Raw genomic sequence first — 288358 nt, forward strand, 5'->3', positions numbered from 1 at the left:
AGGATGTTCGAGTGATAAGTAGAGTAGGGATTAAAGAATAAAGCCCTGTATGTCTTACCCGGTCAGCCAAACCTTTGTCCTGTATGGCAATGCACACCACTTAGACACTTAGGTAGGATCTTTATTGCAACACTAAATAACTCCCTTCCCTAACATGACATTGGAAGACGAACAGGCAAAAGGAAACCAGGCCAGGACACCGCCGCATGGCCGCCGCCAATTACACCTCCGACAGGCCTAACCACATCGGGTGCCATGTGCTATCACCACGCTACACGCTACGAGCTATCACCACGCTACATGCTACGAGCTATCGCCACGCTACGGTCCTGTGATTGGTCGGCACGCTCGGCTCGAACCTCCAGCTAATGCGAGAGGTGCGAAGCTGGAAGGTTCGGTGGAAGTCGCTGGTTGGTAGCGCGCCAAGGCTGACGTCTCCGGCAAGGTTATTTAAGGGAGCCCCGAACGCCATTTGCTCTCTTGGTGCTTGGACATAATTCGCTCTTCTCTTCTCTTCTTCGTTTTGCACAGCTAGCCTTTTTGGACATCCGGCGCTTCGTTTTGCGCAGCCCGAGTTAAGTTGAGTCATAGCCCGAGTGGAGTTCGCTTGCGTCTTGCACGTTTGCTTCGGGAGAGCTGACTGGGACGTGGCAGGCCGATCGTGTGTGAAGATCGACCTCGCTTGGAGCCGCTAGCCTGCGTTGGACGCGTGGTGCTTTTCCTGCTGTGGGACCTCGTGGGTGCTTTGGAATTTGGAGCAAGGCCTGGTGGCGCGCGAGCTCGAACGGAGCTTGGAGCCGCATGGTGGATGATACCAAGACAAGACGAGGGACAGATAAGGCCAATCCCCATTACATTTTACACAACGTGTTCTTTTCCTTTAATTCATATTCCTGTCTCTCGTTTCTGATATCTGTGTGTGGGGTCGTCCCAATTTAGGCTTCTTTATTAGTTTATTCCCGCGTTTTCCTGTTCCTGCGTTCCGGTCCGGTTCTGACGTTTTCTTTAAAGGGGATTTTGAATTGTGAGATTAAGTGTGTGCGAGCGTTAATTGTTAAACTATTGTTTATCGTGGTAAAATGTGCATATTTCGTTTACCACTCATTTTGGGGACTCAGATGGTTAGTCTCATGTTAAAAGTTTATGTGACGGTCGATCTGGCGATTACATCATGGCCGACATTTTTGCAGGACTCTGGTACCTCAAAATTTGGTGCCACACCTGTGATTGATAGTGCTGTAAAAGTGCTGTCCATTTCATTTAACAGTTTTTTTCGGTGTACCTCTGGTGACTGCAGTGAGACTCTGTGAGGTATTTTTACCGAGCACTACAGCCGGCAGATTGTGCAGTACAAGCAACCCACCTGTGCCAAGAATCACAACACACTACTCCATCTATCCACGTGAAAAGGACCCCCGATGGGAGGGTGAGATCTCTGATGCATTTCTTTGTTTTGTTCACTACTTTGGAAGTTAACGTAACTCATTCAGTTTTGAAACTTCTCAATCAAAAATGAATGCAATGCTTTATAAAACGTGCTTTTGTCGTCACGATTTCAAACTCTTCAAGGTGTGAATATGGAACGCTTTTCGGACAACGTGGACGTTTTGGTGGTCGGGGGAGGTCCGGCAGGACTGACGACCGCGATCCGTCTCAAACAGCTTGCAAAACAAGGTAGTCAGGAACTGCGTGTTTGTCTGGTGGAGAAGGCTTCCCATCTTGGAGCCCACATTCTCTCCGGTGCCTGCATAGAACCCTTGGCCCTCAATGAACTTTTCCCTGACTGGAAGGAAAGAGGGGTGAGCATTTTGGAAGAACAAGTTCTGGTTTGGAACCTGGAGACTCTTCTAGCTTTGCAAATGCAATAGGCTTTGTGGTTTATCATTATTTTTGTTTGTCACTTGCTTTCTAAGCCTCGACTTATGATTACTGGTCCAAGTATAAAGCTGTCATCCTCATGCATTGCAGGTAGGTCTTTACACAAATTGCTACGCCATCCTTCAGATGAGCCATTAAGCCAGCTATCCTAACTGCTAGCACTTGCTTGTTGATGTTGAAGATGCCATGGTACCTTTTTTTTAAGGGTAGGCGTTTTTATGCTGGTATTCTTGCCAAATCCTACTTTTCTGTCCTAATCGATGTAGTGCAATCCATCAGCAGTATTGTTGAATGAATGAATGAATGATCGTTTTAAGGCCATTTTCCCCGCTAGAGCGGGCGTTAGCCTTGCTGGCCCCATGACAATCATGGTTCCCTGTTTGAGGCAATGTTTTTATGGCCGGATGCTCTTCCTGACGCCAACCCTTGGTCACGCTCTTACGATGCGCAGGGATACGGTGTACCTATTCTAAACCGGGGTACACACCAGGATCATTCATCCCAGCAAGCTGGTACTCAATTTGCCGACCTCGGAAGGATGACAGGCTGACAGGCATATTGTTATGCCTCCATAAATAATACAAACCTGCATCCAAGTATCCTAACTGTGGGCGTGAGGTGTGGGGGGAGTTGGGGACAGAATGGGTGACCACATACAAAAATGTGGGGAGAGCGCACAAAAATGTGGGGAGACCATGGGGCGTGTTGGTGTATAAGTCCCTGGTGTTGGGCTAGCGGCTAGGGTGCCAGCTTAGGATCCTAGGATCTTGGGTTCGAATCCCGGTCGATCGCTGAATTAACGCCAGGGGGGTTGACTCAGCCTGTCATCCTTCCGAGGTCGGCTAATTGAGTACCAGTTCACTGGTAATTCCCTGTTTGTCGTTAAAAGGCGGCAAAAAGGGTTGGCGTCAGGAAGGGCATCCGGCCGTAAAACATTGCTTCAAAAAGGGGACCAAAAAACAACAACAACCACGGTTCCCGAAAAAGGCCAACGCCCGCTTTGCGGGGGAAAATGGCCTCTAAAGGTGGTTATTTTTTGTTATATATCCAAGTGCAGTATACATGGCAATGATTAAATATACCAGTGGTCAACACTAACCTTTTAGGGGGCTTGCCCTGCTGGGCAACCATTTCAGAATTTTGGTTGCCCAGGGAAAAAATGTTTTTCATTCATTAGCACAACCACTATTCAACTCGACAATCATAGCGTGTTTTGGTTTTGCAAGCGACCACGTGAGCATCCAGCAAGATATGAGTTTGCTCAGGGCGTTTTCATGGTAACCTTAGTAAAGGGAGGTATATAATAATGGACTTGTGTGTCTTGCACACAGACACACACACACACATACCACCTTTCCGATTACCTTAACACCTTTGCAAGCGCTCACACAAAAGATCGCGAGTAACAATGATATCACTGTTAACATTTACTAGCGGGCACGCCCTCTGGTCGGGATTACCCATGTCGACCCACTACACATGGATGGCCGTTTAGTGTCCAGAGAACCAAAGAAACGTAAAATTGTCAGGGATAGCACCGCAATCACAATACAGTAATCATCAGGATGAGTCACAAGGTGAGGAAAGCGTGTGATAAAGATGCAGCACGGTAATCACAATATTGTAATCACCGCTGTGAGGGATGAGGTAACATGACGTGAGGAAAGTGTATGATAGACGCAGCACCGTTATCACAATATTGTAATCACCGCTGTGAGAGATGAGGTAACATGACGTGAGGAAAGCGTGTGATAAAGATGCAGCACGGTAATCACAATATAGTAATCACCGCTGTGAGGGATGAGGTAACATGACGTGAGGAAAGTGTGTGATCGACGCAGCATCGTTATCACAATATTGTAATCACCGCTGTGAGAGATGAGGTAACATGAGGTGAAGAAAGTGTGTGATCGACGTAGCATCGTTATCACAATATTGTAATCACCGCTGTGAGGGATGAGGTAACATGAGGTGAGGAAAGTGTGTGATCGACGTAGCATCGTTATCACAATATTGTAATCACCGCTGTGAGGGATGAGGTAACATGAGGTGAGGAAAGTGTGTGATCGACGCAGCATCGTTATCACAATATTGTAATCACCGCTGTGAGAGATGAGGTAACATGACGTGAGGAAAGTGTGTGATCGACGCAGCATCGTTATCACAATATTGTAATCACCAATGTGAGGGATGAGGTAACATGACGTGAGGAAAGTGTGTGATCGACGTAGCATCGTTATCACAATAGTGTAATCACCGCTGTGAGAGATGAGGTAACATGACGTGAGGAAAGCATGTGGTAGACGCAGCATCGTTATCACAATAGTGTAATCACCAATGTGAGAGGTGTGGAAAGTGCGTGATAAAGACTCCACCGGCCGCACCGTAATCACAGCATTGTAATCACCACTATGCGAGGTGAGGAAACATGAGGTGAGGAAACGTGTGATTTGCCGAACCTCCCAAATGGGCCGTTGTTTTCTGACGCAAATCGACACAATAACTATAAAAACGAATAAAGATGCTGGAAAAACGGTCACATCCAATTGGTCAGTGCCACGCCCAATCGACGAGTGAATATTTCTGACATAGATTCAGCCACACAACCTTTATTAGTCAATTATTGATCCAGAAGAACATTCTGCACATCAAAAATTGTTTTGTACATACATATTCAATGTTGTCAATATGGATGTTCAAGGCACGATAATGAGGTTGCCTGATGCCAAATTTTGGTTGACTGAGCAACGTTAATCTCGAGCCTTGAATCTATCTATAATTCCAGTAATCTCTGTCTGTACGTTTGTACGTTTGTCTGTCTGTGACCGCTGTTTCTCGACAACCACGGGTCCGATATACTTTTAACTTGCCAGGTATATTGCTGGGGACCCGAGGATGTGCCTTTTCAAGGTTTCATATTAATCGGACAATTACTTACCGAGCTATGTCCAAAAAACGATTCAACCAATCAGAGAGCAGCGAACGATCGCGTGTGCCGGCGTTGCGAATGGACCAAACCATTCCATGTAAATAGAGGGGGGGGGTTCTGTGGTCGTTGCGAATGGACGAAACCATTTCATGTAAATAGAGGGGGGGGGATTGTCACTGTACTCGCAAGCCGTTCGCCGTTCGCTTTGGCGTTGCGAATGGACCAAACCATTTCATGTAAATAGAGGGGGGGGATATAATTTTAGATAGATATATAGTACGGGCATATATATAGTACGGGCATGCCCTAGTATATCTCAATTTTTATAACTTTTTTTATTTGAAATCTCTGACCTCCAAATTAAGCCTTTTGTGGGGTGGTCTTTTTTATTTTCTTTTTTTTTTGTATACAGAGTCGAGGCTCGTGAAAGAGCTAACATTTATCAAACAAACAAATCAAACAAGCAAACAAAGTATATAAAAAGGGGAGCGGTCGACAAGATGGGGAGAGAAGGGGGGGAAGCGCACAAACACAACATTTGAGAGCAGGGACATCGGGAGATGTGTGGGAGGGAGAGGGCCTGGGGGGGGGGGGGGCAGGATAGGTATAAAACGCAAGGACACCAAGGACTTTCAGGAAAGAAGTCGGCACCTCAAAAAGTGGATTTGGGGTGAAATTAGCGGGGGTAGAAAAGATCAAGGTTTTGGATTGGGGAAGATAAGAGATGGTGGTGAACAGCCGTTTTAAAGACCTGGAGGGAGGAGTGGGATTGAAGAGAGTGAGGGAGTTTGTTCCAGAGGTGGGAGAAAAGAGGAGTGAAGGTGAGCAGAGAGTCTTGATTTTGGCAGTTTAACCATAAGAGGGTAGCAGGCAGATCTTGTGCGACCTGTAGGAATATTTGGGGGACAGAGCCCAGAGAGAGCTGGGGGAGCAAGGCCGGAGAGGAGTCGGCAGAAGACGGAAAGACCACCAACCTGCCTGCAGTGAGTAAGTGAAACGCCCTCGGAGATAGCGTCATCGCGGGAGATTCCAATGATTCTGAATGCTTTGGTTTCAACAGTGTGAAGACGAGCTAGGTGTGAGGCAGGAGCACCAGCCCAGAGGGGAGAGCAGTACTCCATTGAGCTGCGGATGAAAGCCTTGTATGTGGTGAGGAGCTCAGGTGTGCCAAGGAAGGACTTCGCACGACGGAGGATGCCCAGTCGGCGACTGGCTTTGGAAGCCAGCTTGGAAATGTGGTTTTCCCAGGAAAGATCATGGCAGTTAGTGGGACCCAAAAGCTTGAGTGACAGAACTTCTTGGAGAGGAATATTCAGAAAGTAGATGGGAGGGTTGTCCAGTCGGTCTTTTCGTAGAGACTTCGAAGAGTGTGAGATTTGTCAGGATTGAAAGACATGTTCCACTTGTTTGCCCAGTCTGTGATTTTGTCCAGGTCTGCAGAGAGTGAGGAGGCTGCAGACTGCCGATCTGAGGGATGAGGAATGGAGCGGCAGAGAGTGGAGTCATCAGCAAAGAGATAGAGAGGATTTTCAAGAGAGTCAGAGAGATCATTGATGAAGACCACAAAAAGCACAGGGCCCAGAACACTGCCTTGGGGAACTCCAGCCTGAACAGGAAGAGGAGATGAGAGAAACCCATTCAGGGCCACACGTTGACTACGACTAGAGAGGAAGTCCGCCAGCCATGCGTGGAGATTTCCATGGATACCAAAGGAGGAGAGTTTGGTGAGCAGAGCGGGGTGCCAGACCGTATCGAAGGCACGTGATATGTCGAGGGAGACGGCTCTAATTTCCTGTTTGGCATTGAGGACTTCCATCCATTGTTGAGACAGCAGAAGCAGCATGTCCAGAGTAGAGTGACCTGGTCTGAAACCAAATTGATGATCAGAGATCAAGCCATTGGAGGAGAGGAAAGATTTCGTATCCAAAGCAATGATGGATTCCATGACTTTGCTGATAATTGGGAGAAGGCTGATTGGTCTGTAGTTGCTAGGATCTGTTTTTGCACCTTTTTTGTGCAAAGCGGTGATGTTGGCTGATTTCCAAGCAGATGGCCGTTGACCTTGAGCAAAAGAGAGGGTGAAGAGAACAGAGAGAGGGAGTGAAAGAGCAGAAGAACAGGATTTTAGGACCCGTGGGCTGATGCCATCAGGTCCAGTTGCAGAATCAAAGTCGAGGGTTGACAGAAACTTTTCCACCTTGTCAGGAGGAAAGGACACGGAGTCCAGGAGCAGCTGCGTACGACTGGGTACGGTGGGTACAGAGAGGGATGGGTTTGGGACACAAGATTTAGAGGCAAACACAGAGTTGAGGCATTCAGCTTTTTCACGTGCAGAGTCAGCTGTGTAGCCATTTGAGGTAAGGGAGGGGATGGAGGGGGAACAAACACCAGAAACAGATTTGACCAGACGCCACCAGGATTTGGAAGAGGGAGACAGATAAGAGAGTTCGGTCTTGAGAATGGAGAGATATTGTTTCCTGGCTCTTCTGAGGGTGGACACACACTTGTTTCGGGCTTTGTGAAAGGAAATGAGATTTCCTTCCGTTGGATTGGCTTTCCAGGAGACGAAGGCAAGTTGTTTCTGGGCAACAGCCTCACCACAAGATTCCGTGTACCATGGATGGGAGGAAGGGTATGACAACTGAAGACGAGATGGGATAAATCTGCGCATGAGAGAGTCTCATGAGAGAGATTTATTTGAAAGAAAGGCATTTATTTTATGAAAACAATTTAAGACAAAGAAGGTAAGGTGAGTGGCCAAGACAGTGTTGTTGTTGTTGTTGGTGGTGTTGTGTAGCCCCAGGCAGTTCTTTCAACCAAGCCCGTGGCACGGAGACAGCCGATTGATCTCACAGAAGCGACCCAGAAATCCTCCACATCTAGGATGGTGCACCCCCGCTTTCATGAAGTCAGGGCCATGATAGAGATAGAGATAGAGATAGAAGAGACAAGAGGGAAAGGGCCGGTCCATGGGGACCAAGCGGCACTTTGACTGTGACCTCACTGCCTTGACGAATCCGGGAAGAATGGGGAGGATTTGACGCCCGACTTGCATTGGGGTGTGCAGCCACCGCAGAGGCTCTTGGACACCCGATAGTCCAAGATAGTGTTGCTTTGGTCACTCCCCTTATGGCCAAGACTGTGGCTATTTTGCATACTGAACAACGTGGCTTTTGAAGAATGTGAATTTTTTAAATAAAATGTAACATTTGCTTTCAAATTGAAAATATAAAGTTTAATGAAAGTCGGGTTGAGTCCCAAGCTTTTAGAAAAGGACATTGAAAAACATGTACTGTATTTGACAACAGAAGAATCGATGAGAATAATCTGCTGAATATAACCATTGTGTGCTTGGCAATTCCACAGGCCCCGTTACATACGCCCATCACTCAGGATAAGTTTGCAATCCTCACCAAGAAATATCGCATCCCTGTTCCCATACTTCCTGGTAAGACCCTACCCTTGAGTTTTTGACAAGCTCACGGAATGTCAGTATTGCACCATTGATGACTCGATATTTGACACAAGTACTTGAAATGTTGGTTCTGTTGTATAATTTAATTATTGTTAAATTTGTATTTCCATTGGTGAACATTTTGATCATAATTAAATGATGTGACACAAATGTCTCAAAATACTAATGAATTATTTTTTTTGTCACACCTACCCTGAGCAGGCCTGCCAATGAACAACCATGGTAATTACATTGTGCGCCTTGGGAACTTCGTACGCTGGCTTGGAGAGCAAGCCGAAGATATTGGAGTAGAAATCTACCCTGGCTATGCAGCGAGCGAGGTCTCACTCCCTTTTTCTTCTTGTTACGTACATTATTTCAATGCAGAAATCTCAGCTCATGGAGGAACTAAATGAAAGAGAGTGGTGGTTTATGGGCTGATAAAGAGCAGACCCTGGTACTCTTCTCCTGGTGTGCGTGCATGTGCGCACGTGTGCATGCATGCGTAGTTGGTTGTTATCTCCATATGCAGGTTTCAGAATATGTAACAGAGTCCTCCCAGGTATCGAAGTATCCACCTCTTTCATTGAAGGATCATGATTCATGGACCAGTTTGTGAAGTTTTATTATTCTCAAAGTTTTGTTTTGAAGGCTCTCTTGAGGATTGCCACCGAGCCTCAGACAGCTTCCATTTTGGTTTAAATTGGTTTAAAGTACCTTTAGTCGATGTAGTATACTGCTTTATTCTACCAGGTGAGTGCCCAGGGGTATTGCCCCTATTTTATATTCTATAGAGATGTAGTTCTTTCCCTGAGTGGTATCAAGACCTGAACCAATATCTAATTTGCTTATTCTTGTCACCTACCCAACTCAACCACCAAGTTTCATCCAAATCCGTCAGTAACTTTCTGAGACATCCTGCTATATATCGTTTTTGACCCTATCTCTCAATGGTGAAGAATCATTAAAAAACCAGGTTGAACAGTTTACGTTTTGTATCCCACTAATAGGCTGGATCTGGATCCGGATCTTCACCAAAATCGAATCATTTCATCATTGTCACACACCCAACCTCTCCACCAAATTTCGTCCGAATCCATCCACAATATTTTGAGATATCCTGTTCACAGACAGGGGTGAAAATATAACCTCCGCCCACCTTCGATGGCAGAGGTAATTATGGTGGGAAGGGAAAGATTGGCACATCTGAAGGGAATTTCCTTATTTCAATCCATTTTCCATAACTTTTAACTTTTCATGTTAAATCGGCTCTGCAATTATGCACATTTAAGTGGATTATACTTTGCATCTTCTTGGGTTTTATTAAATGGCCAATGTTGGGACAAGAGGATTAATAGAACCTGATTTTGTGAGGTTTGATGAATAGAACCTGTATACATAATTGTATGAAAAAAAGAGGGAAAGCAGAAGATTTAAATTGAAGGAAGGAAAAGGATGTGTTAGGGAGGGCAGATAATTTTTAGAGGAAGGAGTAATCAAAATAATTGGGAGGAGAGAAAAGAAGGATAAATGTGGGACATAAGAGGAGGTCAAAATTCCACCATTATTGCAGATGTAATGTTGATGGCCCCTCATTATGGCAAACTGCCATCATTATACTCGTACTTTGCCTCTTCTTGGGCTTTTTGTGAATGTGTTTCAAACTCTGACTGGTGCAGGTGCTGTACAATGATGATGGCAGCGTGAAAGGGGTGTCGACGGGTGATGTGGGGATTCATCGTGATGGCTCTCCCAAGGCAAGTGCAAAGCACGATGTGACACATGAAGCGATGTATACATACAGGGTGTTCGAAAATAGATGTACCAAAAGTAACGTTGAATAGTTTTATTCTTATTCGAAATACTAGACATAAATTTGATATGAATGCATGCAGTAGACTTCTACGTTTATTTTTTTTATGGTATTGTTTGGATATTCTCGAATTATTAATAAACTTATACATTTTTTTTTTTTTTTTTTTTTTTTTTTTTTGTATACAAGATCGAGGCTCGTGAAAGAGCAAACATTAATCACACAAAAAGACAAACCGACACACAAAACACAAAAAACAAGGGGAGCGGCAGACAAGATGGGGAGAGAGGGGGGAGGACACAAAAGAGAGGGGGAAGAAGGGGAAGGACACAAACACAACATTTGAGAGCAGGGACATCGGGAGGACTTGGGGGGAGGTGGGAGAGGATTAAAACATATGAACACTGCAAGGACTCTGGGGTGAATTACCGGGGGTAGAAAAGATCAAGGTTTTCGATGGGGGAAGATAAGAGATGGTGGTGAACAGCTGTTTTAAAGACCTGGAGGGAGGAGTGGGATTGAAGGGAGTGGGGGAGTTTGTTCCAGAGGCGGGAGAAAAGGGGAATGAAAGAGTGAAGGTGAGCAGAGAGCCTAGACTTTGGCAGTTTAACCATAAGAGGGTTGCAGGCAGATCTTGTGCGACCTGAAGGAATATTGGGGGGACAGAGCACAGAGAGAGCTGGGGGAGCAAGGCCGGAGAGGAGTCGGTAGAAGACAGAAAGACCACCAACCTGCCTGCGGTGAGTGAGTGAAAGGCCCTCGGCGTTGACTACATCGCAGGAGATTCCAGTGATTCTGAAAGCTTTGGCCTCAACAGCGTGAAGCCGAGCAAGGTGTGAGGCAGGAGCACCAGCCCAGAGGGGGGAACAGTATTCCATTGAGCTGCGGATGAAAGCCTTGTATGTGGTGAGGAGCTCAGGTGTGCCAAGGAAGGACTTCGCACGACGGAGGATGCCCAGTCGGCGACTGGCTTTGGAGGCCAGCTTGGAAATGTGGTTTTCCCAAGAAAGATCATGGCAGATAGTGAGACCCAAAAGCTTGAGCGACAGAACTTCTTGGAGAGGATTGTTGAGAAAGTAGATGGGAGGGTTGTCCAGTCGGTCCTTTCGGAGAGACATTGTAAGAGTGTGAGATTTGTCAGGATTGAAAGACATGTTCCACTTGTTTGACCAGTCTGTGATTTTGTCCAGGTCTGCAGAGAGTGAGGAGGCTGCAGACTGCCGATCTGAGGGATGAGGAATGGAGCGACAGAGAGTAGAGTCGTCAGCAAAGAGATAGAGAGGATTTTCAAGAGAGTCAGAGAGATCATTGATGAAGACCAGAAAAAGCACAGGGCCCAGAACACTACCTTGGGGAACTCCAGCCTGAACAGGAAGAGGAGATGAGAGAAACCCATTCAGGGCCATACGTTGACTACGACCAGAGAGGAAGTCCGCCAGCCATGCGTGGAGATTTCCATGGATACCAAAGGAGGAGAGTTTGGAGAGCAGAGCAGGGTGCCAGACCGTATCGAAGGCACGTGAAATGTCAAGGGAGACAGCTCTAATTTCCTGTTTGGCGTTGAGGACCTCCATCCATTGTTGAGAAAGCAGAAGCAGCATGTCCAGAGTAGAGTGACCAGGTCTGAAACCAAATTGATGATCAGAGATCAAGCCATTGGAGAAGAGGAAAGATTTAATATCTGAAGCAATGATGGATTCCATGACTTTGCTGATAATTGGGAGAAGGCTGATTGGTCTGTAGTTGCTGGGATATGTTTTTGCACCTTTTTTGTGCAAAGCGGTGATGTTGGCTGATTTCCAAGCAGATGGCAGATGACCTTGAGCAAAAGAGAGGGTGAAGAGAACAGAAAGAGGGAGTGAAAGAGCAGAAGAACATGATTTTAGGACCCGTGGGCTGATGCCGTCAGGACCAGTTGCAGAATCAGAGTCGAGGGTTGACAGAAACTTTTCCACCTTGTCAGGAGGAAAGGACACAGAGTCCAGGAGCAGCTGGGTACGACTGGGTACGGTGGGTACAGAGAGGGATGGGTTTGGGACACAAGATTTAGAGGCAAACACAGAGTTGAGGCATTCAGCTTTTTCACGTGCGGAGTCAGCCGTTAAGCCGTTTGAGGTGAGGGAGGGGATGGAGGGGGAACAAACACCAGAAACAGATTTGACCAGACGCCACCAGGATTTGGAAGAGGGAGACAGATAAGAGAGTTCGGTCTTGAGAATGGTGAGATATTGTTTCCTGGCTCTCCTGAGCGTGGACACACACTTGTTTCGGGCTTTGTGAAAGGAAATGAGATTTCCTTCCGTTGGATTTGCTTTCCAGGAGACGAAAGCAAGTTGTTTCAGGGCAACAGCCTCACCACAAGATTCCGTGTACCATGGACGGGAGGAAGGGTATGACAACTGAAGACGAGATGGTATAAATCTGTGCATGAGAGAGAGCAATTTACTTTGAAAGAATTCCCAGGAAGAGTTGATGTCAGAGGCGGTAGAGATGGGAGACCAGTCCAGATGATTGATGGCTGCTTGAAGACCGTGCCAGTTGGCCTGAGTGAAATGCCAGACTCGTCGACGCTGAGGAGGCTCTCTGAGAATGGTCAGAGAGATGTCCACTTTGACAAGCACATGATCAGATGAGCCGATTGGAGCAGAAGAAGAGCAGCAGACATTTTCAGGGAAGTTTGTCATAACCAAATCCAGAAGAGAAGATGCTCCGTTGACTGAGATCCGGGTCGGGAAATTGACAGATTGTGTCAGTCCCAGTGAGTCGCAGAAGTCCTTTGCTGAAGAGCCATGGCTGGTGAGAGAGGTACCCACACCCAGCCAACTGGCATGGTGACAATTGAAATCACCACATATGAGGAAGAGAGAGTTGGGATGGGTAGATAGAAGTTGGTCCATATTATCAGACAGTGAGATGTAGATGGAGTCATCGCTGATTGGTGGACGGTACAACACACATATGAACAAAAGGTGGGAGCGAAGGGGAAGCCGTAGCCAAAGGTATTCCTGGGGGTGAGGTGGAGAGAGGGCAGTGGAGGGCGAGTGAGGAAGAGAGTTTTTTATAAAGATAGCAACCCCACCTCCAGGACGAGGCTCAGGTCTATCATACCGGAGGAGGGAGTAACCTGGGAGAGATACCAAGGCATCAGAGACATCATGAAGGAGGAAAGTTTCTGTTAAGCAGATCACATCTGGTTTGTCAGAAGCAACCTGTATGGAGAGGTCAGTCAAGTTTGAGCGAAGGCCCCGGATGTTTGAGGTCCATACCGTTAATGAAGAGGAAGGGGGAGCATCGGGTCCAGAACAGGGGGGGGAGGGGTAGGGTAAGATGTGGAAGAGGAGGAAGAGGTAGGGAGAGCTGTTGAAGGTGTGTCAGAGATTTCAGAATAGCTTGGAGAAAGGGAAGAATGGGGCAGACAAAAGGTTTGATGGAGATTGGGTGAGGCACAGTGAGGTGTTATTTGAGGAGGGGGAAGAGCAAGGCAGGAGGTTTGGGGAGATGAAGGTGAAAGTTGGAAGGAGGAAGAAGCAGGGAGGATGCTTTGAGGAGGAGGGGTGAGAGGGGAGTCTAGGAGGGGAGGAGCGAGGGAGAGTCTCGGAGGGGAGGGGTGTGGGGGGAGTTTAGGAGGGAGGGGAGGGAAGGGGCAAGGGGGGAGATTTGAAAGGGATGGGTGATGGGGAGGATTTGGAGGGGAGGGGTGAGATTGGATTTTGAAAAGTGTATGATTCATGGGAAACGAACATTTTTTGCAAAATGGGTTTGAGACCTTCGAGTCAAAAATACGTTTGAGGACACTGGAGGAGGGATGGAGTTCTGGATAGTTTATGGAATGTAGAAAGGAGGAACTGTAAGAGATGGTATTATATATATTTTTTGGAATGAATAGATTTGGTGAGCAAGACGAAAGCATCCTTTTGTAGGAAAAGAAGAAAAGGGTGTTATAATATATGAGAGAAAATAGTTGTTCAGGGGAGAGATTATACATTTCTAACCGCGTGATCGCGAACGAAGAACGAACGAACAAAAAGAACAACAAATAAACGAATAAGACCTGGGAAGAATTTTTTTTTTTTTTTTTTTTTTTTTTTTTTGTGAGTACAGATATTAAACAAGGAGGTACGGGGTGAACGACTGGTACGAAACAGAGAACGAAAATAATTTCAGCGCATTCGACGAATCGCTGAGAGAAAAACAAACCACAAGGTCTGAGACGGTACGGTAGTCTAAGCCTACGAGTACTAGGCCGCAGAATACTCGATACCATTAACCGACGATTGTGTATACATGAACGAAAAATTAGCACCGAAAATTTTCCAAAAGATACGCTGTAGGTCCATACACCGAAAGATAGATACAGTCTCGACAAAAACACAATTGAGAAATATCACTTAGCTTCGAAAGCGTGAGCGCATGGAGCAGCTTCGAAAAGCAATCACCCATCATTCACTATAATCGATCTAATTCGGCGTTCAAATTCTGAAAAAACATTTTCCAATGCAGCTGTAGGGATGGATGACACAGCATCAACAATACGATGGTTAAGTTTTTCAAGGTCCCTTGGTTTGCTCGTGTAGACTTTACTTTTAAAAAAAACACCAGAGATAAAAAAAATAAAAAAAATCTAAAGGTGTTAAATCAGGTGAACAATCCGGCCATTTCATAGCTCCTCCTTGACCAATCCAATGGTCTGGCAAAGTTTGATTTAAAAACTGACAAGTACACATACATTCAAAGTACACCGCCCCATGCCAAATAATTAAATATGCTGCAGCGCGGCATTGCCGGGGCGCCTCAGGCGCCCGGCAATACCGCAGTGCAGCTCATTGAGGCTGCATTGGGAGGGAGAGGTGTCCACTAATTGATTGATTAATTGTATAATTAAAATCAATAAAAGATTATCACAAAATATTTTCATAATCAATTGGCTAATCGCATAACTAAACCACTAGTGCTTCATCCGAAGATGTATCTTTTAGAAATTTAATTAAATAAGTCATTTATAAAAAATTAAATAATTAATTGATTACTCAATAAATAATTAATCGATTAATCAATAAATAATTAATAGATGAAATGATTAATCAATAAATCAAAAATATCCTTGATAGCCACATCACTTGGTCACTCATGTCCAAATATTAGCTTCCCAGCTCAAAAGGTGCCTGAGATATTGGCCAAATGAGAAAGAAAATAAATAAATGATTAATAATGAAAAGAAATAAATAATAATCATAAAAAAATTAAATTATTAATCAATTTGGTCAGAGAACACATAAACTACCACTATTTCATCAGAATCTGTAACTTTAAAAAACAAAATTTTTTGTCATTAATCGAATAATTAAATAATTAATCGATTAATTGATTAATTAATAAATCAAAAATATCCTTTGCAGCCAAATCACCTGGTCATTGGCATGTCCAAATATCAGCTTCCTAACTCAAAAGGTGCCTGAGTTAATGGTCAGAAGATAAATGAAATTTAATTAATTAAATAAGTACTTAATTAAACGCTAATAATTAAATAACTCCTCAATTAATTGATTATTCAAAAAACAAAAAATACCGTATTTGACAAAGGACTTGCTCACTACTGTGCCGAAATTTCAGCTTCCTAGCTCAAAGGATGGCTGAGATATCGTCCGGACAACCAAGAAAGAAAACAAGAAACCAGAGTGAAAACTGAGTACTCTCTTTCAGCGTGCGTCACTGCCGAGCCCCCTTTGGTGCCCGGCAATGACGATTTGCAATGCCTGGAGATGGCATAGGAAAGGAGCGGTGTACAACAAACAAGAAACCAGAGTGAAAACTGAGTACTCTCTTTCAGCGTGCGTCACTGCCGAGCCCCCTTTGGTGCCCGGCAATGACGATTTGCAATGCCTGGAGATGGCATAGGAAAGGAGCGGTGTACAACAATTCGAGCAAAGTGAGATGGTGATCCATCCTGTTGAAAAATAGCTCTTTGTAACAAGTCGGGATTTTCTTGAAGTTGCGGAATAAAGAACTCTCGTAGCATGTTGAGGTACGAAATGCTGGTGACAGTCTCTGCGTCCATCAAAGAAATAGGGTCCATAGATGTGAGAACGTGACGTGGCACACCAGACATATACTCGTACTTTAGGTGAATCCCTTTCGTGCTCATACAATTCATGTGGATTGTATTCTCCCCATATCCTACAATTGTGACGATTAACTTTGCCTGATATGTAAAATGTAGTGTCGTCAATACAAATGAGGTTTGATTTCAAAAAAAAAATGTTTGTCTGATTCTATCCATTCAATTAATTACTGACAAACATTTACTCTTGTTTTATAAACTTCTTCAAAAAGTTTATCAACTGTTTGCATTTTATTACATTTAAACCTCAATTCTTAATGAAGGATATCATGAACAGAGCTTTTCTAAATGTTTAACTCAAGTGATGCTCTTCTAATTTACTTTTTAGTTCTGTTGGTAAAAACAGCATTCGCTTTCATAACAGCATTCGCCCTTTCATTTGACTTTCTTGGCCTCCCAGCAGATTTCCCCTTCAGGGCAGATCCTGTAGCCTCAAACTGATACACCCATCTTCGTATGGAGCGTCTTTCAGGCGCTGGTTTGTTAATTTCATGCTGAAAACGCCTTTTGACTTGATTGATTGAACCACCTTCATGTATAAATCTTACAGTTTTTGCTTTCTTTTTAGAACTTGTCATTATATCAGAAAATGGAGTTTCTCCTGAAACAGAAGAAAACAAAAATCAATATTCACAATAAACTAAAACTTACAAGTCTAATGCATGTATTCATGTCAAATTTATGTCAGTATCTCAAATCTATATCAGACAGTGCACTAGTACTCTCTAGGTGGCACGGGAAAAAAATGTCGGTCCCATCCGCTACATACAAAACAAAAGTTGGAGTATCTTCTCCAAAAAGTCACTGAGGGCTACATATGAGAGCCTACCTGGTCTGTTCAGCTGATTGCTGAGGCAGGCATCACTTTTCAGTACTCCAGATCATGTCAAAAGCAAAAAACCAAAATCGGTCAAAACTGTATAATCTTCTTCTTCTTCATCATTATAATAATCATCATCTTCAGACAGCGTATTGCCGAGCTGCCGCTCTCAATGCCAATGACTCGGGGACCTGCGACAGAATTTTACTTGGTGCAGCATCCTTTACTGTCGTAATTTTAAAAGCTTGAAAGGGTTTCCTGAAAATTGCCCTAAACTGCATTACTGTGTAAAGGAATAGTAAGAGAACAAATGGGTGGGCGGGGCTACAACTGTCAATAAGCCTGATTGGGGTAGGCCACGAGACACATTTGTATGTACTATTTATAATTTTAGATCATCAATAAAGTATTAGAGGATCATTACAATGTGAGCACGTCTATAGAGTTTGTACTACAACATTTGTAAATCAGTTGTAGAATATATATATATATATATATATATATATACATATATATATATATATATATATATATATATATATATATATATTTCTATTTATAAAAAATAAAAAAAAGTAATGAAACGAGTAAGACAAACATTTTTTTTAATGCAAAAGGATGTAGTGAAGTTACTCCAAGAAGTATGAAAACAAGGTACGGATGATCACAAAAAAATGATCACGTGAAACTATCCGTACATCTTTCTTTGAATAACAGTGCCCTCCATAAGTATTGGAACAGTGAAGTCAAATTTGTTATTATTGCTAAATACTCAAGAAATTTGGAGTTGAGATAAAATATGAATATGAGGCAAGAATACAGATGGTTGGCTTTTATTTCTTTGTTACCATTGTAAACAATAGCACTTTTATGTTCACTCCCCCTCATTTTAGGTAAGCATCGTTTTTGTTTTTTTATTGGACAATTTTCTTTCTCATTGGTAATGGATAATGCCTTTTCATCACTGATGAAGAGAAATCAAATACAAGAGGGTCATCTGTGATATCTGTGATTTGTTGGGTTTTGTTTGTCATCTATTGTTTTAAATGTAATTTTTATTACTAGCGATTATGGCTTATATACTCCATTTATTTGGCCTTTACTATGATGTGCTCCCTGGCAGGCAACCTTTGAGCGTGGTATGGAGTTGCATGCTCGTGTCACGGTGTTTGCAGAAGGCTGCCATGGTCACCTGACCAAGCAACTGTACCGGCGACTCAACCTAAGGGATCATTGCCAGCCACAGACTTACGCAATTGGCCTTAAAGAGGTTTGCCATCTAATTGCTCTTTGATTGTTTATGTTACACAGTTGCTCCAATCTCCAGTCTTTTAAATGTCATTTTTGGATCTAAATTTTAAAATGAACTACCTTGCTATAAACTTTATAAATTGCTGTTAATGCTAATAGATTCAATAAACATTCAATTGTTTTTTTTTGTAGTGTTAAAATTAAATTGTTTTGTTTTTGTAGTCCCGGTGTGTACCCCGGTTTAGAATAGGTACACCGTATCCCTGCGTGTCGTAAGAGGCGACTAAAAGGGTTGGCGTCAGGAAGGGCATCCGGCCAGACAAAACATTGCCTCAAAAAGAGAACCATGACAATTACAACTACATATGGGCAGGGTACAGCCCGAAGTACCCCGTGGGGGACACCACTCCCTCTCGTCAAAACTCAAGGTGGGGAACCTGATCGAAGCAAGGGTGGAAATCACTCAATTTATGACGTCTGATGCCCGACGTGGAGATCGGTTTCTGAGGTTTGGGACATGGAATGTAGGGACAATGACAGGGAGATCAGAACAAGTGTGGACATATGTTGTGTGCAGGAGACGAGATGGAAGGGAAGTGGTGTGAGAATGGTGAAGGGGAGGCAGGGACAGAAATGCAAGTTTGTGTGGCAAGGGTGCCCAGAAGGCGTGAATGATGTTGGTGTCCTGTTTTCTGAGGAGTTTGTAGACAGTGTGGTGAGTGTGACGAGAGTGAGTGAAAGGTTGATGATGGTGAAAATGATGATTGGAAAGCTCTTGGTGAACGTCATCTCGGGATATGCTCCGCAGGTTGGTCGGAGCGATGAAGAGAAGGACAAGTTCTGGTGTGCGATAGAGAAGCTGATGGAAAACGTGAAAGATGAGGAAGTTGTTGTGGTAGGAGGAGACCTAAATGGACATGTGGGAAGGAGTATGGACGGTTTTGAGGGAGTTCATGGGGGTTACGGATATGGTGTGAGAAATGGAGAAGGTGAAAGGATTTTGGAGTTTGCTGATGGAGCTGATTTGTTGATTTGTAAAACTCAGTTCCAGAAAGAGGATAATAAGCTTGTTACATACACGTCAGGTGGGTCGACGACAACCGTTGACTACCTGATGGTGCGTAGGCGAGATAGGAGGCACCTCCGGGACACAAAGGTGATCCCGGGGGAGGAGGCTGTTTCACAGCACCACTTGGTTGTCTGCGCCATAAGGGTGAAAGGTGCGAGGAGAGCTCGGCGGGTGAACTTCTAACCGAGAATGAAGGTGTGGAGGTTGAAAGAGGTGACGGTGAGGGAGGCATTAAAAGAGAGGCTGAGTATGGTAGAGGATGATGTGATTGAGCTTGAAAGTGGTTGGATGTCAATGAAAGATAGTCTGTTGGGAGCCGTTGGTGAGGTATGTGGATGGACAAAAGGACCACTCGGAAACATGGTGATGGGATGATGAAGTTGGAAAGAAGATTGACGAGAAGAGGAAGAAGTTCAAGGAGTGGCAGAAGGTGAAGGGTATGGGGGCAGAAAAGGCAGAGCATGAAAGTTATAAGGCAGCCAAAAAGGCCGCAAAGAAAGAGGTAGCAAAGGCACAGGAGGCATGTAGGAAAATGTTCGAAGAACGCTTGGATTTGGAAGAGGGTCAGAGAGCGGTATTCAGGATTGCAAAGCAGATAGCGAAAGAGAGGTGTGATGTGATGGGGGTGAGTTGCTTGAAGGAGGAAGTGGGACAAATCGTTGTGGACCCAGATGGAATTAAAGGAAGACGGAAGAGATATATGGAAATACTGTTGAATGCAGAGAATGAATGGGACGGCAACATCGAGAGTAACCCAGTTTTCGGACCGGCAGAGAAGATAACCGAGAAGAAAGTTGAGGAAGCGATAAAAGCAATGAAGAGTAGAAAAGCGGTAGGGCCGACGGGAGTTGAGGGAGATATGTTGAAGGCAGCGGGAAATTGGGGTGTGAAGAGAATGACAGAGATCTGCAATCTGGTGGTGAAAGAAGGCCGTATTCCAGTGGATTGGGAACTGAGTACCCTCGTCCCTCTATACAAGGGGAAAGGTGACCCTCTGGACTGTGGCTCGTATTGAGCGATAAAGTTATTGGAGCATGGAATGAAGGTATTGGAAAGGGTGTTGGAGAGGAGGATAAGGAAGAAAGTGAAGATTAACGAAATGCAGTTTGGATTTATGCCAGGAAGAGGAACGACAGACGTGCTTTTTATTGTGAGGCAGTTGCAGGAGAAGTACATGGAGAAGAGGAAGAAGTTGTTTCTTGGGTTTGTTGATCTGGAGAAAGCATTCGACAGGGTTCCACGTGAAGTAGTGACATGGGCATTGAGGAAGTTAGGAGTGGAGGAATGGTTGATCAGAGTAGTGATGAATGAATGAATGAATGATCGTTTTAAGGCCATTTTCCCTGCTAGAGCGGGGGTTAGCCTTGCGGGCCCCATGACAATCGTGGTTCCCTGTTTGAGGCAATGTTTTTATGGCCGGATGCCCTTCCTGACGCCAACCCTTGGTCACGCTCTTACGAAGCGCAGGGATACGGTGTACCTATTCTAAATCGGGGGACACCGTGATCATTCATCCCAGCAAGCTGGTACTCAATTTGCCGACCTCGGAAGGATGACAGGCTGAGTCATTGTGAGTCAACCCCCCTGGCGTTAATTCAGCGATCGACCAGGATTCGAACCCAGGATCCTAGGATCCCAAGCCGGCACCCTAACCATTAAGCCAACACCAGGCATAGCAATGTACAAAAGAGCGCGCACAGCTGTAAGGACGAAGGACAGGAACAGTGGTGAGTTGGAGGTGAAGGTGGGAGTGCATCAGGGGTCGGTACTAAGTCCACTACTATTTGTAGCTGTGATGGAGGTGCTGGCTCGGAACGTAAAGGAGGGTTTACCGTGGGAGTTGTTGTATGCAGATGATCTGGTGTTGATTGCGGAAAGTATGGATGGACTGAAGGAGAAGATGAACAAGTGGAAGGAATGTATGGAGACAAAAGGTCTGAAGGTGAATATCGGAAAAACGAAGGTGATGGCAAGTGGTAAAGAACGGGGAACTGGCCATGTGCTGTGTGCAGGAAGGGTTTTGGAGTGAATTCCATTCAATGTACAATGAGCGCTGAGTGGGTTCATCAAAAATGTAGTGGTTTGAGAGGGTCATTAACCAGTGTGGCAGCTACATTCAAATGTAAGGTGTGCACAGAGGGAGCTGCAGATGGAGGAAATGTTGAGTTGGATCTTGAAGATGGCGTGAAGCTGGAAGATGTGAAAGCATTTTGCTTCCTCGGAGACATGCTGAATGGAGAAGGTGGATCAGATTCGGCAACGGTTGCTGGAGTGAGATGTGCATGGAAGAAGTTTCTGGAACTGAGTGGCGTGCTGACGAGGAGGGGAGTGTCGTTGAAGCTGAAGGGAAAGGTGTATGCTGCATGTGTGAGAAGTGTTATCATTTATGGGAGCGAGATATGGTAATGAACGTAGAGCAGCAACGAAGACTGGAAAGGGTGGAAATGCGAATGGTTCGGTGGATGTGTGGAGTATCGTTGAGAGAGAGGAAGACAAATGATGAATTGCGAAAGATGATGGGAATAGAGCCTGTGATTGATGCTGTGAAGAGAAACAGTTTGAGATGGTTTGGTCATGTGTTGAGGAAGGATGAAAGTGACTGGTTGAGAAGAGTGATGAAAATGAATGTAGAGGGAAGTAGAGGACGGGGAAGACCGAGAAAGACTTGGCTAAAGATGGTCGAAGAGGAAATGCAGGCAAGGGGGTTAACAAGGGGTGATGCAGAAAATAGGGCAAAATGGAGAAGATTGTCATGTGGACCGCAAGGCTAACCCCTGCTCTTGCAGGGAAAATGGCCTTAAAATGCCTGTTGTTGTTGTTGTTGTTGTTGTTGTTGTTTGTGGTGTTAAAAGCTTGTATGAATATTCTAAGAATTAGACTTGAGGAGACAATGGACAAATCAACATAGTGTTATGATAACGATAAGATGTTAAATCAAATACTGGAATTTGACTCACTCCTGCGACGATACACCAATGAATTATCCAATCGGTTTCAGCTGGCAATAAGTCTTCGTTGGATCGGATCCTCCTCTTCGATGCTGTGTGGGAGTGTCACGTGTTGAATGTTGGTGGAGAATGTGTGTGATGAATGCTGTTGAGCGTCACTTGACGATTGCTGCTCATGTGACAGACCCCAAGCCTTTCCAAGCTCATGGCCCAATGCATGGGACAAATTGAAACGGAGAACTTCCTTCTTGTTCAGGGTCGGTGCCTCCACTCCTTCCCAAATTGCATGCTCCGCTCCTTCCCAATAGCTAAGGTATCTTACTTTCAGAACAAAGTCGAATACCTTAAAAGATCAGAGCCTTGAAAATTGAATAGACAAATTAGATTATTGACCGGAATGAAGAAGCAGTCCTTTCATCTTGCTTTTGTTGACCAATCTCCTCATCAGCTAGCTAATGATCATAACAAGCATTTTTCCCGGATCTGTACTACGTTACCTCCGCTGGACCTTGCGACTCTGACGGCATATCTTCCGGCTGCTGTGCCTCCACCAACAATCCAGTTGATGGTCGATTTTAAACCTCATATTGATCCTGCACAGGATGGAAACATGAAAGGAAGTTCTATCAACCACTATTTAGTCCATATGCTGGATGTTATACATCGAAATCTTGACCAACGTGGTCATTATGCGAATATTTGCACTTTCGACTTTACCAAGGCATTCGACCTGGTCAACCACTCCCAGGTCATCAAAAAGCTCATTCAGCTTGGGGTTTATGCTTCCATCCGACCTACAGTGTGCAGTTTCCTTTCTGATCGTTCCCAGGTGGTTCATTATCAAGGGAAGACATCGAATCCTTTGTGTCTCTTCTGCGGAGTTCCACAAGGGACGAAACTAGGACCAATTTTGTTCCTTGTTCTGGTGAATGACATGGCTGTAACAACAGAATATCGTTGGGAATATGTGGATGATTTGAGCTTGGTTGAAGTGTTGAACATAACTCAGCAAAGTTCGATGCAAGCCCATGTTGATACACTTGGTGATTGGTGTTGCCTCAATAATGTTAGGCCAAAGCTGGAGAAATGTAAGATTATGCAAATATCTTTTCTTCAGAATGTTCCACCCCAATTAAACATTGTCAATGATAACATCCCTCTGCAAAGAGTTCAATCGCTCACTCTCCTTGGTGTTGTAATCCAATCTGATCTGAAGTGGAATAGCCAAATCCAGCAGATGGTATCTCGTATCTTGTGCTGCTCGACGACGCTACGTTCTTTGTACTTTGAAGAAATTCTATGTGAGTGCCCCCAATCTTGTTGAAATAGTGAGGGAGGGAGTGCGTTGTGGGGGAGAGAGGAGGGGTGAAATAGGAGAGGAGAGAGGGAGAAGAGAGAGGAGAGATAGAGAGAGAGATATAGATATAGATATATATATAGAGAGAGATAGAGATAGATAGGGAGGATTTTGGGGGAGGTGGAGGAAGTTTCCTTCTGTATCCATCCTGTCCTGCCACATTCCTCCCTATCCCATTATTTTTTTCCAATTCTCCCTCTATTTTGTCCTTCAACTCCACTGTTGGTGTTCCCCGTTCCCTCACCCTATCACTACTGTTTCTTTTGTCCTGTTGCATCCTGATCCATTTTGTGTTCTAGCTCTTCCACCAGCTTTGACTTTGTGTTAAAAAAACTAAAACAAACACTGTCATAGGTTGGCAACCATTGCACATGCTTGATGGGCCGAATAGTATTTTTCTGTGTTGGAGTTCCTTGGAAGAGAGGTCATCTATTATATATTGCGAACCATGGTGTCTATCCATGCGTTCGTCTGTCTTCTGTTTATGGCTGTCATTTCCCTCGTTGCGTTTGAAAAGCTCAACATTCACTTTTGAAATGCTGTTGATGCCAAATTTTATTTTGCAACCAGGATATTCTTTTCCAAAGCCAAAGCCCTCTCTTTAGACAAATCCCACCTCCGCAGCCCCATGTTGCTCCACCATTTTATGGTGGGCGGATAAGTAGCTCAGAGATTTGGTTCTGAGCTAAACCAAGAGTGCAACACAATTGACCTTTTAAAAGTCCATTAAATATTATTTAAATTGATAGATTAACTTAAACTTATCCCTCACTGGGGATGGATACTTTGGCTAGCTTTTCCCATCACTTGGGGCTGGTACTCTTCCTAGTTCTCTATAAGACCGAGTGGGGCTGGGTAGTGTGTTCCAAACATGTTACACCTCTCCCTCTCCCCCCACCAGGATTAACCCCTCCCCTGCAACTGTCCAGCATTTGCTCTGCACCAGGTGGGGCTTGGTCAAAGGCTTTGAGGCACAGACTTGTGGTGTGCCCTGTGACATTAATGGGTGGGAGACCTCAGGGCGGGGATAGGTTAAAAAAAACCTGGCTCCGTGAGTCCAATGGAGGGATAGGGGACAGCGTGGTAGAGAGAGAACCAGGCAGAATGACTGGCAGAGGGTTCACAGAACCGCGGAGAGCGGCTGGGAAGAGGAAGAGGTACATATGGGTGGTTTTACACGGACAGTGTGGTGCAGTTTTTGGTCCTGCCGGCTTTGCGTTCTTCAGCCACCGTCACTTTCAGCCACGGGGTCGTCTCACCTCCTACCATTTCCTGTAGCTGTGTGACTGGTCACGAGCCTGCCTGATATAGTCATATACTTCGACTGCTGCCCAGCTGAGTGAGTGAGTGAATGTGAACTTTCAGCCACGTGAACTGTGTGGTGCTTAGGGTGGAGATCGGTGTCGTATCATGTAAATTGTTGCGGTTTTATATCGTGTTTGTGCAATAAATTAATCGTCTATTTCGAAAGGGACTGTGCACCTTGTGCTTCTGCCATTTTGTCACGTGAACAATCATGTTCAATTGAGCTCCCTGGAGAATTAAATTGGTGTAACTTTATTTGATAAACTGCACAAAGATAGCCTCACCGGTTCTCAGGCCTGTGGCAACCGCTCAGGACAGCCTGTGAGGAAGAGTTTAGTTTGGCCATCTTTGAAGTCTCAGCTTCAGCGCGTGACTGTAACCGTCGATCGAATGTTGTTGCGTCTTGTCCAGAGGTTGCCATCCACACGGCAATAGTATAGATAGGGGATTTGAACCTGGTATTTCAACATCATGAACTATTTGTTCAGATGGAAACACCAAAGAGACCAGTCCAATTTGTGAGGCTTGAATAGATTAAAATGAACCCTTGCAGTAAGACTTGTACATTGTCAGCTGATGAAACACAAATACTTGGACACAGCACAATGACTGGACACAATTTTTATGCCACGATAACTTAACTACTTTAATTAAGATTAAGACACCTTAATCAAGTCAAACCTGGAACAAATATGCATAATGACGTAAAGATAAACTGATTCGATTAGAGGGTCAAAGGTCAGAGGTCCCGTTAGGTAAAAATTCTGTGACCAAGCTAACTTGTGAACCAGTGATAGGATTTTGAACCAACTTGGAATTGGTATATATTACAACAACAACACAACATGCATTTTAAGGCCATTTTCCCTGCAAGAGCGGGGGTTAGCCTTGTGGTCCCCATGACGATCTTCTCCATTTTGCCCTATTTTCTGCATCTCTCCTTGTTAACCCCCTTGCCCGCATGTCTTCTTCCGCCGTCTTTAGCCAAGTCTTTCTCGGTCTTCCCCGTCCTCGACTTCCTTCTACATTCATTTCCATCACTCTTCTCAACCAGTCACTTTCATCCTTCCTCAGCACATGACCAAACCATCTCAACCTGTTCCTCTTCACAGCATCAATCACAGGCTCTATTCCCATCATCTTTCGCAATTCATCATTTGTCTTCCTCTCTCTCAGCGACACTCCGCACATCCACCGAACCATTCGCATTTCCACCCTTTCCAGCCTTCGTTGCTGCTCGACATTCATGACCCATGTCTCGCTCCCATAAATCATAACACTTCTCACACATGCAGCATACACCTTTCCCTTCAGCTTCAACGACACTCCCCTCCTCATCAGCACGCCACTCAGTTCCCGAAACTTCTTCCATGCACATCTCACTCTAGCATCCGTTGCCGAGTCTGATCCACCTTCTCCATTCAGCATGTCTCCAAGATAGCAAAATGTTTTCACACCTTCCAGCTTCATGCCGTCTCCAAGATCCAACTCAACATTTCCTCCATCTGCAGCTCCCTCTGTGCACACCTTACATTTGAATGTAGCTGCCACACTGGTTAATGACCCTCTCAGACCACTACATTTTTGATGAACCCACTCAGCACACATTGCACATTGAATGGAGTTCACTCCGACACCCTTCCTGCACACAGCACATGGCCACTTCCCAGTTCTTTCCACCTCACCACATGCTTTACCACTTGCCATCACCTTCGTCTTTCCTAAATTCACCTTCAGACCTTTTGTCTCCATACTTTCCTTCCACTTGTTCATCTTTTCCTTCAGTCCATCCATACTTTCCGCAATCAACACCAGATCATCTGCAGACAACAACTCCCACGGTAAACCCTCCTTTACGGTCTGAGCCAGCACCTCCATCACAGCTACAAATAGTAGTGGACTTAGTACCGACCCCTGATGCACTCCCACCTTCACCTCAAACTCACCACTGTTCCCGTCCTTCGTCCTTACAGCTGTGCGCGCTCTTTTGTATATTGCCATCACACCTCTGATCAACCATTCCTCCACTTCTAACTTCCTCAATGCCCATGTCAATACTTTGCGTGGAACCCTATCGAATGCTTTCTCCAGATCAACAAACCCAAGAAACAACTTCTTCCTCTTCTCCATGTACTTCTCCTGCAACTGCCTCACAATAAAGAGCGCGTCTGTCGTTCCTCTTCCTGGCATAAATCCAAACTGCATTTCGTCGATCTTCACCTTCTTCCTTATCCTCCTCTCCAACACCCTTTCCAATACCTTCATTCCATGCTCCAATAACTTTATCGCTCGGTACGAGCCACACTCCAGAGGGTCACCTTTCCCCTTGTGCAGAGGGACAAGGGTACTCAGTTCCCAATCCACTGGAATGCGGCCTTCTTTCACCACCAGATTACACATCTTTCATTCTCTTCACACCCCAACTTCCTGCTGCCTTCAACATATCTCCCACAACTCCTGTCGGCCCTCCCGCTTTTCTACTCTTCATTGCTTTTATCGCTTCCTCAACTTCCTTCTCAGTTATCTTCTCTGCCGGTCCTAAAACTGGGTTACTCTCTATGTTGCCATCCCATTCATTCTCTGTATTCAACAGCATTTCCATATATCTTTTCCATCTTCCTTTCATTCCATCCGGGTCCATAACGATTTGTCCCACCTCATCCTTCAAGCAACTCACCCCCATCACATCACACCTCTCTTTCGCTATCTGCTTTGCAATCCTGAATACTGCTCTCTGACCCTCTTCCGAATCCAAGCGTTCTCCGAATATTTTCCTACATGTCTCCTGCGCCTTTGCTACCTCTTTCTTTGCAGCCTTCTTGGCTGCCTTATATCTTTCATGCTCTGCTTTTTCTGCTCACGTACCCTTCGCCTTCTGCCACGCCTTGAACTTCTTCCTCTTCTCGTCAATCTTCTTTCCAACTTCATCATCCCACCACCATGTTCCCGAGTGCCTCGGTGGCCCTTTTGTCCATCCACATACCTCACCAACGGCTCCCAACAGACTAGCTTTCATTGACATCCAACCACTTTCAAGCTCAACCACATCATCCTCTACCCTTCTCAGCCTCTCTTTTAATGCCTCCCTTACTGTCACCTCTTTCAACCTCCACACCTTCATTCTCGGTTGGTACTTCACCCGCCGAGCTCTCCTCGAGCCTTTCACCCTTATGTCGCAGACAACCAAGTGGTGCTGTGAAACAGCCTCCTCCCCCGGGATCACCTTTGTGTCCCGGAGGTGCCCCCTATCTCGCCTACGCACCATCAGGTAGTCAACAGTTGTCGTCGACCCACCTGACGTGTATGTAACAAGCTTATTATCCCCTTTCTGGAACTGAGTATTACAAATCAAAAAATCAGCTCCATCAGCAAACTCCAAAATCCTTTCACCTTCTCCATTTCTCACACCATATCCGTAACCCCCATGAACTCCCTCAAAACCGTCCATACTCCTTCCCACATGTCCATTTAGGTCTCCTCATACCACAACAACTTCCTCATCTTTCACGTTTTCCATCAGCTTCTCTATCGCACACCAGAACTTGTCCTTCTCTTCATCGCTCCGACCAACCTGCGGAGCATATCCCGAGATGATGTTCACCAAGAGCTTTCCAATCATCATTTTCACCATCATCAACCTATCACTCACTCTGGTCACACTCACCACACTGTCTACAAACTCAGAAAACAGGACACCAACACCATTCACGCCCTCCAGGCACCCTTGCCACACAAACTTGTATTTCTGTCCCTGTCTACCCTTCACCATTCTCACACCACTTCCCTTCCATCTCGTCTGTTGCACACAACATATGTCCACTCTTCTTCTGACCAATACTTCCACCACTTCTCCTGATCTCCCTGTCATTGTCCCTACATTCCATGTCCCAAACCTCAGAAACCGATCTCCACTTCGGGCTGTACCCTGCCCATATGTAGTTGTAATTGTCATTGTTCTCCTTTTGAGGCAATGTTTTTATAGCCGGATGCCCTTCCTGACGCCAACCCTCTTAGTCGCCTCTTACGACACGCAGGGATACGGTGTACCTATTCTAACCAGGGTACACACCGTAGGAATTGGTATATATTATGATGCAAAAATCAACTGATTAGATTTCGGCGTCAGAGGTCATGTCAGGTAAAAATGTTTTACTTGAGAACGGCTGAAGGGATTTAAATCAAACTTGTTACAAATATGTATAATGATGTAATAATGTGGACGGAGGTATATATCGGTCAACATCGCGACGGCGAAGCGTGCCGTTCTAGTTATTTTTGAGGGGTCATGAGGGGAGTCACAAAACTTTTGCAAAATAATTGATTGTATCAATGTTGAGGTGGGTGAGGGGGACTGTAAGTACTTTATCGGGATGGATGGTGGGGGTGAGGGGAGCTTTCATAAACCAACCAGATAAAAATTAATTTGGAATTGGATCCAGAAATGACATCATTCATGCGATGAACAAGCACGAGATGTTGTGGAATATATTGAGGTTTGACCCTTTTTTATCACCTTATTGAAGTGACTCGACCCTTTCTTGTAATCTCTATTCACAAAACTTTTTAAAATCACAGTAGGGGAAAACAAATACATCAAATTTAAAATTGTTACAAAAATAGCTTAGATATACAGTATAGTCAAAATATTAAAATTATTGTCGTCATTGAAAGCTACGCTGTGGCTTAAATTTTCAGCTTTCTGAACTTTCGTCGTCTTTGACCAAACTCTACGATGGTTGTGTTTTTGTTTTTCCATACTGCAGTCTTTGCAACCTTTGAATACCCACAAACTACTCTTCAATGTGTTTTTAAGCTTTGTTTTTGTCTGCTGCAAGCTCATCTAATGAAAATATGATACGTTTTAAGGGCTTGACCCCCTGACAAAATGTGTCCATGAGCAGGAATCGGATATGTCTTGAGGACATTTTGTGCTGCCTCTGTGAAAATCTGTCTGCCAGCAGAGGTTGGGTATCATTCTCTGCAGTACAGCTTCGTCATTGTGCGCAAGAGCTTTTGGCATTGTTTCTTGAAATGAGATTGTGGTGGTTCAGGATTAGAGGAAAGTTTGTTTGTGTTCATATTTTGCCAGCTGTGGGAAGTCCCTCCTGAGAACTGGCACCCGGGTCGTGTGGAGCACACCGTGGGTTGGCCACTCGACCGGAATACGTATGGTGGGTCGTTCATCTATCATCTAAATGAAGGAGAACCACTCCTTGCTGTTGGATTTGTGGTGAGAATACCCCAACTGAGATACACTCTGCTTTTTCTTTCTTTCCTTCTTTCTTTCTTTCTTTCTTTCTTTCATAAATGCTTATTCGTGCAGCGATCTGTCAGGAAGTTGTGAATATTGTAATCAAGCTATCTCTTTGGAAACCTAATGCTGATGAAACCTGGTTAAGTATTGCTTTAAATATATTCTTCACAAAATAGTTAATCCACAACTTACTTTTGATTTGTGAAATAAATTTTCGATTCAATCTGAATCTAAATCCTTACCTGAACTGAGCAATCCTGTAAATTCACACGTAAATGAACTCTTACATAATCTTCATTCATGTCTTCCCACAACCCCTGACAGTAGTCCATTAGGTATTCTCCTCCTCTTCCCTTTATACGGGGTGAGGTCTGATGGCACCAAGCTTCTGCCCTGCCCTGACCAGGATAATGTTCCACCCCACTCTATCCTCAGCCAACTCTCTCCACCCTCCAACCACCCCTACCTTACTAATATCCCTCCTTACGCGATCCTCCGGTCTCAACCACGGTCTACCTCTTTTCTTCCTACCTTGTTCCCTCAACCTATCCACTCTCTTTGCCATTCTCTCTTCCCCCATCCGCACCAAATGTCCAGCCCCTCTCACCCAGCATTTCATCAATCTCCCCGTCAAGCTTATCTGCACACTAATCTCCTACCTCAGTTCATCCATTCTCCTCCTATCCATCCTCTTCACTTCTGCAATCCATGTACCCAGTTGTTCTTACAAACCTGCTGCCTCTGTTGTCTCTCTGTCAGTGCCACCATCTCCAGACCGTAAAGGTAGGCCGGCATCACACAAGACATCAAAGCCTTTCCTTTCAATCACCTTGAAATCTCCATCTCCTTGAATCCACCACGCATTCGCATTCAGAGAGCAGTATTCAGGATTGCAAAGCACATAGCGAAAGAGAGGTGTGATGTGATGGGGGTGAGTTGCTTTAAGGATGAAGTGGGACAAATCGTTGTCGACCCAGATGGAATTAAAGGAAGATGGAAAAGATATATGGAAATGCTGTTGAATACAGAGAATGAATGGGATGGCAACAAAGAGAGTAACCCAGTTTTAGGACTGGCAGAGAAGATATCTGAGAAGGAAGTTGAGGAAGCGATAAAAGCAATGAAGAGTGGAAAAGCGGGAGGGCCGACGGGAGTTGTGGGAAATATGTTGAAAGCAGCAGGAAGTTGGGGTGTGAAGAAAATGACAGAGATCTGCAATCTGGTGGTGAAAGAAGGCCGCATTCCAGTGGATTGGGAACTGAGTACCCTCGTCCCTCTATACAAGGGGAAAGGTGACCCTCTGGAGTGTGGCTCGTACCGAGCGATAAAGTTATTGAAGCATGGAATGAAGGTATTGGAAAGGGTGTTGGAGAGGAGGATAAGGAAGAAAGTGAAGATCGACTAAATGCAGTTTGGATTTATGCCAGGAAGAGGAACGACAGATGCGCTTTTCATTGTGAGGCAGTTGCAGGAGAGGTACATGGAGAAGAGGAAGAAGTTGTTTTTTGGGTTTGTTGATCTGGAGAAAGCATTCGATTGGGTTCCACGCAAAGTATTGACATGGGCATTGAGGAAGTTAGGAGTGGAGGAATGGTTGATCAGAGTAGTGATGGCAATGTACAAAAGAGCGCGCACAGCTGTAAGGACGAAGGATGGGAACAGTGGTGAGTTTGAGGTGAAGGTGGGAGTGCATCAGGGGTCGGTACTAAGTCCACTACTATTTGTAGCTGTGATGGAGGTGCTGGCTCAGAACGTAAAGGAGGGTTTACCATGGGAGTTGTTGTATGCAGATGATCTGGTGTTGATTGCGGAAAGTATGGATGGACTGAAGGAAAAGATGAACAAGTGGAAGGAATGTATGGAGACAAAAGGTCTGAAGGTGAATATCGGAAAGATGAAGGTGATGGCAAGTGGTAAAGCATGTGGTGAGGTGGAAAGAACTGGGAAGTGGCCGTGTGCTGTGTGCAGGAAGGGTGTCGGAGTGAACTCCATTCAATGTACTATGTGCGCTGAGTGGGTTCATCAAAAATGTAGTGGTCTGAGAGGGTCATTTACCAGTGTGGCAGCTACATTCAAATGTAAGGTGTGCACAGAGGGAGCTGCAGATGGAGGAAATGTTGAGTTGGATCTTGGAGACGGCATGAAGCTGGAAGGTGTGAAAACATTTTGCTACCTCGGAGACATGCTGAATGGAGAAGGTGGATCAGACTCGGCAACGGTTGTTCGAGTGAGATGTGCATGGAAGAAGTTTCGGGAACTGAGTGGCGAGCTGATGAGGAGGAGAGTGTCGCTGAAGCTGAAGGGAAAGGTGTATGCTGCATGTGTGAGAAGTGTTATGATTTATGGGAGCGAGACATGGGTAATGAACGTAGAGCAGCAACAAAGGCTGGAAAGGGTGGAAATGCGAATGGTTCGATGGATGTGCGGAGTATCGTTGAGAGAGAGGAAGACAAATGATGAATTGCGAAAGATGATGGGAATATTGCCTGTGATTGATGCTGTGAAGAGGAACAGGTTGAGATGGTTTGGTCATGTGTTGAGGAAGGATGAAAGTGACTGGTTGAGAAGAGTGATGGAAATTAATGTAGAAGGAAGTAGAGGACAGGGAAGACCGAGAAAGGCTTGGCTAAAGATGGGGGAAGAAGAAATGTGGGCAAGGGGGTTAACAAGGAGAGATGCAGAAAATAGGGCAAAATGGAGAAGATTGTCATGGGGACCGCAAGGCTAACCCCCGCTCTAGCAGGGAAAATGGCCTTAAAATGCATGTTGTTGTTGTTGTATTCGCACCCACCCGAATCCCCCGCACCTCGACCTCTGACTTACCATCCCTGGTCATTCTTCCACCCAGATACTCAAACCTATTTCCTTGTCTGATCACCTTCCCCTCTAACCTGATATTAATTTATTTTCTCTGCTGCCAGACCCACATCATCTCTGGTATTCAAGTTTGCCGAAGGGCTGGATTGTATCATGTGGAGAGGTGCTGGTATGGAGTAGCAATCATTCTTTTCTTTCTTCTATATTTATTTTTTATAACTTTCTTTTTCTTTCGTTTTATCTATCTTTGGGACTCTTGGAGTCAGTTTCACGTTGCCTGTTAGTGTTGTGTGTTTGTGTGATGTATCTATCTAGCACAGTAGAGCAGAGCTTCATTCAAATGAAGAGGTGTAACTGCAGTCCCCTCAATAAAATACTTGAGTTGTACAAGATAAATGCCAATTTCATGTCCAACACGGCACTTTCAAAATGATGTATGAATGCTAAATGAGGCCTTTTACACATGTACTATGTGTTTGTTTACATAAAAGTGCCCGGTTCGACTCACCGGGCACTTTTATTTAACCTGCCATTGGTAACACGAAATCTGAAATTCAAATAGTCTTTTAAACATAATTCTCAGTATTTAGACAATCGAGTGGCAATTTCAAAATGGTGAACCACAATTGTTCTGTTCATGAATGCAAATCAGACTCACGAGAAAAATAATATAGAATATACGAGAAATATCTGAGGATCAGAGGTGTTGATCTCGTTTCTATAATTACTTACTATAATAGTGAGCGGCAGCCATCACGGCACATTGTGCCATGTGGAAGGACCACGTGCTGCTTACTTCGAGCCTTGTGTAAGGATTACATGCTGATTACATCGGGTCTTGTGTAATGACCACGTGCTGATTACATCTTGCCATGTGTGGAAGGACTACGTGCTGGTTACACCATGCCGTGTGGTTGTGAACCAGGTGATTTTTCTGAAAGGCATTTACTTGTTGTAAGCTGAATAATCAAGACTTTAACATATTAAGGAGAGCAGGACATAAGAAAGGGAAAGGGTGAGCGGATGGTGTGAGGAGAGGAGAGGAGAGGAGTGGAGAGGAGGGAGTGAGAGGAATGAGGGGAATGAGGGGAGGGGGGGGTTCGAATGAGGAGGGAGGGAGTGAGTGCGGTGGAGGGAGGAAGGGAAGAGGGAGTGAGTGGGTTGGAGGTTGGGATGAGTGCCTCGAGGGTGGGGGAGGAGCCGAGTGCAGAGGGAAAGGGGTGGGCAGGGGGGAGGGGAGAAGAGGAACGAGTGAACGAGTGAAGAGGAACGAGAAGGAGTGGTGTGTGTGTGTGAGAGTGCACACAGGGTTATGATAACACGCTAGGGTAGTAGGTCCAGCAGATCAGCCCAGGCAGCACTGCTGATTGATGACCTGAGCATCCCAAATTGATCAAAATGGTACAAGCTCTGCCAGGTGGGCAGCATTTCAGAAGCGAGGTCAGGCTAGGTAGTTTGAATGTGGGATCAATGGGAGGGAGAGGGGTCGAGGTGTTGGAGATGATGCAGAGAAGGAGGTTGGAAGTGTTGTGTGTGCAGGAGACCAGATGGAAAGAAGACAAGGTGAGGAGGTTGGTAGGAGGGTACAAGCTGGTGCACACAGGTGGGGAAGGAAGGCGTAATGGCATAGGAATAATAATATCGGAAGAGATCCGCAAGCAGGTGGTTCGAGTGGAAAGATGGGAGGATCAGAAAGTTTTGGCATGGGTGGTCATATAGAGGCAAATGGTGTGTGTTATTATCAGTTTATGGGCCACAAACAGAAAGGACTGTGGCGGAGAAGAAGAATTCAGGAACGCACTGGAGAAGATGATGTGAATGGTTGAGATGGAGGTGATGCTGTGCATTGCGGGGGACGTTAAAGCGCATGTGGGAGTAGCAGAGCCAAGTGAAGAGGAATGTGTTGGTAAATTTGGATGGTTAGGGAATGAGGAATAGAGAAGGTCAAGAGCTGGTGGCAACGAATGGGATGACCATAGCTGGTTCATCTATATATTAAAGTAGCGGCAGTTTTCTGTCCATCTGTCTGTCACGCCACATCATTACGTCTATAATGTTGTTATGGTGTACGGTGGCCGACTCCAATATCCACCATTTTTATTTTCATGCAGTTCAGGCCGGACACATGGTCGAACATGCCATAACCACAATTGCCATGCATACCCTACCCTTGTGTTTTCCATTCAGTGTGCAACACAAACAAAGCGATTGTTAAAATGACCATCAATTATCATAAGCGTAGGTGTCACAGGCCTTCCAACGACACAGTACGTAAAGGCCTCAGGCTTCATGCCTCGTGATGATAATAATAATAATGTAACGTTAATAATAATAGTTTCATAAATATAGTCATGACTGCAAAGTTACTGGATTGAAGCGGTGTATTATTCATGACTCGAAGAGAAGCAGTGTACTAATTACCGTGGGAGTAAGGAATTGCCCTCGGTTTCTTGATGCAGTCATATCATCTTCATAATAATAATAACGTAACATTAATAATATATTGTAAATACATTGCCTTCAGAAAGTATTTACACCCCTTGACTTTTTCTCATTTTGCTGTATTACAGCCTGAATTTAAAACGGATTAAATTGAGATTTCTTTTGTCACTGATCTACACATGATGTCAGTGGGGAAAAAAATTTCTATAAATTTTAACAAAATAATTAAAAATGAAAAGCTGAAATGTCTTGAGTCAATAAGTATTCAACCCCATTGCTATGACACTCCAAATTGAGCTCAGGTGCATCCAATTTCCTTTGATCATCCTTGAGATGTCTCTACAATTTTTTGAAGTACATCTCTGGCCAATTCAAATGATTGGACGTGATTTAGAAAGCAACACACCTTTCTATTTTCGATCACATAGTTGACAGTGCATGTCAGAGCAGAGAAGTGTCCAAGTCCAAGGTACATGAAGTCCAAGGAACTGATCATACAACTCGGAGATAGGATTGTGAGGAGGCATAGATCTGGGGAAGGGTATAAAACAATTTTTTTTTTAACTGGGGAAGGGTATAAAACAAAAACAATTTATAGAGAGTTGTAAGTTCCCAAGAGCACAGTGAGCTCCATCATTAGGAAATGGAAATAATATGGAACTACCCAGACTCGTCCTAGAGCTGGCCGTCCGACCAAACTGAGCAACCAGGCAAGAAGGACCTTGGTCAGGGAGGTGACGAAGAACCCAAATGACTACTCTGACAGAACTACAGAGTTCCTTCGCTGAGATGGGAGAACCTGCTGGAAGGACAACAGTCTCTGGAGCACTTGACAAATCTAGACTTTATGGGAGAGTGGCCAGACGGAAGCCACTCCTGAGAAAAAGGCACATGAAAGCATGCCTGGAGTTTGCAAAAAGGCACGTGAAAGACTGAGAGCATGAGGCAAAATATTATGTGGTCTGATGAGATGGAAATTGAACTCTTTTGTTTGAATGCATAGAGCTGTCTGGTGGAAACCGAGCACAGCTCATCACCCATCTAACACCATCCCTACTGTGAAGCATGGTGGTGGCAGCATCAGGCTACGAGGATACTTTTCAGCGGCACGGATTTGGAGACTTGTAAGGATAGAGGGAACAATGAATGGAGCCAATGGGACAGACTATGTAGGCCCAGTAATCTCCCGATCTCAGGGTCTTTCTTGGTGGCTCATGTAGCCTGGTAGCTTTGGTGCGTGTGCGGTTCGTGGTGCGGACATCGATCCTGTGATACTCTGTTTGGATTGCGGCACTAATAGTGACACAGACGTTGCTACGCAAATGCTGCAATGGGATAGTGCTGTTCAGAGCAAGCCAGTGTGGATATGGAGGAAAGCAGTGGGGCAGCTGTTTACATCTCAGTGCACTGGGTGGTCTTTGATGTGAACCTTGTGGCCAACGTTGTTTGGTACCACACCAGAGCATCAACCAATAAAGAACAAGAGTGCCAGGGTTACCATTCACTGCGGTCGTGGGAGACACTCCATGCCTTCCAGGAGCGACGGGCTTGCAGCTCGTGCAAACTCCAAGAGGGACACGACAGACTCTACAGTCAGTTTTTCCCCCCCAATTGGGTCTCTATCTCTGTTGGACGAATGTCTCTATCCCTAGTTAGATTGCTAAGTTGACTATATATTCCCGATCTTTGTGATTGTGCAGGTGTCGTGTGATGAGTAACTGGGGAATTACTGTTTTCTGCTTGCTTGTACATATTTACCTTTTTTTTTCAATACACTTGTTAAACAAATTCATTCATTCACTCATCCTGCTTGCTAACAACGGTGCCATATGGCAGCTCTGGGTGTATCTGTTTGAGATGGAGACTTCGATAAGATTGCCATCACATGACTTGGTAAGCTCGGCCTAAGATAATATCCATCATGTGATTGCCTACCAGCACGATTCTCACTCATACCAAGGACCTCAATCTGAACGGTAATGTGGCTCTGGACACGGTATCCAGCAAGAGGTTCGCAAGATGTTGTCTGTGTAAGGGACTACTGTAGTCGCTTTGCAACTCACTGATTTCGAACCGGAGTTATCTGGACCAACTGGGGGGACTGTAACAGCACATAAAACGTCGAAGTAAAAGCAGACTTTCCATCTTACATTTTGCTTGTGGCCATGCTTGTTGTATTACACTGAGGAAGGATATTCTGCTTCAGAACCATCGCTAAAAACAATTGTTGTTTCATTTCTATTTTTTAAGTGGCAAAGCTACTTCAATATTTGGCTATGTCCTTCCTTACATCCATCCGTCAAAAATGACGAAGAACCTTTCTATCTCACCTTGTTTAATTCTAAAGGGTTATAAAGTGCAATTCTAGAGGGTTCTAAATGGTAATTATAAAGGTTTCGAAAGGATAATTCTAAAGGGAAATTCTAAGGGAAATTCTAAGGGGTTGTAAAGAGTAATTCTAATGGGTTGTCTTTGTTTCTTGGTTTTGCCTATTTCATATTAAAAATGCCAAACTGAACTGCTTCCTTTGGACACGGAGCGATTTTATTTATTTTTTAACCACCTTATTCTTCATACTTTTTGCCTCTTTGTTTTCTTGTCCTTCATCTACCTTACAGGTGGGACTCGATTATGAAAACCCATACCTGAATCCATTTAGCGAGTTCCAGCGCTTCAAACATCACCCATCTATTGCATGTACACTGCAGGGAGGAAAACGTATTTCTTACGGTGCCCGTGCACTCAATGAGGGTGGGATTCAGGTATGGTGAGGAAGACGTTTTTGATGTATGAATATTGGTGTTTAGTTAACGGTGGTTGTTTTACGATGTCATACTGGTTAACAATGCTTTGTGCATTTGAGGAAATGCAGGCTTTATTGAAGTTGTGCATCTCCAAAACCTCCCCATCCCCCCTCCCCTCCAAAACTTCCCCATCACCCCTCCCCTCCAAATCTACCCCCTTACCCCTCCCCTCCAAATCTTCCCCATCACCCATCCCTTTCAAATCTTCCCCCTTGCCCCTCCCCTCCAAATCTTCCCCATCACCCCTTCCCTCCAAAACTTCCCCATCACCCCTCCCCTCCAAAACTTCCCCATCACCCCTCCCCTCCAAATCTACCCCCTTGCCCCTCTCCTCCAAATCTTCCCCATCACCCATCCCTTTCAAATGTCCCCCCTTGCCCCTTCCCTCCCCTCCCTCCTAAACTCCCCCCACACCCCTCCCCTCCGAGACTCTCCCTCGCTCCTCCCCTCCTAGACTCCCCTCTCACCCCTCCTCCTCAAAGCGTCCTCCCTGCTTCTTCCCCCTTCCAACTTTCACCTTCATCTCTCCCAACCTTCTGCCTCGCTCTTCCCCCTCCTCAAATAACACCTCACTGTGCCTCACCCAATCTCCATCAAACCTTTTGTCCACCCCATTCTTCCTTTTCTCCAAACTATTCTGAAATCTCTGACACACCTTCAACAGCTCTCCCTACCTCTTCCTCCTCTTCCACATCTTACCCTACCCCCCCCCCTGTTCTTTATCCGATGCTCCCCCTTCCTCTTCATTAACGGAATGGACCTCAAACATCCGGGGCCTTCGCTCAAACTTGACTGATCTCTCCATACAGGTTGCTTCTGACAGACCAGATGTGATCTGCTTAACAGAAACTTTCCTCCTTCATGATGTCTCTGATTCCTTGGTATCTCTCCCAGGTTAGTCCCTCCTCTGGTATGATAGACCTGAGCCTCGTCCTGGAGGTGGGGTTGCTATCTTTATAAAAAAAACTCTCTTCCTCACTCGCCCTCCACTGCCCTCTCTCCACCTCACCCCCAGGAATACCTTTGGCTACGGCTTCCCCTTCGCTCCCACCTTTTGTTCATATGTGTGTTGTACCGTCCACCAAACAGTGATGACTCCATCTACATCTCGCTGTCTGATAATATGGACCAACTTCTATCTACCCATCCCAACTCTCTCTTCCTCATATGTGGTGATTTCAATTGTCACCATGCCAGTTGGCTGGGTGTGGGTACCTCTCTCACCAGCCATGGCTCTTCAGCAAAGGACTTCTGCGACTCACTGGGACTGACACAATCTGTCAATTTCCCGACCCAGATCTCAGTCAACGGAGCATCTTCTCTTCTGGACTTGGTTATGACTAACTTCCCTGAAAATGTCTGCTGCTCTTCTTCTGCTCCAATCGGCTCATCTGATCATGTGCTTGTTAAAGTGGACATCTCTCTGACCATTCTCAGAGAGCCTCCTCAGCGTCGACGAGTCTGGCCTTTCACTCAGGCCAACTGGCACGGTCTTCAAGCAGCCATCAATCATCTGGACTGGTCTCCCATCGCTACCGCCTCTGACATCAACTCATCCTGGGAATTCTTCCAAAGTAAATTGCTCTCTCTCATGCACAGATTTATCCCATCTCGTCTTCAGTTGTCATACCCTTCCTCCCATCCATGGTACACAAAATCTTGTGGTGAGGCTGTTGCCCAGAAACAACTTGCTTTCGTCTCCTGGAAAGCAAATCAAACGGAAGGAAATCTCATTTCCTTTCACAAAGCCCGAAACAAGTGTGTCCACCCTCAGGAGAGCCAGGAAACAATATCTCTCCGTTCTCAAGACTGAACTCTCTTTTCTGTCTCCCTCTTCCAAATCCTGGTGGTGTCTGGTCAAATCTGTTTCTGGTGTTTGTTCCCCCTCCATCCCCTCCCTCACCTCAAACGGCTACACGGCTGACTCCGCACGTGAAAAAGCTGAATGCCTCAACTCTGTGTTTGCCTCTAAATCTTGTGTCCCAAACCCATCCCTCTCTGTACCCACCGTACCCAGTCGTACCCAGCTGCTCCTGGACTGTGTCCTTTCCTCCTGACAAGGTGGAAAAGTTTATGTCAACCCTCGACTCTGATTCTGCAACTGGTCCTGACGGCATCAGCCCACGGGTCCTAAAATCATGTTCTTCCGCTCTTTCACTCCCTCTCTCTGTTCTCTTCACCCTCTCTTTTGCTCAAGGTCATCTGCCATCTGCTTGGAAATCAGCCAACATCACCACTTTGCACAAAAAAGGTGCAAAAACAGATCCTAATAACTACAGACCAATCAGCCCTCTCCCAATTATCAGCAAAGTCATGGAATCCATCATTGCTTCAGATATGAAATCTTTCCTCTTCTCCAATGGCTTGATCTCTGACCATCAATTTGGTTTCAGACCTGGTCATTCTACTCTGGACATGCTGCTTCTGCTTTCTCAACAATGGATGGAGGTCCTCAACGCCAAACAGGAAATTAGAGCTGTCTACCTTGACATTTCACGTGCCTTCGATACGCTCTGGCACCCCGCTCTGCTCACCAAACCCTCCTCCTTTGGTATCCATGGAAATCTCCACGCATGGCTGGCAGACTTCCTCTCTAGTCGTAGTCAACGTGTGGCCCTGAATGGGTTTCTCTCATCTCCTCTTCCTGTTCAGGCTGGAGTTCCCCAAGGCAGTGTTCTGGGCCCTGTGCTTTTTCTGGTCTTCATCAATGATCTCTCTGACTCTCTTGAAAATCCTCTCTATCTCTTTGCTGACGACTCTACTCTCTGTCGCTCCATTCCTCATCCCTCAGATCGGTAGTCTGCAGCCTCCTCACTCTCTGCAGACCTGGACAAAATCACAGACTGGGCAAACAAGTGGAACATGTCTTTCAATCCTGACAAATCTCACACTCTTACGATGTCTCTCCGAAAAGACCGACTGGACAACCCTCCCATCCACTTTCTGAATAGTCCTCTCCAAGAAGTTCTGTCACTCAAGCTTTTGGGTCTCACTATCTGCCATGATCTTTCCTGGGAAAACCACATTTCAAATCTAGCCTCCAAAGCCAGTCGCCGACTGGGCATCCTCCGTCGTGCGAAGTCCTTCCTTGGTACACCTGAGCTCCTCACCACTTACAAGGCTTTCATCCGCAGCTCTATGGAATACTGCTCTCCCCTCTGGTCTGGTGCTCCTGCCTCACACCTAGCTCGTCTTCACGCTGTTGAAACCAAAGCGTTCAGAATCATTGGGATCTCCCGTGATGAAGCTAACTCCAAGGGCCTTTCACTCACTCACCGCAGGCAGGTTGGTGGTCTTTCCGTCTTCGACCGACTCCTCTCTGGCCTTGCCCCCCCAGCTCTCTCTGGGCTCTGTCCCCCAAATATTCCTACAGGTCGCACAAGATCTGCCTGCAACCCTCTTATGGTTAAACTGCCAAAATCAAGACTCTCTGCTCACCTTCACTCCTTCATTCCTCTTTTCTCCCGCCTCTGGAACAAACTCCCTCACTCTCTTCAATCCCACTCCACCCTCCAGGTCTTTAAAACAGCTGTTCACCACCATCTCTTATCTTCCCCCATCCAAAACCTTGATCTTTTCTACCCCCGCTAATTTCACCCAAAATCCAACATTTTTTTTTGAAACACCAACTTCTGTCCTGGAAGTCCTTGGTCTCCTTGTGTTTTATACCTCTCGCCCACCCCCTTCCCACACCTCCTCCCCCCAAGCCCTCTCCCTCCCACACTTCTCCCTGCTCTCAAATGTTGTGTTTTAGTGCTTCCCCTTCTCTCCCCATCTTGTCTTCCGCTCCTCTTTTTCCGCTCCACTCTCTTTTTATATATTTTGTTTGTCTGGTTGATTTGTTTGTGAAATAAATGTTATCTTTTTCACGAGCCTCGATTCAGTATTAAAAAAAAAAAAAAATCTTCATCTATAAATGAGTAGCCTGGTTCTCTTTTCTTCGTGCTGAATAGAACTCTTGCTTGTTAAGATGCCTTTTCTATTTTATCTTTTTTTTTTTTTGTATACAAGATCGAGGCTCATGAAAGAGCTAACATTAATCACACAGAAAGACAAGCCGACACATAAAACATATAACATGGGGAGCGGTAGACAAGATGGGGAGAGAGGGCGAAGGACACAAACACAACATTTGAGAGCAGGGACATCGAGAGATCTGTGGGAGGGAGAGGGCTTTGGGGGGGGGGGCGAGGCATGGGAAGGGGGGGTGGGAGAGGTATAAAACATGTGGACACTGCCAGGACTTCCAGGAAAGAAGTTGGAATTTCAAACAAAGTGGATCTGGGGTGAATTAGCGGGGGTAGAAAAGATCAAGGTTTTGGATGGGGGAAGGTAAGAGATGGTGGTGAACAGCTGTTTTAAAGACCAGGAGGGAGGAGTGGGATTGAAGGGAGTGTGGGAGTTTGTTCCAGAGGCAGAATGAAAGAGTGAAGGTGAGCAGAGAGCCGAGATTTCGGCAGTTTAACCATCAGAGGGTTGCTGGCAGATCTTGTATGACCTGAAGGAATACCTGGGGGACAAAGCACAGAGAGAGCTGGGGGAGCAAGGCTGGAGAGGAGTCGGTAGAAGACAGAAAGACCACCAACCTGCCTGCGGTGAGTGGGTGAAAGGCCCTCGGAAATAGCTTCATCCCCGGAGATTCCAATGATTCTGAAAGCTTTGGTTTCAACAGCGTGAAGCCGAGCTAGGTGTGAGGAGGAGCACTGGCCCATAGGGGAGAACAGTATTCCATTGAGCTGCAGATGAAAGCCTTGTATGTGGTGAGGAGCTAAGGTGTGCCAAGGAAGGACTTCGCACGACGGAGGATGCCCAGTCGGCGACTGGCTTTGGAGGCCAGCTTGGAAATGTGGTTTTCCCAAGAAAGATCATGGCAGATAGTGAGACCCAAAGGCTTGAGCGACAGAACTTCTTGGAGAGGATTGTTGAGAAAGTAGATGGGAGAGTTATCCAGTCGGTCTTTTCGGAGAGCCATAGTAAGAGTGTGAGATTTGTCAGGATTGAAAGACATGTTCGACTTGTTTGACGAGTCTGTGATTTTGTCCAGGTCTTCAGAGAGTGAGGAGGCTGCAGACTGCCGATCTGAGGGAAGAGGAATGGAGCGGCAAAGAGTGGAGTCATCAGCAAAGAGATAGAGAGGATTTTCCAGAGAGTCGGAGAGATCATTGATAAAGACCAGAAAAAGCACAGGGCCCAGAACACTGCCTTGGGGAACTCCAGCCTGAACAGGAAGGGGAGATGAGAGAAATCCATTCAGGGCCACACATTGACTACGACCAGAGAGGAAGTCCGCAAGCCATGCATGGAGATTTCCATGGATACCATAGGAGGAGAGTTTGGTGAGCAGAGCTGGGTGCCAGACCATGTCGAAGGCACGTGATATGTCAAGGGAGACAGCTCTGATTTCCTGTTTGGCATTGAGGACCTCCATCCATTGTTGAGACAGCAGAAGCAGCATGTCCAGAGTAGAATGACCTGGTCTGAATCCAAATTGATGATCGGAGATCAAGCCATTGGAGAGGAGGAAGGATTTGATATCCGAAGCAATGATGGATTCCATGACTTTGCTGATAATTGGGAGCAGGCTGATTGGTCTGTAGTTGCAAGGATCTGTTTTTGCACATTTTTTGTGTAAAACGGTAATGTTTGCTGATTTCCAGGATGCTGGCAGATGACCTTGACCAAAAGAGAGGGTGAAAAGAACTAAGAGAGGGTGAGATAGAGCGGCAGAGCAGGATTTTAGGACCTGTGGGCTGATGCCGTCTGGTCCAGTTGCAGAATCAGAGTCGAGGTTTGACAAAAACTTCTCCACCTTGTCAGGAGAGAAGGACACAGAGTCCAGGAGCAGTTGCGTTTGATTGGGTAAGGTGGGAACAGAGAGAGATGGGTTTGGTACACAAGATTTTGAGGCAAACACAGAGTTGAGGCATTCGGCTTTGTCATGTGCTGTGTCAACTGTGTAGCCATTTGAGGTAAGGGAGGGGATGGAGGGGGAACAAACACCAGAAACGGATTTGACCAGACGCCACTAGGATTTGGAGGAAGGAGACAGGTTTGAGAGTTCATTCTTGAGTGTGGAGAGATCGTGCTTTCTGGCACTCCTGAGGATAGGCACACACTTGTTCCGAGCTCGGTGGAAGGAACTGAGATTACCTTCAGTTGGATTTGCCTTCCAAGAGGCAACGGCAAGTTGTTTCAGGGCAACTGCCTCACCACAAGATTCAGTGTACCATGGACGGGAGGAAGGGTAAGACAACTGAAGATGAGATGGGATAAATCTGTGCATGAGAGAGAGCAGTTTGCTTTTGAAGAATTCCCAGGAAGAATTGATGTCAGAGGCAGTAGAGATGGGAGACCAGTCCAGATGATTGATGGCTGCTTGAAGACCGTGCCAGTCGGCCTGAGTGAAATGCCAGATTCGTCGATGCTGAGGAGGCTCTCTGAGAATGGCCAGAGAGATGTCCACTTTAACAAGCACATGATCAGAAGAACCAATTGGAGCAGAAGAAGAGCAGCAGACATTAGCAGGGAAGTTTGTCATAACCAAGTCTGGAAGAGAAGATATTCCATTGGCTGAGATCCGGGTCGGGAAATTGACAGATTGTGTCAATCCCAGTGAGTCACAGAAGTCCTTTGCTGAGGTGCCATGACTGGTGAGAGAGAAACCCACACCCAGCCAGCTGGCATGATGACAGTTGAAGTCGCCACATATGGGGAAGAGAGAGTTGGGATGAGTGGATAGAAGTTGGTCCATGTTGTCAGACAGTGAAATGTAATTTGGAGGACGGTACAGAACACATATGAACAAAAGGTGGGAGCGGAGAGGAAGCCGTAGCCAGATGTACTCCTGGGGGTGAGGTGGAGAGAGGGCAGTGCAAAGAGAGTGAGGAAGAGAGTTTTTGATAAGGATAGCAACCCCACCACCAGGACGAGGCTCAGGTCTATCATACCGGAGGAGGGAGTAACCAGGAAGAGATATTAAGGAATCAGAGACATCTTGAAGGAGGAAAGTTTCTGTTAAACAGATCAAGTCTGGATTGTCAGAAGCAACCTGTATGGAGAGATCAGTCAGGTTTGAGCGAAGGCCCCGGATGTTTGAGGTCCATACCGTTAATGAAGAGAGAGGGGGAGCATCGGGTACACGACGGGGGAGGGGAGGGGTAGAGGAAGATGAAGGATGAGAGGGGGAGGTCGGGAGAGGAGTTGATAGTGTGTCAGAGATGACAGAAGAGTTACAAGAAAGGGAAAGATGAGGAGGACGAAAGGTTTGATGGTGAAGGGATTAGGCACAGTGAGGGGTTGTTTGAGGGGGGGGGGGGGCGGGCAGAGGAAAGTAGAAGGTTGGGGGAGGTGGAGGTATGAGATAGAAGGGAGACAAAGTGGGGAGGAGGCAGCTTTGAGGAGGAGGAGGGAGAATTGGAGAGGAAAGATATGGGGGGAGATTTGATTGGGAGGGGTTGGGGGGGAGTTTTGAAGGGGAGGAGTGAGGGGGGAGTTTAGGAGGGGAGCGGCAAGGGGGGGGATTTGGAGGGGTGGGGCAAGGGGGTAGTTTAGGAGGGTAAGGGCAAGGGGGGAGTTTAGGAGTGGAGGGGCAAGGGGGGAGTTTAGGAGTGTAGGGGCAAGGGGGGGGGGATTTGGAGGGGAGGGGCAAGAGGGGAGTTTAGAAAGTGGATGATTAATGAAAGACGAACATTGATAACAAATTGGGTTTATTGTGATTTTCAAGTTAGCAAGCCGATTAAGAACGATGGAGGAGGGATGGAATGAATGTGAATTTAGAACATGTAGTGAGGGAGACGTATAAGAGATTGAATTTATTTTTTTTGAAGTGGAATGAGTTGGAGAGGAAATTGAAAAAAGCCTTTTAAATCGGAAGAAAAACAGCGTGTTGTAATATACCACTGAATAAAACACTGAAGGGGAAAGTTTCAACATATTTAAATAATATTTAAACAGAACCGTGAACAATCTTATATTCACAAAATACCAACGGGGAGAGGACCCAGAGGGACAACCACGAGTCACGTGAATAGGGCAAAAAGTGGATGGCAAGGAGATAATGGGGGCGGGGCGAACAGCCCACCTGGACAGAAGTACACGATGAGACAACAGCACACGTGGAGAAAGGAAAATAAATGTTTTTGGTTTTTTTTGGGGGGGTGGGAGTTTAAAACGTTAGACAAAGAGTATTATGTTCGGGGTAGAAGGGAAAAAATCTAAGAGCCAAGCGAAACATGAAGTAGGGAACTTAAGTTAACAAACACCGATGGGGGTACAAGGCGGCACACGCGGAGCAAACAGAACACGATTAATTAATTACGAATTACAGGAAATTCAAACCAAAACTAAGTATAAACAAACAATAACGCATAGACGATAAAATAACGAGTTGAAATTTGACAAACACACGAATGAAAAAATAACTTCACTTTGGATGCCCGGAGAGAACCAAGCCTCAAGGTCGGAAGCTTCAACAACAGGGGGAGGTGGAGGTCGGAAGCTTCAACAACTAGGCTGCGCGGCACGAAATACTCGACTATTTTATACAGGTATGAAAGATTAACGCAGAGAATCTTCCGAGGGACACACTATAGGTACACACACGTAAGATAAATACAGTTTCGACAAAAATACAATTGTGAACAATTACTTAACTTCGAGCGTGCGTGAAGATCGTGGAACAGCTTCGAAAAACTGTGACCGCTCAGTACCAGATCGCGCGAGATCTCCAATCTTGTAGCAAAATCTCTAAACCACTGTACTTGGGTTGCCTTAATAGATAAGCTGTTAATTTTATGACTCCCTATCGCAGATGCGACCAGTCATACAGTGCCCTCCATAAGTATTGGAACAGTGAAGTGAAATTTGTTATTATTGATACATACTCAATAAATTTGGATTTGAGGTCAAAAGATGAATATGAGGTGAGAGTACAGGTCAGCTTTTATGTTTTGGTATTTCTGTGCATATATGTTTTAGTTACATCATCAACACGAGTAAGAATTGCTTTGCAATACATGTTCCCTACCGATGTAATATTTGCTAAGTTCAAAAAGGGCGTAACTCTGTGAAAACTTGACGAAATGCCCTCAAACTCGAACTTGTTCTGTAACTTATCATAATAAAGCCATGTACCAATTAACAGTTGAATATGTTAAAGGGTATGGGAAAATAGTCTGAAAAACCACAGGTGGAATGGACGGACAGACGGAGAACAAGCTCATGGAAAAAATTGAAACATGGCTCATTGTCAAGTACACCCCATGGGGAATAAGATATGTTAATGATGATGTCATAGGTGCCTCCATTATGATGTCATAATTGGACAAGTACAACGCTTGATCTGATCAGTATGATAAAAAAAAATTCCTCTGCAACTGTTAGTCCAATGTGCACGAAATTTTCAGAATATGAGTGGCTCCTCCTGTAGAATTCTTCTAATGATAATTATGACGTCATTGGTCACGTGGTACAGGCGCCATCTTGGATTTAAAAAAAAACCCCTTAAAAAACAGAAGAGTTGGCTTGCACCAAGTCCTTCTCAAGACTGCGCAGGGTAAGTATTCTATGAATACCATCTAGTTCCGTGGTTCTTAACCTGGGTTCGACCGAACCCCAGGGGTTCAGTGAGCCAGTCTCAGGGGTTCGGCGGAGGTCCTCCGAAACACATTGCAATATGTTTTTTTTGTTTGTTTTTTTTTGTATCAATTTTGAATCTATGTGTAATTACGCTTATTATTAATATTATTATTATTTTGCTATGTATGTTACGAACGAATGGAAATGTTATTTGTAGTCCCATCCCATTCATGGTTTCTCTGGTCTGGGTTTAAGATAAGTTGTTTCACACTGACTGTAGTAAGTTGAATCAATGAGCAACTTGTTAATTATTCTGTTTATGGTGCTTACTTACTTGCTTACTTACTTACTGGATTTTGGACTTTGCAGGTGTTCGGAAATTCCAGTGAATAGCCTCGATTAGCTTGCCGTGTGCCGTGCGTCATTGGTCGCGCCTTACTTTGGAGTTACTGATTAATTGAAAAGTAAGTTGGAAATGTTTGTGGATATGCAGGGTGGGTTCAGAGTTATATTAAAGTCAAAAGTGGATGGTGATTATATAATATGATTGAATTACTCAGAAAATTAAGTGGAGGTGATATAACTCCTTTGGTCGCAATTCAAAACTAACAATTCACAGTTTTCTATGTAATATTATAATGGGATTTGAGGTGACATAGAGTTGAGTAGATAATAAATCCCGTCATCGTAACTATAAGTTATGTTTTCTTCGTTAAAATTTCTCAGTTTTCAGAGGGGTACTGATTATATTTAAGCATGTTCCTTTTTAAATTTTTGTCATATCATTATTTGCCCGAACTCGATTAAGATCAGTTTGTTGCTTTTTTTTCTTTTTTTTGCAGTATGTAGAGCAAAAAAAATGAAGTGGTCGGAGGATTACGTGCGGTACGGGTTCACGTGTTTGACGGAACGAGACGGAAGTCAGCGTCCTCAATGCATGCTTTGCAATGTCAAGTTGAGCAACTCCAGCCTAGCACCAGCAAAACTATGGGAACACTTCAAAAAAACTGCACGGCGAGGGGCAGTACAAAGACGCAACGCTGGATGAATTCAAGTTGAAGAGAATCCGATTCGACTCAAGTGCTACCTTGCCCACTCTCGGCTTCGTTCCAATTGACAAACCGATCCTCACCGCGTCGTATGAAGTTGCGTACCTGATCGCAAAGCAGGGCAAACCGCACACCGTTGGCAAGACACTCATCAAACCGGCCGCGTTGAAGATGGCCAACATCATGCTGGGAAAAGCTGCTGAAAACAAGTTGTCTCTCGTTCCACTCTCAAATGACACCATCAGATGCAGAATCGACAACATGAGCGACGACATCCTCGCCCAGGTAGTTGCAGATTTAGTCGCTAGCCCGACGAAATTAAGCCTTCAACTCGACGAGACCACCGACGTTTCGAATTTGAGCCATCTCATCTTATTTGTGCGTTATGTCAAAGGAGACAAGATCAAGGAAGACTTTCTGTTCTGCAAGCCTCTCACAACAACGACCAAGGCAGCTGACGTGAAGAAGCTTGTGGACGACTTCTTCAGAAGCAACGGCCTCTCATGGAACATGGTGTCTGCAGTTTGCTCGGACGGAGCTCCAGCCATGCTGGGATGCAACCCCGGTTTTGGAGCGCTGGTGAAGGCCGATGCACCACACATCATCGTCACGCACTGCGTCCTGCACAGACACGCGCTGGCATAAAAAACCCTGCCTCCAAGACTGGCCAATGTTCTGAAAATCGTCGTTGAAACTGTGAATTACGTGTGAAGCCGTGCTCTGAATCATCGCATCTTCAAAGAGCTGTGCAATGAAATCGGCTCTGAATTCGAAGTCCTTCTCTACCACTCTAACGTTCAATGGTTATCACGAGGGAAGGTAGTGAGCCTAGTTTTTGCCTTGCGTGTACAATTAGCCCTGTTTTTGTGAGAACTCCAGCATTGCCATGCAACGCACTTCCAAGAGTCAGAGTTCATCCTCACCATGGCGTACTTGGCTGACATCTTCGACGCACTCAATCATCTCAATTGCCAGATGCAGGGCGGTGGAGTGAATGTCATCGAATCTGAAGAAAAGCTGAGCGCTTTCCGAAAGAAGTTACCATTGTGGAGGTGGCGATCAGAGAACGACAACTTCGCGAACTTTTCGCTACTGGACGAGTGCCTGAGCGGGATCGAAGATGAGTCTGAAGTTGGAGGCACTGCTGTGGTGCTGTACCGGGGGAGCTGAAGCAAGCGATTGCCACGCACTTGGATGAGCTAGGAAAGTCATTCGACGGCTCCTTCCCCGACCAAGAGCAATACCCAGCATGGGTGCAGCAACCGTTTACTTTCGACGTTGCAACGGCAGATGTCAACGACCAATACCTCGACGACCTCATCGAACTTCAGCAGAGCCGGACTCAACAACAACTCTTCCGCACAACAAGGCTCAACGTTTTGGTGCCGCCAAATGGAAGGGTATCCTCACATCGCTAAAATTGCCCTTGAGATCCTCACGCCGTTCGTTACAACGTATCTCTGCGAGCATGCGTTTTCGAAACTGGTGGACATTAAAACGAAGAAAAGGAGCAGGCTTGCATGCGAAAATGATTTGAAGGTGGCCCTTGCCAAAACAAAACCACGCATTTCCCAGATCGCCTCCCGAAAAGAACGCATTAAGATGCAATTCTTCTTAATTTTTTGGTTAAATTTGAGGGGTTCCGCGAGTGTTCGGTGGGTTTCTTTAGGGGTTTGGCGCCTTTAAAAAGGTTAAGAACCACTGATCTAGTTGTATCATGGAACTGAACGATTAGCACCACCTTTCTTAAAACACATAACTTAGTTTTGTGATACAAGAACAAAAACTCAGAATATGTAATTGAGGATAATCACTGCTTGTAATGCATGGGCCAGCAGGGAAAGCAAAATGACAAAGACAATAAATGTAATGAAATGTGGTGGAAGGATCAAAAGGCGGGAAAAAGAAAATAAATTGATTATTCAGGTCCGATAGAAGAATGCTGAGAGCATGAGGACATGAGGAATGGGTCGTAAAGAGCGCGTCAGGTGGAGAGATGGCAGTTATCAACCATGGTTACCTTCTAAGCCATGGTGACGAATGATGAGCCCTTGGTGCTGTGGAAGTGCCGTGGAGGCATCCGAAGCATTCAGCGCAGTGGGTTCAAGCGGAGTCCTGAAGCATTCAAGGCACACAAAACACTGCAGTGGCACACAAATACAGTTTCGCAAAAACAAGTGAAGGAGCACGGAAGGTACAATAGCATGCTGGTTGACAAAGTGGATCCAGGCAAGACAGCCATGAAGACATTTGCAGCATGAACTAAAATGGCACTCAGAAGAGCACATACCTTCATCAGCCTGAACAGTTTACATTTTGTAACACACTGATAGGCTGGATCTGCATCTGGACCTTAACCAAAATCGAATCGGCTTGTTCTTGTCATCTACCATGAAGTAGATGTTCAAACATCCAAACCCATCAAACATCCAAACATCCAAACCCAAACCCTACCAAACCCATCCACCAAGTTTCGACCGAATCCGTCCACAACGTTTTGTGCCATATATCGTCTTTTGTCCTATCTCTCAATGGTGAAGAATTACTTTAAAACATAAATAATTATCTAATTTGGACCCAGATCTTCACTAAAATCGAATACATTTGTCCTTGTCACATCTAATAAATGAATAGATTATAGACTACAAAATGAAATACCACCTGCTAGCCATCTAACACTTACACATCGAACACTCAATGATGTAATGTGTACATTCTATATTGAATTGCCATTAGAAAATTCTACCCAACCTAGGGTGATCTTGTTCCAAGCATGCAACACGTTATTGTGACACAACCATTTATTTGGGCGGTGTATAGGCAACTGCTGCATCGCTGTATCGATTGCTGCTGAAACTTAAAAATAACCTGAGGTGCAAACATGAAGCCAAAACATGCATACTGCTTTTGTGCATATATAATATGTCGTGGTTGTATAGCTCGGATAACTCGAATTGCATACAACATTTAGCGTACAACATAATATTACATACTGTACATACAACTTGCTTTCCCTCTATTTTATAGAGATTATCAACATCAATTAACTAACTATATGCATTAAAATGGTGATTTTCATAACTATTTTAATGACTTTTGAAGAGTCAAGTGTAGTGTAACCTTTGGAGAAGCTTCCCCCCCCCCCCGATTTCTACCTTATCCTCAACACCCACCTCCACTCTTCCTCACCTGCAGTCTCTTCCGAGATTCTCATTCCCTGGGGGGCTGCTTGTTGGCTGCAGCCCTGGCCTCATGAATGTTCCTAAGATAAAGGGCACGCACACCGCCATGAAGAGTGGAATAATTGCGGCAGACACCATCTACGCTAAGCTTGCGGTGGAAGAACCAAATGCTCAGGGTCAGGAACTGCACCTTTACATTTTCAAATTGTGTGGTTTTAATTGTGGGTCATTAACAAGTTGTGGACCATTACTGATGTGTTTTGATATTTCATGGTGGTCTGCTTGATTCCACAAAATGTGTTTTGAATGCCAATCTGGTCTTACAGGGTGGTGCAGATGTGGTGCACTTTAGCTGGCTGGGTTTTGATTCGAGGCTCGACTATAAACTGTCAGATTGGTGCTTCACAAGCATGGCTTTGCATCAAAAAGGGTGCCGTTCTTTTTGATGGACGATAAGTCAGGTGTCACATCGGATACCATTAGTTGGTGGGTATTAAACATGCCCACGGTGTATTTTGAGAGGGGTAGGTGAGTTTTCGCAGACATTCTGGGCAAAGTCAGACCCAAATCAGCTCCAGTCGAACATATAGTCCAGCCAGTTGGTTTGGAAAATGCTTCAGCCAAAGACTTTCCCTGGCCAACCACACAAGAAGGGGTGACTAATTGGGGCCGCTAAAGTCGTGGTAGTAGTGGTGGTAGTAGTAGTAGTTGTTTGTAGTCGTAGTAGTCTATACTATTTATATGCAAAGTCAAAATGTAAATCTGACGGTGTTTGGATAATTCTCTGATACCAGGATGTGATTTTGATGCATAAGCAGGAGTGCATGTGGAAGAATATGACGAGGCTCTGAAGTCTTCCTGGGTTTGGAAAGAGTTGTACGCTGTGCGCAACATCCGGCCATCATTTCACTCGCCTCTTGGCCTTTATGGAGGCATAATGTACACAGGAGTTTTCTACTGGATCCTGCGTGGCAAGGAACCCTGGACACTTCGTCACAAGGGTGAGATCTCCGCAGGGCATTACCAACAGGGGAAGTGTGCCATTTTTTATTTATTTATAAAGATCACATTAACACCAGTCCTATATTTTTGTAACAGTTTTTTACACAAGTTATAACACCAGTCATATGTATTTTCTCAATATCTCATTAATGTAAGTCCTAGACACCACTATCTCTGCCTTCATAGTTGTATCAGCAGGATTAAATGGTCAATATGACACTTGTGGGAGGTGGGAGAGTGAGGGATCATCCCACCCTAAAGTCAAAGGGTGCCATGAATGGAAGAGTGCTGGTAAAATAATAGAAAGAAGGGAGCGGAGGGAAGGAAGTGAAGGGAGGGAAGGAAGAGGGAGAGCCTGAACAGGAAGGGGAGATGAGAGAAGTCCATTCAGGGCCACATGTTGACTACGACCAGAGAGGAAGTCCGCAAGCCATGCATGGAGATTTCCATGGATACCATAGGAGGAGAGTTTGGTGAGCAGAGCGGGGTGCCAGACCGTATCGAAGGCACGTGATATGTCAAGGGAGACGGCTCTAATTTCCTGTTCGGCATTGAGGACCTCCATCCATTGTTGAGACAGCAGACGCAACATGTCCAGAGCAGAATGACCTGGTCTGAATCCAAATTGATGATCCGAGATCAAGCCATTGGAGAAGAGGAAGGATTTGATGTCAGAAACGATGATGGATTCCATGACCTTGCTGATTATTGGGAGCAGGCTGATTGATCTGTAGTTGCAAGGATCTGTTTTTGCACATTTTTTGGTGTAAAGCGGTAATGTTGGCTGATTTCCAAGCAGATGGCAGATGACCTTGAGCAAAAGAGAGGGTGAAGAGAACAGAGAGGGGGTGAGATAGTGTGGCAGAGCAGGATTTTAGGACCTGTGGGCTGATGCCGTCTGGTCCAGTTGCAGAATCATAGTCGAGGATTGACAGAAACTTCTCCACCTTGTCAGGAGAAAAGGACACAGAATCCAGGATCAGCTGGGTATGACTGGGTAAGGTGGGTACAGAATATACTTGACTAATATACTTGACTAATATATAAATAGATTGCAGCTAGCACTTTGAACCCTACTCCCCTATCCAAAATGGATCATGTCAAATGTCAAAAAGCTCATATAAAATGGAAATTACACTGTAACTGCTCGTTCAGTCCACATAATCAATGTTAGTTTTTATGATATTTATGGTTTAAGTGTTTTTCTTTGTTTTGGTTTTTGAAAATCTGACGTGTTTCTTTCATAGGCTTGCCAATAAATGTTATTTGAAAAAGAAACCTCATTCAATATATATTGCTAATGATGGATCTCGATGATAAAGCATGTGCTTTAATTAGGAATGAATAGAGAATTCCTAAACTTTCATGTGCAATTTATCAAAAAAGTTTCACATTATTCATTTGATCGATAAATGAGAGGAGTTGGCCTTTAATCTATGTCCCGTCATTTGATTATTTTTTTCTTAAATAATTTTGGAATATGTTAATAGAAATTCCGCTTTTCATGTAATTTTACCAACAACAATGTTTTTATAATCAGACCAGTTATTGTTTTTTTATGAATGTTGATGGACCATTTGCACATGTCGTTGAGAAACTTAGTCAGGTGAACATGGACGTGGATTTTTGTCTTGCAGGACCCGACCACTCGTGGTTGCGCCAAGCCAAGGATTGCACACCCATAGAGTACCCACGGCCAGACGGACAGCTGAGTTTCGACCTGCTTTCGTCGGTTGCGCTCAGCGGCACAAACCACGAGCATGACCAACCGCCACATCTCACACTTCAAGACGACGCCTCTCCCGTGCAAAATAACCTTGCTCTATATGATGGCCCTGAGCAAAGGTTCTGCCCAGCAGGTTTGTGGCTACAGAAGCTCTAAACTATGCATTTGCACTGTTTTAGGAGCTGGAGTACGATTTTGCATGGAAGCTCCAGGGAAGGAAATAAGGTCATTCGGTTCATCGAGCCTTTACTGCAACCCACTCCAGTATTGGTGTATATTTAATTAAAATTGTAGATATAAAATATGAAAAATATGAATATTGAGGGACTGCATGTGAACGCATGTGAATGACTGATTGGCTCTCGCACCTACCATTTCATCTAAGCTAAGTTCTCCGGCCCAGTTACGTTGTGTTTTACTATTTTATTTTTAATCCTGTCTTGCTGTTATTATTTTTCATCAATTATTCTGATTCTGTAGCAGCACTGATTATTATAGCTGATTATTCTGATTCTGTAGCCACAAACCTTTCATCATGTGATTGATGCTGTGAAGAGGAACAGGTTGAGATGGTTTGGTCATGTGTTGAGGAAGGATGAAAGTGAGGTTGAGAAGAGTGATGGAAATGAATGTAGAAGGAAGTAGAGGACGGGGAAGACCGAGAAAGACTTGGCTAAAGATGGTGGAAGAAGAAATGCGGGCAAGGGGGTTAACAAGGAGAGATGCAGAAAATAGGGCAAAATGGAGAAGATTGTCATGGGGACCGCAAGGCTAACCCCCGCTCTAGCAGGGAAAATGGCCTTAAAATGCATGTTGTTGTTGTTGTTGTATCAATTATTCTGTCTCAAACCATATCCTGCTGTGTTTACTCATTTAATTTGTGCCCCAAGTTAAGTGGGGTCTACTGTACTAGTGATAGTCTAGTGTGCTTCCCTTGCATATTTTTGCCTCGTTTTCGCTGCTTTTATCCCAGGTCTTGTTACTTCTGATCCCTCAGCTCATTCTATTTTCCCTCCTCCCTGAAAAATACAAACAACACATCTCTCCTTGTTAACAAAGGAAAAAACCTTTTTTTTTTTAAACCAAAACAAACATCATCGGAAAAAAAAAATCCAAACTCTTTGTGCTCTGTTACTCATTTTCCAATCCCTTTTCAATATCCCCAAACTGAATCTTCACGAAATAAAACGTTTCTCTTCCTTAAAAGCACTTTATAGCATTTTTTAAAAACCTGCTCCCAAAATGTGTTTTAAAATGCCTTACTCTGCTTTTTACTCCATCAGGAACAACTCATTCATTCTTCTTCATCAAAATCTCTTCCTTTTTCTCTCTGACAACCCTTATTTCCCAAAACCTCCTCATTCCTAAATGTTTCGTTCATCCAGCCTCCTCTTTCACTTACAGCCAAATTTTCCTCCATGCCTTCACCAAAAAACATTCTCCCCACCACCACACCCATTAAGTCTGTCACAGGTTTCACAGGTTATCCAGTGTGGGGATCCTGAGGGAGAAATTTTGCAGCGGTTGTGTGCACACGACAATAATTTCCCCTTCACGCCCATTTATGTTGTGTAACCCTTCCATGTCAGTCCCATCCCCCGAGGGGCTCCCCCATTGTCTTGCCCCTCTCTACTTACCCCCGCTCTTCCCCCTTTCCCTCACAGCTTTGAGCCTTCCCACATCCCCTCGCCCCACACCTTCCTTGCTCCTTTCCTCGTCTCTACGTCATATCAGCAGCTCCTTCCCCCTGTCCCTAACTGTGTGGACCTCAAACATCCGAGATTTCTGCTCCAACCTGACATCTCTCCATCAAAGCAGCTGCCAATAAACCTGACATCATCTCTTTAGCAGAATCCTTCCTCCCACAGGACATCCCTGACTCCTTAGTGTTTCTCCCTAGCTATTGTCTCCTCCGATTTTATTGTCCTGAACCCGTCCTGGTGGTGGAGTTGCAATGTACATCAACAACTCCATTTTTTTGCTCTCGTACTGCTATTACACCTCCCAAACTGCAGGAGTACCTCTGGCTGTGACATCCCTTCCGCTCCAACCTCATGTTTCTCTATGTGTTGTTGTGCTGTCCTCCCAACTGTGACGACTCTGTCGACATCTCTTTCTCAGACGACATGGACCAATTTTTAACCACTCATCCCAACTCTCTCTCTTCCTGATATGTAGTGATTTCAATTGTCACCATGCAAATTGGCTGGGTGTTGGTACCTCTCTCACTACCCAGGGCACTTCTGCAAAAGACTTCTGTGACTCTCCATGGGGCTGACAATCTGTAAACTTTCCAACCTGGATTTCTCCCAATGATAAATCTTCCCTTCTGGATTTGGTGATGACCAACTTGCCCACCAATGTATCTTGCTCTTCCTCTGCCTTAATTAGCTCATTTGGTCATTTGCTTGTGAAGGTCAACATCTCTTTGGCCATTCTCAGAGAACAGCCTATGTGCGGGCAAGTCTGGCAGTTCACTCAGGCAAACTGGCAAGGACTGCAAGCAGCCATCATACTTCATGACTGGTCTCCTATATCTACCGCCCCTGATATTAATTCAGCCTGGGAATTCTTCCACAGAAACCTGCTCTCTCTTATGCACAGATTAGTCCCATCTCGTCTTCAGTTATCTTACCCATCCTCGTGCCCTGGTGCTCTGAATCCTGTTGTGAAGGCAGTTGCCTTAAAACAACTTGCATTTTCCTCTTAGAAGGCAAATCCAACCGAAGGCAACCTCGGATCATTCCACAAACTACTCTTCTTCCACTTAACTATCTGCTCCCCAAAAAGACCGTACTGCAAACCCTCCCATATACTTTCTCAAAGAAGTTCCAACAACACTCTCAAAGAAGTTCAGTCACTCAAATTATTGGGTCTCGCTCTCAGCCTTGATCTCTCTTGGGCAAGCCACATTTCAAAGTTGGCTTCCAAAGCTAGAAGCCAACTTGGGCATCCTCAGTCGTGCAAAGTCCTTCCTTGGCATACCTGAGCTCCTATCCACCTACAAGGCTTTCATCCACAGCTTGATGGAGTACTGCTCTCCCCACTAGGCTGGCTCCCATGCCTCATACCTTGCTGACTTGATGCTGTGGAAACCAAGGCTTTCAAGATCATTGGAATCTCTTGCGATGAAGTTGAGTCTATGGGCCTATCACTTTGCCATCACCAACAGGTTGGTGGTCTCTCTGTCTTCTTCCGCTTCCCTTCTGGTCTTGCATCCTCTGCCCTCTCTGTGATTTGTGCCCCCCACCCCCTCTCAGACATGTGCAGGATGCATGTGGTCTACCAGCAACCCCCTCCTAGTTAAACTCCCAAAAATCCAGAACCACTGCTCACCTCCACTCATTTGTTCCTCTTTTTCACCTCCTGTGGAACCAACTTCTACACTTCCACTTCCACCTCACTCTTCCCTGTATGTCTTCCAGATAGCTGTTCATCACCATCTCAAATCATCCCCCATCCAAAACCATGATCTTTTCTACACCCAAACCACCCTCACCGCTCCCAAAATTTTGCTTTTGTATCCATATTGTCCACCCCTTTACCCCTCATCGTTACCTGCACACTTGTTTGTCTAATTTCCCCCCTTCTTTTGTTTTTCCTTTTGTTATGTTGCGTCCTAATCTGTTTTGTATTCTAGCTCTTCCGCGAGCCTTGACTACGTGTAAAAAAAAAATTAAATTTATTTACCAACAAAGATGTAGAAAATCCATCTGCTGAGAAAGGGTGGACATTGATGGGTGGGTCGGGAGGGTTGGGTTCCCCACTTGATCAATGGTGTTTATTTGCAGAGTTTATGACTCTCAGAACCACTTGCACTTTGCTTTGTGTCATGATTCTCCCACATTCCTTTTACGTTGATAGTCGGAGAGGTTTTTCTTGTTTTATTTTGGTACGTTCTGGCCACTATTTTCCAAGTGAGACTTTCATTGTTGACATGGGTTTGTCTTTATAATAATCGTTAGTTCATTTTCATGGCCCTCTGTAATGTTTATGGCAATTTCTGTGCAACTAACTGCTGGTTCATTCGGTCATTTTGGAGGGCATTATGAGCCAACAATTAAGTATGGTCTCAAATCACCCCTAATGGTCAATTTGCTCATCTATATAATATACTGGGGTGGGAGAGGTGGAGGTACCCGGCACTGACCCGCCGGGTGAGCTTTTCCAGGCTGGGGTTGCGGGACATGATGGACATTGAAAAGCTATGTAGTTATTGGTCTAACGGTGGTTACCTTTTTCCTGCGGGCCGGTGGCAGCACTGCCTGACCCAACATCTGAATATACACTCTGCAGTGGCCTTTTGTTACGGTCAACGTGCTGTAGCTTAAAGCCTTGCCCAGAATCTGAAGTACCTACACCAAATATTTGGGGCCTCTCGGTGCTACGGTTCAGCCATTAAAGAGTAACAAACTAACGCACAAACACTTGAAATTATTTATAAGATTAGCCGGATTTCTCTGTCCCTCTGTCATGCTCCTTTTTCTGGGACGTCATTATGGCATTAGATCTCATGCTAAGCTAGGCCTCTACAGATGTGCACGTCATGTTCTCGCTGAAGGCAGTTGAACACCATAATCCACATATCTGACGTCAGTAGGCGATGGACTGAATGCCAGGTGCTAGGCATCGGGATGATTAATTTAGTAAGATGGCGGTGTAGTAGGACGACGGTGTTATGTCTGGGACCTCATTATGGTGTTATGTCTAGAGGTAGGCTAGGCCTTTATGGCAGTGTAATGTTCATGAATCAATGAGAATTTAATTTTGTAACTTGGAAAAAAAAACCGATGTCTGATTCCTAAGAACATAAAACAAATTAATAGTATTGTTTTTTTGGCAAGTAAGTGTGTATTACTAAAATTGGGTACTGTTTCGGAAACACATTTACAAAAATGACTTTTTCCCATCTGCTTCCGAGTTTTGATGAAACCAATCCTTTTCCTAAGGAAAACAAACTATTCTGAAGTTTTCAAAAATAAATTCCCACAACTGGTGTCTCACAACTGCCGTGTGTTGACGTATCAAGTGCAGCACTTTTTCTCTGTCCAATACGATTACGAGTTAATTTTGTCTTGTTCATTTGCCTCCTTACTAGGCGTATACGAGTTTGTCCCACTGGAATCTGGGAAGGAAATGCGGCTACAGATAAATGCCCAAAATTGCGTGCACTGCAAGACATGCGACATCAAAGACCCCAGTCAAAACATTAACTGGGTTGTGCCGGAGAGTGGTGGTGGACCTGCATACAACGGCATGTGAACACCTGGAGAAAGAAAGGAAGTTGAGAAATACGTCCTTGAGCATTACAGGGAGGAATCAAACTTCGGTCAAGAAAACATTTGGTGACCTGTGGCCTCAACGTCGTTTTTTATTTTGTTGTTGTTGTTGAAGGTTTTTTTTTCACGATTCATCTTGTTTTATTTCCAAAGGAAAACAACAGGAAGTGAGATAATTGTAAGGAAGGGGCACAGTGACAAAACTTGCGGAGAGACGCACCTTTGCAGGAAAAGGTAAAATGACTGCACCTAAATGGTCAATCTCTGAGTGAAAGCCTAATGACGAGCAGGTTGTGTTAGTTGTGATAATGTACAACTTGCAACATCGTTATGGTTTATGAAAGTTAAACTTGAGATATAACAGGTGTTTTAGTGTCTGCTCAGAGAAATCCTATTTCCTGGAAGCTCAGAGCAAGTACCTTGAGCTGCCTTGCAAACTTCCACCCACACTTTTAACTCGGTAAAGATTATCATGAGCGTACCAATTACAAACTGATCTCACCAGAGCATACGGTCATGTGTGCTCCTGGCAGGCCCTGGATATTTGTTATTGCCAGATATCTATTGCACGTTTGCTTTGATGCCAATCTTGCAGCACAAAATAGTTTCATTGTTGATAGGTTGGAAAAAAACTCCAGTCTGCCATAAAGCTTGCCATTGGTAAAATTGATTACTAGTTACCTGGAGATTACTAGTTACCTGCTTCCATTTATGACGCAAAGCCGGTCAAGGCGACAAAGTGTCATCGTTTCACCTCTTGTCTTTAGTATGCATAATAATTTCAGTTTACTGCGTACTCGATGGATGAAATTAAGAGGACATTGATTGAGGTATGTTAACCGCCGTGGGAAACAAGGAGACGCTGACGTTTTGAGCGTTAACCCGACTGGTCAATGGCTTAAATATCAGCTTCTCCTTCGTTCCCACGGAGGTTAGCATACCACCATCGACGTCCTGTTGATTCCATCCATTGTTCTATCTGTCTGCCAACACATATAGACACATCTTCACCAGCAAGACTAGTTCTTCCTTCTAAATACTCAATTTGATTTTTATATTCATCTCGGTAATTGATCAAAATATTCATCTTTACTTGTACGACTGCCGTCGTAATGACAAAGGCATCGGGCCTAACATTTTTTTGCAGTGATCAGGCTTTTCATGAGTATCTGTATTGCCAGATTTCATAATGCAGGTATACCACAAAAAAAACTCTCAACTGTCAATATAACATTTTCTTTATTATTATCTTTCAAAGTGGGCATGCACATATAATGTATGCGCAAATGGTCAATGTTTAACCCCTTCTCTTCCATCGGCCCCATATGTGCTCTTCCTCTGTCTTAGTCTTCCTCCTTTTCCAACTTTTTTCCTCTTTCTTCCCTGTCCTCTCAAGCTTCCATGCCTATCATTCCCACCTATATCTCTTTTTTTCCTTCCATTTTAAGAAGTAATTTTTCTCATTTTAATTTCTCTACACTCTATACTCAAGTGTATTTCTGTAGTATGTCGATTTCCCTTAAGTAATGATGTTATGTGCATCTGTTTTTTGTTTACAGTGCATCTGTGTGTCTACCTGTCTGCTTTAGCTAACACTCGAACATCTTCCGTGAGTAATTTGAATGTATATGAATGACTGATAACTTCATAGGAAGTTATGATCTATGGAGCATAGCTCAGGGTTTAAGCTGTCTTTCACCAAATCGGAAAATACTAATAAAAGTTAAATTTTGTGAATATTTTTCATTTGTAATTTGCCCCAAAAGCTAATTCGGAAGCATGTTAATATTAAATAAGCACACACCCAGACCATTTTCAGGACGTCCGGACGTGCAACATGTTAGTAGGTATGTAATTTCTCCGCATAAAATTTAAAATTCATACATGTAGCTGATTTATCCTTTTAATAATTTTTTTCTATATTTATTTTTAATTATTTTTAATAATTTTTCTTTCCACAAAAAATGTGAAGCTTTGTATGAGAGGGTCAGCAGGTAACGTCTGTCATAAGATGGTTGGTGCAAGCTAAATGTAGTACAATTGGATCTGCATCATGTGTGGTGAAAATGGACAGCAAACGTGTTCCTGTGGATGGTGTTCCGATACCGAATTAAGTTGTCTTGAGTAAAGACATTTTGAAAACCATTAATGTTCGGGGATGGATATTTTTCAACTTTTGTACGGTCGTTCAAACATATTCTTATTTATAAAATACTATTTAATTTGCTTAAAAAAATAAACATGGATTTCATGCTTGTTTTATTTGATGAATTTGTATTTGGCTGAACAGCTTCAAACCAAATTGCTAACAGAGTTTCCTGTTAGACATAACTATTACCTGTGTGGTGATAAACTTTTAGTCATCACATTCTCTGCCATTTTTATAGCTTAATTGTTGATATCTCACAAGAACTTCACCCCCACTTTAAATGTGAAAGTGTACTAAATGTGAACCTGATTACCAAACATTAGACTTTGTGTTGACAATACACTGAAATCACTCATTAATTCACTGTCAGTTTTTGACTTTTGGCAAGACTTATCAAGTCGCATCAAATGCTTTCTTTGTAATTCCTGATGCAGTCGTTTTGTAATGTTTATGGAATATAATTGTAAGCAGTTAAAGTTTGACATTCATATTAGACTGCCTCCTTTTCAATATCGCTCACTGTGAGGCAAGAATATTGGGCACACCTGTGAAATCCCATGCTCTGTATCACATCTGTGAACTGCAATGAAAATGCATCGACATGAAATACAAGTACGTAGTTAGTACGCCGGATATTGTTCAGAAACTGATTTTCATTTTGAATACCTGCGATCCTCAAGACGACCTTTTCTTCCCAGGTTCCCGATGTGCCATTTTCTCCTTTTTTATTTATTTTTTGAAGGGGTGGAAATAAAGTTTATGATTATGCTTCTTGATTGATGTCAAGCTGAACTGAGAGGACTTTGATCATGTTTTAATAGACATTCACATTCTGTTCTTCAATAGTTCTTGTGAGCATTTTATGAGTTTTGATTGTGATATCATGTGACATATCATATCATAGGTACCACATCATACCATACCATATCATATCCATACCATATCATACTACATATCATAGGTGCTTTACAGTTTAGTGACTGGCATTTATTTTAGTTCATCTTTAATCACTGCAAAGACAGTATTATGACTTGAAATGCATTACCAAAAAGGGGTTTCTTACGTCCACATGTTTAATACGGTATCGATCAATAACTAAGATAATTTATTTGCTCAGCCACCCAAGGTGGTTGCGCATGCGACACTTGGGCGTCTGCCGTGGTTTTATAATGCTGTGACACCAGTTTGAATCCCATATGACTTCGATTTGTCCATTGTCCAGCTGTTCTTACATTTTATGTAATTAATACATTTAAAAAAAACTAGAACGGCACTCAGTGGGGTGCATACCTCTGCCGGGCTGAACAGTTTCTGTTTTCTATCCCACTGATAGATCAGATCTGGATCCCGACCTGAACCCAAATATAATCCACCAAGTTTTAGCATAACCCGTCCACACCTTTTTGAAACATCATGCTCTCATGTATATTGTTCTTGGCCCTATCTCTCAATGGTGACGAATCACTTAAATTCTTTTTTAATCCCCATATCCAGAGCTTCACCCCCAAATCGAATCAATTTGTCCTTGTTGCATACCCAACCTGTTCATGTAGTTTTGTCCGAATCCATCCATAACCTCTTGCGATATCGTGCAACATATCATTTTTGGCCCAAACACTCAATGGTGAAGAATCACTTTAAAAATCCTCGGTTCTGGATCTCGATCTTCACTGAAATTGAATAAAGTCGTCCTTGTCACACACCCAACGTCTCCACCCAATTTCGTCTGAATCTGTCCATAGCTTTATGAGCTATCCTGCTTACAGACAGATAAGCAAACAGACAGGGGTGCAAACATGACCTCCAACCACCTAAGATGGCCTAGGTAAAAACTTGTATAAGCTTTAAAAAACATTTCTGAAAAGAATGCAGTCGTGGAAAACTTGACTCATCAGTTACTTTATCAAAGTTACTCTGGCAAGCTCAGGCTTGCTTTTTGCAAAATGCAAAACCCACTAAATTACAAAAAACAAACAAAAAACAATTACCAAAAGTTACATTAAACCGCCAAAAGGTGCTCCAAACGAGGTCGTGTCCAGGGTGTTGTCTTGACTAATATTTGCCATTATGAAGCAATCGCCGATGTGTTAGTCTTTCCTGTGAAGCCATTATGCAATTTTCCTGTACCCATTTTCATTACATTTGGCATCATAGTGTTGAAAAGCCCTCTACCATAATTTTGCAATAGGCTGTCAGGATAGCATAGTGTGTGCAATGGCCTTTGAGCTGCCTTTCTTGGGTTTGAATCTAAACCGAGCTACAATTTTGACTATAAAACGTCTTGTGATATATAAAGCTCTTTCTAGCTACTGACGACTCACTGATATAAATGTTTAGTCCCTTCTAGGTAGCAGAGAAAACTAAAATTTTGCATACTGCTGTAACTCAAAACCAATATCCCAGGAAAATCACAAAACCGTTGGAAATTTTCTGTAAACGAAAATATCCACAGATAATAGTGGGCCGGTGCAGCCTCAGTCTGCTCACTGCAGGTCACTTGACCCAAGACACTGGAATTTGTTGCTTGACAACATTAACACGCATCTTCTGAGTCTTATTTCATAACTTTTGTTGTGGTATTTACATTTAAAAAATCAGTATAGCTGTTAGCTCTTTTATAAAAAGTTCATTTTAATCACTATTTTCTTTTTTTGGATGCATAGTCGGAGCTCATGGAAGAGCTAGTACGAGTACACTGAACAGATCAGGAAGCATCAGAACAAAAGGAACAGCAGAGAAAGGAGCAAACAGCAACAGCAGAGCCGAAGGCCAAGACAGAGGGAGGTCGACAAACAATGGGTGTGGGGAGGAATGGGGGCAGGAGAGGATGCATGGGGTGGACAAAATGGATACAGGAGGATACTCTCAGGAGGGAAAACTAGATATTTGGATGGAGGAGGGATTAGGTGAGGGTTAATGAGGATAGAAATGATCATGGTTTTGGATTGGGGATGATCTGAGATGGTGGTGTCTTGAAGACCTGGAAGTAAGAGATTGAAGAGGATGTGGAAGTTTTTTCCACAGGCGAGAAAAAAAAGAAGAGCAAACAAGTACAGACACATTCAAAGTACACCGCCCCCATGCCAAATAATTAAATATCCTCCAGCACGGCATTGCCGTGGCGCCTCTGGCGCCCGGCAATACCGCCGTGCAGCTCATAGAGACTGTATTTGGAGGGAGAGGTGCGCAATAATTGATTGATTAATTGCATAATTAAAATAAAGAAAAGATTATCATAAAATATTTTCTTAATCAATTGGCTAATAGCATAACTGAACCACTAGTGCTTCATCCGAAGATGTATCTTTTAGAAATGTAATTAAATAAGGCATTAATTAAAAAATTAATTGATTAATCAAGAAATAATGAATAGATTCAGTGATTAATCAATAAATCAAAAATATCCTTTTTTTGCCACATCACTTGGTCACTGTCATGTCCAAATATTAGCTTCCTAGCTCAAAAGGTGCCTGTGATATTGCCCAGATGAGAAAATAAATAAATAATTAATAATGAAAATAAATAAATAATAATCATAAACAAATGAAATAATCCATCAATTCGCTGATATAACACATTAACCACCACCATTTCATCAGAATCTGCAACTTAAAAAAAAAAAAAGTCATTAATCGAATAATTAATTGATTAATCACTAAATAAAAAATAGCCTTTGCAGCCAAATCACTTAGTCATTGGCATGTCCAAATATCAGCTTCCTAACTCAAAAGGTGCCTGAGATAATGGACAGAAGATAAAGGAAATGTATAAGTGCTTAATTAATCCCTAATAATTAAATAACATCAATTAATTGATTCATCAAAAAACAAGTAAGTACAGATACATTCAAAGTACACCGCCCCCATGCCAAATAATTAAATAACCTCCAGCGCGGCATTGCCGGGGCGCCTCAGGCGCCCGGCAATACCGCCGTGCAGCTCATAGAGACGGTATTTGGAGGGAGAGGTGCGCAATAATTGATTGATTAATTGCATAATTAAAATCAAGAAAAGATTATCATAAAATATTTTCTTAATCAATTGGCTAATAGCATAACTAAACCACTAGTGCTTCATCCGAAGATGTATATTTTAGAAATTTAATTAAATAAGGCATTAATAAAAAATAATAATAATTAATTGATTAATCAATAAAGAATGAATCGATTAAGTGATCAATAAATCAAAAATATCCTTTGCAGCCACATCACTTGGTCACTGTCATGTCCAAATATTAGCTTCCTAGCTCAAAAGGTGCCAGTGATATTGCCCAGATGAGAAAGAAAATAAATAAATAATTAATAATGAAAATAAATAAATAATAATCATAAACAAATGAAATAATTAATCAATTCGCTAATATAACAGATTAACCACCACCATTTCATCAGAATCTGTAACAAAAAAAAAAAATGTAGTCATTAATCGAATAATCAAATAATTAATTGATTAATCAATAAATAAAAAATATCGTTTGCAGCCAAATCACTTAGTCATTGGCTTGTTCAAATATCAGCTTCCTAACTCAAAAGGTGCCTGAGATAATGGGCAGAAGAGAAAGGAAATGTATAAGTACAATACTTAATTAATCGCTAATAATTAAATAACTCAATTAATTGATTAATCAAAAAACAAAAAATACCGTTTTTGACAAAGTACTTGCTCACGATTGTGCCGAAATTTCAGCTTCCTAGCTCAAAGGATGGTTGAGATATCGCCCAGGCAAACAAGAAAGAAAACAAACAAACAAGAAAGAAAGAAAACAAACAAACAGAGTGAAAACTGAGTACTCCCTTTCAGCGTGCGTCATTGCCGAGCCCCCTTTGGTGCCCGGCAATGACGATTTGCAATGCCTGGAGATGGCATAGGAAAGGAGCGGTGTACAATGAGTGGAGGTGAGCAGTGATCCTGGATTTGGGTAGTTTTGCAAGAAGCTTGGTTGGTGGTGGACAATATGTGCCCTGCAGAAACATGGTAGGGGGGGAACAAAGCATGGAAAGAACAGAGTACAAGATCAGAAAGGAGACTGTAGAAGACAGAGAGACAACTCACCTGTCTGTGGTGGTGAAGTGATAAGCCCATAGACTCAGTTTCATTGCGAGAGGCTTCAATAATCTTTAAGGCCTTGGTTTCTCAATTTGCCGACCTCGGAAGGATGACGGGCTGAGTCAACCCCCTGGCGTTAATTCAACGATCGACCGGGATTCAAACTCAGGATCCCAAGTCAGCACCCAAGCCAGCACACCAGGCTTAGCACCTTAATTAAATTGCTGTCACCAGTCGATCAGGCCTTGCCAGCTGGTTCGTGAAAGACATAGGCCACAAACATTGGCTAGGAGGTCTCACAAAAAGGTAGGAAGCATTGGAGCCATTGTAAAGGTAAGATAAGGTGTCAACCAAAGTTGGAGGTGACCGAAAGCTCCTCTTTGACGATACTCCACCATGTAGGTAGAGGTGCACCAATACTATCCCAGATCAACTTATTGATCTCTTACCCCCAAAAAGCTGGTACTCGTTTTACTGACCTCAACATATTGTTACGGACCGCGGATAAGATGTTGTGTTTGCCGAGCGGATGGCACCGCGGCCGTACAGTTACCCCAACTAACCCGATTCCTGAACGTTGGCCAGATCGCGCCACAGATATTCAATAGAGAAAAGACTAAGGCGACACGGATGTGAAGAAGAAGAAGACAAAAAGGTTGGAAATACGAATATAATTTATTTGCTATTTACAGGCTCAAAAAAACCAAGGAGAAGGAAAGATAAGAAAATAATATACAGAGAATTTTAGAGACACACTGCAACGCTAGCTTATACGAGCTTAACTAACTACCCAGGGACAAAACAAACAGAACAAACTCACGTACACCAAAAGGATGGAAAGGGAGGAGGTGGATGGCTGGAGGGAGAGGAAATTCCAAGGGGTCCTGCAGCACGATCGGCGCGTTTAGCAGCCGCCGTTCCTTCGCGGCCCTGCTCAAAACCGCCGTCCAGGCCCCAAGCGGCTGTTTAGTGTTGTTGCTGCTGTGGCCGCCGCCGCTGCTGCTGCTGTGGCCGCCGCCGCTGCTGCTGCTGTGGACGTCGCGTGCTTTGCCAGGACTACAACAGGCTTTGTGCTTCCCTGGATGATGATCTTAATGTTCTCTATGTTCTTTTGCTCACATGCCAGCCTCGGACTCTGCTCGGAAAGGCACCAGCTCAGGAACAAACATCGGCCCACTTGATCAGCCGTTGCTGTGTACAAAGCTTCCTTGGGTGATCTCAATGTACTCTTGTCAAAGCTCATCTGCTTGGGGAGCGTCCCGCGGCGGGTTATATAGGCCCCGCCCCTCAACCTTCGCGAACCTCCTTGATGTTTCTCTCCACACCCTCTCCAAGTCCAACCCCTTGTTCGTGGTTGGTTGAGTGGGGCTGACTCACTCCTCCCCTCTATGACGAGGTGGGGACCCGCCTTTCTTCCCCGATCCGAGCACATGTTCAATGGTGGTTTTGGAGGGGATGTAATTTGCAATCGAGGCTTGGCAATGACGAAAGTTTTGGGAGTGGGAATGGGGAATGAAAGGAATCTATCTATTTCACTTGGTGCAATGGAGTGTCATCTTAATGGAAGACAAGGCCTTACCCTAATACACATAATAAATATATAACTATCGAACAGGGGTATTCTATGATTGGCTGACGTGTATGCTTTATGGACTAATTATGGGACGCCCTTTGACCTTTACACTACGGAGGTATTTACAAGGAATCATTACATTTTACAGAGGGTGATATTTACAACAATTCACTATACAATACAACACAATAAAAAAAACACAATCCTCATATCCGCAACAATATTTTATACCCCTCCACTCACAAGGAAAGTGTGTGTGTGTATGTCTGAAAATCACCACTGGGACAATCTCCACCAAATTTTGCAAACAGGCTGGGGGTACCAAGGGTCAGGTAATGGGTACAATTTTACACACGCACACACACACACACACACACACACACACACACACACAAATAATTTGTATGTTGTGTTTGTACATCTGAAAATCAAGAAGCTCACCTCAAATAAGGCAAGGGGGCCATTTGGCTCATCGTTGCCGTGGTTCATCCTCGCATTAATTTTACTACAGCTTTAAACATCAATCCTCCCGATGATTTACTAAAGTCTACATAACCTGATCTTGTGTTTTCCATATGTTTGTTTGTTCCTCATACGTTTCCAAACCCGTGGGCCACTTCCTCCGAAATTTGCTGTTTTACATATTATTTCCATATGCAGAACGTCAACGTCACAATAAAAACGTTATATTATTGATCAAAAATGATGTAAAACATGAGATAGTGGCACTTTGGGGGATCAAACGTCGGCTGTCCTCATTGTGGGCGGAAGGGATGGAGCTCTCCAGTCCGTTCAAGGTCGATCGATGCTCTGTCCGGAATCGAACCAAGGTGGCTAGCTCAGGTTATTGCATGTATTTTCGATATTTATTCTCCTTCCTCAGAATTGAAATTAACATAGAAAGGTACTCGGTATCCGTGGGACTACATGAGTGCAACAGGTGGTCCCATGATCCTGCACAACCTTAAACTCGGATTATATAATAGTAACGATTGATGGTAAACCTCGAATGGATTAGTGGCACAAAACTCGTTCGGTTCATTTAAAGAAGAAGATCCACTTCAGAGTGCACGACAGGTGCTCAAATTCAGGAGCGTAAGATTTTACCCAACAAGCCAACACCAGGCTCGGTTCATTTAAAATTCAAAGCTGGGTTTATGAATCCTAATTTCAAGTGTAATAGGTTAGTTTTTCACATCGGATAAGGCTAAGGGGTCATCTGTTTATTAGGTACACAGAGGAGAATGATCGGAGGAGGGTTTGGGGGAGTGTGGCGACAAGGGTAATGGTTGTTATTGTTATCTCCATTTGCAGGTTTCAAAAGGTGTGTGGAAGTTCTCCCAGAACTCAATCTCCACCTCCTTTTTCGGTAAAGAATCGTCATTCATGAATGAAATTGTGAAACTCTATTCGTCCTTGGCTGCCAGCTTTGTTCATTTCAACTGGTTCATGAATCTTTCTCCTCTACTGTTAGTCCCCCATGCTTCATGCGCAGAATACGCTTTGCAGTGGAGGAATGATTTCCTTCTCCTCTCAGCTCCAGCTCATTTGATATTTTCCGATTCTTCTGCAACCTTGTAGTTGTTTGTAGAACAGGCGACACCTATTTAGCTTTGGTGTTGAGCTCCATCCTATCGTGAGGCAGGGATCCCCTTCCTCACTGGAGAAGGTGCAGTCATTTATCCTTTTCAGCTCACATTTTGGCTGCTCGATGTGGCCACGCAGACTTAGGCCTCAGCCTATGAGGGGTCTGTGTCCCTTTAGTCATTTTCTGTGACTGATTGTCATAAGTTGGCATATTTTTGTTGCAGCCAGCCATTTTTTTCTTTCCGCAAGAGCACGTATGGCCTCAGCTGCTCAACAGGGGATCACCAATGGCACTCAGAGGAGTCGTGCCAAGAAGGTATATGCCAGGGTTGTGCGTCTGCCTGCTCACTTTCTCCTCACTCATTTGCTTAATAGCTTGCATTTGCTCGGGATCGCTCACATGGGAGATATCCACAACCAACCCGAAGAGCTAACATTCATTTCATTTAGCAGCTCGGTAATCATTTTGGATGAGGGGATTAAGAGTCAGATGTGGAGAATACCTGCAAAAGGGGGGTGTAGTCCAAATTTGTCCATTTACGCACACTAGTGGGCCCGTTGGTCCGTTGTACCAAATTTTCATTGGTCTTCACTACCTTGTAGCATACCTGCCTCCAAGACTTGGGGACCTTGTGGGTCCTTTTGGTTCATCGGGGACTTTTGGGTCTTCAGGTTATTTAGGGTCTTCGGGGACCTTTGGGTCATCTGGGTCTTTTGGGTCCTCGGGGTGGACTTTTGGGCCTTCTCGGTCTTTTTGGTCCTTGTGGACTTTTGGGTAATTTGGGTCCCCAGGGACTTTTGGGTCCTCTGGGACTTTTGGGTCTATTTGTTCCTTGGGGACTTTGGGGTCTTTTGGGATCTCGGGGACTTTTGTCATCTGGGTCTTTAGGTTCTTAAAGATCTTAAAGGGTCTTCAAAGGTTGAAGGGGTCTCAGCAGTCTAAAGGGTTAAAAGGCACATTTCCATAGTAGGTAATGAATTAATAGACTACGTAATTAATAGACACAAAAAGTATGCCCCACACATACACACACAACTCATCCATTTATAGTAGATACTAAATAGTTACCCCGTAATAACAAACCAACTGTAACTTGGAAATGATCTTGAAGTATCACACGCCGAGCCTCAAGATCATTTGGCCAGGTGGAAGACCGGCGCGTGGTTGGGTTGAGAAGGATGTTCGTATCGGCCCATTGTGAGGTTGGAGCCATGGCCACATGCTTTGATGGCTCTTTCTTTAAGGTTAGCCTCACCCTCACTGTTTAGTTCAAGATCCGTTAAAATGAAACTGAGCACCAAGCACTCCAATCATTGAAACCGCGGGAACCCCAAAACAGTTCCATCACAGCCATCAAATCTCTCGGGTTTAAAAAAAAACTTTAATTCGTATTTTAATTTGAGTAATTTAAGTATAAATACAAAGAATATTTTCCCCAAGTCGTTTCTCCAAAAGTGTTAACTTACGCGCCGAGCCGAACTAACCCGGTCGTACCCGAAGAAGAAGAAGCCTACATTGGATGGATTGCGGAACTATCCTCCACATGAAGTGCCCTGTTTAAAGTCCCCCTTTTGCCCAAGAGTTCTCACCCATTTTCTTTATTAGCCTCTCTATTTCCTCTTGTCGATCTACTTGTGTACTTACGACAGTTCTATACTTTTGGGCTGTACCACGGGTCCACGACTACCGGTTTAAAGGGGCACATCAAAAACCGTTCTGTGCCCTCACCACGTGGGAAGCAGCCGGGAAACGGTGACGTATGACGCACGTGAAAATTGACCAATGAAGCTTCGCCGTATAACTGCAGTGCAATTGCGTCACTGCGTATGCACGGTCAGACCAATCAAATAACGGGACACACCCACATGACGTCACGGTTCCATATATTGGCACTGCCGGGGTCTGCACGGTCATTTCCGATTCCACGGCGGCTCGATATCGAAACGTCAAAGATCAGGAAAATCAGGAACATTTCTTGAAGCTAAAAGTGAAATCGTTAAAGATAATTCCCCATTAATTTTTTTCCCAGAGAGAGAGAGAGAGAATCATGTCGACTTTCATGGATTCGGTCACCAATTTCATGAAGGACTTCTTGACTGGTGGTGTGGCCGCGGCCATTTCCAAGACTGCAGTTGCGCCCATCGAGCGTGTGAAGTTGCTGTTGCAGGTATGGCGGAGCCCGTGAGGGCCTTGTTCTGTGGGCTTTTTGTTGAGCAGTTTTTGTCGTCGGCGATCGCCAACGTTACGCTTCGCGAGGCGCTCGCTGCGGCTGAAGGGAAGCGGGAGCGGAAGGAGCGCGAAATGGCGGCAGGGTGACCTTCCCGGCGTAGCGCCGAAAGCCGGTTTAAAACGCAGTGGGATGCTTTGAAAACGTTGGATTTGACGAGTTTTTACCGTTTTTTTTTTTCCCACCACAAGATATTTCAACCTTTACCCTGTGACGGTTTTTTCACGCGTTCTCGGCCTTTGCATCCGATGCCGGCTTTCCATTGATATTTTAATTTGGCGAAGCTTTAATTTTATTTTAATTTCAAATAAAAATAATTTATCGCTACTTGAACTTTGCTGCGTTCACGAAGTTCTTCATGTTTGTGCACATCTGTGATTGAAAGATGGAAATTGTTTTCACAGCGAACCGAGCACCGGCGTCGATTACTCCGACTACTCCCTTGTCCCGGGTTCATTTGAGGTAAAGGACGATGTCCTTTGGCGTTTGCTTTCCTGATTGGATCTTTCGGTTTCCTTGTGTATGTCGCGCTCTTTAATAATAAAAAAAAACATTAACTTGTTTTACTGAAGCGAACAGTGGGGTTACTCGGGTGACCTTGAATACCGATTTGAAACAATTTCAGATGGTAATGATTTCGAGGACACGTGGTATCCGAATGACGTCATGATCTTCTTTTAACTTCCAGGAAGCGAGATGTGAAATATTGTTCTCTCGGTGTGAGTTAATACGACCAGAAGTGATTTGAATGGGGAGGAGTTGAGTGAGAGTAGATTCGGAAACTTTTTCTATCTTTTCCCTCGAAAGGTCGTATCGACTTTGAGAATGATGACGTCACTACGTCAAAAGCGTCCTGTTGAGCCAGCAGTTGTACACTGGAATTTAATACGATAAACTGGTTTTGTGTTTTTGTGGGTGGGATTTGTTTATGATATAAATCCTTTTGTAGTTGTTTCTAATTTGTGCAAGTACTTTGTGTACTTTGCTGTCCTGTCGTGTGCCTGTCATGCCATTCCAATGCAATGTCTGGTTTTCAAATGCAGGTTTGTGGTTTAATACACATTATTGAGGGATTGAACCCGACAATGTATGAAGTAGGGTGGGATCGGGGGGGAGTGATTGAAGTGGTCTTTGGGTCTGGATAACGGTGATGTTATGTATATGGTCACATGGTGTTCATAGCCTGAGCCATTTATTAATGCACTTATTAGCCTGTGTGTGTGTGTGTGTGTGTGTGTGTGTGTGTGTGTGTGTGTGTGTGTGTGTGTGTGTGTGTGTCTGTCTGTCTGTCTCTGTGTGTGTGTGTCTGTGTGTGTGTGTGTGTGTCTCTGTGTGTGTGTGTGTGTGTGTGTGTGTGTGTGTGTGTGTGTGTGTGTGTGTGTGTGTGTGTGTGTGTCTCTGTGTCTGCTGGGCCGTGACTGTTTTACCACTTCAGCTATTGTCATTAAATTTTCACCAAAGGTTTAAAATATGAAGGCAAATTAATAAATTTTGTCAAAAGGTCATCGTCACATAAAATCATCGTTTCATCAAATTGACCTCAAATTCTAAGAATTTGCATATTGGGTCACTGAATTGGTTCTCCAATCAAAAGCTAAAAGCTGATTTTATTTTTTTAAATTCAATATATATATATATATATTTATTTTTTTTTTTACATATAAAGCTCAAAGGTCAAGGCTTCATATTATGCAGCAATTTTCATTTTGTATTTTTTTTTTAACTCCGTTATTTTGAGCATGCGGAAGAAGACATCTGAATACAGACGCGGGTGGGCTTTGCATTTTCAGATGATTTCTAGTTTACTTTTGTATTTTATCTGTGCAATAGTCCACGACTCCTGGATTTACATTTTTACATGTGTATATATATATATATATATATATATATATATATATATATATATATATATATATATATGTAAATCCAGGAGTCGTGGACTATTGCACAGATAAAATACAAATTTTTCAAAAATTCAAATAAAATAAAAATTCAGACGTGTTTGAAGTTTGGGTTGATGCCACGAGTATTGTGGCCATTGATGATGTATGATATTGCGATTGGGCATGTAGAGAGGATGGAGGTTGTGGTGAGCGGGTTTGTGAGGAGGTGGTTGGGAGTGCCACGCTGTTTGACGAACATTGCCTTTAATGGTCAGGGTGGAAAACTCCAGTTTCCCTTGACATCATTAACCGAGGATTTTAAGGTGGTGAGGGTGCGGGAGTTCATGATGTTGTGGGATTCAAGTGATGCAGTGGTAAAGAATGCTCTCCCAGAGAAGGGAAGTCGGAAGTGGGATGCAAGAGCAGAGGTGGATGAGATGGAGGAGCGGTTGCAACAGGAGGAGGTCATGGGGATGGTACAGCATGGGAAGCATGGCTTGGGGTGGATGGAGCATGAGCGATGGGGAAAGGCATGTGTGAAAAAGAGGATGAAGATGGTTGAGAGGGAGGTGAGAAGAAAGGAAGAGGAGGGGAGATATGTGAAAGCAGTCGGTCAGGCACAGCAAGGTGCTTGGACTAAGTGGGAAGGTGTGCGCGTGAGGATATTGAAGTGGCAAGAGATTTGGAGTATGGAGCCAATATTGTTGAATTTCCTGTTGCGGGCAACGTATGATGTGCTTCCGTCACCAGTAAACTTGAGATTGTGGGGGTTGTTGCAGGAGGAGAGATGTTATTTGTGTGGAGGTGTGGGAACGGTGCAGCATGCACTGAGTGCATGTTCAGTCGCATTGGCAGCAGGACAATACAGGTGGTGACATGATCAGGTGCAGATGGTGCAACAAGAGGTGCTGAGATAGAGAGAGAGAGAAGGAGAGAAGGAGACTGATGGGGGAGAGGTGTGGTTTGTCAAAGAGGGCCAAGTGGAAAGAGGAGGTGGAAAGCAAGAGGGCTGTCAGATGCTTGTGATTGGCAGGTGGTGGCAGACCTAAAGCCACAATTGGTATTTCCAGAGGAGATCTGTGTGACAAGGTTGCAGCCTGACATTGTCATTTGGTCAAGTGCAAGACAGGTCATCTTCGGGGAGTTGTCGGTACCTTGGGAAGAGAACATGGAGGTGCACGAGAGGAAGAGGAAAGTACAGTGAGCTGGAGGCAGTGTTGGGAGAAGGGTTGGCGAGTTTCGTGTCAGCCATTTGAGGTGGGGTGTAGAGGGTAAATTGGCAATTCCTTTTCTGCATTTCTTGCTAGGCTGGGAGTGTGTGGGGCAGAAAGAAGGAGGAAGTGTGACAAGGTGGCCCAGGTTTCCTTGAAAGGCTCATTTTGGATATGGAGGAAGTTTATGGAGGCACGTCGAACGGTGTAGGTTGGTTGTGTTTTTGTTTTGTTTTTTAACCATTATTATTTCTTATTTTGTGTATGAGTGAGTGGGTGAGGGTGTGTGTTTTTGCATGAATTAATTTTTGCATGAGTGCGTGTTTTGGTGTATGATGTAAGGGTAGGTTGTGTGTGTGTGTTTGTGTGTGTGTGAGTGATCTGGTGTGTGTGTGTGAGTGATCTGGTGTGTTTGTGTGTGAGATCTGGTGTGTTTTGTTGGTGAGTGGTGAAGGGTATAAAGGTGGGTGTTTGAGTGTTCCACCATGTTTGTTTGGGGCTGTGGATTCTGGATGTGGAGGTGTTATTGTTGTTCGCACTGGCTGGGGGTGGGGGTATGTACGCATCCAGGTGCAGTTGCTGCATGTGGATGTGTATGTGCCTCTGCTGGCCCACCTTAGCTGACCGTATCGAGGTTGAAGGGCCGAAACGGGATGATGCTGAGGACCTCGACTGAGGACGCGGTCAGTGCGGCACACTTGTGACCAGGTGTGTTTTGAACTTTTTATATATATATATATATATATAGTTACGGTTTTTAGAACCTTCACAATATATATATATATATATATGACTCGATGGTAAGATCTCCAACCTTTAATTGAACAAACAATGACAACGTTTCGATTAACAACATGTGACAAATGTTAATCATGTGACAGGTTGTTAATCGAAACGTTGTCATTGTTTGTTCAATTAAAGGTTGGAGATCTTACCATGGAGTCATTTTGAAGTTACTCCCAACTGCAAATCTTTGCATATATATATTAATTATTATTATTTATTTATTGTTTTTTTGCTTGGTGGCTTGGAGTGTACCATTCATTATCCCTTGTGAAATGTGGTTTGGCGTGTACCATTATTATGCGTGATTCCTCCCTGGGTGAAATACAAGTAATTTTTACCATTTTATGTTTTCATAAAACCTAGGTACGCTTGTCCAAAATGTAGATGTGATTTAAGATGTTTTTTTGTTGTTTTATACAGTCGAGGCTCGTGGAAGAGCTAGTATTAGTACATTGAAGAAATTAGGATGCAACAAGACCAGAGGAACAGTTGAGAGAGGGGGAGGAGAGGGCACCAACAGCAGAGTGGAAGGCCAATATTGAGGGAGACCTGGACAATGGGGTGGTGAGAGGCAGGAGAGTATGCATGGGATGGGCAAGATGGATAGAGCGGCAAACACTCAAAGGCAAACTGGAAATTTGGAAAGGGGGCGTGGGGGTATAAAAGATCATGGCTTCGGATTTGGGATGATCTGAGATGGTGATGATCAGCTGTCTTGGCAATCAAGAGTGAAGGATGAGATTGAAGAGTATGTGGGGTGAGCAGTGATCCTGGATTTGGGTAATTTAAACAGAAGGGGGATTATTGATGGTGGATCGTTTATGAAGACGGGCTAGGTGTGAGGCAGGAGCACCAGCCCAGAGGGGAGAGCAGTATTCCATTGAGCCGATGATGAAAGCCTTGTAAGTGGTGAGAAGCTCAGGTGTGCCAAGGAAGGATTTCGCACGATGGAGGATGCCCAGTCGTGGCTTGTTTTGGAGACAAACTTTTCAATGTAGTTTTCCCAAGAAAGATCATGGCTGATAGTGAGATCCAGGAGTTTGGATTGTTAAGAAGGTGGATAGGAGGGTTTGCCAGATGGTCCTTTTGATTGAGGTGGAGTGTGATTTGTCAAGATGGAAAGAACAATTCTAAGTGTTTGACCACCTTGTGATTCTGTTCAAGTCTAAAGAGGGAATAGGCTGGTGCCGCTTGGTGGATGTCACGGCAGAGGGTGGAGTCATCAGAAAATAGAGTATTTTCCATTGATGAAAATCAGGAATAGGATTGGGACCACAACACTCCTTGGGTTCATCACTGGGACATTTAGATTGCCGCAGATTTGAGAATGAACTACAGGCAGTCCCCGGGTTACGAACGAGTTCCGTTTTTAAGTCGGTCTGTAAGTCGAATTTGTATGCAAGTCGGAACAGTTACGTACGGTTCACATCTCGTGTCATTTAGTCAAATGTTTGTCTTAGTATATAGTATATATTTTACCTAAAACATCTATAGGTATAAAAAACATGAAAAACATTTCTTAAACTGTTTAGATAGAAAATAAAAGATAATGATTAAAGGTTAACACTCACTCTCGTTCCAATTGATGTCTTGCAAACCTTGAAACAATCATACCTTGATATATCTCTCCGAGATGATGGGCCTGGTGCTGGAGAGGATGGACCTGGTGCTGGTCAATTTTCTTAAAGTAAACATCAAGGGTGGCTTGAACAGAGCTTTTCTCATATTTCTCTTGTCTACTGCTCCCCTTATTATATACTATGTGTGTCTGATTTTTTTTTTTCTGTGTGATAAATGTTAGCTCTTGCATGAGCTTCGATTCTGGATACAACCAAAAAAATTTTTTTTTTTTTTTAAATAATAGGTCGGTTCGTAAGTATGGGCGTTCGTAAGTCGGGCGTTCGTAACCCGGGGACTGCCTGTATATATAAAGTATGTCTGCATGCATGAATGTGACTCCTTGCTGTGATGCACCAACCTCGTCATTACAATAGCATCTCCCATTCCTTAAACAATTGTTGAGGTTAATTGGCTTGTATTGTGCTAATATTTGGTGAAGGGAATTAAAGCAAATGTAAAAATGCCAACTATAATGCTTGTTTTTCTCTTGATGGTAGTTGAATGCAGGGGTGTTTGTTGCGATTTCTGAGGATGTAGCAGATCCCTTGCGGCTTGCAACCTTCCCAAAAGCACACGTCACTCGGTATCATAGAACAGCAAAATATTCCTTGCGTATGATACTGTCCTGTCACCAGCAATTAAGACCGCTAGATGATGGATAGCTGAAACGATTTTACTCCCTAAACCTAACAACTGAGGGTCTTGGTAGTGGCCGATACTACTACTACTGTCTGAGCTCTTGGCTCTCCCCTTTGCAGCAGAGACAGGCAGGTCACTGGAGATTCTTCGCACCACATAATGTCGTGAACTAGGGGCCATTAACCTTTAAGACTTTATCATATTTTATTGGAGGGTTCTGAGCAAATGAGAGGAAAGAACAGCAAGTGAGAATGTAAAGGTGTGGAGTGAAAATGAGTAAGAAAAGTGTGTGATGTTTGTTTGCAAGAGGGAGATTAAAGCTAGCCCGGTAGCTGCTGTAGTTTGAGATGAAAAGTAAGACCAGAAATCCTGGCATGGATAGTGCAAGATGGTTCTGGGCACCACTTTAAGGTTCCCAAGTCAGAACGGTAGTGCTACCCTCGGTTGCTGTCTTCAACCTACTACCTAATAAAAAAAGGCCGGTCCAACCGGAGACCATCTACTTACCAGATGGCCATTGGCTCCTGAAGGGAGCTCATCCGTCCTTTAACAGCTATTGTTTTTAGTCCTGCAGGGTGTCAGTCACCCTCTCCACCGGCAAGCCAGTGAGAGTAGTCAGTTTAGTCGCCGACTACCCGACCATGCGACAGGTAGCACTGGGTTACATGTTACCAGTAGTAGGAGTCAAGACTGACCTGCAGTAGGAGTCAAGACTGACCTGCAGTAGGAGTCAAGACTGACCTGCAGTAGGAGTCAAGACTGACCTGCAGTAGGAGTCAAGACTGACCTGCAGTAGGAGTCAAGACTGACCTGCAGTAGGAGTCAAGACTGACCTGCAGTAGGAGTCAAGACTGACCTGCAGTAGGAGTCAAGACTGACCTGCAGTAGGAGTCAAGAGACTGACCTGACATGATATTTTTGTCTTATTATTTGTGTTATTGGTTCATAAGGTATTGGCATGGGGAAGTGCTTTAAAAAAATTGCTGATCAGTGCCTTTGCTTCTTTCTGATTCCCACCCCTTTCTTTCAAAAAAAAATTTCCTACCACGACACGAGTCAAAACCCACAGCTGTTGGAAATTGCTGCCAACCCTCGTTAGGAGATTTTAAACTGCAGCAGTTCATCCTGGGTCATCGCTCAGCCCCCTTTCAGATTCGCTTTCAGATTGATGAACCAGCTGTTGGTGACCGATCGCATTGTAGTGTATCTATTTCGGAAACTAGAAATTATCTACTCTGCTTCCCGGTGTATGCCCTCAGAACTTGTCCCTAAATTGGTGACTGTCCAGGGTGGAAGATTTGACCATGTTCCACCATCACATTGATGGTCAGGACACTTTTCCCAATCTGCCGACCATTACAATATTAATAGTGATAGTGTAACTATCATCACGGTGTGTACTCCGATTTAGAATAGGTCCACCGTATCCCTGCACATCTTAAGAGGCGACCAAGGGTTGGCGTCAGGAAGGGCATCCGGCCATAAAAACATTGCCTCAAACAGGGAACCATGATTGTCATGGGCAAGGCTAACCCCCGCTCTAGCGGGGAAAATGGCCTTAAAACGATCATTCATTCATTCATTCATATTCAGTGTAACTTGATTAATCTTCCATTAGAATTGCTAATTAGTTTTAAAATACTTTAAAGTACAATGCGATCGTGGTGTTTGCTTCATGACAAGTGTATAAACTGTTATACAAGTAACAGCTTTGCGTTTCTGCTCTACATAATTATTTTCTTATCCAATATTCGGACGGACGTGGTAGTCACGACATTGAAGCACTGCCCACCTGACCTCCCCGACCCCACCCCTAACCCTCACAAAAAAGTCGGAGACATTGATTTTTGTGATCCCAGTCCATAAAGTATTTTGTTTCCCCCGATAATGTGTGATCCACTTGAAAGATTTCAACCAAACTTCACAAGAGTATGGACTGTGATGCAAAGATTAACTGATTCAAGTTTGAGTTGAACGCCGTCAAAGGAACTTTGAAAATCGCTTTGCAGGCCATTCATGTTAGAATCATGTGATGTCTTTAATTTTCTTTGTTCTCGCATGACGTTTAAATTTTTATGTGATCTTTAATCTAGTTAACTTTTTTTTATTTTTTTTTATTTTTTTATACTGAATCGAGGCTCGTGAAAGAGCTAACATTTACTTCACAAACAAATCAACCAGACAAACAAAATATATAAAAAGAGGGAGCGGAAGACAAGATGGGGAGAGAAAGGGGCAGCACACAAACACAACATTTGAGAGCAGGGAGATGTGTGGGAGGGAGAGGGCTTGGGGGGGAGGAGGTGTGGGAATGAGGGGGGGGGGGGGGGGGAGAAGTATAAAACAACAAGGACACCAAGGACTTCCAGGACAGAAGTTGGTATTTCAAAAAAGTGGAATTGGGGTGAAATTAGCGGGGGTAGAAAAGATCAAGGTTTTGGATGGGGGAAGATAAGAGATAGTGCTGAACAGCTGTTTTAAAGACCTGGAGGTGGAGTGGGATTGAAGAGAGAGAGGGAGTTTGTTCCAGAGGCGGGAGAAAAGAGGAATGAAGGAGTGAAGGTGAGCAGAGAGTCTTTATTTTCCCAATCATTGGGTTGATATTTATGACGAGCAGAAGTATATCCATCAATGCATTTGCTTCAAATTCTATTTTCTAGTTTGTACCTATATCTCTTTTGCAGCTTTTAATAAGACTTGGATAATGCACTTTATTGCTGGTGCTTCCGTGTTACTGTTCTTGAGTTAAGGGGGTAGTACTGGTGAACAGGTGATTTTTTGTTTTGTTTTTTAGCTGAACAGTTTCCTTCGTCTTATAAACAAGAATCATGCTATTAGCGGTCATAGAAGTACCCCTAAATATTGAAAAATTTCAATTCAATTCAATATAATATTTTGCATTTTGCATGCATGAAATTTGTTATAACTTTAATTTGCATCATTCTTTTGGGCTGAAATTTGGACAGGATATTCAGAATATCACTTCCTTTAAAATGATGAAGGCTTTTGTTTATAGGAGTAGCCATTGTGGATTTATTGAAGGACAACCAAGTTTTATCTGGTAATTGGCATAATTAGCTAATTAGTGAACATTTGACATGATTTCACAAAATCCTCATCAGGTAGTAGAGTAACATGTATAATACATGTACCAAGTTTTGTGTGAAAAGAATGATAGGTGACATAGAACATAGAAGATAGAAGTAGAAATGTGTTCTTTGTTTTTCCTTGTTTTTTATTGACGGTCTAATTTATGCAAATTATATGCATGTAATATGACAAAGAAGCGTTGAAACTGGTCTGAGTTAAAGCCAAGATTATATCTTTCAAGAAAAACTGAAAATTAGATATTAACTTGACTTTGTTTTTGTGTAAAGGCCTCTCAAAGGTACCTATGTAGTTTTCTCAATTTTTCACCAGTACTACACCCTTAACCAAACAAAAACACTTGCATTCCCTTCTCTCAGGTACAACATGTAAGCAAACAGATCACTGCTGAACAGCAGTACAAGGGCATCATCGACTGCGTTGTCCGCATTCCAAAGGAACAAGGCTTCCTCAGCTTCTGGCGTGGAAATTTGGTGAACGTCATCCGTTACTTTCCAACACAGGCTCTCAACTTTGCTTTCAAAGACAAGTACAAGCAGATCTTCTTGGGTGGTGTTGACAAGCACAAGCAGTTTTGGCGCTACTTTGGTGGTAACCTTGCATCGGGTGGTGCTGCAGGTGCTACGTCATTGTGTGTTGTTTATCCCTTGGACTTTGCCCGGACGCGGCTTGCTGCTGACGTGGGCAAAAGTTTAGCTGAGCGAGAGTTCAAGGGCCTTGGCGACTGCGTTACGAAGATCTTCAAGGCTGATGGATTCCGTGGTCTCTACCAGGGTTTCGGTGTTTCTGTGCAGGGCATCATCATTTATCGTGCCGCCTACTTTGGCATCTATGACACCGCCAAAGGTATGCTTTTGCTGTTATTTGTTCATTATGGTTTTTCTATGCAAGGATGTTGAAATTTAATAAAATTTCTTTTTCTAATTTTTAATTTTATTTTTTGCCTTTTAATGTAATTATGCTGGATTTAAGGGAGCACATACATGGTTCAACAGCATGGGATGGGATGGTGCATTTTTGTTCACCTGGAACATAGTTCCAGAGAGCTTATGCAATGGCACGTCATCTGTCCATAAACACTTACAACTTCTTCTCTGAAACCACTGATGGGATTGTGACAAAACTTGGCACAAATTATATTTGGTCTGTTATGACTGAAGTTTATTCATGGCATTGAATGTGTTGGCCCCTATGGGGGGGGGGGGGGCTATGGTAGGGTTGCACCCCCAAAATAGGTATTTTTTTGTTTAAAGTCTCGTGATTACGTTAGTATGATTGTACATGGCGCCCTGTCTTTAGCAACCATTGAAGTTGGTTAAAAATACTGTGATACTGTTTAAAATACCTTTCGTCAGTGTAGTAAACTCTTTTATTGTACCAGGTGAGCGAGCGCCCAGTGGTATTGCCCCTATTTTCTATTTTTATGACTCTACCAACTAAGTTGCCGGACACCTTGTGTTTTCAGATTTGTCCATGTATGTCTGTCCATGATAGGTTTTCTCTACCGCAACAACTTTAACGACTGAAAGAATCAAAGTCAAACTTGGTACAAGTATGTATAATGATGCAAAGATTAATCGATTCGATGATGGTCAAAGGTTAGAGGTCCCGTTAGGTATAAATTCTGTTATCGAGTTAAGTTGTGAACCAGTGATGGGATTTTGACCAAACTTGGTGAAAGTGTATACGATTCAAAGCTGGACTGATTAGATTTTGATGTCGGAGGTCATTACCAGCCATGTATAAACTATGTCCCACCAGCTGTTCACATTATAGTTGTGAAAGCATCTACTGCCACCATACATGTGCAACCACACAATCCTAACTGCCTTGTACAGATAAAACATGCCCAGGTATTATAGGTTGGCTTCGTGTGACATTGAGAAATTTGCTGTATTGGTTTTCAGACCTTGAAATCTAAATCCACTTATCTATATCTTACAGTAAGCATCTAACCTTGCTTGATTTTTGCAGTGTAGCCCTAGCCCTAGCCCATTGCCGTCTAGAACAGCATTTGTCTGTCCGTATGTCCCCACGAACATACACGAATCATAGCTGAGGATCTGGTCACAGGATGGGGATGCGTTTTGTAACCATTAGCGTTGCATATTTTACGAAAAGGAAATATAATAACCTGTGAAACATTTTGAGGTTCCAGCAGGTGTCGTAAGGTAGGTAGGTGGTTTCAGAAATTCCTCGGTATAATTGTGATCTTGACATGAAATTGACATGGACCTTGCTCCCGAATCTGGAAGTGAACATATGACAGTTCGCTGGTTTGATATCTCAATACAAAAGTGATTTAACATTATATTTTGATATATTAATACCACAGTATTAATTTGTGATTGGAGTGATGGATGATGCTGTTTGAAATGAAAATATGGAGCGCGTGTGCTGTCAATGCCTGACGTTCGACTGAAGGTGGCACAAGCATGTGGAATTTATTGGTTCGTTTGCCATTCGCCTTTTTTTTTTTTTTTTTTTTTTTCTAATCCGTCATTCACGATCTGGCTGTCCATGCCTGACGTTAAAAAACAAACAAAAAAAAAAACTAGCATTCTTTGCTAACTCGTGTCCCCACCCAGGTGATACTTTCCTCTTGAACGAAAGTATCAAACAAGCCCGGCTACGCCGCTGTTAGACTATCGGTCTTGCTGATCTCTGTTACATGACTTGTTCATGCTGACACTGACAGATTGTTTTATTTGGGCCACACCTTTATTACATTAATCACAGAAAAGGTTGTCCATTATAAGATCATATTACCATAACAGAATGTCACGTGGTACAACTAATAATTCTACTTGATGTCATCGATCATTTTGGCACATAATTAGCATGTTCTGCTTGGGTGGGAAGAGAACTCAAAACGAATAAATAAATACTTCAAATGGTAATTGATCTGCCATGAGAGAAGGGGAATCTAGACGTGAATCTCTCTTTCTCATGGTGGATCAATTACCATTTAAGTTATTTTTACTTATTTATCCTTATTCTACTTAGCCAATTCTAACAGCAACAATTATTCTAAACTCGCCACACACAGAAAAGAGTAGTTGGCTGTCCCTCCCGTGCGACAAACTTTTATTTTACCATATTTTCCTCCTTTCTCGATCACGAGGATAAAGATGCATCCTCTCTCTTCCGTCTGATCGATTGGAACTGCCCCAGGCTGAACAGCACAGCATCTTTTACACCGCAAAACCAACTTCAAAATGAAAAATGATGAGATGTAAATATGAGTGTTCACACAGACGCACATAATTTAGCACTTCGCTTGGTGATTGTGGATAGCAAGGCAATGCTTTGCAGTCGTGTGATCATGTATCCTCAAATCAGTCGTTTTCACCGAGTTCGTCAAACTAGTGCTAGTATTGCGGTTCTGACCTGGGTAACATCAACATTCAACACGTATGCAAAATTTGGTTGAGATCTGGACAGCCATGTTTTGTTTTGTTTTTCTTGTTTTACAGATTTACATACACGTGAGAGAGAATCGTTTTATTTTAATATAGTAGGATTAATTTTTAGCAGTACTAGATGTTTCAAGAAGACGTGCTCGGCGTGCAATTATTTAGCATATTGTCTTGCCATGTATAATGAAGTGGCTGAAGAGTGAAGCTACTGAAGCCCTCTCACCCCCTCCCCACTCCCACCCTCTGAAAGATGGCTCTGGTTTGATGACTGGCCCTCTAGTTGATGACTGGCCCTCCTCAATGTTAACTCAAAATGAAATCGAAATTTCAATTCTTAAACTGTTGAACTTTCACCGTTTGCTTGAAATTTTGCCCAACTTGTAATAAATGGGTGGGTGGGTATCTTATGTGTGGGCTTGCAAGCATAAAATGGTCAGGGACCTGGTACTTCCTTTTGGCTTAACCTTTTGTGGACCTGGTGCCAAACAAATTGGGAGAACCATTGCAAAACGGAGGTCGACACAGAGGTAGTCTTTAACACAGCACATGGCTGCATACAAGTTTTATTTGCACTATCTACAAATTTAAGTTGCAGGTGGAGGTGGCTGCCATTTTTCGGGTGACACCGTCACAATTTTGGTCTTCGAGGCCGGCCGATAGGCACAGTGTGACCGGAAGGGACGAGGTTCTCCTGACCACGTGGCCCTTGACTTGGTTTGTCCGCACAATGTGGGCGCTTTCAGGATGAACTTTAGCCGGGGAGCGTTTGGGCGCCCCGGTGTGATACTGCCGCCCACGCGCATAACAACTTGTGAGTGCATGTGGGTCCCGGCGGTCCCACTGGCCTAGCGCTACCATGTTTAGACAGCGAACTCCGTCCCCGGGCACCGGCACCTACTCCCGGAAGTTTGAGAGATCAGCAGTGCCGGGCACGGTAGGACACCCGCGGAGCCCCGGCGGACCGGGGACGCGCGAGCCTACGCGTTAGCGTGCTACGGCGGAATCAACGGCTTCGGCCACGGCCGGGCCGATACTCGGCCTGGTCGCCCGGAAATGAACTGGTTCGACGCCCACGCTAGAGGTCGCGGGCGACTGAGATGTATTAACAAATAATTAATTAATTTGAGACGTCCGATTTCTAGTGTTTGGAAATTTGGAAGAGCTTGACCCTAGCCTTTCCCTTGCGAGGGCAAGGAGGAACTTAACACTTGACACTTAAGCTTAGTTTGAAGTACACCCTGCCAGCGCTCCCGGTGGGACGGCAGGGCAACCAGAAGGGATGAGGTTCTCCTGACCACGTGGCCCTCGATCTGGGAAGCGAGAGGCGTTCCATTAGTGGACGCGCCCCTCACGCCCGACTTTTGGGCGGCCCCGGCAGGCCGTTTGTTTTGACGTTCCGTGACAGGCCCCGCACCCCCACCTCCGGGCCGACCGGGCGACCGGAATGAATCCCGGTGTCCCGATCCGAACCTTCAGAGCGGGCCGGCTGGGGAGTGCCAAGCACCCCGTACCTGCACTTTCCGTCCCTGCGGTCCCAAATACCGGAACCACCCGAATACCACTATTTGACAAAATGAGGTGCGGCCTACAGCCTTAGAAAACCAGCCCTATATAAGTCAATACCTCCAACGACACAGGCGCGCATTCGTGCCGCGTGACGTGGTGACGTCATCGCGCTTTCACCTTAAAAGACTTATTCGATATAAGTTAATATCTTGATATAAGCCTTAGAAAACCAACCCTATAGAAGTCAAATGGTCCAATAAAGGGTGATGGGAGGGTGATGGCAGGGTAATGGCGGAGGGTGCAATAATCCGGTGCAATAATCGAAAACCGATTCAAAATGGCCCCTCGCTACGATTTTCCACGATCACATTTTATTTTCACCACTTCAAATCGACCGAATTTCACCAAATAAGATACCACATTCGATGCACTGATGTCATTTTTACGGCAAAAGTGAAAACAGATTTTAATTTGGAAATAAAACGAAAGCGTGCACAATGGACCCATTCGTGCCGCGTGACGTGGTGACGTCATCGCGCTTTCATCTTAAAAGACATTTGATATAAGTTAATATTTTGATATAAGCCTTAGAAAACCAACCCTATAGAAGTCAGTACCTCCAACGACACAGGCGCGCATTCGTGCCGCGTGACGTGGTGACGTCATCACACTTTCACCTCAAAAGACCCATTTGATATAAGTTAATATTTTGATATAAGCCTTAGAAAACCAACCCTATATAAGTCAATACCTCCAACGATAGTATCTGGTAGCCTGAGGGCAAAAGGACATATACACAAGTGTACATAAAATAACAAATGAAACGAAGAGCAATCAGAGATTGCAGACCCTTGCCAGGACATGTTTTTAGTGGTTTTAAAATATTTTGTGTTAAAACAAATATGGCCGTCTAACCACATGACTGATGACGCCATAACATTTTTTTAAATTCTACAGGAGGAGGTGCACCTCTGGTGAAAATTTCCTGTCAATCTGACCAACGGTTGCAGAGAAAATCGTATTTATTCTGTGCGGACAAACAAACGAACTCAAATGCAATACTAGTCAGGTTCACTATGTTAACAAATATAATTTCGTTCAAAATTTTGGTAGATTAGCAAAACTATACATTTTTGGAATATTCAGAGCATGAGAAATCCAAAAATTAATGTTTACATTTGCGTAGACACCTTTGCGAAAATGACACTCAGGACAGTGATGAAGATAGTCAGGTTCACTATGTTAACAAATATTATTTCTTTCAAAATTTTGGGATTAGCAAACCTGTACATTTTTGGAATCTTCAGAGTATGGAGAATCTGAAAATCAATGTTGGCATTTGCACAGACACCTGCATGGCCGCCATTTTGGATTTTGAAAATGGTCGCTATAAAATACATATTTTGCGTGATCTCGGCTTCTAGTCAACCTAGAGACTTAATTAAATATGCTAATCCTATGTTTTCTGGGTCAAGGAATCCAATAAAGGCCTCAAAATAGTGCTCAGGATTATAGAAAAGCAACAAACAAAGGTAATTGAAAACCATTGTCTTTATATTTGTGATATAACTGTATTACATAATACATGAGTCCTTATGCCGAGATGCAAGTCCTTTGAAGTTATAGGTTGTTATAGGAAGTTATAGGTAGTATCAGATTGAACTATAAGTCCTATACACAGGATCTACGAGGTCTATACCGTTCAGGAATATGCTTTTACAGATCTTCATCACTGTCCTGAGTGTCATTTTCGCAAAGGTGTCTACACAAATGTAAACATTAATTTTTGGATTCCTCATGCTCTGAATATTCCAAAAATGTATAGTTTTGCTAATCTGCCAAAATTTTGAACGAAAAAACATAGTGAACCTGACTATACCCTCTCCTCTGGCGAGGGTAAAAATATAAATAAAATCGTGGATGAAAACAGCTTACCATGTGCTGATCCCATTAAGTTATATACATATTCTAGCATTAAATGATGTACATATTTATTGTAATGTATTGAGTGGTATACACTTTAAAAAAAAAAAAAGTTTGCAAAACTAACTCTGCTGAAGCTCTCTCGTGGGTTTCTGTGCGTTGAGCTGTCAGGCTCTCTGGGTGCTCTTTCTTGTGTTCCTCGCTGTCCTGTGGTGGTTCTTGTCTGGACAGACACGTGAAATGAGGGCAGGTTGTGCGAGATTGTAGCACTCCACTCAATCCATGCCATATGCATGAGTACTGCACGTGGATCAGATGTCTTTGCTTCATCTCACATCAGTCTCGTCCTCCCTGGTTGGATGTGATAAGGCCATAATCATTTAAGTCTGTGGTTCCTGAAGTCATATTGTCTGAACTGGCTATCCCAAAAGATGTGGACGGATTCAGACAAGACTTGGACAGGTTGTGTGTGACAAGGAATCATTGATTTGCTTTTGGTGAAGATCTGGATCTGATACTTTTTTTTTGGCCCCCGTCGCACAGTGGAGCGAAAGGGGGACTATGGTTTTCCCCTCAGTCCGTGCGGGCGGGCGTGCGTGCATAAGCGAAGGACCGCATTCGAATTTGGTGTGGGTGCAACCCACGTCAAAATCTAAGATGGCCGCCACCATGTATGTCTGATGCCATGTATGTCTGAACCTTGTCAGCTGAATATCTTGAAAAACAAGCGTTATGCCTCGGTCCCCCGTCGGTGAAGTGATGCGAGTTGACAAAGTGGAAGACGCAAGGTGGCCATCTTGGATTTTGACGTGGCGACCCAATTTTCAATAGCGTTCTTCCTTATGCCGAGATACACCCACACCAGATTAGAAGTTGGTACTTCGCTTATTTTAGTGTAGCAGCATAGCAAACCTGTTGTGCATTTTGTGATACAAGCACCAAATTTGGTACACTAGTAGACTATCATATTATGAAAAGATCTGGATATTGGGCCATCTCAGATTCAGAGATTTGATTTTTGCAAGATTTCGATTCGATTGGGATCGAAGAGAACACCTTCTTCGTCTTCTGTACAGTGAAGTTGCCAGCCCTGAATTCTCTGGCTACATCTGGGTGCTTCATTGGGAGTGCAACCGTGTCCCTCAGGTGAACAGGGACCCACCTGGCATAGTGTGTGTGGTCTAAGGCATGGAACCATGGGACCAGTTCCGTCAGGGCATCAAGGTACGTCGTGAATGAAGCCTGCCGCAGAGAACGCACGTAGACCAGTACCAACATCTCTAGTTCCAGCACAGTTGCCCAGTACTGAAAGTTGGGAATGTCTTCTCCTCTCTGGTGACACCAGTCTTCGAACTCAGGCAGGTCTTCTGCATCATCAGCATATGTCATACAGTGGCGTTCATACGCACGGTGTTGCAGGATGTGCAGTGCCGCTGCAGTGATTTGATGAGCTCTTCTTGTGCGGGTGACGTGGGCAGCTCGTAGGAAGGAGTCGGCCGTCCCTGGCGATGCAATCTCAGCTTGCAAAATCTGCAAATCTTGCAAAAATCAAATCTCTGAATCTGAGATGGCCCAATATCCAGATCTTTTCATAATATGATAGTCTACTAGTGTGCCAAATTTGGTGCTTGTATCACAAAATGCACAATTCTTTTGAATATTTGGGCTAAGCCGCCCCACTATTTGTCAAGATATTCCGCTCAAGGTTCAGACGTACATGTCGGTGGCCATCTTGGATTTTGATGTGGCGACCCAATTTTCAATAGCGTTCTTCCTTATGCCGAGACACACACACACACACCTTATTAGAAGTTGGTACTTCGCTTATTTTTCAAGATATTTCGCTCACAAGGTTCAGACATATATATGGTGGCGGCCATCTTGGATTTTGCCGTGGCGACCCAATACTTGTCAATAGCGTTCTTCCTTATGCCGAGATACAACCACCCACCAAATTAGAAGTTGGTACTTCGCTTATTTTTCAAGATATTCATCTCTTGGTTCAGACATACATGGTGGTGGCCATCTTGTATTTTGACGTGGGTTGTACCCACACCAAATTTGAATGCAGTCCTTCGCTTACGCACGCACGCACAGACAGACGGACGGACGGACACACGGACGGAGGGGAAAACCATAGTCCCCCTTTCGCTCTGCGGTGCGACGGGGGACAATAAGTGAAGTACCAACTTCTAATTTGGTGGGTGGGTGTATCTCGGCATAAGGAAGAACGCTATTGAAAATTGGGTCGCCACGTCAAAATATAAGATGGCCGCCACCATATATATATATATATATATATATATGTCTGAACCTTGAGCGAAATATCTTGAAAAATAAGCTACGTACCAACTTCTAATCTGGTGTGTGGGTGTTTCTAGGCACAAGCAAGAACGCTGTTTAAAATTGGGTCGCCACGTCAAAATCCAAGATGGCCGCCGCCATGTATGTCTGAACCTTCTTTTTTTTTTGTATACTGAATCGAGGCTTGTGAAAGAGCTAACATTTACTTCACAAACAAATCGACCAGACAAACAAAATACACAAAAAGAGGGAGCGGAAGACAAGATAGGGAGAAAAGGGGAAGCACACAAACACAACATCCGAGAGCAGGGAGATGTGTGGAAGGGAGAGGGCCCGGGGGGAGGAGGCATGGGAAAGGGGGGGGGGGGAGGGAGAAGTATAAAGCCCAAGGATTTCCAGGACAGAAGTTGGTATTTCAAAAAGTGGAATTGGGGTGAAATTAGCGGGGGTAGAAAGGATCAAGGTTTTGGATGGGGGAAGATAAGAGATGGTGGTGAACAGCTGTTTTAAAGACTTGGAGGGTGGAGTGGGATTGAAGAGAGTGAGGGAGTTTGTTCCAGAGGTGGGAGAAAAGAGGAATGAAGGAGTGAAGGTGAGCAGAGAGTCTTGGTTTTGGCAGTTTAACCAAAAGAGGGTTGCAGGCCGATCTTGTGCGACCTGTAGGAATATTTGCGGGACAGAGCCCAGAGAGAGCTGGGGGGGGCAAGGCCAGAGAGGAGTCGGTAGAAGACGGAAAGACCACCAACCTGCCAGCGGTGAGTGAGTGAGAGGCCCTTGGAGTTAGCTTCATCGCGGGAGATTCCAATGATTCTGAATGCTTTGGTTTCAACAGCGCGAAGGCGAGCTAGGTGTGAGGCAGGAGGACCAGCCCAGAGGGGAGAGCAGTATTCCATTGAGCTGCGGATGAAAGCCTTGTATGTGGATAGGAGCTCAGGTGTGCCAAGGAAGGACTTCGCACGACGGAGGATGGCCAGTCGGCGACTGGCTTTGGAGGCCAGATTTGAAATGTGGTTTTTCCAGGAAAGATCATGGCAGATAGTGAGACCCAAAAGCTTGAGTGACAGAACTTCTTGGAGAGGATTATTCAGAAAGTGGATGGGAGGGTTGTCCAGTCGGTCTTTTCAGAGAGACATCGTAAGAGTGTGAGATTTGTCAGGATTGAAAGACATGTTCCACTTGTTTGCCCAGTCTGTGATTTTGTCAAGGTCTGCAGAGAGTGAGGAGGCTGCAGACTGCCGATCTGAGGGATGAAGAATGGAGCGACAGAGAGTAGAGTCGTCAGCAAAGAGATAGAGAGGATTTTCAAGAGAGTCGGAGAGATCATTGATGAAGACCAGAAAAAGCACAGGGCCCAGAACACTGCCTTGGGGAACTCCAGCCTGAACAGGAAGAGGAGATGAGAGAAACCCATTCAGGGCCACACGTTGACTACGACTGGAGAGGAGGTCCGCCAGCCATGCGTGGAGATTTCCATGGATACCAAAAGAGGAGAGTTTGGTGAGCAGAGCGGGGTGCCAGACCGTATCGAAGGCACGTGATATGTCGAGGGAGACTGCTCTAATTTCTTGTTTGGCATTGAGGACCTCCATCCATTGTTGAGAAAGCAGAAGCAGCATGTCCAGAGTGGTGTCCAGGTCTGAAACCAATTTGATGATCAGAGATCAAGCCATTGGAGAAGAGGAAAGATTTCATATCTTATCATATCATATCTTATCTTATCATATCATATCATATATCATATCTTTCATATCATATCTTGAAAAATAAGCGAAGTACCAACTTCTAATCTGGTGTTTGGGTGTATCTAGGCACAAGGAAGAACGCTATTGAAAATTGGGTCGCCACGTCAAAATCCAAGATGGCCGTCTCCATGTATGTCTGAACCTTGAGCGAAATATCATATCGTAGCATGTTTTCTGCGTCTTCCACTTTGTCGACTCTCGTCACTTCCCCGACGGGGGGCCGAGGTGTAACGCTTGTTATTATTTTTATTCTTCACCATTGAAGAAAAAAAAAAGAAAACCACCTTTAGAGGCCATTTTTCCCTGCAGAGCAGGGGTTGGCCTTTTTCGGGCACCGTGGTCCCCTTTTTTTTGAAGCAATGTTTTATGGCCGGATGCCCTTCCTGCCGCCAACCGTTTAGTTGCCTCTTGCGACACACAGGGAATTACCAGTGAACTGGTACTCAATTTGCCGACCTCGGAAGGATGACAGGCTGGGTCAACCTCCCTGGCGTTAATTCAGCGATCAACCGGGATTCGAACCCAGGATCCTAGGATCCCAAGCAGGAACCCTAACCGCTAAGCCAACACCAGGCGACCGCTAAGCCAATTGAGAATAAATGAATGAATGATCGTTTTAAGGCCATTTTCCCGCTAGAGCGGGGGTTAGCCTTGCGGGCCCCATGACAATCCTGGTTCCCTGTTTTGAGGCAATGTTTTAATGGCCGGACCAAAATGAGATGATGCGGTATAGGTATAGCACAATATCTCCAGATGTTATAATAAAATGAGATGGATGCGTTGGGTAGGTGATTAGAACAAGCAGATTAGATTTTGGTTCAAGTCTGGATCCAGATCCGGCCTATCAGGAGGATACAATACGTAAATTGTGCAGCCTGATGGAGGGAGGTATGTGCTCTACCGAGTGCCGTTCTAGTTTGTTTTTTCTTTCTGATTTTTTTTTTATTTTTTTTTTTCTTCCTTGACCAGGGACCATAACCCCCCATGTCATTATAAAGGTGTTTGTCTGTTTTTCAAACCTTGCTTGACCTTTTATAAAAATTAAAACGAGAAACCAGAATTGGGTATGAATGTGTCATTGGATATGCCTCCTCCCATGTTGATTGTCAAACCATTATGTTTGATCCCATTAATAGGCACATGAGAGAGAAAACATCAGATGCTTTCAACTCGAGTTATGATCTGCAAAATGACGAAGCCACATTACATCTGACCTGTTGAGCCCAAAATTGAATCGGGTAATATTTGTATTAATCTGTCAACTTTGGTTGAAAGGCAAGCTCTTGTAAGCTATTGTGGTAAAATATTAAAAATTAGGTTTTTCATTTGAACGTAACATGACAATTAACTGTTGACCTTTTGAATCCAAAATCGAATCGGTTCATCTTTGCATTATAGTACAGACTTGTACCCAGTTTGGGCAAAATCCCATCAGCGCTTCAAGTTATCGCGGTAACGAAAATCTGTTACTGATGCACAGATGGACAAGCCAAAAAAAGAATGCCTTTGTCTGCGGAGGCAAAAAAAATAATTATTCAATCGGTTTGTGCTGTTGTACTGATTATGTGGGTATTGTCATTTGAGTGGTCCAGATTCATTTGATTGTTGGGGATGGCTTGGTAATTTTGAAAGGACATTTTGCAAAATGCAGATTTTCACTGCAGGTCACATGCAGTCTGGAAGTTGATCCCTGACAGCCAAATTGCCACTGAAATGAACCACTTTTGATATCCTTTGTTGCAGGCATGTTGCCTGATCCGAAAAACACCCACATCGTTGTGAGCTGGCTTATTGCTCAGACGGTCACGGCCGTTTCTGGCTTTGTCTCCTACCCATTTGACACCGTCCGACGGCGCATGATGATGCAGTCTGGTCGTAAAGGAGGTGAGCTTGAAATTTGTCTTTAAGACTGGTATGCATGCATGCTTCGTCCCCCTCTCCCCCCCGCCCCCCTTCTTTGTTAAAACGTTTTTTAATGCCTCTTAATCCCCACAAATGTTTGGCAGGTGACATCATGTACTCGGGGACCATGGACTGTTGGCGCAAGATCGCGAGGCAAGAAGGAGGCCGTGCCTTTTTCAAGGGTGCCTGGTCTAATGTTTTACGTGGAATGGGTGGTGCTTTTGTGCTTGTCCTCTATGATGAAATCAAGAAATACACTGACGTTTAGTGGGGTTGGCAGTGAGTATCGGGAACTCTTTCAAAATGGCCACTGAGAGAGGAGGGAAGGGGACCACCGCAGACACAGAATAAAGTGTAAATTTTCTGCAGAAGAAATGTGTGCTGGCAATGTTGTGACTACTCTTGGCTGGTGAGTTAACAATTACATCCAGCTTTGCTTGTGCTAGATATATCTTGTCATTCCACATTTTTGTGTTTTTTTTTTTTTGTTTTTTTTTGTTTGTTTAATGGTATTTAGGTAATATTTTCTTACCATGGCCTGAACCCCACTCTAAATACAAAGATTCTGGAGGCCGAGGTTTTTGGCCAAGTTAAATTGGTCGACATTCCCTAAACAAACATGGTGGCAAAAATGCGTAGGTGTTTTTTGTTTGAAGTTGAACGTAAAAATTATCACTTCTGTCAGTACTGTAATGGGAAAAGTTTGCTGTTGGTTTGCTATTTTGGAGAGGGAATAAAAAAAAAATTTAAGTTTGGGGTTCACATCTCAAATCCCTCTGGATTACTGTAACTTTGTCCACTTTGCTTTATTTATCGATGTCACTGTTTTGTTTTGACTCCATTTCCAACTCCATGGTCCAATAAAACCTTTCCTTACATTATTTTCCTGTTTGATGCGTCGCATTGTATAAATTGTAAATGTGTATGGTTAGATAGCTCAATATGACTGGTTTTAAATGTGAAGTATGATTTCATTTTTGTGGAGTCGAGGCATGTGGAAGAGCTATCAAGGGAGGCGCAAAGCACCCCTCCCTTTATATGGGACCCGTTTCTCTTTGCATCTTTAACATTGGGACCGAAAATTCGTTTCTCGGCTTCTACTGGACGAAATTGGCTGCAAATTTCAGAAGTCAATGTTTTATACATCGAGGTAATGTTCCAAATTTCAGCAACGTCCGTTTCCGCATTCTTGAGCTTTATTTTTAAAACCCTCGAATTCCCGTAGGTGGTTCAGTCCGTCTGTCCGCCCGCCCAAAATGTGTTTGCACTCATATCTCTGGCTATACATTGAAACAAGCTGAAGCTTGGAATATACATCGGCCAATACGTCTGATGGCTTGCGAAACAAATTCAAAATCTATGCTCATTATGGGGGAGGGGTTTTGATTCCCCAAAATAGGTATTTGCTTTCTTCACCCAAACTACACAGGATGTTGATGAAACTTGGCTACAACATTCATTTCTGATGCCTAATTAAGGTATATTGACCGCATCAAAATCTGCATTCATTAAAGGGCTTTATGGGGCAGGGGGTGTTTGACCCCCTCAAAATAGATATTTTCTCTCTTCCCTGAAACTACACACACAATTTCAATGAGACTTGATCACGACCTTAATCGCCCGTGATGTAACAAAGCTTGTTCACGGCATTAAATATATCAGGCTCTGAAGTGGGTGGGGCTGGGGGTGAATGTTGCTCCTGATCCAGGTGAGCTGCAGGACCCATTGTCCTATTTTTGCTTGGCTCATGGGGCGATCTCCAAAAAGTTGCACATGGAAAAATTTCGACTCCGGTAGTAATTTTTGTGGAAAATGCCCCTTTAGATATTTTGGCAAGTGGCAAGATATAGAAAAGAAGCAACATTCCATAACTTGTAGGAAATGCCAAACATGAGAAAAGAAGTGACATTCAAAAAATCTCGTGTGCATGCTGGAAGACCCTTGTGTTCGTCGGAGGAACCAAGTAATGCTCCAGAAAAGTTTATAATGGGGCGCCGACATCTGGCAAATAAAATACATTTACTTATTCATGCAGCTGTATTAATCAAATTGGTGCCCCTTTGGATGTCAATGATGATGGATGTTATTCTTAACACCACTTATTCCCCGTCTGGAGTTCTATATTATAGATGCTCAAACCAAACCAATTATAGACTTGAGGGCACTTCAATAAATATTATGTATTCCCATATGCTGGGCACGTTATCTTGATCTATGGACTCTATGCAGACAGTGAACCGATATAGCAACTTTTGGCAAACAGGACGAATAATAATGGGCTGTAAGCAAAGCAACAGCAAGGCCCTGCAAGTGTTCCAGTAATATGCATAACTATTTGAGGACAAGCTCTGAGCTTGGCTCACATGGGCATGGCTTCATATCAATACGTAAATCTCATCCGTTAAGTGTCGGTACAGCATCGTACTTCAGCAATTTCCGAGGCTTGTTTCCCAGGTAGTGAGCCTGTTGATCAAATACGAACGCTGACGGCTCAGTGGTCTTCGTAAACAACACGATATTTTGAATGTTGAATTTGGTTCCCAGATTTTTCATCCACAAAGCACACGATCGTTGGCGATCTTGTGGTGGGTCAGGTCAAGGATACAAAAAAATGACGAGTTCTGTAGGCAAATTCCTCGCCGATTGGAACAGTTAATAGCTTGGCACAGCAGCATCTTGAACACAAGAATAACGTGATGAAATGCAGACATACACGTCCGTCACTGAATTGTGCAACTTTCACGTCACGTGAATCAACGGAAGTAGTTATTTGGATAACGGAAGTGAAAATGGTCTGATTTTACAACATGAAAAAAATATATATATATTTTAAACGTGTAGAGATACATTCAAAGTACACCACCCCCATGCCAATAACATTCTCCAGCGCACGACATTGCCAGGGTGCCCGAGACCCGTGGCGATGCTGCAGTGCAGCACATTGAGATGCAATTGGGAGGGAGAGGTGTGCAATAACTGATTGATTAATTATGCAATTAAAATAAATAATCGTAAAATAATTAATTTCGTAATCAATTGGCCAACAGCATACCTAAAACACCACCGTTTCATCCAAACCTGTAACTTTTTGAAAAATAAATAATTAGGTAATTAATCGAATAATTAAATAAATAATCGATTAATTGATTAATCAAAAAATACCCTTTATGCCTAAGTCACACCGAGACGGATATTTTGGCGACTGCCGGCGATCAAGATTTTTCGGCGACCACTGGTGATTTCGGGCGGTCAAATATGGTCAGGCGGCCACATTGCGACTGCATTGCGACGACGCCCCGAGTGGGATGGCGACTGTTGAAGATCGACGACGACTGCATTGCGGATGCACGGTGGCAGCGTGGCGACAGTCTGGCGGCTAGATTACGACCGATGGCGGATCGCGGCGACTGCTTTGGGGCCGGATGGCGGTTTACTCCGACGTCCGCAAGACCAATAAGACCGCCGGCGATTGGAGACGATTCACAACTTTTTAAATCTTTATTTCTCTATTTTACATTTCACTTTATTCACTTCAATGATGTATGACATGAAGCATAAAGATGTTTGATGTACAATAAGAAAGTTAATAAAGATGTATCATTGTAATGTAATAATCAAACTTTTCTGCAGGGAGAGAGAATGGAAATAAAGTCCAACAAATTATTTCCACTGGTCTCAAGTCCCATAAATAAAGTTTCCAAAGTCCCCAAAATAAAGTTCCCAAAAGTCCCAAGTCCAAACAATAAAGCCATATCCTTGTCGGCACCACAGGACCTCACCACGGAGACCCTCAAACCATCCTGTCTTGCCATGGAATCGTGGTATGTCGTAATGCAGTCGCCAGGCAGTCGTATCTGTCGCCAATGGCCGTAACTCCGCCGCCACTAGTCCTACTGCTGTCATCAGTCTCCCATAGCCGCAGGGGAGACGTGGCAGTTCTTCTGTAGTCGATATGCAGCCGCAACAGTGTCGGCCCGTAGTCGGGAAGATGCCGCAGGAAGGCCGTATGGCATTCGCATCTCTGCCGTGCTAGCTGGTGGGGGCGATTGCGGAAGACTATGAGCGACTGGGTTGCGGCCGCTTTACGCTCTTATTACGGATACCGACGACAGCATGGCGGTTCCATCACGACAGCATGATGGATTTTTTTCGAGTGCGACTGAGCGTGCCGTTTTTAAACATTTAAAAAAATATTTGGCCCCTTTGCGGCTCTTGCCGACTGCAGCCGACCTGGGGAGGATAACCACGACTACAGGCGACCGTCCATTACGGTTTCATTACGATTGTCGGCGGGTGGTGGCAATTTTTCCAGTCGCCAGTAGTCGCCGACAAATCCGCCTATGTGTGACTTAGGCATTATAGCCAAATTACTTGGTCACTGTCGTGTCCAAATATCAGCTAACTAGCTCAAAAGGTGCTTGAGATATTGCCAAGATGAGAAAGAAAATAAAGTACGTACTTAAAAATTTATAATAATTAAATATTTAATCAATTAATTGATTAACCAAAAAATAGAAAATATCGTTTTGCCAAAGCACGTGCTCGCTAGTGTGCCCAAATTTCAGCTTCCTCGCTCAAAGGAAACAAGCAAACAAACAAACGGAGTGAAAACTGAATACTCACCCTTTTGGCACGCGTCATTGGTGGGCCCCTTTGGTGCCCGGATATGACGTCATGCAGTGCATGAGATGGAATAGGAAAGGAGTGGTGTACAAAAATTATTTTTTGTGCTAAAGGGGTCAGGGATATCATCTAAAACATCGATTTAAAATTTTTTATGATTGTGTACCTTTCAGATATGCCCGGTCATATTAAACCACCTGCAGACGTCCGGAGACTATTCTTTTTTTCAACAAATGAACACTTTTCTAGCATTTGTAACTCCTGCTCAGCTAATTTCCACAGTTTAAATTTTGAAATTCTGCTCAGCTTACATAGGTCGAGAAACACGCCCAGAATCCTGCATCCTTTCCCACAATATGCGTACAGTCACGTGAAAAAGTAAGTACACCCCATGTAAAGTTTTGACTTTTTCAACATATTTCAACATACAGCTATTTGATCTTCATTTCAACAATATTGATAGATAAAGGTGATATAATATAACAAATATCATGAAACATTTACATTTTGTAGTCCATTGTATAATTTAAATAAACATAAATGCAAATTTCGCATGTGGAAAAAGTAAGTTCACCCTTGGCTCCAATCGGTGGTATTGCCCACTTTGGCAGAAACAACCTCAAGTAGGCATTTCTTATAACTGACGACTACCAGTCTCTGACATCGACTGGGAGAAATTTTTGCCCACTCCTCCATGCAGAATTCTTTCAGCTGTGCGATGTTTGAGGGGTTTCTTGCATGCACAGCACGTTTCAAATCCCCCCACAACATCTCGATGGAATTTAGATCCGAGCTTTGACTTGGCCATTCCAGAACCCTCCATTTCTTTATTTTCAGCCATTTCTTGGTGGATTTACTGGTATGTTTAGGGTCATTATCATGTTGCAAGGTCCACCTTCGGTTGAGCTTCAACTTTCCGACAGATGGCCTCACATTATCCTCAAGCACCCTCTGGTACAATGAAGAATTCATAGTGGATTCTATGATGGTGAGCTGCCCAGGCCCTGATGTGGCAAAGCTGCCCCAAACTATATTTCCACCACCATGCTTTACAGTTGGTATCAGGTTCTTGTGGTCAAATGCTGTCTTTGGTTTTTGCCAAACATGTCTTCTGGTACTGTGGCCAAATAGCTCTACCTTTGACTCATCTGTCCAGAGCACATTGTTCCAGAAGTGCTGGTCTTTGCCTCGGTGTTCATTGGCAAACTTTAGTCTTGCCCTGATGTTCTTTCTGGACAGAAACGGTTTCCTCCTGGCACACCTCTCATGTAGATCAAATTTGTGCAGCCTCTTTCTAATGGTAGACTCGTGCACTTTGACATCAACAGTGGCAAGAGCTACCTGTCGGTCCCGTGATGACATTCTGGGGTTCTTAGACTTCTTTCAGCATCTTGCGGTCTGCTCTCGGGCTGAACTTGCTGGGGCGGCCTGGCCTGAACAAGTTGGCAGTTGTTTGGAATCTTCTCCACTTGTAGATGATCTTCCTGACAGTCGAATGATTGATTTCAAATTGTTTGGAGATCTTTTTAAATCCCTTCCCAGATTCGTAGGCATCTATAACCTTCTTTCTGAAGGCCTCAGAGAGCTCTTTTGATCGAGGCATGGTGACGCCACACACTTCAACATCAAAGAGCAAACCAAATTAAATGTCTGAGGTTTAAATAAGACAGGTTCCTCCAAGATCTGCTGACGATGTTCTCATCATTTGCACCTGAGCTGGTGCACCTGATTCTAATTTTAGGTTTTTGAAGTAGTGATAAATGTAGGGGTGTACTTACTTTTTCCACATGTGAAATTTGCATTTATGTTTATTTAAATTATACAATGGACTACAAAATGTAAATGTTTCATGATATTTGTTATATTATATCATCTTTAAATATCAATATTGTTGAAATGAAGATCAAATAGCTGTATGTTGGAATATGTTGAAAAAGTCAACTTTCCATGGGGTGTACTTACTTTTTCATGTGACTGTGCAGCTACATTGTACAACTGATCCTGATGTCCTCTCTGCTTCTGCATTTGGTCTGCGATGACATCGTAACGAGGATTGTTGGATATTTCCAGTGCTTCCCGCATCTGAGGATCGAGGTCCAGTAGAGCATGCCGCTTCTTCGTTTTGATCTCGATTAATGCTCAGAATCCATTCTCTGAAACCATGTGGTGGCCAAGCGAGCAATTATTAAATAATTTAAATTACATTTAACAATTATTTATTTATTATTATTTAATTTATTTATGTATTATTTAAAATTTAACAATTTATTTAATTAAATTTAACAATTATTAAATAAATAAATTCAGTGAATAATTAAATAAACAAAACGTTATTAACGGAGAAAATACGAATATAAATTACCTCCTTCCGACGAGAAAGAGCCAATCATAGAGCAGGGATACATCATGTGATCATCTCGGCCAATGAGCGGCCTCGGTTAACGGTTTGGGTTAGATTTAGGTTCGGGTAACATGAGATTTATTCAAATTTGTTATTTATTTCGGTCAAAATAACTCATTTTTGAGGATTGGGATGGGGGGGGGGGGGGGGGAGGGTCCTATATCAAAATAACAGGGGCAATACCCCTGGCGCTCACCTGGTAGAATAAACAGTAGGCCTATACTGCACTGACAAGGTATTTCAATGGTTGCTAGAAGATAGTGCAGCATGTAGAATCATACGAATAAGATTCATAATAATCATAAGATAATAATCATAAGACTTTAAACAAACAAACCAAAAAATACCTATTTTGGGGAGCAGCCCTCCCTCCCCCCCCCCCCCCCCCCAACCCCGTATAACTAATCAGACCCCAATTTTTTAAATGCCGTGAACAAACATTGGTACATCACAGGTGATGAAGGTTGTGGTGAAGTTTCATCGAAATTGCGTGTGTAGTTTCTGAGAAGAAAGCAAATACCTATTTTGGGGGGGTCAAACCTGGATGCACTGACCCCCTATAAACCCCCTCAGACACCGATTTTTTCAATGCCATGAACGAACTTTAGTACAGCAGAGGTGGTGAAGGTTGTGGTCAAGTTTCAACGAAATCGTGTGTGTAGTTTCTGAAAAGAAAGCAAATACCTATTTTGGGGGGGTCAAAATCTGGATGCGCTTTGCCCCCCCTATAAATCCCCTCAGACACCGATTTTTTTAAATGCCATGAACAAACTTCAGTCACAACACAACAAATGTAATTTGTGCCCAATTTGGTCACAATCCCATCAGCGGTTTTGGAGAAGTTTCAGGTTTTTACGGACGGACGGACGGATGGACGGATGGACGGATGGACGGACGGATGGACGGATGGACGGATGGATGGATGGATGGACGGACGGATGGATGGATGGACGGATGGATGGACGGACGGATGGACGGACGGATGGATGGATGGACGGACGGACGGACGGATGGATGGACGGATGGATGGATGGACGGACGGACGGATGGATGGACGGATGGATGGATGGATGGATGGATGGACGGATGGATGGACGGACGGATGGACGACGCGCCATCGCATAAGCTCTCCTAAACTTTGTTCCAGGTGAGCTCATGAGTCATTTGCCGCCGAAATGAATATCAAATTCGAATGAATTTAATCAAAAAACATACGAAAAATCTCTGTTTTGATGTGAAAAACGATTATGAGCAACTTGTAAAAATTTACCAATCAGACCTACTCAAAAGTCCGGGTAGTTGTAGAATGTAGTGAAGGAAGTTGTCTACATGTCATCCGTGTGCAAATCAACAAGTGACTCCCTGGGTTGTCCCAGTTGAACCCTTATCATGTGCTCGGACGCAAAGGGATTCACGATCCACATTTCAGAGATTTCAGAGATTCGTTTCCGTTTCTTTCAGAGATTCGGCCTCGTTTTCTAGAAAGTACAGTGGAGGAGGAGGAGGAGGGGTGGGGCGGGGGAGGGGGTACAAAGACTGGGGGTGGGTGATGAGGTAGTGGGAGGGGAGGAGGTGGGAGTGAGAGGAGGGCATTGCAGGGAGGACAAGGGAGTCCAATGGTAAGGAGGGGTGCCGGAGTCCGGATGGAGGGCAAGGGGTGTGTGGGAGGGGGAGTTGAGGGGGAGGGGGAGGTGGGAGCTCGGAGGGGAGTAGGGTGGGAGACCTTTGCTACTATTTAATATTTGAAGTATTTTCCTTTTCACAATTTTCCTCGAGAATCGACCAATTCTCACCATCCGTGAGGGTGATAAAACCTCACGTTTAACCAAAGGTGATAAAACGAAGTATTGGCAGATAATGAAATATAGAATAAAAAATATGATAGATAAATTGTGGAAGAAAAGAAACCGATATAATCATGACGCCCTTGTACATGTAACATACCAAAATGATGATGAGAATGAGGTGGGAGGCGATGTTGTGACAGCGTGGGAGGGGCAGGTGCATTCGACGATCAGGTAATATAATTGTAACTCGCGGGGTCACCCGTGGGAATCCCACGGGTGACCCCGCAAGTTTGCATTGACGTTCGTCGATGGACTCGTTCGCCCGTCTCATTCGTTTTCTTGCTGCATCCTGTTCAAGTCTGCGTTCTTCATCGAGCGTCTCATTCATTTTGGAAATAGAAGTTTCCACGCAGCGCATGAATTGTCGCGATCCTCAAGAGGAATTTGTCTCGTAATCATCAAATGATAAATGGCAAGTAAATTATATTGTGGAAAATTAAAGATTTCAAATAAACCTATTTAAAGGGTATGCGCACATTTTAGGAGTCGCGGAAGGCGAGAGAACGAGGCCATTCGTAGGGTTCGAAGATGGTTTATTGTAACAGCAAGATCCAGCACACCAAACTCGAACGGAACTCGGAAGTCAGCATGCTTATATAAAGCCAAAAGCCCTCTTCGGAGGGCGTGGCTCCGGCAACCGCGCGTGCGTCACGTCCGCACAACCACAAGTCCTAAAAGGCCCGTGCACGTGTATTATGCCCAATAAGGTAATCACATAAGGTAACCGCCACATGCGGTTACCTGCACATAAGGTAACCGCCACAACATAACTAATTTTAAAAAACGAAGAAATATCTCTCGGTAATTTCCTGAAACATATTTTACTTCCGGATAATAATGTTGAATGAAATAAAAACGAAGAAATATATGTCGGCATCATTGTTGACGTTTTTGTGACGACTGTCATCAAACGAAAAAGTAATATATCTTAACGGAAAAGCAAAAGCGAATTTTTAATATATATCGACACGTTGCCGTCGGTGTCATGTTGGGCGGTGTATGATACACCATGACGCGATTTAAAATATATATATCTGCATTTTCCCGCGTGTGTGGAATGTTCTCAATTATTGCTGACACCGAGTCTGAAACCATCGATAAAAATGAAATCATATGGTGAGTTAGATTGGAGATAAAGGCGTGAGAGAGACTCAATGGCCTTGAAGTTACAGGCGTTTGAGAATTCATTTCGTTCTATAAACGGCAACTTTCATCGGATTTTCTGCCCGTTTTTTTTCAACCGAGTCTAAAACTATGTTAGCGACTGTGAAAAATGAAATGATATATCGAATTTGATTTGAAATAAAACTGGGAGAGAGAGCAAGACACCACGGGCCTACAAAACAGGCCTCAAAGCTATGCGAGTTAATAAAATGGTGGATATTTGTTTATAATTATATGAAGCCTCTCCCAGAATGGGTGGAGCTATGGGTGGAGCTACTCTGCAAACCGAGTAAGCCACACCCCGGACAGATGCCCAACAGACAGACAGACAGAATCATCTACGGCTATTATAATATAGATGTTGTAATGGTGCCAATGATTCCCAATCACGCTGCTCGAGGGCGGCACATACAGGGATGTCTGGCGGTCCGTTAAAAACATTGAAGTGAAATACTGTGTTTAACAGCGAAGACACCATTTTTGATGCACAGAGAGAACTCGCTTCCCACACAAGGTATCATCAACATATATGAACGAAAAGAGGTGAAATAACTGCATTGACATTAATTATGGCCAATCCTCCATGTATTGCCAGGAAAACCTCGAGGGGTGTGTGGACCCCACTGAGAGAACCCCTGATCGAGAAGAAACAAGCATTCTGAGTGTTGCGCTGCAATACATGTTCCCTACCGGCAGTCTGTCGTCCGGAAAACTGGTGGGGAAATGACCAAAGGGTTATTTACCCACAGGTTCTGAATCGTTCCCAATCGCTAATTACCTCAGGACGGGCTCACCTGTGATTCGCACTCGGGACTTCGATTTATACACCTTGCAGACAGTTCAGCAGAAGCACGAGAAAATACGTTGTTGATGAAGAACCTTTCGAGTCGCTAAATATCAGTAATTTATTATATTTCCCGGTTCATGATCAATGATCGATGTGTATATATATATGTTGCTCGGCTTGGCTCCGCCCCTCCCGAAAGCGCGCGCTGTGTCGCCCTTTTTACGTTCGCGAGACGAGCCTGAGGGCACGCGGTGCGGCTTTAGGAGAACTCTAGAATAAACAAAGTGCCATAACTTTGTCAAAAATGATCGAAACGTCGTGAAGTTCGAACTTGATCTGTAACTTATCATGAGGAAACCATGTGCCAAGTTTGAAATCATTAGCATTGAGAGTTTAGAAAAAAAGTCCGGAAAACTGTTCTTTGCGTGACGGACTGACGGACTGATGGACTGACAGACTGACGGACTGACGGACTGACAGACGGTGGGACGGCGTGCAAACCTATAGTCCCCTACCGGTGTACACCGGTAGGGGACTAATAACTTAGGGAGCCCATACCCTGTTTGGGATCATCTATTTATTACGTATACCAGATGATGGGGGCCCGTGTTTACATGGTGTATACCGCAAAGTGGGGTTTGGGTCAGTGTGAAAATTGGCTTCACTGTGAGGTGGGTTTGGATCAGTGTGAAAATTGGCTTCACTGTGAGGTGGGTTTGGGTCAGTGTAAAAATTGGCTTCACTGTAAGGTGGGTTTGCGTCAGTGTAAAAATTGGCTTCACTGTGAGGTGGGTTTGGATCAGTGTAAAAATTGGCTTCACTGTGAGGTGGGTTTGGGTCAGTGTAAAAATTGGCTTCACTGTAAGGTGGGTTTGCGTCAGTGTAAAAATTGGCTTCACTGTGAGGTGGGTTTGGGTCAGTGTGAAAATTGGCTTCACTGTGAGGTGGGTTTGGGTCAGTGTGAAAATTGGCTTCACTGTGAGGTGGGTTTTGGTCAGTGTGAAAATTGGCTTCACTGTGAGGTGGGTTTGGGTCAGTGTAAAAATTGGCTTCACTGTGAGGTGGGTTTGCGTCAGTGTAAAAATTGGCTTCACTGTGAGGTGGGTTTGGGTCAGTGTAAAAATTGGCTTCACTGTGAGGTGGGTTTGTGTCAGTGTAAAAATTGGCTTCACTGTGAGGTGGGTTTGGGTCAGTGTGAAAATTGGCTTCACTGTGAGGTGGGTTTGGGTCAGTGTGAAAATTGGCTTCACTGTGAGGTGGGTTTTGGTCAGTGTGAAAATTGGCTTCACTGTGAGGTGGGTTTGGGTCAGTGTGAAAATTGGCTTCACTGTGAGGTGGGTTTTGGTCAGTGTGAAAATTGGCTTCACTGTGAGGTGGGTTTGGGTCAGTGTGAAAATTGGCTATACTGTGAGGTGGGTTTGGGTCAGTGTGAAAATTGGCTTCACTGTGAGGTGGGTTTGGGTCAGTGTGAAAATTGGCTTCACTGTGAGGTGGGTTTGGGTCAGTGTGAAAATTGGCTTCACTGTGAGGTGGGTTTTGGTCAGTGTGAAAATTGGCTTCACTGTGAGGTGGGTTTGGGTCAGTGTGAAAATTGGCTTCACTGTGAGGTGGGTTTGGGTCAGTGTGAAAATTGGCTTCACTGTGAGGTGGGTTTTGGTCAGTGTGAAAATTGGCTTCACTGTGAGGTGGGTTTGCGTCAGTGTAAAAATTGGCTTCACTGTGAGGTGGGTTTGGGTCAGTGTGAAAATTGGCTTCACTGTGAGGTGGGTTTGGGTCAGTGTGAAAATTGGCTTCACTGTGAGGTGGGTTTGGGTCAGTGTGAAAATTGGCTTCACTGTGAGGTGGGTTTGGGTCAGTGTGAAAATTGGCTTCACTGTGAGGTGGGTTTGGGTCAGTGTGAAAATGGTGTATTTTGAAGTTTTTTTCGCGCCTGGGTAGGTTGGGACTTGGTTTTGGATCAGTGACAAGGACAATGAGAGACCTCGGTTTATGGAGGCACAAGGCAGGACATACATGGGACAACCGAGCGAGCTGCATTTACTTTTGCATGGATTACGTGGACACTCAGAGGCAATGGGTAAATGAATAGACCAGACGGGATTGGAAGCTGAGATCTCGGGATCATGAGCTTGGTGTTCAAATGGGAAACCGAAACAAGCGAACCCGACATCTTTTCCCAATGGCATTTTTCAGTTCACACAATGATTTGATAAAACGTGCACTATTCTGCAGTATTTGATAAAACGTGTACTGCTCTGCAGTATTTGATAAATCATGTACGAGTATGCAGTATTTGATAAAACGTGCAAGATACTGCAGTATTTGCACGAGACTGCAGTATTTGATATATCGTGCACTATTCCGCCAAACCAACATGTCCGCCAAACCAACATATCCGGCAAATCATTTAATCAACACGTCCTCCAAACCAACACATCCGCCAAACAAACACGTCCTCCAAATCAACATATCCGCCAAACCAACACATCCTCCAAACCAACACATCCACCAAACCAAAACATCCTCCAAACGAGCCCATCCGCCAAACCAACACATCCGCCAAACCAACACATCCGCCAAACCAACACATCCACCAAACCAAAACATCCTCCAAACGAACCCATCCGCCAAACCAACACATCCGCCAAACCAACACATCCGCCAAACCAACACATCCACCAAACCAAAACATCCTCCAAACCAACACATCCGCCAAATAAACACATCCTCCAAATCAACACATCCGCCAAACCAACACATCCGCCAAACCAACACATCCGCCAAACCAACGCATCCACCAAACCAAAACATCCTCCAAACCAACACATCCGCCAAATCAACACATCCTCCAAATCAACACATCCGCCAAACCAACACATCCGCCAAACCAACACATCCACCAACAAAAACATCCTCCAAACCAACACATCCGCCAAACCAACACATCCACCAAACCAAAACATCCTCCAAACCAACACATCCGCCAAATCAACACATCCTCCAAATCAACACATCCGCCAAACCAACACATCCGCCAAACCAACACATCCGCCAAACCAACACATCCACCAAACCAAAACATCCACCAACCCAAAACATCCTCCAAACCAACACATCCGCCAAACCAACACATCCGCCAAACCAACACATCCACCAAACCAAAACATCCTCCAAACCAACACATCCGCCAAATCAACACATCCTCCAAATCAACACATCCGCCAAACCAACACATCCGCCAAACCAACACATCCACCAACAAAAACATCCTCCAAACCAACACATCCGCCAAACCAACACATCCACCAAACCAAAACATCCTCCAAACCAACACATCCGCCAAATCAACACATCCTCCAAATCAACACATCCGCCAAACCAACACATCCGCCAAACCAACACATCCGCCAAACCAACACGTGCACCAAACCAACACATCCACCAACCCAAAACATCCTCCAAACCAACACATCCGCCAAACCAACACATCGCCAAACCAACACATCCACCAAACCAAAACATCGCCAAACCAACACATCCACCAAACCAAAACATCCTCCAAACCAACACATCCGCCAAACCAAAACATCCTCCAAACCAACACATCCGCCAAACCAAAACATCCTCCAAACCAACACAACCGCCAAACAAACACATCCTCCAAACCAACACATCCTCCAAACCAACACATCCACCAAACCAACACATCTGCCAAACCAACACATCCGCCAAACCAACACATCCGCCAAACCAACACATCCGCCAAACCAACACATCAGCCAAACCAACACATCCGCCAAACCAACACATCCGCCAAACCAACACATCCACCAAACCAAAACATCCTCCAAACCAACACATCCGCCAAACCAACACATCCGCCAAACCAACACATCCGCCAAACCAAAACATCCTCCAAACCAACACATCCGCCAAACAAACACATCCGCCAAACAAACACATCCGCCAAACCAACATATCCTCCAAACCAACACATCCGCCAAACCAACACATCCGCCAAACCAACACATCCTCCGAGCAAACACATCCGCCAAACCAACACATCCTCCAAACCAACACATCTGCCAAATCAACACGTCCTCCAAATCAACACATCCTCCGAGCAAACACATCCGCCAAACAAACACATCCTCCAAACCAACACATCCGCCAAACCAACACATCCGCCAAACCAACACATCCACCAAACCAAAACATCCTCCAAACCAACCCATCTGCCAAACCAACACATCCGCCAAACCAACACATCCACCAAACCAACACATCTGCCAAATAAACACATCCACCAAACCAACACATACGCCAAACCAACACATCCGGCAAACCAACACATCCGCCAAACCAACACGTGCGCCAAACCAACACATCCACCAACTCAAAACATCCTCCAAACCAACACATCCGCCAAACCAACACATCGCCAACCCAACACATCGCCAAACCAACACATCTGCCAAATCAACACATCCACCAAACCAAAACATCCTCCAAACCAAAACATCCTCCAAACCAACACATCGCCAAACCAACACATCCGCTAAATCAACACATCCACCAAACCAAAACATCCTCCAAACCAACACATCCACCAAACCAACACATCCGCCAAACCAACACATCCGGCAAACCAACACATCCGCCAAACCAACACATCCGCCAAACCAACACATCCGCCAAACCAACACATCCGGCAAACCAACACATCCGCCAAACCAACACATCCGCCAAACCAACACATCTGGCAAACCAACACATCCGCGAAACCAACACGTGTGCAAAATCAACACATCGGCCAAACCAACACATCGGCCAAACCAACACATGCGCCAAACCTACACATCCGCCAAACCAACACATGTGCAAATGAACACATGCGCCAAATAAACACATCCACCAAACCAACACATCCGCCAAACCAACACATTCTCCAAACCAACACATCCGCCAAACCAACACATCCGCCACATCAACACATCCGCCAAACCAAAACATGCACCAAATAAGGTCCCACCACCATGGTGAGGAGGTGGGTGAACCCCCGCGAGGAGGGCAGAGGTCCCACCAAGTCGACGTGCACGTGGTCGAACCGACGGTCGGGCACTGCAAACGGGGCCAACGGGGCCTGGGTGTGGCGGTGGACCTTTGCGCGCCGGCACGCGAGGCACGTCCTGGCCCAGTCACGGACGTCCTTCCTGAGGCCATGCCAGACGAACTTCGCCGCGACGAGCTTCTGGGAGGCCTTCGTGCCCGGGTGGGACAGGCCGTGGATGGTGTCGAACACTGGGCGCTGCCAGCCCGCGGGCACGATGGGGCGAGGCCGGCCGAGGGAGACGTCGCACAGGAGGGCCACGCCCGCGGCGTCGAATGGCACCTCCGTGACGCGGAGGCCCGTGACGGCGGTCCGCAAGGCCTGGACGCCGGGGTCGGTGGTCTGGTCCTCCGCCATCCATAGTCCCGAGTCGATCCATAGTCGATCCCGAGGTGGACCGCGTGCGCGACGGACCGGGAAAGGCAATCCGCCACCGGGTTGTCTTTACCCGCCACGTGACGGATGTCCGTCGTATACTCGGACACGGCAGAGAGGTGACGCTGCTGCCGTGCCGACAACGGCTCGGCGACCTTGGCCATCGCGAACACAAGGGGCTTGTGGTCGACGAAAGCCATGAATGGGCGGCCCTCCAACAGATGGCGGAAGTGTCGGACCGCCAGGTGGAGCCCGAGCAGCTCGCGGTCGATGGTGCTGTAGCGGCGTTCGTGCAGGCGACGCTGCCGGCTAAAAAACGCCAGCGGTTGCCAAGCACCACGCACCCACTGCTCTTGCACCGCGCCCACCGCGTAGTCCGACGCATCGGTGGTGAGGGCGATCGGCGCATCGGGCGCCGGGTGCGCCAGCATGGTGGCGTTGGCCAGGGCCAGCTTTGTGCCCGCAAATGCCGCAGCCATCGGCTCCGACCAGGCGATGTCACCTTTGCCCGGCTTGCCCCGGAGGGCCTCGTGCAGGGGGCGGAGGAGCTGGGCGACGTGGGGCACGAAGCGGTGGTAAAAATTTACCATGCCCAGGAACTCCTGGAGCCCCTTGATCGTGCGGGGTCACAGGAAATCCCTGACCGCCTCCACCTTGGCCGGTAAAGGGACGGCCCCGTGCCTGGTGATGCGGTGCCCCAAGAAGTCGATGGTGGCGACGCCGAAACGGCACTTGGCGGGGTTGATGATTAGGCCATGCTGGCCCAGGCATTCGAAAAGCGTGCGGAGGTGGGGCAGGTGCTCCTCCCGGGACGCGCTCGCGACTAGGATGTCGTCCAGGTAGACAAAGAGGAAAGGTAAGTCACGCAAGACGCTGTCCATAAGCCGTTGGAACGCCTGGGCTGCATTCTTCAACCCGGAAGGCATTTGCAGGAACTCGAAGAGGCCGAAAGGGGTGATGCCGGCCGTCTTCGGGACATCGCCCGGTTGTACGGGGACCTGGTGGTAGCCCCGGATGAGGTCCACCTTGGAAAACACGGTCGTGTTTGCCAACAGGGCGGAAAAGTCCTGGATATGCAGGACAGGGTAGCGGTCGGGGGTGGTGGCATCATTGAGCCGGCGGTAGTCCCCGCCATCCCCCGCCGAGCTTCGGCACAATGTGCAGAGGAGAAGCCCAAGCGCTGTTGGAGCGCCGTACGATCCCCAGCCGCTCCAGCGTGGCGAACGCCGCTTTCGCCACGGCGAGCTTCGTGGGTTCGAGTCAGTGTGCCTGGGCGTAGACCGGCGGCCCGACCGTGGGTATATGGTGCTCCACCCCATGTTTAACGGCCACCGCTGAGAAGGTGGGCCGCGTGAGGGCCGGGAAACTGGCTAGGAGGCGGGTAAAGTCGTCCGCTGCCGGAAGCGTGCAAACTAAACTCGCCGGGACGGAACCTTCCAGCAAGCCACTTGGCAAGCCGCTCGGTGAGCTGATCAGTGAGCCGCTCAAAGAGCCGCTCAGCGAACAAGCGAGCGAGCTGAAGGTTTCGGCCTGGACGAGACGTCTGCGCGTCACGTCGACCAACAGCCCATGCGCACATAGGAAGTCCGTGCCCACCAGGGCCATGGGCACGCTGGCGGTCACGAACGACCATTGAAAGCGCTGCCCTCCGAACCGCAGTGAGAGGCAACGCTTCCCGAATGTGCGGATGGGTGTACCGTTGGCGGCAAGCAAAGCGGGGCCCCGGCCCGCGGCTTGCTTGTCGGACGTGCTGGCAGGGAGAATGCTTACCTGCGCTCCTGTGTCGCAAAGAAAACGGCGCCCGGACAAGGTGTCCGTGATGAACAGGAGGCTGCCGGAATGGCCGACGCTCATGGCCGCAAGTGAGCGCCGGTCGTTTCCCGACCTGTCAAAAGAACACGGCGGGCGGCACGTTTTAGCCTTGCGGCCGAACCTGGCATGGTCGTAGCACCAAGTTTGCGGCGGTGGCCCCCGCGGCGGCCGTGTCAGCGGCGGTGGTGGTGGCGGCGGTGGTAGTGGGCGGGGCATAGCAGCGGCCACGAGGGAAGCAGGGGGAAACCAAACGTCGGCTTGCGCTTCCCAAAACTCGGGGAGTTTGACGGCGTTGATAGCCATGGCACATTCGGGGATCAGCAACGGCTGAACCAATTGGGGTCACCAGTGTGGTGCTGTGCACACATGACTCGATTGCCAGAGAGGTAGGCCACAACGCGTTGGGACAAACAAAGAGTCTTTATTAAGAGGTCGCACTTCAGCACTGGGGTCTGGGCGGGCTCGAGCTTAGAGCCCGCATATATGTCCCGAGGCCACGCCTTGTCCCCGGGCGTGGCCGATCGGTCGAAAGGCGGGGCATGCGCTTTCGGTCCCCGCCTGGACGCTCGCGCCACCCACTGGTGCGCGGATTTATTGCCCCTTGTGCCCGCCACAACATCCGTCAAACCAACACATCTGTCAAACCAACACATTCGTCAAACCAACACTTCTGCCAAACCAACACATCCGTCAAACCAAAACATCTGCCAAACCAACACATGTGCCAACCAATACAACTGCCAAACCAACACATTCGCCAAACCCAACACGTACGTCAAACCAATACATCTGCCAAACAGTATTTGATTATCTGCAGAATTTGATACAACGTCCACTATTCTGCAGTGTTTGATATCACGTGCACTATTCTGCAGTATTTGATATCACTTGCACTATTCTGCAGTAGTTGATATCACGTGCACTATTCTGCAGTTTTTGATATCACGTGCACTATTCTGCAGTATTTGATATCACGTGCACTATTCTGCAGTAGTTGATATCACGTGCACTATTCTGCAGTATTTGATATCACGTGCACGATTCTGAAGTTTTTGATATCACGGGCACTATTCTGCTGTATTTGATATAACGTACACTATTCTGCAGTATTTGATATCACGTGCACTATTCTGCTATGTTTGATATAACGTACACTATTCTGCAGTTTTTGATATCACGTGCACTAGTCTGCAGTATTTGATATCACGTGCACTCTTCTGCTGTATTTGATATCACGTGCACTATTCTGCAGTATTTGATATCACGTGCACTATTCTGCTACATTTGATATCACATGCACTATTCTGCAGTATTTGATATCACGTGCACTATTCTGCTGTATTTCATATAACGTGCACTATTCTGCAGTAGTTGATATCACATGCACTATTCTGCAGTTTTTGATATCACGTGCACTATTCTGCAGTTGTTGATATCACGTGCACTCTTCTGCAGTATTTGATATCACGTGCACTATTCTGCAATATTTGATAAAAAGTGCACTATTCTGCAGTATTTGATATAACGATTGATTCTGTAGTATAACGTGCAGTATTTGATCGCTTCTGACATCAAATCCTTCCTCTTCTCCAATGGCTTGATCTCGGATTATCAATTTGGATTCAGACCAGGTCGTTCTACTCTGGACATGTTGCTTCTGCTGTCTCAACAATGGATGGAGATCCTCAATGCCAAACAGGAAATCAGAGCTGTCTCCCTCGACATATCACGTGCCTTCGATACGGTCTGGCACCCCGCTCTGCTCACCACACTCTCCTCCTATGGTATCCATGGAAATCTCCACGCTTGGCTTGCGGACCTCCTCTCTGGTCTTAGTCAACGTGTGGCCCTGAATGGATTTTTCTCATTTCCCCTTCCTGTTCAGGCTGGAGTTCCCCATGGCAGTGTTCTGGGCCCTGTGCTTTTTCTGGTCTTCAACAATGATCCCTCCGAATCTCTGGAAAATCCCCTCCATCTCTTTACTGATGACTCCACTCTCTGCCGCTCCATGCCTCATCCAAGAGATCGGCAGTCTGCAGCCTCCCCACTCTCTGCAGACCTGGACAAAATCACAGACTGGTCAAACAAGTGGACCACGTCTTTCAATCCTGACAAATCTCACACTCTCACTATGTCTCTCAGAAAAGACCAACTGGACAACCCTCCCATCTACTTTCTGAATAATCCTCTCCAAGAAGTTCTGTCACTCAAGCTTTTGGGTCTCACTATCTGCCATGACCTTTCCAGTGAAAACCACATTTCCAAGCTGGCCTCCAAAGCCAGGGCATCCTCCGTCATGCGAAATCCTTTCTTGGCACACCCGAGCTCCTCACCACATACAAGGCTTTCTTCCGCAGCTCAATGGAATACTGCTCTCCCCTCTGGGCTGGTGCTCCTGCGTCACACCTAGCTCGGCTTCACGCTGTTGAAACCAAAGCATTCAGAATTATTGGAATCTCCTGCGATGAAGCTAACTCCGAGGGCCTTTCACTCACTCACCGCAGGCTGGTTGGTGGTCTTTCTGTCTTCTCCCGACTCCTCTCCGGCCTCGCTCCGCCAGCTCTCCCTGTGCTCTGTCCCCCAAATATTCCTATAGGTCGCACAAGATCTGCCAACAACCCTCTTATGGTTAAACTGCCAAAATGAAGACTCTCTATTCACCTTCACTCTTTCATTCGTCTTTTCTCCCACCTCTGGAACAAACTCCCTCACTCTCTTCAATCGCACTCCTCCCTCCAGGTCTTTAAAACAGGTTTCCACCATCATCTCTTATCTTCCCTCATCCAAAACCTTGATCTTTTCTAATTCACTCCAGATCCACTTTTTTGAAATACCGACTTCTTCCCTGGAGGTCCTAGCAGTCAGTGTCCATGTGTTTTTTTTATTTTTACCTCGAACCACTCCCCACCCCCTTCCCATGCCTCCTCCACCCCCAAGCCGTCTCCCTCCCACAGATCTCCCGATGTCCCTGCTGGAGAAGATGGAGAGTCTCCATCTTGTCTCCCGCTCCATTTATCATGTTTTATGTTTTATGTGTCAGTTTGTCTTTTTGTGATCAATGTGATCAATGTCAGCGCTTACACGAGCCTTGATCTTGTATACAAAAACAAAACAAAAAAAACGGGCATCATTCTGCAGTAAATTGATCTTGCTAAATGTCCAAGTAATTATTGACGGTAAAAATAAATGGTGATAAAATGTTATATTCAGCGTGTGGCTCTGTGACGTCACCAGTGACGTCATTGTCCTGTGACATCACAAAGTAGTTTCTTGTCCTGTTCTCGAAGCACAGGTTACTTGTCGCTCTGCACTTTCCGTGCTGATTGTTTTGTGATAGATTATAATCTGTCGTCTGTCTTTGTGATATACATTGATAGCAATGGCGTTGTCATTTGAATGGGAGGATCTTCAGGTTCGTATACCTGGTTTGTTTACCTGATAATTCGAGATTTTTGTTTCATCTTTGGCACAACTTCGCGTTTCATTAATTATTTCTTTAAACAATTTCTCATTTCTATCTTTTGTTGTTGTCATCGTATTTTTGTGATCGGGATTGTGATTGACTCGGCGTGTTTATGCATTTTCTTTCTGGTCCCATTCCTGAAACGAAGATGAGCGAGTTGTTGGGTGAAGGAGCCTTTGGACAAGTTTTCTTTGCAAAGGAAGTCTCTTCTGGAATGAAGGTACGGCTGGGCGTGGTGTTGGAGAGGTTTGGATGTTGCACAGTGAAATACTTTGATTTATTTGTCAAAAGGTGGAGAGGAAAGAGAATGGGCAGTTTCACTCGTCTTCTATCTGCTTGCACTGTTCATGATCTCAACAAAAGTGAACATTTTCAATTGAGATTAACACCGTTAAAACGTAACGTCGACCAACTGTATCCATGACAACGAAATATCGACAGAAGCTAATGTGACGAAACTCACCCTCACGAACTCCACCGTATTATTGCCACGACCTATGTTGAGTAAATGGTTTGTGACGGTAGCCTCACCTATGCTTTTGTTTGAAACTGTAAACAAACATACATGTGAGTTCTGAGGGGCGGACGTCATCCAAGTAATATACGTTACATCAAATGGTCATGTAACATGTGAAGTTTCAAATTCCTCCAGTGGTTCAGGTGAAACAAACACACAATCAAATAGATTATTCTCTCATTGTATATTATATGATTACATCCATCACCATCATCCATGACCGTACTATGTTTCCAGAGCATCGCTACTGCGATAAGGGTTTACCTTGTCATGAACCAACCCTGAACAGGTCACCTGACCACCTGAACAGGTCACCACTCCATTGCAGCGTGCTTGAGATTATGGCAGGAATTTGGCCGAGGTACCGGAAAATAATGGCCTACTCTTTGTGGAAAGTAACTTGTGACCTTGAATATGCACCAGCAAATGCCAGCAGACAGGATAACCAGCTTAACGTCCCTCTGCAGGACTGTGTACTCATTGATGTAACATCCTGTTGGCAATGTGACATTTTGTCGTAGGATCAGGAATTAAATCCAACAATTACACTCTCTCTGGGTTCTCCTATCATGCAATCATGAGTCATAACAATGTTATTTGTGCTTTCACGCTTCCATGTGGATTTCTTTGAAAAGATTCTTTTTGTTTCTTTCAGGTTGCTGTGAAGATTCCCAAAGAGAAACGTCATTGGAACAAGGTGAGTTTGTGTGAATGAGCATGATGAACAGACCTAATTGTCCATGTCTCGTCTTGGTTTGATTACTGAACCCGACGATATCGGTGATTCTCAGGCAGGGTGTTTCATTAGAAAGTGCGCCATCTTTAGGATGGACTTTAAACTGGTGTCTCAATGTCTGGTGAGTCAGTTTTATCGTGGCGTTTTTCCAAAGACGCTTTTAATAACAACATTAATGATAATTGCATATTGTTATGGTTATTACAAAACAATATTGACACTAATAATGTCCCACTTCCCCAAAGCGATTTCCTGCAGTGATAACGTTCACCGGTATAAATAGCTTCGAGTTGTAATGGCGTTTGGGAGCAACAGCTTCTGCACGAAGGAAAAATATTATAAACCACAAACACGTATGCTTAGCTTTTTAAACAGTCGCTAATGCTCTTTATAACACGAAATGAAGAAATTTGGAGGAATCCCGACATCCGTGAAGTAAGGTTTACTTACAGAACTGAGCGAAGATCTACTGTACTCTATATAACCCACAAATGTTGGTTTAATAACATGGCCCTTTCTGCCAGTGGCATTTTTCGTACCGAAATTTTGAAACTCGCTCCTGCTGTTTCATACGAAACTGAAAGGGAGAAGGCCGGGTTGTGCTCCTTTACCAAGCAGCTAGCTTGCGCTTGCCAAGCCAGCCGTTCCTTAACGGTTTTGAATGGAGTGCTTGCTCAAATGCTTAAACCATTGGCGATCTCTCCACAAGAAACTTGGTAAATGAACACACACCCAATGTTCTTGAGACCCACCCATAGATCGGCTGTAATCTATATACCCCAAAGAGGAATGACCCTTCCTGCCACTCCCGGTCCCGACGTCTGCGAGTGCGAGTGCACGACTACGAGCCACGAGTGTCGAGTGTCGGAAATTTCTTTCTTTGGGAGGAGGGAGAGGGGTTGAAATTAGAGTTACCCGAAGTATATAAGCGTGATGTATTTATTATACATGCACATAAGTAATACATATTATAGTTTTTGCCTCGTGTACGTAACCTGGGTTGTTTTTTTCTATTTATTGGGAGCGATAAAGACAGCGGTGTGTTGCCTATACTATACACCGCCCAAATAAGGGGATGTGTCAGCAGAACGTGCAGCATGCTTGGGACAAGATCACTTGTACTTGTAGGACAGGCACTCTGCTATGGTAGTAATAATCATAAAGTTAATAACATAACCCCTCCCTCACCCCCTAGCCGCTTCGGTAGGGATGGGGTTATCATATTTGAACTTTCAAAAAACGAGGACACGCTGGAGTGCGACACTCTGGAAACCGTTTATTTTCAGTTTTGAGGGGTTGACAAGAGTTTCCTTGACATATTTAGCAATCGTATCCGGAGTCTCAATAAGATCAAGTGTCTCCCAGACCTCGATTTATTTTGACTGCCATCCACCGTTCTGTCAGTCAAAATACTGAATTATTACTGGAAATATTGTGTTTGTCCGAGTCTTTCCATCGATGTTTCGATACGTGAACGGACCCGTTTGTTTGCGAACGGGTACGTTTTTCATGGAAGTCCTTCACGAACTTGCTGTCCATGTCTGACGTGCGACTGAAGGTGCCACAGGAATGTGGAATTTATTGGTTTCATGCTTTAGCGTTCGCCGTATCTGCATTGCCTGTTTGCTTCCGGCCTCCCACCCGTGCGTCGTATCCACACACACGGCACACACATGTAACATCCATACACGTGATTGTGTGGATGTGTGGAATGTGGGACATTTGGTGAATTATAGTAAGATACTGTTTAGATTTTGATGATTTGTGTGTGATATGATTTAACGGATGTTTATATAAATCGTTTAAAATAAAAAAGCCTTCAATTTCTGATATTTTACCTTTTCATTTGGGCCTCCCAATTGAAGCCCCGCCCATAGGGCGGGTCCCGTTGCTGGTATAACAAATGCATGAAATATCCTCACTATGAAAGTCGGGAAGATGGTTGCTCTGTTGCTGACACATTTCTGTGCTGTTTGATTCCAGTTTTTGAAAGAAGCTGTGTTGCTCAGTTCCCTAAACCATCCAAATATCGGTAAGTGTGCATTTCATGGATTCCAATACAAATAATCCATTTGGATTTGCCTTTTTTGACATTCGCATGTGACACACCATTCACAGTGCTGAAATCCCACATTCAAATCCCATATCGCCCATCAATTTGACCATCAACCTCTACATTTCCTTGTAATATTCCTATAAAATCATTCCTCTGACAGGATTATGCTTTCCTTCCTGGCCTGGATTCCCAACCCAACTGTAAACTGTCAGATTAGTGCTTCGCAGGTTGAACGTTACATTACAAAGTGTGTCGTCCCTTGGATTGATGTTCAGCTGAGTGTCCCATCTGCAAGCATTAGTTGGTGGACATTATAGATCCCCTGATATGTGTTGTGAAGTGAGCTTTCACCGGCACCCTGAACAAATTGCAAATGCCTGCGATAACCACCTTCTGTATCCGGTTTAAAAAAGAATAAAGCAAATGCCATCTCAAAGGAACAAATTCCTCCTACGGTTAACTCACCTGTATCGATGTACAACGTAATGAACATGAGCATGAGGACTTCTGTAGATAATTAATTATATACCATTCATTGATGTGTTATCCATCATGACATACTACTACTACTACTACTACTACTACTATTACTACTAGTACCCGACTGCAAAGCCGCAATGAGCCGGCGAAGCCAAAGCCTCTTGCCACTATTTTACCCATCACGATGGCATCAGTGGGTTAGGTAGTTGGTAGTAGGTAGGTGTAGTAGGTACCGTACCTGGTAAGACTTCGTAAAAGAGAAGAGCAGACAGTCCTCCCCAATACCTACATACAATAAATGTCACAAGAAGCTTAAGGAAATAACTATACGATGTGCTAGCTTAGGGCCTATTTTAAGAAATTTTAACTGGCCTTAATATACGTTTTCACAGCATGTGTGTAGTCTTCTAACTTCAGTCGCTGTCAGGACTGGTTCTCTCCGGGCACTGCGGCTTCCTCCACCAGAAGAAGTTAGCTTGCAGTAAGATCAGTGCCGACAGATCAGACGATGGCGCCGTTTCAACGGCAATGTGTGACTGTCGTTAATCAAACCGTGTCGATGGCGCTGATTGGCTGACCTAAGCTGATCGCTGATTGGTCAGCTCACAAAATTTCGCAAAAACACCATTTGCATTCTGGATGAGATTAAAATTGATAAAATTTACTTCTTGATTAATTCGGTGAATTCCGTCTCAACTTCGGATATTTCCGGCCGTGAAAAACTATCCCCTACGGCCGCGAGATTTCAAAAAAATAATTCTTCGTCAATTTTAGAATATTTGACGCCGTTTTCAGCCTCCAAAACGCGTATTAAGCTTTTTTGAAGTATTTTTTCAAATGCTCGAATCTCATTGGTTCCGGTATTTTGTGACGATTTTCGTTTAAGATATCCAGGCCCGTGCGGGCTGAGGTTGGTCTTAAAGTATTTTAATTACAAATTAGAGGTGCATGAGATTGTGAATCAAACAAAGACGGGTGAAACAAACTCCTATGGAACTTTTTTTCAAATTTGTTATGCATACTTCCGCATCCGCAAGATGGCGGCCTCCATTGAGCGATTTGGTGCGTCAAAGCTTCGAAATTCTCAAACCAAGGGATCCAGCATAATCTGTTTTTTCAACATAATACGTACGCGTTCATTGACAACACCGGCTTCGCCGGCTACTACTACTATTACTACAACTACTACTACTATTACTACAATTACTACTGCTATTATTACTACTACTACTATTACTATTACGACTACTACTATTACTACTACTACTATTATTATTACTACTACTATTACTCCTACTCCTACTACTACTACAATTAGTATTACTACTACAGCTCTTTTACAGTTCCTATTATTCTCACCATCCTCTGGGGTCAGCTCGGGAAAGTTTGTGGCCCAAGTCTGAAAAGACAGCTGCCCAGACTACGTAGTTGATCAACGGAGGTGGCAGGAATTTCCATTCCGTTCATGGTGGTGGTGATTACTGACACACTCATGTTGTGGGAATCCTCCAGCTTGATGCTGTGGGGTCTTTAACGTCCACCAACGGCCAATGATGGCAGATGGGTCCTCTGGCCTGATGTGCTTCCGATGGATACAACATCATGCATGTCCAAATACCAAGTTGCAGTTTATCGCTGGGCCAAGATTTGAACCCAAGCGACACATCTCAACGGCAACTGCGCATCCCTCTAATCCATCCTGCCAGCCCTCATCTTGAGATCTTCCCTTTTGGTTCATTTAACGTGCTAGCAGACGCGTGGTTTTTCTGTTTTCTGCTTGGTTTTAAAATCCATTTTGAAGTTTGTCGTTTTCTGTCATCACCATACTCTCCAGAATATTCGAGTTTATTTAAGGACCTATTTTTGTATGCTTACTCGAGGCTTGTATAAGACCTAACACATATAACATATAATAATGGGGAGCGGGAGACCTGAGGGGTAGGGAAGGAAGCACAACAACAGTTGGGAAAAGGGACATCAGGAGATCTGTGGAAGAGAGATGGCAGGAGTGGGGTACACAGGATAAACAAGATGGAACCTGCAGGGGATTTCAGGAAAGAAAACAGGGAATTTTAAGGAGGTGGATTTGAGATGGATTAGGGGGGGGGGGGGGGTAGAAAAGATCAAGGTTTTGGATAGGGGAAGATATGAGATGGTGGTGAACAGCTGTTTTGAAGACCTGGAGGGAGGAGAGGGATTGAAGAGAGCGTGAGAGTTTGTTCGAGAGGCAGGAAAAAAGAGGAATGAAAGGGTGAAGGTGAGCAGTGATTCTTGATTTTGCAGTTTCACCAGATGTTACTAGCAGACCTTGTGCATCCTGCAGGAATATTTGGGGGACAGAGCACAGACAGCAGGGGGAAAAAGGCTGGAGAGGAGTCGGTGGAAGAAAGAAACCACCTTGTAATTTTATCCAGGTCTGCAGCGAGTGAAAAGGCTGCAGACTACCGATCTGAGGGATGAGGTATGGAGCAGCAAAGGGTGGAGTCATCAGCAAAGATGTAGAGAGGATTTTCCAGAGAGTCGGAGAGATCTTTGATGAAAATAAGAAAAAGCACAGGGCCCAGAACACTGCCTTGAGGAACTCCACCCTGGACAGGAAGAGGAGATGAGAGAATTTCATTTAGTGTCCTTTTCGTGCCTACTCCAAAATGAAAATATTCAAGATTCTAAATATTCAAGAAAATTCAAGAGAAAAATTCTAAAAACCTGGTGTTGGCTTAGTGGTTAGGGTGCCGGCTTGGGATCCTACTATCCTGGGTTCAAATCCTGGTCGATCGCTGAATTAACGCCAGGGGGCTTGACTCAGCCTGTCATCCTTCCGAGGTCGGCAAATTGAGTACCAGCTTGCTGGGATGAATGATCACGGTGTGTACCCAGATTTAGAATAGGTACACCGTATCCCTGCGCATCGTAAGAGGCGACCAAGGGTTGGCGTCAGGAAGGGCATCCGGCCATAAAAACATTGCCTCAAACAGGGAACCATGATTGTCATGGGGCCCGCAAGGCCAACCCCCGCTCGAGCGGGGAAGATGGCCTTAAAACGATCATTCATTCATTCATTCTAAAATGAACGTATCTGTTTATGATTGTGTTAGGAAATATGAAAACTTTAATTGAGAAACAACATTTCTGAAACACAGTTAAAGGCAAAACGGGAAAGAGAACTTAGGAATGAGCTTTCTAATGTTTATCTTATTTCCACTCTGCTATTCCCACGTAGTTCAAGTGTTGGGTGTGAAGCGGTCTGAAGATCACTGTTTTATGGTCACAGAGTTTGTATTAGCAGGTGAGTTTCCCTTTTTCATTGTTCTTTGTTGACATTGTTCTGCTGTTGTTTGAACCCATGTAATACTGCATGTGTAAACCTAAATCATTTTGCCTTTCTTTGTTTCGTGGCTTCATTTGTACACCAATCTGCTCAATGCACAATAAATATAATATTGAATCCACCACACATCAGCTGATATAACTTAATGGAAAACATTATGAAGATGATATGGAAAAGATGATATGGAAAACATTATTACCATTAATACAATGCCGTTATGTTTTCACCCGTGCCTGATTGTCTATTTGTTTGTGAGCAGGATATTTCAAACAGTTGTAGACGGATTTGGACGAAATTTGGTTGACAGGTCTGGGTGTCTGACAAAGACGAATTGATTCAATTTTGGTGAAGATCCGGACCACAATTCCCGGAGATCTTTTGAAAGCTCCTTGGTACTCATGGTTGTGTCTTTGCTGTGAAATGCACTACCCAGCAAGGAAAACCTACAGGAAGAGCTGATTTTATTCTAAAATAATCAGAATCACTGCAATTTAACACAGGTAGAGGCCATTTAACTTGGTGTATGATTTTGAACGTGATTGGTTTCACCTGAGCTAATTTACAATTGCTGTTTTAAGGGGGTGAACATTTATTCAAACAAGATATTCTCGTTTTGTATTTTAAATTAATTTTCTGAAATTTGTCGAATTTGTTTTTTATTTGGAAGTTGTGGGCTACGATGTATGATTTCTAAATAAAGGTGGAAAAAGTTTGATTTAATGCATTTTCATTCCAGGCGACAAGGCAACAAAAGGTGAAAAATTTGAAAGGGGTGTAGACTTTCTACAGGCACTATATATTGCACAATATTTCAATAAGTTATGGACGGATTATAACAAAACAAGGTGGAAGGATTGGGTAGATGACAAGAAAAAGGTGATTAGATTTTGGTTCAGGTCTGGATCCAGATCCGGCCTATCAGTGGGTTGCAAAACGTAAACTGTTTAGCCTGGTGAAGATATGCTTTGTATGAGTTTGTACAACTGCTGTGAGGTTTGGATTATTATCTTTTCTTACATCAGGCTACTTTTAATGTATGTGCTGATTAAATCCTGGGCTTTAGAACCTTTCAAATGAAGCAACAGAAAAAAATTGAATTTTCTTTGCAGTGAATTGTGTTATGTCCGGATAAATTAACATGCTCCGGATGTCGGGTAAGAACCATCACCATGTAGTAAGTTTTGTTTAGCCGGTTGTCACGTAAGAGTGAATAATTGTGGCCATACGAGGATGGCCCTTGTGTTAACTCGTTGTAGGGATTATGTTAATTCCCCTGTTCGTCAAACCTCAGTGATCTATCCTTTATCCTTTTTGGCACCGCACCATAGACACCAGTTAGAATGGACATTAAACCACACTAAATAACAATAAAAACACCAGGAAGCCAGGACATTGAGCACTGCCGCGAATTACACCATTGGGAAGCACACATCGAGGTCGAGCAGGCCGAAGACACGCCCCGAGGAGCCGTGATTGGCCAGGGCGGAGTAAGAAGGCACTCGCTGATTGGTAGAGAGAAGGGCGAGCAAGAAGCGATGCGCTGATTGGTGGAGAGCTGGACAATAGTGGTGGCCTGTGGTCATTGGAAGAGAAGCACCGATGACGTCATGACCCAACGTTAAAATAACTCTCGGACCGACATTTTCTCTCTTGCCTTTTACCCTTCACAGGGGAGGGGAGGGGAGGGGAGGGCGGAAGGGGTTGGAGGGGGGAAAAGGGGTTGGAGGTGGGGAAGGGGGAGGGATAGAGGGCAGGGGGAGGGAGGGGGGGAGGGATAGGGGGCAGGGGAGGGAGGGGGGAAGGGGCAGGGAGGTGGGGAAAGGGGAGGGAAGGGAGGGAGGAGGGAAGGGAGGGAGGGGGGAAGGGGGGGGAGGGGGGAAGGAAGGGGGGGGGAGGGGGGAAGGAAGGGGGGGGGAAGGGGGGGGAAGGGGGGGAGGGGAAAGGAGGCAAGAGAGGAAGGGGGTTCATGTATATGCTGGTGGGTGAATGTGGTGTTCATCACATTTCTGCATTTGAGTTAAGTGTTGCGGGTCAGGAAGAAGAAGAAGCTGCACTACCAAATTCGCCGACTTCCGGAATCGTTTGATTTATTTGTATTCAGATGTCTGGTGATTGTTTTGTATTTATTTATGCGAATGTGTACTTGCATATAACTGTCATTAATTTAAAAAGGCTTAGGCACTGTCTAAAAAAGGCTAACCCCCGCTCTAGCAGGGAAAATGGCCTTTAAAATGCATGTTGTGTGTGTTGTGTTAGGCACTGTCGAGGGATTTTTAAAAGTTTTTAAATTTTTTAATATATATATATATATATATATATTTTTTTAACTCCCAAAAAACAAACATTTCTTTTTTCAATTTTTTTTTTTTGGCCGAAAACACCCCCAGACACTCACTGATGAACCTCTGAAAGTTTGATGAAGATCCATTCAGCCATCTCTGAATAAAACGCGGACACACAAAAACTGAACATACACACACACAGACGACTCGCGTTTATATATATATATATATATATTTGTCCGTGTTATAAGTCTGGTGTGAAGGATCCCATAGGAATTTAGTTTGACCATCGCGTTTCCCTTGTTATCGGTATTTTCTTTCAAAAAAATCCTTTTGTTCATTTCCTTGTACATTTTAAACCCGTTTTGTTTGAGTTTATTTTTCGCAGGTTCGGGAACTGTCGGCGAATAACAGGTCCGGTGGACAACCCTTCATCTTCCCCTCCCCTTTATTCCCCCGCATATATAAAGTCCACATTTGATCGTCGCCCCGGAGTTAAAGCTTGCCCGGCTAATCTGTTTCCTGGTAAAGATTTTAATCGCCAGGAACGCGACAATACGTAGGTTACAGCCTGCATAAAAAAAAAAACCACCTTTAGAGGCCATTTTTCCCCGCAAAGCGGATCCTGCATGTTGTAAACAATTGTCTGTGACCACTGTCTTGTGTTGTGCACCATTTTATTTTTGTGTGGCATGAGGTTCAACCTTCTGCAGCCAATAACATTAATGCAGGTGGCCCCCAGGGTTCTGTGTTGCGGCCTAATCGGTGACATGAGGCCGCCTGAGATGAACTCCCAAAACACTGAGCGGAGGCATCCTGCACGCATCACTGCTTGGCTTTCCATAAAGTCCGACATCATGAAAATCGGAGGAAACTTATTCCAAGCTGTGATCAAAAAGATTTGTTTTGTTAATTAGGTCACAATCTTAAAAAGTAGGTTGTGGACACTTATGAAATATCAGGTGCACAACTTCAATGCAGGCGCACTATTATGATGCAAGGACATTTTGGAAGGCCAAGTGGTCATTGAGATTCCGCATTGGCAAATTTGAGCGATGACAAAAAACATGTTTTTTTTTTCAGACCGCCATTTGACCTTGACCTTTACTTCGGAGGGGTATGATGTAAATAAAGTGTAAATGCGTCTTGGTTTCGGACATCTAGAGAGGGAAATTTCATTCTGATCGGACAAGCCTTAGTCGAGTTATGGTGAAAATGTTAAAATGACAATAATTAGGTCACGACCTTAAAATTAGGGCAAGGTCAAAAACAATTATGGAAAACACACACACTTTGTATTGCCATCATCAATGCAAAATTTCATTCCACAAGTCTCACCTGTGAGGTACAGTTCCAGAATTGGCAGAAAAAGGGAGAAAACCCGAAGTGGTGGTTTGGTACTACTCAGGATGAAAGAAACTCTGGGGTACCATTACAATTAGAGGCACTAACTGTGGAAAAAACCCTACAACAGGTATAGGCCCCCCCCTATCCTATGGGGGTGGGGGTGTTTAATAAATACCATAATGGGAATGGGACACAGTAAGTGAACAAAAGAGCAGCTGGAATAGAAATTACAAAACACTTTTGCTAACATTGTTCATGAAATACGTGATGAATTCCAGTTAATAATCAATCCCGGTCATTTTTGTCACATTATTGTCTCCCTCAAGCAAGTTATACAGGAAGTGACCTCAACGCTGGCCAAACGTTGTGGGTAAAACTGAATTTTTGTCTCTAAAGGTTCATGTCTGGCTGTGCCGATGGACAAAATGCACAACGGCTTTTATCAAGTAAAAGATGTTAGATTCGCGTTTATCTACCACCGTGGGACATGAGGGGCAACTGACATTTTGAACATTAGTCATTCCTTCGTCAGAGGCTCTGATACACGTCATATTTGCACATACATTTCCACTTTTAAAGGGCTCGTCTTCCCTGTTGTGATGTGATGATGATGGCTATTATTGTTTACAGATACACTCAGAAGCATGCTCAGGGCTCGAGGAAGATTTTCAGAAGAGCTCCTCAAGCCCATCATTCGTCAGGTGAGCATAATCACATGATGATTTACTTACTTTCCAAATAATTACCTCCGCCACCAAAGGTTGATGGAGGTTATGGTTTCACCCCTGTCTGTCTGTCCGTGTGTGAACAAAATATCTCAACGTTGTGGCCGGATTCAGACGAAATTTGGCAGAGTGTATGCGACTAGGACGAAATGATTAGATTTTGGGGAAGATCCGGATTCGGATCCGGCTATAAGAATTTTTAAAGTGATTCTTCACCATTGGGAGATAGGGCCAAAAACGATACATAGCAGGATATCTCGAACGGTTGTGGACGGATTCGGACAAAATATGGTGGACGGATTCGGACAAAATATGGTGGACCGGTTGGGTGTCTGACAAGGACGATTCGATTTTGGTGGAGATCTGAATATGGATTCGGATATGAGAATTATTTAATTTTTAAGCGATTCTTCACCATTGAGAGATAGGGCCAAAAACGATACATCGCGGGATATCTCAAAAAGTTATAGATGGATTTGGACGAAAGTTGGTGAACAGGTTGTGTGTGTGACAATGAAGAAACAATTCAATTTGGGTGAAGATCCGGGTCCGGATCCAGTTAGTATAATTTTTTAAAGTGATTCCTCACCATTGGGAGATAGGGCCAAAAACGATACCAAGCAGGATATTTCAAAAAGTTGTGGACGGATTTGGACGAAACTTGGTAGACCTGTTGGGTGTCTGACAACGACAAGTATATTCAATTTTGGTGAAGATCTGAATGTAAATTCGGACATGATAGTTATTTAATTTTAAAGTGATTCTTCACCATTGGGAGATATGGCCAAAAACGATACATAGCAGGATATCTCAAAAAGTTGTGGACGGATTTGGACGAAACTTGGTAGACCGGTTGGGTGTCTGACAACGACAAATATATTCAATTTTGGTGAAGATCTGAATATAAATTCGGACATGATAATTATTTAATTTTAAAATGATTCTTCACCATTGGGAGATATGGCCAAAAACGATACATAGCAGGATATGTCAAAAAGTTGTGGACGGATTTGGACGAAACTTGGGAGACCGGTTGGGTGTCTGACAAGGACAAATATATATTTAATTTTGGTGAAGATCTGATTATAAATTCGGACCTGAATATTATTTAATTTTAAAATGATTCTTCACCATTGGGAGATATGGCCAAAAACGATACATAGCAGGATATCTCAAAAAGTTGTGGACGGATTGTATGAAACCTGGTGGAGGTTGTGTGTGTGACACGGACGATTCGATTCGATTTTGGTGAAGATCCGGATCCGGATTCAGCTAGTAGAATTTTTAAAGTGTTTCTTCACCATTGAGTGAAATGGCCAACCAGGTGGAGGTTTGCTCTCTACTGAGTGCCGTTCTAGATTGCTTTGAAGTTGGGTCTAGCAGATTGACCAACATGATTTTGAAAACTATCAAACGCTTGATTTATAAATCCATCCCATAACCTTTTGTATTTGCTTTTCTTCCAGGCTGCATCCGCCTTTGATTACATGCACAACATGAATGTTGCACATGGAGATATAAAGGTAAAAAAAAAAACTGTGCTGATTACCATGGAAACCTAGAAGGATGTATTTAGTAACAAAGACAGAGTTTCTTTTTTGTCACAAGGAACTGTATTTCAAACAATTTGAAGAATCTCATTTGCCACCACAACAGCATTTATGAAAGAAATAAAATGTTTGTATAGATGTTTATGTTATGTGTGTGTTTGGATTTAGAAATTGGATTTAGAAATTGGATGAAATTGGAAATATTGAAATTGGATTGAAAGTGCTAAACAATTATAAGTAATCGTCATAAATTGCAGCAACACTCGATTTTGCTTCTGTATAGTGGAAGAATCGAATTATTCCTTAAAATCCGTTGGAGTTGGGTTTATGAATCTGAAGGTGGGATGAGACCATTTTAAAGATAAGAGGTGATCAGTATCACTGACGGGTAACATACTGGGTAACATTGAAGCTGAATATCATCAACACCACCCCATGATCCGATAAATGCTGACATGTACTTTTGGGAGTGAAACAGTACATCACTTCGAATCCAAGGCCGACATTGATGGCCTCGACCTAGATGTACGCACACTCCTTTCTAAGCTGTCTAGCCTAGGTTCGAATCCCGACCCAGCTCTAAACTGTCATTGTGGTGTTTCACAGGCAGGGTGATTCATGAATGTGTGTGTTGTCCCTCAGATGGATGTTGAGCTGGATGTCCCATCTGATAGCATTAGTTGTGAGCAGGAAATATTATATTCGGCTTGGGAACCAGGTTAATCGAATTCAGCATACCCCAATTATGTTAAAAAGTGAGGTTCCCAACGTTTACCCAAAAATGCACCTAACATTCACAATTCTCAGTAATCCGACGAGTCCAAACCAAGCTAGTCTTCCAACAATCACCAGGTTACTATCAAATTGCCATTATAAAACCCAGTTTGCTCATTAACCACCTTCAGAGAGCGAGAAAGAGATCGAATTGCCTGCCCTTCCTGCTTGAGTCTCTGCGAGGTACCAGTCCATACCATGATTGTATGAAATGCCTTTGCCCTTAAGTAACTTGAGACGAGCATGAATACACTGCCTATAACAGGCAGTTGCTCACATCCCTTTACATTTTTTTTTAAAACTGCATGGGATTTCCATCATTTCAAATTGGAAAAGCCATTATACGAACGTTCCATAAACATCCATGACTAAACTATCACTGTATTCAGCCCGAATGAAAGTTCCGTATTACATTGGGTGATTCGTCCAATCGTCCACGCCTTCCCAGCCGTAGTTAGGGCAGGAATCTGAATACTTGTCCAAGGTACTGACTCATAATAACTACCCTTGGAAAACAATAATGGAGGAAATGCTTAAACCTCCATAATAATCAAATCGAACTCATCCATAATGATCAAATTCCAAATCAAATAACCGAACCATTGCCTCGATTTTGCATACCACGATATTATTAAAGATCATTCAACAAGAAGATTTCATCAAGCGAGAAATTGAACAAACAGGTTTCAGAAGAGGAAGTTGTACTGGAGATCAAATTGCAAATCTCATGTGGATCATGGAAAAAGCAAAGGAATATCAAAGGAAGGTGGATCTTAGTTTTATAGATTATAGAAAAGTTTTCGATCGAGTTGATCATGAATTGATGTGGACTATGAGGACAGAAATGGGGATGTCAGAACACCTGATATGTCTGATAAGAATCCTGTACACTAAACATGAAGCGACAGTGAGAACAGAGTATGGAGAGACAGATGGTTTGGAATTGTATAAGGGGTCACACAGGGGTTCAATCTCTCCCCTAACTTGTTCTCAATCTACATCGTGAGTACATCATGAGGAAATCGAACTTTGATGACATAGAGACTGCAGTCAGGCTTGGAGGAAGACGGATCGATAAATCGAAGGTATGCTGACGATACCACTTTACTGACAGAAAGTAAAGACGAGGAAAGTGAAAAAGCCGGTCTTTATTTAAACCTAAAAAAAAATACTAAAATCGTGTCAACTGAGAAGATCGAGGTGTTCAGATTTGGAGACGATCATGTGGAAATAGTGGAAAGTTTCATCTTTCTGGGATCTAAGGTTGAAGTGAATGGAGAATGTGGAGGAGTGGAGAATAGGCAGTTATCATTGGGGAGAACAGCAATATCAGGATTGATGAAGATCTGGAAAGATAAACATGTGACAATACAAACCAAGAGGAGGTTGGTGAATGTTCTGATATTTCCAGTTGCAATGTATGGATGTGAGTCATGGACAGTGAGAAAAACAGAAAGGAACAAGATTGACAAGTTTTGAAATCTGGTGTTGGAGACTAATGTTAAAATCCATGAACTGCAAGAAAAACAAACAAATCAGTGCTTGAAGAAATTAGACCACCAGATACATTCGAAGCGCTGATGATTAAACAGAAACTTTCATACTTTGGATACACCATGAGTGCAGAAAACGAAACTCTGGAGAAGGAAACCATGCTGAGGGAAGAAGAGGAAGAGGCAGACCTTGTATGTGCTGGATGGATGGGGTAAAGGATGCAACCAAGCTGTCTCTCCCAGTGCTTTGGGAAGCAGTGCAGGATAGGGATGTTTGGAGAAATATTATCATGAATGTCATGAAACGTTGGCCATGACATCATGGAACTCAATAATTTCATGATAATCATATGATGGCAAATGGGACCCTGGCTTAACATGCAATTCTAAAAACCCAATTTATGGTTGTTGACAAATTCTCCAAATTATTGCCGCCATCAGTCGAACTGGCAGGCTAGGAGAGCGGGGAGAGGGACAAACTATGTGTACAATTATTTTAAATCCCATATATGACTCAATTATTGCTGTTATGCTCTGTGTGAAACCACTAGTCCAGCAATTGATATGTTGCAAATCAAACCCAGACAAGAACACTCACAGTGAAGTACGCGCTACCTCTGCACCATCCTGTCGGACCATTTGTATTCATATACATCACTTGTAATTTGATGCGAGTGCAAAAAATAACTTAAATCTCATAGGATGTACATGTTATCATAAAAAATAGTTGGGATCAAATATTGCAGGTGTGAAACACAATTTCAGACTAAAATGGCTTAGTTGAATGTGTCCATCCTGTTGAGTTATCTCATGTTTTAACTTTCAGCCTGTGTCCATCCCTTGACGAATACATTTTTCTGCATCTATTTTGTAGCCTGCAAACCTCCTCTATAGTGAAGCAGCGGTGCTGAAGGTCGTCGATTTTGGAATGGCCACTACATTTGAACGTGGAAAGTTGATACAATATCGAGGTGGAACAAGACGCTATATGTCTCCTGAAATGGTCCAGCGAAAGAATTATTATGGTCCAGCAGCTGACGTGTGGGCCCTGGGTGTGACGTTGCACACCTTGTTAAATATAGAGTACCCTTTCAAAAAAGATGAACTTAAGGTGAGCAATAAAATCGATGCCTTCATAATGATCATTATATATCCTTATTTTTGTGTAAGTGTGCTTGGTTTTTTTTTTTTGTATACTGAATCGAGGCTCGTGAAAGAGCTAACATTTATTTCACAAACAAATCAACCAGACAAACAAGATATATAAAAAGAGGGAGTGGAAGACAAGATGGGGAGAGAAGGGGAAGCACACAAACATAACATTTGAGAGCAGGGAGATGTGTGAGAGGGAGAGGGCTTGGGGGGAGGAGGCGTGGGAAGGGGGGGGGGGGGGGAGGTGGGAGAAGTATAAAACACAAGGACACCAAGGACTTCCAGGACAGAAGTTGGTATTTCAAAAAAGTGGATTTGGGGTGAAATTAGCGGGGGTAGAAAAGATCAAGGTTTTGGATGAATATGAATGAATGAATGATCGTTTTAAGGCAATTTTCCCCGCTAGAGCAGGGGTTAGCCTTGCGGGCCCCATGACAATCATGGTTCCCTGTTTGAGGCAATGTTTTTATGGCCGGATGCCCTTCCTGGGGGAAGATAAGAGATGGGTGTGAACAGCTGTTTTAAAGACCTGGAGGGTGGAGTGGGATTGAAGAGAGTGAGGGATTTTGTTCCAGAGGCGGGAGAAAAGAGGAATGAAGGAGTGAAGGTGAGCAGAGAGTCTTGATTTTGGCAGTATAACCATAAGAGGGTTGCAGGCAGATCTTGTGCGACCTGTAAGAATATTTGGGGGACAGAGCCCCGAGAGAGCTGGGGGGGCAAGGCCAGAGAGGAGTCGGTAGAAAACGGAAAGACCACCAACCTGCCTGCGGTGAGTGAGTGAAAGGCCCTTGGAGTTAGCTTCATCGCGGGAGATTCCAATGATTCTGAACGCTTTGGTTTCAACAGCGTGAAGACGAGCTCGGTGTGAGGCAGGAGCACCAGCCCAGAGGGGAGAGCAGTATTCCATTGAGCTGCGGATGAAAGCCTTGTATGTGGTGAGGAGCTCAGGTGTGCCAAGGAAGGACTTTGCATGACGGAGGATGCCCAGTCGGCAACTGGCTTTGGAGGCCAGATTTGAAATGTGGTTTTCCCAGGAAAGATCATGGCAGATAGTGAGACCCAAAAGCTTGAGTGACAGAACTTCTTGGAGAGGATTATTCAGAAAGTGGATGGGAGGGTTGGCCAGTCGGTCTTTTCAGAGAGACATCGTAAGAGTGTGAGATTTGTCAGGATTGAAGGACATGTTCCACTTGTTTGCCCAGTCTGTGATTTTGTCCAGGTCTGCAGAGAGTGAGGAGGCTGCAGACTGCCGATCTGAGGGACGAGGAATGGAGCGACAGAGAGTAGAGTCATCAGCAAAGAGATAGAGAGGATTTTCAAGAGAGTCAGAGAGATCATTGATGAAGACCAGAAAAAGCACTGGGCCCAGAACACTGCCTTGGGGAACTCCAGCCTGAACAGGAAGAGGAGATGAGAGAAACCCATTCAGCAAATTCAGCCTGGAAAGCAAATCCAACGGAAGGAAATCTCATTTCCTTTCACAAAGCCCGAAACAAGTGTGTGTCCACCCTCAGGAGAGCCAGGAAACAATATCTCTCCGTTCTCAAGACCGAACTCTCTTATCTGTCTCCCTCTTCCAAATCCTGGTGGCGTCTGGTCAAATCCGTTTCTGGTGTTTGTTCCCCCTCCATCCCCTCTCTTACCTCAAACGGCTACACAGCTGACTCCGCACGTGAAAAAGCTGAATGCCTCAACTCTGTGTTTGCCTCTAAATCTTGTGTCCCAAACCCATCCCTCTCTGTACCCACCATACCCAGTCGTACCCTGCTGCTCCTGGACTCCGTGTCCTTTCCTCCTGACAAGGTGGAAAAGTTTCTGTCAACCCTCGACTCTGATTCTGCAACTGGACCCGACGGCATCAGCCCACGGGTCCTAAAATCCTGCTCTGCTGCTCTATCTCACCCTCTCTCTGTTCTCTTCACCCTCTCTTTTGCTCAAGGTCAACTGCCATCTGCTTGGAAATCAGCCAACATCACCGCTTTGCACAAAAAAGGTGCAAAAACAGATCCTAGCAACTACAGACCAATCAGCCTTCTCCCAATTATCAGCAAAGTCATGGAATCCATCATTGCTTCGGATATGAAATCTTTCCTCTTCTCCAATGGCTTGATCTCTGATCATCAATTTGGTTTCAGACCAGGTCACTCTACTCTGGACATGCTGCTTCTGCTGTCTCAACAATGGATGGAGGTCCTCAATGCCAAACAGGAAATTAGAGCTGTCTCCCTCGACATATCACGTGCCTTCGACATGGTCTGGCACCCCGCTCTGCTCACCAAACTCTCCTCCTTTGGTATCCATGGAAATCTCCACGCATGGCTGGCGGACTTCCTCTCTAGTCGTCGTCAACGTGTGGCCCTGAATGGGTTTCTCTCATCTCCTCTTCCTGTTCAGGCTGGAGTTCCCCAAGGCAGTGTTCTGGGCCCCGTGCTTTTTCTGGTCTTCATCAATGATCTCTCTGACTCTCTCGAAAATCCTCTCTATCTCTTTGCTGATGACTCCACTCTCTGCCGCTCCATTCCTCTTCCCTCAGATCGGCAGTCTGCTGCCTCCTCACTCTCTGAAGACCTGGACAAAATCACAGACTGGTCAAACAAGTGGAACATGTCTTTCAATCCTGACAAATCTCACACTCTTACGATGTCTCCGAAAAGATCGACTGGACAACCCTCCCATCTACTTTCTCAACAATCCTCTCCAAGAAGTTCTGTCGCTCAAGATTTTGGGTCTCACTATCTGCCATGATCTTTCTTGGGAAAACCACATTTCCAAGCTGGCCTCCAAAGCCAGTCGCCGACTAGGCATCCTCCATCGTGCGAAGTCCTTCCTCGGCACACCTGAGCTCCTCACCACATTCAAGGCTTTCATCCGCAGCTCAATGGAATACTGTTCTCCCCTATGGGCCGGTGCTCCTGCCTCACACCTAGCTCGGCTTCACGCTGTTGAAACCAAAGCTTTCAGAATTATTGGAATCTCCCGCGATGAAGCTATCTCTGAGGGCCTTTTACTCACTCACCGCAGGCAGGTAGGTGGTCTTTCTGTCTTCTACCGACTCCTCTCCGGCCTTGCACCCCCAGCTCTCTCTGTGCTCTGTCCCCCAAATATTCCTACAGGTCGCACAAGATCTGCCAGCAACCCTCTGATGGTTAAACTGCCGAAATCTCGGCTCTCTGCTCACCTTCACTCTTTCATTCCTCTTTTCTCCCGCCTCTGGAACAAACTCCCTCACTCCCTTCAATCCCACTCCTCCCTCCAGGTCTTTAAAACAGCTGTTCACCACCATCTCTTATCTTCCCCCATCCAAAACCTTGATCTTTTCTACCCCCGCTAATTCACCCCAGATCCACCTTGTTTGAAATTCCAACTTCTTTCCTGGAAGTTCTGGCAGTGTCCATATGTTTTATACCTCTCCCACCGCCCCCTTCCCATGCCCCCCCCCCCCAAAGCCCTCGCCCTCTCTCAGATCTCTCGATGTCTCCATGTCTCTCGGTCCCTGCTCTCAAATGTTGTGTTTGTGTCCTTCCCCCTCTCTCCCCATCTTGTCTACCGCTCCCGATGTTATATGTTTTATGTGTCGGTTTGTCTTTCTGTGTGATTAATGTTCGCTCTTTCACGAGCCTCGATCTTGTATACAACAACAACAACAACAACAACAAAAAAAAAAAAAAACAAAAAAAAAGCCACACGTTGACTACAACTAGAGAGGAAGTCAGCCAGCCATGCATGGAGATTTCCATGGATACCAAAGGAGGAGCGTTTGGTGAGCAGAGCGGGGTGCCAGACCGTATCGAAGGCACGTGATATGTCAAGGGAGACAGCTCTAATTTCCTGTTTGGCATTGAGCACCTCCATCCATTGTTGAGAAAGCAGAAGCAGCATGTCCAGAGTAGAGTGACCAGGTCTGAAACCAAATTGATGATCAGAGATCAAGCCATTGGAGAAGAGGAAAGATTTCATATCTGATGCAATGATGGATTCCATGACTTTGCTGATCATTGGGAGAAGGCTGATTGGTCTGTAGTTGCTAGGATCTGTTTTTGCACCTTTTTTGCGCAAAGCGGTGATGTTGGCTGATTTCCAAGCAGATGGAAGATGACCTTGAGCAAAAGAGAGGGTGAAGAGAACAGAGAGCGGGAGTGAAAGAGCGGAAGAACAGGATTTTAGGCCCCGTGTTAACAATTTTTTTTTTTTTTTTTTTGTATACAAGATCGAGGCTCGTGAAAGAGCTAACATTAATCACACAAAAAGACAAACCGACACACAAAACACAAAAAACAAGGGGAGCGGTAGACAAGATGGGGAGAGAGGGGGAAGGACACAAAAGAGAGGGGGAAGAGGGGGAAGGACACAAACACAACATTTGAGAGCAGGGACATCGGGAGGACTTCGGGGGAGGTGGGAGAGGATTAAAACATATGAACACTGCAAGGACTCTGGGGTGAATTACCGGGGGTAGAAAAGATCAAGGTTTTCGATGGGGGAAGATAAGAGTTGGTGGTGAACAGCTGTTTTAAAGACCTGGAGGGAGGAGTGGGATTGAAGGGAGTGGGGGAGTTTGTTCCAGAGGCGGGAGAAAAGGGGAATGAAAGAGTGAAGGTGAGCAGAGAGCCTAGACTTTGGCAGTTTAACCAGAAGAGGGTTGCAGGCAGATCTTGTGCGACCTGAAGGAATATTGGGGGGACAGAGCACAGAGAGAGCTGGGGGAGCAAGGCCGGAGAGGAGTCGGTAGAAGACAGAAAGACCACCAACCTGCCTGCGGTGAGTGAGTGAGTGAAAGGCCCTCGGCATTGACCACATCACAGGAGATTCCAATGATTCTGAAAGCTTTGGCCTCAACAGCGTGAAGCCGAGCAAGGTGTGAGGCAGGAGCACCAGCCCAGAGGGGGGAACAGTATTCCATTGAGCTGCGGATGAAAGCCTTGTATGTGGTGAGGAGCTCAGGTGTGCCAAGGAAGGACTTCGCACGACGGAGGATGCCCAGTCGGCGACTGGCTTTGGAGGCCAGCTTGGAAATGTGGTTTTCCCAAGAAAGATCATGGCAGATAGTGAGACCCAAAAGCTTGAGCGACAGAACTTCTTGGAGAGGATTGTTGAGAAAGTAGATGGGAGGGTTGTCCAGTCGGTCCTTTCAGAGAGACATTGTAAGAGTGTGAGATTTGTCAGGATTGAAAGACATGTTCCACTTGTTTGACCAGTCTGTGATTTTGTCCAGGTCTGCAGAGAGTGAGGAGGCTGCAGACTGCCGATCTGAGGGATGAGGAATGGAGCGACAGAGAGTAGAGTCGTCAGCAAAGAGATAGAGAGGATTTTCAAGAGAGTCAGAGAAATCATTGATGAAGACCAGAAAAAGCACAGGGCCCAGAACACTACCTTGGGGAACTCCAGCCTGAACAGGAAGAGGAGATGAGAGAAACCCATTCAGGGCCACACGTTGACTACGACCAGAGAGGAAGTCCGCCAGCCATGCGTGGAGATTTCCATGGATACCAAAGGAGGAGAGTTTGGAGAGCAGAGCAGGGTGCCAGACCGTATCGAAGGCACGTGAAATATCAAGGGAGACAGCTCTAATTTCCTGTTTGGCGTTGAGGACCTCCATCCATTGTTGAGAAAGCAGAAGCAGCATGTCCAGAGTAGAGTGACCAGGTCTGAAACCAAATTGATGATCAGAGATCAAGCCATTGGAGAAGAGGAAAGATTTAATATCTGAAGCAATGATAGATTCCATGACTTTGCTGATAATTGGGAGAAGGCTGATTGGTCTGTAGTTGCTGGGATCTGTTTTTGCACCTTTTTTGTGCAAAGCGGTGATGTTGGCTGATTTCCAAGCAGATGGCAGATGACCTTGAGCAAAAGAGAGGGTGAAGAGAACAGAAAGAGGGAGTGAAAGAGCAGAAGAACATGATTTTAGGACCCGTGGGCTGATGCCGTCAGGACCAGTTGCAGAATCAGAGTCGAGGGTTGACAGAAACTTTTCCACCTTGTCAGGAGGAAAGGACACAGAGTCCAGGAGCAGCTGGGTACGACTGGGTACGGTGGGTACAGAGAGGGATGGGTTTGGGACACAAGATTTAGAGGCAAACACAGAGTTGAGGCATTCAGCTTTTTCACGTGCGGAGTCAGCCATTAAGCCGTTTGAGGTGAGGGAGGGGATGGAGGGGGAACAAACACCAGAAACAGATTTGACCAGACGCCACCAGGATTTGGAAGAGGGAGACAGATAAGAGAGTTCGGTCTTGAGAATGGTGAGATATTGTTTCCTGGCTCTCCTGAGGGTGGACACACACTTGTTTCGGGCTTTGTGAAAGGAAATTCACAAAGTTAAGATAATAATTCGTTATTATCTTAACAATAATGTCATTGACAAATTCATAAACTAGATGGTATTCATAGAATACTTACCCTGCGCAGTCAACATATTGCGAGCCAACTCTGTTTTTGAACATTTTTTGCTTTGATCCAATATGGCTGCCAGACCACGTGAGCGATGACATCATAAATTTATATTCTCTAATATAATTGTTGCATCGGTCATGCTCAATACATTTCAAACTGATCAGACTAAGCGTTGTCCCTGTCGAATTATGACATCATCATTAACAACACCTATTCCCCACATGGAGTCCTTTACAATGAGCCATGTTGCACACCGCACCTTTCCTCTGCCATCTCCAGGCGCTGCATTACGTCATTGCCGGGCACCGAAGGGGGCTCGGCAATGACGCACGCTGAAAGGGAGTACTCAGTTTTCACTCTGGTTGTTTGTTTTCTTGCTTTCTTGTTGTACACTGCACCTTTCCGATGCCATCTTCAGGCGCTGCATAACGTCATTGCCGGGCACCGAAGGGGGCTCGGCAATGACGCACGCTGAAAGGGAGTACGTACTCAGTTTTCACTCTGGTTGTTTGTTTTCTTGCTTTCTTGTTGTACACTGCACCTTTCCTATGCCATCTCCAGGCGCTGCATAACGTCATTGCCGGGCACCGAAGGGGGCTCGACAATGACGCACGCTGAAAGGGAGTACTCGGTTTTCAGTTTGTTTGCCCAGTTTTGCCCAGTTTGCCCAATTTTCAGGCCAGTTTGTTTTCTTGCTTTCTTTCTTTCTTGTTTGTCCGGGCTATATCTCAGCCATCCTTTGAGCTAGGAAGCTGAAATTTCGGCACAATAGTGAGCAAGTCCTTTGTCAAAAACGGTATTTTTTGTTTTTTGATTAATCAATTAATTGAGGAGTTATTTAATTATTAGCGATTAATTAAGTACTTATTTAAGTAATTAAATTTCCTTTCTCTTCTGACCATTATCTCAGGCACCTTTTGAGTTAAGAAGCTGATATTTGGACATGCCAATGACCAGGTGATTTGGCTGCAAAGGCTATTTTTGATTTATTGATTAATCAATTAATCAATTAAATGATTAATTATTGAATTATTCGATTAATGACTAAAAATCTTTTTTTTAAAGTTACAGATTCTGATGAAATGGTGGTGGTTTATGTGTTCTATTAGCGAATTGATTAATTATTTCATTTTTTATGATTATTATTTATTTATTTTCATTATTAATTATTTATTTATTTTATTTCTCATCTGGGCAATATCTCAGGCACCTTTTGAGCTAGGAAGCTGATATTTGGACATGACAATGACCAAATGATTTGGCTGTAAAGGGTATTTTTGATTTATTGATGAATTAATGAATCGATTAATTATTTAATTATTCGATGAATGAATTGACGAATTTATCGATGAATTGATCGATTCGAAATATTCGATGAATTGATCCTTTTTTTTTTCAAGTTACAGATTTGGATGAAATGGTGGTGGTTTATGTATTCTATTTGCCAATTGATTAACTATTGAATTTTTCTATGATTATTATTTATTTATTTTCATTATTAATCATTTATTAATGATTTTGACTGATAACTCAGGCACCTTTTGAGCTAGGAAGCTAATATTTGGACATGACAGTGACCAAGTGATGACTATAAAGGATATTTTTGATTTATTGATTAATCATTTAATCGATTAATTATTTATTGATTAATCAATTAATTATTTAATTTTTTTATTAATGACTTATTTAATAAAAATTCTAAAAAATACATCTTTGGATGAAGCACTAGTGGCTGAGTTATGCTATTGGCCAATTGATTAAGAAAATATTTTGTGATAATCTTTTATTGATTTTAATTATGCAATTAATCAATCAATTATTATACAACCTTTCCCTCCCAAGGCAGTCTCTCTGAGCTGCACCGCGTATTGCCGGGCGCAAGAGGCGCCCCAGCAATGCCGCACTGTAGGATATTTAATTATTTTGAATGGGGGCGGTGTACTTTGAATGTATCTGTACTTGTTTCAATTTTTTCCATGCAGCGGTTTTGGAGATATAAAGGTGCAACAATTTTTGTTTTTTCCAAGATGGCGCCTGTACCACATGAGCTATGACGTCATGATTATCATTAAAATATTCGAAAGGAGGATGCGCTCCTATGGTGAAAATTTCGTGTCCATCAGACCAACAGTTGCTGAAAATTTTAAAATAATGATCGGATAAGTGTTGTACTTGTCGAATTATGACGTCATAACGAAGGCACCGATGACATCCTCATGAACATTTCTTATTCCCCAAGGGGAGTACTTGACAATGAGCCAGGTCTCAATTTTTTCCATGGAGTGGTTTCAGAGATATAGAGGTGCGAAGTTTTTTCAGGATGGCGCCTGTACCACGTGACCTATGACGTCATAATAATCATTAAAATATTCTACAGGAGATGGCGCCCCTATGATGAACATTCCATGTCAATCGGACCAACGGTTGCCGAGAAAATGATTTTTTTTAATGCAGACACGTACGGCACACGGCACACGCATGCAACTGAATGCTTAACCCCGTTTTTTGCTTCGAGAGCACAGGGCAATTATATAGACTAGCGAGATACCTGTGCTACGCACGGGTGGGAGGCCGGAAACAAACAGGCAATGTAGATAGAGGCAATGTAGAATGTAGATAGAGGCTTTAGAATGCTAAAGCACGAAACCAATAAATTCCACATTCCTGTAGCACCCTCAGTCGCACGTCAGACATGGAGAGCAAGTTCGTGAAGGACTTCCATGAAAAACGTACCCGTTCGCAAACAAACGGGTACGTTCACATATAGAAACATCGATTGTGGGTGACCGTGGCGAATCTGCATGACCGTGGCGAAAACATATAGAAACCGTGGCGAATCTGCATATGGCGATCCGCGAAGTTCACGTTTTGAAAGTAGAAACCATCACGGCATGTCATCATTTACTTGAACTCGATATCTCTTTTTTTCATTCCAAACAACATAACTCCAATCACAAATTAATCACAAAATAAACTTTTAACAACATTGTTAATGTTTCCTTCATTGTAAAAACTACCAAGTCAACAGTTAAAAGGATTTTGAGCCGACAGGTGTTATGACCTTGGCCAGATCGATGGAGACAGCGATCTGTTAGTGTATACACCGCCCAAATAGCTATGTGGAATTCTCTCATGTAGAGATTAAACTCACGTCATTTGAACTTTGGCCGGGGTCATTATTTACTTTTAATGATGTTTATATACGAATCAAAAACAAGATAATGGGTTTTGGGTCGTCTTTTCCGCATATCTTGTGGGATTGTGAGTTGGAGAGACGACCGTGATGGCGGGGAGGGGGTTGACATTCTCTCAAGCAGAGATTCAACCCATGTCCTTATAAAAGGTCTTTGTCCGAGGTCACCGAGTCCGATCGGTGCAGCCGTTTGTGCGGCACCTGGGAAAATAACGTTATGCATGAGTCCAAACCTGAAAATGCTGGAGGCCAAAGCTGAAATTGGAAAAACAACATACCCTATTTTACTCCAGGAGATCCCAGGATTACCCACCCAAAATATCGTTGCGATCGGTTCAGCCGTTTTTGCGGTATTTTCGAATGGACAGACAGACAGACAGACAGACAGACAGGACATTTGGTGAATTATAGGAAGATTCAGAGAATACTTTCCCTGTGCAGTCAACTTGGTGCAAGCCAACTCTTCTGTTTTTGATGGGTTTTTTTTCCTTTCATCCAATATGACTGCCAGACCACGTGAACGATGACATCATAAGTTTGCATTCTCTAAAATAATTGTTGCGTAGATCACGCTCAATAAATTTCAAACTGATATCAGACTAAGCATTATGATGTCATAATTAAGGCACCAATAACGTCATTGTTAGCAACACTTATTCCCCATGCGGAGTTCTTCACAATGAGCCACTTTTTTCCTTGGAGCAGTTTCGGTGATATGGAGGTGCAACGTTTTTCGGTTTTTCCAAGATGGCGCCTGTACCACATGACCTATGACGTCATGAGTACCACTAAAAATTATAAAGGAGGCAATCCCATGGTGAAAATTTGTGTCAATCGGACCAATGGTTGCCGAGAAAATGAATTATGCAGACATTTATATGCAGACACATACGTACAAAAATGACCAATTGCTTTGGCCTGCTTTTCACTTCGGGAGTGCAGGGTAAATATAATCTTTGCCAGAAATTGTTTTGGTAGAATTGAATCTACCATCGGGCAGATGGGGAGAGGGAAAGATGGGCAGGCGGGGAGAGGGAGAGATGGGCAGGTGGGGAGAGGGAGAGACGGGCAGGCGGAAAGAGGGAGAGACGGGCAGGCGGGGAGAGGGATAGACGGTATTGAAGCTTAAATCTCTACTCTAATAAGATGACTGAGAGACAGAGAATATCACTTTCTTGTGAACGATTTAATCAACACTTGCTAGAACAAACTTACTTGGAGTTTACACCACATACACCACCGGTCAAAAGTTTTAGAACACCTCAATTTTTGCAGTTTTTATTGAAATTTACGCAGTTTAATGTCTCAATGTACTCTGAAATTAAACATGGAACAAATAAACAATTGGAGATAAAAAAGAAATCATAGAATCATTTTGTTTAACAAAATTAAATTTTAATTTTTGACTCAGCAAAGTAGCCACCTTTTGCAGATATAACCCCCGAACACACTCCGTGGCATTCTTTCTACAATGGAAATCAAATATTGTTCGGGAAGTTCTTCCCAACACTGTTGCAGAAGTTCCCACAAATGTGTTGCACTTGTAGGTTGCTTTGCTTTCACCCTTCTGTCCAGTTCATCCCAAATAGCTCAATGGGGTTTAGGTCTGGAGACTGTGCTGGCCATTCCATGATTTGAAGTCTACCATCTTGTTATTTTCCTCGAAGGTAGTTTTGACATCGCCTGGAGGTGTGTTTAGGGTCATTATCTTGCTAGGTTATTACCTAGCATTACCTTTATGTTAACAATATATAATATTGTTAAATATAATTATATTAAATATAATATAAATACAAAATTATATTAACAATATAAATATTAAAGGTAATATTACCTTTATCTATCTATAATTCCAGTAATCTCTGTACGTTTGTACGTCTGTACGTTTGTACGTCTGTTTGTCTGTGACCGCTGTTTCTCGACAACCACGGGTCCGATATACTTTTAACTTGCCAGGTATATTGCTGGGGACCCGAGGATGTGCCTTTTCAAGGTTTCATATTAATCGGACAATTACTTACCGAGCTATGTCCAAAAAACGATTCAACCAATCAGAGAGCAGCGAACGATCGCGTGTGCCGAACGTGGAGGACACACTCTGCCTCGGATGGCACATTTGAGAGCGTATTCATTTATTTCACGTTTGCAAACTATGTTGGCGTTAAACTATGTTTTAAAACTAATAAAACCGAATTTGCGATTCATTCGCTTTCCTGCGCGTTTGTGCACGCGATGGCGATTTCTTTACCAAACTCCGGAAGCCGTTCGCTTTGGACCAAACCATTGCATGTAAATAGAGGGGGGGGGATTGTCACCGTACTCGCAAGCCGTTCGCTTTGGACCAAACCATTTCATGTAAATAGAGGGGGGGGATATAATTTTAGATATAGATATAGTACGGGCAATGCCCTAGTATTAACAATATAAAGTTAATTGTTGAAGTTTTGTGAATGCTAGGTTATTAAAATCATCCACAATGTCCTATATATACATTGTGAAATAATTTCAGCATCTACATATCACGAAATAGTAATCAGATCAGTTGAAAAGAAAAACACGCTAAATTTTCGATTTTGCAAATGAAACATGACCTTTTGACCTCTGAGGAAAAAAACAAACAAACCACCTTTAGAGGCCATTTTTGTTATTTTGTTTGTTTGTTTGTTTGTTTGTTTGTTATTCCTCTGAGGAAGTCACCTGGTAATTAAAGATGTAAATTGGATTACAGTTATGTAGATATATGATGTAGCATAATTTGAATTATGACCATTTGAATGAATGAATGATGTAGCATAATCATAATTTGTCAAAATATGTTCAGTAGAACTGAAGTTAAAAGCAAAAATGCTACCCCTCTGCCCTAAAATTCAACCTCCAGATTATATGGGGGTGGGTTTGTTCACAGAGTGATAACCATCATTAAGCCAGTAGATAGGCAGGGTTATCATACCAAAATATAAACTAGAGACATGGACAAAGACAAAAATAGCAAAATTGTTTGCTGACCTTGGGTGGTACCAATTTGTTAAAATATCAGTATTGGCCCCTGGACTAGTTTACTGCTTACCTTTGTACCATTTCAGGTTATTCACTGGACATTAAACTGCGTAAATTTCAATAAAAACTGGAAAAATTGAGGTGTTCTAAAACTTTTGACCGGTAGTGTACAATTCATTACACACCACACAACTTGTCCAGCCAGGTTTTCTCCCAATTCCAGGGTACAGCTCGCTTTTTATACTTTGTCCCACTCCCTGAAGTCCGTGCGAGGGCATACAGCAATATAAAAGGTCATTGTATTCTCAGACAAGCCGTCGCCAATGTCCAGATGTTCCCCATCATTTGACAGGGTGTAGCTTGAAGAATATGCAAGTTTGCAGGTCTCAGCGAGGAGGAGAGGTGGGGGCATGAAGTTATCTGGACCTTGTCTCAGATAAAGAGCCGAGCCTTAACTTACCCACAAAGCCGGTATCCATACCAGGTCATAGGTCACCACACAAGCTCCTCTCCCAGGTCACTCACATCACCCATTTCATGTTCCATTGAATGTTCACATTTCAGCTTCATTATTTGTATTTTATATTTAAAGATTATAGCACCTTCATGGCTCTAACATCATCCATATTTATTGTGATATCCTGTGCTATTGAAAGTTTTAGACACAAGCAATTGGGTGTAAATGAAAACTCACTTATACATTTTCAGATACTCAATCATACAGAAGTCCTGAAGGACTTCTACAACGGGCAGGCAGGGAGAGGGAGATACGGGCAGGCGGCATGAGGGACAGACGGAGATAGGGAGAGATGGGCAGGTGGGGAGAGGGACAGATGGAGAGAGGGAGAGATGGGCAGGTGGGGAGAGGGACAGACGGAGATAGGTAGAGATAGGCAGGTGGGGAGAGGGACAGATGGAGAGAGGGAGAGATGGGCATGTGGGGAGAGGGAAAGACAGGCTTGTGGGGAGAGGCAGAGATGGGTAGACAGGGAGAGGAAGACACAGGGAGAGAGGGAGACACACAGGGAGAGAGGGAGACACGCAGGGAGAGAGGGACACACGCAGGGAGAGAGGGAGACACGCAGGGAGAGAGGGAGACACACAGGGAGAGAGGGAGACACGCAAGGAGAGAGGGAGACACGCAGGGAGAGAGGGAGACACGCAGGGAGAGAGGGAGACACGCAGGGAGAGTGGGAGACACGCAGGGAGAGAGGGAGACACGCAGGGAGAGAGGGAGACACGCAGGGAGAGAGGGAGACACGCAGGGAGAGAGGGAGACACGCAGGGAGAGAGGGAGACACGCAGGGAGAGAGGGAGACACGCAGGGAGAGAGGGAGACACACAGGGAGAGAGGGAGACACACAGGGAGAGAGGGAGACACACAGGGAGAGAGGGAGACACACAGGGAGAGAGGGATACACACAGGGAGAGAGGGATACACATAGGGAGAGAGGGAGACACACAGGGAGAGAGGGAGACACACAGGGAGAGAGGGAGACACACAGGGAGAGAGGGAGACACACAGGGAGAGAGGGAGACACACAGGGATAGAGGGAGACACACAGGGATAGAGGGAGACACACAGGGATAGAGGGAGACACACAGGGAGAGAGGGAGACACACAGGGAGAGAGGGAGACACACAGGGAGAGAGGGAGACACACAGGGAGAGAGGGAGACACACAGGGAGAGAGGGAGACACATAGGGAGAGAGGGAGACACACAGGGAGAGAGGGAGACACACAGGGAGAGAGGGAGACACACAGGGAGAGAGGGAGACACACAGGGAGAGAGGGAGACACACAGGGATAGAGGGAGACACACAGGGAGAGAGGGAGACACACAGGGAGAGAGGGAGACACACAGGGAGAGAGGGAGACACACAGGGAGAGAGGGAGACACACAGGGAGAGAGGGAGACACACAGGGAGAGAGGGAGACACACAGGGAGAGAGGGAGACACACAGGGAGAGAGAGAGAGGGAGACACACAGGGAGAGAGGGAGACAAACAGGGAGAGAGGGAGACACACAGCGAGAGAGGGAGACACACAGCGAGAGAGGGAGACACACAGCGAGAGAGGGAGACACACAGGGAGAGAGGGAGACACACAGGGAGAGAGGGAGACACACAGGGAGAGAGGGAGACACACAGGGAGAGAGGGAGACACACAGGGAGAGAGGGAGACACACAGGGAGAGAGGGAGACACACAGGGAGAGAGGGAGACACACAGGGAGAGAGGGAGACACACAGGGAGAGAGGGAGACACACAGGGAGAGAGGGAGACACACAGGGAGAGAGGGAGACACACAGGGAGAGAGGGAGACACAGGGAGAGAGGGATACACACAGGGTTGCGAGAAACCGAGGCTGTGTCATCTGCCTGTGGACCCGTGTGGACCCACAAGTACGCCACACACACTTCACGGTCCACACACACTCCACACGTACGCCACAAGTTCGCCACACGCACTTCACGGTCCACACACACTCCACACGTACGCCACACACACTCCACACGTGTGCTACAAGTACGCCACACACACTCCACACGTACACCACACGTACGTCACACACATTCCACACGTACACAAGTACGCCACACGTACGCCATATGCACTCCACATGTACGTAACCAATTGCCTAATCCTGCTTTTCGCTTCGCGAGCGAAGGTAACAACCTCATGAGCCATATTCTCACCTGAGCGTTGCAGTCAAGGCAGCCATGAATCCGTTTTAGCGTTGCGTCGTCCGGAAAACGGTAGAATGACAAGCCCGATCCCTTATGAAATCGGGCTGTACATCCGACAGCACAACAACTCTTTACCATCGTGTAGGGGGCAATTTATATGTGAGACGAGTTTCAAATTGCCGCCATTACGTATGGTGGCAGAAGCAATGTTTTGCCACCCAAGCGGTCACGTCACTAAGACGATGACGTGACATGCAACTTCCCTATTGGATTCATGACGTCACGGCACACAAAACTACTCATATCCTTGGAACGGCTGGTTGGATCTGGACAAACTAAACGCAGTTTTGTAGGGGAGAACCGTGCGCGAACGTCGATACCAAATTTGGAAAAAAAAACGTTGACGCGCAAGGTCAAAATCGATGCGCGCGCTGACCAGAGACCGGAAATATAGTTTTCTCGGCCTTTAAATATCTGGGAAATTCAGCCATTGAGGAATGTTGTTGTCTCAGTAACCAACTGGGGTCTCCTTATTGGCTGGATCACGGGGGCCCAACTTTGTGATGTCAATGTTGATATCTCCTCAAGGTCTCCCCACCCCCCCCCCCTTGCACCTCCTCCTCCTCCCCCCAGCCTCCTGCCTCGGCAATTTCAAACTCACACAAGCTGAACGCCATATAAATGGTTTTTGCACAAGGACTCGTGGAGAAATATATGCTGATGACTCGTGGACCTGTATTTGTTCATTGTTTCTGAGTATCCGTGTATTTCTGCTGTAATTAAAGTCATACCATGCTTTCTCACTCTTCTGAAAGAAATAAATGCTTCATATTCAGTCTCAAGTCAAACCACGACAAATGGAGGACAATTAATGTATTCTTCCACAGGGCATAGACCACATGGCTGTGGTCGTATAGTCCAAGTTACAATTTTGATGGCTTATTGTTGAGATAATTTCACGCAACTTTAGAAATGGTGACTGATTTTTTTTTTTCTGAATAGTTTTCTTCCCCTCCCACCCCTGTTTGTGCCCTCCCCAGGAACTCCAGACCACTGGACATCTGAACTACATGCCCCCACAAAGAATTGGACAATCCTGCACTTCTCTATTGAGATGCATATTTTGTGACGACCCATCCTTGCGGTTCTCAATGGAGGTGGGTGGCTTTTTCTCAACAAAGTTATTGATGATTTGGTTTGTATTAAAACACTTCTTCAAATTCACCAAATCTTGGTGTGGTGTACTTTGATGGTTTTGCACAGGGACTAACAGGGGGGTGTTTAACTCGTTTAATTTCAGCTGGTACATGTACAGAATTTTGTTTTCCAGGATATTCTTCACCATCCATGGACGACTGGGCATTCTGAAACAACAGTGCAGGAACTCACAGATAAAGGTTATAAAAAATGTCTCATGTTTCTCACTTTACCAATATATAACAATTTTATGTGTTTCAGAAAATTCTGTCATTTTAGGTGTTGGGACAAGTTATAAAATCCATAGTATGGAATATTTAGATTCAGTAAAATTAGAGCAGCAGTAAAACCATCTATCCAGTTATTAAGCAGAATCATTCCACTAAACCTTCATTGTCTGGTTAGGATTGTTCCAGAGACTACATTGTAGTTTGGATGCTGGACTGTTCACCCAGTGGGCAAGCCTGAAATACATTCCTTCAATCTCTTGAGACAAGGAAATCTCACCGATTGGATAACCCGACAAACGCTCACTCTACTTGTTCAAACATATATGAAAACTATCCCAACAGGTCACAGCATTTCTTCAACCTATTGGCAAATCAAATTCCCAGTATTGATTTGTTCATGTTTAAAACTCACAATGTACACTTTTGTGCGATTTTAAACATTTTTTTTTCAAGGAATCTGTTAATAGCTTAATTTCTGAGGAGAGGTGAGGTTTGACCCCCAAAATAGGTATTTGCCCTCCTCTCTGAAACGACACACGATTTTGATGAAACTTGACCACAACCTTCACCATCCATGATGTAGCAACGTTTGTTCACAGCATAACAAAAATGAAGGTCTAAGGTGGTTTGAGGGTGGTCTTAACCCCACAAGATAAGGTATGTGCTTTATTTTCTGGGATGAAACTTGACCACAACCTTCATCATCCACGATGTACTGAAGTTTGTTCACGACATAAAAAAAAATCAGGCGTTTGCCTCCCAAAATAGGTATTTCCTTTCCTTTCCATTACATATTTTGTACGCCATTCACACTTACCAGTGGTTTCCTGGTTCTACCAGGTGAGCCCAGGGTCATTGCCTTTATTTTTTTTCAAGGAATCTGTTGATAGCTTAATTTCTGAGGTGTCCTCTTCTGACATATTTTGATGTTTAGATGATGAGATTCAAGAAGATAAGGAGGATGTTTCTTTGAGTTCTTCACCTGAAGAACTAGAGAGTAAGAGAATGAAGACAGAAGACGATGGTGAACAAAATTTGGAAAAAGAGGAGGAAATAAAAATTGACGATGACAGTCAAAGTGTCCGGGTGTCTGTGGTGAGTAGACAATTCTGGTTTGTTGTTGTGATGATGAAGTGCAACTTATTCATAAAAAACCTTCATGAATGTTGCTATGAAAATGGGGTCGTTGTCCAGGATAAATTTGATGTTTGGGTAAATATCTAATAGGCTTATTGTGTCACATGGTGTAATTTTGGAACTTTCAAAGGAGATTGAAGAATTGAGAGGAGTTTTAGAGAGAGAGGGGACAGGAAGAAATTGAGTTTTAGAAGCATTAAACTTTACTCGATTACATGTGCCCCACTGGGAAATCTTGCCCACATCCGAATTTAAACAGGTGGCGGTGATGAAACGAGATGTAGATCGAGTGAGGGAAGATGGGGCACATGGGAAAAAACATGGAGGAATGTCATGTCGAGTCATCAGCACACAAGTGCATTTGGTTATTTCTCGAAGAAAAAGGTCATTGATAAAAAGAAGGAAGAGTGTGGGAAAAAGGGCGGAACCCTGAGGGACACAGCTGTTGATAAGGAAGGAGGGGGATGTTGAACCATCAACCATTACAGAGATGGAGCGGTTGGAGACAAAGCTCTACACGACAGAGCAGAATGAAGGAGGAAACCCGAAACAAGGAAGCTTGGATATCAGACCTGCGGTGAAATAAAAGACATTCACCGCAAACTCCAAATAAGTGAGCTTTATTTCACTTGAATGCAACACATCTAAAAGGGAAACACATGGCACTATTTGAGCAAGCATCTTTGGTGCCTTCATTAATGCCGAGGCAATACAAAGACATCAGCGGGTATATAAGGATGTAAATTAACCATCTTACCAGCTTTAAGGCACAAGTCAACAGTAATGATCCCTCCGCACTCACAAGTGGTTAAATAGCCGCTGATCGCGCGGCAGACACATGAACTGCATCATGAGTAATGAATGTAAGGAGCAGGGCACTGCCCATAGATGGAACCAACAATTTCATATCATTCTCCCTCCGTTAAAGTTTCGGCCAGCGCGCAGGCTATTTAATATAAAAGTATAAACGTAGCCATCTATATAATCGATGAGAGTGTCGGGGTTATCCCATTGGGACATAATCCACAGGCACGGGACCACCCGTGCATCAGCATCAAGGCCCTCCAGGAGGCCCAATGTATGCTGCGGGTAGTGAGGCACTTGAAGATTATACCCCAGCACTTCTCCGTTCGTCTTCCAATTTTTATGGTGAAAGGACCGAAGCAGTCCACTCCAGTGGAGTAGAAGGCAGGCTTGCATAGTCGTAACCGAGCAGGGGGTAGATCAGCCATCCTTAGCACCTCTGGATTGGCACGCCATCTTCGGCACTCGTGGCATTGATCTTGGTGTCGACGAATAGCCTCTCGACCACGCAGAATCCCGTACCTGCGACGTACTTCAGCGAGAATTCTCTCCGGACCACAGTGAAGCAGTTGGTCATCACATTCTTGAATGAGAAGCTTGGTTACTGGGTGAGGAGGATCTAAAACAATAGGATGCACAGCATCTTGTGTAAGGACATCCGCACGGCGTAGTCTTCCTCATACTCTGATGAGACCAAAGGTACGGTCATATTCAGGTGAGAGAGATGTCAGTCTACCTCTGATGGGTGAATCCCTACCCGTGGCAAGTATCTGGACTTCGTCCGGAACACTATTGTGCTGTGAGTGTTGAAGCAGAAGATTCTCTATCTCCCCATGCTGGTTAGCGCTTAAGGTAAGATAGTCTTGATCGTAGGCCACCCCGTTGGGACACTGCTGTGCAGCCACAACCAGAGCGTTCCAAGTCTTGTACTGCGAAGGGTCAGGTAAGGCCAGTATGTCCACCGACATTGTTCCACAGAAGGTTGACTTCCGGAGCTCAGTCACATCACTTTGCTCTAGTACGCTGACCGGTCCTTGTAGTGACCAGCCCAGGTTGGTACAAACTGCTACTGGAGCACCCTTGGGGCCAAATCGCACAGGTTGCTTTGGTAAGATGAGGTGCGGATAGTCTGACCCGATCAATATTGTTGGTTGAGCCTTGTTAATCAAAGGGAGTGGTATCCCAGCCAGGTGGTGGGTGCCGTTTCTGAAGATCGGCCACTGGGTACGAATACTCAGATAAGCGCAGCATTGTGGCAGTGAATGCTGCATCTATCCCATACCTCTGGTTCGGGTTCTCGACCGATGATATCTGAAGCTTGACAGGAGCCCCAGTACACTGCAACGTATCTTCTCGCACTGCCTTGAGCATTAATGCTTCAGGTTTACCCACCAGGTTCAGCCGCTCCGTTATTGAATTCAAAAGCATAGTCCTTTCTGAACCATCGTCTAGAATGGCATAGGTCTCTATGGACCCTTGTGGGCCATGAAGAAGCACCTTTACGACCTTTAACAGGACATCATGTGGACGGGAAGGCTTGTCAAGGTTCACTGCAGATGGTGCGGAGCCTGTCATTAGGACGGTATCGCTGGATCTCTGCGCTGCATCATGTTGGATGGTTAGGTGCAACTCGTTGCAAGCAAGTCATGGCTTCCTAAGTGTACAGCGATCAGCTGGGTGTGACCGACCGCACCTCCAGCAACGGTCATGTTCCCTCATCCACTTAATAATATGGTCTGTGGAAAGCTTCTTGAATTCCGCACAGGAACCGAGGTAATGATCACTGCTGTCACAATGAGGACATTAAGGCTTGGTCTTGGTTGTTGAAGAAACATTACGCAACTAGTGGGGTCACCCGTGGGAATCCCACGGGCATGGACGTGTGTGACATTTCGACATATTGAATTAGATGCTGCACCTGTTTCACAATAACACACACACACAGACACACACCTCGTTTTTTCATTTCTGTATCTCACAATTCGGTCTCTCTCTTATTCACAAACCCACACAAACACACACACACACACACACACACACACACACACACACACACACACACACACACACACACACACACACACACACACACACACACACACATACACACACACGTACACCGACACACATATACACATACACACACACATATATACACACACACGCAAACACACATACACATACACACACACACACACACATACACGTACACACACATGTACACCGACACATGCATATACACATACACACATATACACATACACATATGGATACACACACATGCACATATACACACACAGACACATACACATATACACATACACACACACAGACACACACATGCATACACACACACATATACATACATACACACACACACGTACACACACATGTACACCCACACACATGCACACACATATATATACACATACAGACACACATATATACACATACAGACACACACATATATACACATACACACATATATACACACACATACACATGTGTACACACACATGTACACCGACACACATGCACACACATACACATATGCACATACACATATACACACACATATATATACACATACACACATGTACACCCACACACACACACATACACACACACACACATACACATATATACACATACAGACACACACACACACACACAGACATATATATACACATACACATATATGCACGCACGCACACACACACACACACATATATGCACGCGCGCACACACACACACACACACACACACACACACACACACACACACACACACACACACACACACACACACACACACACACACATTCCACATGTATCCCACATCCCACATGAAAATACATGTTTAAAGTGTACGTGCCCTTCCCCCCTCCCCCGCCCGGCAACGCTGAGTACTTCTGCTAGTAACTAATGAAATAAAAACGAAGAAATATCTCTGGGTAATTTCCTGAAACTCGGTGAAATTCGCTGAAATTCGCTGAAATTCGCTCGGTGTATCGGTGAAATATTTTATTTGGGCGGTGTAGAATTGCTTCGAACGAAATATCTCGAAGCAATTTCCCGTCTGTGTTTCATGTCCATGCACACGTGAAATGGAGTTTGTTTTTGCACACGTGAAATGAACATGTGAACCTTTACTTCCGGATAATAATGTTGAATCAAATAAAAACGAAGAAATATAGTGGGGTCACCCGTGGGACATTTCGACATATTGAGTTAGATGCTGCACATTCAAAATGGTTACTGGCAATTCATCAGATCCAGAAATGGTGTAATGAACACAATTTATTTATTTCACATAATATGTGACCCCTCACTCCTCTCCACCTGACACTCTCCTCTCTCCACCTGACACTCTCCTCTCTCCACCTGACACTCTCCTCTCTCCACCTGACACTCTCCTCTCTCCACCTAGCACTCCTCTCCTCTCCAATCCCTCACATTCCTCTCCTCTCCAATCGCTCACCTCTCCAATCCCTCACACTCCTCTCCTCTCCAATCCCTCACTCTCCTCTACAATCGCTCCTCACTCGCCTCTCCAATCGCCCCTCACTCGCCTCTCCAATCGCTCCTCACTCGCCTCTCCAATCGCTCCTCACTCGCCTCTCCAATCGCTCCTCACTCGCTTCTCCAATCGCTCCTCACTCGCCTCTCCAATCGCTCCTCACTCGCCTCTCCAATCGCTCGTCACTCGCCTCTCCGATCGATCCTCACTCGCCTCTCCAATCGCTCCTCCCTCACCTCTCCAATCGCTCCTCACTCGCCCCTCCAATCGCTCCTCACTCACCTCTCCAATCGCTCCTCACTCTCCTCTCCAATCGCTCCTCACTCGCCTCTCCAATCGCTCCTCACTCGCCTCTCCAATCGCTCCTCACTCGCCTCTCCAATCGGCTTTCCCCGTCTCGTTTCTCTCGTTTTTCTCCCGTCTCGTTCTTTTTCTTGCTCCAAATCGGCCCGTCTCGCCCGTCGGCCCGTCTCGCCCGTCGGCCCGTCTCGCCCGTCGGCCTGTCACGCCCGTCGGAATCGGAAATCGGGCCGTCTTGCTTTCTTGCTTGCGCGTAAATAAATTGTGTTCATTACACCATTTCTGGATCTGATGACTTGCCAGTAACCATTTTGTAAAAATGAATGTGCAGCATCTAACTCAATATGTCGAAATGTCACACACATCCATGCCCGTGGGATTCCCACGGGTGACCCCGCAAGTCTGCATTGACGTTCGTCGACGGACTCGTTCGCCCGTCTCATTCGCTTTCTTGCTACATCCTGTTCAGGTCTGCGTTCTTCATCGATCGTCTCATTCATTTTGGAAATAGAAGTTTCCACGCAGCGCATGAATTGTCACGATCCTCAAGAGGAAGTGTCTCGTAATCATCAAATGATAAATGGCAAGTAAATTATATTGTGGAAAATTAAAGATTTCAAATAAACCTATTTAAAGTGTATGCGCACATAACTAATAAAAAAAACGAAGAAATATCTCTCGGTAATTTCCTGAAACATATTTTACTTCCGGCTAATAATGTTGAATGAAATAAAAACGAAGAAATATATGTCGGCATCATTGTTGACGTTTTTGTGACGACTGTCATCAAACGAAAAAGTAATATATCTTAACGGAAAAGCAAAAGCGAATTTTAAATATATATCGATGCGTTGCCGTCGGTGTCATGTTAGGCGGTGTATGATACACCATGACGCGATTTAAAAAAATATATCTCTGCATTTTCCCGCGTGTGTGGAATGTTTGTGGAAAATTAAAGATTTCAAATAAACCTATCTAAAGTGTATGCGCACATAACTAATAAAAAAAACGAAGAAATATCTCTCGGTAATTTCCTGAAACATATTGTTACGGTCCGCGGATTAGATGTTATTTTTTACCGAGCGGAGGTAACCGCGGCCGAACAGTTTTCCCGACTCACCCGATTCACCCAGACGTTGGCCGTATCGCGCCACAGCTACTCAATGTGGGAAAACTCTAACGCGACCGAATGCAAAGAGGAAGAAGAAGACGTACAGAAGAGTAACGGGGTTTATTATTTACACATACACAAGCAAGAAGGGCAGTCACGGGTATTTACAGGGGACATGAGACGCAGGTGACACAGTGCAAATTACTAGCTTATCTAACAGGCTTAATTAATACCCAAGACAGAACAAACGAAGACACAGACTGACGCGGGGAATTGCAGAGTGGATTGGCTGGAAGGAGGAATGTTCCGCTCGGACCACAAGCTGGAAGGCTTGGCAGGGCGCACAGCAAGCCGGGCCTCGTCAGGCTGGGAGCGAGCAGGGCGACGGCGGCACGCGTATCTCGCTGCACACGGCCGGGGCTGGTTGTCGCTCCACGTCTCGGGCTCTTTTGGGTCCTCCCCTTCTTTCTCCCAAGTCGTCTGACGCGTCTTTCTCTCCTTGCGCACTTGTCTCTCTGAAGGTCGTCTCTTTTTCAGACTCAGAACTCATCTCTTGGGGAACGCCCCGCGGCGGGTTATATAGGCCCCGCCCCTCAACCTTTGCGAACCTCCCCCAAACATTCTCTCTCCGCCCTCTCAAGCCAAACCCCTTGTTCATGGTTGGTCGAGTGGGGCTGGCTCACTCCTCCCCTCTCTGATGAGGTGGGGACCCGCCTTTCTTCCCCAACCCTGCCTCTTGGTCAATGGCGGCAATTGGAGGGGATGTAATTCCCAATGGCAATCGAGGCTTGGCAATGACGAAAGGGGAAATGGAGGTTTTTGGGAATGGGAATGAAGGGAATCTATCTCTTTCACTTGGTGCAATGGAGTGTCATTCTAATGGAAGACAAGGCCTTACTCTAACACATAATAAGATATAAGCTACTGAACAAGGGTTTTATCGTGTCCTGCAATGTGGTGTTTATGGAATTAACTCCCGAGACGCCCTTTTTACCTTTATACAACTCTGGAGGCAGGAGGGGCCATATCCAAACAATGTTACACAACAATTTCCAGTACAATACAATAAAAAAATGCCATCCTCATATCCGCAACACTGCACCCTCCTCCTCTTAGGCACGACCCGGGCCTACAACTTTTATTTTGTGTGACACGTGGGTGTAGTTCCCTCTACTTTTAACCTGACCCTGAGTGCGACAGTTTTTAAAACATAGATAAATATGTCCCGCTGCTCCATTGCACCCTGCCTAACAGACTCACGCCCACAGTTAACCGAATTGCGGAATGGTCTTCAAACTACACACTGACGGTGGGGAGCATTATTTACAATTGACACTACTTTTATTTACAAAACTAACCCAGGACCTGTAATTGTTCTTTCTGGGGGGGAGACAGTCTGTTCTGCATCAATGCACCATGAAAGCACCCTAACGCACCAACACACCCTCAAGCACCAATCGGTGCAGTCATCACTGTTCATCAATGTTCAATGAATAAAAATAAACCAACAACCCCTAACCCTGCAGGTGATCTCTTGCTCTTCGGCTCCCTCTGCTGGCTATTATTATATCTTCCAGTTGTTGTCTTTTCCTTCATTTTCTTACTGGCGGCCTATTTGCAATAAAGCTTGCCCAAACGTGTCCATTTTATTTTCTTTATTTATGGCCCACAGGGCCGACTATGTGTGGTTCACCTGTGGGGCATCGGTGCCCTGTGGCCAAGGTCCGCCAGCAAGATTTCGGGCCCTCATGGCCGGTTCCAGCAGAGGGCCCATGCCCCAACCCATGGGGTCCATACGTGGTGCTCGGCCACAGGCATGTGGTCCATAATGTGGTGCATCGATGCAGACAGCTGGTTCTGGGAATTCCGGGCGCACAATGGCCGACTCACGCACGCTCCCCTCGGTGCCCAATGGCGCACAGGTCATGTGGGAGACAAAAGGGGGAAGACAAATGAGCGAGGGGTAAGGTCACAAGGGTACACATCAATAAGGCAATGCAGGGCGAAGTGCGTACGGAGAGCGAAGTGAGAAAAGCTCGTCCCGACCGTACGTCACCCCCCCTGTCACCTACACTACCCTTGCCCTTACCCCATATTTACAAAATCTACACATTTACAAATTCGTCACTACTGTCACGTCTTCCCCATTTTTCCCCTATACCAAATTCGTCACCACAATCCCTCTACTTCAAAATTTGCCATCACCAATTCATCATCAATCCTCATAAGGAGGAAGAGATGGAACATCAAGCACAATGTCACACCCACGTCATGATGCATCTCACAATCCAAAACATTTGCACATCAAAAAATAATCAAAACAACCTGGCATGGTGTGGAGGTACCTGTCACCTCAGGTGAGTGGATGTAGATGGTGCGAGGAGATTTTCATCCTAACTACTTTCTAAATGACATTAATACACGTTACACTACCCGGGGTCTTTCCCTGCCAATCCATTGGCCAACTTACACTATGGGTTCTAAAAACCAATTCCCATTGACCAAACTGTGGTGCTTATCAATTTGGGGTCTCACTCCCCCGATTCATCTCCCGGTGCCCTTGCACAATTTCTGGGCTGAGACGTGTAGCTCTCCCAGCAGGTCTACCCACCTGCACACCTCCACCACTGCAGTTGCCACCCGAGCTTACCTAGCTCCTCACCCTAACCTATCTAATTGGGGAAGGCCCCTCCTGGCTCTGTCACCCCACTCGGTGCCCTCTGGCACTGGGCTACCCGGGGCCGTCCTCTGGATCCTCGGGCCCCATCCACAACTACCGGCTCCCAGATCCCACCTGCGGCCTCACCTGGCCGACATCCTCACAGTGGTGGAGTGCCCAAACCAACTACACACACTAACAGGCTACACGCCCAGCCATTTCCACAACACTAATGCACCCATCCAAATACCATTCTCTCACCCGCACCACAGATGCCAATATCCAACCACAATTTACCTACACCCTCTACCTAACACTTACACTACCCGCCCCGGGTATTCGTGATGGGGGTCCATCCTTCCCCCATTCACACCTTCGCACCATCCACTCCACTCCATAGTTTCCACCATCCTCACTCCACGACCATCCATTCCAATACTCCATATATTCCACACTCCATGTCTTCCACACAACCATTTATTCCATACACCTGTTGGTGCACACCTGTGCACTCACACCTGGTGCCACCTGCACCCTCCTTCCTTCCTGGACCATTTGGTCAACACCACACGCAATCAACACTACTCCCTCATACACTGCTCCATACACCTGTTCAGTTGCACACCTGTGCAATCACACCTGTTCAATCACACCTGTTCACCATACACTTCCAATCCTCAAACACACGGCATCATCTGAACTAACTACTCCCCTCTGAAACTTGCGCTTCCCAGTCGCCCCTTTAAACTATTGCGCTCCCACGTCATTATCATCCACTCTAATCTACCTGCATCCCCACTACAGGTATCAGTCACTAACTAACCTTAACGTTACCTAATGTCAATCTCTAGGGCCCTACACATTATCCAAACCCTCCCGGGCTAGTTTTCACTGCCATCAACCCCATAAATCTAGTGCTCCTTTGCCCCCCGTTTGTGAGGGATGACGGAGTTGCCATCCCACCACATCGGGGAGGTCCCACTATCAATTTTGCTCGTCCAAATTCCAACCAATCAAAATTTTTCCAATTACTGCCAATTCTATTCACTTTTCGAAATTTCGGATCAAATCACTATCACCATCATCACAGTCCGCTATATCCTAGCCTCGGTGCGTCATGACGTCATTAAACTCGGCTTCGTAAAGCCGAGCAATGAATTCGGGTGGTTTGGTCGTCTGCAGGTTGAATCCGTCCGGCTTTCGGTTCAAGGGAGGTTGTTTGGTCGGGCCGAGATTCCACGCACCATCTCGGCACGGCACCTTGCGGTCCCGGGCCCGATGGCTCAATATCCCCCGGTCGGAACCCCGTCCCCACGAGGGGGCACCGTTCCGCTTCCTCCCACTTGCCCTTGAACCGGACCGGTCGCCTCGCCCGACAAAGCCCGGACTCGACCGTGCGGGGCGGGGCCAAGCCCGAATCGGCAACGACGCTTCGAAGAGAAACGACGCAGCTTCGAACCGCGCCTGGCCTCGCATCCAACAAAGCACACCGCGCCCCGAGTGCTCGCATCGGCTATCCGTCGCCCTAACCGCTAACCCGGTTACCGTCGATGCTTCACCTGCATGCTCACACGCATACGCTACCCCTTTCACCCTCACCGAGCTCGGTGCTACAACGCCGTCCGTACATTCCACCAACGCTCTCCCTGTTACACACCACACCTCTCGCGCACACTCTTGCGCACACTCGCCGTTCGCACACCTCGGTCCACACCTTACCTCCGTTACGTCCTCCGTAACACTCACCATGGGCGTGCACTCTGGCATCCACCCACTAACGCGCTCACATGGGCTCTCCCACACTCGCGCTACCACTAACTCAGGTGTGCTTCCTCGCACACCCTCGACCATTCCAAGCGTGCATTCTCGCACCCGCTCCACCACCAACTCACTCTCCGGGTCACTCTCACCCTCGCACGTACACTCCGTACACCCTGACGTGCATTCTCGCTCGCACTCGGTTTCACTCCCACACTTTATAACACACCCACTCGCCGACGCACACTTTTTCCTCACACGCGTGCCATTTCCACTCACACGGGACCCTTTACCAACGCCCGGGTGCCATCTCGATCCCAATCGCGCGACAATCTTTTTGTCGCTAAACATCCTTTTACAAAATCTACCCGCACAATACACAGCACGACTCACCTGGGGGATTCCCTTCTCCACGTGCACCTGCAAACTCTTTATTTGGTTAGTGCGTACATCATCATGATTTGAGCAGGGACTTTGTACATATTCCATTTCTCCCTGCAATTCCCGGGCTACCTCCGTCATCTCTTCAATTTTAATTCCCAGCACTGCTTTTTCTTTATTCACCTCGACGACCGCTGGCTTTAATAAAACACCCTCCTCTACCTCAGCGGTCGCCGGCTTTTCCAAACCCCGGGTCGCGATTTCTACCCCCGTCATTGTACCCGCGCTTTCCTCCGCTTCGCTCAACCAGCGCTTCTTGACCCGCGTTACCTCCTCGTGCACCCCTGGGACCCTTTCGCCCACCATGCGATCCATGGTCTCCCCCCATTTTTGCATGCGGTCACCCATTCTGTTGGTTATTGCTTCAATTTGGTTTCCCAATCGCTCACTGTTAGCCCTCATTTCGTCCCTCATTCGCTCACTATCAGCCCTCAATTCGTCCCTCATTTTGTCCATAAGGGCCCCCATTTGTAACATAAAAAGGTTCGAATCCCCCAGCGGCGCTGCTACGGGCGCGGTCGCCGTGGCCATGTGCGAGGCGCCATTTTGCGCGCCCGTAACCTCGTGCGCGAGAGCGCCATTTTGTGCGCCTGATACCCCCTCAACCACATCCTCCATATACATTTCCCCGAGGTCCTGGGTCGATTCCACCCCGTCTATCTCTATCTCTCCCACCGGCATCCCGTCGCCTTGACCAGCCATGGCGCGATTTCAAAATTCGGGTTTTGCTTTACAACAATAATTTCCAGCAGCTCGTAATTTTGAGCGCGTTAAGCGCGCTTCGGGTCCGTATCCCACTCCTGACACCAATTTGTTATGGTCCGCGGATTAGATGTTATTTTTTACCGAGCGGAGGTAACCGCGGCCGAACAGTTTTCCCGACTCACCCGATTCACCCAGACGTTGGCCGTATCGCGCCACAGCTACTCAATGTGGGAAAACTCTAAAGCGACCGAATGCAAAGAGGAAGAAGAAGACGTACAGAAGAGTAACGGGGTTTATTATTTACACATACACAAGCAAGAAGGGCAGTCACGGGTATTTACAGGGGACATGAGACGCAGGTGACACAGTGCAAATTACTAGCTTATCTAACAGGCTTAATTAATACCCAAGACAGAACAAACGAAGACACAGACTCACGCGGGGAATTGCAGAGTGGATTGGCTGGAAGGAGGAATGTTCCGCTCGGACCACGAGCTGGAAGGCTTGGCAGGGCGCACAGCAAGCCGGGCCTTGTCAGGCTGGGAGCGAGCAGGGCGACGGCGGCATGCGTATCTCGCTGCACACGGCCAGGGCTGGTTGTCGCTCCACGTCTCGGGCTCTTTTGGGTCCTCCCCTTCTTTCTCCCAAGTCGTCTGACGCGTCTTTCTCTCCTTGCGCACTTGTCTCTCTGAAGGTCGTCTCTTTTTCAGACTCAGAACTCATCTCTTGGGGAACGCCCCGCGGCGGGTTATATAGGCCCCGCCCCTCAACCTTTGCGAACCTCCCCCAAACGTTCTCTCTCCGCCCTCTCAAGCCAAACCCCTTGTTCATGGTTGGTCGAGTGGGGCTGGCTCACTCCTCCCCTCTCTGACGAGGTGGGGACCCGCCTTTCTTCCCCAACCCTGCCTCGTGGTCAATGGCGGCAATTGGAGGGGATGTAATTGCCAATGGCAATCGAGGCTTGGCAATGACGAAAGGGGAAATGGAGGTTTTTGGGAATGGGAATGAAGGGAATCTATCTCTTTCACTTGGTGCAATGGAGTGTCATTCTAATGGAAGACAAGGCCGTACTCTAACACATAATAAGATATAAGCTACTGAACAAGGGTTTTATCGTGTCCTGCAATGTGGTGTTTATGGAATTAACTCCCGAGACGCCCTTTTTACCTTTATACAACTCTGGAGGCAGGAGGGGCCATATCCAAACAATGTTACACAACAATTTCCAATACAATACAATAAAAAAATGCCATCCTCATATCCGCAACAATATTTTACTTCCAGCTAATAATGTTGAATGAAATAAAAACGAAGAAATATATGTCGGCATCATTGTTGACGTTTATGTGACGACTGTCATCAAACGAAAAAGTAATATATCTTAACGGAAAAGCAAAAGCGAATTTTTAATATATATTGACACGTTGCCGTCGGTGTCATGTTGGGCGGTGTATGATACACCATGACGCGATTTAAAAAAATATATCTCTGCATTTTCCCGCATGTGTGGAATGTTCTCAATTATTGCTGACACCGAGTCTGAAACCATCGATAAAAATGAAATCATATGGTGAGTTAGATTGGAGATAAAGGCGTGAGAGAGACTCAATGGCCTTGAAGTTACAGGCGTTTGAGAATTCATTTCGTTCTATAAACGGCAACTTTCATCGGATTTTCTTCCCGTTTTTTTTCAACCGAGTCTAAAACTATGTTAGCGACTGTGAAAAATGAAATGATATATCGAATTTGATTTGAAATAAAACTGGGAGAGAGAGCAAGACACTACGGGCCTAAAAAACAGGCCTCAAAGCTATGCGAGTTAATAAAATGGTGGATATTTGTTTATAATTATATGAAGCCACTCCCAGAATGGGTGGAGCTATGGGTGGAGCTACTCTGCAAACCGAGTAAGCCACACCCCGGACAGACACCCAACAGACAGAATCATCTACGGCTATTATAATATAGATAGATGGCTGTGGTCTTGTGCCAGCTATTGGTGACTCAGAGTTGTGAAACACTGAGGCCTGTGATTCTTTCTTCTTGAAAGATGAAGAATGCTGTTCCTTTCTCTCTAATCCCTGGCCGTCGCATTTGTAGAGGACAGCAGCTTGGTTCGCTGTACGTTTAGCTCGGGCCATTGCCTGCAGCCAAGCTGCCAGATGGTGCAATGTGTAGGTCTGATTAGAATCTGCATTTAAAAGTCCTTGGTTAATGCAGTGCTCAATGAATCCATCACGATAGCTCGATGGCAGTTTGCTAATTAGCCTGTCTACATGTGAGCCACATCTTAGTTCAAATCCATGCTCACCCTCGAGGGATTGTAACATACCCACAAGGGAGTGCACTGCGAGAGCAAATTCTTCAAAGGCCTCTGCATCTCCAGTCCTCACTGGTGCCATGTTCATGATGGCACCAATTTCGCTCTGTACGAGTTGCCTTGGCTGTCCATACTTGTCCTGCAGGGCCCGTAAGGCCACCGTGTATGGCTTCGGATCATGCATGTAGGCCTGAGCAAGTTTGTATGCACTTGGCAGCTTAAGGTGGGTTAAGAGTACTTGATATTTGTACTCCTCTGACAAGTAGGTGTGATTACTTATCAGGCTATCCAATGCCAGCTTGAGAAGGGCAAAGTCACTTTCTCTGCCACTCTGGAAATAAGGCAGACTCGGTTTTGGTATGCCATAAGATGAAGCTATTAATAGGTCCATGAGGTTCGGTGTTGCAGGCGTCTCAGATGGGTGAACTGGATGCCCATGTGGTGAAGTCGAGGGTGGTAGATAGGGTGCATGATGACACCTAACATGTTAGGATGAAAAATTTGAAGCTTGGAATGGAGCTGTGGCGGCGGATGAATATGCAGTTGGATGAGTTTGCTTCACCTTCTCTTTCGGTGATGGATTGTCATTAATGATTAAACGAGGAGTGGATGTGGATTGTAGTTCGGCAGTGATGGCAATTTCCGGCTCTGGCCGCAGCAGCGGCAGCTGCGTTGGCAATGGTTTGTTTGGTTGAACTGAGGGAGTACATGACGCTCCACCACCGTGCAGAATCATATAATATGCTGGGTGGTAACGGTTGGACGCCCGGTTGGAGAGGTAGGCGCTTCATCTCCTGCATACAAGAACGACACTATCAACCGTGCTTCCTCCCGTTCCTGTTCGGCCTTCCTCAGACGTCTGTCTTGTTAGCTGGACGGACAAGGCCTCGCGTTCCCTCAGAGCCTGGCGCTCCATCTCCTGAGCTTGGTGCTCCATCTCCTGAGCCTGAAAGACTTCATCCTGCAGCTGCTGTCCACGTTTCTCAGCTCTCTCATCCTCCCCAACTTGACATGTTAGTCCCTCCAGTTCATACTGTTTTCGTTTTTCCATTAGAATAGCCGATTGTATACCACTGAGTATACCACTGATTGTATACCATGTACGGCTGTAGCTGGAACAATGGCTGCGTCGTGAGCTATGTGCACTGCATAGTGAGGCAGTCTTTGGTGGGTGGCTTCCTGACAAATGTCGTCGGTAAGAAGAACTCGGCCCACACCCCTGATTAAGGGAAGATCCACTCGTGTTTGAAGGTACATAGTTAAGAACATAGTCTTTCAAACGTTCAGGGATACGTATATTCCTTTGGGTCGGGAAGACGCCGTTAATTCATTGCCAGTGCTGATGATGGCCGGATCCGGGAATTTGGTGGCTGATACAGGCGCATCAGGCGCGGGGCTGATGGCGGCCACCGAAACAGACAAATGGATTCGTGCCATGAGTCGTTAAAGGACTAACCGGGATAATGTCGCTGGTATTGTCTGCTGTTTGAGTACAATCGGCAGTCAGGGTAGCGGCGATATTCTCGTCCATGATTTCCTTGTCCAGCTGTTCGTTATCCGGCTCGAAGGACCACGAAAAATAGGCTCGGGAATCCTACGGTAAAGGATAGCTAGTACGGAGGATAATAGCAAAGGTGGGCGCGATTCGGAAAATTTTAAGTCCGCTTACCGCTTATCCGCTCCGCCAGCCCGTGTAGTCCGATTCGCTTATCCGCTTCAGCGGCCGAAAATCTTAGTCCGCTTACCGGTTATCCGCTTATCCGCTTCGATTCGATTTTTTAAAAGCTCTTCGACGTTTTTAAAGCGATTTTTGACGTTTCTAAAGGGAATTTAATGCTTTTTAAGCCTAAATAGCCATTTCTAACTACTACAAAGACAAACAAAGCTTTTAAGATCAAAAATATACATTTTTATTTAAATAAAATTTATTCAAAATTTATTGAAATAAAGTTTTCCACTCGACTCTACTCTACTCTACAGTTATTTTAAATACTAGGGCATGCCCGTACTATATATATAGGACGTGCCCGTAAGTGCGTGATGTTACCGTACAATGAATGTATCGTCCCGACGCCGCAGCTCGGATGGCGCTGCAGTTAATCGGGCCCCCAAATTCCTCATCGACGATAACTAAACAATATATTATATGAATCGCACCGTACATACCTCCTTCTAGATCTTGTTCTTGTCTTGATATACTCACTCAGGCTCACTCTATCACGACTGAGTCCTCCCAGCTCCTCCAAATGGCGCCCGCTAGCCGCTACGTAAGTCCGGAAGTGACGTCCTCATTTGACTGTCCCGAAGGTCGCAAATCGCAGTTACGATGAATCGCAAATTAGTTTTAATTAGTTTTAAAACATAGTTTAACGGCAACATAGTTTGCCGACGGGAAATAAATGAATACGCTCTCAAATGTGCCATCCGAGGCAGAGTCTGTTCGCCACGTTCGGCACACGTGATAGCTCGCTGCTCTCTGATTGGTTGAATCGTTTTTTGGACATAGCTCGGTAACTACTTCTGCGATTAATTTAAAACCTTGAAAAGGCACATCCTCGGGTCCCCAGCAATATACCTGGCAAGTTTCAAGTATATCGGACCGGTAGTTGTCGAGAAACAGCGGTCACAGACATACAAACATACAAACATACAAACAAACATACACACAGAGATTAGTGGAATTATAGATAGATAATTTTAATATATGCAAGTTACATTAAAGAAAAATCAATTTGCCCGTCCTTTCTTTGACAAGAGAGTCTACTAGTCAACAGACTAGCAGTCTGTTGACTAGTCCTCGTCTTCCTCCTCCACCTCGTGGGCCTTCTTGAGGATTTGGAGGTTGCCCTTCATGAAGATGAGGGCCTCGAAGTTCGGTGCAGCCAGGGCCGACCTCTTAGGCCTGAGGATGTCCGACCCGTAGCTGAACACGCGCTCGACCGAGGCAGAGCTCGGGAGCGGCGTGTTATGCCTGAGAAATAGAGTTACCCAAGCATCACGGAACTCGAGCGGGAAGAGATTGGGCGAGAGCCCCGGGTTCCCCCTCAGCGGCTTCCTCGACCAGTTGTTGACCTCTTCCCCGATCTTCTCCTCGAGGTTCTCCTCCTGCTTGCCCTCCTCCATGGCGAACAGGTAGTCTGTACTGCTCGAGCCGGGCTGGGGTCCCTGCTGGGGGGCAGGGTCCAGGTGCTCGTCAGGCAGGACGAGGGCGAGCAGGTCCCTGATGAGCTTGTCCCTCACCAGGTCGCAGATGGCGTCGTTGTTCTGCCTCCTGCAGATGGCCCGTGGCGAGCTTGTGCTGGGGGTGCAGTCAGAAAATCTCTCCATCTTGACGTTATTGCCACTCTAGCGTCCAATAAAATATTCAGTTTTCACTTATTATTCACTTAAATAAATATTCACAATTCTAGAGTAACGGCTCAGGCTAACAGCTGATTTGGCGAATCGCGCTGCGCTTTAATTTTTCGGTAGGCCGCTTATGCTTATCCGCTTCGGTTTCCGGGGGTTGTTCCGATTCGCTTATCCGCTTCGAAAACGTTAGTCCGCTGCAGCGGATAAGCGGACTTTTGAAGCAGACCGCCCACCTTTGGATAATAGAGAACAGTGGATCCAGGAAAGGGGCCGTGATCAAACGGTTCGGACAGGACGAGACACTAAACTCCCTTTCGGCACAACATTTAATAAAACAAGGCAAAGATGGCGGCAATCAACTCGCTCACACGAGCCATCAGCAAGAAGCCGGAAGTCTCCTCCCTTTCCGGTGCAAATTAAGAGAAAAAAGTAAGAATTACAGGCTCGCACTACACCAACATGGCATCAACATATTGCAAGAAACCATTCATAAGCAAAGCAGGAAACGTTTACGTATATCGTACACATAACATCAGAGACTTTCTAACACTCGCCCTCTCGTCATCCGCAACTCCTACAAGAGTAAGTTAACTAAGCAACACCCCATTCCGTCACACTCCCCAGCGTTGAGGTTGACGGCACTCCCTGCCGGCACGAGTGTGGTAACTGACAGGTCTGAGTGCACCCTCCGGAGATGGAGGACCAGGCGAGCCCGGAGACGCTATCTCGGCAGCCTCGACAGGCCGTGGCACACTGCCATTCGGGGCTCTATCGGGCCGAGGGGTGCCCGGCTCGGACACCTCCATTTCGGCGGGTGGACCCACCGAGACCGCATCCCGGCGAGTGTCATCTCCACATGGGGCTAAATGCTGGATCGACACAGTCGACGGGTTGACCTGCACGTACTGCGTACGTACAGCGGGTTGACCACGTGCTGAACTAAATCCACTGTCGGTTCGTATTTGCTTTGCCGGACGCTCGCTTCAGATACGCGGGTCCTAACTCAACAAGCCAACCGGGCATCGACTGTCCGCTGGCGCCGCGACGCTGAAAACGGAAAAGCCGTTCGTGGGGAGTTTGATTCGCAGCCGTGAATAACAATGTCCGAAGGGCATGTAATGCATCGGGCATGGCTTGGGGCCATTGGTGCAACCCCATCGATTGCCTACGGAAGCGCAGCATCACGGCCTTCCAGATTACGCCATTAAATCTTTCCACCTGACCGTTCCCCTAGAAGGGCATGTAATGCATCGGGCATGGCTTGGGGCCATTGGTGCAACCCCATCGATTGCCTACGGAAGCGCAGCATCACGGCCTTCCAGATTACGCCATTAAATCTTTCCACCTGACCGTTCCCCTATGGATGATACGGAGTAGTGCGGCTAGCAGCTATGCCCAGGTCCATGAGGAAGGTGGTTCCACCACTCCAAAGCCTTGACTAAAGAACCAACTTCGCCCCCACTCTAAGCTGGTCATTCTTGCCTATGAACCTGGCTGGGCGACTCGAATAATCTGCTGCCTTGCAGGTGTCTCGCAGACAACTTCCAGGTAGGCTTCAAGATGAGACGGCAGCCTGCCTGGTCCTTCACTCCCTCCTCACCTGTTGCCGGTATGCATGGTCCTTAACAGCGGGCAGCTCCGAATTCAACGTCACTCAACTCGATCTGTGGACTCAAGTTCATCCGCATACTTCAGTGGTACCAAGCTCAACCTCCGAGGACTTTTTGCAGTGACTGGCTGGTCGGATTCTTGTGCGCACCATTTGGACAAAATCCTTTCAAACGTGTTCATAGCCAACCCTTAACCCAATTGTAACTGCTGAAGTTTATTTTACAAACACCAACCCATGGTGGCAGACAGAACAGCCGTTTAACGTCCATCCGTGGGACAGCACAGACATTGTGGAATCGCGGAATCAATATCCCACGCACAGACATTGAGGAAATCAAACAGCGGAAAACGCGATTGCTTCGGCTTTTGGGGAATTGAAATGGACCCATAGGGGGCAGTGTTCGAGCTTCAGTCGCGACGTGGTAGGACTAGGCGAGGGAAGGAACCCGAGCCTGGAGTGTTTACAACTGCTGATCCTTTTTTTCTTTCCCTTCCGAACGATCGTAAATGAAAATTCACGTCGGTCAGGGCTTCGCAAAGCAAATGGGTTCCGTCGATGTAATGGGGCGTGGCCTCGTCGGCAGCTCATCAATATCCCGCATGACGGGGCGTGGCCTTGTGGGCAGGTCATTATCAATATCCCACGTGACGGGGCGTGGCCTTGCGTCAATTCAAACGTGAACTTGGAAAAGTGACAGCTCCATAAAAAAAAATCTCCAACACATGAACCAATCACATTAATGGGAAGTAACCATAAAATAAATCATTACTCGCAAAATCGAGGATTTCTTGTCTTGTGCGTGACATTCTGTGAATCTTGCTTGCTTGTGTCTCGTTGATGCTTGTGTGTGAATCAGTGGTGTTGTGCGTTATTCTGTCTGTGTGTCTCTGTCTGTCACTTTTCTTAATAACTTCCGTCCGGTAAAATCCTGATTGGACGAATATTCAGTGTCGACCTGACTCAGGTTTGTTTTCAGATCTGCTTAAATCTATTAATTCCATGCAATAGAGTTTTTGAGAGGTCAACCTTTTCGTTTTTTTGTTTGCTGATCTACGTCGATCTATATTAAACATTACTTCGGAAATGTTTAGAGATTCAATATGGAATTAGGTGAGAATTGAAACAAAACTTCACTGTTAAGAAAAAATTATAGAGAAAGTGTGAAAAAAACAACATTGAAAGTAATCGTGGCTTTAATCACTTTTTTTTTAGGAAGACATGGAGGAACAACAGAAGAAGAAGAAGAAGAAGACAAAAGGCAAAGGAGAAAAACATCCAGTGTGGAAAAGGGTAAAAAACTTTTTCCATAAACTGAAGGCAAAGAAAGTGCCTGTTCAGACCTGCGAAGGATTAAACAATCGCGAATTGTGAGTAAATTGCTGCTCACCGTACTCGTACCTTTGCATTAGATGAGTCCTGAGACGAAGAAAACATCCTTTGTGTCACCTTGCCTGGGACTCTGGGTTCGATTCCTGACCCGGATATAAACTCTCTAATCGGTGCAGGGTGTTTCATCACCTGGCGAGTCGTACTCCCTTAAGATGGACGGTAAGCCGGCTGTCTCAACGGATAGCATCAGTCGGGTGGATGTTAAAGATCCCACGTTTATGTTTTGTGAAGAGCAGGCGAGTTATCGCTGGCATCCTAAACAAATTACTAATCGCCTCACGATGAATGCCAACCCTGACCAGTCGGTTCATGAAAGTTCGATGATCTCGGCCGTCGATTGTCCGATGAACTTGAAAATTTGCACACACACTGATCATCGTGTCGTGTACGCGATAGTATAATTATTGTTCATATTATGCTAGTTTGTGTAATTATTGCTTCATTAGTTATGCAATATGCTAATAAGTATGTCTTCAGACAACATGCTAAAACACTCGGAAGAAATTACCAGCCAATTAATTTACACCATCAGTGTCCTCAGGCATGTAACCCTTATTCACACGTGTTTGTTGTACATAAACATAATTATTATGCAAAAATTGCACTTTTTTAGGACACCTTTTTTTTAGGACTAATTGTCATGTCACACCTGAACAGTAAGTCCGATTTGGACGGATGTGGTATCAAAATGTGCGCAAGACCCTAGAGAAAAATGTCATGAGAGGAGAATTCGAAATCCCCAGTAGTTGCGAAAAAATTGCCGAGGGGGACCTCCACAACACCCCCCCCTCCCCCCCCCCTGCAGTTAGGGTTAAACACCTTCAACAGGACGGGCTAATAACAACAACAAAAATGTGCACCTGCGATGATGTCTGCGATGGTCTAGTCAAAAAGTGAGAATGCTGCCAGGGTTTGTTCATTTTTCACCCTTCATCACCCAAACGCAAAAATATATCTTCATGTCCCCTGTCCCCCTCCCCCCACAAAAAATTATGTATCAACCCTCCCCCCCCCCCCCCCCATCCCACTCACATTCCAGTGGAATTAGATGGCGGTACTGATGGATTTATTCAATGTGGTGTTAATAGAGCACAGATGTGATGCGCCCAATGGCTCCTCCTGTACCCGAGCTCCTTGCAATATCTGGGCTCATATCACATATTATTGTTAACAGGTTTGAGCAGAACCAATTGTTGCAGAAGGAAAATGAACAGTTGCAGCAGGAGAAGCAATTGTTGCAGAAGCGAAATGAACAGTTGCAGCAGGAGAAGGAATTGTTGCAGACAGAAAAGGAACAGTTGCAGCAGGCGCAGCAATTGTTGCAGACAGAAAAGGAACATTTGCAGCAGGAGAAGCAATTGTTGCAGCCGGAAAAGGAACAGTTGCAGCAGGAGAAGCAATTGTTGCAGTCGGAAAAGGAACAGTTGCAGACAAAGAATAAAATTCTCGAAGAGCAGGTGAGAAATTCCTACTGTGCATTTTCATGTTGTTACCAATCTTGAATTGTCCTCTTTGAATAAACACCACAGTTCCCATGAGTACTTACATCCTTTCTTATTACATGTTGTTGATATTCATTCTTGCCACACATCAACTTTAAACTAAAATTCCCCTATTCCCTCCGCCGGATTCAGACGGTAGACGGAGGTTATGTTTCATTCCTGTCTATCTATAGAAGTCTGTCTCTGAGCAGGATGTTTCAATAAGTTGTGGACGATTCGGACGAGACTTGATGGACATGTTGGTTCTGTGACAAGGACGAAATTATTCGATTTTGGTGAAGATCCAGATCCGGTATGAGTTTTTATTATTTTTTAAGTGATTCTTCACCATTGAGAGATGGGGCCAAAAACGATATAATAGCACGATATTTCAAAAAGTTGTGGACGACTTAGGACAAAACTGGTGGTTGCGTTGGTTTGGTGACAAGCATTTTTTTTGGTTCAGGTCCGGATCCAGATCTGGCCCATCATTGGGATACATTATGTAAACCGTTAACCTGGCGGAGGTATGTGCTCTACCGAGTACCATACTCTAGTATTGGTATTTGTTTCGACCTGCAAGTACAGTTTTCTCGTGTAGAATCGGAATAAAAATGCCATCTTGGTGCAGCATCCACATCAGGCATACTTTACTTGTGTAAAATATACTATACTTGTATAAATACTTGTATATACTAGTATATGTTGTATAAATATTGTGTAAAGCGTAAATATTGTGTGTAAATATTGTGTGTAATATTGTTTATATTGTGTAAAGTATAGTATACTGTTGCGGTTTTGAGTTTGTACAGTGAGTTTTTAATAAAGGTTAAAATTTCCCCCTCATAGTTAGTCACACAAGCAACACGTAGCCTCGCGATAGTATAGTTATTTCTTAGTATTTGTGAGCTTAGTCCTTTTCCATTGTTAGTTCTGCGTTGAGTAGAGTAAGGAGAATAGGCCCTACTTCTACCGACTTTCCAGCTTCCCTAGCCTCATGCCCCTTTGCACTGACTTTGGTTCATTTTGGGCGAATTAACACAAGGCAGACCTAGGAGGGTCGGGGTGGAGCGGCAGAAGCGCTGACGGTAAGCATGAGCCGCCAATCAGGGCTCAGAGGTGGTGGCGGTGGCGCTGCGTCACAGGGCGTGGCATGAAGGTTCGAGAGGGTTCCAGGAGGTTCGGGGGCGTACCTATATAACCCGTCGCACAAAGCCCCCAAGAGGACTAGCGCGGGAGGACTTGCACCAAAGGACTAGCGCAAGAGGACTAGCGCGGGAGGACTGCTGCCTGAAGGGACTCGAGAGGACTGCCCAGGGAGAACTCGCGCGCACTAACCAGCTTGGAGGAATCGTGGAAGAGGAGTTGTGAGCGTCAGCGAACTGTGAAAGATACGCGGGCGAAGCAAGAGGCGCATGAACCGAAATACGCGCTATTATAAAGCGACGCTCGGTTGAGTTGGAGGCTGATCGATATACAGTGCATTCAGTCGCGCGAGTGAGAACGGCTGTGTAATCGCCAGCCGCGCTGAAAGTCCCGCATTTGCCGTTCCACCTCATCATCTGCTTTTGTTCGGGAGACGCGCTACGAGGTTCCTTCCACCACCTGCTGCCATCTTCGCGGGACGTGCTGGGACCGTGGAGAACCGGACGGGGCCGTTCCTGGACGACCACGTCGACGCGTTTGGCTGAACATCACTCCTGCAATTCCATGTGTGAGTGTGATGGGCCCGAGTCCGGGGGATAAGAAGAGGCCAAAAAAAAATATTGCTGGTCTCTGGTCAGACCAAAGTTCCAGAATTGATGTGGCGATGTGGTTTTTTTCTTCTTGTTTTTTTTTTTAAAGCATTGATTGCACATATAGAGGTGTTTTTTGTGTCCTCATGCCTTGCGGTCCTCCTCATCTGCTGTGGCGCCGTCCAGAGAGAAATTAAAGACAGCCAATGGGACTTGTAGGCCTTTTGTTTTTGTAAATAATGAACACAAGCTTAAGTTATTTTAAAATGTATTTATTCTGAAAATTATTAAGTTCTTCAAGCATATTATAGACTGCCATTTCGTTCTCGAGATCGCCTCGCCGTACCGTCAAACATTCCAATGCGTCCATCGCGTCAACACTGCGCATGCGCAAGTGGTGTAACAGGCCGATAGTCTCCCACGATCTCTTCTCCCAGTCCACCAGATTATCACAGACACTTACAACTTCATGTAAAACGAGATAGGATCCAGGCCTAACTAATGAGACCACCCGCAGCTCTCTAGGCCTTCTGGTTGCTTCACACGAACCTGACAAAGAACGCCTTCGTTTCAATAAATGACAATATCCAGCCGATAGAGGCCTTGCATCACGTGAGCGTCGTCCATGGCAACCGGTTCCGGCCGCCATCTTGGGTGGCATAAACAACATGGCGGGAAAGCTGTCGTTTGATCAGACGGACCTGTCAGTTTATGCCCGTAGCTTGCCCGTTGAGGCGTTTTCGCGGTATTGCGAGAAACTGAGGCTGTGTCATCTGCCTGTGGACCCGTGTGGACCCACAAGTTTGCCACACACACTCCATAGTACACACACACTCCACACGTACGCCACAGGTACGCCACACACACTCCACAAGTACGCCACACGTACGCCACAAGTACGCCACACGTATGCCACACACACTCCACACGTACGCCACAAGTACGCCATACACACTCCACACGTATGCCACAAGTACGCCACACACACTCCACACGTACGCCACAAGTACGCCACACACACTCCACAAGTATGCCACACACACTCCACAAGTACGCCACACACACTCCACAAGTACGCCACACACACTCCACAAGTACGCCACACACACTCCACAAGTACGCCACACACACTCCACAAGTACGCCACACACACTCCACAAGTACGCCGCACACACTCCACAAGTACGCCACACGTATGCCACACACACTCCTCAAGTACGCCACACACACTCCACACGTACGCCGCACACACTCCACATGTACGCCACACACACTCCACACGTACACCACACAAACTCCACACGTACGCCACACACACTCCACATGTACGCCACACACACTCCACATGTACGCCACACACACTCCACATGTACGCCACACACACTCCACATGTACGCCACACACACTCCACACGTACGCCACACACGCTCCACACGTACGCCACACACACTCCACACGTACGCCACACACACTCCACACACACTCCACACGTACGCCACACACACTCCACAAGTACGCCACACACACTCCACAAGTACGCCACACACACTCCACAAGTACGCCACACACACTCCACACGTACACAAGTACGCCACACGTACGCCATATGCACTCCACATGTACGTAACTGTCATGTATGCAGTGCAAATGTTCACCGTTGTCGTTGTATCCCTACACCGGGACCGGGTTGTATCCCTACGCCAGAGCTCGGATGGCGCTGCTGTGAATCGGGCATTGATCGGCAGAGTGAATAAACGCGTACGACAATTGATCGCAGTTTGTCGAGATACTTTACATGGCGACGAGGATAAACATCTAGACCATGACATCTTTCGGCCATATCGATGAATTCGACCCTCATGAGGGGGATTTTGACATGTATTCTGAGCGGTTGTCTTTCTACTTCGAGAGTTCGAGGCGAACGGCATTGCGACCGAAGGCCGGATGAAGGCCGTCTTCCTGTCCGTTTGCGGAGGTGAGACGTTCACACTCGTTAAAAACCTGATTCGGCCTCGGACAATCCAGGAGCTCACGTATGCAGAGCTCAAGGTCGCTTTGAAGGAACATTGCAACCCATCTCCTTCAGTCATCCTGTGTCGGTTTAATTTTTACATGTGCAGACAGCAGCAAGGTCAGTCGATCGCAGACTTCATTGCACACCTCAAAAAACTGTCACATCTGTGTGAGTTTGGGGACACGATCGATGACATGCTTCGTGATTTGCTGGTGGTTGGCATGTCCGATGACCGCACTCGTAGACGCCTGCTTGCTGAGAGAAGACTGACGTTCCAAAATGCCAGAGACACCGCCATTTCCATGGAAAGTGCTGAACGCAACGCTACAAGCATCGGTGCCACTCGCTCACCTGGTACCAGCCCTGCTGTGAATCGGTTGGATCATGTTCAGCCACAACGTTGGAACAAGGCTCCTCGTCAGAAGCCAGTGCAGTCTCAAACCCACAACAACTGTTTTCGGTGCAACGGAAAGCACCCTCCGGAGACGTGTCGGTTCAAAGATGCCACCTGCCATTTCTGTTCGAAAACTGGCCATATTGCTCCAGCTTGCATCACTCGCAAATCGGGAAAAGGAAAAGCTGCTGACAAGATTCATCAGTTTATCGGTTCGGAGGAACCCGAGCTTGACCAGGTGAGCTCTGTTTCCGACAACTCAGAATCGTATGACCTGCTTCATATTGATTCTCACCATAGGCGGGACCCTCTTCTTGCCAATGTTGTCGTCAACAATCGACCATTGCAAATGGAGGTCGACACTGGTGCGGCCGTCTCGCTCATCAGCCATGCTGTTTTCACAAACCTGTGGAGTGATGCTGACCGACCCCATCTGAAACCTACTACCTATGGACTCTCCACCTATACAGGTGAGAAGATTGTTCCCTGCGGTACATGTGATGTCACGGTGGGCTACGATAACCGTGAGTTTCACCTACCCCTGATCGTCATTCCTGGAAAGGGCCCTTCCTTACTCGGCAGGAACTGGTTGAGCATAATTCGACTGAAGTGGGAAAGCATTCATCAACTCCGGGCAGCCAACGTTTCTCCTACCGCAGCATACACACTCAAAAATGTGCTGGATACGTACCCGGATGTCTTCAAGGATGAGCTTGGAACCTTGAAAGGACATACGGCTAAACTCAGGGTTGACCGGGATGCCAATCCTATATTTTGCAGGGCTCGCCCAGTCCCTTTCGCCCTGCGTGAGCGGATTGACAAGGAACTGGATCATCTTGAAAATCTGGGGATCATCGAGCAAATCCAGTATGCCGAATGGGCGGCGCCCATCGTTCCGGTCATAAAATCGGACCAGTCCATCCGCATATGTGGAGATTATAAAATGACCGTGAACAGGTGTTCTTCATTGGATAAATATCCAATCCCGAGGATCGAAGACCTCTATGCTCGTCTCACGGGAGGCAAGACTTTTACGAAACTCGATCTCAAATCCGCCTATCTACAGCTCTGCTTGGACGAGAATTCGAAACAGTATCTTACCATCAACATGCATCGTGGGTTGTATAGGTACCACCGACTTAGTTTTGGAGTGAAATCTGCACCTGGAATTTATCAGCGTGTCATGGACAGTTTGTTTGCCGCCGAACGCAACGTCGTTTGTTACCAGGATGATATTCTGGTTACTGGTCGTACGGACGCGGAACATCTACAGAACCTGGAGAGAGTTCTGAAGAAGATTTCGGACTCCGGCCTACGTTTGCGTCGAGACAAGTGCAAGTTTATGGTGCCATCAGTCACGTACCTGGGTCATACGATTGATGCCGAGGGTCTACACCCGACAGATGAGAAAGTCCGAGCTATCAAGGATGCTCCTTCTCCACGAGATGTGACCGAATTGAAGTCATACCTCGGTTTGCTTCAGTTCTATGGTCGTTACATCCCGAATGTGACCGACGTTTTGGGCCCCCTTTATCGGCTTTTGAGGAAAGGAGTCTCCTGGAGCTGGGGGTCTACTGAACAATCAGCATTCCAGACCTCTAAGGATCTGCTCAAATCGTCCAATGTTCTCGTTCATTTTGATCCAGAGAAGGATCTTGTGCTGACATGCGATGCCTGTCGGTATGGAGTGGGGAGTGTATTATCGCACGTGATGCCTGATGGTACGGAAAGACCGGTTGCATTTGCATCCAGAACGTTGTCCCCGGCAGAGAAAAACGATTCCCAACTTGACAAGGAAGGATTGGGAATCGTTTTCGGCGTCGGCAAATTTCGCCAGTACCTTCTTGGACATCATTTCACGATTCGCACTGATCACAAGCCGCTGATCAGTCTGTTTGGTCCAACTAAGGCGACATCTGACACACTACTGCCCAGGATCATCCGCTGGTCCCTGTTTCTCGCTGCTTATGACTACACCATATGTTATAAGCCCGGTTCGTCTATCACAAATGCAGATGCCATGAGTCGGTTACCCCTTCCAGAATCCGTTGATGATTCGCCTACACCAGGATCCATTATCGCACTGATGGATCATCTGGAAGATTGTGCTGTCGATTCCGGCCAGATCCGCACTCATACTCGACGAGACCCCGTTCTGTCCAGAACTGTCCAGGCTGTACAGCTTGGATGGCATTTGCTACCTGAGGGTGACCCAGATTTTGCGGCTTTTAAAGCACGTAAAAACGAACTCAGCGTGGAAAATGGTTGCCTACTCTGGGGATGTCGTGTCGTGATCCCGAAAAATCTGCGTTCCAGGGTCATGGATGAAATCCATGACTGTCACCCCGGGATTGTGAAGATGAAGTCACTCGCCAGAAACCATGTGTGGTGGCCGAATCTTGATGCTGATATCGAACATCATGTTCGACATTGTTACCCCTGCCAGAGCACCCGGAATACACCTGCGAAAGCGCCACTGCATCCCTGGGAATGGCCCAGCGAACCGTGGCATCGCCGACATCTCGATTATGCCGGGCCTATTAACGGCAGCATGATTCTAATAATTACGGACGCGCACACAAAATGGATTGATGCCTTTGTGACGCGTGGTACTACGTCAGCCATTGTCATCGAAAGACTCAGACGCTGTTTCGCCACTCATGGTCTGCCCAGGATGATCGTGAGTGATAACGGTTCGTGTTTTTCCAGTACCGAGTTTGCCAAGTTCACACGTCGGAACGGCATCAAACATAAGTTTGTCAGCCCACATCACCAGGCTTCAAATGGCTTGGCCGAACGATCCGTGGGAATCATCAAATCCGGATTGCAGAAACTTCAGGAGGGAACCCTGGAAACAAAGCTGTCTCGTCTCCTGTTCAAATACCGCATCACGCCACAATCAACAACCGGTGCAGCTCCGTCTGAGTTATTGATGAAACGACACTTGAGATCGACACTTGACAATCTCAAACCAAACATATCATCAAATGTTTATCAGAGCCAGCTTAATCAAAAGTTGGTGCACGATAAGACGTCCAACAGTCAATGTATCAACATTGGAGATCCAGTGTTTGCCCGAAATTTTGGTGCAGGTGCGACGTGGCTACCGGGAGACATCATCGAGAAGCCAGGTCCACTGTCCAGTGTGATTCGCCTGCAGGACGGCCGTGAAATTCGTCGACATCAGGACCACATAACCTACCGTCACTGTGAGTCGATGGAGCCTGTAGCATCGTCACAGTCAGGACAACAGTTCGACCCGCCACTGCCGGAGATCGTCGTGGCCGCTCCAGCCGGCTCGGATGCCCCGAAAACCTCTGCAAATGCTACACCCTTCGTGGAGACCAAAGGAATCACCTCGGACTCTGTATCCACTGGTACACCGCGACCCAAAAGGAATCACCTCGGACTCTGTATCCACTGGTACACCGCGACGCTCAATGCGTGAGAGAAAAGCACCCGACCGGTTGAATCTTTGAAGATCGTTTTTTTTTTCACGTTGACACATGTTCTATTTTCACGTATTTTCATTATTCTCATAACCGTTTGCACACATATTTTCACATGTTTTGGAAATGTTGCTTTTGAAATGTCAATTCTGGAAATCTAGCACGTATTGCTCTTGGTAATTTTGGACTTAGAGGGGAGGATGTCATGTATGCAGTGCAAATGTTCACCGTTGTATCCCTACACCGGGACCGGGTTGTATCCCTACGCCAGAGCTCGGATGGCGCTGCTGTGAATCGGGCATTGATCGGCAGAGTGAATAAACGCGTACGACAATTGATCGCAGTTTGTCGAGATACTTTACAGTAACCAAATGCCTAATCCTGCTTTTCGCTTCGTGAGCGAAGGTAACAACCTCATGAGCCATATTCTCACCTGAGCGTTGCAGTCAAGGCAGCCATGAATCCGTTTTAGCGTTGCGTCGTCCGGAAAACGGTAGAATGACAAGCCCGATCCCTTATGAAATCGGGCTGTACATCCGACAGTACAACAACTCTTTACCATCGTGTAGGGGGCAATTTATATGTGAGACGAGTTTCAAATTGCCGCCATTACGTATGGTGGCAGAAGCAATGTTTTGCCACCCAAGCGGTCACGTGACTAAGACGATAACGTCACATGCAACTTCCCTATTGGATTCATGACGTCACGGCACACAAAACTACTCATATCTTTGGAACGGCTGGTTGGATTTGGACAAACTAAACGAAGTTTTGTAGGGGAGAACCGTGCGCGAACGTCGATACCAAATATGAAAAAAAAATTGTTGACGCGCAAGGTCAAAATCGATGCGCGTGCTGACCAGAACCCGGAAATATATTTTTCTCAGCCTAAGACTGATTAAGTGCTGCCCTGTGTCTCTGCGTCCCCGATCATTGTAGATACGTGTGGGAATAATTAAACCTGTGTTCTTCCTTTCTTCCATTCGATCGTTCCTGTGGTTTCTTCATTGGCTAAACATGGTACGAATAGAACCGCTCAAATCGGGTTCCACTACTAAATGACGGACCACGTGGTACTCAATCCGCTCGGCGTACTCAAACCACACGTGGCTCGTGCGAGGCTTGCTACCTCGCTTCCGTGGCGGCGCAGGGAATTAGGTATGAGCGAGAGTTGGTCCCGAAACCCTACTTTGCATTTGCCCGGAAGGGACGTCTCAAGTCTCGGTTCCGTCAAGCCTAGAAAGAACAAGGGGATTATTCCCCCCTTGGTAAGGGGAAGTAGGGCGGCGAAGAACCGTAACATTTGGTAGTCAGTATTGGGGATTTGGAACCTGGGACAAAATTTTTGGACAAAATTTTGGACACCAATTTTACATATTGGGCGTAACAATTGGTGTCTGGGAGTGGGATTGGACCTGGAGTGCGCTTCACGCACTTGAAATTGCCAGTGGACGAAATTTAGTTTTTAAAACCAAATTTTTAATTCGTACCATGGCTAGTCAAGACGGTCGAATGCCGGTGGGGGTAGAAGATGAGGTAGATGAGGAGGTAGAATCGATAACCCAGGACCCACAGGAAGAGTTGGGAGAAGAGAAGGACATTGATGAGGGGCCGGCAGCAGGGGGTAGAAAATGGCAGCGCCTCGCACGTGGCCGCGGCAGCCGATCCCGCTGTGTGACCCGGGTGCAACATTGAATTATACCTAATTCAACTAATAGCAAAAATGGACATCCAAGAGAAAAAGATGGACGCCCAAAAGAATGACATAAATAAAATAAATGGAAAAATGGACATCCAGAGAGACGAAGCAAGGAGTAACATGGAAAATTTTGAAAGCAAAATGGGTGGTCAATTGAAAAAAATGGGAGACAAATCCACCCGGGAATTGGAAAAAATGAGAGTGGCGTCGAAGAGAGATATGGAAAAAGCGGGGAAGGACATTGGGCGCATGTTGAGTGAGGAGGTCGCACTGGGACACGACGAGGTAACGCGATGTGAGGAACACGTGGAGAGCGAGCTTGGGCAGAGCGCAGCTAAATTGACTGAGGGAATAGAAATCGCGACACGGGGTGTAGAAGAGCCGACGGCCGCCGAATTGGACAAGGAAATTTTATGCGCGCCGGCGGTCGTCGAATAAATGATTATAGTTGAAATTGGGGCCGAAGAGACGGCAGAGTTAGAAAATGAAGCACGGGAGAAGGAGATGGAATGCATACAAAGTTTGCATTTACATCGTGATGTCGAGCTTGCTAACCCCAATAAACGTTTGCAGGTGTTGCCGGAGAAGAAGGTCCCCAAGGTGAGATATAATGGCGCGAATGTGTTTGGCGGGAAAAGGGTTTTGGCGCGCTTGGGATCGAGACGAAACCCGGGCGGTCGTGGAAGGTCCACTGTATGTTGTACGAGGGCGAATGGTACGAGGGCGAATGGTGCGCGTGTGAGAGGGAAGTGTGCACCGGAGCGTGAGTGTGTAACAGGAGAGTGTGTTACAGAGTGTGCGATGGCCGAGGAGAGTGAGAGAATGCACACCGGAATGTGTGTGGGAAGAGTGTGTCGGAAAAGAGTGTGTTACAGGAGAGTGTGCAAAGGAATGCACACCAGAGCGTGTTATTGGGTGTGTACCAGGAGAGTGCACACCCGTGGACGTTATGGAGTACGTAACGGAAGAGTGTGCGCCAGGGTGTGTACGAGGGTGTGCGAATGGGTGTGCAACAGGAGAGTGCACACCCATGGGTGTTACAGAGTGTGTAACAGGAAAGTGTGTAACGGAGTGTGTGGAAGGTATGAATGCGCCTAGGTGTGCAGGTGCGAGTACGGTGTGCGAGGGAGAATGCACACCAGAGGATGTGGAAAGAGAGTGTGCTCTAACAGAATGCATGGAGTGTATGGGAGGCGCTGGGACGCCTCGGTGTGCGAGTGCGGAGTGGGTCGCGAGGTGTGGTGAGAACGCAGATCAAGCATCAACACAGACCGAGGTAGCGGTTAGTGCGACGGATAGCCGACGTGAGCCCTCGGTGAGTTGTGTGCTGCGGGGACCGGCGGGGATCAATGCCGTGGCGGTTTCACAAGGACCGCCGTGCACGATTCGTGCCGGCCCCCGCCCTGTATGGTTGGTGCCGCACCCTGGCGGGAAAGGCGATCGGCAAGGTTCAAGGGGAGGTAGGAGAGTTCGGAGCCGCGCCCCTGGCGGCTGCGGTGCTCCGACCGTGGGCGGTTGGGCCATCGTGCGTGGGACCGCAAGGCCCCGCGCAGAGATGGGCCTCTGCACCTCGGCCCGTCCATGCCTCCTCCCCTGGATCGAAAATGCCGGAGGGACCCAACCTACAGGAGACAAACCACTCAAATGGATCGCGCGGCCTTTCGAGGTCGAGCCATGACGATGTATTTCCGCACGAAGAGGCTCCAGTGTAGTGGACGAATAGCAATAGTGTTGGGGGATGGTACCCTGCGTGGGGGAATGGTAGTTTTACCATTCCTCACTCCGGGCCCATGAGCATTAGATTAGGGGGATTGCAGTGATAGGCACATGGAGGGACCAGCGATGGTTACCTCCATGGGGCACCGAAGCTAGCCGAGGGCGGGCTAGGATAATTGATAGGGAATTAGATAACAGTAGAGGACATGAGATTTAAGTAGTGACATTTGTACTGTAGAGGGGATGATGTAGAGAGATTAGATGGTTGTTAATGACGAAGGGAATGCTTAGTTTAACGGGATGACGGGGAAGCACGAGTGTTAGGGGAAAAGCAGCTAGATAGATGATGCTGTGTGTGTGTGGAAAATGAAAGGAATTGTGTTGAGTGAGACAAATGGAATTGTGTATGGAAAAAGGTGTGTGAGCACAAAAGGTGTGCGAAGAAAGTAGTGTGGGAGATAATTGCTGTGTGAAATAAATGGTGTGTGAGAATGCTTGGTGTGGAATAAAAGGTGTGGAATGCATGGTGCGAAGGAGTGAATGGGGGGAGATGGACCCATTCACGAATGCCCTGGGTGGGTAGTTTAAAGTCAGGTAGAGGGCTTAGGTTAATTGTTTGGATATTGACACCTGTGGTGCAGGTAGTGGCAATGAAGTGCTTTGGTTGGGTGCATGAGTCAGTGACATGGCTGGGCGTGTGGTTTAATTGGTGAGTATGGTTATTGGGGCACTACGCCACTGGTAGTTTGTCGGCCAGGTGAGGCCGCAGGTAGGCTCCGGAGCCAGTTAGGGTAGTGGTGAGTTGTTGAGTGGGGCCCGAGGATCAAAATGAAGGACCCGGGTATCCCAATGCCAAAGAGGGCATCAGAGGGGTAAAGAGCCAGGCAGGGCCTTCCCCAGTTTAGGTACTCGCAGGAGCAGGTAAGCTCGGGTGGCGACTTCAGTGGCGGAGGTGCGCAGGTAGTTGAACCTGCTAGTGGAGCCACACGACCCAGCCCCGAAATTGTGCAAAGGCACAGTATGAAAAATTGGGGAGTGAGACCCAAATTCGTAGGGCACCGCAAAGTGGTCAATGGGGAATTCGGTTTTAGAACCACATAGTTTAAAGATGGCCGATTGGCAGGGTACGACCCCGGGTAGTTTAAATGAGTTAATGTCAGTAGAGTAGTTAGGAATTGAGGAACTCCCTTCGCACCATCCACATCCATTCACCAAGGAGGACGAAGCTCCGCACCAGGATCAAGTGAACTGTTGAGTGAGTAAGACGCATCATGACGTAATCAGTAGAGTAGATAGGAATTGAGGAACTTCCTTCGCACCATCCACATCCATTCACCAAGGAGGATGAAGCTCCGCACCAGGATCAAGTGAACTGTTGAGTGAGTAAGACGCATCATGACATAATGAGACATTGTGTTTGTTCCATTCCTTCCTTCCTGGGAGGGATTGGGAGATGAATTTGGTTTAGAGAGGGATATGGGAGACAAGACGTAGAGACGAATTTGAATTTGTAAATACCAGGAAGGGCTAGGGTAATGTAAGCTGACGTTGCGGGGTACGAACGGTTAGGGACGAGCTTGCTCTGCTTGCTCTTCCGCGCCCCTCATGCTGCATTAACTTGTGTTTTGGTGTACCTGTTACGGATTCGTCACTTCCGTTGTTGTGGTTTTCATCCACTGTAAACATTTTTGATTCCATGTATTATTATTGTTGTCGTTTGAGGGAAATAGAAATTGTTATTTTCAAAAGGTAAAACTTAATGTTTTAAATGAAACGGGAACCGGACGACAATGAAGAGGAAGAGGAGAAAAAGAAGGCGGAGCGAGTGAGTCGGACAAGAAGAAGCCGAGCGGCGATGAGGTTTTGAGCCAACGCTAGCAAACTTTTGGGTTTCCCGGGAAAGGGATTCCTGCGACAGAGTTGTTATCGCTGTGACAGATCAAACTGCGTGTCAGGTTTTGCGGTCGATTCCAAAGAGAATCATTGTTCTGCCGTTTCGTCTCGATAACGGGCCGTCGGCCATTTTGACTCACGCGCTTTGCACGTCGCGCAAGGTTTTTCTTTGCTTCGCTTCAGCTGTTTTCACCGCTTTCAGACGTTTATCTGGTGTGTGTGTGCAACGCGGATTTTGAAGGTAAATCTGAGGTTCGCCGACTGTTAGCCGTGAAACGTCCATACCCGAGGGTGTGATTTCCCAGTCGCCTGGAGGGCGCCTTTGGATTTCCCAGTCGCCTTGAGGGCGCCTTTGTGCAGCTTTGGCCGTGTGACTGTGACTGTCATTCGAACGGGATTCTGCTCTCGATTGGACATCGTTCTGATGATCGCTGGAGCGGATCGACATTGTCTTGAAGCCGGGATCGACTTTGGCTTGAAACCGGAATCAATTTGGGTTTGAACCCGGGAAAGACATTGGGAATGTTCTTGTTTCACTCACTTGGAGCACAGTGAGTTATATATTACGAAACTGATGGTACCATCATAGGATATATATTGATTGTACTTTTGATTACTATTATTGTTGTACTGTTGTTCTTGTGTGATCTTAATACAATATTTGTTTGTTGGTAACAATTGGTGTGGCTTCACCATTGATTTTGACATACAGAATAACACATTTTTCTGCCGTGATTCCTCTCGGGGCTCGGAGGTACACTGTGACCAGGGGGTTGGGGAGGAGCACGTGACACATACGCTCTTCAATCTTCAATCAAGGTCTTCAAGATAGCTGTTCACCACCATCTCAAGTCATCCTCCATTCAAAATCATGAACTTTTCGACACCTGTTAACCCCCCCCCCCCTCACTCCTATAAAAATTTGCTTTTGTATCCATATTCATTTGTATTCATATTCATTCATATTATATCCATATTGTCCACCCTTTGCGTTCTCCTAGTCTTCATCGTTACCTGCATCCCATGTTTGTCAGTCTCCATCTATTTTCTCCCTCCACCCTGCTGCTGGTGTTGCCCATTTCTCCTGCTGTTCCCCTTGTTATGTTGTGTCCTGATCCGTTCTGTGTCATAGCTCTACTAGGAGCCTAGACTACGTAGCAAAACTAGGTGCAATAACCCTGGGCGCTCACCTGGTAGAATAAAAGCCTTTTTTAAAGTTGAGCTTTATTCATCACTTTTTCCACCTCATCTTGTTTTTTCACTTCTCAGTTGAACAACATGAATGAGCATATTCATGCTCAAGAATTGGAGCTGGTGTTTTGGAAACACCAAACTCGATATCTGACAAAGAAAGTGGAGGACCAAGACTTCGAGATGACGATCCAACAGCAAAATTCAATGAAGAAAAAAAGAAAAACTAGACCAAATGCTCATTTCAAACTCAGGTGGGTCTTTCAGAGGAATGGGTTGCCTTTCACTGAAAACAATTTAAACCTCTTTATCTACAGACACATGTAAGAGGCAAAGCTCAACAAATGTGTGATATCTTATATATATAATATAACCACCTTTAGAGGCCATGTTTCCCCGCAAAGCGGGGGTTGGCCTTTTTCGGGAACCATGGTTGTTGTTTTTTTTTTTTGGTCCCCTTTTTGAAGCAATGTTTTACGGCCGGATGCCCTTCCTGACGCCAACCCTTTTTGCCGCCTTTAACGACAAACAGGGAATTACCAGTGAACTGGTACTCAATTAGCCGACCTCGGAAGGATGACAGGCTGAGTCAACCCCCCTGGCGTTAATTCAGCGATCGACCGGGATTCGAACCCAGGATCCTAGGATCCTAAGCCGGCACCCTAGCCGCTAGCCCAACACCAGAGAGAGGGAGACACACAGGGAGAGAGGGAGACACACAGGGAGAGAGGGAGACACACAGGGAGAGAGGGAGACACAAAGGGAGAGAGGGAGACACACAGGGAGAGAGGGACATCTTGTGGTAAGGTAATTGATTACAGAACATCATTTGGTGAGATTGCAAACCTCAAACCTGCGATATACTCGCAGATATGTACTGCATAATTATGTACTGCATACAAACATGTTATATGTGACATGTAGAGTGGTACATATTTTGTGTTCACACACACACACACACACACACACACACACACACACACACACACACACACACACACACACACACACACACACACACACACACACCTCAAATATGTATATAGATTTGTGAAAGCAGGGAGGGAGACACACAGGGAGAGAGGGAGACACACAGGGAGAGAGGGAGACACACAGGGAGAGAGGGAGACACACAGGGAGAGAGGGAGACACACAGGGAGAGAGGGAGACACACATGGAGAGAGGGAGACACACAGGGAGAGAGGGAGACACACAGGGAGAGAGGGAGACACACAGGGAGAGAGGGAGACACACAGGGAGAGAGGGAGACACACAGGGAGAGAGGGAGACACACAGGGAGAGAGGAAGACACACAGGGAGAGAGGGAGACACACAGGGAGAGAGGGAGACACACAGGGAGAGAGGGAGACACACAGGGAGAGAGGGAGACACACAGGGAGAGAGGGAGACACACAGGGAGAGAGGGAGACACACAGGGAGAGAGGGAGACACACAGGGAGAGAGGGACAGACAGATATAGAGAGAGACAGAGACAGGCAGACAGACAGACAGACAGACAGAGACACAGACAGAGACAGAGACACAGACAGAGACAGACAGACAGAGACAGACAGAGACAGACAGAGACAGACAGAGACAGACACAGACAGACACAGACAGAGACAGACAGAGACAGACAGAGACCGACAGACAAACCTCGAAAGGCATTGCACAATCATGCAAGGTATGCTTCCTGAAGTGTATCGAGAAAATAGGTCAAAGCCTGCTCGGATGATTGATGCTGCTACTTCCAATTCCCTCACAACAGACATCTGGACATCTTGTCAATTTGGTCTTCTATGGCTTTGCAAACCATGCCTTGGTCCCAGAGAGGTCAACAAGTCACTTGAGCCAAGTCTCAAGCAAGTCTCAAGTCACCATAATATTACTTCAACTTGTCAGGTGCCACACTTACTTATAAACTTTGGAGTACAAGCTATCAAGAAATTAACACACAGGACTTCAGTTATTGCAATTTATGTTCTGAAAAGCTGTTTCCTCAAGTTTTGTTTGTCAACTTCATGCAGTGGCAATGTTTTGCTGCTTTGGTCCAGCAAAAATAAATTTATGCTAAATTTACTTTTCAAATACAGTGCCTTCAGAAAGTATTCACACACCTTGACTGTTTTCACATTTTGTTGTGTTTGAATTTAAAATGGATCAAATTTTAAGTTTTTGTGACTGATCTACACATGATACCCCATAATGTTGAAGTGGAATTTTTGTTTGAGAAATTTTTACAAAATATTTAAAATTGCAAAGCTGAAATGTCTTAAGTCAATAAGTATTCAACCCCTTTGCTATGACGCTCCAAACTGAGCTCAGGTGCATCCAATTTCCTTTGATCATCCTTGAGATGTCTACATCTTGATTGGAGTCCACCTGTGGCCAATTCCATTGATTGGACTTGATTTAGAAACAAACACACCTTTCTATTCCAGGTCCCACTGCAGACAGTGCATGTCAGAGCAGAAACTCCACCAATACGTCCAGGGAACTGTCCGTAGAACTCTGAGATAGAATTGTGAGGAGGCATAGATCTGGGGAAGAGTATAAAACAATTTCTCGAGTGTTGAAAGTTCCTAAGAGCACAGTGCGCTCCATCATTAGGAAATGGAAAGAATATGGAACTACAAAGACTTTTCCTGGAGCTGGCTGTCTGACCAAACTGAGCAACTGGGCAAGAAGGACATTGGTCAGGAAGGTGACCAAGAACCCAATGACCACTCTGACAGAAATACAGAGTTCATTGGCTGAGATGGGACAACCTGCCGGAAGCACAACAGTTTCTGCAGCACTTCAAAAATCTAGGCTTTATGGGAGAGTGGCCAGACGGAAGCCACTCCTGTGAAAAAGACACGTGACAGTATGCATGGAGTTTGTGAAAAGGCACGAGAAAGAATCTGAGAGCATGAGGCAAAGATTCAGTGGTCTGATGAGGTGAAAATTGGACTCTTTTGCCTGAATGCAAAGCGCTATATCTGGCGAAAACCGATGTTACGGATTCGTCACTTCCGCTGTGGTGGTTTTCACCGACTGGACATGTTTCTGATATTATGTACTATTATTATTCTCAAAAGGTTTATTATTCAGGAACAGCTATCTAAAATTAAAAAGGTTAACTTAAAATGATACAGGAACCCGAACCGGAAGGATGAGGTTAAGAGGAAGAGGGCGTGAGGCAGAAGGGAAACGACGCGTTTTGTAAAAGCTCCGGACCAAGCGTGGTCGAGCGTACATGGCGAGTGAACTTTGAGTCCTTGAAACGAATCTCGTGCGATTGGTGTATCGCTGGAGTTGTGGAAAATCCTGCGAAGCCAGGTACAGGTGTGAGATTCCGGAGAATCTTCGCCTCGAGGCTGCGGCCCGAGGAAGAGCCGTCCGCCATTTCGGGGACCTCGCGCGTCGTTCGCGGAACCTTGTTTAGCCGCGTCCGCTGGTCCCGCCCTCCGGTGGTTTGCCGAGGATGTGTGTGCACGACAGCGGCCTTTGAAGAATACGGTGCGGTTCGCAACTGCACGGTGTATGTGCACGTTTGGATCGCGTCTTTGGGGATTCCTCTTTCCACCGCCAGTTGTGGTTGTCTGGGACCACGTGACGGTCCCCGCCTTGCCTACATCTCCATAGCCCCATCGCCTCGTCGCCGGGAGCACCATTGTGTTCTAGAGACATTGAGAAGGGCTCTGTTTCAGTCCATGGGGGAGCCGTGAGTTTGAGCTAGGTTACCATCCTAAGATCTTGATTGTATGGTTGATTGCCACCATTGTTGTATGGTTCATCTTGTGTGCTTTTAATCTATTATTTGTTCGTTGACAACCATTGGTGTGGTTTCCTTATTGATTTGATTGTTTCATTTGAGGGTTTCATGGATGGTTTCATTAGTGATTGATTTTGACACTGAATAACTATTCTTTCTGCCGTGACTCCTCACGGGGTTCGGTGGTATACCGAGACCAGAAGGTCGGGGAGGAAAACGTAACACCGAGCACAGCTCATCACCCATCTAACACCATCCCTACCGCAAAGCATGGTGGTGGCAACATCATGCTATGGGGATGCTTTTCAGCGGGAGGGGCAAGGAGACTTGTAGGGATAGAAGGAACAATGAATGGTATCAAATACAGGAAAATCCTTAAGGAGAACGTACTTCAGAGTGCAAAAGACCTTAGACTGCAGAAAAGATTTACGTTCCAACAAGACAATGACCCCAAGCATACAGCCAGGGCTACAATGGAACATGAAAGTCCTTGAGTGGCCCTGCCAAAGGCCAGAATTGAATCCCATTGAGAATCTGTGGAAAGACTTGAAGATTGCTGTTCATCAACACGTTCCATCCAACTTAACAGACCTTGAGCAAATGTGCAAGGAAGAATGGGAGAAACTCCTCAAATCCAGATGTGCAAAGCTGATACAGACCCAAGATACAGACATGCCCAAGAAGATTCAAAGCCGTAATCGCTGCCAAAGGCACTTCTATGAAGTATTGGCTCAGGGGGGTAAATTATATATTTCTGTATTTCATTTTTAATTACTTTGGATGAATTTTTTTTTTTAATCCACTTTGACATCGTGGGGTATTATGTGTCGATCAGTGACAAAAAAAAAATTTATTCCATTTTCAATTCAAGGTTTAACACAACATAATGTGAAAAAAAAAATCAAGGGGTGTGAATGCTACCCTGGCACCAAGTCCTATGTCTGAGTCGCAAGTCAATTTCGACTCTAGTCTCAAGTGCGACTCAAGTCCGAGTTATCGACTCAAATTGCCAACTGTGCTTGTTCCCGACGACTCCGGATAAAAGAGGTTGTACTGTATTAAAATTGTTTTCTTAAATCAGTTTGTGTGGAGAGACGTTATTTTCCCAATATTGGCGTAACTTGAACAAAGGAGGAAAAATTCAGGAAAATCCATGCAGTAAATAGTATTTTTAAACTCATCTGATAATTGGGTCTGTGGGTAAATTTAATCTTATATAATATATATTGATCAAAACTTGTGTCCAGCTCGGTTGTATATAAAACCGAGCTTAAAAGTAGTTTGCAGCTAGTTTAATAGAAGCCAACATGCTGCAGGACGTTTTAAGGGGGGAGGGGGGGGGGGGTCATAAACAACAACTGAAGGTGCTTTCCCTTCAAATAAACCTTTTAAAATATATTGGGAATAGATCAACTATTGAAAAATACTCATGCCAGGTGGCAATGATTCTGGCATCTCAAGGCTGTCTTTCTTTGATATCAGGCAGCGTGGGGGAGGCTTACAGAGGGAGAACTGCATGTTTACAGCTAATATCTGGGAAATTCAGCCATTGAGGAATGTTGTTGTCTCAGTAACCAACTGGGGTCTCCTTATTGGCTGGATCACGGGGGCCCAACTTTGTGATGTCAATGTTGATATCTCCTTAAGGTCTCCCCCCCCCCCCCCCTTGCACCTCCTTCTCCACCCTCCTCCTCCCCCCAGCCTCCTGCCTCGGCAGTTTCAAACTCACACAACCACCTTCTCTAAAATAAACAGCTGCTTTATCTCATAAAATAAACATTTATCACTACTTCAAATACCTAAAATTAGAATGAGGTGCACCAGCTCAGGTGCAAATGATTAGAACATCGTTAGAGAGGATCTTGGAGGAAACTGTCTTATCTAAACCTCAGACATTTAGTTTGGTTTGCTCTTTGTTGTTGAAGTGTGCAGTGTCACCATGCCTAGATCAAAAGAGCTCTCTGAGGCCTTCAGAAAGAAGGTAATAGATGCCCACGAGTCTGGGAAGGGATTTAAAAAGATCTCCAAACAATTTGAAATCAATCATTCAACTGTCCGGAAGATCATCTACAAGTGGAGAAGATTCCAAACAACTGCCAACTTGCTCAGGCCAGGCCGCCCCAGCAAGTTCAGCCTGAGAGCAGACCACAAGATGCTGAAATAAGTCTCTAAGAACCCCAGAATGTCATCACGGGACCTACAGGTAGCTCTTGCCACTGTTGATGTCAAAGTGCACGAGTCTACCATTAGAAAGAGGCTGCACAAATTTGATCTACATGTGAGGTGTGCCAGGAGGAAACCTTTGCTGTCCAGAAAGAACATCAGGGCAAGACTAAAGTTTGCCAATGAACACCTAGGCAAAGACCTGCACTTCTGGAACAATGTGCTCTGGACAGATGAGTCAAAGGTAGAGCTATTTGGCCACAGTACCAGAAGACATGTTTGGCGTAAACCAAAGATAGCATTTGACCACAAGAACCTGATACCAACTGTAAAGCATGGTGGTGGAAATATTATGGTTTGGGGCAGTTTTGCTGCATCAGGGCCTGGGCAGCTCACCATCATAGAATCCACTATGAATTCTTCATTGTACCAGAGGGTGCTTGAGGATAATGTGAGGCCATCTGTCAGAAAGTTGAAGCTCAACCGAAGGTGGACCTTGCAACATGGCAATGACCCTAAACATACCAGTAAATCCACCAAGGAATGGCTGAAAAGAAAGAAATGGAGGGTTCTGGAATGGCCAAGTCAAAGCCCGGATCTAAATCCCATCAAGATGTTGTGGGGGGATTTGAAACGAGCTGTGCATGCAAGAAACCCCTCAAACATCGCACAGCTGAAAGAATTCTACATGGAGGAGTGGGCAAAAATTTCTCCCAGTCGATGTCAGAGACTGGTAGACAGTTATAAGAAACGCCTACTTGAGGTTGTTTCTGCCAAAGTGGGCAATACCACCGATTGGAGCCAAGGGTGAACTTACTTTTTCCACATGTGAAATTTGCATTTATGTTTATTTAAATTATACAATGGACTACAAAATGTAAATGTTTCATGATATTTGTTATATTATATCACCTTTATCTATCAATATTGTCGAAATGAAGATCAAATAGCTGTATGTTGAAATATGTTGAAAAAGTCAAACTTTACACGGGGTGTACTTACTTTTTCACGTGACTGTAAATGGTTTTTGCACAAGGACTCGTGAAGAAATATATGCTGATGACTCGTGGTCCTGTATTTGTTCATTGTTTCTGAGTATCCGTGTATTTCTGCTGTAATTAAAGTCATACCATGCTTTCTCCCTCTTCTGAAAGAAATAAATGCTTCATATTCAGTCTCAAGTCAAACCACGACAAATGGAGGACAATTAATGTATTCTTCCACAGGGCATAGACCACATGGCTGTGGTCGTATAGTCCAAGTTACAATTTTGATGGCTTATTGTTGAGATAATTTCACGCAACTTTAGAAATGGTGACTGATTTTTTTTTTTCTGAATAGTTTTCTTCCCCTCCCACCCTTGTTTATGCCCTCCCCAGAAACTCCAGACCACTGGACATCTGAACTACAAGCCCCCACAAAGAATTGGACAATCCTGCACTTCTCTATTGAGATGCATATTTTGTGACGACCCATCCTTGCGGTTCTCAATGGAGGTGGGTGGCTTTTTCTCAAAAAAAGTTATTGATGATTTGGTTTGTATTAAAACACTTCTTCAAATTCACAAAATCCTGGTGTGGTGTACTTAGATGGTTTTGCACAGGGACTAACAGGGGGGTGTTTAACTCGTTTAATTTCAGCTGGTACATGTACAGAATTTTGTTTTCCAGGATATTCTTCACCATCCATGGACGACTGGGCATTCTGAAACAACAGTGCAGGAACTCACAGATAAAGGTTATAAAAAATGTCTCATGTTTCTCACTTTACCAATATATAACAATTTTATGTGTTTCAGAAAATTCTGTCATTTTAGGTGTTGGGACAAGTTATAAAATCCATAGTATGGAATATTTAGATTCAGTAAAATTAGAGCAGCAGTAAAACCATCTATCCAGTTATTAAGCAGAATCATTCCACTAAACCTTCATTGTCTGGTTAGGATTGTTCCAGAGACTACATTGTAGTTTGGATGCTGGACTGTTCACCCAGTGGGCAAGCCTGAAATACATTCCTTCAATCTCTTGAGACAAGGAAATCTCACCGATTGGATAACCCGACAAACGCTCACTCTACTTGTTCAAACATATATGAAAACTATCCCAACAGGTCACATTTCTTCAACCTATTGGCAAATCAAATTCCCAGTATTGATTTGTTCATGTTTAAAACTCACAATGTACACTTTTGTGCAATTTTAAACATTTTTTTTTCAAGGAATCTGTTAATAGCTTAATTTCTGAGGAGAGGTGAGGTTTGACCCCCAAAATAGGTATTTGCCCTCCTCTCTGAAACGACACACGATTTTGATGAAACTTGACCACAACCTTCACCATCCATGATGTAGCAACGTTTGTTCACAGCATAACAAAAATGAAGGTCTAAGGTGGTTTGAGGGTGGTCTTAACCCCACAAAATAAGGTATGTGCTTTATTTTCTGGGATGAAACTTGACCACAACCTTCATCATCCACGATGTACTGAAGTTTGTTCACGACATAAAAAAAAAATCAGGCGTTTGCCTCCCAAAATAGGTATTTCCTTTCCTTTCCATTACATATTTTGTACGCCATTCACATTTACCAGTGGTTTCCTGGTTCTACCAGGTTCTTCCTGGTTCATTGCCTTTATTTTTTTTCAAGGAATCTGTTGATCGCTTAATTTTTGAGGTGTCCTCTTTCAACATATTTTGATGTTTAGATGATGAGATTCAAGAAGATAATGAGGATGTTTCTTTGAGTTCTTCACCTGAAGAACCAGAGAGTAAGAGAATGAAGACAGAAGACTATGGTGAACAAAATTTGGAAAAAGAGGAGGAAATAAAAATTGACGATGACAGTCAAAGTGTCCGGGTGTCTGTGGTGAGTAGACAATTCTGGTTTGTTGTTGTGATGATGAAGTGCAACTTATTCATAAAAAACCTTCATGAATGTTGCTATGAAAATGGGGTTGTTGTCCAGGATAAATTTGATGTTAGGGTAAATATCTAATAGGCTTATTGTATCACATGGTGTAATTGTGGAGCTTTCAAAGGAGATTGAAGAATTGAGAAGAGTTTGAGAGAGAGAGAGAGGGGGATCGGAAGAAATTGAGTTTTAGAAGCATTAAACTTTACTCGATTACATGTGCCCCACTGTGAAATCTTTCCCACATCTGAATTTGAACAGGTGGCTGTGATGAAACGAGATGTAGATCGAGTGAGGGAAGATGGGGCAGATGGAAAAAACATGGAGGAAATGTGGTTTTCCCAGGAAAGATCATGGCAGATAGTGAGACCCAAAAGATTGAGTGACAGAACTTCTTGGAGAGGATTGTTGAGAAAGTAGATGGGAGGGTTGTCCAGTCGGTCTTTTCGGAGAGACAGAGTAAGAGTGTGAGATTTGTCAGGATTTAAAGACATGTTCCACTTGTTTGACCAGTCTGTGATTTTCTCCAGGTCTGCAGAGAGTGAGGAGGCTGCAGACTGCCGATCTGAGGGATGAAGAATGGAGCGGCCGAGAGTGGAGTCATCAGCAAAGAGATAGAGAGGATTTTCCAGAGAGTCAGAGAGATCATTGATGAAGACCAGAAAAAGCACAGTCCCCAAAACACTGCCTTGGGGAACTCCAGCCTGAACAGGAGGGGAGATGAGAGAAATCCATTCAGGGCCACACGTTGACTACGATCAGAGAGGAAGTTGGCAAGCCATGCGTGGAGATTTCCATGGATACCATAGGAGGAGAATTTGGTGAGCAGAGCGGGGTGCCAGACTGTATCGAAGGCACGTGATATGTCAAGGGAGACGGCTCTAATTTCCTGTTTGACATTGAGGACCTCCATCCATTGTTGAGACAGCAGAAGCAGCATGTCCAGAGTAGAATAGAATGACCTAGTCTGAATCCAAATTGATGATCGGAGATGAAGCCATTGGAGAAGAGGAAGGATTTGATATCCGAAGCAATGATAGATTCCATGACTTTGCTGATAATTGGGAGCAGGCTGATTGGTCTGTCGTTGCAAGGATCTGTTGTTGCACCTTTTTGTGTAAAGCGGTAATGTTTGCTGATTTCCAAGATGATGGCAGATGACCTTGAGCAAAAGAGAGGGTGAAGAGAACAGAGAGAGGGTGAGATAGTGTGGCAGAGCAGGATTTTAGGACCCGTGGGCTGATGCCGTATCGTCCAGTTGCAGAATCATAGTCGAGGATTGACAGAAACTTCTCCACCTTGTCAGGAGAGAAGGACACAGAGTCCAGGAGCAGCTGGGTATGACTGGGAACAGAGGGTACAGAAAGGGATGGGTTTGGGACACAAGATTTTGAGGCAAACACAGAGTTGAGGCATTCAGGTTTTTCGCGTGGGGAGTCGGCTGTGTAGCCGTTTGAGTTAAGGGAGGGGATGGAAGGGGAACAAACACCAGAAACAGATTTGACCAGATGCCACCAAGATTTGGAGGAGGTAGACAGGTTTGAGAGTTCAGTCTTCAGAGTAGAGAGATATTGTTTCCTGGCTCTCCTGAGGGAAGACACACACTTGTTCCAAGCTTTGTGAAAGGAACTGAGAGAAACTGAGATTCTTTGTGTAGTTTGTGTGCTGTGTGTTTGATGTTTAAGTTTGTATATTGCTGAATGGAATTTAGATATTATTATTCAAGACAGCATGAGTAACAGATTCTGTGCTTAGTGCATACCAGGCGATGTGCCTACCAGAGCTCATCACATTCATACGATATAGTGATTCTGTGATCCTTTCCTACAGGCAGAAGGAAATAAGAATTTCTTCAAATGCATTCGCCATATTCTACAAAGATGTTGCAAACCAAGTTGTCTCAAACGTCAAGGTAGGAAGATCAGCATTGAGAAGAGAAAAAACCCTTTTGGTACATGCATGTCATCAATTAATTTTCATAGGATAGTTGAGCAACTGCTTTGTTAAATGTTTGGCTTTCCTAAAATATTGCTCAGCTTTGCTAAAATATTGTTTGGCTTTGCTAAAATTATTGTTGGGCTTTGCAAAGATATTTTTCAGCTTGGCAAAAATATTGTTCGGATTTCCTGAAATATTGTTCTGCTTTGCTTAAATATTGTTCGGCTTTTCTGAAATATTGTTCGGCTTTGCTACAATATTGTTCTGCTTTCCTGAAATATTGTTCGGCTTTGCTAAAGTATTGTTCTGCTTTGCTAAAATATTGTTCTGCTTTGCTAAAACATTGTTCGACTTTGCTAAAATATTGTTTTGATTTGCTAAAATATTGTTCGGCTTTGCGAAAATTATTGTTAGGCTTTGCATAGATATTTTTCAGCTTTGCAAAAATATTGTTCGGCTTTCCTGAAATATTGTTCGGCTTTCCTGAAATATTGTTCTGCTTTGCTAAAATATTATTCGGCTTTGCTAAAATATTGTTTGGCTTTGCTAAAACATTGTTCGGCTTTGCTAAAATATTGTCCGGCTTTGCTAAAACATCGTTTGGCTTTGCTAAAATATTGTTCTGCTTTGCTAAAACATTGTTTGGCTTTGCTAACACAGCTTAATTTCTGAGGTGTCCTCTTCTAACATATTTTGATGTTTAGATGATGAGATTCAAGAAGATAAGAAGGAGGTTTCTTTGAGTTCTTCACCAGAAGAACTAGAGAGAAAGAGAATGAAGGGAATGAAAATTGACGATGACAGTCAAAGTGTCCGGGTGTCTGTGGTGAGTAGACATTTCCGGTGTGATGTTGTGATGATGAAGTGCAACTTATTCATTTAAAAAACCTTAATGAATGTTGCTATGAAAATGGGGTTGTTGTCCAGGATAAATTTGATGTTAGGGTAAATATCTAAGAGGTTTATTGTATCACATGGTGTAATTGTGGAGCTTTCAAAGGAGATTGAAGAATTGAGAATAGTTTTGGAGAGAGAGGGGGATAGGAAGAAATTGAGTTTCAGAAGCATTAAACTTTACTCGATTGCATGTGCCCCACTGGGAAATCTTGCCCACATTCGTATTTAAACAGGTGGCTGTGATGAAACGAGATGTAGATCGAGTGAGGGAAGATGGGGCAGATGGGGAAAAACATGGAGGAATGTCATGTCGAGTCATCAGCATACGAGTGCATTTGGTTATTTCTGGAAGAAAGAGGTCATTGATAAAATGAAGGAAGAGTGTGGGAGACAGGACGGAACCCTGAGTGACACCGCTGTTGATAAGGAAGGAGGGAGATGTTGAACCATCAACCATTACAGAGATGGAGCGGTCGGAGACAAAGCTCAATATGACAGAGCAGACTGAAGAAGAAATGCCAAAAGAGGGAAGCTTGGATATCAGACCCCAATGCCAAACTCTGTCAAACGCTTTTGAGATATCAAGGCCGATAACAAAGGATTCCTCAAAGTCTCTCTGAGAAGAGGCCCAGACATTCGTTATGTAAGAAAGGTATCACCGGTAGATCTTGCCCTGCGAAAGCCTAATTGATGGTCAGATGGAACACTGAGATTCAAGATGGTTGAGGAAATGGGAATTGAGAAGACATTCAAAGAGTTTGGAAATAGTAGAAGTCAGAGCAGTAGGATGGTAGTTGGGAGGGTTTGAACGATCATCCTTCTTTAAGATAGATTTTACTGAGGCATGTTTCCAGGAAAGAGGAAAAGTTTGGGTTTTTCAACAAAAACGGAAAATGAGAAAGCACAAGAGCAAGTTCTGAAGCACACACCTTCAAGACACGAGGAGTGCCATCTTGTTTGTATGCCTTGCATGTGTCCAGAAAGAGGGATACTTTTATGACTGCATGAAAAGCGATTATCGGGAGTGGCATTGGATTGGGAAGGGGTGCTTCAAAGGGAGATGGAATGTTAAAAAGTCATCCATTGTGAAATTAGATGAGAAAAGAAAACCAAAAAGAGTTGCTTTATCAGTCGGAGAGACAGCGATAGTACCATCGGAACGGAAAACCAAAGGAAAGGAAGAGCAACAGAAGTTGTTGGAGATACTTTTAGCTTAGAAGCAGAAAGATCTTTTCGTGGAAAAAGATGAGAGGTTGTCACATTTCTTTTGGATAAAGGAATGTTTCGCCTCACAAGTTACATGTTTGCAATGATTTCTGGCAGATATGAAGGCTGAATGTGAGTCGGCGGAAGAAGAGTTTTTCCATCTCCGATATGCCGCATCCTTTGCACGAATGGCCGCAGAGCAGGAATTATTTGAACCATCAATTGGAAGGAGAAATTGACTAGAAAGAGAAGGGGATTCAAGCCTCCATTCCTGCAACAATAACTTCAGCTATACGTTCAGCAGAGATAGAGGCATCGCCTCAGGAGAAGCAGTAGTTTTTCCAGGGAATTTTAAATTTTAATTTTTTAAAGTTTGATATGCCTTTGTATGTACTTGGGCATGCCCGTACTATATATATATCTAAAATTATATCCCCCCCCTCTATTTACATGAAATGGTTTGGTCCATTTGCAAAGCCAAAGCGAACGGCTTGCGAGTACGGTGACAATCCCCCCCCTCTATTTACATGAAATGGTTTGGTCCAAAGCGAACGGCTTGCGAGTACGGTGACAATCCCCCCCCTCTATTTACATGAAATGGTTTGGTCCAAAGCGAACGGCTTGCGAGTACGGTGACAACCCCCCCCCTCTATTTACATGAAATGGTTTGGTCCAAAGCGAACGGCTTGCGGAGTTTGGTAAAGAAATCGCCATAGCTCGGTAACTACTTCTCCGATTAATATGAAACCTTGAAAAGGCACATCTTCGGGTCCCCAGCAATATACCTGGCAAGTTTCAAGTATATCGGACCCGTGGTTGTCGAGAAACAGCGGTCACAGACAAACACACAAACACACAAACACACAGACACACAGACACACAGAGATTACTGGAATTATAGATAGACTAGGGCATGCCCGTACTATATATATATATCTAAAAGTATATCCCCCCCCTCTATTTACATGCAATGGTTTGGTCCAAAGCGAACGGCTTGCGAGTACGGTGACAATCCCCCCCCTCTATTTACATGAAATGGTTTGGTCCAAAGCGAACGGCTTGCGAGTACGGTGACAATCCCCCCCCTCTATTTACATGAAATGGTTTGGTCCAAAGCGAACGGCTTGCGAGTACGGTGACAATCCCCCCCCTCTATTTACATGAAATGGTTTGGTCCAAAGCTAACGGCTTGGCGCTTGCGGAGTTTGGTAAAGAAATCGCCATCGCGTGCACAAATGCGCAGGAAAGCGAATGAATCGCAAATTAGTTTTAGTTAGTTTTAAAACATAGTTTAACGCCCGAGCGAGTTTAACGCAATCGCAAATCGCATCGCAAAGCGAAAGAATCGCAAATTAGTTTTAATTAGTTTTAAAACATAGTTTAACGCCAACATAGCGCCAACATAGTTTGCCGACGGGAAATAAATGAATACGCTCTCAAATGTGCCATCCGAGGCAGAGTCTGTTCGCCACGTTCGGCACACGTGATAGCTCGCTGCTCTCTGATTGGTTGAATCGTTTTTTGGACATAGCTCGGTAACTACTTCTGCGATTAATTTAAAACCTTGAAAAGGCACATCCTCGGGTCCCCAGCAATATACCTGGCAAGTTTCAAGTATATCGGACCGGTAGTTGTCGAGAAACAGCGGTCACAGACAAACATACAAACAAACATACACACAGAGATTACTGGAATTATAGATAGATGATATGATATATGTCTTTGGGGTGTATGATATGTCAAAGGAAATTTGAATTTATGCTTCTTTGTGTAATGGAAAAAATTTCTTTCCATGCTTTCTGACTTTCATGAAATGACTTGCCAGAATAAGGTCAACAGATTTGAGCAAAATTCATAGCAACCTCTTGGATACTCTGCTGTCGCCATATCAAACGCCTTGATCAATTCATCAATTCCATATGCGATGCCTTCATAAGGTGCTTGGCATCATCTGGCGAGACAGAATACCGAACACCTCAATCCGAGACCACTGTCGAATCCAAGGGATTGAGTATTTGCTGATGCAAGCCCAGCGCTGCTGGTCAGGACACCACACACGCATGGAAGACCATAGAATCCCGAGCGCTTTTCCATGGACAACTTATATTTGGTAAATGCGTGTCTTTGGTTTAAGCGTCTTTGGGCTTCTTGAAAAGCGCTATATAAAATAAATGTAAATGTATTATTAAATGGTCACGTGGTGGACAAAGGAAGTAAGGGTGTCCTTAAGTTGACACTCAAGTCTTGCGCCATTGCAGTTATCACCTGGTAACATCAGGCCACAAACAAGTCAGCTTGGCGTAACATCTGCCACAAAGGGCTGGACCACTTTGAATGTGAGAGACTTGCTATCGAGAAACAGCGGAGGCAAGAAAGGAAAACCTGCCAATGTCCATCTCTGCAAGGACCAGTCTATATCTGCGATGTTTGCGGTACACTCTGTGGGCCCCGCATTGGACTATATATACAGCCATTGCACGACAGACAATGCTTCGCGATCACACGAACGAAAGGAAGACATTCCTCCAAAGCAATGACTCACACCATCATTGTTTTCAAAACAAGCCAAGGTTAAGGTGATGTTACGGGTCTTGATGAAGGTATAATCTCTGAAGTTAATGATGTGTTTAAATACTTAGTTTAAATAAATACTTAGTTGTTTTTGTATTAGTTATCTATCAGTTGTTGATTTTTATTTTGTATTACTTTGTGAGACTTTCCTTCAGGTGTTGTTACATGTTAGCATATAACAGTTTGACTATTCTTCAAGTTTTACGACATAAACAGTTCATTATGTCGTGTGAACACATTATTGTGATGCGACTTGTCACTCCTTAACAGTAACGTTCACTTTTATTATTCCAAGGGGCATCATTGCTGAAGGTTGAAACCCCTTCCAAAGAAAGTAGATATATTATCTATTCTTTTGGTGAAATAGCCTTTTTTTTCAAACTTTCGATGAGAGCAGGATTTTAAGATTATTTTACCACTGTCAGACTTGTTCAAATAGTCAGTGTCACTGCATAGCACTAATTTCATTTCATGACTGTTGGAATACATGACAATGTGTATGAATTTCCTTAACTGCTGATCAAAGCCATGGGTGAAGTGTACACCATAATCAACAGAAAGAGGGGGATAGGAAGAAATTGAGTTTTAGAAGCATTCATCTTTACTCGATTACATGTGCCTCACTGGGAAATCTTGCCCACATCCGAATTTAAACAGGTGGATGTGATGAAACAGATGTGGATCGAGTGAGGGAAGATGGGGCAGATGGGAAAAAACATGGAGGAATGTCATGTCGAGTCATCAGCACACAAGTGCATTTGGTTATTTCTAGAAGAAAAAGGTCATTGATAAAAAGAAGGAAGAGAGTGGGAAAAAGGACGGAACCCTTAGGGACACCGCTGTTGATAAGGAAGGAGGGAGATGTTGATCCATCAACCATTACAGAGATGGAGCAGTCGGAGACAAAGCTCAATACGACAGAGCAGAGTGAAGGAGGAAACCCGAAACAAGGAAGCTTGGATATCAGACCTGCGGTGAAATAAAAGACATTGACCGCAAACTCCAAAGAAGTGAGCTTTATTTCACTTGAATGCAACACATCTAAAATAGAAACACGTGGCACTATTTAAGCAAGCATCTTTGGCACCTTCATTCATACAACAACAACAACATGCATTTTAAGGCCATTTCCCCTGCTAGAGCGGGGGTTAGCCTTGCGGTCCCCATGACAATCTTCTCCATTTTGCCCTATTTTCTGCATCACTCCTTGTTAACCCCCTTGCCCGCATTTCTTCTTCGACCATCTTTAGCCAAGTCTTTCTCGGTCTTCCCCGTCCTCGACTTCCTTCTGCATTCATTTCCATCACTCTTCTCAACCAGTCTCTTTCATCCTTCCTCAACACATGACCAAACCATCTCAACCTGGTCCTCTTCACAGCATCAATCACAGGCTCTATTCCCATCATCTTTCGCAATTCATCATTTGTCTTCCTCTCTCTCAACGATACTCCGCACATCCACCGAACCATTCGCATTTCCACCCTTTCCAGCCTTCGTTGCTGCTCTACATTCATGACCCATGTCTCGCTCCCATAAATCATAACACTTCTCACACATGCAGCATACACATTTCCCTTCAGCTTCAACGACACTCCCCTCCTCATCAGCGCGCCACTCAGTTCCCGAAACTTCTTCCATGCACATCTCACTCTGGCAACCGTTGCCGAGTCTGATCCACCTTCTCCATTCAGCATGTCCCCGAGGCAGCAAAATGTTTTCACACCTTCCAGCTTCACGCCGTCTCCAAGATCCAACTCAACATTTCCTTATCTGCAGCTCCCTCTGTGCACACCTTACATTTGAATGTAGCTGCCACACTGGTTAATGACCCTCTCAGACCACTACATTTTTGATGAACCCACTCAGCGCACATTGTACATTGAATGGAGTTCACTCCGACAGTCCGACACCCTTCCTGCACACAGCACATGGCCACTTCCCAGTTCTTTCCACCTCACCACATGCTTTACCACTTGCCATCACCTTTGTCTTTCCTATATTCACCTTCAGACCTTTTGTCTCCATATATTCCTTCCACTTGTTCATCTTCTCCTTCAGTCCATCCCTACTTTCCGCAATCAACACCAGATCATCTGCATACAACAACTCCCACGGTAAACCCTCCTTTACGTTCTGAGCCAGCGCCTCCATCACAGCTACAAATAGTAGTGGACTTAGTACCGACCCCTGATGCACTCCCACCTTCACCTCAAACTCACCACTGTTCCCGTCCTTCATCCTTGCAGCTGTGCGCGCTCTTTTGTACATTGCCCTCACGACTCTGATCAACCATTCCTCCACTTCTAACTTCCTCAATGCCCATGTCAATACTTTGTGTGGAACCCTTTCGAATGCTTTCTCCAGATCAACAAACCCAAGAAACAACTTCTTCCTCTTCTCCATGTACTTCTCCTGCAACTGCCTCACAATAAAGAGCGCGTCTGTCGTTCCTCTTCCTGGCATAAATCCAAACTGCATTTTGTCGATCTTCACCTTCTTCCTTATCCTCTCCAACACACTTTCCAATACCTTCATTCCATGCTCCAATAACTTTATCGCTCGGTACGAGCCACACTCCAGAGGGTCACCTTTCCCCTTGTATAGAGGGACGAGGGAACTCAGTTCCCAATTCACTGGAATGCGGCCTTCTTTCACCACCAGATTACAGATCTCTGTCATTCTCTTCACACCCCAACTTCCTGCTGCCTTCAACATATCTCCCACAACTCCCGTCGGCCCTCCCGCTTTTCTACTCTTCATTGCTTTTATCGCTTCCTCAACTTCCTTCTCAGTTATCTTCTCTGCCGGTCCTAAAACTGGGTTACTCTCTATGTTGCCATCCCATTCATTTTCAACAGCATTTCCATATATCTTTTCCATCTTCCTTTAATTCCATCTGGGTCCACAATGATTTGTCCCACTTCATCCTTCAAGCAACTCACCCCCATCACATCACACCTCTCTTTCGCTATCTGCTTTGCAATCCTGAATACCGCTCTCTGACCCTCTTCCGAATCCAAGCGTTCTCCGAACATTTTCCTCCATGCCTCCTGCGCCTTTGCTGCCTCTTTCTTTGCAGCCTTCTTAGCTGCCTTATAACTTTCATGCTCTGCTTTTTCTGCGCCCATACCCTTCGCCTTCTGCCACTCCTTGAACTTCTTCCTCTTCTCGTCAATCCTCTTTCCAACTTCATCATCCCACCACCATGTTTCCGAGTGCCTCGGTGGTCCTTTTGTCCATCCACATACCTCACCAACGGCTCCCAACAGACTATCTTTCATTGACATCCAACCATGTTCAAGCTCAACCACATCATCCTCTACCCTACTCAGCCTCTCTTTTAATGCCTCCCTTACTGTCACCTCTTTCAACCTCCACACCTTCATTCTCGGTTGGTTCTTCACCCGCCGAGCTCTCCTCGCACCTTTCACCCTTATGTCGCAGACAACCAAGTGGTGCTGTGAAACAGACTCCTCCCCCGGGATCACCTTTGTGTCCCGGAGGTGCCCCCGATCTCGCCTACGCACCATCAGGTAGTCAACGGTTGTCGTCGACCCACCTGACGTGTATTTGTCAATAAACAATAAACAATAATAAACAAGCTTATTATCCCCTTTCTGGAACTGAGTATTACAAATCAACAAATCAGCTCCATCAGCAAACTCCAAAATCCTTTCACCTTCTCCATTTCTCACACCATATCTGTAACCCCCATGAGCTCCCTCAAAACCATCCATACTCCTTCCCACATGTCCATTTAGGTCTCCTCCTACCACAACAACTTCCTCATCTTTCACGTTTTCCATCAGCTTCTCTATCGCACGCCAGAACGTGGAAGGTCCTTCTCTTCATCGCTCCGACCAACCTGCGGAGCAGATGACGTTCACCAAGAGCTTTCCAAACATCATTTTCACCATCGTCAACCTATCACTCACTCTAGTCACACTCACCACACTGTCTACAAACTCCTCAGAAAACAGGACACCAACACCATTCACGCCCTCTGGGCACCCGTGCCGCACAAACTTGTATTTATGTCCCTGCCTACTCTTCACCATTCTCACACCACTTCCCTTCCATCTCGTCTCTTGCACACAACATATGTCCACTCTTCTTCTGACCAATACTTCCACCACTTCACCTGATCTCCCTGTCATTGTCCGTCCATTCCATTCCATTTGGATCTCCTCCAAACCTCAGAAACCGATCTCCACTTCGGGCTGTACCCTGCCCATATGTAGTTGTAATTGTCATGGTTCTCTTTTTGAGGCAATGTTTTTATGGCCGGATGCCCTTGCTGACGCCAACCCTCTTAGTCGCCTCTTACGACACGCAGGGATACGGTGTACCTATTCTTACCAGGGTACACACCGGGAGGCGCCTTCATTAATGTCGAGGCAATACAAAGACATCAGCAGGTATATAAGGATGTAAATTAACCATCTTACCAGCTTTAAGACACAAGTCAACAGTAATGATCCCTCCGCACTCACAGGTGGTTAAATAGCTGCTGATCGCGCGGCAGACACATGAACTGCATCATGAGTAATGAATGTAAGGAGGAGGGCACTGCCCATAGATGGAACCAACAATTTCATATCATTCTCCCTCCGTTAAAAGTTTCGGCCAGCGCGCAGGCTATTTAATATAAAAGTATAAACGTAGCCACCTATATAATCGATGAGAGTAAGTTAACTAAGCAACTCCCCATTCCGTCACACTCCCAAGCGTTGGGGTTGACGGCACTCCCGGCCAGCAAGAGTGCAGTAACTGACAGGTCCGAGCGCACCCTCCGGAGACGGAGGACCAGGTGAGCCCGGAGACGCTATCTCGGCAGCCTCGACAGGCCGTGGCACACTGCCATTCGTGGCTCGATCGGGCTGAGGGGTGCCCGGCACAGACACTTCCATTTCGGCGGGCGGACCCTCCGAGACCGCATCCCGGCGAGTGTCCTCATCTCCACATGGGGCTAAATGCTGGATCGACACAGTCTACAGGTTGACCTGCACGTACTGCGTACGTAGTGCGGGTTGACCACGTGCTGAACCAAATCCACTGTCGGTTCGTATTTGCTTTGTCGGACACTCGCTTCAGATACGTGGGTCCTAACTCAACAAGCCAACCGGGCATCGACTGTCCGCTGGCGCCGCGACGCTGAAAACGGAAAAGCCATTCGTAGGGAGTTTGATTCATAGCCGTGAATAACAATGTCCGAAGGGCATGTAATACATCGGGCACGGCTTGGGGCCATTGGTGCAACCCCATCGATTGCGTACGTAAGCGCAGCATCACGGCCTTCCAGATTACGCCATTAAATCTTTCCACCTGACCGTTCCCCTCTGGATGATACGGAGTAGTGCGGCTAGCAGCTATGCCCAGGCCCACGAGGAAGGTGGTTCCACCACTCCAAAGCCCTGACTAAAGAACCAACTTCGCCCCCACTCTAAGCTGGTCATTCTTGCCTACTAAACTGGCTGGCCGACTCGAATAATCTGCTGCCTTGCAGGTGTCTCGCAGACAACTTCCAGGTAGGCTTCAAGACGAGACGGCAGTCTGCCTGGTCCTTTACTCCCCCCTCACCTGTTGCCGGTATGCATGGTCTTAACAGCGTGCAGTTTCGAAGTAAACGTCACTCAACTCGATCTGTGGACTCAAGTTCATCCGCATACTTCAGTGGTACCAAGCTCAACCTCCGAGGACTTTTTGCAAAGTGATTGGCTGGTCGGATTCTTGTGCGCACCATTTGGGCAAAATCCTTTCAAACGTGTTCATAGCCAACCCTTAACCCAATTGTAACTGCTGAAGTTTATTTTACAAACACCAACCCATGGTGGCAGACAGAACAGCCGTTTAACATCCATCCGTGGGACAGCACTGACATTGAGGAATCGCGGAATCAATATCCCACGTACAGACATTGAGGAAATCAAACAGCGGGAAACGTGATTGCTTCGGCTTTTGGGGAATTGAAATGGACCCATAGGCAGGGCCAGCTTAAGAGCATTGTAGGCCCTGGGCAAAGCAATCCACTGGGGCCCCTTCCCACCCACCCACGGGAATAAAAATGTAAACGGTCAATGAAATTAAACCTATAGATATATTGGAACTTTCAACAAAATCAATGTTTAAACATAAAAAAACATGCTGTAAAGCGAGGATTAATCAACACAAACTTTTGAACAATATAACATAAGCCTTGAGAAAAACAAACATTACAACATATAAATGATAAATAATTGGTACACCGTGCAGACGGAGATGGTACAGTATGAATTATTTGTTATTATACAAACGTTTGCGAAATTTCTTTGCAGAGAATTGATTTATAATTGGCTTGAAGTCAATGGTCTTCATGATGACATTTTCCATGCACATGAGTGAAAGCCATGAGTGAAAGGGCTGCTGCCGCGTTGTGCTGCGAAGCTGATTCTTTGTAAGCTTCAATCTTGCAAATGAACGTTCCCCTGTACAGTTGGTCACCATCATACACATGAACACTCTGATTGCAATTTCAACATTGGGAAACACAGATTTCAAGTTGTCCGAAATTATTTTTCTGACCAACGCAGGGAGAGTCTCACAATTTTCATCAAGAACCATGTCATGGTTGAGTTGCTGTTATTCATTTAGAAGGTCACCATAATCAAGGTCTTTGTGATACTGTTACGTGCTCCTCCCCGACCCCATGGTCACGGTGTACCTCCGAGCCCCGAAAGGAGTCACGGCAGAAAAATATGTTATCCTGTCTCAAAAATCAATGGTGAAACCACACCAATTGCAAATAATACAAACACCAAAAATACAAACAAATAGTGTATTAAAAATCACACAAGAATAACAGTACAACAATAATAGGGATCAAGAGTACAATCAATATCTCCTATGATGGTACCATCAGCTAGCATGCATAAGGTAACTCACTGTGCTCCAAGTGAGTGGAAAAGAACCTTCCCCAATGTCTCTATATTCCCGGCTTCGAGCTCAGAGTTGCTTCCCTCCAGTGATCAATGGAACGATGTCGAATCGAAACCAGAATCTCGTTCAGAGGACAGGCACAGACACGCCGCCCAAAACGGCACAAAGGTGCACTCACGGCGACTGGGAAATCCAAAGGCACCCTCCAGGTTTGAACTTTCACTGTTCGCTGTCGGCGAGCCGCAAAGTAATCGTCAAAAGCCTCGGTGCACACACACGCCACAGATACGTCTGAAAGCGGTGGAAACGGTTGACGAAGCAAGGAAAGTTTGCTCGACGCGCGAAGCGCACGAGTCAAAATGGCCGTCGGCTCGTTCTCGAGTCGTCACGACCCAGCGATGATTCTTCGGAATGTAACGCCAAACCTGACACGCAGGATGATCAGTCACAGCGATAACAACTTTATCGCAGGAATTCCTTTTTCCCAGGAAACCCAAAGTACGTGACTCTTGCTCGCCAACATTCGTTGCAGACCGCAAAGCAACCAGCTTCTCCGACTCTTTCGCTCCGCCCTCTTTTTCCCTCTGTCGTCTTCCGGTTCGGTTTCCTGTATCATTTAAAGTTAACCTTTTTAACTTTTGATAACTGCTCATGAATACTAATGCTTTTGAAAATAATAATAGTACATAATATCAGAAATATGTCAAGTGGGTGAAAACCACAACAACGGAAGTGACGAATCCGTAACAATACACATTAGCCAAGTGTTCACACTTTTTGTTTAACTCATCAGAACCAATCGTTTTCAATTGACTGAAGAAGGAAAACAGATTTCCAATCCATGAATAAGCATCTGCATGTTTTGTCAGGTCAGAGTTCAGAGAGTCCAGAACAGGAAGGAATGTTTCCACCCTGAACTTTTCACTTTTGTTTAGAAGTATCTCTTCTTCTGATCCGTCATATGTAGTAAGACGTACACTTTGCTTTCGCACTCGTTTCTTCACATCGCTGTAATCCGAATATGGACACCTACTCATGGCCTTCAGTTCATATTCACTAAATTTGTCTCTAATTTCCTGAAGATTCGTTTTCAGAGACTCAAGAAGATTCATGGCAACAAGTAAGTCCACATCTTTTGACTGCAGGACCTTACTTGTTTTGCTCACTCTTTCGAGAATGTCGTTCCAAAGAATTGTCAGAAAAATCGTTTCCAGGTTCTCCATTTTCTCGCTCAATCCTTCGGCCTCTCGCCTTGTGTTCACTTCCTGGTCAGTGTCAGCTGATACCGAATCCAGTGCATGTTTAATTTTCTCGAAACCTCTATGCAGAGCATGGACAGCATCAAAATGTGACGACCATCTCGTGTCAGACAGACGCTTGACCACAATATGATCTTTTCCGAAAGATGATGCCAAAACATTCCATCGATGTGTAGAAGCCGAGAAAAAGGAATACAGACGCTGAACAAAGTCAAAGAATTTTACAATCTGCAGACAACACTCTGCCGCTTTTACTCCCAATAAGTTCAGGCTGTGTCCAGCACAGGAGACATAGATGGCGAACTCATTCAGTTGATGGAGCCGTACCTGCAATCCATTACAGCGTCCAGACATATTTGAGGCATTGTCATACGACTGACCACGGCAGTTTGATAGCGGAATTTTGTTCCCATTCAGGAAATCCACAACAGTGTCTGCTAGATTCTTTGCTCCATGACAAAAGATGGGGATGAAGTTGATGAAACGCTCCACAGGCTCACATCCTCGAATGTACCAACAAATGACATTAATCACATCCAACAAATGACGGTAAATGTCAGTTGATCAATGTGTGAGATGTCTGGAGTGGAATCCACACTTATTGAATAATACTTTGACTCTTTTATTTCTTCCAGAATAGCACAAAGAACATGTTGACCCATTAATTCATTAAATTCCTCACAAATGTTTGCCGATAGATACGATGGGTTCCCCTTTCCAGCATTTCCATGCAGTTTGAGATGCTCTTCCAAAAAAGGGTCAAATTCACTCAACAGCTCTAGAATACCTAAAAAGTTTCCATTTTTTGCCGACCCAATAGTTTGATTCTCTCCACGAAATGCCAAACGTCTGGAGGCAAGAAAGCGAATGACAGAAACCACACATGTCAACACTTTATGCCAGTAATCCTGCTCTGAGCGGTGATGTTTGATTAATAAAGAATCTACACATCCAGTTTCTTTATGCCGAATCAAATACGCCATCATGCACTTGCGAAGTTCTTTTCCATTTTCATGTTCTACAATAAGATTGCTGTGTTTCCAGTCATTTACGCGTTTAAAACATGGGAATTCTTCCGGATTATTTGTAGATAATTCTACTCTTCAACTCAACTTCAACAAGAAGTGCGTGTCATCATTCAACAAATGGCAATCGGGATGCGCAGTGAAACTTGTTTTGTATTTTACACAGTGAATAAATGAGTGGAAATCTTAATGAAATAAGGTTAATGCATACTATACAATTTGCATATAAAATGAAATGTAATCTGCTACAGTCTTATTTCGTAACTTAATCCCAGGCCTTTCCAGCGAGAGGTCGAGTAATTATCCACTCTGCCAAGAGATCTCTCATGAACAATATGGCAGCATGGTGCCCCTAGAATCGTGGGGCCCCTGGGCAACTGCCCAGTGTGCCCATAGGGGGCAGTGTTCGAGCTTCAGTCGCGACGTGGTGGGACTGGGCGAGGGGAGGAACCCGAGCCTGGAGTGTTTACAACTGCTGATCCTTTTTTCTTTCCCTTCCGAAGGATCGTAAATGAAAGTTCACGTCGGTCAGGGCTTCTTTATTTTTTTTTTTTTTCTACTGCATACAAGATCGAGGCTCGTGTGAAAGCTAACATCAATCACAAAAAACAACAACAAACGGACACAAAACACACAAAAAACGGAGCGGCGGCAGACAAGATGGGGGAGAGAGAGAGAAGCACACAAGAACAACAGCAGAGAACAGGGACAACGGAAGATATGTGGGAGGGAGAGGGCTTGGGGGGAGGAGGCATGGGAAGGTGGGGGAGGGGGTGTGGTGGAAAGTATAAAACACATGGACACTGCTGGAACTTCTAATAAAGAAAAAAGTCGTTATTTCAAAAAAAAAGTGGATTTGGGGTGAATTAACGGGGGTAGAAGAGATCAAAAGTTTTGGATGGGGGAAGATAAGAGATGATGGTGAACAGCTGTTTTAAAGACCTGGAGGGAGGAGTGGGATTGAAGAGAGTGAGGGAGTTTGTTCCAGAGGCGGGAGTAAAGAGGAATGAAGGAGTGAACCGCAAAACAAATGTGTTACGTCGATGTAATGGGGCGTGGCCTCGTGGGCAGCTCATGATCAATATCCCACATGACGGGGCGTGGCCTCGTGGGCAGCTCATTATCAATATCCCATGTGACGGGGCGTGGCCTCATGGGCAGCTCATTATCAATATCCCACGTGACGGGGCGTGGCCTTGCGTCAATTCAAACGTGAACTTGGAAAAGTGACAGCTCCATCAAAAAAAATCAACACATGAACCAATCACATTAATGGGAAGTAACCATAAAATAAATCATTACTCGCAAAATCGAAGATTTCTTGTCTTGTGCGTGACATTCTGTGAATCTTGCTTGCTTGTGTCTCATTGATGCTTGTGTGTGAATCGGTGGTCTTGTGCGTTATTCTGTCTGTGTGTTTGTCTGTCACTTTTCCTGATAACTTTTAATAACTTCCGTCTGGTAAAATTCTGATTGGACGACTATTCAGTGTCGACCTGACTCAGGTTAGTTTTCAGATCTGCTTAAATCTATTAATTCCATACAATAGAGAGTTTTTGAGAGGTCAACCTTTTCGTTTTTTTGTTTGCTGATCTACGTCGATCTATATTAAACATTACTTCGGAAATGCTTGGAGTGTGGCGGACACGAAAGCACTGACGTGGTGACATCACCCCGCACACCAAGTGGGGGTGGGCCACGCCCGGGAGAGAGGCGTGGCCTCACGATATACATGGGGCGCGCAGCCCTGAGTGTTCAGTGTTACAGTGAGCTCTTGAATAAAGACTCTTACAAATTACCGCGTTGTCCGCTTCCTCCTTGTTTACAAGCAGCGCGCGTAACGCCGCGCTTTACTGGTGACCCTCGACGTTGGATCTGCCGTAGCGATCCTTCCAAACACGACGCCATTGCCATGGCCAACAACGTGATGTCGGTTAACGCGATGTCGGTTAACGCGATGTCGCGGTCGCGGTCACGGTCGCGCGTTGCATGTCGCGGTCGCGGTCGCGCGTTGCATGTCGCGGTCGCGGTCGCGGTCGCGGTCGCGGTTGCGTCGCGGTTGCGTCGCGATGTCGCGGTCGCGCCCCCCAGAGGAGATTCAATATGGAATTAGGTGAGAATTGAAACAAAACTTCACTGTTAAGAAAAAATTATTGAGAAAGTGTGAAAAAAACAAAATTGAAAGTAATCGTGGCTTTAATCACTTTTTTTTTTTTAGGAAGACATGGAGGAGAAACAGAAGAAGAAGACGAAGATGACGAAGAAGAAGAAGAAGACAAAAGGCAAAGGAGAAAAACATCCAGTGTGGAAAAGAGTGAAAAACTTTTTTCACAAACTGAGGGCAAAGAAAGTGCCTGATCAGACCTGCGAAGGATTAAACAATCGCGAATTGTGAGTAAATTGCTGCTTACCGTACTCGTACCTTTGCATTAGATGAGTCCTGAGACGAAGAAAACATCCTTTGTGTCATCTAGCCTGGGACTCTCGGTTCGATTCCTGACCCGGATATAAACTCTCTAATCGGTGCAGGTGTTTCATCACCTGGCGAGTCGTACTCCCTTAAGATGGACGGTAAGCCGGCTGTCCCATCAGATAGCATCAGTCGGGTGGATGTTAAAGATCCCACGTTTATGTTTTGTGAAGAGCAGGCGAGTTATCGCTGGCATCCTAAACAAATTACTAATCGCCTTACGATGAATGTCAACCCTGACCAGTCGGTTCATGAAAGTTCGATGATCTCGGCCGTCGATTGTCCGATGAACTTGAAAATTTGCACACACACTGATCATCGTGTCGTGAACGCGATAGTATAATTATTGTTCATATTATGTTAATTTGTCTAATTATTGCTTCATTAGTTATGCAATATGCTAATAAGTGTCTTCAGATAACATGCTAAAACACTCGGAAGAAATTACCGGCCAATTAATTTATACCATCAGTGTCCTCAGGCATGTAACCCTTATTCACACGTGTTTGTTGTACATAAACATAATTATTATGCAAAAATTGCACTTTTTTAGGACACCTTTTTTTCGGACTAATTGTCATGTCACCTGAACAGAAAGTCCGATTTGGACGTATAACCACCGTTTAGAGGCCATTTTTGGTCATCGATTTGGACGTATGTGGTATCAAAATGTGCTCAAGACCCTAGAGAAAAATGTCATGAGAGGAGAATTCGAAATCCCCAGTGGTTGCGAAAAAATTGCCGAGGGGGACCTCCGCAGCACCCCCCCCCCCCCCCTGCAGTTAGGGTTAAACACCTTCAACAGGATGGGCTAATAACAACAACAACAAAAATGTGCACCTGCGATGATGTCTGCGATGGTCTAGTCAAAAAGTGAGCATGCTGCCAGGGTTTGTTCATTTTTCACCCTTCATCACCCAAACGCAAAAATATATCTTCATGTCCCCTGTTCCCCCCCCTAACCCCCCCCCATAAAACATTATGTATAACCCCTCCCCCCCCCCCATAAAACATTATGTATAACCCCTCCCCCCCCCCCCCCCATCCCACTCACCTTCCAGTGGAATTTGATGTGGTACTGATGGATTTATTCAATGTGGTGTTAATAGAGCACAGATGTGATGCGCCCAATGGCTCCTCCTGTATCCGAGCTCCTTGCAATATCTGGGCTCATATCACATATTATTGTTAACAGGTTCGAGCAGAACCAATTGTTGCAGAAGGAAATTGAACAGTTGCAGCAGGAGAAGCAATTGTTGCAGACGTAAAAGGAACAGTTGCCGCAGGAGAAGCAATTGTTGCAGACGGAAAAGGAACAGTTGCAGCAGAAGAAGCAATTGTTGCAGTCGGAAAAGGAACAGTTGCAGATGAATGAATAAAATTCTTGAAGAGCAGGTGAGAAATTCCTACTGTGCATTTTCTTGTTGTTACCAATCTTGAATTGTCCTCTTTGAATAAACACCACAATTCCCGTGAGTACGTACATCCTTTCTTATTACATGTTGTTGATATTCATTCTTTCCACACATCAACTTTAAACTAAAATTTCCTTATTACCCCCGCCGGATTCAGACGGTAGACGGAGGTTATGTTTCATTCCTGTCTCTCTATAGCTGTCTGTCTCTGAGCAGGATGTTTCAATAAGTTGTGGACGATTTGGGTGAGACTTGATGGACATGTTGGTTCTGTGATAAGGACGAAATTATTCGATTTTGGTGAAGATCCAGATCCGGTATGAGAATTTTTCTTATTTTTAAAGTGATTCTTCACCATTGAGAGACGGGGCCAAAAACGATATAATAGCACGATATTTCAAAAAGTTGTGGACGACTTAGGTCAAAACTGGTGGTTGCGTTGGTTTGGTGACGAGCATTTTTTTTGGTTCAGGTCCGGATCCAGATCTGGCCCATCAGTGGGATACATTATGTAAACCGTTCACCTGGCGGAGGTATGCGCTCTACCGAGTGCCATACTCTAGTATTGGTATTTGTTTCGACCTGCAAGTACAGTTTTCTCGTGTAGAATCGGAATAAAAATGCCATCTTGGTGAAGCATCCACATCAGGCATACTTTACTTGTGTAAAATATACTATACTTGTATAAATACTTGTATACACTTGTATATGTTGTGTAAATATTGTGTAAAGTGTAAATATTGTTTGTAAATATTGTGTGTAATATTGTTTATATTGTGTAAAGTATAGTATACTATACTTGTATATTGTGTAAACTGTATATTGTGTGGTCCTTAAGGCCTATACTATACAATACTTGCTTGTGTTACGGACTCGTCACTTCCGCCTTTGTGGTTTTCATCTACTTGAAAACTTTTTAGTTTCAGGTACTACTATTTTTATGGTTTTGGTGTGAAATGGAGATAACTGTCTTCAAAGGTAAAAATAGTGTTTCAGAAGAAAAACGAAATGGGGGAAGAACAAGAGGAAGAGGCAGGCGATAGGATCGAGAAAGATTGGAGAAGAAAGGCGCATCTGCTTCGTGGAGACAAGCGGACCTTGTGGACATTGGTCGCGAGGCGAATTTTGGTTTCCCCGGGAAAGGGATTCCCGTGACAGTGTCGTTCTTGCTGTTGCAAATAAACCTGCGTGATGGGTTTTGGTTCCGAGAGTGAATCATCGTTGGAAAGCAAGCTGATGCCATTATCGGCCAGGGGTCAGCCATTTCACCTCGCACCAGGCCTTCGCCCGGTTCCACGTGTGTGTCGTGGGTTTTCCCGGAGCAACCCCAGCTTGGGAACCGTTGGTTGTTCATGTCAGGTGAACGGAAGGTGTGAGTTCTTCACTCACCTGTTTGGGTGAATCATTACCGGACCGCCTTCGGCCCGACCTCTCACCAAGAGGCTCTTCTACAGCTTTGCCTGTCGACCGACCTGTGTTCAGGTCTCCGTACGACCTGTTTGTGTGATCACCCGAGCGGGGATCGACTTTGGCCTTGTGTCGTGACACCGTGACTTTGGGGAATGTTGCAGTTTGCTCACTTTGGAGTACTGTGAGTTATTGATAAAGGAAATATTGGTGGTACCATCATAGGAATTGTATGGTTTATGATGTGCAAGTGAGAGTTTCCTTGTACTTGCGTTAAGTGTTATTATTCTGTGAGTTTGAATACAATAATTGGTTTTGTATCAATTGCTTGGTGTGGTTCTACCATTGTTCATTGGGACACACACATAATAGCACATCTTTCTGCCGTGACTCCTTTCGAGGCTTTGGAGGTACACCGTGGCCGGGGTTTGGGGAGGAGCACGTAACAGAAATTGGGGGCTCGTCCAGGATAGAATTCCATAACATTCCCAAAATTCCCAAATTTGTAATTTTTCTAACATTCCCAAATTTGCATTTCTGACAATTTTGAATTTTTTTGTGTGAAGGTTAACAGGTGCTAACTCATAGTCACAATGGTGTTTGAAGTAGAAAAGTTTGTGACGTCCCCTAAAGAGGCACAGTTCCAGGCGTTAAAAAGATCGGAACTTATGATATTGGCCAAATACTATAACTTGGAGGTCCGAGTTAGTATGAAGAAAGCAGAGATTCAGACATTGGTGGTAGAATCTCTAGTGGGACAAGGAACATGGGAAGAGGTAGCCTTGGATTGGTTACCAGAAGAAAAAGGAAATATGGAGCTCCGGAAAATGGAGATGCAACTGCAGAGTCAGGAAAGGTTAAAAGAGTTGGAATGGAAAGCAGAAAAGGAAAGAGCAGCGGAAAGAGCAGAGGAAAGGAGAGCTGAGAAGGGAGTTAAAGGAACGGCACATGGAGTATCAGAGGGAACTTAAACTCAAGGAGCTTGAATTACTGGGGGAACGGAGAGAAGTCGTATCCATGCCGGCTAGTTCGACAACCAGTCAGAACTCTTGGGATGTTGGTAAGCATGAGGCTCGTTCCACCCTTTAATGAAAAGGAGGTAGCCAAGTTCTTTTTACACTTTGAGAAGGTGGCTCAAATGTTAAAATGGCCTGTGGCATCATGGACTATGTTAGTACAAAGTGTTCTGGTGGGTAAAGCTCAAGATATTTATTCGGCTTTACCGATTGATCAATGTGCAGATTATGAGATAGTGAAGAAAGCCATTCTCAAAGCCTATGAATTGGTCCCTGAAGCTTACCGACAAAAAATTAGGAATGCCAGGAAGAGGGAGAGTGAGACCCATGTGGAGTTTGCCAGAGTGAAGGAAACTATGTTTGATAGGTGGTGTGATTCGAAGGAGATTGGGGAAGACTTCCACCGTTTACGACAATTGATATTGGTGGAGGAATTTAAACAGTGTGTCCACGTGGACATTAAAGTGCATCTGGATGAAAAAAAAGGTACTGGAGTTGTATGAGGCAGCAACAGTGGCAGATGACTATGCCTTGACACACAGGATGGGGTTCCACAAACCTAACTTCCCGCCTAGAGTTAGCCAGGGGAGTTGCATTAAATCAGGTTCGGAGAACAAATTTTCATGGAGGCGGCCTAGAGAGGACTATGGGGAAACAAATCTGATACCGCAACCTTTAGGGATCAGAAGACTGCAGTTCCAAGGCAGACCTATCTTCCGGGGGGCCCGAAGCAGACAACAGGTTTTTCCTCCGGCCTACTTGAGCTTTTTGCAAGAAACCTGGGCATTTGATGTCCCAATGTTAAGCCCTGAAAAGGAAAAATCAGGATCGGAGTCAGGCTAGTGCAACTGCGAATGCGTTGGCGAATGCGTTGGCGAATGCGAGAAATCATCCTTGGAGGACAATGACTTGTGAAGGGTCCCGTGCCAAACTTACGGCATCACAGAACGACCTTGTCCAAGAGGGTTACAAACCTTTTATTTCCGAGGGGTTTGTGTCACTGGATTGGGACTTAACTAACCAGAGACCTGTTAGGGTATTGAGGGACACCTGTAGCACATCAATCTTTGATGTTTGAGGGCATTTTGCCATTGTCGGAGAAGACGGCAACTGGGGTTAGTGTTCTCTTACAGGGGGTTGGTGGCTATTTTAATGCTCCTCTTCATGCAATCCATTTAAAGTCTGAGTTGGTGTCAGGTCCGGTCACTGTGGGGTTACAAGCCACTCTTCCTGTAGAGGGAATTTCTTTTATTATCGGGAATGATTTGGCCGGTGGTCGAGTTTCCTGCAATCCGATGTTGGTTGAAAAGCCCAGTATGGAAAATAACAGCACATTTAGAGCAGGAGATTCCAGGTATCTTTCCATCCTGTGCAGTTACTCGTGCTATGGGTAGGAAGTGCTCTGAAGAGAAGGGGAAGTAAGGTGATGTGGATTTGGGTTCCATAGAGATATTGGAGGAAAAGTTGGGAAGAGACGATCGGAAAGGGAGTGACATCAAGGAACCTAAGGAAAAGGTGGCATCTGGACCAAAAGAGAAAATGGAGTGTCCGTCGGAGACATCTGGGAATGAAGCTGAACAAACAGTGCTTGTCCAAAAGAGACTTGTTGGAGAACAACGCAGAGATTCGGAGCTCCGGAGTTTGATTGGTAAAGCCATTACAGAGGAAGAGGCTATGAAGGTACCTGTTGGTTACTTCATGAAAGGGGAAATACTCATGAGAAAATGGAGACCACCGGAGGTGCCAGCAAATGATGAGGGGAAAGTTCATTACCAAATTGTGGTGCCACCGCCATACCGGAAGGAGATTTTGAGTTTGGCACATGAGACACCTTTGGCCGGGCACCTTGGAGTGAACAAGACATGTGACAGAATATTGGTACATTTTTTCTGGCCAGGATTGCGACGTGATGTGGCGGACTTCTGTAAATCTTGCCATTCTTGCCAGCTGGTGGGAAAACCTAATAAGAAAGTCCCTTCTGCGCCTTTAAAACCAATTCCAGCTTTTGAAGAGCCATTCAGTCGAGTCATTATTGACTGTGTAGGCCCTTTACCTAAAACTAAGGCTGGACAGCAGTATCTGCTGACCATCATGTGTGCTTCCACAAGGTTCCCAGAGGCGGTGCCTCTTAGGAAAATTACTGCGGCAGTTATTGTGAAGGCCATGATTAAATTTTTCACTCTGGTTGGCCTACCTAAGGTCATCCAGTCTGATCAGGGTTCCAATTTCATGTCAACACTTTTTCAGCAAGTGGTACACCTGTTGGGAGTGAAGCAAGTGAGGTCAAGTACTTACCATCCCGAGAGCCAAGGGGCCTTGGAAAGGTTTCACCAGACATTGAAGAATATGATCAGAACGTACTGTTTTGAATGTGACAAGGATTGGGATGAAGGAATACCCTTATTTCTGTTTGCTACGAGGGAATCTGTTCAGGAGTCATTAGGATTCAGTCCTTTTGAACTTGTGTTTGGACACGCAGTTCGGGGAGCATTGAAATTTGTGAAAGAACAGTGGCCACAGGAGGAGTCGCAGTCAACAGTGGTAAAGTGTGTGTCAAAGGTTAGGCACAGATTGGCAAAGGCTTGTGAAGTTGCGAGAGGAAACGTGAAAGTGACACAGGATAAAATGAAAGTGAGACATGACAAGAATTCTCAGATAAGAAATTTCAGTCCTGGGGACCGGGTGTTAGTGTTGCTTCCTGTTCCAGATCAGCCACTACAGGCTAGCTATTTTGGTCCCGATGCAATCGAAAGGAGGGTTAATGAAACAGATTATGTGGTGACAATTCCCGAACCGACGGAAAAAGTGGCAGCTGTGTCATGTCAACCGACTGAAGAAATATAACGAGAGGAAGCCTGTGGAAAAAATGGTTCCTGTCTCACCTGTCGTACCTATAGTCAGGGTGCAAGAGAATCCAGAATTAAAAGTCTTCACTGATCAAAACCCCTTAATCTTCCATTCAAAAAATGAAAAATAAAAATCAGCGGTTGATGAGATGGAGTTTGTCTTTGCAGGAGTTCAACTTGGAAATTAGGCATGTAAAGGGTAGGGACAATGTAGTTGCCGATGCTTTATCCAGAGTGAACTAACTTTGAAAATTAAAACTTAAAACCTGCTCTCTTATGCACAGATTCATCCCATCTCTTCAATTATCCTACCCATCTTCCTGCTCTTGGTACTCTGAATCCTGTGGTGAGGCAGTTTCTTTAAAACAATTGCATTCTCCTCCACAAAGGCAAATCCAACTGAAGACAACCTCAGATCATTCCACAAATCCTGCAACAAGTGTGCCTACTCTCTGGAGAGCCAGAAAACAACATCTGTCCAATCTCACAAATGAGCTTTCAAACTTGTCTCCCTCCTCTAAAACTTATTGGAGCCTTGTCAAGACTTGCACCCTCTGCCATCTCTGTGCTTTGTCCCCCTCGGGTATCTGCTGGACGCACGCGGTTCAGCAGTAACCCCCAATAAGTGAAACTGCCTAAATCCAGAAGTACTGTTCACCTCCACTCATTTACCGTATTTTCCGGTGTATCAACCGCACCCGTGTATCAACCGCACCCACGATTTTCGACCTCAAAAAAAACAAAAAAAACCAACAGATTTTCAAGGGGAAAAAAAAAATCAGGAAAATTTAAAAAAGAGAAGAGATAAATAAATAAAATGGAAAGCGAAATATGATGCAAGGAAAGAGAAACTGAAGACAGAGAAAGAGTGAAAATACATGAAATGAGTTGAAAGAGAATTTAAAAAACATTATAATTATTCTTTCTTGCCAATGTGGGGCCCTGAAAAGGGCCGTTGTGTTTTGGCTCTTGCCAATGTGGGGCCCTGAAAAGGGCCGTTGAGTTTAGTCTCTAAAATCCGAAGAAGTCCTCGTCATCCGTTTCTTCAGTCCAATCCGAGTCGGGGTAGGCGAGAGCCTCGTCGTCGTTATCCTCTTCTCCATCGTCGGTCACTGCCACTTCATCCTCCCAGATGATGTCATCTTGAGTGCCATCAAGGGCATTAGATATGCAGCACTTGAGGAAGGCCCGCTCGATGATGGCTGCCGGCAACTCCTCCCAGACCTTCAGTATCCAGCTACAGATCGTCGGGAGGTCCACCTTCCTCATCCTCCCAGTCTTGGTGAAGGTCTTGTCCCCCGACAGCATCCACTCCGACCAACAGCGCCGCAGACCGTCTTTGAACGGCTTGTTGACTGAAACGTCTAGCGGCTGCAGCAGCGACGTCATGCCACCCGGGATCATCACCAGATCAGTGTTGAGCACCCTCAGCGTTGACTTGGTCTCCTCTGTCTTGTGACAACGGAAGGCGTCGAGGACGAGCATGCTCCGTCGCCGCGAAAGCCCACCAACTCGTCTCCCCCACACGACGTGGAGCCAGTCATCTACCAGCGCTTGGTCCATCCACCCCTTGGCCTGGGCACGAACGATTACACCCGGAGGAAATTTATCCTTTGGTAGCGTCTTCCTCTTGAAGATGATATATGGCGGCAGCTTTCCCCCATCGGCGGTGCACGCTAGCATAACCGTAAAACGATCTTTCTCATGACCCGTTGTAATGATGGACACCGACTTGTCACCTTTGGCCGAGATGGTGGTCCCTCGAGGCACATCGAAGGTCAGCGGCGTCTGATCTGCGTTGCCGATGCGGCTTAGGGGATAGTCATGCTGCTTGCGGAACTTGATCATGAACTTCTGAAAATTAGCAGTCTTCTCTGCTATGTCATCAGGGAGACTCTGTGCGATGTGGGTTCGCCGGCGAATGGAAAGGCCATGACGACCCATGAACCTGTACGCCCAAGACGTACTGGCCGTGAAGTCATCGACCCCCTGTTTCCCTGGCGATGAGTCGGGCCTGGAGTCGCAACGCTAGTGTCACGATGACGTGTCCCTCGGCTCGCTTCTCTCTCACCCACGTTAGCAGTCTCTCCTCCAAGGCCGGCCACTGGGCTGCTTTGCCCCTCATCGCCTTCTTCTTCGGCATCGTCTCCAGCGTCTGCTTGTTAGTCCGCCAGCGTCTAATGACGGACTCGTCGATTCCGAAGTGTCGGCCGGCCGCCCGATTACTAAACTCTTCTGCAAACCTGCAGGCACGGAGCTTGAAAGCTGCTGTGAATGATCGCGGTGCCATCTCGTGGTCTTGGTCAGGATATAAGCGAATGGTGAAGCTTGGTCTTGGTCAGGATAAAGCGAATGGTGAATCTTGGTCTTGATAGCTCGAACAGGATAGAATGAATGGTGAAACTCCCCGTTGACCTCTCCGTTTTATACATTCGCCCAGCGCATGCGGCGGCATCAAAGCCGACTTCAATAGGTATAATACCGCGGCGTTGGTTAGACAATAGGTATGTCATAATGTCCCATGCAAAACATCCTGTTTACGATGTTGACGCTTTTGTTTTGTGACTTAATCCTGTCTTTATTTAGCACACTCTATTCACTATGTGACCTGTCATTCAAAGAGGACTAGTGAAAGTACACATTTTCACAAACACGCATAGAAAAATCAAATATTACAAACTTCAAACTTTCTTGTATTTTGACTGGCAGCAGTAATCGGCGTTGAACCTACCTTCGTAACGTAATTGACGATCATTCATCATTGCATCCCTGCAACCCCAAAGTAATATAAAGATTACGTCCCGTTGATATGACAGTTTTTCAATGCGCAAATTTTTCTGTTACTGTGTATCAACTGCACCCCCTTTTTTAGGGTTTTCCCGTAGGTAAAAAACCGCGGTTGATACACCGGAAAATACGGTATTCCTTTTCTTCCTCGCCTGTGGAACCTTCTTCCATACTCTTCAATCTTCAATCAAGGTCTTCAAGATAGCTGTTCACCACCATCTCAAGTCATCCTCTATCCAAAATCATGAACTTTTCGACACCTGTTAACCCCCTCTCACTCCTAAAAAATTTGCTTTTGTATCCATGTTGTCCACCCTTTGCGTTCTCCCGTAGTCCTCATCGTTACCTGCATCCCATGTTTGTCAGTCCATCTATTTTCTCCCTCCGCCCTGCTGCTGGTGATGCCCCTTTCTCCTGCTGTTCCCCTTGTTATGTTGTGTCCTGATCTGTTCTGTGTCATAGCTCTTCCAGGAGCCTAGACCACGTAGTAAAACTAGGTGCAATAACCCTGGGCACTCACCTGGTAGAATAAAAGCCTTTTTTGAAGTTGAGCTTTATTCATCACTTTTTTCCACCTCAGCTTGTTTTTTCACTTCTCAGTTGAACAACATGAATGAGCGTATTCAGGCTCAAGATTTGGAGCTGGTGTTTTGGAAACACCAAAGCCGATATCTGACAAAGAAAGTGGAGGACCAAGACATCGAGATGACGATCCAACAGCAAAATCCAATGAAGAAAAAAAGAAGAAACTAGACCAAATGCTCATTTCAAACTCAGGTGGGTCTTTCAGAGGAATGGGTTGCCTTTCACTGAAAACAATTTAAACCTCTTTATCTACAGACACTTGTAAGAGGCAAAGCTCAACAAATGTGTGATATCTTGTGGTAAGGTAATTAATTACAGAACATCATTTGGTTAGATTGCAAACCTCAAACCTGCGATATACTCGCAGATATGTACTGCATAATTATGTACTGCATACAAACATGTTATATGTGACATGTAGAGTGGTGCATATTTTGTGCTCTCTCTCTCTCTCTCTCTCTCGCTCTCGCTCTCGCTCTCGCTCTCTCATATAGATTTGTGAAAGCTGTGGATGATGCAGATAAAGAGCAAAAATAAATAAATAAAAGCCTTTACAATCATCAACATGTGGTAAACACTGAGCACTGTACCAGTGAGGAGCGACATACATGACACCATCGTATTTGAAAAAAAAAAAAAGAAGTATATATATATATATATTGTAATGGGTTGCCTATTGGGTATTCAAAAAAAAAAAAAAAAAAAAAAAAATATATGTATATATATATTGTAACGGATTTGGGAAACCGTGCACTGTGTGTGTAATTCATTGTAAATATACCCCCATTGTAAATAATGTAATGATTCCTGTAAATACCTCCATTTGTGTAAAGATCAAAGGTCGTCCCTTTAGCTAGTCCATCGCATACATGTAGAAAATCATAGGCCCTTCTAAATAGTTATCTTGAAGGAGCTGCGCTCCAACGCGAGTCGAAAGAATTGACGCGACCAAAGACGGAATTCGTCCGAGTAGCTTTATTGAAACAAAACAGCTCAGGTATTCCAACCAGCCCGTTTATCGGGCAGCAATATATATATACACATTTATGCCGGGGCGTTTGCCCGGGAAAACCGAGACCGGGCATGCCCGGGTGTCAAGGGCGAGTCCTGGAAAGGCGAGTCTGGACATGCCCGGGCGTCCTGGACGCGGCCTGGCAAGTCGAGGCTGGGCGTGCCCGAGCTCTCTGGGCGAGCCCTGGAAAGGCGAGAGCGGGCATGCCCGGACGCTCTGGGCGAGCCCTGGAAAGGCGAGTCTGGACATGCCCGGGCGTCCTGGACGCGGCCTGGCAAGTCGAGGCTGGGCGTGCCCGGGCGCTCTGGGCGAGCCCTGGAAAGGCGAGAGCGGGCATGCCCGGGAAAGATGAGCCCGGGCGTGCCCGGGAGGTTCGGGCGTGCCCGGGAACAGCGAATCTGGGCATGCCAAGGAGAGGCGCGTCTGGGCCCGTCCGGACGAGCCCGGCATGGCGATCACGCCCTGGCCGCGTCCTGGCAGGTGCAAGGCGATTGTGTACATTCAGCGGGAACCGCTACAATCTCATTATTCTATGTCAGTTTAAGGCTCTGTTTTCCATTAGTTGACTCTGCATTGCACCAAATGAAATAAGATAGATCCCCCTTTTAATTCCCCAAAACGTCATTGCCAACCGAATTTCCAACTGCGTCATTGCCAACCGCATTATTGCCAACTGCATTCGCCCTCCATTGAACACGCGGTCCACTCGGGGAAGATGGGTGTGGCCCCACCTCGTCATCAGAAGGAGGAGTGAGCCAGCCCCCAATCAACCAACCAAGCATGAGGGGTTTGGCCTGAGAGGGCGGAGGAAAGAAACTTCGAGGAGGTTCAGGAAGATTCGAGGGTGTGGCCTATAAAACCCGTGGCATGAGCCCCCACCGTCAGATGATTGAGGGAGGCAGATGATTGAGGGAGGCAGATGATTGAGGGAGGGAGAGGATTGAGGGAGTCAGACGAGTGAAGAGAGACGCGCAACCTGCGGGAGTATGAGCGAGGGAGACGCTGTTCCAACCAGCCTTGCCACGACAAGCTCCGACGCGTTGCTGCAAGCATCCCGGCGGTGTGGACCCGAGGGTGGAGAGCCGGCGGCTGCTCGCTCCCGGCCCGGCCGTTCTGCAGTCCCACCTGAACCTTCCTCCCCTTTCAGCCATTCGTTCCTGCCTTCATTCCCCATTCGTGGAAGTCTGACTGTCGTCTGTCTGTCTGTGTTGTCTGGGGTATAAATTAAGCTTGTTTTAAGAATTGCACTGTGTCTTCTTCTTCTTCTGTAAATTGCTTTCGTTTCTTTCCTTCTCCCTTGGTTTCTTTGGTTTTGTACAATAGTTAGTATTAAATACCTGTGTTCTTCCTACCTTTGCCTTCTTTCCTTCACATCCGTTCATTTTAGAGGTTTCCACATTGAGTTCCTGTGGCACGATTTCGGCCAACGGTTCTAATCGGGTTAGTCTTCGTTAATGGCTCGAACCGTGGGCTGCTAAAACCGCTCGGCAAAATAACATCTTATCCGTGGTTTCGAGCTGAGTTACCCACCTGCCTTGTGGAGCGGGGTAGCTTCAGGATCGGAGACGGCCAGTGCAAATAGAAGGGGGATTAACCCTCCCTCCCCCCCACCCCCCCGCTAAGGGGAGCGCCGTACTTCGTTTCCGTAACAATATATATATATATATATATATATATATATATATATATATATATATATATATATATATATATATCTAACATCAAAATGAACTTTTGAAATATTTAAAAGGACATTCATTGAAATCCTCCACGCAAAAATGAAAAATATTTGAACACAGAGGTAAAGATCAGCTGTTTACGAAACATGTCAAAAATAAGAGGTTGCCTCAATCACAAAAAAGGAAAAAGCATGAACATCACAAGGGGTGGTGCAACAAAAGTCACAGCACTACAACACAAAGGCACACACCTGAATACAGTCAAAACAAAATGACACAGGAATGGACACAACACTCCGAACAGTCAAGGACAGAATGACAGCAGTCCTCAATGTCGTGTGTGTCCTCCCTGAGCTGTGATGCAGGCTGTACACCTCCTACGCATGCTCTGTATCAGGCGGCTGATGCGGTCCTGGGGAAGTCTGTCCCACTCCTGCAAGCCTTGAATGCGCATTTTCCGATAGACAGCCGTTGATCTCCTCGGTGCAAGATGTCGATTGCAGGCTGTGAGCAACCAAGACGTTGGGCAATTGTTCGCTGGCTTACACCAGCCTCAAGCATCCCAATTGCTCTTAAACGTTGTTCAGATGTCAGGCGTGGCATCTGAATTTTCTTGTTGTTTTCTCTGTCAGAAGCCTCTAAAGTGACTATAGACAGCATTAATGAATGGCTAACCACGAGAACTGAAGGATTTCATTATGAGGGTCATTGTTTAAAGGGAGAGATCCCGATACAGAACCACTCAAGCATGCCATTGTTGATCAACAAGGTGATTGAAGTTAAGTTCCCGCTACATAATCAGCCATTACAATTGAAGAAACGAGCTTACAAAGCTGCACATTTCAAAAAATGAAAGGGATAAGTTTCTTTTGATGTTCAGTTTCTATATATTATATTATATATATATTGTTACGGTTCTCTACGCAGGCCTTCTTCCCCTTATCAAGGGGGGATTAATCCCCTTGTCTTTACTGGGCCTGGCGGAACCGAGACTTATTATGTCCCATCCTGGCACTCTACCCCTCTGATGCCCTCTCTGGCATTGGGCTACCCGGGTCCTTCTCTTGGATCCTCGGGCCCCATTGAGCAACTACTCACAACTCTAACTGGCTCCCGGAGCCTACCTGCGGCCTCACCTGGCCGACAGACTTCCAGTGGCGGAGTGCCCCAATAACCATACGCACCAACAAAGCCCACACGCCCAGCCATTTAATAGACTCATGCACCCAATCAAGCACTACTTGCCACTTCCTGCACCACAGGTGTCAATATCCAAACAATTTACCTAAGCCCGCTACCTGGCTTTAAACTACCCACCCCGGGTATTCGTGAAGGGGTCCATCTCCCCCCATTCACTCCTTCGCACCATGCATTCCACACCTTTTATCCCACACCAAGCATTCCACACTACTCATTCCACACCATTTATCTCGCACACCACTTTTCTCGCACACCTTTTGTGCTCATCCACCTTTTCCCATACACTCCAACACAACTCCATCTGTCTCAGTACACAATTCCTGGTTATTCTCAACCAATTCCTCATTTGCTCAATACAATCCTCACACACACAGCATCATCTAGCTGACTACTTCCTCTAAAACTGGTGCTTCCCTGTCTTCCCTTACACTAAGCACTTCCCTCGTCATTAACATCCTTCTAATCTCTCTACGTCCCCACTACAGGTACAAATGTCCCTACTTAAATATTTTGTCTCTACTGTCCTCTAAATTCCCTAACAATTATCCTAGCCCGCCCTCGGCGAGCTTCAGTGCCCCATGGAGGTAACCATCGCTGGTCCCTCCATGTGCATGTCACTGCCATCCCCCTAATCTAATGCTCATGAGCCCCAACGTGAGGAATGGTGAAATCACCGTTCCCTCCACGCCGGGTACCATTCGCTAACACTATTGCTAATCGTCCGCTACACTCGAGCCTCTTTGTGTGGAAATACATTTTCAGAGCTCGTCTTCGAAAAGCCGAGCGATGTATGCGGGTGGTTTGTCGCCTGTAGGTTGGGTCTGTCCGGCATTTTCGATTCAGGGGAGGAGGCTTTGTTGGGCCAAGGTTCAGGGTGCCATCCCTGCGTGTGGAGCCTTGCAGTACCACGCACGATGGCCCAACCGCCCATGGTCGGAGCACCGCAGCCGCCAGGGGGCGCGGCTCTGGCCTCTCCTACCCCCCCTTGAACCATGCCGATCACCTTTACTGCCACGATGCGGCACCAACCATACAGGGCATGGCCCGGCGCGAACCGTGCACGCCGGTCCTTGTGAGACCGCCGCGGCACCGATCCCCGCCGCACACAAAGCACACCACGCACCGAGGGCTCACATCGGCTATACGTCGCCCTAAATGCTCCCCCGGTCTGCGTCGATGCTCGGGCCGCATTCTCACCCCACGCCACCCGTTCCTCACTCGCAAAACGCGGCGCTCCAGCGCCTCCCATACACTCCATACATTTTGTTACTGCATGGTCTCTCTGCACACGGTCCGGTGTGCATTCTTTCTCGCACACCGTACTCGTACCTGCACACCTCGGCGCACTCATACTCTCACGCACTCCATTACACGCTTTTCCCCCACACACTCCTTTACCGCACACTTCCCTGTTACACACTCCGTAACACAATCAGCCTTCGCACACCCTCGCGTACACCCCTCCGTTACGTACTCCGCAACGTCCACGGGTGTGCACTCTTCTGGTACACACCCAATCACGTGCTCTGGTGTGCACTCCTGCACACTCTCTACAACACGCTCTGGTGTGCATTCTCTCTCACTCTCCTCGGCCATCGCACACTCTATTTCACACTCTTCTTCGACGCACTCTTCCCACTCACATTCCATCATACACTCGCGTTCTGGTGCACACTTTTTTCACACACGTGCGCCAGTCGCTCATGTACACCGCAAAAAGGACCTTCCACGAGCGCCCGGGCTCCGTCTCGATCCCAAGCACGCCAAAAATCTTTCCCTGCCATACACACTCCTGCTCACCTTAGGGACCTTCTTCCGCGGCAGCACCACCTGCAAACTTTAATTGGGGTTAGCAAGCCCGACATCACAGTGCAAATGCAAACTTTGTTCAGGTTCCATTTCTACCTCCCGTGATACATTCCCCGACTCTATCTCTGCCGTCTCTTCGGCCCCAATTTCAACTATTTCTTTTATTTCTTCTATTTCCTCGACGACCGCCGGTGCGCATAAAATTTCTTTTTCCAATTCGACGGCCGTCGGCTTTTCCACACCCCGAGTCGCGATTTCTATTCCCTTGGTCCACTTAGCTGCGCTCTGCCCAACCTCGCTCTCCCCGCGTTCCTCGCACTGCGTTAACTCGTGGCATCCCTTTGCGACCTCCTCGCTCAGCTTGCGCCTTATGTCCTTCCCTGCCTCTTTTATTTCCTTTTTCGACGCCACCCTCATTTTTCCCAATTGATTCTTTTGGATGTCCATTTTGTTTTCCAACCCCTTTTTCCACTCGAACAATTCCCGGGTGGATTTGTCCCCCATTTCTTTCAATTGGCCACCCATTTCTTTAAATTTATTTTCTTGGGTGTCCATTTTGCCATTCAGTCGATCCCACTCCATCTTTATGGATGCCTGTATTTGCGCCATAAATAATTGCATGTACCTTGGCACCGCGGGCTCGGCTTCCGCTGCCACGTGCGAGGCGCCTCCATTTTCTACCCCGACTGCCGGCCCCTCATCAATGTCCTCCTCTTCTCCCAATTCTTGCCGTGGGTCCTGGGTCATTAATTCCTCCTCATCTACCTCATTTTCTACCCCCACCGGCATTCGACCGCTTTGGCTAGCCATGGCACAAATTTAAAAATTTGAATTTAAAACTAAATTTCATCCACTCGCATTTTCAAGTGCGTGAAGCACACTCCGGGTCCAATCCCACACTCCTGACACCAATTGCTACGGCCAATATGTACAATTGGTGTCCAAAATTTTGTCCAAAAATTTTGTCCCAAAATTTTTTGTCCCAGGTTCCAAATCCCACTCCTGACTACCAATTGTTACGGTTCTCAACGCAGGCCTTCTTCCCCTTATCAAGGGGGGATTCATCCCCTTGTCTTTACTGGGCCTGGCGGAACCGAGACTTATTACGTCCCTCCCGGACACACGTGGCGTAGGGTTTCGGGACTACTTTTCGCTCGTACCTAAGTACCCTCGCTGCCCTGGGAGCGAGGAAACAAGCCTCACATGAACCACGTATGGTGTTAGTACGCCGAGCGGATTGCGTACACGTGGCCCGCGCAGTTTTAAATAGTGGAACCCGATTGGAGCGATCTTAATCGTGCCACGCTTAGTCAATTGAGGAAACCAAAGGAACGATCGAATCAGAAAGAAAGAACAAGGGTTTATTTATTCCCACACGCATATACAGTTCAAGGACGAAGAGACACAGAGCAATCCTTAAACAGTCTTAACTTATCCCTGGGACAACGGGGCCGTCTCACACTCACACAGGGGATTGCAGATGGGCAGGTGCTCCCCACACGTCGATGTCGTCGTCCAGAGACGGCCTCCGTCCCGCTCTCCACGGCCCCGGCACGTCCCTCGAAGATGGTGGCAGGCGAAGGCAGGGACTCGTAGCGCGTCTCTCGAACAAAGGGATGATCGGGGCGAAACGGTAGAGGGCGGACTTAAGCGCGGCTGGCGGTTACTCAGCCTTGTTCATTCGCGTGGCTGAAATGCGCTATTTCGTTATAAACACGCTTGTCTGCGCCCGCGTATATGTAGTGACCAACTCCTCTTCTTCAATACACTTGGTGTTGGTTAGCGCGCGTTCCCGTGCAATGGTCAAGTTCATCAGGCAGCAGTCCTCTTGTCTCTCTCTCTCTCCTCTGCGAGTTCACGCGTTAGTCCTCTTAGCCCTCCGATGCAAGTCCTTTTATCTCTCTCTCTCGCAGCAAGTCAAGTCCTGTCGAGGGCTTTTGCGCAGCGGTTCTTTATAGCTACGGCCCCCGAACTTTCTGGAACTCACCCGACTCTTCTCACCACGCCCTGTGCCGCCACGCCGCCGCCACAACCCCCGAGCTCTGATTGGCGGCTCGTGCTTACCGTCATTGCTTCTGCCGCTCCGCCTCGACTCTCCCCAATCCTAGGCCTACCTCGTGTTAACTCGGCCAATGATCACCCAATGCTTAGCAAACTGGATCGAGGCTAGGGTGGCTGGGAAATCGGTGGCAAGTAGGGCCTATCTACCTGGCTCGTACTCAATGCAGAATTAAAACTGGAAGGGAACTAAGCTCACAAATACGAAGACAAAACTATACTATTGAGAGGCTACATGTTGCTTGTGTGACTAACTATCGGGGACAGACTTTAACCTTTATTACACTCACTTGACAGACTCAAAACCGCAACTATATATGTATATCTATATATATATATGTATAATATATTGTTACGGACGCGGCTAGGATGTTGTTTTGCCGAGCGGATGGCACCGCGACCGAACAGTTACCCCGACTAACCCGATTCCTGGACGTTGGCCGAAATCGCGCCACAAGTATTCAATTTGGAAACCTCTAAAGCGACCGAATGTAAAGAGGAAGAAGAAGACGTACAGAAGAGGAACAGGATTTATTATTTACACGCTCAAAGTAACCAAGGAGAAGGAAGGATAATAAAATAATATACAGAAGAATCAGAGACACAGTGCAATTATTAGCTTACCTACAGTCTTAATTAACCCCAGGACAGAACAAACAAAGACAGACTCACGCGGGGAATGATGATAGGAATGGCAGGAGGTGGATGGCTGGAGGGGGAGGAAGGTTCAGCTGGACCCGCAGCACGGTCGGGTCGGGGATTAGCAGCCGCCGCCCCTTTCTCGATCGGCGCGTTTTGCAGCCGCCGTTCCTTTGCGGCCCCGTTCGAAACTGCCGTCAAGGCCCCGAAGCTGCTGTGGCTGAAGCTGCTGTGGCTGCTGCTGCTGTGGCTGAAGCTGCTCTTTTAGGGATTCCTTACTCAACTCTTCTCGTACTCAACTCAACTCTTCTCGTACTCAGTCCAACCACCTGTACGTCTCTCTGTCCAACAACCTGCACGTCTCTCTGTCCAACCACCTGCACGTCTCTCTGTCCAACCACCTGCACGTCTCTCTGTCCAACCACCTGCACGTCTCTCTGTCCAACCACTACTCGGCTCTTGCGCGCGCGCTTTTATAGCGCCTCAGGCGATCAAGCCGCCAGCCTTCAGGACACGCCCCTCGGTGAGCTCGCTTCGGCCCTGATTGGTGGGCACAGGCCCTCTGACTCCACCCTTGATGACGATGGGCGGGCACGCCCTTCTTCCCCGAGCTGAGCACATGCTTAATGGCGGCTTTGGGGCAAAATCAACAACCCACAGCTGTAACAAACCTGGCAAACTGCCCAGTGCAGTTGGCAATGGAGGCTTGGAGGGGATGTAGCTGGAAATGGAGGTTTTGGGAATGGGAATGAAGGGGGATCTATCTTATTTCACTTCGTGCAATGGAGTGTCATCTTAATGGAAGACAAGGCCTTACCCTAATACACATAATAAGGAAATAAACTACTGAACAGGGGTATTATGGTGTCCTCCATGTATGTTTTATGGAACTAACTACGGGAACGCCCCTTTGATCTTTATACAACACTGGAGCAAGGAGGGCGATACTTTACAACAATTTACACTACAACAACAACAACAAAAAAACATTCTCATATCCACAACACTGCACCCTCCTCCTCTTAGGCACGTCCCGGGCCTATAACTTTAACTTTTAGTGTGGCACGTAGGTGTAGTTCCCTCTACTTTTAACCTGGCCCTGAGTGCAACAGTTTTAAAACATAAATAAATATGTCCCGCTGCTCCATTGCACCCTGCCTAACAGAATCACGCCCACAGCTAACCGAATTGCGGAATGGTCTTCAAACTATACATTGACGGTGGGGAGCATTATTTACAGTGACGTTACTTTATTTACAAAACTAACCCAGGACCTGTGATTGTTATTTTTGGGGGGGGAGACAGTCTGCTCTGCATCGACGCACCATGAAGCACCCAAAACGCACCAACACACCCTCAAGCACCAATCGGTGCACAGTCATCATTGGTCAATAAAATAAAAACAACAAACAAACCCCTAACCCTGCTGGTGGTCTCTTGCTCTTCGGCTCCCTCTGCTGGCTATTGCTATTTTCCTGGTGTTGTCATCTTCTTTGCTGGCGGCCTATTTGCAATAATAAAATGCACCCAACGTGTCCATTTCTTTTATTTATGGCCCACAGGGGGCCGACTATGTATGGTTCACCTGTGGGGCATCGGTGCCCTGTGGCCAAGGTCCGCCAGCAAGATTTCGGGCCTTCAGGGCCGGTTCCAGCAGAGGGGCCATGCCCCAACCCATGGGGTCCATAAGTGGTGCTCAGCCACAAACATGTGGTCCATAATGTGGTGCATCGATGCAGAAGGCTGGTTCTGGGAGTTCCGGGCGCACAATGGCGGACTCACGCACGCTCCCCTCGGCGCCCAGTGGCGCACAGGTCCTCATGTGGGAGACAAAAGGGGGAAAAGACAGATGAGCGAGGGGTAAGGTCACAAGGGTACACATCAATAAGGCAATGCAAGGCGAAGTGCGTACGGAGAGTGAAGTGAGAAAGCTCGTCCCTACCGTACGTCACCCCCCCTGTCACCTACTCTACCCTTGCCCTTACAACATATTTACAAAATCTACACCTTTACAAATTTGTCGCTTATGTCACGTCTTCCCCATATTTCCCCTACTCCAAATTCGTTGGTTCAATCCCTTTTAGCCAAAATTTGCCATCACCCAATTCATCATCAATCCTCATAAGGAGGGAGAGAAGGAATAACAAAGCACAATGTCACACCCACGTCATGATGCGTCTCACATTCAAAACATTTGCATCAAAAATAATAAAAACATGGCATGGTGTGGAGTTACGTCACCTCAGGTGAGTGGATGTAGATGGTGCAAGGAGATTTTCATCCTAACTATCCTCTAAATGACATTAACACACTTTACACTACCCGGGGTCTTTCCCTGCCAAACCATTGGCAATCTTACTCTATGTGGTTTTAAAAACCAAATTCCCATTGACCAAACTGTGGTGCTTCTCAATTTGGGGTCTCACTCCCACGATTAATCTCCCTGTGCCCTTGCACAATTTCCAGGCTGGGTCGTGCAGCTCTCCCAGCAGGTCTACCCACCTGCACACCTCCACCACTGTAGTTGCCACCCGAGCTTACCTAGCTCCTCACCCTAACCTAACTAACTGGGGAAGGCCCCTCCTGGCTCTGTCACCCCTTGGTGCCCTCTTGCACTGGGCTACCCGGGTCCGTCCTCCGGATCCTCGGGCCCCATCCACAACAACTCTACCGGCTCCCAGAGCCCACCTGCGGCCTCACCTGGCCGACATCCTCACAGTGGTGGAGTGCCCAAACCAACTACACACACTAACAGGCTACACGCCCAGCCATTTCCACAACACTAATGCACCCATCCAAACACCATTCTTTCACCTCGCACCACAGATGCCAATATCCAACCACAATTTACCTGTACCCTCTACCTAACACTTACACTACCCTCCCCGGGTATTCGTGATGGGGGTCCATCCTCCTTTCCCCCATCCACACCTTCGCACCATCCACTCCACTCCACAGTTTCCCCCATACTCACTCCACGACCATCCATTCCAATATTCCATATACTCCAGACTCCATGTCTTCCACACAACCATTCTCCATACACCTGTCGTTGCACACCTGTGCAATCACACCTGGTGCCACCTGCACCCTCCTTCCTTCCTGGACCATTTGGTCAGCACAACTAATATCACAATCGGTTACTCATACCCTGCTCAATACACTTGAATACACCTCCAACACTCACACGGCATCATCTAAACTACCTGTTGCCCTGCTAACTTAGTGCTCCCCGTCTTCCCTTTAAACTAAGCACATACCACGTCATTATCATCCACACTAATCTACCTGCGTCCCCACTACAGGTATCATTGTCACTACCTAATCTTAACGTTACCTAAGGTCATCTTCTCTAGATCCCTATCATTATATCCTAACCCTCCCGGGCTAGTTTTCACTGCCATAAACCCCATAAAACTAGTGCTCCTTTGCCCCCGTGGTGAGAGATGGCAGAGTTGCCATCCCACCACATCGGGTATCTTTCACTATAAATTTTGCTCACCAAATTTCAGCCAATTAAAAATTTGCCAATCACTACCAATCATCACTCTGCCAATCATCAAATTTTGCTTTGCAATTTCGGGTCCAAACCACTATCATCGTCACACGTCTACTCACTAGTGCCTCTCGGTGCGCCAATTCATCTCCAAAGATCGGCTTCGCAAAGCCGAGCAATGAATGCGGGTTGCTTGGTGCCAGCGGCTGGATGCATCCGGCACTCGGTGCAGGGAAGGACGCTTACCCGGGCCGAGAGCCCATGCACCACCTCGGCACGGAGCCGTCCAATGGCCCGATCTCGACCTGCCGGAACGCCTCAACAAAAAGGGGTCGCCATGACGACCCTTCCTATCGGGCTGCTCGCTCCGCCTTGTGGAGCACGGACGCGGCCGTTCAAAGCGCGGCCCGGCGTGGATCTCGCACGGCGGTTCTTTCAAAACCGCCGTGGATCCCCGCGGCACGCAAAGCTGCCTGGTTCGCACCGAAGGCCCGATTCGGCTATACGTTGCTCTAACCGCTAACCCGGTTACCGTCGATGCTTCACTTGCATGCTCACACCCCGCAGCCCGTTCCTTGCTCATACATCCAGCTGTCTCCATGCTCTTTGTCATTGCACCTTCCCTGACACACCCAGGTACACTCAAATCCGCTTACAGACTTGGTCACACACCTGACCACCGCACATCTTTGCACACACTCGTCGTTCGCACACCTCACCAACACACCTCTTTGCGCCCCCTCCTCGGTCACCTCCTCTGTGACGACCACAGGTGTGCTCTCACTTGCACAGCCAACCACGTGCCTCACTACCAATTTCAGTGTGCATTCCCACACACGCTCTACCATTCCAGGTGTGCATCCTTCCATTCCAGGTGTACATCCTCTCTCACCTGCCACAACCAACTCACGCTCCGTGTCACTCTTACCACTTTCACCACCACTCTTGGTCGCGCACTCACCGTTACTCTTGACAGCGCACTCTGTACTCATGCACCCATCCGTTACACACCTTTCTCGCACATCCTCTTGCGCACACTCTCCCGTTACACACTCTGTAACACTCACCACAGGTGTACACTCTCGTTACATCCTCTGTTAGTGTTGTGTTAGTGTTGATAAACCACTTTTTGCACTTGTGTTGGTGCAGGAAACCACTTTTGCACTTGTATTAGTGTGGAAAAAACACTTTTTGCACTTGTGATAGTGTTGAAAAACCACTTTTCGCACTTGTGTTAGTGTTGATAAACCACTTTTCGCACTTGTGTTGGTGCAGGAAACCACTTTTGCACTTGTATTAGTGTCGAAAAAACACTTTTTGCACTTGTGATAGTGTTGAAAAACCACTTTTCGCACTTGTGTTAGTGTTGAAAAACCACTTTTCGCACTTGTGTTAGTGTTGAAAAACCACTTTTCGCACTTGTGTTGGTGCAGGAAACCACTTTTGCACTTGTATTAGTGTGGAAAAAACACTTTTTGCACTTGTGATAGTGTTGAAAAACCACTTTTCACACTTGTGTTAGTGTTGAAAAACCACTTTTCGCACTTGTGTTGGTGCAGGAAACCACTTTTGCACTTGTATTAGTGTGGAAAAACCACTTTCCGCACTTGTGTTAGTGTTGAAAAACCACTTTTCGCACTTGTGTTCGTGTTGAAAAACCACTTTTCGCACTTGTGTTGGTGCAGGAAACCACTTTTGCACTTGTATTAGTGTGGAAAAAACACTTTTTGCACTTGTGATAGTGTTGAAAAACCAATCTCGCACTTGTGTTAGTGTTGAAAAACCACTTTTCGCACTTGTGTTGGTGCAGGAAACCACTTTTGCACTTGTATTAGTGTAGAAAAACCACTTTTTGCACTTGTGTTAGTGTTGAAAAACCACTTTTCGCACTTGTGTTAGTGTTGAAAAACCACTTTTCGCACTTGTGTTGGTGCAGGAAACCACTTTTGCACTTGTATTAGTGTGGAAAAACCACTTTCCGCACTTGTGTTAGTGTTGAAAAACCACTTTTCGCACTTGTGTTGGTGCAGGAAACCACTTTTGTACTTGTATTAGTGTGGAAAAAACACTTTTCGCACTTGTGTTAGTGTTGAAAAACCACTTTTCGCACTTGTGTTGGTGCAGGAAACCACTTTTGCACTTGCATTAGTGTGAAAAAACACTTTTTGCACTTGTGATAGTGTTGAAAAACCACTTTTCGCACTTGTGTTAGTGTTGAAAAACCACTTTTCGCACTTGTGTTGTTGCAGGAAACCACTTTTGCACTTGTATTTGTGTGGAAAAAACACTTTTTGCACTTGTGATAGTGTTGAAAAACCACTTTTCACACTTGTGTTAGTGTTGAAAAACCACTTTTCGCACTTGTGTTGGTGCAGGAAACCACTTTTGCACTTGTATTAGTGTGGAAAAACCACTTTTCGCACTTGTGTTAGTGTTGAAAAACCACTTTTCGCACTTGTGTTAGTGTTGAAAAACCACTTTTCGCACTTGTGTTAGTGTTGAAAAACCACTTTTCGCACTTGTGTTGGTGCAGGAAACCACTTTTGCACTTGTATTAGTGTGGAAAAAACACTTTTTGCACTTGTGATAGTGTTGAAAAACCACTTTTCGCACTTGTGTTAGTGTTGAAAAACAACTTTTCACACTTGTGTTAGTGTTGAAAATCCACTTTTCGCACTTGTGTTGGTGCAGGAAACCACTTTTGCACTTGTATTAGTGTGGAAAAAACACTTTTCGCACTTGTGTTAGTGTTGAAAAACCACTTTTCGCACTTGTGTTAGTGTTGAAAAACCACTTTTCACACTTGTGTTAGTGTTGAAAAATCACTTTTCGCACTTGTGTTGGTGCAGGAAACCACTTTTGCACTTGTATTAGTGTGGAAAAAACACTTTTCGCACTTGTGTTAGTGTTGAAAAACCACTTTTTGCACTTGTGTTAGTGTTGATAAACCACTTTTCGCACTTGTGTTGCTGCAGGAAACCACTTTTGCACTTGTATTAGTGTGGAAAAAACACTTTTTGCACTTGTGATAGTGTTGAAAAACCACTTTTCGCACTTGTGTTAGTGTTGATAAACCACTTTTCGCACTTGTGTTGGTGCAGGAAACCACTTTTGCACTTGTATTAGTGTTGAAAAAACACTTTTTGCACTTGTGATAGTGTTGAAAAACCACTTTTCGCACTTGTGTTAGTGTTGAAAAACCACTTTTCGCACTTGTGTTGGTGCAGGAAATCACTTTTGCACTTGTATTAGTGTGGAAAAACCACTTTTCGCACTTGTGTTAGTGTTGAAAAACCACTTTTCGCACTTGTGTTGGTGCAGGAAACCACTTTTGCACTTGTATTAGTGTGGAAAAACCACTTTTCGCACTTGTGTTAGTGTTGAAAAACCACTTTTCGCACTTGTGTTGGTGCAGGAAACCACTGTTGCACTTGTATTAGTGTGGAAAAAACACTTTTCGCACTTGTGTTAGTGTTGAAAAACCACTTTTCGCACTTGTGTTGGTGCAGGAAACCACTTTTGCACTTGCATTAGTGTGAAAAAACACTTGTTGCACTTGTGATAGTGTTGAAATACCACTTTTCGCACTTGTGTTAGTGTTGAAAAACCACTTTTCGCACTTGTGTTGTTGCAGGAAACCACTTTTGCACTTGTATTTGTGTGGAAAAATCACTTTTTGCACTTGTGATAGTGTTGAAAAACCACTTTTCACACTTGTGTTAGTGTTGAAAAACCACTTTTCGCACTTGTGTTGGTGCAGGAAACCACTTTTGCACTTGTATTAGTGTGGATAAACCACTTTTTGCACTTGTGTTATTGTTGAAAAACCACTTTTCGCACTTGTGTTAGTGTTGAAAAACCACTTTTCGCACTTGTGTTAGTGTTGAAAAACCACTTTTCGCACTTGTGTTGGTGCAGGAAACCACTTTTGCACTTGTATTAGTGTGGAAAAAACACTTTTTGACCTTGTGATAGTGTTGAAAAACCACTTTTCGCACTTGTGTTAGTGTTGAAAAACCACTTTTCGCACTTGTGTTGGTGCAGGAAACCACTTTTGCACTTGTATTAGTGTGGAAAAACCACTTTTCGCACTTGTGTTAGTGTTGAAAAATCACTTTTCGCACTTGTGTTAGTGTTGAAAAACCACTTTTCGCACTTGTGTTGGTGCAGGAAACCACTTTTGCACTTGTATTAGTGTGGAAAAACCACTTTTCGCACTTGTGTTAGTGTTGAAAAACCACTTTTTGCACTTGTGTTGGTGCAGGAAACCACTTTTGCACTTGTATTAGTGTGGAAAAACCACTTTTCGCACTTGTGTTAGTGTTGAAAAACCACTTTTCGCACTTGTGTTAGTGTTGAAAAACCACTTTTTGCACTTGTGTTAGTGTTGAAAAACCACTTTTTGCACTTGTGTTAGTGTTGAAAAACCACTTTTCGCACTTGTGTTGGTGCAGGAAACCACTTTTGCACTTGTATTAGTGTAGAAAAACCACTTTTCGCACTTGTGTTAGTGTTGAAAAACCACTTTTCGCACTTGTGTTAGTGTTGAAAAACCACTTTTCACACTTGTGTTAGTGTTGAAAAACCACTTTTCGCACTTGTGTTGGTGCAGGAAACCACTTTTGCACTTGTATTAGTGTGGAAAAAACACTTTTCGCACTTGTGTTAGTGTTGAAAAACCACTTTTCGCACTTGTGTTAGTGTTGAAAAACCACTTTTCACACTTGTGTTAGTGTTGAAAAACCACTTTTCGCACTTGTGTTGGTGCAGGAAACCACTTTTGCACTTGTATTAGTGTGGAAAAAACACTTTTCGCACTTGTGTTAGTGTTGAAAAACCACTTTTCGCACTTGTGTTAGTGTTGATAAACCACTTTTTGCACTTGTGTTGGTGCAGGAAACCACTTTTGCACTTGTATTAGTGTGGAAAAAACACTTTTTGCACTTGTGATAGTGTTGAAAAACCACTTTTCGCACTTGTGTTAGTGTTGATAAACCACTTTTCGCACTTGTGTTGGTGCAGGAAACCACTTTTGCACTTGTATTAGTGTCGAAAAAACACTTTTTGCACTTGTGATAGTGTTGAAAAACCACTTTTCGCACTCGTGTTAGTGTTGAAAAACCACTTTTCGCACTTGTGTTGGTGCAGGAAACCACTTTTGCACTTGTATTAGTGTGGAAAAACCACTTTTCGCACTTGTGTTAGTGTTGAAAAACCACTTTTCGCACTTGTGTTAGTGTTGAAAAACCACTTTTCGCACTTGTGTTGGTGCAGGAAACCACTTTTGCACTTGTATTAGTGTGGAAAAAACACTTTTTGCACTTGTGATAGTGTTGAAAAACCACTTTTCACACTTGTGTTAGTGTTGAAAAACCACTTTTCGCACTTGTGTTGGTGCAGGAAACCACTTTTGCACTTGTATTAGTGTGGAAAAACCACTTTCCGCACTTGTGTTAGTGTTGAAAAACCACTTTTCGCACTTGTGTTAGTGTTGAAAAACCACTTTTCGCACTTGTGTTGGTGCAGGAAACCACTTTTGCACTTGTATTAGTGTAGAAAAACCACTTTTCGCACTTGTGTTAGTGTTGAAAAACCACTTTTCGCACTTGTGTTAGTGTTGAAAAACCACTTTTCACACTTGTGTTAGTGTTGAAAAACCACTTTTCGCACTTGTGTTGGTGCAGGAAACCACGTTTGCACTTGTATTAGTGTGGAAAAAACACTTTTCGCACTTGTGTTAGTGTTGAAAAACCACTTTTCGCACTTGTGTTAGTGTTGAAAAACCACTTTTCGCACTTGTGTTAGTGTTGAAAAACCACTTTTCACACTTGTGTTAGTGTTGAAAAACCACTTTTCGCACTTGTGTTGGTGCAGGAAACCACTTTTGCACTTGTATTAGTGTGGAAAAAACACTTTTCGCACTTGTGTTAGTGTTGAAAAACCACTTTTCGCACTTGTGTTAGTGTTGATAAACCACTTTTTGCACTTGTGTTGGTGCAGGAAACCACTTTTGCACTTGTATTAGTGTGGAAAAAACACTTTTTGCACTTGTGATAGTGTTGAAAAACCACTTTTCGCACTTGTGTTAGTGTTGATAAACCACTTTTCGCACTTGTGTTGGTGCAGGAAACCACTTTTCGCACTTGTGTTGGTGTTGAAAAACCACTTTTCGTACTTGTGTTAGTGTTGATAAACCACTTTTCGCACTTGTGTTAGTGTGGAAAAACCACTTTTCGCACTTGTGTTAGTGTTGAAAAACCACTTTTCGCACTTGTGTTGGTGCAGGAAACCACTTTTGCACTTGTATTAGTGTGGAAAAACCACTTTCCGCACTTGTGTTAGTGTTGAAAAACCACTTTTCGCACTTGTGTTAGTGTTGAAAAACCACTTTTCGCACTTGTGTTGGTGCAGGAAACCACTTTTGCACTTGTATTAGTGTGGAAAAAACACTTTTTGCACTTGTGATAGTGTTGAAAAACCAATTCTCGCACTTGTGTTAGTGTTGAAAAACCACTTTTCGCACTTGTGTTGGTGCAGGAAACCACTTTTGCACTTGTATTAGTGTAGAAAAACCACTTTTCGCACTTGTGTTAGTGTTGAAAAACCACTTTTCGCACTTGTGTTAGTGTTGAAAAACCACTTTTCACACTTGTGTTAGTGTTGAAAAACCACTTTTCGCACTTGTGTTGGTGCAGGAAACCACGTTTGCACTTGTATTAGTGTGGAAAAAACACTTTTCGCACTTGTGTTAGTGTTGAAAAACCACTTTTCGCACTTGTGTTAGTGTTGAAAAACCACTTTTCGCACTTGTGTTAGTGTTGAAAAACCACTTTTCACACTTGTGTTAGTGTTGAAAAACCACTTTTCGCACTTGTGTTGGTGCAGGAAACCACTTTTGCACTTGTATTAGTGTGGAAAAAACACTTTTCGCACTTGTGTTAGTGTTGAAAAACCACTTTTCGCACTTGTGTTAGTGTTGATAAACCACTTTTTGCACTTGTGTTGGTGCAGGAAACCACTTTTGCACTTGTATTAGTGTGGAAAAAACACTTTTTGCACTTGTGATAGTGTTGAAAAACCACTTTTCGCACTTGTGTTAGTGTTGATAAACCACTTTTCGCACTTGTGTTGGTGCAGGAAACCACTTTTCGCACTTGTGTTAGTGTTGAAAAACCACTTTTCGTACTTGTGTTAGTGTTGATAAACCACTTTTCGCACTTGTGTTAGTGTGGAAAAACCACTTTTCGCACTTGTGTTAGTGTTGAAAAACCACTTTTCGCACTTGTGTTAGTGTTGAAAAACCACTTTTTGCACTTGTGTTAGTGTTGAAAAACCACTTTTTGCACTTGTGTTAGTGTTGAAAAACCACTTTTCGCACTTGTGTTGGTGCAGGAAACACTTTTGCACTTGTATTAGTGTGGAAAAAACACTTTTTGCACTTGTGATAGTGTTGAAAAACCACTTTTCGCACTTGTGTTAGTGTTGAAAAACCACTTTTCGCACTTGTTTTGGTGCAGGAAACCACTTTTGCACTTGTATTAGTGTAGAAAAACCACTTTTCGCACTTGTGTTAGTGTTGAAAAACCACTTTTCGCACTTGTGTTAGTGTTGAAAAACAACTTTTCACACTTGTGTTAGTGTTGAAAAACCACTTTTCGCACTCGTGTTGGTGCAGGAAACCACTTTTGCACTTGTATTAGTGTGGAAAAAACACTTTTCGCACTTGTGTTAGTGTTGAAAAACCACTTTTCGCACTTGTGTTGGTGCAGGAAACCACTTTTGCACTTGTATTAGTGTGGAAAAAACACTTTTTGCACTTGTGATAGTGTTGAAAAACCACTTTTCGCACTTGTGTTAGTGTTGAAAAACCACTTTTCGCACTTGTGTTGGTGCAGGAAACCACTTTTGCACTTGTATTTGTGTAGAAAAACCACTTTTCGCACTTGTGTTAGTGTTGAAAAACCACTTTTCGCACTTGTGTTAGTGTTGAAAAACCACTTTTCACACTTGTGTTAGTGTTGAAAAACCACTTTTCGCACTTGTGTTAGTGTTGATAAACCACTTTTCGCACTTGTGTTGGTGCAGGAAACCACTTTTGCACTTGTATTAGTGTGGAAAAAACACTTTTTGCACTTGTATTAGTGTGGAAAAAACACTTTTCGCACTTGTGTTAGTGTTGAAAAACCACTTTTCGCACTTGTATTAGTTGTTGAAAAACCACTTTTCGCACTTGTGTTAGTGTTGAAAAACCACTTTTCGCACTTGTGTTGGTGCAGGAAACCACTTTTGCACTTGTATTAGTGTGGAAAAACCACTTTTCGCACTTGTGTTAGTGTTGAAAAACCACTTTTCGCACTTGTGTTGGTGCAGGAAACCACTTTTGCACTTGTATTCGTGTGGAAAAACCACTTTTCGCACTTGTGATAGTGTTGAAAACCCACTTTTCGCACTTATGTTAGTGTTGAAAAACCACTTTTCGCACTTGTGTTGGTGCAGGAAACCACTTTTGCACTTGTATTAGTGTGGAAAAACCACTTTTCGCACTTGTGTTAGTGTTGAAAAACCACTTTTCGCACTTGTGTTAGTGTTGAAAAACCACTTTTCGCACTTGTGTTGGTGCAGGAAACCACTTTTGCACTTGTATTAGTGTGGAAAAACCACTTTTCGCACTTGTGTTAGTGTTGAAAAACCACTTTTCGCACTTGTGTTAGTGTTGAAAAACCACTTTTTGCACTTGTGTTAGTGTTGAAAAACCACTTTTCGCACTTGTGTTAGTGTTGAAAAACCACTTTTCGCACTTGTGTTGGTGCAGGAAACCACTTTTGCACTTGTATTAGTGTGGAAAAAACACTTTTTGCACTTGTGATAGTGTTGAAAAACCACTTTTCGCACTTGTGTTAGTGTTGAAAAACCACTTTTCGCACTTGTGTTGGTGCAGGAAACCACTTTTGCACTTGTATTAGTGTGGAAAAAACACTTTTCGCACTTGCGTTAGTGTTGAAAAACCACTTTTTGCACTTGTGTTAGTGTTGAAAAACCACTTTTCACACTTGTGTTAGTGTTGAAAAACCACTTTTCACACTTGTGTTTTTTTTTTTTTTTTTTATACAAGATCGAGGCTCGTGAAAGAGCGAACATTAATCACACAGAAAGACAAACCGACACATAAAACATATAACATCGGGAGCGGTAGACAAGATGGGGAGAGAGGGGGAAGGACACAAACACAACATTTGAGAGCAGGGACCGAGAGACATGGAGACATAACTCTCTCCCCCCCTCCCCCTCCCCCCCTGTTTCCTGTTGGTGCAGGAAACCACTTTTGCACTTGTATTATTGTGGAAAAACCACTTTTGCACTTGTATTAGTGTGGAAAAAACACTTTTCGCACTTGTGTTAGTGTTGAAAAACCACTTTTCGCACTTGTGTTGGTGCAGGAAACCACTTTTGCACTTGCATTAGTGTGAAAAAAACACTTTTTGCACTTGTGATAGTGTTGAAAAACCACTTTTCGCACTTGTGTTAGTGTTGAAAAACCACTTTTCGCACTTGTGTTGTTGCAGGAAACCACTTTTGCACTTGTATTTGTGTGGAAAAAACACTTTTTGCACTTGTGATAGTGTTGAAAAACCACTTTTCACACTTGTGTTAGTGTTGAAAAACCACTTTTCGCACTTGTGTTGGTGCAGGAAACCACTTTTGCACTTGTATTAGTGTGGAAAAACCACTTTTCGCACTTGTGTTAGTGTTGAAAAACCACTTTTCGCACTTGTGTTAGTGTTGAAAAACCACTTTTCGCACTTGTGTTAGTGTTGAAAAACCACTTTTCGCACTTGTGTTGGTGCAGGAAACCACTTTTGCACTTGTATTAGTGTGGAAAAAACACTTTTTGCACTTGTGATAGTGTTGAAAAACCACTTTTCGCACTTGTGTTAGTGTTGAAAAACAACTTTTCACACTTGTGTTAGTGTTGAAAAACCACTTTTCGCACTTGTGTTGGTGCAGTAAACCACTTTTGCACTTGTATTAGTGTGGAAAAAACACTTTTCGCACTTGTGTTAGTGTTGAAAAACCACTTTTCGCACTTGTGTTAGTGTTGAAAAACAACTTTTCACACTTGTGTTAGTGTTGAAAAACCACTTTTCGCACTTGTGTTGGTGCAGTAAACCACTTTTGCACTTGTGTTAGTGTTGAAAAACCACTTTTCGCACTTGTGTTGGTGCAGGAAACCACTTTTGCACTTGTATTAGTGTGGAAAAAACACTTCGCACTTGTGTTAGTGTTGAAAAACCACTTTTTGCACTTGTGTTAGTCTTGATAAACCACTTTTCGCACTTGTGTTGGTGCAGGAAACCACTTTTGCACTTGTATTAGTGTGGAAAAAACACTTTTTGCACTTGTGATAGTGTTGAAAAACCACTTTTCGCACTTGTGTTAGTGTTGATAAACCACTTTTCGCACTTGTGTTGGTGCAGGAAACCACTTTTGCACTTGTATTAGTGTCGAAAAAACACTTTTTGCACTTGTGATGGTGTTGAAAAACCACTTTTCGCACTTGTGTTAGTGTTGAAAAACCACTTTTCGCACTTGTGTTGGTGCAGGAAATCACTTTTGCACTTGTATTAGTGTGGAAAAACCACTTTTCGCACTTGTGTTAGTGTTGAAAAACCACTTTTCGCACTTGTGTTAGTGTTGAAAAACCACTTTTCGCACTTGTGTTGGTGCAGGAAACCACTTTTGCACTTGTATTAGTGTTGAAAAACCACTTTTCACACTTGTGTTAATGTTGAAAAACCACTTTTCGCACTTGTGTTGGTGCAGGAAACCACTTTTGCACTTGTATTAGTGTGGAAAAACCACTTTTCGCACTTGTGTTAGTGTTGAAAAACCACTTTTCACACTTGTGTTGGTGCAGGAAACCACTTTTGCACTTGTATTAGTGTGGAAAAAACACTTTTCGCACTTGTGTTAGTGTTGAAAAACCACTTTTCGCACTTGTGTTGGTGCAGGAAACCACTTTTGCACTTGCATTAGTGTGAAAAAACACTTGTTGCACTTGTGATAGTGTTGAAAAACCACTTTTCGCACTTGTGTTAGTGTTGAAAAACCACTTTTCGCACTTGTGTTGTTGCAGGAAACCACTTTTGCACTTGTATTTGTGTGGAAAAACCACTTTTCGCACTTGTGATAGTGTTGAAAAACCACTTTTCGCACTTGTGTTAGTGTTGAAAAACCACTTTTCGCACTTGTGTTAGTGTTGAAAAACCACTTTTCACACTTGTGTTGGTGCAGGAAACCACTTTTGCACTTGTATTAGTGTGGAAAAAACACTTTTTGCACTTGTGCTAGTGTTGAAAAAACACTTTTCGCACTTGTGTTGGTGTTGAAAAACCACTTTTCGCACTTGTGTTAGTGTTGAAAAACCACTTTTCGCACTTGTGTTGGTGCAGGAAACCACTTTTGCACTTGTATTAGTGTGGAAAAAACACTTTTTGCACTTGTGATAGTGTTGAAAAACCACTTTTCACACTTGTGTTAGTGTTGAAAAACCACTTTTCGCACTTGTGTTGGTGCAGGAAACCACTTTTGCACTTGTATTAGTGTGGAAAAACCACTTTTCGCACTTGTGTTAGTGTTGAAAAACCACTTTTCGCACTTGTGTTAGTGTTGAAAAACCACTTTTCGCACTTGTGTTAGTGTTGAAAAACCACTTTTCGCACTTGTGTTGGTGCAGGAAACCACTTTTGCACTTGTATTAGTGTGGAAAAAACACTTTTTGCACTTGTGATAGTGTTGAAAAACCACTTTTCGCACTTGTGTTAGTGTTGAAAAACAACTTTTCACACTTGTGTTAGTGTTGAAAAACCACTTTTCGCACTTGTGTTGGTGCAGTAAACCACTTTTGCACTTGTATTAGTGTGGAAAAAACACTTTTCGCACTTGTGTTAGTGTTGAAAAACCACTTTTCGCACTTGTGTTAGTGTTGAAAAACAACTTTTCACACTTGTGTTAGTGTTGAAAAACCACTTTTCGCACTTGTGTTGGTGCAGTAAACCACTTTTGCACTTGTGTTAGTGTTGAAAAACCACTTTTCGCACTTGTGTTGGTGCAGGAAACCACTTTTGCACTTGTATTAGTGTGGAAAAAACACTTTTCGCACTTGTGTTAGTGTTGAAAAACCACTTTTTGCACTTGTGTTAGTCTTGATAAACCACTTTTCGCACTTGTGTTGCTGCAGGAAACCACTTTTGCACTTGTATTAGTGTGGAAAAAACACTTTTTGCACTTGTGATAGTGTTGAAAAACCACTTTTCGCACTTGTGTTAGTGTTGATAAACCACTTTTCGCACTTGTGTTGGTGCAGGAAACCACTTTTGCACTTGTATTAGTGTCGAAAAAACACTTTTTGCACTTGTGATGGTGTTGAAAAACCACTTTTCGCACTTGTGTTGGTGCAGGAAACCACTTTTGCACTTGCATTAGTGTGAAAAAACACTTGTTGCACTTGTGATAGTGTTGAAAAACCACTTTTCGCACTTGTGTTAGTGTTGAAAAACCACTTTTCGCACTTGTGTTGTTGCAGGAAACCACTTTTGCACTTGTATTTGTGTGGAAAAACCACTTTTCGCACTTGTGATAGTGTTGAAAAACCACTTTTCGCACTTGTGTTAGTGTTGAAAAACCACTTTTCGCACTTGTGTTAGTGTTGAAAAACCACTTTTCACACTTGTGTTGGTGCAGGAAACCACTTTTGCACTTGTATTAGTGTGGAAAAAACACTTTTTGCACTTGTGCTAGTGTTGAAAAAACACTTTTCGCACTTGTGTTGGTGTTGAAAAACCACTTTTCGCACTTGTGTTAGTGTTGAAAAACCACTTTTCGCACTTGTGTTGGTGCAGGAAACCACTTTTGCACTTGTATTAGTGTGGAAAAAACACTTTTTGCACTTGTGATAGTGTTGAAAAACCACTTTTCACACTTGTGTTAGTGTTGAAAAACCACTTTTCGCACTTGTGTTGGTGCAGGAAACCACTTTTGCACTTGTATTAGTGTGGAAAAACCACTTTTCGCACTTGTGTTAGTGTTGAAAAACCACTTTTCGCACTTGTGTTAGTGTTGAAAAACCACTTTTCGCACTTGTGTTAGTGTTGAAAAACCACTTTTCGCACTTGTGTTGGTGCAGGAAACCACTTTTGCACTTGTATTAGTGTGGAAAAAACACTTTTTGCACTTGTGATAGTGTTGAAAAACCACTTTTCGCACTTGTGTTAGTGTTGAAAAACAACTTTTCACACTTGTGTTAGTGTTGAAAAACCACTTTTCGCACTTGTGTTGGTGCAGTAAACCACTTTTGCACTTGTATTAGTGTGGAAAAAACACTTTTCGCACTTGTGTTAGTGTTGAAAAACCACTTTTCGCACTTGTGTTAGTGTTGAAAAACAACTTTTCACACTTGTGTTAGTGTTGAAAAACCACTTTTCGCACTTGTGTTGGTGCAGTAAACCACTTTTGCACTTGTGTTAGTGTTGAAAAACCACTTTTCGCACTTGTGTTGGTGCAGGAAACCACTTTTGCACTTGTATTAGTGTGGAAAAAACACTTTTCGCACTTGTGTTAGTGTTGAAAAACCACTTTTTGCACTTGTGTTAGTCTTGATAAACCACTTTTCGCACTTGTGTTGCTGCAGGAAACCACTTTTGCACTTGTATTAGTGTGGAAAAAACACTTTTTGCACTTGTGATAGTGTTGAAAAACCACTTTTCGCACTTGTGTTAGTGTTGATAAACCACTTTTCGCACTTGTGTTGGTGCAGGAAACCACTTTTGCACTTGTATTAGTGTCGAAAAAACACTTTTTGCACTTGTGATGGTGTTGAAAAACCACTTTTCGCACTTGTGTTAGTGTTGAAAAACCACTTTTCGCACTTGTGTTGGTGCAGGAAATCACTTTTGCACTTGTATTAGTGTGGAAAAACCACTTTTCGCACTTGTGTTAGTGTTGAAAAACCACTTTTCGCACTTGTGTTAGTGTTGAAAAACCACTTTTCGCACTTGTGTTGGTGCAGGAAACCACTTTTGCACTTGTATTAGTGTTGAAAAACCACTTTTCACACTTGTGTTAATGTTGAAAAACCACTTTTCGCACTTGTGTTGGTGCAGGAAACCACTTTTGCACTTGTATTAGTGTGGAAAAACCACTTTTCGCACTTGTGTTAGTGTTGAAAAACCACTTTTCACACTTGTGTTGGTGCAGGAAACCACTTTTGCACTTGTATTAGTGTGGAAAAAACACTTTTCGCACTTGTGTTAGTGTTGAAAAACCACTTTTCGCACTTGTGTTGGTGCAGGAAACCACTTTTGCACTTGCATTAGTGTGAAAAAACACTTGTTGCACTTGTGATAGTGTTGAAAAACCACTTTTCGCACTTGTGTTAGTGTTGAAAAACCACTTTTCGCACTTGTGTTGTTGCAGGAAACCACTTTTGCACTTGTATTTGTGTGGAAAAATCACTTTTTGCACTTGTGATAGTGTTGAAAAACCACTTTTCACACTTGTGTTAGTGTTGAAAAACCACTTTTCGCACTTGTGTTGGTGCAGGAAACCACTTTTGCACTTGTATTAGTGTGGATAAACCACTTTTTGCACTTGTGTTATTGTTGAAAAACCACTTTTCGCACTTGTGTTAGTGTTGAAAAACCACTTTTCGCACTTGTGTTAGTGTTGAAAAACCACTTTTCGCACTTGTGTTGGTGCAGGAAACCACTTTTGCACTTGTATTAGTGTTGAAAAACCACTTTTCACACTTGTGTTAATGTTGAAAAACCACTTTTCGCACTTGTGTTGGTGCAGGAAACCACTTTTGCACTTGTATTAGTGTGGAAAAACCACTTTTCACACTTGTGTTAGTGTTGAAAAACCACTTTTCACACTTGTGTTGGTGCAGGAAACCACTTTTGCACTTGTATTAGTGTGGAAAAAACACTTTTCGCACTTGTGTTAGTGTTGAAAAACCACTTTTCGCACTTGTGTTGGTGCAGGAAACCACTTTTGCACTTGCATTAGTGTGAAAAAACACTTGTTGCACTTGTGATAGTGTTGAAAAACCACTTTTCGCACTTGTGTTAGTGTTGAAAAACCACTTTTCGCAGTTGTGTTGTTGCAGGAAACCACTTTTGCACTTGTATTTGTGTGGAAAAATCACTTTTTGCACTTGTGATAGTGTTAAAAAACCACTTTTCACACTTGTGTTATTGTTGAAAAACCACTTTTCGCACTTGTGTTAGTGTTGAAAAACCACTTTTCGCACTTGTGTTAGTGTTGAAAAACCACTTTTCGCACTTGTGTTGGTGCAGGAAACCACTTTTGCACTTGTATTAGTGTGGAAAAAACACTTTTTGAACTTGTGATAGTGTTGAAAAACCACTTTTCGCACTTGTGTTAGTGTTGAAAAACCACTTTTCGCACTTGTGTTGGTGCAGGAAACCACTTTTGCACTTGTATTAGTGTGGAAAAACCACTTTTCGCACTTGTGTTAGTGTTGAAAAACCACTTTTCGCATTTGTGTTAGTGTTGAAAAACCACTTTTCGCACTTGTGTTGGTGCAGGAAACCACTTATGCACTTGTATTAGTGTGGAAAAACCACTTTTCGCACTTGTGATAGTGTTGAAAAACCACTTTTCGCACTTGTGATAGTGTTGAAAAACCACTTTTCGCAGTTGTGTTGTTGCAGGAAACCACTTTTGCACTTGTATTTGTGTGGAAAAATCACTTTTTGCACTTGTGATAGTGTTAAAAAACCACTTTTCACACTTGTGTTATTGTTGAAAAACCACTTTTCGCACTTGTGTTAGTGTTGAAAAACCACTTTTCGCACTTGTGTTAGTGTTGAAAAACCACTTTTCGCACTTGTGTTGGTGCAGGAAACCACTTTTGCACTTGTATTAGTGTGGAAAAAACACTTTTTGAACTTGTGATAGTGTTGAAAAACCACTTTTCGCACTTGTGTTAGTGTTGAAAAACCACTTTTCGCACTTGTGTTGGTGCAGGAAACCACTTTTGCACTTGTATTAGTGTGGAAAAACCACTTTTCGCACTTGTGTTAGTGTTGAAAAACGACTTTTCGCATTTGTGTTAGTGTTGAAAGACCACTTTTCGCACTTGTGTTGGTGCAGGAAACCACTTATGCACTTGTATTAGTGTGGAAAAACCACTTTTCGCACTTGTGATAGTGTTGAAAAACCACTTTTCGCACTTGTGTTAGTGTTGAAAAACCACTTTTCGCACTTGTGTTAGTGTTGAAAAACCACTTTTCACACTTGTGTTGGTGCAGGAAACCACTTTTGCACTTGTATTAGTGTGGAAAAAACACTTTTTGCACTTGTGCTAGTGTTGAAAAAACACTTTTCGCACTTGTGTTGGTGTTGAAAAACCACTTTTCGCACTTGTGTTAGTGTTGAAAAACCACTTTTCGCACTTGTGTTGGTGCAGGAAACCACTTTTGCACTTGTATTAGTGTGGAAAAAACACTTTTTGCACTTGTGATAGTATTGAAAAACCACTTTTCGCACTTGTGTTAGTGTTGAAAAACAACTTTTCGCACTTGTGTTGGTGCAGGAAACCACTTTTGCACTTGTTTTAGTGTGGAAAGACCACTTTTCACACTTGTGTTAGTGTTGAAAAACCACTTTTCGCACTAGTGTTAGTGTTGAAAAACCACTTTTCGCACTTGTGTTGGTGCAGGAAACCACTTTTGCACTTGTATTAGTGTGGAAAAACCACTTTTCGCACTTGTGTTAGTGTTGAAAAACCACTTTTCGCACTTGTGTTAGTGTTGAAAAACCACTTTTCGCACTTGTGTTGGTGCAGGAAACCACTTTTGCACTTGTATTAGTGTGGAAAAAACACTTTTTGCACTTGTGATAGTGTTGAAAAACCACTTTTCACACTTGTGTTAGTGTTGAAAAACCACTTTTCGCACTTGTGTTGGTGCAGGAAACCACTTTTGCACTTGTATTAGTGTGTAAAACCACTTTCCGCACTTGTGTTAGTGTTGAAAAACCACTTTTCGCACTTGTGTTAGTGTTGAAAAACCACTTTTCGCACTTGTGTTGGTGCAGGAAACCACTTTTGCACTTGTATTAGTGTGGAAAAAACACTTTTTGCACTTGTGATAGTGTTGAAAAACCAATTCTCGCACTTGTGTTAGTGTTGAAAAACCACTTTTCGCACTTGTGTTGGTGCAGGAAACCACTTTTGCACTTGTATTAGTGTAGAAAAACCACTTTTCGCACTTGTGTTAGTGTTGAAAAACCACTTTTCGCACTTGTGTTAGTGTTGAAAAACCACTTTTCACACTTGTGTTAGTGTGGAAAAACCACTTTTCGCACTTGTGTTGGTGCAGGAAACCACGTTTGCACTTGTATTAGTGTGGAAAAAACACTTTTCGCACTTGTGTTAGTGTTGAAAAACCACTTTTCGCACTTGTGTTAGTGTTGAAAAACCACTTTTCACACTTGTGTTAGTGTTGAAAAACCACTTTTCGCACTTGTGTTGGTGCAGGAAACCACTTTTGCACTTGTATTAGTGTGGAAAAAACACTTTTCGCACTTGTGTTAGTGTTGAAAAACCACTTTTCGCACTTGTGTTAGTGTTGATAAACCACTTTTTGCACTTGTGTTGGTGCAGGAAACCACTTTTGCACTTGTATTAGTGTGGAAAAAACACTTTTTGCACTTGTGATAGTGTTGAAAAACCACTTTTCGCACTTGTGTTAGTGTTGATAAACCACTTTTCGCACTTGTGTTGGTGCAGGAAACCACTTTTGCACTTGTATTAGTGTCGAAAAAACACTTTTTGCACTTGTGATAGTGTTGAAAAACCACTTTTCGCACTTGTGTTAGTGTTGAAAAACCACTTTTCGCACTTGTGTTAGTGTTGAAAAACCACTTTTCGCACTTGTGTTGGTGCAGGAAACCACTTTTGCACTTGTATTAGTGTGGAAAAAACACTTTTTGCACTTGTGATAGTGTTGAAAAACCACTTTTCACACTTGTGTTAGTGTTGAAAAACCACTTTTCGCACTTGTGTTGGTGCAGGAAACCACTTTTGCACTTGTATTAGTGTGGAAAAACCACTTTCCGCACTTGTGTTAGTGTTGAAAAACCACTTTTCGCACTTGTGTTCGTGTTGAAAAACCACTTTTCGCACTTGTGTTGGTGCAGGAAACCACTTTTGCACTTGTATTAGTGTGGAAAAAACACTTTTTGCACTTGTGATAGTGTTGAAAAACCAATTCTCGCACTTGTGTTAGTGTTGAAAAACCACTTTTCGCACTTGTGTTGGTGCAGGAAACCACTTTTGCACTTGTATTAGTGTAGAAAAACCACTTTTTGCACTTGTGTTAGTGTTGAAAAACCACTTTTCGCACTTGTGTTAGTGTTGAAAAACCACTTTTCGCACTTGTGTTGGTGCAGGAAACCACTTTTGCACTTGTATTAGTGTGGAAAAACCACTTTCCGCACTTGTGTTAGTGTTGAAAAACCACTTTTCGCACTTGTGTTGGTGCAGGAAACCACTTTTGTACTTGTATTAGTGTGGAAAAAACACTTTTCGCACTTGTGTTAGTGTTGAAAAACCACTTTTCGCACTTGTGTTGGTGCAGGAAACCACTTTTGCACTTGCATTAGTGTGAAAAAACACTTTTTGCACTTGTGATAGTGTTGAAAAACCACTTTTCGCACTTGTGTTAGTGTTGAAAAACCACTTTTCACACTTGTGTTGTTGCAGGAAACCACTTTTGCACTTGTATTTGTGTGGAAAAAACACTTTTTGCACTTGTGATAGTGTTGAAAAACCACTTTTCACACTTGTGTTAGTGTTGAAAAACCACTTTTCGCACTTGTGTTGGTGCAGGAAACCACTTTTGCACTTGTATTAGTGTGGAAAAACCACTTTTCGCACTTGTGTTAGTGTTGAAAAACCACTTTTCGCACTTGTGTTAGTGTTGAAAAACCACTTTTCGCACTTGTGTTAGTGTTGAAAAACCACTTTTCGCACTTGTGTTGGTGCAGGAAACCACTTTTGCACTTGTATTAGTGTGGAAAAAACACTTTTTGCACTTGTGATAGTGTTGAAAAACCACTTTTCGCACTTGTGTTAGTGTTGAAAAACAACTTTTCACACTTGTGTTAGTGTTGAAAATCCACTTTTCGCACTTGTGTTGGTGCAGGAAACCACTTTTGCACTTGTATTAGTGTGGAAAAAACACTTTTCGCACTTGTGTTAGTGTTGAAAAACCACTTTTCGCACTTGTGTTAGTGTTGAAAAACCACTTTTCACACTTGTGTTAGTGTTGAAAAATCACTTTTCGCACTTGTGTTGGTGCAGGAAACCACTTTTGCACTTGTATTAGTGTGGAAAAAACACTTTTCGCACTTGTGTTAGTGTTGAAAAACCACTTTTTGCACTTGTGTTAGTGTTGATAAACCACTTTTCGCACTTGTGTTGCTGCAGGAAACCACTTTTGCACTTGTATTAGTGTGGAAAAAACACTTTTTGCACTTGTGATAGTGTTGAAAAACCACTTTTCGCACTTGTGTTAGTGTTGATAAACCACTTTTCGCACTTGTGTTGGTGCAGGAAACCACTTTTGCACTTGTATTAGTGTTGAAAAAACACTTTTTGCACTTGTGATAGTGTTGAAAAACCACTTTTCGCACTTGTGTTAGTGTTGAAAAACCACTTTTCGCACTTGTGTTGGTGCAGGAAATCACTTTTGCACTTGTATTAGTGTGGAAAAACCACTTTTCGCACTTGTGTTAGTGTTGAAAAACCACTTTTCGCACTTGTGTTGGTGCAGGAAACCACTTTTGCACTTGTATTAGTGTGGAAAAACCACTTTTCGCACTTGTGTTAGTGTTGAAAAACACTTTTCGCACTTGTGTTGGTGCAGGAAACCACTGTTGCACTTGTATTAGTGTGGAAAAAACACTTTTCGCACTTGTGTTAGTGTTGAAAAACCACTTTTCGCACTTGTGTTGGTGCAGGAAACCACTTTTGCACTTGCATTAGTGTGAAAAAACACTTGTTGCACTTGTGATAGTGTTGAAATACCACTTTTCGCACTTGTGTTAGTGTTGAAAAACCACTTTTCGCACTTGTGTTGTTGCAGGAAACCACTTTTGCACTTGTATTTGTGTGGAAAACTCACTTTTTGCACTTGTGATAGTGTTGAAAAACCACTTTTCACACTTGTGTTAGTGTTGAAAAACCACTTTTCGCACTTGTGTTGGTGCAGGAAACCACTTTTGCACTTGTATTAGTGTGGATAAACCACTTTTTGCACTTGTGTTATTGTTGAAAAACCACTTTTCGCACTTGTGTTAGTGTTGAAAAACCACTTTTCGCACTTGTGTTAGTGTTGAAAAACCACTTTTCGCACTTGTGTTGGTGCAGGAAACCACTTTTGCACTTGTATTAGTGTGGAAAAAACACTTTTTGACCTTGTGATAGTGTTGAAAAACCACTTTTCGCACTTGTGTTAGTGTTGAAAAACCACTTTTCGCACTTGTGTTGGTGCAGGAAACCACTTTTGCACTTGTATTAGTGTGGAAAAACCACTTTTCGCACTTGTGTTAGTGTTGAAAAATCACTTTTCGCACTTGTGTTAGTGTTGAAAAACCACTTTTCGCACTTGTGTTGGTGCAGGAAACCACTTTTGCACTTGTATTAGTGTGGAAAAACCACTTTTCGCACTTGTGTTAGTGTTGAAAAACCACTTTTCGCACTTGTGTTGGTGCAGGAAACCACTTTTGCACTTGTATTAGTGTGGAAAAACCACTTTTCGCACTTGTGTTAGTGTTGAAAAACCACTTTTCGCACTTGTGTTAGTGTTGAAAAACCACTTTTTGCACTTGTGTTAGTGTTGAAAAACCACTTTTTGCACTTGTGTTAGTGTTGAAAAACCACTTTTCGCACTTGTGTTGGTGCAGGAAACCACTTTTGCACTTGTATTAGTGTAGAAAAACCACTTTTCGCACTTGTGTTAGTGTTGAAAAACCACTTTTCGCACTTGTGTTAGTGTTGAAAAACCACTTTTCACACTTGTGTTAGTGTTGAAAAACCACTTTTCGCACTTGTGTTGGTGCAGGAAACCACTTTTGCACTTGTATTAGTGTGGAAAAAACACTTTTCGCACTTGTGTTAGTGTTGAAAAACCACTTTTCGCACTTGTGTTAGTGTTGAAAAACCACTTTTCACACTTGTGTTAGTGTTGAAAAACCACTTTTCGCACTTGTGTTGGTGCAGGAAACCACTTTTGCACTTGTATTAGTGTGGAAAAAACACTTTTCGCACTTGTGTTAGTGTTGAAAAACCACTTTTCGCACTTGTGTTAGTGTTGAAAAACCACTTTTCACACTTGTGTTAGTGTTGAAAAACCACTTTTCGCACTTGTGTTGGTGCAGGAAACCACTTTTGCACTTGTATTAGTGTGGAAAAAACACTTTTCGCACTTGTGTTAGTGTTGAAAAACCACTTTTCGCACTTGTGTTAGTGTTGATAAACCACTTTTTGCACTTGTGTTGGTGCAGGAAACCACTTTTGCACTTGTATTAGTGTGGAAAAAACACTTTTCGCACTTGTGATAGTGTTGAAAAACCACTTTTCGCACTTGTGTTAGTGTTGAAAAACCACTTTTCGCACTTGTGTTAGTGTTGAAAAACCACTTTTCACACTTGTGTTGGTGCAGGAAACCACTTTTGCACTTGTATTAGTGTGGAAAAAACACTTTTTGCACTTGTGCTAGTGTTGAAAAAACACTTTTCGCACTTGTGTTGGTGTTGAAAAACCACTTTTCGCACTTGTGTTAGTGTTGAAAAACCACTTTTCGCACTTGTGTTGGTGCAGGAAACCACTTTTGCACTTGTATTAGTGTGGAAAAAACACTTTTTGCACTTGTGATAGTATTGAAAAACCACTTTTCGCACTTGTGTTAGTGTTGAAAAACCACTTTTCGCACTTGTGTTGGTGCAGGAAACCACTTTTGCACTTGTTTTAGTGTGGAAAAACCACTTTTCACACTTGTGTTAGTGTTGAAAAACCACTTTTCGCACTAGTGTTAGTGTTGAAAAACCACTTTTCGCACTTGTGTTGGTGCAGGAAACCACTTTTGCACTTGTATTAGTGTGGAAAAACCACTTTTCGCACTTGTGTTAGTGTTGAAAAACCACTTTTCGCACTTGTGTTAGTGTTGAAAAACCACTTTTCGCACTTGTGTTGGTGCAGGAAACCACTTTTGCACTTGTATTAGTGTGGAAAAAACACTTTTTGCACTTGTGATAGTGTTGAAAAACCACTTTTCACACTTGTGTTAGTGTTGAAAAACCACTTTTCGCACTTGTGTTGGTGCAGGAAACCACTTTTGCACTTGTATTAGTGTGTAAAACCACTTTCCGCACTTGTGTTAGTGTTGAAAAACCACTTTTCGCACTTGTGTTAGTGTTGAAAAACCACTTTTCGCACTTGTGTTGGTGCAGGAAACCACTTTTGCACTTGTATTAGTGTGGAAAAAACACTTTTTGCACTTGTGATAGTGTTGAAAAACCAATTCTCGCACTTGTGTTAGTGTTGAAAAACCACTTTTCGCACTTGTGTTGGTGCAGGAAACCACTTTTGCACTTGTATTAGTGTAGAAAAACCACTTTTCGCACTTGTGTTAGTGTTGAAAAACCACTTTTCGCACTTGTGTTAGTGTTGAAAAACCACTTTTTGCACTTGTGTTAGTGTTGAAAAACCACTTTTCGCACTTGTGTTGGTGCAGGAAACCACTTTTGCACTTGTATTAGTGTGGAAAAACCACTTTTCGCACTTGTGTTAGTGTTGAAAAACCACTTTTCGCACTTGTGTTAGTGTTGAAAAACCACTTTTTGCACTTGTGTTAGTGTTGAAAAACCACTTTTTGCACTTGTGTTAGTGTTGAAAAACCACTTTTCGCACTTGTGTTGGTGCAGGAAACCACTTTTGCACTTGTATTAGTGTAGAAAAACCACTTTTCGCACTTGTGTTAGTGTTGAAAAACCACTTTTCGCACTTGTGTTAGTGTTGAAAAACCACTTTTCACACTTGTGTTAGTGTTGAAAAACCACTTTTCGCACTTGTGTTGGTGCAGGAAACCACTTTTGCACTTGTATTAGTGTGGAAAAAACACTTTTCGCACTTGTGTTAGTGTTGAAAAACCACTTTTCGCACTTGTGTTAGTGTTGAAAAACCACTTTTCACACTTGTGTTAGTGTTGAAAAACCACTTTTCGCACTTGTGTTGGTGCAGGAAACCACTTTTGCACTTGTATTAGTGTGGAAAAAACACTTTTCGCACTTGTGTTAGTGTTGAAAAACCACTTTTCGCACTTGTGTTAGTGTTGAAAAACCACTTTTCACACTTGTGTTAGTGTTGAAAAACCACTTTTCGCACTTGTGTTGGTGCAGGAAACCACTTTTGCACTTGTATTAGTGTGGAAAAAACACTTTTCGCACTTGTGTTAGTGTTGAAAAACCACTTTTCGCACTTGTGTTAGTGTTGATAAACCACTTTTTGCACTTGTGTTGGTGCAGGAAACCACTTTTGCACTTGTATTAGTGTGGAAAAAACACTTTTCGCACTTGTGATAGTGTTGAAAAACCACTTTTCGCACTTGTGTTAGTGTTGAAAAACCACTTTTCGCACTTGTGTTAGTGTTGAAAAACCACTTTTCACACTTGTGTTGGTGCAGGAAACCACTTTTGCACTTGTATTAGTGTGGAAAAAACACTTTTTGCACTTGTGCTAGTGTTGAAAAAACACTTTTCGCACTTGTGTTGGTGTTGAAAAACCACTTTTCGCACTTGTGTTAGTGTTGAAAAACCACTTTTCGCACTTGTGTTGGTGCAGGAAACCACTTTTGCACTTGTATTAGTGTGGAAAAAACACTTTTTGCACTTGTGATAGTATTGAAAAACCACTTTTCGCACTTGTGTTAGTGTTGAAAAACCACTTTTCGCACTTGTGTTGGTGCAGGAAACCACTTTTGCACTTGTTTTAGTGTGGAAAAACCACTTTTCACACTTGTGTTAGTGTTGAAAAACCACTTTTCGCACTAGTGTTAGTGTTGAAAAACCACTTTTCGCACTTGTGTTGGTGCAGGAAACCACTTTTGCACTTGTATTAGTGTGGAAAAACCACTTTTCGCACTTGTGTTAGTGTTGAAAAACCACTTTTCGCACTTGTGTTAGTGTTGAAAAACCACTTTTCGCACTTGTGTTGGTGCAGGAAACCACTTTTGCACTTGTATTAGTGTGGAAAAAACACTTTTTGCACTTGTGATAGTGTTGAAAAACCACTTTTCACACTTGTGTTAGTGTTGAAAAACCACTTTTCGCACTTGTGTTGGTGCAGGAAACCACTTTTGCACTTGTATTAGTGTGTAAAACCACTTTCCGCACTTGTGTTAGTGTTGAAAAACCACTTTTCGCACTTGTGTTAGTGTTGAAAAACCACTTTTCGCACTTGTGTTGGTGCAGGAAACCACTTTTGCACTTGTATTAGTGTGGAAAAAACACTTTTTGCACTTGTGATAGTGTTGAAAAACCAATTCTCGCACTTGTGTTAGTGTTGAAAAACCACTTTTCGCACTTGTGTTGGTGCAGGAAACCACTTTTGCACTTGTATTAGTGTAGAAAAACCACTTTTCGCACTTGTGTTAGTGTTGAAAAACCACTTTTCGCACTTGTGTTAGTGTTGAAAAACCACTTTTCACACTTGTGTTAGTGTGGAAAAACCACTTTTCGCACTTGTGTTGGTGCAGGAAACCACGTTTGCACTTGTATTAGTGTGGAAAAAACACTTTTCGCACTTGTGTTAGTGTTGAAAAACCACTTTTCGCACTTGTGTTAGTGTTGAAAAACCACTTTTCACACTTGTGTTAGTGTTGAAAAACCACTTTTCGCACTTGTGTTGGTGCAGGAAACCACTTTTGCACTTGTATTAGTGTGGAAAAAACACTTTTCGCACTTGTGTTAGTGTTGAAAAACCACTTTTCGCACTTGTGTTAGTGTTGATAAACCACTTTTTGCACTTGTGTTGGTGCAGGAAACCACTTTTGCACTTGTATTAGTGTGGAAAAAACACTTTTTGCACTTGTGATAGTGTTGAAAAACCACTTTTCGCACTTGTGTTAGTGTTGATAAACCACTTTTCGCACTTGTGTTGGTGCAGGAAACCACTTTTGCACTTGTATTAGTGTCGAAAAAACACTTTTTGCACTTGTGATAGTGTTGAAAAACCACTTTTCGCACTTGTGTTAGTGTTGAAAAACCACTTTTCGCACTTGTGTTAGTGTTGAAAAACCACTTTTCGCACTTGTGTTGGTGCAGGAAACCACTTTTGCACTTGTATTAGTGTGGAAAAAACACTTTTTGCACTTGTGATAGTGTTGAAAAACCACTTTTCACACTTGTGTTAGTGTTGAAAAACCACTTTTCGCACTTGTGTTGGTGCAGGAAACCACTTTTGCACTTGTATTAGTGTGGAAAAACCACTTTCCGCACTTGTGTTAGTGTTGAAAAACCACTTTTCGCACTTGTGTTCGTGTTGAAAAACCACTTTTCGCACTTGTGTTGGTGCAGGAAACCACTTTTGCACTTGTATTAGTGTGGAAAAAACACTTTTTGCACTTGTGATAGTGTTGAAAAACCAATTCTCGCACTTGTGTTAGTGTTGAAAAACCACTTTTCGCACTTGTGTTGGTGCAGGAAACCACTTTTGCACTTGTATTAGTGTAGAAAAACCACTTTTTGCACTTGTGTTAGTGTTGAAAAACCACTTTTCGCACTTGTGTTAGTGTTGAAAAACCACTTTTCGCACTTGTGTTGGTGCAGGAAACCACTTTTGCACTTGTATTAGTGTGGAAAAACCACTTTCCGCACTTGTGTTAGTGTTGAAAAACCACTTTTCGCACTTGTGTTGGTGCAGGAAACCACTTTTGTACTTGTATTAGTGTGGAAAAAACACTTTTCGCACTTGTGTTAGTGTTGAAAAACCACTTTTCGCACTTGTGTTGGTGCAGGAAACCACTTTTGCACTTGCATTAGTGTGAAAAAACACTTTTTGCACTTGTGATAGTGTTGAAAAACCACTTTTCGCACTTGTGTTGTTGCAGGAAACCACTTTTGCACTTGTATTTGTGTGGAAAAAACACTTTTTGCACTTGTGATAGTGTTGAAAAACCACTTTTCACACTTGTGTTAGTGTTGAAAAACCACTTTTCGCACTTGTGTTGGTGCAGGAAACCACTTTTGCACTTGTATTAGTGTGGAAAAACCACTTTTCGCACTTGTGTTAGTGTTGAAAAACCACTTTTCGCACTTGTGTTAGTGTTGAAAAACCACTTTTCGCACTTGTGTTAGTGTTGAAAAACCACTTTTCGCACTTGTGTTGGTGCAGGAAACCACTTTTGCACTTGTATTAGTGTGGAAAAAACACTTTTTGCACTTGTGATAGTGTTGAAAAACCACTTTTCGCACTTGTGTTAGTGTTGAAAAACAACTTTTCACACTTGTGTTAGTGTTGAAAATCCACTTTTCGCACTTGTGTTGGTGCAGGAAACCACTTTTGCACTTGTATTAGTGTGGAAAAAACACTTTTCGCACTTGTGTTAGTGTTGAAAAACCACTTTTCGCACTTGTGTTAGTGTTGAAAAACCACTTTTCACACTTGTGTTAGTGTTGAAAAATCACTTTTCGCACTTGTGTTGGTGCAGGAAACCACTTTTGCACTTGTATTAGTGTGGAAAAAACACTTTTTGCACTTGTGATAGTGTTGAAAAACCACTTTTCGCACTTGTGTTAGTGTTGATAAACCACTTTTCGCACTTGTGTTGGTGCAGGAAACCACTTTTGCACTTGTATTAGTGTTGAAAAAACACTTTTTGCACTTGTGATAGTGTTGAAAAACCACTTTTCGCACTTGTGTTAGTGTTGAAAAACCACTTTTCGCACTTGTGTTGGTGCAGGAAATCACTTTTGCACTTGTATTAGTGTGGAAAAACCACTTTTCGCACTTGTGTTAGTGTTGAAAAACCACTTTTCGCACTTGTGTTGGTGCAGGAAACCACTTTTGCACTTGTATTAGTGTGGAAAAACCACTTTTCGCACTTGTGTTAGTGTTGAAAAACACTTTTCGCACTTGTGTTGGTGCAGGAAACCACTGTTGCACTTGTATTAGTGTGGAAAAAACACTTTTCGCACTTGTGTTAGTGTTGAAAAACCACTTTTCGCACTTGTGTTGGTGCAGGAAACCACTTTTGCACTTGCATTAGTGTGAAAAAACACTTGTTGCACTTGTGATAGTGTTGAAATACCACTTTTCGCACTTGTGTTAGTGTTGAAAAACCACTTTTCGCACTTGTGTTGTTGCAGGAAACCACTTTTGCACTTGTATTTGTGTGGAAAACTCACTTTTTGCACTTGTGATAGTGTTGAAAAACCACTTTTCACACTTGTGTTAGTGTTGAAAAACCACTTTTCGCACTTGTGTTGGTGCAGGAAACCACTTTTGCACTTGTATTAGTGTGGATAAACCACTTTTTGCACTTGTGTTATTGTTGAAAAACCACTTTTCGCACTTGTGTTAGTGTTGAAAAACCACTTTTCGCACTTGTGTTAGTGTTGAAAAACCACTTTTCGCACTTGTGTTGGTGCAGGAAACCACTTTTGCACTTGTATTAGTGTGGAAAAAACACTTTTTGACCTTGTGATAGTGTTGAAAAACCACTTTTCGCACTTGTGTTAGTGTTGAAAAACCACTTTTCGCACTTGTGTTGGTGCAGGAAACCACTTTTGCACTTGTATTAGTGTGGAAAAACCACTTTTCGCACTTGTGTTAGTGTTGAAAAATCACTTTTCGCACTTGTGTTAGTGTTGAAAAACCACTTTTCGCACTTGTGTTGGTGCAGGAAACCACTTTTGCACTTGTATTAGTGTGGAAAAACCACTTTTCGCACTTGTGTTAGTGTTGAAAAACCACTTTTCGCACTTGTGTTGGTGCAGGAAACCACTTTTGCACTTGTATTAGTGTGGAAAAACCACTTTTCGCACTTGTGTTAGTGTTGAAAAACCACTTTTCGCACTTGTGTTAGTGTTGAAAAACCACTTTTTGCACTTGTGTTAGTGTTGAAAAACCACTTTTTGCACTTGTGTTAGTGTTGAAAAACCACTTTTCGCACTTGTGTTGGTGCAGGAAACCACTTTTGCACTTGTATTAGTGTAGAAAAACCACTTTTCGCACTTGTGTTAGTGTTGAAAAACCACTTTTCGCACTTGTGTTAGTGTTGAAAAACCACTTTTCACACTTGTGTTAGTGTTGAAAAACCACTTTTCGCACTTGTGTTGGTGCAGGAAACCACTTTTGCACTTGTATTAGTGTGGAAAAAACACTTTTCGCACTTGTGTTAGTGTTGAAAAACCACTTTTCGCACTTGTGTTAGTGTTGAAAAACCACTTTTCACACTTGTGTTAGTGTTGAAAAACCACTTTTCGCACTTGTGTTGGTGCAGGAAACCACTTTTGCACTTGTATTAGTGTGGAAAAAACACTTTTCGCACTTGTGTTAGTGTTGAAAAACCACTTTTCGCACTTGTGTTAGTGTTGATAAACCACTTTTTGCACTTGTGTTGGTGCAGGAAACCACTTTTGCACTTGTATTAGTGTGGAAAAAACACTTTTTGCACTTGTGATAGTGTTGAAAAACCACTTTTCGCACTTGTGTTAGTGTTGATAAACCACTTTTCGCACTTGTGTTGGTGCAGGAAACCACTTTTGCACTTGTATTAGTGTCGAAAAAACACTTTTTGCACTTGTGATAGTGTTGAAAAACCACTTTTCGCACTCGTGTTAGTGTTGAAAAACCACTTTTCGCACTTGTGTTGGTGCAGGAAACCACTTTTGCACTTGTATTAGTGTGGAAAAACCACTTTTCGCACTTGTGTTAGTGTTGAAAAACCACTTTTCGCACTTGTGTTAGTGTTGAAAAACCACTTTTCGCACTTGTGTTGGTGCAGGAAACCACTTTTGCACTTGTATTAGTGTGGAAAAAACACTTTTTGCACTTGTGATAGTGTTGAAAAACCACTTTTCACACTTGTGTTAGTGTTGAAAAACCACTTTTCGCACTTGTGTTGGTGCAGGAAACCACTTTTGCACTTGTATTAGTGTGGAAAAACCACTTTCCGCACTTGTGTTAGTGTTGAAAAACCACTTTTCGCACTTGTGTTAGTGTTGAAAAACCACTTTTCGCACTTGTGTTGGTGCAGGAAACCACTTTTGCACTTGTATTAGTGTGGAAAAAACACTTTTTGCACTTGTGATAGTGTTGAAAAACCAATTCTCGCACTTGTGTTAGTGTTGAAAAACCACTTTTCGCACTTGTGTTGGTGCAGGAAACCACTTTTGCACTTGTATTAGTGTAGAAAAACCACTTTTCGCACTTGTGTTAGTGTTGAAAAACCACTTTTCGCACTTGTGTTAGTGTTGAAAAACCACTTTTCACACTTGTGTTAGTGTTGAAAAACCACTTTTCGCACTTGTGTTGGTGCAGGAAACCACGTTTGCACTTGTATTAGTGTGGAAAAAACACTTTTCGCACTTGTGTTAGTGTTGAAAAACCACTTTTCGCACTTGTGTTAGTGTTGAAAAACCACTTTTCGCACTTGTGTTAGTGTTGAAAAACCACTTTTCACACTTGTGTTAGTGTTGAAAAACCACTTTTCGCACTTGTGTTGGTGCAGGAAACCACTTTTGCACTTGTATTAGTGTGGAAAAAACACTTTTCGCACTTGTGTTAGTGTTGAAAAACCACTTTTCGCACTTGTGTTAGTGTTGATAAACCACTTTTTGCACTTGTGTTGGTGCAGGAAACCACTTTTGCACTTGTATTAGTGTGGAAAAAACACTTTTTGCACTTGTGATAGTGTTGAAAAACCACTTTTCGCACTTGTGTTAGTGTTGATAAACCACTTTTCGCACTTGTGTTGGTGCAGGAAACCACTTTTCGCACTTGTGTTAGTGTTGAAAAACCACTTTTCGTACTTGTGTTAGTGTTGATAAACCACTTTTCGCACTTGTGTTAGTGTGGAAAAACCACTTTTCGCACTTGTGTTAGTGTTGAAAAACCACTTTTCGCACTTGTGTTGGTGCAGGAAACCACTTTTGCACTTGTATTAGTGTGGAAAAACCACTTTCCGCACTTGTGTTAGTGTTGAAAAACCACTTTTCGCACTTGTGTTAGTGTTGAAAAACCACTTTTCGCACTTGTGTTGGTGCAGGAAACCACTTTTGCACTTGTATTAGTGTGGAAAAAACACTTTTTGCACTTGTGATAGTGTTGAAAAACCAATTCTCGCACTTGTGTTAGTGTTGAAAAACCACTTTTCGCACTTGTGTTGGTGCAGGAAACCACTTTTGCACTTGTATTAGTGTAGAAAAACCACTTTTCGCACTTGTGTTAGTGTTGAAAAACCACTTTTCGCACTTGTGTTAGTGTTGAAAAACCACTTTTCACACTTGTGTTAGTGTTGAAAAACCACTTTTCGCACTTGTGTTGGTGCAGGAAACCACGTTTGCACTTGTATTAGTGTGGAAAAAACACTTTTCGCACTTGTGTTAGTGTTGAAAAACCACTTTTCGCACTTGTGTTAGTGTTGAAAAACCACTTTTCGCACTTGTGTTAGTGTTGAAAAACCACTTTTCACACTTGTGTTAGTGTTGAAAAACCACTTTTCGCACTTGTGTTGGTGCAGGAAACCACTTTTGCACTTGTATTAGTGTGGAAAAAACACTTTTCGCACTTGTGTTAGTGTTGAAAAACCACTTTTCGCACTTGTGTTAGTGTTGATAAACCACTTTTTGCACTTGTGTTGGTGCAGGAAACCACTTTTGCACTTGTATTAGTGTGGAAAAAACACTTTTTGCACTTGTGATAGTGTTGAAAAACCACTTTTCGCACTTGTGTTAGTGTTGATAAACCACTTTTCGCACTTGTGTTGGTGCAGGAAACCACTTTTCGCACTTGTGTTAGTGTTGAAAAACCACTTTTCGTACTTGTGTTAGTGTTGATAAACCACTTTTCGCACTTGTGTTAGTGTGGAAAAACCACTTTTCGCACTTGTGTTAGTGTTGAAAAACCACTTTTCGCACTTGTGTTAGTGTTGAAAAACCACTTTTTGCACTTGTGTTAGTGTTGAAAAACCACTTTTTGCACTTGTGTTAGTGTTGAAAAACCACTTTTCGCACTTGTGTTGGTGCAGGAAACACTTTTGCACTTGTATTAGTGTGGAAAAAACACTTTTTGCACTTGTGATAGTGTTGAAAAACCACTTTTCGCACTTGTGTTAGTGTTGAAAAACCACTTTTCGCACTTGTTTTGGTGCAGGAAACCACTTTTGCACTTGTATTAGTGTAGAAAAACCACTTTTTGCACTTGTGTTAGTGTTGAAAAACCACTTTTCGCACTTGTGTTAGTGTTGAAAAACAACTTTTCACACTTGTGTTAGTGTTGAAAAACCACTTTTCGCACTCGTGTTGGTGCAGGAAACCACTTTTGCACTTGTATTAGTGTGGAAAAAACACTTTTCGCACTTGTGTTAGTGTTGAAAAACCACTTTTCGCACTTGTGTTGGTGCAGGAAACCACTTTTGCACTTGTATTAGTGTGGAAAAAACACTTTTTGCACTTGTGATAGTGTTGAAAAACCACTTTTCGCACTTGTGTTAGTGTTGAAAAACCACTTTTCGCACTTGTGTTGGTGCAGGAAACCACTTTTGCACTTGTATTTGTGTAGAAAAACCACTTTTCGCACTTGTGTTAGTGTTGAAAAACCACTTTTCGCACTTGTGTTAGTGTTGAAAAACCACTTTTCACACTTGTGTTAGTGTTGAAAAACCACTTTTCGTACTTGTGTTAGTGTTGATAAACCACTTTTCGCACTTGTGTTGGTGCAGGAAACCACTTTTGCACTTGTATTAGTGTGGAAAAAACACTTTTTGCACTTGTATTAGTGTGGAAAAAACACTTTTCGCACTTGTGTTAGTGTTGAAAAACCACTTTTCGCACTTGTATTAGTTGTTGAAAAACCACTTTTCGCACTTGTGTTGGTGCAGGAAACCACTTTTGCACTTGTATTAGTGTGGAAAAACCACTTTTCGCACTTGTGTTAGTGTTGAAAAACCACTTTTCGCACTTGTGTTGGTGCAGGAAACCACTTTTGCACTTGTATTCGTGTGGAAAAACCACTTTTCGCACTTGTGATAGTGTTGAAAACCCACTTTTCGCACTTATGTTAGTGTTGAAAAACCACTTTTCGCACTTGTGTTGGTGCAGGAAACCACTTTTGCACTTGTATTAGTGTGGAAAAACCACTTTTCGCACTTGTGTTAGTGTTGAAAAACCACTTTTCGCACTTGTGTTAGTGTTGAAAAACCACTTTTCGCACTTGTGTTGGTGCAGGAAACCACTTTTGCACTTGTATTAGTGTGGAAAAACCACTTTTCGCACTTGTGTTAGTGTTGAAAAACCACTTTTTGCACTTGTGTTAGTGTTGAAAAACCACTTTTCGCACTTGTGTTAGTGTTGAAAAACCACTTTTCGCACTTGTGTTGGTGCAGGAAACCACTTTTGCACTTGTATTAGTGTGGAAAAAACACTTTTTGCACTTGTGATAGTGTTGAAAAACCAATTCTCGCACTTGTGTTAGTGTTGAAAAACCACTTTTCGCACTTGTGTTGGTGCAGGAAACCACTTTTGCACTTGTATTAGTGTAGAAAAACCACTTTTCGCACTTGTGTTAGTGTTGAAAAACCACTTTTCGCACTTGTGTTAGTGTTGAAAAACCACTTTTCACACTTGTGTTAGTGTTGAAAAACCACTTTTCGCACTTGTGTTGGTGCAGGAAACCACTTTTGCACTTGTATTAGTGTGGAAAAAACACTTTTCGCACTTGTGTTAGTGTTGAAAAACCACTTTTCGCACTTGTGTTAGTGTTGATAAACCACTTTTTGCACTTGTGTTGGTGCAGGAAACCACTTTTGCACTTGTATTAGTGTGGAAAAAACACTTTTTGCACTTGTGATAGTGTTGAAAAACCACTTTTTGCACTTGTGTTAGTGTTGATAAACCACTTTTCGCACTTGTGTTGGTGCAGGAAACCACTTTTGCACTTGTATTAGTGTCGAAAAAACACTTTTTGCACTTGTGTTGGTGCAGGAAACCACTTTTGCACTTGTATTTGTGTAGAAAAACCACTTTTCGCACTTGTGTTAGTGTTGAAAAACCACTTTTCGCACTTGTGTTAGTGTTGAAAAACCACTTTTCGCACTTGTGTTAGTGTTGAAAAACCACTTTTCGCACTTGTGTTGGTGCAGGAAACCACTTTTGCACTTGTATTTGTGTAGAAAAACCACTTTTCGCACTTGTGTTAGTGTTGAAAAACCACTTTTCGCACTTGTGTTAGTGTTGAAAAACCACTTTTCGCACTTGTGTTGGTGCAGGAAACCACTTTTGCACTTGTATTAGTGTAGAAAAACCACTTTTCGCACTTGTGTTAGTGTTGAAAAACCACTTTTCGCACTTGTGTTAGTGTTGAAAAACCACTTTTCACACTTGTGTTAGTGTTGAAAAACCACTTTTCGCACTTGTGTTGGTGCAGGAAACCACGTTTGCACTTGTATTAGTGTGGAAAAAACACTTTTCGCACTTGTGTTAGTGTTGAAAAACCACTTTTCGCACTTGTGTTAGTGTTGAAAAACCACTTTTCGCACTTGTGTTAGTGTTGAAAAACCACTTTTCACACTTGTGTTAGTGTTGAAAAACCACTTTTCGCATTTGTGTTGGTGCAGGAAACCACTTTTGCACTTGTATTAGTGTGGAAAAAACACTTTTCGCACTTGTGTTAGTGTTGAAAAACCACTTTTCGCACTTGTGTTAGTGTTGATAAACCACTTTTTGCACTTGTGTTGGTGCAGGAAACCACTTTTGCACTTGTATTAGTGTGGAAAAAACACTTTTTGCACTTGTGATAGTGTTGAAAAACCACTTTTCGCACTTGTGTTAGTGTTGATAAACCACTTTTCGCACTTGTGTTGGTGCAGGAAACCACTTTTCGCACTTGTGTTAGTGTTGAAAAACCACTTTTCGTACTTGTGTTAGTGTTGATAAACCACTTTTCGCACTTGTGTTAGTGTGGAAAAACCACTTTTTGCACTTGTGTTAGCGTTGAAAAACCACTTTTCGCACTTGTGTTAGTGTTGAAAAACCACTTTTTGCACTTGTGTTAGTGTTGAAAAACCACTTTTTGCACTTGTGTTAGTGTTGAAAAACCACTTTTCGCACTTGTGTTGGTGCAGGAAACACTTTTGCACTTGTATTAGTGTGGAAAAAACACTTTTTGCACTTGTGATAGTGTTGAAAAACCACTTTTCGCACTTGTGTTAGTGTTGAAAAACCACTTTTCGCACTTGTTTTGGTGCAGGAAACCACTTTTGCACTTGTATTAGTGTAGAAAAACCACTTTTCGCACTTGTGTTAGTGTTGAAAAACCACTTTTCGCACTTGTGTTAGTGTTGAAAAACCACTTTTCACACTTGTGTTAGTGTTGAAAAACCACTTTTCGCACCCGTGTTGGTGCAGGAAACCACTTTTGCACTTGTATTAGTGTGGAAAAAACACTTTTCGCACTTGTGTTAGTGTTGAAAAACCACTTTTCGCACTTGTGTTGGTGCAGGAAACCACTTTTGCACTTGTATTAGTGTGGAAAAAACACTTTTTGCACTTGTGATAGTGTTGAAAAACCACTTTTCGCACTTGTGTTAGTGTTGAAAAACCACTTTTCGCACTTGTGTTGGTGCAGGAAACCACTTTTGCACTTGTATTTGTGTAGAAAAACCACTTTTCGCACTTGTGTTAGTGTTGAAAAACCACTTTTCGCACTTGTGTTAGTGTTGAAAAACCACTTTTCACACTTGTGTTAGTGTTGAAAAACCACTTTTCGCACTTGTGTTAGTGTTGATAAACCACTTTTCGCACTTGTGTTGGTGCAGGAAACCACTTTTGCACTTGTATTAGTGTGGAAAAAACACTTTTTGCACTTGTATTAGTGTGGAAAAAACACTTTTCGCACTTGTGTTAGTGTTGAAAAACCACTTTTCGCACTTGTGTTAGTGTTGATAAACCACTTTTCGCACTTGTGTTGGTGCAGGAAACCACTTTTGCACTTGTATTAGTGTGGAAAAAACACTTTTTGCACTTGTGATAGTGTTGAAAAACCACTGTTCGCACTTGTGTTGGTGCAGGAAACCACTTTTGCAATTGTATTAGTGTGGAAAAACTACTTTTCGCACTTGTGTTAGTGTTGAAAAACCACTTTTCGCACTTGTGTTAGTGTTGAAAAACCACTTTTCGCACTTGTGTTAGTGTTGAAAAACCACTTTTCGCACTTGTGTTGGTGCAGGAAACCACTTTTGCACTTGTATTAGTGTGGAAAAAACACTTTTCGCACTTGTGTTAGTGTTGAAAAACCACTTTTCGCACTTGTGTTGGTGCAGGAAACCACTTTTGCACTTGTATTCGTGTGGAAAAAACACTTTTTGCACTTGTGATAGTGTTGAAAACCCACTTTTCGCACTTATGTTAGTGTTGAAAAACCACTTTTCGCACTTGTGTTGGTGCAGGAAACCACTTTTGCACTTGTATTAGTGTGGAAAAACCACTTTTCGCACTTGTGTTAGTGTTGAAAAACCACTTTTCGCACTTGTGTTAGTGTTGAAAAACCACTTTTCGCACTTGTGTTGGTGCAGGAAACCACTTTTGCACTTGTATTAGTGTGGAAAAACCACTTTTCGCACTTGTATTAGTGTTGAAAAACCACTTTTCGCACTTGTGTTAGTGTTGAAAAAACACTTTTTGCACTTGTGTTAGTGTTGAAAAACCACTTTTCGCACTTGTGTTAGTGTTGAAAAACCACTTTTCGCACTTGTGTTGGTGCAGGAAACCACTTTTGCACTTGTATTAGTGTGGAAAAAACACTTTTTGCACTTGTGATAGTGTTGAAAAACCAATTCTCGCACTTGTGTTAGTGTTGAAAAACCACTTTTCGCACTTGTGTTGGTGCAGGAAACCACTTTTGCACTTGTATTAGTGTAGAAAAACCACTTTTCGCACTTGTGTTAGTGTTGAAAAACCACTTTTCGCACTTGTGTTAGTGTTGAAAAACCACTTTTCACACTTGTGTTAGTGTTGAAAAACCACTTTTCGCACTTGTGTTGGTGCAGGAAACCACTTTTGCACTTGTATTAGTGTGGAAAAAACACTTTTCGCACTTGTGTTAGTGTTGAAAAACCACTTTTCGCACTTGTGTTAGTGTTGATAAACCACTTTTTGCACTTGTGTTGGTGCAGGAAACCACTTTTGCACTTGTATTAGTGTGGAAAAAACACTTTTTGCACTTGTGATAGTGTTGAAAAACCACTTTTCGCACTTGTGTTAGTGTTGATAAACCACTTTTCGCACTTGTGTTGGTGCAGGAAACCACTTTTGCACTTGTATTAGTGTCGAAAAAACACTTTTTGCACTTGTGATAGTGTTGAAAAACCACTTTTCGCACTCGTGTTAGTGTTGAAAAACCACTTTTCGCACTTGTGTTGGTGCAGGAAACCACTTTTGCACTTGTATTAGTGCAGGAAACCACTTTTGCACTTGTATTAGTGTGGCAAAAACACTTTTTGCACTTGTGATAGTGTTGAAAAACCACTTTTCACACTTGTGTTAGTGTTGAAAAACCACTTTTCGCACTTGTGTTGGTGCAGGAAACCACTTTTGCACTTGTATTAGTGTGGAAAAACCACTTTCCGCACTTGTGTTAGTGTTGAAAAACCACTTTTCGCACTTGTGTTAGTGTTGAAAAACCACTTTTCGCACTTGTGTTGGTGCAGGAAACCACTTTTGCACTTGCATTAGTGTGGAAAAAACACTTTTTGCACTTGTGATAGTGTTGAAAAACCAATTCTCGCACTTGTGTTAATGTTGAAAAACCACTTTTCGCACTTGTGTTAGTGTTGAAAAACCACTTTTCGCACTTTTGTTAGTGTTGAAAAACCACTTTTCACACTTGTGTTAGTGTTGAAAAACCACTTTTCGCACTTGTGTTGGTGCAGGAAACCACGTTTGCACTTGTATTAGTGTGGAAAAAACACTTTTCGCACTTGTGTTAGTGTTGAAAAACCACTTTTCGCACTTGTGTTAGTGTTGAAAAACCACTTTTCACACTTGTGTTCGTGTTGAAAAACCACTTTTCGCACTTGTGTTGGTTCAGGAAACCACTTTTGCACTTGTATTAGTGTGGAAAAAACACTTTTCGCACTTGTGTTAGTGTTGAAAAACCACTTTTCGCACTTGTGTTAGTGTTGAAAAACCACTTTTCGCACTTGTGTTAGTGTTGAAAAACCACTTTTCACACTTGTGTTAGTGTGGAAAAACCACTTTTCGCACTTGTGTTGGTGCAGGAAACCACGTTTGCACTTGTATTAGTGTGGAAAAAACACTTTTCGCACTTGTGTTAGTGTTGAAAAACCACTTTTCGCACTTGTGTTAGTGTTGAAAAACCACTTTTCACACTTGTGTTAGTGTTGAAAAACCACTTTTCGCACTTGTGTTGGTGCAGGAAACCACTTTTGCACTTGTATTAGTGTGGAAAAAACACTTTTCGCACTTGTGTTAGTGTTGAAAAACCACTTTTCGCACTTGTGTTAGTGTTGATAAACCACTTTTTGCACTTGTGTTGGTGCAGGAAACCACTTTTGCACTTGTATTAGTGTGGAAAAAACACTTTTTGCACTTGTGATAGTGTTGAAAAACCACTTTTCGCACTTGTGTTAGTGTTGATAAACCACTTTTCGCACTTGTGTTGGTGCAGGAAACCACTTTTGCACTTGTATTAGTGTCGAAAAAACACTTTTTGCACTTGTGATAGTGTTGAAAAACCACTTTTCGCACTTGTGTTAGTGTTGAAAAACCACTTTTCGCACTTGTGTTAGTGTTGAAAAACCACTTTTCGCACTTGTGTTGGTGCAGGAAACCACTTTTGCACTTGTATTAGTGTGGAAAAAACACTTTTTGCACTTGTGATAGTGTTGAAAAACCACTTTTCACACTTGTGTTAGTGTTGAAAAACCACTTTTCGCACTTGTGTTGGTGCAGGAAACCACTTTTGCACTTGTATTAGTGTGGAAAAACCACTTTCCGCACTTGTGTTAGTGTTGAAAAACCACTTTTCGCACTTGTGTTCGTGTTGAAAAACCACTTTTCGCACTTGTGTTGGTGCAGGAAACCACTTTTGCACTTGTATTAGTGTGGAAAAAACACTTTTTGCACTTGTGATAGTGTTGAAAAACCAATTCTCGCACTTGTGTTAGTGTTGAAAAACCACTTTTCGCACTTGTGTTGGTGCAGGAAACCACTTTTGCACTTGTATTAGTGTAGAAAAACCACTTTTTGCACTTGTGTTAGTGTTGAAAAACCACTTTTCGCACTTGTGTTAGTGTTGAAAAACCACTTTTCGCACTTGTGTTGGTGCAGGAAACCACTTTTGCACTTGTATTAGTGTGGAAAAACCACTTTCCGCACTTGTGTTAGTGTTGAAAAACCACTTTTCGCACTTGTGTTGGTGCAGGAAACCACTTTTGTACTTGTATTAGTGTGGAAAAAACACTTTTCGCACTTGTGTTAGTGTTGAAAAACCACTTTTCGCACTTGTGTTGGTGCAGGAAACCACTTTTGCACTTGCATTAGTGTGAAAAAACACTTTTTGCACTTGTGATAGTGTTGAAAAACCACTTTTCGCACTTGTGTTAGTGTTGAAAAACCACTTTTCGCACTTGTGTTGTTGCAGGAAACCACTTTTGCACTTGTATTTGTGTGGAAAAAACACTTTTTGCACTTGTGATAGTGTTGAAAAACCACTTTTCACACTTGTGTTAGTGTTGAAAAACCACTTTTCGCACTTGTGTTGGTGCAGGAAACCACTTTTGCACTTGTATTAGTGTGGAAAAACCACTTTTCGCACTTGTGTTAGTGTTGAAAAACCACTTTTCGCACTTGTGTTAGTGTTGAAAAACCACTTTTCGCACTTGTGTTAGTGTTGAAAAACCACTTTTCGCACTTGTGTTGGTGCAGGAAACCACTTTTGCACTTGTATTAGTGTGGAAAAAACACTTTTTGCACTTGTGATAGTGTTGAAAAACCACTTTTCGCACTTGTGTTAGTGTTGAAAAACAACTTTTCACACTTGTGTTAGTGTTGAAAATCCACTTTTCGCACTTGTGTTGGTGCAGGAAACCACTTTTGCACTTGTATTAGTGTGGAAAAAACACTTTTCGCACTTGTGTTAGTGTTGAAAAACCACTTTTCGCACTTGTGTTAGTGTTGAAAAACCACTTTTCACACTTGTGTTAGTGTTGAAAAATCACTTTTCGCACTTGTGTTGGTGCAGGAAACCACTTTTGCACTTGTATTAGTGTGGAAAAAACACTTTTCGCACTTGTGTTAGTGTTGAAAAACCACTTTTTGCACTTGTGTTAGTGTTGATAAACCACTTTTCGCACTTGTGTTGCTGCAGGAAACCACTTTTGCACTTGTATTAGTGTGGAAAAAACACTTTTTGCACTTGTGATAGTGTTGAAAAACCACTTTTCGCACTTGTGTTAGTGTTGATAAACCACTTTTCGCACTTGTGTTGGTGCAGGAAACCACTTTTGCACTTGTATTAGTGTTGAAAAAACACTTTTTGCACTTGTGATAGTGTTGAAAAACCACTTTTCGCACTTGTGTTAGTGTTGAAAAACCACTTTTCGCACTTGTGTTGGTGCAGGAAATCACTTTTGCACTTGTATTAGTGTGGAAAAACCACTTTTCGCACTTGTGTTAGTGTTGAAAAACCACTTTTCGCACTTGTGTTGGTGCAGGAAACCACTTTTGCACTTGTATTAGTGTGGAAAAACCACTTTTCGCACTTGTGTTAGTGTTGAAAAACACTTTTCGCACTTGTGTTGGTGCAGGAAACCACTGTTGCACTTGTATTAGTGTGGAAAAAACACTTTTCGCACTTGTGTTAGTGTTGAAAAACCACTTTTCGCACTTGTGTTGGTGCAGGAAACCACTTTTGCACTTGCATTAGTGTGAAAAAACACTTGTTGCACTTGTGATAGTGTTGAAATACCACTTTTCGCACTTGTGTTAGTGTTGAAAAACCACTTTTCGCACTTGTGTTGTTGCAGGAAACCACTTTTGCACTTGTATTTGTGTGGAAAACTCACTTTTTGCACTTGTGATAGTGTTGAAAAACCACTTTTCACACTTGTGTTAGTGTTGAAAAACCACTTTTCGCACTTGTGTTGGTGCAGGAAACCACTTTTGCACTTGTATTAGTGTGGATAAACCACTTTTTGCACTTGTGTTATTGTTGAAAAACCACTTTTCGCACTTGTGTTAGTGTTGAAAAACCACTTTTCGCACTTGTGTTAGTGTTGAAAAACCACTTTTCGCACTTGTGTTGGTGCAGGAAACCACTTTTGCACTTGTATTAGTGTGGAAAAAACACTTTTTGACCTTGTGATAGTGTTGAAAAACCACTTTTCGCACTTGTGTTAGTGTTGAAAAACCACTTTTCGCACTTGTGTTGGTGCAGGAAACCACTTTTGCACTTGTATTAGTGTGGAAAAACCACTTTTCGCACTTGTGTTAGTGTTGAAAAATCACTTTTCGCACTTGTGTTAGTGTTGAAAAACCACTTTTCGCACTTGTGTTGGTGCAGGAAACCACTTTTGCACTTGTATTAGTGTGGAAAAACCACTTTTCGCACTTGTGTTAGTGTTGAAAAACCACTTTTCGCACTTGTGTTGGTGCAGGAAACCACTTTTGCACTTGTATTAGTGTGGAAAAACCACTTTTCGCACTTGTGTTAGTGTTGAAAAACCACTTTTCGCACTTGTGTTAGTGTTGAAAAACCACTTTTTGCACTTGTGTTAGTGTTGAAAAACCACTTTTTGCACTTGTGTTAGTGTTGAAAAACCACTTTTCGCACTTGTGTTGGTGCAGGAAACCACTTTTGCACTTGTATTAGTGTAGAAAAACCACTTTTCGCACTTGTGTTAGTGTTGAAAAACCACTTTTCGCACTTGTGTTAGTGTTGAAAAACCACTTTTCACACTTGTGTTAGTGTTGAAAAACCACTTTTCGCACTTGTGTTGGTGCAGGAAACCACTTTTGCACTTGTATTAGTGTGGAAAAAACACTTTTCGCACTTGTGTTAGTGTTGAAAAACCACTTTTCGCACTTGTGTTAGTGTTGAAAAACCACTTTTCACACTTGTGTTAGTGTTGAAAAACCACTTTTCGCACTTGTGTTGGTGCAGGAAACCACTTTTGCACTTGTATTAGTGTGGAAAAAACACTTTTCGCACTTGTGTTAGTGTTGAAAAACCACTTTTCGCACTTGTGTTAGTGTTGATAAACCACTTTTTGCACTTGTGTTGGTGCAGGAAACCACTTTTGCACTTGTATTAGTGTGGAAAAAACACTTTTTGCACTTGTGATAGTGTTGAAAAACCACTTTTCGCACTTGTGTTAGTGTTGATAAACCACTTTTCGCACTTGTGTTGGTGCAGGAAACCACTTTTGCACTTGTATTAGTGTCGAAAAAACACTTTTTGCACTTGTGATAGTGTTGAAAAACCACTTTTCGCACTCGTGTTAGTGTTGAAAAACCACTTTTCGCACTTGTGTTGGTGCAGGAAACCACTTTTGCACTTGTATTAGTGTGGAAAAACCACTTTTCGCACTTGTGTTAGTGTTGAAAAACCACTTTTCGCACTTGTGTTAGTGTTGAAAAACCACTTTTCGCACTTGTGTTGGTGCAGGAAACCACTTTTGCACTTGTATTAGTGTGGAAAAAACACTTTTTGCACTTGTGATAGTGTTGAAAAACCACTTTTCACACTTGTGTTAGTGTTGAAAAACCACTTTTCGCACTTGTGTTGGTGCAGGAAACCACTTTTGCACTTGTATTAGTGTGGAAAAACCACTTTCCGCACTTGTGTTAGTGTTGAAAAACCACTTTTCGCACTTGTGTTAGTGTTGAAAAACCACTTTTCGCACTTGTGTTGGTGCAGGAAACCACTTTTGCACTTGTATTAGTGTGGAAAAAACACTTTTTGCACTTGTGATAGTGTTGAAAAACCAATTCTCGCACTTGTGTTAGTGTTGAAAAACCACTTTTCGCACTTGTGTTGGTGCAGGAAACCACTTTTGCACTTGTATTAGTGTAGAAAAACCACTTTTCGCACTTGTGTTAGTGTTGAAAAACCACTTTTCGCACTTGTGTTAGTGTTGAAAAACCACTTTTCACACTTGTGTTAGTGTTGAAAAACCACTTTTCGCACTTGTGTTGGTGCAGGAAACCACGTTTGCACTTGTATTAGTGTGGAAAAAACACTTTTCGCACTTGTGTTAGTGTTGAAAAACCACTTTTCGCACTTGTGTTAGTGTTGAAAAACCACTTTTCGCACTTGTGTTAGTGTTGAAAAACCACTTTTCACACTTGTGTTAGTGTTGAAAAACCACTTTTCGCACTTGTGTTGGTGCAGGAAACCACTTTTGCACTTGTATTAGTGTGGAAAAAACACTTTTCGCACTTGTGTTAGTGTTGAAAAACCACTTTTCGCACTTGTGTTAGTGTTGATAAACCACTTTTTGCACTTGTGTTGGTGCAGGAAACCACTTTTGCACTTGTATTAGTGTGGAAAAAACACTTTTTGCACTTGTGATAGTGTTGAAAAACCACTTTTCGCACTTGTGTTAGTGTTGATAAACCACTTTTCGCACTTGTGTTGGTGCAGGAAACCACTTTTCGCACTTGTGTTAGTGTTGAAAAACCACTTTTCGTACTTGTGTTAGTGTTGATAAACCACTTTTCGCACTTGTGTTAGTGTGGAAAAACCACTTTTCGCACTTGTGTTAGTGTTGAAAAACCACTTTTCGCACTTGTGTTGGTGCAGGAAACCACTTTTGCACTTGTATTAGTGTGGAAAAACCACTTTCCGCACTTGTGTTAGTGTTGAAAAACCACTTTTCGCACTTGTGTTAGTGTTGAAAAACCACTTTTCGCACTTGTGTTGGTGCAGGAAACCACTTTTGCACTTGTATTAGTGTGGAAAAAACACTTTTTGCACTTGTGATAGTGTTGAAAAACCAATTCTCGCACTTGTGTTAGTGTTGAAAAACCACTTTTCGCACTTGTGTTGGTGCAGGAAACCACTTTTGCACTTGTATTAGTGTAGAAAAACCACTTTTCGCACTTGTGTTAGTGTTGAAAAACCACTTTTCGCACTTGTGTTAGTGTTGAAAAACCACTTTTCACACTTGTGTTAGTGTTGAAAAACCACTTTTCGCACTTGTGTTGGTGCAGGAAACCACGTTTGCACTTGTATTAGTGTGGAAAAAACACTTTTCGCACTTGTGTTAGTGTTGAAAAACCACTTTTCGCACTTGTGTTAGTGTTGAAAAACCACTTTTCGCACTTGTGTTAGTGTTGAAAAACCACTTTTCACACTTGTGTTAGTGTTGAAAAACCACTTTTCGCACTTGTGTTGGTGCAGGAAACCACTTTTGCACTTGTATTAGTGTGGAAAAAACACTTTTCGCACTTGTGTTAGTGTTGAAAAACCACTTTTCGCACTTGTGTTAGTGTTGATAAACCACTTTTTGCACTTGTGTTGGTGCAGGAAACCACTTTTGCACTTGTATTAGTGTGGAAAAAACACTTTTTGCACTTGTGATAGTGTTGAAAAACCACTTTTCGCACTTGTGTTAGTGTTGATAAACCACTTTTCGCACTTGTGTTGGTGCAGGAAACCACTTTTCGCACTTGTGTTAGTGTTGAAAAACCACTTTTCGTACTTGTGTTAGTGTTGATAAACCACTTTTCGCACTTGTGTTAGTGTGGAAAAACCACTTTTCGCACTTGTGTTAGTGTTGAAAAACCACTTTTCGCACTTGTGTTAGTGTTGAAAAACCACTTTTTGCACTTGTGTTAGTGTTGAAAAACCACTTTTTGCACTTGTGTTAGTGTTGAAAAACCACTTTTCGCACTTGTGTTGGTGCAGGAAACACTTTTGCACTTGTATTAGTGTGGAAAAAACACTTTTTGCACTTGTGATAGTGTTGAAAAACCACTTTTCGCACTTGTGTTAGTGTTGAAAAACCACTTTTCGCACTTGTTTTGGTGCAGGAAACCACTTTTGCACTTGTATTAGTGTAGAAAAACCACTTTTTGCACTTGTGTTAGTGTTGAAAAACCACTTTTCGCACTTGTGTTAGTGTTGAAAAACAACTTTTCACACTTGTGTTAGTGTTGAAAAACCACTTTTCGCACTCGTGTTGGTGCAGGAAACCACTTTTGCACTTGTATTAGTGTGGAAAAAACACTTTTCGCACTTGTGTTAGTGTTGAAAAACCACTTTTCGCACTTGTGTTGGTGCAGGAAACCACTTTTGCACTTGTATTAGTGTGGAAAAAACACTTTTTGCACTTGTGATAGTGTTGAAAAACCACTTTTCGCACTTGTGTTAGTGTTGAAAAACCACTTTTCGCACTTGTGTTGGTGCAGGAAACCACTTTTGCACTTGTATTTGTGTAGAAAAACCACTTTTCGCACTTGTGTTAGTGTTGAAAAACCACTTTTCGCACTTGTGTTAGTGTTGAAAAACCACTTTTCACACTTGTGTTAGTGTTGAAAAACCACTTTTCGTACTTGTGTTAGTGTTGAATAAACCACTTTTCGCACTTGTGTTGGTGCAGGAAACCACTTTTGCACTTGTATTAGTGTGGAAAAAACACTTTTTGCACTTGTATTAGTGTGGAAAAAACACTTTTCGCACTTGTGTTAGTGTTGAAAAACCACTTTTCGCACTTGTATTAGTTGTTGAAAAACCACTTTTCGCACTTGTGTTGGTGCAGGAAACCACTTTTGCACTTGTATTAGTGTGGAAAAACCACTTTTCGCACTTGTGTTAGTGTTGAAAAACCACTTTTCGCACTTGTGTTGGTGCAGGAAACCACTTTTGCACTTGTATTCGTGTGGAAAAACCACTTTTCGCACTTGTGATAGTGTTGAAAACCCACTTTTCGCACTTATGTTAGTGTTGAAAAACCACTTTTCGCACTTGTGTTGGTGCAGGAAACCACTTTTGCACTTGTATTAGTGTGGAAAAACCACTTTTCGCACTTGTGTTAGTGTTGAAAAACCACTTTTCGCACTTGTGTTAGTGTTGAAAAACCACTTTTCGCACTTGTGTTGGTGCAGGAAACCACTTTTGCACTTGTATTAGTGTGGAAAAACCACTTTTCGCACTTGTGTTAGTGTTGAAAAACCACTTTTTGCACTTGTGTTAGTGTTGAAAAACCACTTTTCGCACTTGTGTTAGTGTTGAAAAACCACTTTTCGCACTTGTGTTGGTGCAGGAAACCACTTTTGCACTTGTATTAGTGTGGAAAAAACACTTTTTGCACTTGTGATAGTGTTGAAAAACCAATTCTCGCACTTGTGTTAGTGTTGAAAAACCACTTTTCGCACTTGTGTTGGTGCAGGAAACCACTTTTGCACTTGTATTAGTGTAGAAAAACCACTTTTCGCACTTGTGTTAGTGTTGAAAAACCACTTTTCGCACTTGTGTTAGTGTTGAAAAACCACTTTTCCACTTGTGTTAGTGTTGAAAAAACCACTTTTCGCACTTGTGTTGGTGCAGGAAACCACTTTGCACTTGTATTAGTGTGGAAAAAACACTTTTCGCACTTGTGTTAGTGTTGAAAAACCACTTTTCGCACTTGTGTTAGTGTTGATAAACCACTTTTTGCACTTGTGTTGGTGCAGGAAACCACTTTTGCACTTGTATTAGTGTGGAAAAAACACTTTTTGCACTTGTGATAGTGTTGAAAACCACTTTTTGCACTTGTGTTAGTGTTGATAAACCACTTTTCGCACTTGTGTTGGTGCAGGAAACCACTTTTGCACTTGTATTAGTGTCGAAAAAACACTTTTTGCACTTGTGTTGGTGCAGGAAACCACTTTTGCACTTGTATTTGTGTAGAAAAACCACTTTTCGCACTTGTGTTAGTGTTGAAAAACCACTTTTCGCACTTGTGTTAGTGTTGAAAAACCACTTTTCGCACTTGTGTTAGTGTTGAAAAACCACTTTTCGCACTTGTGTTGGTGCAGGAAACCACTTTTGCACTTGTATTTGTGTAGAAAAACCACTTTTCGCACTTGTGTTAGTGTTGAAAAACCACTTTTCGCACTTGTGTTAGTGTTGAAAAACCACTTTTCGCACTTGTGTTGGTGCAGGAAACCACTTTTGCACTTGTATTAGTGTAGAAAAACCACTTTTCGCACTTGTGTTAGTGTTGAAAAACCACTTTTCGCACTTGTGTTAGTGTTGAAAAACCACTTTTCACACTTGTGTTAGTGTTGAAAAACCACTTTTCGCACTTGTGTTGGTGCAGGAAACCACGTTTGCACTTGTATTAGTGTGGAAAAAACACTTTTCGCACTTGTGTTAGTGTTGAAAAACCACTTTTCGCACTTGTGTTAGTGTTGAAAAACCACTTTTCGCACTTGTGTTAGTGTTGAAAACCACTTTTCACACTTGTGTTAGTGTTGAAAAACCACTTTTCGCATTTGTGTTGGTGCAGGAAACCACTTTTGCACTTGTATTAGTGTGGAAAAAACACTTTTCGCACTTGTGTTAGTGTTGAAAAACCACTTTTCGCACTTGTGTTAGTGTTGATAAACCACTTTTTGCACTTGTGTTGGTGCAGGAAACCACTTTTGCACTTGTATTAGTGTGGAAAAAACACTTTTTTGCACTTGTGATAGTGTTGAAAAACCACTTTTCGCACTTGTGTTAGTGTTGATAAACCACTTTCGCACTTGTGTTGGTGCAGGAAACCACTTTTCGCACTTGTGTTAGTGTTGAAAAACCACTTTTCGTACTTGTGTTAGTGTTGATAAACCACTTTTCGCACTTGTGTTAGTGTGGAAAAACCACTTTTTGCACTTGTGTTAGCGTTGAAAAAACCACTTTTCGCACTTGTAGTTAGTGTTGAAAACCACTTTTTGCACTTGTGTTAGTGTTGAAAAACCACTTTTTGCACTTGTGTTAGTGTGAAAAACCACTTTTCGCACTTGTGTTGGGTGCAGGAAACACTTTTGCACTTGTATTAGTGTGGAAAAAACACTTTTTGCACTTGTGATAGTGTTGAAAAACCACTTTTCGCACTTGTGTTAGTGTTGAAAAACCACTTTTCGCACTTGTTTTGGTGCAGGAAACCACTTTTGCACTTGTATTAGTGTAGAAAAACCACTTTTCGCACTTGTGTTAGTGTTGAAAAACCACTTTTCGCACTTGTGTTAGTGTTGAAAAACCACTTTTCACACTTGTGTTAGTGTTGAAAAACCACTTTTCGCACCCGTGTTGGTGCAGGAAACCACTTTTGCACTTGTATTAGTGTGGAAAAAACACTTTTCGCACTTGTGTTAGTGTTGAAAAACCACTTTTCGCACTTGTGTTGGTGCAGGAAACCACTTTTGCACTTGTATTAGTGTGGAAAAAACACTTTTTGCACTTGTGATAGTGTTGAAAAACCACTTTTCGCACTTGTGTTAGTGTTGAAAAACCACTTTTCGCACTTGTGTTGGTGCAGGAAACCACTTTTGCACTTGTATTTGTGTAGAAAAACCACTTTTCGCACTTGTGTTAGTGTTGAAAAACCACTTTTCGCACTTGTGTTAGTGTTGAAAAACCACTTTTCACACTTGTGTTAGTGTTGAAAAACCACTTTTCGCACTTGTGTTAGTGTTGATAAACCACTTTTCGCACTTGTGTTGGTGCAGGAAACCACTTTTGCACTTGTATTAGTGTGGAAAAAACACTTTTTGCACTTGTATTAGTGTGGAAAAAACACTTTTCGCACTTGTGTTAGTGTTGAAAAACCACTTTTCGCACTTGTGTTAGTGTTGATAAACCACTTTTCGCACTTGTGTTGGTGCAGGAAACCACTTTTGCACTTGTATTAGTGTGGAAAAAACACTTTTTGCACTTGTGATAGTGTTGAAAAACCACTGTTCGCACTTGTGTTGGTGCAGGAAACCACTTTTGCAATTGTATTAGTGTGGAAAAACTACTTTTCGCACTTGTGTTAGTGTTGAAAAACCACTTTTCGCACTTGTGTTAGTGTTGAAAAACCACTTTTCGCACTTGTGTTAGTGTTGAAAAACCACTTTTCGCACTTGTGTTGGTGCAGGAAACCACTTTTGCACTTGTATTAGTGTGGAAAAAACACTTTTCGCACTTGTGTTAGTGTTGAAAAACCACTTTTCGCACTTGTGTTGGTGCAGGAAACCACTTTTGCACTTGTATTCGTGTGGAAAAAACACTTTTTGCACTTGTGATAGTGTTGAAAACCCACTTTTCGCACTTATGTTAGTGTTGAAAAACCACTTTTCGCACTTGTGTTGGTGCAGGAAACCACTTTTGCACTTGTATTAGTGTGGAAAAACCACTTTTCGCACTTGTGTTAGTGTTGAAAAACCACTTTTCGCACTTGTGTTAGTGTTGAAAAACCACTTTTCGCACTTGTGTTGGTGCAGGAAACCACTTTTGCACTTGTATTAGTGTGGAAAAACCACTTTTCGCACTTGTATTAGTGTTGAAAAACCACTTTTCGCACTTGTGTTAGTGTTGAAAAAACACTTTTTGCACTTGTGTTAGTGTTGAAAAACCACTTTTCGCACTTGTGTTAGTGTTGAAAAACCACTTTTCGCACTTGTGTTGGTGCAGGATTGCACTTGTATTAGTGTGGAAAAAACACTTTTTGCACTTGTGATAGTGTTGAAAAACCAATTCTCGCACTTGTGTTAGTGTTGAAAAACCACTTTTCGCACTTGTGTTGGTGCAGGAAACCACTTTTGCACTTGTATTAGTGTAGAAAAACCACTTTTCGCACTTGTGTTAGTGTTGAAAAACCACTTTTCGCACTTGTGTTAGTGTTGAAAAACCACTTTTCACACTTGTGTTAGTGTTGAAAAACCACTTTTCGCACTTGTGTTGGTGCAGGAAACCACTTTTGCACTTGTATTAGTGTGGAAAAAACACTTTTCGCACTTGTGTTAGTGTTGAAAAACCACTTTTCGCACTTGTGTTAGTGTTGATAAACCACTTTTTGCACTTGTGTTGGTGCAGGAAACCACTTTTGCACTTGTATTAGTGTGGAAAAAACACTTTTTGCACTTGTGATAGTGTTGAAAAACCACTTTTCGCACTTGTGTTAGTGTTGATAAACCACTTTTCGCACTTGTGTTGGTGCAGGAAACCACTTTTGCACTTGTATTAGTGTCGAAAAAACACTTTTTGCACTTGTGATAGTGTTGAAAAACCACTTTTCGCACTCGTGTTAGTGTTGAAAAACCACTTTTCGCACTTGTGTTGGTGCAGGAAACCACTTTTGCACTTGTATTAGTGCAGGAAACCACTTTTGCACTTGTATTAGTGTGGCAAAAACACTTTTTGCACTTGTGATAGTGTTGAAAAACCACTTTTCACACTTGTGTTAGTGTTGAAAAACCACTTTTCGCACTTGTGTTGGTGCAGGAAACCACTTTTGCACTTGTATTAGTGTGGAAAAACCACTTTCCGCACTTGTGTTAGTGTTGAAAAACCACTTTTCGCACTTGTGTTAGTGTTGAAAAACCACTTTTCGCACTTGTGTTGGTGCAGGAAACCACTTTTGCACTTGCATTAGTGTGGAAAAAACACTTTTTGCACTTGTGATAGTGTTGAAAAACCAATTCTCGCACTTGTGTTAATGTTGAAAAACCACTTTTCGCACTTGTGTTAGTGTTGAAAAACCACTTTTCGCACTTTTGTTAGTGTTGAAAAACCACTTTTCACACTTGTGTTAGTGTTGAAAAACCACTTTTCGCACTTGTGTTGGTGCAGGAAACCACGTTTGCACTTGTATTAGTGTGGAAAAAACACTTTTCGCACTTGTGTTAGTGTTGAAAAACCACTTTTCGCACTTGTGTTAGTGTTGAAAAACCACTTTTCACACTTGTGTTCGTGTTGAAAAACCACTTTTCGCACTTGTGTTGGTGCAGGAAACCACTTTTGCACTTGTATTAGTGTGGAAAAAACACTTTTCGCACTTGTGTTAGTGTTGAAAAACCACTTTTCGCACTTGTGTTAGTGTTGATAAACCACTTTTTGCACTTGTGTTGGTGCAGGAAACCACTTTTGCACTTGTATTAGTGTGGAAAAACACTTTTTGCACTTGTGATAGTGTTGAAAAACCACTTTTCGCACTTGTGTTAGTGTTGATAAACCACTTTTCGCACTTGTGTTGGTGCAGGAAACCACTTTTGCACTTGTATTAGTGTCGAAAAAACACTTTTTGCACTTGTGATAGTGTTGAAAAACCACTTTTCGCACTCGTGTTAGTGTTGAAAAACCACTTTTCGCACTTGTGTTGGTGCAGGAAACCACTTTTGCACTTGTATTAGTGTGGAAAAACCACTTTTCGCACTTGTGTTAGTGTTGAAAAACCACTTTTCGCACTTGTGTTAGTGTTGAAAAACCACTTTTCGCACTTGTGTTGGTGCAGGAAACCACTTTTGCACTTGTATTTGTGTAGAAAAACCACTTTTCGCACTTGTGTTAGTGTTGAAAAACCACTTTTCGCACTTGTGTTAGTGTTGAAAAACCACTTTTCACACTTGTGTTAGTGTTGAAAAACCACTTTTCGCACTTGTGTTAGTGTTGATAAACCACTTTTCGCACTTGTGTTGGTGCAGGAAACCACTTTTGCACTTGTATTAGTGTGGAAAAAACACTTTTTGCACTTGTATTAGTGTGGAAAAAACACTTTTCGCACTTGTGTTAATGTTGAAAAACCACTTTTCGCACTTGTGTTAGTGTTGATAAACCACTTTTCGCACTTGTGTTGGTGCAGGAAACCACTTTTGCACTTGTATTAGTGTGGAAAAAACACTTTTTGCACTTGTGATAGTGTTGAAAAACCACTGTTCGCACTTGTGTTGGTGCAGGAAACCACTTTTGCAATTGTATTAGTGTGGAAAAACTACTTTTCGCACTTGTGTTAGTGTTGAAAAACCACTTTTCGCACTTGTGTTAGTGTTGAAAAACCACTTTTCGCACTTGTGTTAGTGTTGAAAAACCACTTTTCGCACTTGTGTTGGTGCAGGAAACCACTTTTGCACTTGTATTAGTGTGGAAAAACCACTTTTCGCACTTGTGTTAGTGTTGAAAAACCACTTTTCGCACTTGTGTTGGTGCAGGAAACCACTTTTGCACTTGTATTCGTGTGGAAAAAACACTTTTCGCACTTGTGATAGTGTTGAAAACCCACTTTTCGCACTTATGTTAGTGTTGAAAAACCACTTTTCGCACTTGTGTTGGTGCAGGAAACCACTTTTGCACTTGTATTAGTGTGGAAAAACCACTTTTCGCACTTGTGTTAGTGTTGAAAAACCACTTTTCGCACTTGTGTTAGTGTTGAAAAACCACTTTTCGCACTTGTGTTGGTGCAGGAAACCACTTTTGCACTTGTATTAGTGTGGAAAAACCACTTTTCGCACTTGTGTTAGTGTTGAAAAACCACTTTTCGCACTTGCGTTAGTGTTGAAAAACCACTTTTTGCACTTGTGTTAGTGTTGAAAAACCACTTTTCGCACTTGTGTTAGTGTTGAAAAACCACTTTTCGCACTTGTGTTGGTGCAGGAAACCACTTTTGCACTTGTATTAGTGTGGAAAAAACACTTTTTGCACTTGTGATAGTGTTGAAAAACCAATTCTCGCACTTGTGTTAGTGTTGAAAAACCACTTTTCGCACTTGTGTTGGTGCAGGAAACCACTTTTGCACTTGTATTAGTGTAGAAAAACCACTTTTCGCACTTGTGTTAGTGTTGAAAAACCACTTTTCGCACTTGTGTTAGTGTTGAAAAACCACTTTTCACACTTGTGTTAGTGTTGAAAAACCACTTTTCGCACTTGTGTTGGTGCAGGAAACCACTTTTGCACTTGTATTAGTGTGGAAAAAACACTTTTCGCACTTGTGTTAGTGTTGAAAAACCACTTTTCGCACTTGTGTTAGTGTTGATAAACCACTTTTTGCACTTGTGTTGGTGCAGGAAACCACTTTTGCACTTGTATTAGTGTGGAAAAAACACTTTTTGCACTTGTGATAGTGTTGAAAAACCACTTTTCGCACTTGTGTTAGTGTTGATAAACCACTTTTCGCACTTGTGTTGGTGCAGGAAACCACTTTTGCACTTGTATTAGTGTCGAAAAAACACTTTTTGCACTTGTGATAGTGTTGAAAAACCACTTTTCGCACTCGTGTTAGTGTTGAAAAACCACTTTTCGCACTTGTGTTGGTGCAGGAAACCACTTTTGCACTTGTATTAGTGCAGGAAACCACTTTTGCACTTGTATTAGTGTGGAAAAAACACTTTTTGCACTTGTGATAGTGTTGAAAAACCACTTGTTACACTTGTGTTAGTGTTGAAAAACCACTTTTCGCACTTGTGTTGGTGCAGGAAACCACTTTTGCACTTGTATTAGTGTGGAAAAACCACTTTCCGCACTTGTGTTAGTGTTGAAAAACCACTTTTCGCACTTGTGTTAGTGTTGAAAAACCACTTTTCGCACTTGTGTTGGTGCAGGAAACCACTTTTGCACTTGCATTAGTGTGGAAAAAACACTTTTTGCACTTGTGATAGTGTTGAAAAACCAATTCTCGCACTTGTGTTAATGTTGAAAAACCACGTTTCGCACTTGTGTTGGTGCAGGAAACCACTTTTGCACTTGTATTAGTGTAGAAAAACCACTTTTCGCACTTGTGTTAGTGTTGAAAAACCACTTTTCGCACTTGTGTTAGTGTTGAAAAACCACTTTTCACACTTGTGTTAGTGTTGAAAAACCACTTTTCGCACTTGTGTTGGTGCAGGAAACCACGTTTGCACTTGTATTAGTGTGGAAAAAACACTTTTCGCACTTGTGTTAGT

At 44.2% G+C, this 288358-nt stretch overlaps 3 protein-coding genes across 8 annotated transcripts in view; all 3 read left to right on the plus strand.

The window, feature by feature from the left end:
* The window catches only part of ETFDH (electron transfer flavoprotein dehydrogenase), a 64246-nt gene extending 2436 nt beyond the window's left edge, over positions 1-61810 (plus strand). For all 3 annotated transcript variants that reach the window (XM_078775863.1, XM_068112493.2, XM_078775864.1), the window contains exons 2-13: positions 1298-1426; positions 1570-1799; positions 8174-8255; positions 8484-8602; positions 9941-10018; positions 18136-18282; positions 30032-30172; positions 38074-38217; positions 52080-52242; positions 52885-53067; positions 54706-54927; positions 59893-61810. In XM_078775863.1, the coding sequence (XP_078631989.1) occupies positions 1298-1426; positions 1570-1799; positions 8174-8255; positions 8484-8602; positions 9941-10018; positions 18136-18282; positions 30032-30172; positions 38074-38217; positions 52080-52242; positions 52885-53067; positions 54706-54927; positions 59893-60056 (1802 nt within the window). In that variant the 3' untranslated portion in view covers positions 60057-61810. The remainder of the gene's footprint in view (positions 1-1297; positions 1427-1569; positions 1800-8173; positions 8256-8483; positions 8603-9940; positions 10019-18135; positions 18283-30031; positions 30173-38073; positions 38218-52079; positions 52243-52884; positions 53068-54705; positions 54928-59892) is intronic.
* Positions 61811-71948: 10138 nt separating this feature from the next.
* Positions 71949-95579, plus strand: LOC137424746 (ADP/ATP translocase 1). Its single transcript, XM_068112512.2, has 4 exons — positions 71949-72595; positions 82262-82748; positions 94540-94680; positions 94803-95579. The coding sequence occupies exons 1-4, from the start codon at positions 72476-72478 to the stop codon at positions 94964-94966; spliced, it is 912 nt and encodes a 303-aa protein (XP_067968613.1). The 5' UTR covers positions 71949-72475; the 3' UTR covers positions 94967-95579.
* Positions 95580-118589: 23010 nt separating this feature from the next.
* On the plus strand, positions 118590-223946 carry LOC137424742 (uncharacterized). Of its 4 annotated transcripts, none has more exons than XM_078775870.1 (20): positions 118590-119091; positions 119517-119565; positions 123290-123355; positions 127657-127727; positions 129218-129274; positions 132443-132679; positions 149033-149149; positions 149323-149389; positions 150354-150514; positions 170349-170503; positions 171700-171982; positions 186177-186352; positions 193398-193514; positions 193689-193755; positions 194718-194878; positions 196754-196835; positions 197566-197687; positions 212953-213125; positions 214400-214599; positions 223276-223946. In XM_078775870.1, exons 1-13 carry the CDS (start codon positions 119071-119073, stop codon positions 193420-193422), a joined length of 1485 nt encoding a protein of 494 aa, XP_078631996.1. In that variant the 5' UTR covers positions 118590-119070; the 3' UTR covers positions 193423-193514; positions 193689-193755; positions 194718-194878; positions 196754-196835; positions 197566-197687; positions 212953-213125; positions 214400-214599; positions 223276-223946. The 4 variants fall into 4 exon arrangements, with proteins under 4 accessions (XP_078631996.1, XP_078631997.1, XP_078631995.1 ...); XM_078775871.1 differs by having other exon boundaries at positions 118590-118679; XM_078775869.1 differs by having other exon boundaries at positions 118601-118679; positions 149293-149389.
* Positions 223947-288358: the final 64412 nt, after the last annotated feature.

The sequence above is a fragment of the Myxine glutinosa genome, chromosome 4, assembly GCF_964187855.1.
Source record: "Myxine glutinosa chromosome 4, kmMyxGlut1.1, whole genome shotgun sequence".
NCBI lineage: Eukaryota > Metazoa > Chordata > Myxini > Myxiniformes > Myxinidae > Myxine > Myxine glutinosa.

Coding starts and splice junctions, on each gene's coding strand:
- LOC137424746 (XM_068112512.2), top strand. CDS start 72,476: ATGTCGACTTTCATGGATTCGGTCACCAATTTCATGAAGGACTTCTTG. Junction 72,596..82,261: donor GTGTGAAGTTGCTGTTGCAG/GTATGGCGGAGC, acceptor CCCTTCTCTCAG/GTACAACATGTAAGCAAACA. Junction 82,749..94,539: donor CATCTATGACACCGCCAAAG/GTATGCTTTTGC, acceptor CCTTTGTTGCAG/GCATGTTGCCTGATCCGAAA.
- LOC137424742 (XM_078775868.1), top strand. Junction 150,515..170,348: donor AAAGTGTCCGGGTGTCTGTG/GTGAGTAGACAA, acceptor CTTTTTTTTTAG/GAAGACATGGAGGAACAACA. Junction 170,504..171,699: donor GGATTAAACAATCGCGAATT/GTGAGTAAATTG, acceptor TATTGTTAACAG/GTTTGAGCAGAACCAATTGT.